The 288,358-nt window shown below is 41.7% G+C and overlaps 1 protein-coding gene across 1 annotated transcript; it reads left to right on the plus strand.

The window, feature by feature from the left end:
* Positions 1 to 33,525: 33,525 nt before the first annotated feature.
* Positions 33,526 to 219,526, plus strand: LOC126456945 (uncharacterized protein K02A2.6-like). The gene is made up of 3 exons (XM_050092917.1): positions 33,526 to 34,865; positions 48,539 to 48,605; positions 219,093 to 219,526. Exons 1-3 carry the CDS (start codon positions 33,933 to 33,935, stop codon positions 219,524 to 219,526), a joined length of 1,434 nt encoding a protein of 477 aa, XP_049948874.1. The 5' UTR covers positions 33,526 to 33,932.
* Positions 219,527 to 288,358: the final 68,832 nt, after the last annotated feature.

A 288,358-nucleotide genomic window follows, 5' to 3' on the forward strand; every position in this document is an offset into this window, starting at 1 on the left:
CGAAGTTCAGAAGAACGCGAAATCCCGAAGATTGGCTAAAATTTACAGACGCGCGAAATTTGGCACGGACTTCAATGCGAGATGCCTTTAATAGGTTCCACAACGAAACATTGTCTCGAAATTTGATAGAAAATCTGAAGAAATTCTGGCCGTATGTAAAGTATACAAGCGGCAAGACGCAGTCAATACTTTCGCTGCGCAGTGCCGATGGTACTGTTACCGACGACTGTGCCGCTAAAGCGGAGTTATTGAACGCAGTTTTCCGAAATTCCTTCACCAGCGAAGACGAATGGAATATTCCAGAATTTGAAACACGAACAGCTGCTAGCTTGTGTTTCTTAGAAGTTGATACCTTAGGGGTTGCGAAGCAACTCAAATCGCTTGATACGGGCGTCTTCAGGTCCAGATTGTGTACCGATTAGGTTCCTTTCAGATTACGCTGATGCAATAGCTCCCTACTTAGCAATCATATATAACCGCTCGCTCACCGATAGATCTGTACCTACAGAAAATTGCGCAGGTCGCACCAGTGTTTAAGAAGGGTAGTAGGAGTAATCCATCGAAATACAGACCTATATCATTGACGTCGGTTTGCAGTAGGGTTCTGGAGCATATACTGTATTCAAACATTATGAATCACCTCGAAGGGAACGATCTATTGATACGTAATCAGTATGGTTTCAGAAAACATCGTTCTTGTGCAACGCAGTTAGCTCTTTATTCGCACGAAGTATTGGCCGCTATCGACAGGGCATCTCAAGTTGATTCCGTATTTCTAGATTTCCGGAAAGCTTTTGACACCGTTACTCACAAGCGACTTCTAATCAAGCTGCGGGCCTATGGGGTATCGTCTCAGTTGTGCGACTGGATTCGTGATTTCCTGTCAGGAAGGTCGCAGTTCGTAGTAATAGACGAGCGTCCTGGCACCTCTGCTGTTCCTGATCTATATAAATGACCTGGGTGACAATCTGAGCAGTTCCCTTAGGTTGTTCGCAGATGATGCTGTAATTTACCGTCCAGTAAGGTCATCCGAAGACCAGTATCAGTTGCAAAGCGATTTAGAAAAGGTTGCTGTATGGTGTGGCAGGTGGCAGTTGACGCTAAATAACGAAAAGTGTGAGGTGATCCACATGAGTTCCAAAAGAAATCCGTTGGAATTCGATTACTCGATAAATAGTACAATTCTCAAGGCTGTCAATTCAACTAAGTACCTGGGTGTTAAAATTACGAACAACTTCAGTTGGAAAGACCACATAGATAATATTGTGGGGAAGGCGAGCCAAAGGTGGCGTTTCATTGGCAGGACACTTAGAAGTCCACTAAAGTCCACTAAACAAGTCCACTAAAGAGACAGCTTACACTACACTCGTTCGTCCTCTGTTAGAATACTACTGCGCGGTGTGGGATCCTTACCAGGTGGGATTGACGGAGGACATCGAAAGGGTGCAAAAAAGGTCAGCTCGTTTTGTATTATCACGTAATAGGGGAGAGAGTGTGGCAGATATAACACGCGAGTTGGGATGGAAGTCATTAAAGCAAAGACGTTTTTCGTCGCGGCGAGATCTATTTACGAAATTTCAGTCATCAACTTTCTCTTCCGAATGCGAAAACATTTTGTTGAGCCCAACCTACATAGGTAGGAATGATCATCAAAATAAAATAAGAGAAATCAGAGCTCGAACAGAAAGGTTTAGTTGTTCGTTTTACCCGCGCGCTGTTCAGGAGTGGAATGGTAGAGAGATAGTATGATTGTGGTTCGATGAACCCTCTGCCAAGCACTTAAATGCGAATTGCAGAGTAATCATGTAGATGTAGATGTAGATGATGGTTGCCCTTGATTCGTGTCCAAATTTGTTTCATTCTTTCAGAATGAAGTCTCTTTCTTTCATCAGGCCGCGGTGTTCCAGTCCGTTTTCTAATTTCTCTCTGACTAACTTCCCAATGAAATATTCTTTGTCTGAATGTTTTTCTATCAGTAACGTCTGCCTGAGTTATATTGGCTGCATTAATATCATACTTAATTCCAGCTATCCATTCAATTGGCTCAGTTTTGGTCATACTTCTACTTTCATAGAATTCTACTATTTGTTTTGTTAGCCTAGTGGCTACCATTCTTTTATTGTGCCCATAAAATTTAAGTCTTCGTTTTCTCATGTCACTATGTATGTCTATGTATTCTTCTATTTCCTTATTATTTCTCAGCCTATAAGTTTCTGCATCAGTAATTCTGAGGCCTAATATTTTCCTAATTATCTTTGTTTCTTTCTTTTGAATTTCTTTAATATCCCTCTACTTAAAATTAAAGTTTCTGCTCGAGAAAAACATTCAAGTTTGATTACAGTGCTGTAATGCCTAACTTTACTGAATTTAGAAAGTGATTTTTTTACTATAAATATTTTGTAGTAATCTGAATGCAGGTGCCACTTTTTGACAGCAGACTTCATTTCCAGCTCCTTGCAGACCGTTTTCTTGTATTATTTCCCCCAAGTATTTAAACTGAGAAATCATTTTTGTTTTTTCATAGTTCGTGTTCAAAAACTTTGGTGCTCGTTTGTTGCATGTCGTATATTCCGTTTTTTCGTATGATATTTGTAGTAGTACTTTTTCCGCAACTTCCATAAGAATTTCAACTTGTTCATGAGCTGTGGTAATATCCCTAGTTAAAATTGCCAGATCATCTGCAAAGGCAAGGCAATCTATTCTAATATTACTTATACCTAACGTGAGTGATTGACCTATCTTTTTACTCGACTTTTGCTCTCACCATTCTGCAATTATCTTTTCCAAAACACTGTTAAACAGTAATGGGCAGACTCCATCTCCACCATTCTTTATATAAAATGGTTCAGAAATTTTTCTGGCTGAATATTATATTTCTAGTAGCGTACATCACTGTTTGCTCTCCTGAAATGCTCTCAATATTTCATGAGGGTGAAAATGCTGTTCACACACCTACAACCAATAATCCACATCACAATAACGCAGGAGCCTTTACTGTCGTCTTAATGACGAGGAACTAATCTTACTGAGGGACCAGTCTTAACACAGCTTCTTTTAGAAACTTTCATATTTGTAAATGGAGGCAAGTGTTGTATGCATAACCCAATAATAAATTAGCGTTTAGTATCCTGTAACTCCTGTGAATTCAGTAAGTATTGGAACATTTATGCCAACTCAAAATTTACGTCCTTACATAGAATTTATCTAGAGCATTGGAAGCACTTCATGCATAGTGTTCAGTTTTAATCTCCAGTTACGAAATTTAAGATGTATTAATAATGTTATTATTATTGTCGTTATTATTATTTATTATTTATAATTATATTTATAATTTTATATTACTTATAATTATTAAAATTTATTATTTATAATTATTATTGAGACGATAGTAAGGGCCCCTGTGTTATTGTGATGTGGATTATTGGATGCAGGTCTGTACAGCATTTTCACCTTCATGATGGCAGGCAGTGATATACACTACTAGAAATATAATATTCAGCCAGAAAAAAGCGCCCCCAGAGAGCCTACAAGCGGAAACTGCGCTAGGGGGCATCAGACTTGTATAACTACTTTTGGTAAATGGGTTGCTCAGGACAAAGGCCTCCTTAATCTAGGCGGAGTTGGTACTGGGATGATGACATCGGCCTCATACTTAACCAAACTTCAGCTGTTATGCTAGAGCAAGCACAGTCAACCTGTTATGTCTCTGTTAGTACTAAAATTTCTAATCACACACCAGTCACTCTGCAATGGCGTTAAATAAAGTAAACAAGTAATTTTGCTTTATAAAATTTATAAATCAAGGTACAGCAAGTTAAAGGATGTAACAGTAATTACTTACTAAATATTATTCAAAATTTTACTAAAACCTAATGAAAATGTTTTTCATCTCATACTAACTACAGCCCTCTATGAAATTAGAAACGCCATGCAGTGGGCGCTAGGAACCAGGTAGACTACAACTGTTCTACGGGTTTCATTGCTAACATGTCCTGTATAACATAAACCTCCAAGCTTTCTTGGCCGTTGTTGGTGAAGGTAAAATGTTAAGCGTGATTAACTCGCTTCGTATTATTCTTTAAACTTCTCCAAAATTCAACGTCCCAAACCATCTACCAGGATTTTTCTCAGGACTCATGAAGTGAGCCGGGCGGCTGAATAATGTCGAAAACCAGTGTTGCGTTATCTTACCCCTGGATGGTTTCATTATATGTATTTATACTCTGCAGACAGTTGTGAAGTGCATGGCAGAGGATACTTACTACTGCACCAGATATTAAGACTTTCCATTCCTTTCCTGTGTGGACAAGGGAACACTGACTGCATAAGCGCCTCTATGCTCACTGTAATTAGTTTAATTTCGTCGTTGAGATATAACTTAGCGTGTAAATCCTTTAACAAGAGGGACGATTCAAAATTCCAGCGTGGTACAACTTGAGTTGTACAACCTTTTAAATTGCTTAAAGCTATGTACACACGAGGACAGATCTTGTGCCACTAATGGTGCAATAAGATGGTTCAACTTGCTGTTCCAAGACCTAGTATGACCCATGAGAGCTGCGTTTGTACACACAATGACTGCAGATGGCTCAACACTATTTTAGAAAATGGCTGACGACGAACTGAGAGTGGCAGCTGCTGCTTATGCAGTCATTACTGCAGTAATATGTCGGCGACGTCAACGAAGAAATTTACGTTGGCATAATAGGGGTGAAACACGTATGTAACGTAGCAGCGATGGTGAAGCATGATAAAATCTTTGACCAGAGAGCCTTTTATCGTGGTTAGTCTGCGCTTGACCGCGCGAGTGTTGCGAGCAGTACTTTAGTAGTCGTCGTGCAGTGCACTCTGTCGGTAGCAGTAGCTCAGTTCAGTTGCGTCCAGTAGTGCAGTAGTCGTCATGCAGTACAGTTGCGAGCAGTATGTCGGTAGTAGCAGTCGAGTGCAGTTGTGTGTGAGGAGTCGGCGGTCGTCGACACGGCATTCTGGTCAAGATTCAGGACGAGGTATATTATTTTTTAAACAAGGTAATGAATCAGCAATGCTCAGCTAATAATGTAAATCATCTGTAACTAATTTGTGCAATAATCGCCCCAATAATAATTTTGATTTCAAAGCAATTTTTACAAAAGAACCTTTTAACTGAACCAACGATCTCCTTCCATTTCCTTTAAAGAAAAGTTTCAGTTAAATTTAAAAAAAAAAATAAAATATTATTTGCGATGCAGTTTCTCCAAGCCGTGGCCAACAATAAGAGCAGAAATTTGACATCCAGTTATACTGAGGAAAGAAATTAATTCTGATTTTTTGCACAGGGTCAACGACCGATATTTCGGTTTAATTGAATTTTCATTGTCACTGAGATTTTCTTATCACTGAATTGACTTTCATTATTTTCGTGAGAGCTTACACCTTGAGTCAGATTGCGATTCAAACATTTAGTTGTCATAGTCAGTACATTTCATGCAGGGAGGTTACGTTTGGTCCCATTTCTATTAAACATTGTCCTTTTTAAAATTTCTCTGGGGAGTTTACACTTAGCACAATGTCAATTAGCATTTAAAATAAAATATCTTTTAAATTTTTTGTGGAGAGGTTACACTTGGCGACACCCAGTCCAGGATCGTATTTCGTTGAGAGTCTTTTGAAAAACAGTCAGATATCTGCTCTTATTTGCTTAGATATAATTAGGATTTGGCGCAACGCTTTTACTAATATTGTGACTTTCTTTCTACAGGTCAACGGCAATTCGTTGCTCTGTTGTATTTGTTTGTTGCCTTTTTGCATTTGTGCTTATTTGTTTTGTGAATATTTGTGACTTTAGCAAAAATGCCGCGAAAGACTATGAATAGTGTATCGCGAGGTATTATGAACGAAATTACCGACTTAAACAACGTGACCGGTAGTAATTGTGACAATCCTGCGTTCACTGACAATCAGTGCGTTCCAACCATTAATAATGATGTAGACCTTAACGATGAACAAACGAACTCGATTGTGTCTTCTGTTGATTTGACGACAATCGATGATGCGGGGCGCCCTATTGTAATGAGCGCTGGCCAGCATAACACACCCAATTTGGAAAAATTCAAGTAACGTACAGACAAATTTGTCTAATGAAAATGAACAGGATACACAAAGTACGACGGATTTATTTAATTCCGAAATAGTGAGTGACAGTGTAGGTCCGACTGATAATCCTTTTTGTAAATTGCAGAAAGCGCGACAATTCCAGGTACACAATCAAACAGCACAGATAATGGAGTAGGTAATGTTACTTTGGAACAATTTATGGCAATAATGCTACAGTTTAGGAACGAACAGAACGAAAAACAAGACAAACTTAGTGAACAGGTCAAACAACAGAATGAAAAACAAAGTGAAGATTTTAGACAACTTAGGGAAGATAACAAACACTTAAATGAAAAACTTGACAATAATGACGAAAATCTCAAACAACTTAATGAACAGGTCAAACAACAGAGTGTAGATAACAAACAAGATAACGAAAAACTCAAACAACACTTAAATGAAAAATTAGACGACAATTCCAGACAGTTAAATGAAAAATTAGATAACAATTCCAGACAGCTTAGTGAGCAAATTAGAGGCGTTGCCGCGCAGTGCCATGACACTAAGGAACAGTTGCGCGTGGAAGTTGAGGCTTGTTCAAAAAAAGCAGCGAAGAAATTAGGTCTGTTGCTCAGGAATTAAGGGAAATGCAAACAGATACAACAGAAACACTTAGAGCGGAAATTAGTACAGTCGCTAAACAATGCTCTGAAAAGGCTACACAATTACGCGACGAGTTTAAAGCAATGACAGTAGAACTTTCGCGTACAATGGATGAAAAGATAGACGCGAAATTCGAGCAACAGAACTTTCAAATTAACGAACGTCTTGATCACCATATACAAAACAGTGGTACGCGTTTCCATAAATTTATTCAGGATCAAAACAAAGTGAAACGACAAGTAATGGAAACAATCACAGCACAAAGACAAGAAGACAAACGTAAAATGTTCGCGAAAGCGAAGACGTATGTAGACAATAATATTACTACAGTGTCGGACAAAATTAATACCATCGAACAGTTGAACGCGGAATTACGTGATGAAATTTCTGATCTTAAATCAAAAACAGATACACACACAGTAAATATTCAAACAGTGACAGACAGATTCGAACAATTAGAAATAACACAGGATTGCGATGTCATTAAAGCTGATGTTAAAAAACTGAGCGAAACTACACGTAAGTTGCAAAAACAGATTAATGCGTCTGATTCTAAAACCGATGATCAGGCAAAAATACTGACTGAAAAATATGATGAATTAGCCAGTCGTATTGATGCTATTGAAAGTAATAATGATAATAAATCAGACGATACTGCACCGGTTTCATTCAGTCTAACACCGGAATTTCAAAATCTAGAACAAACAGTCAATGAGATCGATTCAGTTACTCACTCATTACGGAGAAATTTGTCAAATTTACAGCAAGAGGTAACAGATATGAAAAATATTTCAGTTAATAAAACATCACAGCAGACGCCACTTTGCAAACATCTGTCAGACTCGCGCAACGCGTATAATTTGGGTAATCTACAGAGAGTACGGGACTTAGATTCCGAACAACCACAGTTCAATAGATTCTCTTACAATCCTGAACCTGTTCCATCACACAGAGACGATAATTTTGATTACAAACATTTTCTGTCAGTGAGAAAGTTTAAAGTGTTTAAAAACGACAGAACACAGATTCACCCACTGGATTGGATACAACAGTTTAGCTTTGCTTTTCCACCGACTTGGCCTGTTACGCATAAACTTGAATTTATTTGCAGCTTTTTGGAAGGCGAACCGGCAACTCGTATGAGACCGATCGCGAGACAGTGCTATTCGGTAGAAGAGTTTCGGAATGCTTTTCTATCAGCGTACTGATCGAAGATGACACAGCGTGGAATTAAAGATCAACTAATTAGCTTACCGAATTATGAGAACTCCAATTTCCCCAGTGTGACGCAATTCTTTGAGCACATGGTGCAACAGAACCAATACCTGAGCGAACCGTACAGTGAATCCGCACTTATACAATTATGCATTTCCAAATTACCACGGTCATTACGAGTGTCACTTCTAACGGGCCAGCAAAAAGAAAACATTTCAGCATTCAGAGATCTTTTACAGCTTTTAGAAGTTCAGCAATCTGATTATTCATTTGTAAACAAAAACTTTTCGTATAATAACCAAGGTCAACAAACTTACAGTAATTATGATCAGGGACGTAATCTCAATAGGAAAAGTAACAGACGCTTTAGGAACGACAACTACCAGAACTTAAATCACAGACAAAATTCAGATTATCAATATTGTCAAAATTTTCAGCAACAGGAAGCACATTCTGGTAACAATAGACGTTTTCCACCGCAACAGCATGAAAGTCAGCCGGTTAGCATACCTAACCAACAATGTAGTGCACAAGGTCAACCTAACTTTAATGTTTCGCCGCGTGCACGTATAGTCCCTGGTCCAACAAATAGTAACGCACGGCAGCAAGGAAACAACTACGTACAAAGAAGACAGTATTTCAATTCCTATCGCAATGCACCGTATAGGAATGACTTTCACGACAGACATAAAAACGATGAGCACAATTATCAGCGTACATATAATAACAGTCGGTCTCACCAACAGCAAAATCATACGCAAGAACATATTCTCATGAATGAACCCGACAGTATGTACCATCCATAACGTAACACGTCTGGAAAAAGTAATAGAACAGTTCAAATAGTAGAAATGCCACAACATCCAGCTGAAAATAGTAACACATCAGATAGAATCTGACTAGATACTGTACAGGTCGCATCTTCCTATAATACGAGGGTCAGTCAAAAAGTAATGCCTCCTATTTTTTTTTCTACGTTTAATTGTCAGGAAATTTAAATGCAATTACATAGGTTGAAAACCACAACATTGATGATCATTTTGTCATTTTTCAATGTAATCTCCGCCCATCTCTACAGTTTTGGTCCATCTTTGAACAAGGGCATGTATCCCAGCACGGTAAAAATCACAGCTCTGCTTCCTAAGCCATTGACGCACGGATGTTTTGACGGCCTCCTCATCTTCAAAATGAATCCCACGATGAGCTTCTTTTAGTGGCCCGAACAGATGGAAGTCTGATGGTGCCAGGTCAGGGCTGTATGGGGGATGAGGCAAAACTTCCCATCCAATTTTGACAATCTCGTCAGAGGTGTGACGGCTGGTGTGTGGTCTTGCATTGTCATGCAAAAGAAGAACATCTGCCATTGATTTTGTTGGGCGAACTCGCTGAAGACGTGCTTTAAGTTTGTTGAGGGTTGTGACGTATTGAACAGAATTTATTGTGCATCCCTGCTCCAAAAAATCAACCAGAATCACACCCTCTGTATCCCAGAAAACTGTTGCCATAACTTTCCCTGCCGATCGCACAGTTTTGAATTTTTTCTTCCTCGGCGAGCTTGTGTGACGCCACTCCATTGACTGCCTCTTTGATTCGGGTTCAAAAAAATGCACCCATGTTTCGTCCCCGGTCACAATTTTTTTCAGAAACTCATCTCCCTCCAAACGGAAGCGCTGCAAGTGTTGGGAGGCTATTGTTTTCCTTGCCTCTTTATTCTGATCGGTTAACATTCTTGGAACCCAATTGTTTAATAATCGTGATCACACTGCCTTTACTAAGAGAAATAATGCGACACACTTCATCTGCAGTCACCCGACGGTCACCACGAATGATGTCATCAACTTGCTGAATGTTGTGTGGAGTCACTGCACTCACCGGCCTGCCGCTCCGCTTTTCGTCAGTCAACGGTGTTTGCCCTTCAGCTTCCTTACAACGACGAACCCATCGTCTAACAGTGCTGACATCCACTGTCACAACACCATACACCTTCTTCAGTCTTTCATGAATGCGTATGGGCGTTTCACCTTCTGCATTCAAGAATTCAATCACACAACGCTGTCTCAAACGAACATCGATGTCGGCCATCTTACAAACTTCTGCTGTGCTGCCACCTGTTGACACAGAAAGTTACTACTGCAGTGGATTGCAGAAGAAGGTTTGAGGAATGGCGCCAAATTCAAATTTTTCACTTAACTTAATTTCTTTAAGTAGAAAAAAAATGGGAGGCATTACTTTTTGACCGACCCTCGTACAAGTACTACTTTAGACACACAGAATGTTATTCACGAAAATGTAATTACTTTTGACGATATCAGAGATACTCTCTTGCAGGAAAGACCATATGTTCAGAAAACTATTTCACATCCTGTTGTCGAAATTAAAATTGGTTCATCGAAATTCTCAGCAGTAATCGATTCCGGATCACCTATAGTAATAAATGAAGAAACTTTCAACGAGTGCAACAAAGAGAATACTTATCCGACATTACCTTTAGGCAAAACAAAAGTGAAGGGAGCAGTATCGAGTAAAGGAGTAGACGTTAAATTACAGACGCATTTATCATTTTGTATTGGAGGTCATACTTTTCACTCTAATTTTTGGATTGTTCCTTTATTGACAACAGACATAATTTTAGGTACGAATTTTCTGGTACAACACGACGCAGTTATTGATTTTCAGAATTCTTATTTAATGTTAAAGGATGAAAATGTACAATTGGCTTTAGAATTTCAGCACTCAATATCTGCGGAAGAACAAACAATTAACCGCACAGAGGTCATTTCCGCAACACGTAACATAGACTGTAATCCCACATTGTTCACAGATACGTACGTACACAACTATAATACTCCAGACGAAACTGACTACGACTTAATGCAGATGATTTCCGATAAAGTTAGACAAAGCAGTGCAACTACAGACGACGAACGAACGCACTTACACAAAATTCTTTTACAGCAAGCTCCAGTTTTTGACAATATTCCTGGTACTATGTCCGGTTTTATGTATGAATTTCAAGTCAAACAGCACGACACATTTAAAGCAAAGCATTATCCCATTCCATATATCCACAGAGAACAGGTTAAAAAAGAATTGCAGGATATGCTTGACCAAGGAATTATAGAACCGGCAGTTAGTCCGTACATAAACCCGCTACATATTGTTAAGAAAAAAGATGGCTCACTTCGCCTTGTACTTGATTCACGTCACATTAATGACATTATTATTAATGAAACAGATCGACCACAGACTTTAGAGGAACTTCTACAGAAATTTCACGGTACAGCTATTTATTCCACATTAGATTTGAAATCGGGATTTTGGCAAATTCAGCTTCATCCGAACTGTAGAAAATATACAGCTTTTCTCTGTTTTGGCGACTGTTATCGATTTTGCAAATTACCATTCGGCTTAACTATTTCTTCAGCAGCCTTTATTCGCGGTTTGAACACAATACTTCCGACAGAACTTAAGGACAGAATTACGACGTATGTAGACGACATTCTTATCGCAGAAGCTAACTGGTCTGAACACAATCTGATTCTTGAACAACTGTTACAAACTTTTCGTGCACAAGGACTTACAGTTAATCTTAGTAAATCGCACTTTGGCAAAACTTCTATAAAATTTCTTGGACACGTAATTTCAGCAGAAGGCATTGCACCTGATCCGGAAAAACTTCAAGCTCTACGTGACATTACTATTCCTACGACAAAAAAGCAATTACGCAGTTTTTTGGGCTTAATTAATTTTTTTCGTAAATTTATTCATCACTCTGCTTTAGACACACCCAGATATGCCAATTAACAGGTAAAAACAGTATTTGGTCTTGGGATAAGCAAGCACATTCTGAATTTGTGAACCTGAAACGTGCTTTGTTGAATGCTCCACTTTTGTCGCACCCAGATCTTACTAGAAATTTTTCCATTGCCACCGACAGTTCTAACACGGCTTTAGGCGTACATATTTTCCAGGAAATAGAAGAAGATGGCTCTACAGTAATTAAAAACATCGCATTTGCAAGCCGCATTCTGTCACCTGCTGAACGAAATTATTCCGTCACAGAACTTGAAACATTATGCGTTGTATGGGCTTTCACGAGATTTAGGCATTTTCTTTATGGCAGACATACCACAGTTTACACAGATCACAGAGCGATACAATTTTTACTTTCGGCTAAATTCACTCACGACAGATTAAGCAGATGGAAACTTTATTTACAAGAATTTAATTTTACAATAGTTCACATTCCCGGCACACAAAATGTTATAGCAGACGCACTATCGCGTTCCCTGAGCAACAATCAGCAAGACGTAGCAACCAACTTCTGCAAAGCAAATTTCAGTGTCATGTACATTCAGCAAGTTGCATTTGAAAACTTTATTTCATCGTCATTACAGGACATAGCAAAGGAGCAAAATAAAGACAACGTATGGAAAGAAATTAAACACCTTTGGCAAGATAAGAATAATGTTACGATTAGAAACCATTACACTGTACGCTATGACATTCTGTTTCGCCGCTCTCATCCTGACAGCAACAATTGGTTATTATGCATTCCTGACGAACTGGTTAACAAATTAATCTGGTACACTCATTTAAGCTACGCACATTATGGAGCACGAAAATGTTTTCTTATACTGAGACAGAACTGTTATTTTACCAACATGGAGAAACGTATACGACGAGTTTTAGCGTCTTGTAAAATTTGCCAGAAAGCTAAATCAGACACCACTTCACATATTCCTCCTTTATATCCCATTGTACCTGTTAAATTAAGACATATGGCCGCTGTAGACATTTTTGGTCCGATTCTGAGAACTAACAGAGGTTTTTGCTACATCTTTGTCGCCGTTGAACTCACTTCAAAATTTGTTACTTTCACTCCGTTACGCAAAGCTACTGCTATAACTGTTTCGAAAGCATTTGTAAAACATGTTCTATTTCATGTAGGGCATGTGATGAAAGTAATTTCTGACAATGGATATCAATTTCGTTCTGGCATATGGACACGCATGTTACGAGCTAGAAACATTTCTCCAATTTATATATCCAAGTACCATGCTTCTTCGAACCCTTGTGAACGGTTAATGAAAGAAATTGGTAAGCTGTGCCGAATATACTGCCACAAAAGACATATTGATTGGGATACACACATACTCTCATTCCAAGATGTAATTAATTCCATTCCAAATGAATCCACTATGCTATCTCCGTCTGTTATACTGAAAAACGTTGAACCACCAAACAAAATTAAAGAATTAGTAAACTTCCCTACCTGTCGTCGACTAAGACACCACGAAATAATTGACATTGCGCTGAACAACATCAAACGTGCCGCAGAGCGCCGGAGAAGACAGCAAAAAGAGGTTTGTACACGCCGCGACTTTCACGTTGGACAGAAAATATTAGTACGTACACACTATTTATCCAGCAAATTAAAAGGTAAGTGCAGTAAATTTGAACTTCTATACGCAGGTCCATATCGTATTCGCAGCATCCCTCACCCCAATGTTGTACACGTCGAAACTTTGAGAACCAGAAAATCGAAAGGCAATCACCATTGGTCAAATATTAAACCGTTTATTGAATGAAACCACTTTATGATGTAACATGCTATGATGCCATTTACTAATTTTTATGACCACTTATGCAATTATATTCACATGACTAATTACTGATGATTATCGTATTTTTTCTTGGCAAGTGCCCGGCAAGGTAAGGTTAGCAGGTCGCTTTTCTTGTCGTTACACATCAGACCGTGCACATTTTCCATTTTTTTTATGATTGTATTCCAGTTTTGTTTGTATGCACTGTGAAATAGTTAAGGTATAACACACCAGTTGACTTTGACATTTTTTTTTTTTTGCCCTATGATATCTCAACATCGTGACTGTTTTACATTTTTCTTTTTGCTGCTGCATTGTGATATTCTCTGTACATTTTGCCTCTGAACACTGTCAATGTCTTTGACATATTACGTTTTCTGTCATGTTATGCTGTATGGTTAATTATGTCACCATAAACCAGTCATTATTTAGTGGGTATATGATTTAAATGCAAGACATTAATCTTTGTTCATCAATTTCAGAAAGGAATGATGCGTGTAAGAAATAAATTCAACAGAAATGGGAATTTCACCTACAGAATAAACGAAAGAAGATGCAATAACTTTATGAGGAAGAGTAAATGGATCAGGATTAACAAGCATTAACAAGAATATACTATACTCATCATAGAATAGCAGTCTTAACTAATTTTTTCTTTCAGAATACAAGGCGATTGATGCAGGCTGTCAGACAGAACTGCACATCTTAGTTTTAGTGATGAAATATGCTAGGGATAAGGAATAGTTGTGTAATGAGTAATGAAGTGATTTTTTTTTGCAAATGATAATGAATGCTGATGAATAATGATGAAGAATATGCTGTTATGAATAATGAAGTTTTTCTTTACAGGTGGTGATAATAATGAAGTTATGATAATATGGATAATGAAGTGATGGATAATGAAGTTTTTTTTTCTTTACAGATGAGGATAATGTTGAAGTGATGTATTTATGCTATGTAGTTATTTAAGTATTTGTTGCAGTTTGCTTTGACAGCAGGTGTTATATTGCATGGTATGATGACTGAAGCTTTTGGAAAGGACAGCTATGGAACACATTTTTATACAAATTTCACTACCTGTTAATTCGAAATTCACTACTTTTCAGCATAGTATGTGTTTCTTCTTTCAGGTCAATAATCCATTTTGTATATTTTTTCCAGGAGAAGCTTTTCATGATACTTACTAAACCTGTTACTTATTATACCTGTTCTAGTACTTGCATTTTTATTTTTTTACCCATTTGTGTCTATCATTTATAAATGTGATCACATATACTGCCTTGTTACATAACCTTGCTACAGCTGACTCATGACGAATGACGTTACCTATCCTCATTTGCAGCAATAGGTCAAAAGCAAATATTGTTATGCCTCAGCAATTAATTATCGATCCCAACGCAATGCATTGCTAACAAAAAAAATGTATTACCAGTCCCAAATAGTGATAGCAGTTTGAGAGAGTTCTGAGTAATGCTGATCAGCTCTGAATAGTATGCCACTTGAGTAATGACTTCTTAATGAGACAATATATATATATATATATATATATATATATATATATATATATATAAAATAATGCTTTGTAACTGGCTAATAACTGCCACTGTGTATTGTAATGAGACTACTTATAATGCCCATGATTATTAATGCTATGATTGTGATTAGCTGATTTTTAATAATGACTTCTTAATGATCTGAATAATACTGAATGAGGAACAATGTTTTATTGTAATGAGACTACTTATAATGCCCGTGATTATTAATGCTATGATTGTAATTAGCTGATCTTTAATAATGACTTCTTAATGATCTGAATAATACTGAATGAGGAACAATGTTTTATACTATTCGATACTTGATAGCCACTGAGTGCCAATAATTAGTGTCACTTAATGAATTACGTTATTAATTATGCCATTAATTAGCTCCTGTTTTCAATGATGATTTTTCATGTTCTATTACTGGCCACTGAGTGCCAATAATTAGTGTCACTTAATGAATTACGTTATTAATTATGCCATCAATTAGCTCCTGTTTTCAATTATGACTTTTCATGTTATAATAACTGGCCACTGAGTGCCAATAATTAATGTCACTAAATGAATTATGTTATTAGTTATGCCATTAATTAGCTCTTGTTTTCAATGTTGACTTTTCATGTTTTGGTAAATGGCCACTGAGTGCCAATAATTTGTATCACTCAATGTATTATGTTAATGTTAGGCCAATAATTGACTCTCCTTTTCAATTAAGACTTCTGATGAACATTATTCTGTCATACTAAATATGCTTTGTAACTGGCCAAGGACTGCCACTGTTTATTGTAATACAATTACCCATGATGCCAATAATTTAATTTTTATGAACATTATTCTGTAATACTAAATACATGGTACAGAAATGTTCAATAACTAGGCTATGAATGCCGCAAACTACTACTGTAATTCTCAATATTATGTGACTTAATGTCCTTCACCTTATGAGCTAACTACCCTGAATTACTGCAATGTCCATTTGTCCTGTCCATCCTCATGATCATGGAGCACTATATTTGGTTTTTGCACTAATTCTACGTTGGTGTGCCTTGTAAGAGCGTGGTGTTGACACGACATGCTGTCCACCACCGTGAGCGATGAAGACGTTATTATGGTCGCACTGTTTGGTGTACCTAGTGTACTGCCAAAATGAAAACATGGAACATTACTACGACAGTTCAGTGTCTTGGGTACGCTGATAAATTCTGATGGGAAAAGAACTTCAAATTGTGTCACTTGGTGTTGTACTTCTGTGGAAAGATATGGACTTTCAGAACAGCTGTGTGCAATCTAAAGTGCTACAACCATGATGCAATCCTTCCCTTTCCTATCCTAATAGTGAAAATCATTTTTTTTTTTGCTAACATCATTTATGTTCATGGGTTATACATTTTTTTTTTTCGATTCGCTGAACTCCAATGCGAGTACACTAATGGCACTTGTTGACATGATTTTTTTGCCATTATGTTTATTTGTTGTGAAAATGCTAAGGACATTTTTTCGATTTGTTCTGAAGTACAGTATATGTGCACTCTTGTCTTTTATATTGTATATACATTTTTTTATTTTGATGATATGTTCTAAACTACAGTGCATGTGCACTTATGTTGTGTGTTAATATGCTTTCTACTGAACTTCAGTGCCTGTGCACTTTTCTCATTTTTCAATATGATTTGTACTCATTCTGTATGTTCAATTCTTCAGTGCATATGCACTTATGTCATTTGTTACTCATTGTATATACATTTCGTAATTTGCTGATATGTTCTCAACTCCAGTGCATGTGCACTCATGTCACTTGTCAACATGATTTTCTGCCATTCTGTTTATTTGTTCTGAAAATGCTAACGAATTTTTTCAGTGTGTGTGCACTTTGTTATCTGTCAAATAATTTGTATATACAGTTTTCTGATTTGCTAATATGTTTTGTACTCATATCTTGTCTTTGTCTGAAATGTTTTGTATTCGGTGCATGTGCCCAACATATAATTCATGTACCTAAATATTCTGTAAATTGTAAAAGTTCATTAATTAAAAAAAAAATTATGCCGCGCTTGGCAAGTCCAAATGACTCACCATCGCTGCTAAATTTTTGCCCCCCCCCCCCCCCCCCCGAGTGGAGGGTTATGAAACACGTATGTAACGTAGCAGCGATGGTGAAGCATGATAAAATCTTTGACCAGAGAGCCTTTTATCGTGGTTAGTCTGCGCTTGACCGCGCGAGTGTTGCGAGCAGTACTCTAGTAGTCGTCGTGCAGTGCACTCTGTCGGTAGCAATAGCTCAGTTCAGTTGCGTCCAGCAGTAGTGCAGTAGTCGTCATGCAGTGCAGTTCCGAGCAGTATGTCGGTAGTAGCAGTCGAGTGCAGTAGTGTGTGAGGCGTCGGCGGTCGTCGACACGGCATTCTGTTCAAGATTCAGGACGAGGTATATTATTTTTTAAACAAGGTAATGAATCAGCAATGCTCAGCTAATAACGTAAATCAACTGTAACTAATTTGTGCAATAATCGCCCCAATAATAATTTTGATTTCAAAGCAATTTTTACAAAAGAACCTTTTAATTGAACCAACGATCCCCTTCCATTTCCTTTAAAGAAAAGTTTCAATTAAATTAAAAAAAAAAAAAAATATTATTTGCGATGCAGTTTCTCCAAGCCGTGGCCAACAATAAGAGCAGAAATTTGACATCCAGTTATACTGACGCAAGAAATTAATTCTGATTTCTTGCACAGGGTCAAAGACCGATATTTCGGTTTAATTGAATTTTCATTGTCGCTGAGATTTTCTTATCACTGAATTGACTTTCATTATTTTCGTGAGAGCTTACACCTTGAGTCAGATTGCGATTCAAACATTTAATTGTCATAGTCAGTACATTTCATGCAGGGAGGTTACGTTTGGTCCCATTTCTATTAAACATTGTCCTTTTTAAAATTTCTCTGGGGAGCTTACACTTAGCACAATGTCCATTAGCATTTAAAATAAAATATCCTTTAAATCTTTTGTGGAGAGGTTACAGGGGACGGTGCAGTAGACCTTGAATTTTAAGACGTGACGACGGCGGTCGGGAATTGCACAGTTTATTACACGATGAAGTGAGGTTGGAGGACAGGGGTTCACACAAAAATTCTCTGAGAAAGGGCGAGACGGACTTCTTAACATTGCTTCGTGTAGTAGGTCCAAGAACAACGAAGCAAAATGCAGGTATGCGGGAATGTATCTCAGCTTCAAAGAGGTGAGTAGGTACCTTTATATGAGCCTAGTACACTCCTGGAAATGGAAAAAAGAACACATTGACACCGGTGTGTCAGACCCACCATACTTGCACCGGACACTGCGAGAGGGCTGTACAAGCAATGATCACACGCACGGCACAGTGGACACACCAGGAACCGCGGTGTTGGCCGTCGAATGGGGCTAGCTGCGCAGCATTTGTGCACCGCCGCCGTCAGTGTCAGCCAGTTTGCCGTGGCATACGGAGCTCCATCGCAGTCTTTAACACTGGTAGCATGCCGCGACAGCGTGAACGTGAACCGAATGTGCAGTTGACAGACTTTGAGCGAGGGCGTATAGTGGGCATGCGGGAGGCCGGGTGGACGTACCGCCGAATTGCTCAACACGTGGGGCGTGAGGTCTCCACAGTACATCGATGTTGTCGCCAGTGGTCGGCGGAAGGTGCACGTGCCCGTCGACCTGGGACCGGACCGCAGCGACGCACGGATGCACGCCAAGACCGTAGGATCCTACGCAGTGCTGTAGGGGACCGCACCGCCACTTCCCAGCAAATTAGGGACACTGTTGCTCCTGGGGTATCGGCGAGGACCATTCGCAACCGTCTCCATGAAGCTGGGCTACGGTCCCGCACACCGTTAGGCCGTCTTCCGCTCACGCCCCAACATCGTGCAGCCCGCCTCCAGTGGTGTCGCGACAGGCGTGAATGGAGGGACGAATGGAGACGTGTCGTCTTCAGCGATGAGAGTCGCTTCTGCCTTGGTGCCAATGATGGTCGTATGCGTGTTTGGCGCCGTGCAGGTGTGCGCCACAATCAGGACTGCATACGACCGAGGCACACAGGGCCAACACCCGGCATCATGGTGTGGGGAGGGATCTCCTACACTGGCCGTACACCACTGGTGATCGTCGAGGGGACACTGAATAGTGCACGGTACATCCAAACCGTCATCGAACCCATCGTTCTACCATTCCTAGACCGGCAAGGGAACTTGCTGTTCCAACAGGACAATGCACGTCCGCATGTATCCCGTGCCACCCAACGTGCTCTAGAAGGTGTAAGTCAGCTACCCTGGCCAGCAAGATCTCCGGATCTGTCCCCCATTGAGCATGTTTGGGACTGGATGAAGCGTCGTCTCACGCGGTCTGCACGTCCAGCACGAACGCTGGTCCAACTGAGGCGCCAGGTGGAAATGGCATGGCAAGCCGTTCCACAGGACTACATCCAGCATCTCTACGATCGTCTCCATGGGAGAATAGCAGTCTGCATTGCTGCGAAAGGTGGATATACACTGTACTAGTGCCGACATTGTGCATGCTCTGTTGCCTGTGTCTATGTGCCTGTGGTTCTGTCAGTGTGATCATGTGATGTATCTGACCCCAGGAATGTGTCAATAAAGTTTCCCCTTCCTGGGACAATGAATTCACGGTGTTCTTATTTCAATTTCCAGGAGTGTATTATTAGGTTGCTGTACATACAGTGCATCAGGTAAATGCAACTAATTCCGTAGTTTTCTTTATGTTATTTCTGACGCTGAGGTTTCTAGCTACTGGAGAAAGCGACAGAAGCCTAATGTTTCTATTCAGAATTCCTGTAAGTACGATCATCATCATCATTTCCTTGGGCATTTGTCCAACTTCAACGCGGAATCGGCCTTGTTACTATGAATTTGGCGATATTAGTGTCGGAGGGTCGCCGGATGCCCTTCCTGTCGCCAAATACCTGTAAGTACGATATCCTCAATTATTCTTGAAACTTGCGACGCAGTTTACAAGTGCTTGAAGGATTCATTTTGTTAAATGTCAGAAGAACATGACCAAAATAAGTTAATGTAATAATACATTTAAATGCGCTGAAAAGTACAATAAAGGAATCATTTTTGTTCAGATGTGTTACTCTGAGCAAGAAACATAATTTGGTGGGCGGTGTAATCTGGGTTCCTCTACCACAACTTTTTGACGCGATTTTGTTATGTTTAGTTAGTTGCAAACCCCTAGCTTTCCTTTTATTCTGCGAAATTCATTAGAAATAGCAACAAATTCTTTAAAGTGTTATTCTTAACAATTTCCAAAAAAATATTTGTTTGGGGGAACGATGTATCTCTGATCCAACCTTCAGCTATACTTGTATCCAGGTATTACCACACACTTTTATAGTTTGGAATTTATATTCAAAATGTGTCCCTACATTGTAAAAGTTTATGTTAAGAGTTAAACCTTACAATTTATAGGCCAAAATTGTTTCTCCCCTACCTGTGGACCTTTTACACAAAATCAGTGCACTTAATAATTCATCATTTTCAGTTGTTAGGGAAAAATGTGTCTGATCATAGTGATTCCAGAATGTAAGATCATACTTGTTTCTCAGTTCATGTGTATGAAAGTTACATTGACATATACACATCACATCCTGTGTTTCAAATGCCATCAACAGAAAGTGAATGGAAACATATAACAAAACAGTTTCAAGACATGTGGAACTTTACAAATTGTCTCGGTGCTTTAGATGGGAAGCATGTGGAATTCCGACCACTAAGATGTATGAGATCATACTACTACAGTGATAAAGGAGGTAATAGCATTTTGTTACTGGCACTTGTTTTGTTTTTTTTTTGCTGATGCGCACATAAATTTACATGTATGGATGTAGGTTGCAATGGAAGGATTATAGATGGAGGAGCGTTTCAGAACAAGCTACTCAGCGAAAGTCTTACAGGTGCTGAAAATTTAGTGAACATTCCTACGACAGAGACAGTAGCAGGAACCCAAACTGCCGGCCGCAGTGGCCGAACGGTTCTAGGCGCTTCAGTCTGGATCCGCGCGACTGCTACGTTCGCAGGTTCGAATCCTGCCTCGGGCATGGACGTGTGTGATGTCCTTAGGTTAGTTGGGTTTAAGTAGTTCTAAGTTCTAGGGGACTGATGACCTCAGATGTTAAGTCCCATTGTGCTTAGAGCCATTTGAGCCATCTGAACTCAAACTGCAGTGTCTTTTAAGGTTGTAACTGTTAATGCTTTCCCTTATCAGTGCGTATAATGAAGCCATATCAGGGAACCTCACACAAGAACAGATAATATTTAATTACCGTTTGAGCAGGGTAAGAATAACTTCTGAAAATGGTTTTGGAATACTGAGCAATAGGTTCAGAATTGTCCTTAAGAAAATGGAGCTACCTGTTGAAACTGTGTACTTGCGTGCTACATAATTTTTTACTGGACATGTGTGGAAAGACTTGTTGGGCAACTGGAAAACAAAGAGGGCACAAATCACTGTGTTATCATTCCAGTATAATGGCAGCAAAATAATCTTGGGGGCATAGGAAGATTAGGTCAACACAAGTCAATTAAAGAAGCTAGGAAACTGAGGGACATTTTACAGGGACATTTCAACAATAATGGTTATGTACAGTGGCAGTGGGAATTTGGAAAAAACTCCAGCACTGATACAGTGTCAAAACTTGAAAATAATTGATGTAAATTATGACTGAAAGGTTAATATGGTATGCAGGAGAGTGTATGATATTCATAAATTAGGTTAATTGGTATTAGCACTAAATTTTGTGATTTGAATTTGCTATAATTCAATCCACATTCAAGATAAAGTACTGCATTCAATTTGTATTTTGTAGATATTACACAATTACGTTTTAATGAGAATAATCTAATAAACAGTCTTGTTACTCAAAATAAACAAATGAACAGTGTTGTTACTCGTTATTGCCCAGGCCTTCCTCTTGTACAGTGCAAAATATGGTGAATATCTCTCTCTTAGCTTTTATCATCAGAGCTTTACTTTTTATTTGCTATAGAGAAGCAGTTACATGTGAGCCAAATACTTCATCAATTGGAGCAGTTTTTGGTCAGTATATTGTCAGCTCTGTTCAAAACAGCATTTTCTTCTTTATTGTAAAAACTCTTCCTTTTTGTCTCCTTGATCATACTCCCTCCACGTGGACTGCTGTATGATGATGACGATGATGCTGTTTGAAGTGGCTAGTCATCTTGTGCAACTGCACATTCTTCTATAATTAAGAAATCCTCACTAACATCAATGTGAGACTCTGAGATCTCACTGGCAAGACAGTCATCCTGAAAAATAATGATAACAATTGTACGCAGCTTGCAGTGTGTGCCTTATACCTTTTGTGACTGGATATTTATGGTCAGTACGAGACACTGTGCAAGATTATGGGCCACGAACTCAAGCTTCACAACCTATTTAATTTTAAGTTACAAAGGAAAAAAAATATGGACACTAGTGGGGTTCAAACCCAAAATATTCAAATTGTAAACTAAACGCATCAGACAGCTGAGCTATTCGTATACACTGCATATTTCTTGGTATAATTTTTCTTGTGAAGTTCGCCAGGACAAACCAGTTATCAGCTTAGTTTTTTTCACTTACTGCTAACTACAGAGGAAACTGAAGGAGCTAAGAAATTATTTATTGTGACGTTACTGTTTTTAGTGTAGTACACACGTTCTTGTGAGAATTCTGCGCTGCAAGTTCCTTTCCTTATCAGAACGTAGTCTCGCAAAAACATAAGATTCTTAAAATACCACACCGTGGGTTCATACACGTTAGAAGATCCTATACCACTCTTTGTCGAAGCTTTTATTTTATTAAGTTCTGACACAAATGTCGTGCGCAAGCTTTTCATCTTCGCTGTAAATTCAGCATGAGACGAAAACCTAACCTCCTTGAATGAATCAATTATTTTGTCGAGTGAGTATTTCCTATCGTGTTTGTTACGGTATGTGGGTGATTTTGTGTCTGTATGCCTCAATAAGAATTTCTATAGCTTCCTTAGATCACTGCATTATCATACGGTGCACTACCGGTTGCAAAAACATGCAGACGTATGCACTCAAATGGCAGCCATGTGATACGGAATTTGGCCGGCTGGTGTGACCGTACGGTTCTGGGCGCTTCAGTCTGGAACCGCGTGACCGCTACGGTCGCAGGCTCGAATCCTGCCTCGAGCATGGATGTGTGTGGTGTTCTTAGGTTAGTTGGGTTTAAGTAGTTCTAGGGGACTGATGACCACAGATGTAAGGTCCCATAGTGCTCAGAGCTATTTTGATACGAAATTTAGCTTTGTTTGATTGCTTGCCATTTACAAGCAATACGGTGGCACGGCGCTGGATGACACGCAGGGTAACAATTCATACGAAACAGTTTACTCGCTACGCCAGTTACGGCGTAAGAGATGTCTACGTCTGTACGGGTCTTAAAGGGCTTTTTGAAATATGTCGTGAAAAGTTTCTACTGGCTGCGAGGGCGCGCTAGACGCTGTGTGACTATATCCCTTCTCCTTGGCGAGAGAATCTAGTAACGAGAGTACGCAGCCATTGTAACTTTCATGAGGAGAATTTGTTGTGCGACATAGCGTATTCCCGCTTCAACACCTATAGTTGCATGAAATTCCGACTCTTGGCAGCGATATACGCAGCCTTCAAAATGACGTCTGTAACGGAGGTGCGTTCCAAGAAGAGAACTGTCACTGAGTGTTTTTTTTTCCGGAAAACCAGAACATCGCAGATAAACATACGCGTTTGCTTGCCGGCCGGCCGCACACAGCTGCGACTCCTGCTACGTTGGAGTTTTTTGTCTAACATCGTCACCGGTGATGAAACTTGGATCATCTCCTCGAAGGAAACGAAAGGGCAATCCATGGAGTGGGGTGCCACACCACGTGTCCTCCTAAGAACAAGTTCAAAGCCACACCTTCATCCGGTGAAGTCTTGGTGATGGTCATCTGACACACTTATGGGGTTATTCTGATGTTCTCCCTCGACGATCAACTCTGGAGTGTATTGTGCTACCCTCAGGAAACTGAAGAAACTACTTCAGCACGTTCTTTGCCACAAAAATGCAAATGGGGTACTCCTTCTCCGTGCCGTGGCACCGCAAGGCCTCACACAAGTTTGTGTATTCGACAGGAATTCACAAAAGTTCATTGGACTGTTCTTCCTGTTCCTACAGCCCGGATCTCGCATCTCTCGACTTCCATCTGTTTGGCTCCATGACGTAAGCACTCCGTGGGGAAGCAGTACTTGGATGACGGGGAGATTATTTATGCAGCAAGCCGTTGGCTTCGACGTCGACCATTAGGGTGGTACGATGTTGATCTGTAGGCCCTTCCAGTAACGTGGCGGAAGGCCGTTGCGTTGAAAGGAGATTATGTTGACCAGAAGAGTGGGGAATAATATGGTGTATTGGAATCCTGTCTAAAAGCAACCTGCTTTCAGAATAAAAATGTGTTGCTTTACTAACTGGACGCCCCTTGTATTTCGGTTTGGACACTCAACTAGTACGGACGGATATAGTGATTAAGAGCAATTTTGTTAACATACTTATTCTAGTGCTGGTTGCCATTGCGGCTTTTATTAATTTAAAATAATTTACACGACAGAATTGGTGCCTGATATTAACTATTTCGATTTCTTCCGACTGTACTACTTTCACGAGAACAGAATATACGAATTTTAAGGTATACAACTTGTTCATTTATCCAGAGGTGAGTGACTTGAGTTTGTGTGTGTTGAGTACTGGCATAGCATTTTCGGACATTGCTTTCTGGACATTTCCTGGCGAATTTGCTGTCACGATAATTTCATAGGGAGAATTATTAACCTGTTACATTTGTGAAATCTGTGTATGCGGCAAGACATCCATGCGTCTTTTGACTACATGCAGGCTCCGAGTGTTGTGCGTCCGAAAACAAAGCCAAAATCAAGTTTTCAGGTGACAGAATTTCATTTAGAGGAGTTGCAGCTGATCGACGAGATTTTCGGAGACGTGTGCTGCCACTTCTATCGAGTCTCTGGAATTTTGTGAGCTGTTCAAAATACACTGAACTCACTAAATCATGAAATAATTAATTTATGGTATACTAAATAAAGATGTCAGCTAATTAATTTATAATACAAACATATAAATAGAGCCTTTTAATAATACGTCAATTATTTTAAATAAAATCGCCTGCAATTTTACCTACTGTAGCGATCCATACTTGAGCGCTACGTGGACGGTTGTGAGTACATTCCTAAATTCATCACTCGAAGTTAGTTCTTGAAATTTCGTCATTAGATTTACACAGGATATTTAGCGTCTGTATTGAACCGCCTACCAGTTGGATTAGCCGGCCGCAGTGGCAGAGCGGTTCTAGGCGCTTCAGTCTGGAACCGCGCAACCGCTACGGTCGCAGGTTCGAATCCTGCCTCGGGCATGGATGTGTGTGATGTCCTTAGATTAGTTAGGTTTAATTAGTTCTAAGTTCTAGGGGACTGATGATCTCAGAAGTTAAGTCCCATAGTGCTCAGAGCCATTTGAACCAATTTGAACCAGTTGGATTAGTGGCGTTTTTGGGTATAATTCTGCAAGTTGTCATTGGTGCGCCACCGTCTTCTCGTCCGTACTGATAGCTGATAGTGAAAGATAGAGGGAATGTTACTAAAATACACTGACGGAAAAAGTCACAATACTAAGAAGAATATGGTGCAATATTTGTGGTTTACTTATTGTAGAACTGAAGGTAACAGCGTAAGTTCGAATGACATGTTTAATGTCGCAATATTAGCATAAAAATACACACTTTTACATAGTTTTCAAAGTGACAACAGAAAACAGATGTCAGGATAACGCGTCTCGTCAAATCAAAAAGTGAAATAATCCTAAACACAAGAATATTGAATACTAATTCTCAGAAGGTTAAATTATCCTAAACACGACAATATTAAAGTTTAACTTGAAGTTTCTTTACAAAATTGCTTCTACACTTATGTTATGATATTGGTCAGTACTACGAAAATCGTCTGATTCCGGTTCAAAGATCGGTACTATTTTTAGGATGACAATCAAGTCTACAGTGGATAGTTGGTTATGTGACAAATTGAGCAAAAGGTTGCCCAAGGTCGCTCGAGTGTACAGTGGATGCAAGAAGGTGAACCAACAAGTTTACACCTCTGCACGCAGTATTTACCTTAAGCTGCGATGAGCTGTCATCTGCTAGGCCACTCTCTTCCGTTCAACTTTCTATAAAACTAATTACACCTTTGCTGAATTTTCCAGCAGAAACTTTCCCTATGTTATGTGAGAGGACGTGTACTCATCCCTAGTCTTAGAATGTAGCAATATACACCCACATGGTTGGAGCAGCATGCATATTATAATGCCCTTTCAGTTCCCACAAGAACAATTAAGTAATTGGCTGGTTCGTTTCGCCACAGTTTGAGCTAAACGACACTACAGCTAATTTCTAGCTGGATATCAGCCGCTATGAGCGCAGTGTTCACACAAATTACTCCTCTGCGTTGTACAGAGCGTTATGCGCTCCGTTCTGCACTTGACGCCAGTTCAGAGAAGAGTCTCCGACAATTTCCGTCTTGTCTTACTCATAGCCGAACTGTCTCCCCACCTGGATTCTTTCATTCTTCACGTCATGGCTTTTATCGACCAATAGGAGCGTTCCTCTTATTTTGTGGAAACTCTCTCTACCTATTGCAAGGTCCCTACTATTATATTGCATTGAAACCTTGGCTCTTTTCTCCTTCCTAGCGCGTTTCTACCAATCGGACGTTTTGTGCCCGTTCCAGACGCCTAAATGTGTACATTGACTCTGTTACTTTTGTACCACTCACTGGATATGTGATCGAAAATGTGTCACTGTTTTTGTTTCGTATCCATTTTGAATTCCGAAAAGCAGTTTTCTCAAAGTTTTCTTTCCTGTCCTCCGTCAGATGGGCCATTATACTCGCTCTCCCCCTCTGAGTCATCTGGTCGGTCGTTGGCTTTCCGTCTGGGACACCCCTTTAAGTGGTTTCCGTGGTACCCCTTGTAACATGGCCTTGCCTCTGCTCTCATTCCTCTGAATTCCAAACTAAAACGCTTCTTGCTGCTTGTTTCACCTTCTGCTCAAACATGCATTATAGGAACGGTGTGTTAATTAATGTTGATTGAGTATCATCCCTTTTTGCATTACATAATGATAGGAAAGTTTTCTCATTACCGCTAAATTAAGTTAGGTGTCGTATTCACCTTCCCATTCTGATGTTCAAAGCTCACGTTGCAACATAGATAGGCGTGTTTTTCCATATCTGAAAAATGTCTCAACAGTCGTATAAGATAGGCGATGGTAGGGCAACTATGAGTATGCAAATCAAGTTTGCTTGAAATACGATCTGTAATGGCTGTGAGCGTTAGTTACCTTCGAGATTGGACATGGTGAGTTGATGTTAGTCAAGAATGCCTCACTGAGTCTGAACGAGGTCATGTAAAAGGGCTACGACAAGTAGATGTTCCTCATGGGATGTGTCAGAAAGACTTGGCAGGAAAGTAGCCACTGTTAGATGAATGCTGGCAGCAGTGGTCACGAGAATGTACAGTCACAAGAAGACTGGGCTCCGGATGGCCATGTGGAATGACCAAGAGGGAAGGCCATCGTGTTCAGCGTACGGCTCATTCACGTTGTACTGCATCTGCAGCAGCAATTGGAGCTACAGTTTCCACTACAGCGTCACAACGAACTGTTACAAATAGGTTACTTCAAGGACAGCGCCGAGACAGACGCACTGGAGAGTGCATTCCACTGATCCCAGACCACTACCATCTGCTACTTCAGTAGTGCCAAGCGAGAGCTCAGTGGAGTGCAGGGTGCAGGCCTGCCTCGTTCGCTGATGAAGACTGGTTCTTTCTCGGTGCCTGTGATGAACGTGTATTTGTTAGAAGCATGTCAGTTGACGGTCTGCAACCATTCTGTCTCTGTGCTACACACACTGGACGCGCATCCGGAATTTGGGTTGTGATTTCGTATGATAGTAGGAGGACTCTCGTGATTATCCTGCGCACCCTGACTGCAAATTTATTGTGGTGATTCTACCTGTTGAGCTGCCATTCATGAACAGCATCCAGAATGCGTTTTCCAACAGGATAACGCTCGTCCACATGCCGCTGTTCTAACCCAACATGCCCTACTGAGTATCGACGTGTTGCCTTGGCCTGCTCGATCGCCTGATCAGTCTCCAATCGAGCACATGTCGGACGACAACTCCAGCGACATCCACAAACAGCATTAACTGTACCTGCATTGACAGACCAAGTGCAACAGGCATGGAACTCCATCCCACAAACAGGCATACCGTATCTGAAATGTAACAGCATTTCACATTTGTGATGACATATCTTGTGATCTTGTAATCTGAATCAGTTACATATGTTATCTGGAGAAACATATTCCCGAAGTTTCAGTACCGTAAACCAGTAATTTTTTGCAGCTGCGATTATTTTTCGTCAGTGTATAATTGCTGTCGGACCACCTAGACGGCTTTCTTATAGTTGTATTCCTTGTGAGTCGTGGATGGGTAGTTAATTCCCTGATACAGAACAGCCACGAACCCGGAAGCCTTTACTGTCATATCTATGTAAATTACACTCATTGTTACAGGTACTACTTGCTAGCTGGATTTTCTTTACATCCTTTGGGTAGCTGTCGGAGATTTTAAAATCCGTATGCCCTTCACTGCCCACCTAGTGTTTTCTACTGCAGTCACCAAGTGTTTTACCCTGTGTGATTTACTTATAGTAAATGCATTCTTTCATTGTGCTCCATATATACCTATAAACACCTTACCACAACCACATATCACAAATCGAACTGCCACAATGAAGGATGTCCACTGAGATCTATAATGATCGGATATATCTCTCCAACATAAATTTTAGCAAGTTATTTACGGAAAAACTGAAGCATTTAATAGGAAAAGCGGAAGCATTTGCGAAAGATTCTAAACAATTTTTAGAAATAGTTACGCTGTGAAGGTAATGAAGATCGACCTGCTGGTGATCTTCGACGTGAAATTGAGCCCACTGAGCCCAGAAGCAACCGATGCGAAATACTCTGTCTTTCCGTGCCTTCCGCATCAGTGGCAGCAACAGTTTGGCATCTGAAGTGGATTCTTGAGGGAAACGCTGATGGTGAATTGTGATGCTAATGTTTCCATGCATAGGTCCTGAAACGAAGCTGTGTTCACAATGCAAACAAGAAGAGTGTGGGACCTAATTTCCACTCTGTAAAATGGTTTAACAAGTTCTTGTGATCAGATGAATCTACTTTCGTCCATCCATAATTGTGGTTGTTTGATTGGTCTCGGAGAAGATTCATCAAACGCGAACACGTGAAGTATGATTTCAGTTTATTATATAAATGAAAAAAAGATTTACTGAACTTTGACACACTTCTTTATCACAGGTTTGCGTGATAATTTTAGAACTGTCACTGGATATGAAAGCATCCCCTAATGCACAGATTATCAAACTGTTCTCATGCAGTGCAGTGGTTGACATTTACAACAGTTCAAATTCATCGAAACTTCATCTACATCTACATCTACATTTATACTCCGCAAGCCACCCAACGGTGTGTGGCGGAGGGCACTTTACGTGCCACTGTCATTACCTCCCTTTCCTGTTCCAGTCGCGTATGGTTCGCGGAAAGAACGACTGTCTGAAAGCCTCCGTGCGCGCTCTAATCTCTCTAATTTTACATTCGTGATCTCCTCGGGAGGTATAAGTAGGGGGAAGCAATATATTCGATACCTCATCCAGAAACGCACCCTCTCGAAACCTGGCGAGCAAGCTACACCGCGATGCAGAGCGCCTCTCTTGCAGAGTCTGCCACTTGAGTTTATTAAACATCTCCGTAACGCTATCACGGTTACCAAATAACCCTGTGACGAAACGCGCCGCTCTTCTTTGGATCTTCTCTATCTCCTCCGTCAGACCGATCTGGTACTGATCCCACACTGATGAGCAATACTATACTTGTTGATCACACACTATGATGTTCATTGCCCTAGCTGTTACATGCACGACACTATATTGACCTCAGAGCGAGGGGGCATCAGTTAACATATGTAACTGATTCAGATTACAAGATCACAAGTTAATGTTAGCTCGAGATATGACATCACAAATGTGAAATGCTGTTACATTTGTAACAGCTGTAACCGTCAGAGTGTTGAACGAAAGCATGCGGACGTGCATGCATTGTGTTTTGCAGATACGGTATGCCTGTTTGTGGGATGGAGTTCCATGCCTGTTGCACTTGGTCTGTCAATGCAGGGACAGTTAATGCTATACTGGGAGCGAGGGCAGGTCTTATGGAGAGCCTCCCATACTCAGTTGCGGATAGCAGCGAGACATCCTTATGTCTGCAGTACTGGTCCACGTTGTCATCTGTGATGTGGCACAGCTATCTCTGTACGATGCCACACAAGTTACTGCAGCTAACCGTTTGCATAAGTAAAAGTAAAACTATCAATACAAAAGAAACACGAAACCCGTTTAAAAGTAAGTTTATATCTATCTGAGCTAGTGGAATGCCAGAATGACGGTGGCCGGGATGTAATACTATAATCAATATTACCTTTGTTTGTCTTATCTAACTACTTTGTCTGTTTTTACTTAATGTGACTCCTTTATCACCAAATTCTTTGCTGTAACACCTATGTAAATATTTTATATTATTTATGGCAGTTTATCTCAATGTAATTAATTAATGGATGTATCTTTTAAAAAAATATCTGTAAAAAAAATGGAAGTGTTATAACTTCATTGTAACAGTGGTTCATGCACAAGGAAAGTGTGGTGTCACCGCCAGACACCACACTTGCTAGGTGGTAGCTTAAATCGGCCGCGGTCCATTTAGTACATGTCGGACCCGCGTGTCGCCACTGTGATCGCAGACCTAGCGCCACCACCAAGGCAGGTCTCGTGATACGAGAGAGCACTCGACCCCAGTTGTACGAGAACCTAGCTACCGCCCAGTTGTACGAGAACCTAGCTACCGCCCAGTTGTACGAGAACCTAGCTACCGACCAGATGTACGAAGCCTTTCTCTCTCATTAGCCGAGAGACAGAATAGCCATCAGCTAAGTTAATGGCTACGAACTAGCAAGGCGCCATTTGTATCAGTGCCTATAGCTTACGAGTATTCAAGAGAGATGTATTCCAAGGACTAATAAAAAGATAAGTAATAAGCATCTACATACTTTTCTTCTTATTCATTTATAAGTTCTCATGTTCCAGACTTCACGCCCGTCTGCTTTAGCCGTGCGTGCCCTATCGGCTACAGCGTTAGTGTAGCTTGCATTTTCAGCCATCTAAACTTCACGGTGTCGGCCCAGCTACCGACACAACATTTATTGGCGACGAGCAAAAGAGTTTGTATTAATTCGTTTACAACATTGGCGACGATTTAAAGTGTTCTGATTGCTTACATTTAATTGTGTCATGGCTTCGCCACATTCTCCAGATGTACTGTCCGAATTTTATCGCTTGCAGAATCAGCAGACGCAGGCGTTACTGGATGCCCTTGGACAGCTCGTCCAGGGTCAACGTACCATTCAAACCGATGCGGCCGCCGCCGCTTCTTCGCTACCGCTGCCACTAAACGCTGTTGCACCTCCCTTTCGACCATACGTGGCAGCCGATGAGACGTGGCAAGAGTGGTCTCGCCAGTTCAACTTCCACCTTGCTGCCTACAGAATTCAAGGTAAAGAGCGGCAGCCGTTTTTGCTTTCTTGTGTCGGTGTGTCCCCATACCGTGTGATAGTGAAATTGTTTCCCCGACGCGACGTAGCAACTCTGTCCTACGAGGAAATTTTGTCTGCATTAGATGCCTATTTCAAAGAAACAGTTAATGTGGTTGCAAAACGGTACACGTTCTTTCGTACAAAACGTACGGCCGGTCAAACTAATAGGGAGTGGGTAGCAACATTGCAAGGACTTACTAGGGACTGTGCCTTTGAATGTGACTGTGGTCTTTCTTATTCAGATACAATGGTGCGTGATGCAATAGCACAGAACGTTTCTGATGTTCGCATACGGGAGCAAATTTTGAAACTAGTTAATCCCTCCCTTCAACAAGTGATAGACATATTGGATAGACAGGACACACTTGACTGTGCTCAGGAATCTTTTGAAACTTCGCCAGCCGTGTGTAACATTAACCGGCCCGCTGGACGCGCTGCGCGGCCCGGTAACCGGGCCTTGCGCACGTCGACACGGCGGCCGCCGCGTGCTAAGCCAGGTGTGCCGCGCCAGCACACAAATGCAGTGAAATCATGCCCGCGGTGTGCTACTAGACATTCGCGTGAACATTGCCCGTCACGCCAAGCTATTTGCTTTTTCTGCAATAAGAAAGGACATGTTCAAAGTGTTTGCCAGAAAAAGCTCAGATCAGACAATCACAATCATTCCAGGCCCTTTGCTTCGCGCCGGAATCGAACCAAGGACACTCAGGCTCGAGGACCTTCGCCTATGGACATTCATGTCGTTAATTCCACTTCGTCCAGTGACACTTTCTCTAACAGTGACTGTGATCGTCCCACAAAAACTGTGCGTCGACGTCGCCGGCAATCACGTCAATTAGCAAGTGATTCTGTACCAGTGTCTATTCAAATTGCACAAAACAGTCGCTCTTGTCGTCAGCAGGACAATAAACTTTTTGTGGACTTAGACTTTGAAGGCAAAGTGATACCATTCCAGCTCGATACCGGAGCTGCAGTTTCATTGCTCAAACATGACACGTACAAACAACTGGGCAAGCCTCCGTTGCGTTCCGCAAATGTTAAGCTAACTACATATTCCGGACAGAAAATTCCTGTGTTAGGACAGTGCAGCCTTCTTGCAACATACAAGGGACAAACAAAACTTGTGTCCTTTTACGTTCTTCGTTCTTCTTCTGCAGTGAATTTGTTTGGTCTAGATTTGTTTACGTTGTTTAACATGTCTATTGTAAATCAGGTCCTATCAGTGAATCAGACTGTGCCTACAGACAGTGTTTCTCGGCTGTGTGGCGAATTTGCAGACATTTTTGCACCGGGCTTAGGTTGCGCTAAACACTATGAAGCACATTTAGAACTGAAGGGAAACGCGCAACCGCAATTTTTCAGAGCGCGCAATGTTCCCCACGCATTGCGTCAGGAGGTCGCAAGAACATTGAACAATGTAGAATCACAAGGTGTGAGTGAAAGTGCGCAATGCCTCTTCTCTTTCAGCTCCGCTTCATCGCTTACGCCGTACAGGTGTTCCGTTTCTCTGGACGACGGAATGCGAACGCGCCTTTCGCCAGTTGCAATCGGCGTTGCTTTCTAATACTTGCCTTCCGCCATTCGATCCCCAGAAACCCCTTTTGTTGATGGTAGATGCATCGGATTTCGGGATCGGTGCTGTGCTTGCGCACAAAGTTGGCTCCCATGATCGTCCTATTGCCTTTGCGTCCAAATTGCTCTCGTCTGCGCAAAGAAATTATTCACAGATAGAGAAAGAAGCTTTGGCTCTCGTGTTTGGTGTTACTAAGTTCCATGATTTCTTGTATGGTCGTCAATTTACCATCATCACAGACCACAAACCTTTGACATCGCTTTTTCATCCGACCAAGCCTGTACCTCCACGTACAGCGCAGAAATTCATTCGCTGGTCTATTTTCCTCTCGCAGTACCGCTACGATATCTTGTATCGGTCCACTGCTAAGCACGGAAACGCCGATGCGTTGTCCCGTTTGCCTATTGCTGAGGATAAAGCATTCGATTCTTCCGAACTTGCTTGCATGTTCATTGATTCGGAAACCGATGAAGTGGTCGAATCGTTTCCGATTGATTTTCGTCGTGTCGCTACAGCCACAGCTGCTGACCCTGTCCTTGCTACTGTTTTACGTTTTGTTGCTACGCAATGGCCTTTGTCAAAGTCTCGGATCGAGGATCCGTTGGTTCGTCGATTTTTTGCTCACAAGGAGAGACTTTTTGTTCGACGTGGTGTTTTGTTGTTGCGTTCTGATAATGATCAGTCCAGAGTCGTGGTCCCACGTTCGTTACAGTCCTCTGTTTTACGGCTTCTTCACCAAGGACATTGGGGTATAGTGCGAACGAAACAACTTGCTCGTCAGCACTGTACTTGGTTCGGAATCGATGCTGCGATTACGAATATGTGTTCTTCGTGCCCGGCGTGTGCCGAACAACAGTCCGCACCGCCGCGGAAAGTCTTTGCATGGCCAAAAGCCACTTCCCCTTGGCAACGCTTGCACATTGATTTTGCTGGTCCATTCTGGAATGCTCGATGGTTGGTTCTGGTCGACGCCTTCAGTAACTTTCCTTTTGTTGTCCGGATGTCTTCCACGACGTCCTCCGCCACCATCCAAGCGTTGTCTGCTATCTTTTGCATTGAAGGTCTTCCGCAGACTATTGTTTCCGACAATGGCCCACAATTCATGTCCGCAGAATTTCAGTCATTCTGCCAGGCCAATGGTATTCAACATCTGACATCCGCGCCGTTTTCGCCTCAGTCCAACGGTGCCGCTGAACGATTGGTCCGGACTTTCAAGTCACAGATGTTGAAATTGAAAGAGTCGCATTCTCGGGAGGACGCATTGTTGCTCTTTTTGTCTTCGTATCGCTCTCAGCCCCGAGATGGTCGCTCGCCGGCTGAGTTGCTCCACGGTCGTCCTCATCGCACATTGATGTCTTTGCTGCATCCGCCGCATCAGGTTCCTGTGCACCGGCAGACTCCAGCTTTTGCTCCAGGCGACGTTGTATTTTATCGCAACTATCGAGGTTCACGGCGTTGGCTCGCAGGGCGCATTCTTCGATGCCTCGGCCGCGCGATGTATTTGGTTTTGGGGGCCTCTGGTGAGGTGCGTCGGCATCTCAATCAGCTGCGCCTCTGTCGTCGCTCGGGTTCTGCCGCTCCCCGTCTGCTTTCAGCGACGGTGCCGTCCGGTCAGCGCCCTGGGGACCCATCTACTGGCTCGCCTCATCCCCAGGTGTTACCGACGATGCCTTCCATTTTGCCCCATGGCGACGCGCCGCCGCCGCCGCAGCAGCAGCAGCCGCCGCCGCCGCCGCTTGTTCTCCCGCCGGCGCCGCCCGCATTCGACGCTTCGTTGCAGCCGCCAAGCGCCTCCCAGGGTCACGCGCCGCCGATCGCTTCCCGTGACCAGCTGTCCTCCGCCATGGAACTCCCGCCCGCTCCGGACCACATGACGTCATCGCGCGTCGGCTACCCCGACGCTATGGAGTTTGACCCTTCGGTCCCTCCTGTCTGGGCGCATACACCGCATGTTGACGTGCACCCTGGACTAGTTTTGCAGGCGTTTCCTAGCTCCCCTCGGACCGAATGGCCGGGTGCGGGTGGCACAGCCTCGCCTGTTGTTAGGCTCCCCACCTCATCGCATACGTCAACCTGTGGTCCTCCCCACGGCGGGCGGAAGCCTTATCACACGACCGTTCGCCGATTTGCGGGGGAGGAATGTGGTGTCACCGCCAGACACCACACTTGCTAGGTGGTAGCTTAAATCGGCCGCGGTCCATTTAGTATATGTCGGACCCGCGTGTCGCCACTGTGATCGCAGACCTAGCGCCACCACCAAGGCAGGTCTCGTGATACGAGAGAGCACTCGACCCCAGTTGTACGAGAACCTAGCTACCGCCCAGTTGTACGAGAACCTAGCTACCGCCCAGTTGTACGAGAACCTAGCTACCGCCCAGTTGTACGAGAACCTAGCTACCGACCAGATGTACGAAGCCTTTCTCTCTCATTAGCCGAGAGACAGAATAGCCATCAGCTAAGTTAATGGCTACGAACTAGCAAGGCGCCATTTGTATCAGTGCCTATAGCTTACGAGTATTCAAGAGAGATGTATTCCAAGGACTAATAAAAAGATAAGTAATAAGCATCTACATACTTTTCTTCTTATTCATTTATAAGTTCTCATGTTCCAGACTTCACGCCCGTCTGCTTTAGCCGTGCGTGCCCTATCGGCTACAGCGTTAGTGTAGCTTGCATTTTCAGCCATCTAAACTTCACGGTGTCGGCCCAGCTACCGACACAACAGAAAGTAGGTTTGCAATCATGTAAAACTTGAAGAGAATTCCCTCCGCAACGAAAGTGGCTTGGCGGGAATGGAAAAGGTGGATCTGGCTGTCGAACTGCAAAGACTGTTTTATGGAAAGAGTTAGTAGGTGGCCAGCAGCGAAGCATCTTGTGAACTGACGAGGCAAGAAGAACAGCAAGATTATGTAATATGGCCTCAGATGTGGAAGTAATTATGCTTATTGTTCATGGCGTACTTTCGTTAGCTCTGTACTAGGAAACTCCATAAGTTTCCTTTAGTTTACGTCTATGGTCACAATTTTTTTTGTTAGCATATTACCAGTTGCTGTCTATAATGACCATCATCAGATCTGTTTTATAAAAACAAAGTCCTAACGTACTGCAGCCATAGTGGCAACGTCAAATGTACAGCACATTAGGACTTTGTTTTTATACAAATGGTTCAAATGGCTCTGAGCACTATGGGACTTAACATCTGAGATCATCAGTCCCCTAGAACTTAGAACTACTTAAACCTAACTAACCTAACGACATCACACACATCCATGCCCGAGGCAGGCTTCGAACCTGCGACCGTAGCGGCCGCGCGGTTCCACACTGAAGCGCCTAGAACCGCTCGGCCACCCCGGCCCGCTTTGATTTTATAAAACAGATCTGATGATGGTCATTATAGACCGAAACCGGTAATAAGTTAACAAAAAAATTTGTGACCATAGACGTAAATTAAAGAAAACTTATTGTATATACGGGTCACTATTCTATTCGCGACAATGTCGCAGCTTGTGATACTAGGAAACTCCGACAAGAAGAATAGAATCTTCAGAGATTGTTACACAGCAAAAGCCATGGATAATTTTACTATCCTTTTTGAATGGTCACAGCAGATCGTCACTGCCACCAATTTCATCTGAAACATTCAGTTGAACACTCTATAACTGCATGGACCATTTATGCGGTTTCTCATTCAATAATAAGTTTGTGTTCGCTACACTTTGTGTTGAGCACACGTATTTTATTCTTAATCACTTACACAGACGCGGTTCTATTTCCAGTGTTCCGATATTTCTATCTCATTTTTGAACAGGGACTTAGTTACCTTCCTTAACAAAATTCTAATAACTTTTATGGAGTAGTAAACTTCCTAATTATTCAGTCAGCCGACGGTTGAAGTACTCCATGAATTTTTCATAAAAGGATGGTTAAAGTTTCAAAAATGGTTCAAATGGCTCTAAGCACTATGGGACTAACATCTGAGGTCATCAGTCCCCTAGACTTAGAACTACTTAAACCTAACTAACCTAAGGACATCACACACATCCATGCCCGAGGCAGGATTCGAAGCTGCGACGGTAGCAGCAGCGTGGTTCCGCACTAAAGCGCCTAGAACCGCTCGGCCACAGCGCCCGGCGTTAAAGTTTCACCATAGTGCAAATACTATGAGTAGATTTAAGGTATTTAGCTTAAAGTTTCTTCTTAGTGAAGTCTCAGTACACTATTACAGCTACCCGCACAAATAGTGACGATTCGTTATAGTTGCTGGCTAGTAGACTTGAACGGCCAGCGTAAGGAGCAATTATTATGCAGATTTGGAAGTAACAGGGCTTCATGTGTATGTAGTTAACAGTTTTTTCATATTGTGTTGTGACAAAAATGTTCAGCCTCGATCTGAATCTACTGACTTTTAGTTTCTGTGTCCCCATGCTAATTCTTGAGCCAGATCTCAATTTCAGATTACAACTACAGCATTAACAAAGTGCATTTGCCAGTTCTCTTACCCTTGTGAACTTTGATACTCAAACGGCTGCAGCAATTTAAACTCTACTAGATCCTAGTATCACATGTTCCATTTGAACTAAATAGTATAAGGAAGGGAGTGTTCCTTGATAATAAGGCTATATTACATAGTCTTGCTGTTCTTCTTGCCTCGTCAGTTCATAAGATGCTTGGCTGCTGGCCACCTATCAACTCTTGCCATAAAAGAGTCTTTGCAGTTAGACAGCCAGATCCACCTTTTCCATTCCCTCCAAGCCACTTTTGTTGCGGATGGAATTCCCGTCAAGTTTTACATCATCATTAGAAATAATACAATTATCTGAATACCGCTGCAATGAAAGTAGTGTCCAATAATCAAACCAATAAAGGAACATTACGTCCTAGTTAGTAGTGCTCCACCATAAGTAAATCATTCACTTGCAATGATCATTACTTGGCTGCTTTATTATACAGATTATACTGTGAGCTAACTGTTGACAACTTTATAATACCCCTCCCGAGTGCCAAACTACTGATATATTACCTGCTAAAATGTGCTTCTGTCTCGTGTCCCATAAACAAAATAGTATTTCAGTAAAGTAAAAATTATAGTAAAGTAAATAACAATAGTTAACTTTTCTTACAAATAGTACATCGTATAAATTTACTTAATTAGGCGGGCGACAGTTGTCTTTACATAATTACAGTTTACTTAACCTTGGTTCGAATCTTGTTTATTCTGCTATTCCTTTCTTTCAACAGCAATCTTTTCGAGAAACAAACTTCCGTCCGATACCTTATCCATTAAGCACAGTCACGGTCATTTCGAAATCCTTTCAGAGGAGTTAAATTATCGGTACATTGCTAATGTAGTATGATAGTGTTATACTTTGATTTCACCGTGAGAGGATTGATAGTGCTATTGGGGGAAAGCGTTTTACGTTATTGACATGACTAATGGTTCTATTAGCGGGAGGAGAAATACGAGAACATAACCTTAACAACATAAGAATGTAAGACAAGTGAAGGGAGGAAGTGATAAATCTTGTTACTGCCATTTTTCCACAAAACGTGTTTTCAATGCTGTTGTGTTCACGGTATTCTATAGCATGTTCCTAGATTTGGTCTAGGTGCCAAATCATGGAGAATGTCTTTCAAAAATGCGTCAGTAGATGCTGAATGTCCTTTGTCCCAATCTGAGCTTCCTTCTGCAGTTATTAAAATTTAAAAGTTTGGAGAAGTTGTTCTTGTTGACTGCAGTTGTACGAGTTGAAAAGCTAATACTGAACTTCTGCACTTACGTTATCACAGATGAAACGTAGCTTTTCAGTATTAATGCCACTTGGAACTAAAACTTCCTTCCTCCTGTTTTGACTAAAACTGGCATTCCTCAGACCGGTCTGTACAGTTTTTCCTTGAAAAGAAGAAAGCAGCAAACAACTGTTGTCAATAACGCTGTTTATTTACGCAAGCTGCCCCGTTCCCAGGTTCCAAAAGACAGGTTCAGCTTCACGTTTATATTACATTTGTTATTGTTTACATTATTTGTTGAATAAAAAAACAATCAACAACTAATGTAAACAACAAGAAACGTAATGTAAATTTGAGCAGTCGTCCCGAGATGAACGTGTGGGTTCGAAAACAGTAACTCAGCTATTCGTGCAAGTAAATAGCAAGATTAACAGAGGCTGGTTTCTGTTTTCTTATTAACAAAAATTAACTTGTAAAATCGTTCTTATAGACCAGTCAGTTTCCTGGTAAGGCACCTAGAACTTTCTGGATAATTTATTTTCTCATATGTCCTATTACGTTTTGCGGCGATGCTGTTAACAGCTTCATTCTGTGGTATCAGAATACCTTCTCAAATTTGTTTATGCTAATCAGTTATGTAAAAACGGAGATACATAGTTTTTTCACTCTCTCGAAAAATCTGAAGTTTGGCAATTAGAAAGTTTTACATTTCGTCTTCAAATAATGTTTTGTTTGTTGTTTAAGTCCGAGTAGCAGGTAAGATCCCCACGAATGACTGTAATATCAATAGATGAGACAACTATAGCATTCTGGCTTCCCACCGTCAAGGAAGTAGACTTACTGCCGCAATCAAGACGCCAACTAGATGGAATATAATAGTAATATTTTAGTAACTTGCCCCATCTCTTTCACTACCAACTCAATGCTGATAGCTCACGAATTTTCTAGCGATTACTCTGCTGTATGGAGTCCGATTATTTTATTATTTATAAAACTTTATTTTAGGTTTATGGGCGGATACCCTTCCTGTCACCACAGTCGTCAATTAATCCAAGGGGAGGGGAGAGAGGGAACGCAATATGCGCCATCTGTCCCTCAATTATGTAATCTTGGTTCTGACTGTTATCGAGCTTTAACTGTTTGTGTGTAGTATTTTCTGAGACGGAGACAGGATGACAGCCAAGCACCTGCCTTGACAAGTGTTTTGTGACAGTATTCAGCGAACCAAAGGCGCCACAAGATTGCTGAGGAAGATCCCAGTAGACCGCAGCGTTGAGTTGACGTGGCCTAATTGACCAGAAGATCATAGCTTTAATACGTTGCGTTGGTAGGTTCCTCCTTGATAGGCTATCGGACGCCAACGAAAAAGAAATTCGTCCCATCAAATGCAAAGAAATCGTAAAAAAGCAATCGAGGGAGAGACGCACTGAGCATATAGAGAAGTCAAAACAACCTGCGGTGAAATTAAAAGCAAAGGCGGTAACATTAACAGTGCAATGGGAATTCCACTGTTAAATGCGTAGCAGAGAGCGGATAGGTGGAAAGAGGACACTGAAGGCTTCTTCGAGACGGCAGACTTGTCTAATGACATGATACAAGAAGAAACAAGAGTCAACATGGAAGAAATTGGGGATGCAGTATTACAATCAGAATTTAAGAGAGCTTTGCAAGACTTAAGATCAAATAAGGTAGAAGCGATGGATAACTTCCATCGGAATTTCTAAAATACGAGGGTGAGTCAAATGAAAACCTTGAATTTGTAATAACAAATCGAAATTTCGCGCCGTTATCCTGTAAGTTGGTAAGCTCCAAACAGCATGCAGAATGGCCTGTAGGTGGCAGCATAGTGCAGATGCACACATACCGTCGCAATATCGGTATAAAGATGGCCGCCCCACTTGCGACTTGCACCAGGGAAGAACACCGTTTTGTTATTCGGTTTTTGCCTAGTGAAGGTGTGAAACCTATTGAAATTCATCGACGAATGAAGATTCAGTACGGTGATGCATGTTTGTCAGAGCAACAAGTCTACGAATGGAGTAGGAAGTTCGAAAATGGCTTGACTTCAGTGGAAGATGCTCCTCGTCCAGGTCAGGCACAACGAGTTGTGACTCCACAGAACATTGCAGCAGTTGAAGCCATAGTGAAGGAAAACCGCCGAGTGACACTGAATGACATTGCAACATGTTTACAGATTAGTCATGGGCCAGCACACCACATTGTGCATGATGTGCTCCAGTTTCACAAAGTATCTGGAAGATGGGTGCCACGGCAGCTAACTCCTGAAATGAGAGAACGACGTGTTGATGCTTGTGAAGAACTTCTTCGGGGCTTTTAACGATAAGGTGATGGCTTCCTTGCAAGAATCGTTACTGGGGACGAAACCTGGGTTCACTTCCACTAACCAGAAACGAAGAGAGCGCTCAAGGAATGGCGCCATTCCTCATCACCAAAACCAACGAAGTTTCGAACAGAACCATAAGCAGGGAAGGTCACGCTGACTCTCTTTTGGGACGAAAAAGGCGTCATTTTGGAGCATTAGATGCCTAGAGGGAACACTGTCACCAGTGCATCATACACAGGTCTCCTAAGAAATCATCTGCGGCCTGCATTCAAATCAAAGCGACGTGGATTGCTGTCAGCAGGTGTCCTTTTGCAACATGACAATGTAAGGCCCCACACTGCCCGTACAACAGTTGCAACAATCACAGACCTGCATTTTGAGTGTCTTCCGTATTCATCATACTCACCAGACCTTGTTCCAAGTGATTTCCATATGTTTGGACCACTCAAAGACGCAATGGGAGGAAAGAAGTTCCCTTCTAATGAAAAGGTACCCCACGCAGTGCATGAGTGGTTGCGCGGAACACCAAAAGAATTTTTTTCTAAAGGAATTTATGCACTTTGTAAGCGCTGGAAGACTTGCATTGAGCTTGGGGGAGATTATGTTGAAAAGTGATACAGCTTTGTACCACTTCTGCACAATAAATAATATTTAAAAAATAATTAAGGCTTTCATTTGACTTACCGTCGTGATTGGGGGAAGTGATAACAAAATGACTGGTCAAGATGGTATATAGAAGGTATGAGACTGGGGGAAAACGTCATCCACACAGTCGGGACGATAGCAAGAGCCGACGAGTGGGAAAATTATCGCGCAGTCAGTTTAACAGTTCGTGCATTCAAGTTGATGACAAGAATATTATACATAAAAATGGATAAGAAAATCTAGGATCTGTGAGATGACGACTGGTTTGACTTTAAGAAAGATAAAGACACCAGTGAGGCAATTCTTACTTTGCGGTTGATAATGGAAGACTGAAGAAAAATTAAGACATGTTCATTGGCTCTGTCGACCTGGGAAAAGCGTTTGGTAGTGTAAAATGGAGGAATATGTTCGAAATTCTTAGAAAAATAGGAGCAAGCTATAGGGAAACAACCAAGAGGGAACAATAAGAATGAAAGAGTAGGAACGAAGTGCTCGAATTAAAAGAATGTAAAACGGGGATATCATTTTCGCCCCTACAGTTCGCTACGTACATCGAAGAAACAACGGGAGAAATAAAATAAAGGTTCAAGAGTTGGATTAAAATTCGGAGTGAAAGGATAACAATTATCACATTCGCAGATGACATTGCTATCCTCAACGAAAAAGAAGAAGAACTACAGGACGTGTTGACTGGAACGAACAGTGTTATGAGTACACAATATGGACTGAAAAAAAGTCGAAGAAAGACGTAAGTATGAGAAGCAGCAGAAATGAGAACAGCAAGAAACTTGACATCAGAATTAGGGATCACGAAGTAGATAAGGTAAGGAGTTCTTCTACCTAGGCAGCAAAATAACCCATGATGGACGGAGCTCAAATGGTTCAAATGGCTCTAAGCACTATGGGACTCAACATCTGAGGTCATCAGTCCATTAGACTTAGAGCTACTTAAACCTAACTAACCCAAGGACATCACACACATCCATGCCCGAGGCAAGATTCGATCCTGCGACCGTAGCAGTAGCACGGTTCCGGACTGAAGCGCCTAGAACCGCACGGCCACAGCGGCCGGCCACGGGCGGAGTGAGGTGTTCCTGGTGAAGAGAAGTCTGTTGGTATCGAACAAAGGTCTTAATTTGAGGAAAAAATTTCTGAGAATATACGTTAGGAGCATAGCACTGTATGGAGGTGAGACGTGGACTGTAGGAAAATCGGAACAAAGAGAATCGACACTTTCGAGATGTGGCGCAACTGAAGAATGTTGAAAATTAAATGGATTGAAAAGATAAGGAATGAGAAGGTTTCCGCATATTCGGCCACGAAAGGAACAGATGGAGAACACTGACAAGAAGTAGGGACAGGGTGATAGGACATTATTCAGACATTAGGGAATAACTTCCGGATACTAGGGGAGCCGTAGAGGATATAAACTCTAGAGTAAGACAGACTGGAATACGTCCAGCAAATAATTGAGGGTGTAGATTGCAATTGCTTCTCTGTGTGGAAAAGTTGGCACATGAGAGGAATTGTTGGGGGGCTGCATCAAACCAGACAAAATGCGGACAATCATTTGAAGAAAATCTTCTTTTAATATTTTATGAAATATTAGCGATGAAGTGACTATAATCCGTTATCTATATTCATTTAATTTAGATGTACATGTTACGACAGAAATCAGGACCTTTTACAAACATTTTATATGACCATGAAGATATATAGCTATACGTGTTAGAGTGCATTACTCGAAGGAACACTTCGTACAATTTTATTAGGTATCTCGTTTTTTTATATAAATTGTGTCCTTTACGTGCACACCATGTTGGCGACGCAATTTTCAGCACGGTCACGTTCACTGAACATAACCTTGCAAAGAGATTGTCAAGTCCTCAACAGTTGTTCGCCCCTTAGCATAGACTTTAGATTCCGGAAATACCCTTGAAAGAAGCCTATAAATCTGGCGACGCTATGGAAACATTTTGCGTAAGGCTGTCATGGACGTTCTGGATGTCTGAGCCGTGGCACCGTCCTGTTGTAACCACAACGATTGCTCATGGTCATTCTGACGACGCATTTCCTGCATTACGAACTGCTGCAACGAAACAACAACTGATTTGATGTTACTGTGGCAGTACACTTGCAATATTCTCCATAAAAGTACGGATCAATAATACCCTGCCTAGTCATATCACAACACACTGTAAATTTTGCGCTGCTATAGCGAAAATGAGCTTCTTCATGCGTCATAAGTTGTTGGGAAAATAGGGTCGAGTGTTGACCATCTCCAGAAGCTGTGTGACGAGATTTTTGATTTTTGGGCAATAAGTGGGAGCCTTTAGGTACATAAATGAATATGTAAATGCAACACCCGTCACATACTTCTGTCCGAGATGTTAAAATCTTACGAATGCCGACGAGCTGACTTCGCTAAGAAGGAGCTGCTACTGTTTCAATATGGTCCAGGTGTCAACTTTTCGTGACCTACTGGGTGACGACTTACTGGTTGCAGATGTCGTTGCTCCGAACTGCTGTACATGTGGTGTCACCGCCAGACACCACACTTGCTAGGTGGTAGCTTAAATCGGCCGCGGTCCATTTAGTACATGTCGGACCCGCGTGTCGCCACTGTGTGACCGCAGACCTAGCGCCACCACAAGGCAGGTCTCGATATACGATAGAGCACACGCCCCAGTTGTACGGCGACATTGCTAGCGACCATACGGACGAAGCCTTCCTCTCATTTGCCGAGAGACAGTTAGAATAGCCTTCTGCTAAGTCCATGGCTACGACCTAGCAAGGCGCCATTAGCCTTACCTAGTTTGAGAGTTATCGTATAAATGTCTCAAGAAGAACACTGTATTCATCAAAGAATAAAAGTTAAGTATAAAGCAGCTACGTACTTTTCTTGCTACCATTCAATAGTTATCCTGTTCCAGACTTGACGCCAGTCGGCGTGTGTGTACGCGTGCCTTTCTTTCGGCTCCCTTCCCAGTGTGGCGTAGCAGGCTTGTTATGCCACAACAGATTGGCGACGAGGCAACGGAAAGGGTCTTGTTCTTTCTGATTGCTTACATTTATTTGTGTCATGGCTTCGCCACAGTCTCCAGATGTACTGTCCGCATTTTATCGCTTGCAGAATCAGCAGACGCAGGCGTTATTGGATGCCCTTGGACAGCTCGTCCAGGGTCAACGTGCACTGCAACACGATGCCGCAGCCGCCGCTTCACCGCTACAGCAGCCACAACATGCAGTTGCACCGCCGTTTCGCAGTTTTAATGCGGCGCACGAATCGTGGCCAGAATGGTCCCGACAGTTCGGCTTTCATCTAGCCGCCTACGGAATTCAAGGTAATGAGCGGCAGCCGTTTTTGCTTTCTTGTGTCGATGTGTCCACCTACTGTGTGATAGTGAAATTATTTCCCCGACGCGACGTCGCAACTCTGTCCTACGAAGAAATTTTGTCTGCTTTAGATGCCTATTTCAAAGAAACAGTTAATGTGGTTGCAAAACGGTATACGTTTTTTCGTACAAAACGTACGGCCGGTCAAACTAATAGGGAGTGGGTAGCAACATTGCAAGGACTTACTAGGGACTGTGCCTTTGACTGTGACTGTGGCCTTTCTTATTCAGATACAATGGTGCGTGATGCAATTGCACAGAACGTTTCTGATGTTCGCATACGGGAGCAAATTTTGAAACTAGTAAATCCCTCCCTTCAACAAGTGATAGATATATTGGATAGACAAGACACACTTGACTGTGCTCAGGAATCTTTTGCAACTTCGCCAGCAGTGTGTAACATTACCCGGCCCGCCGGGCGAGCTGCGCGGCCCGGTACACTGCCCTCGCACACGCCCGCGAAGATGCCGCCGCGCTCTAAACCAGGTGTGCCGCGCCAGCACACAAATGCAGTGAAATCATGCCCGCGGTGTGCTACTAGACATTCGCGTGAACATTGACCGTCACGCCAAGCTATTTGCTTTTTCTGCAATAGGAAGGGACATGTTCAAAGTGTTTGCCAGAAAAAGCTCAGATCAGACAATCACAGCCATTCCCGGCCCTTTGCTTCGCGCCGGAATCGAACCAAGGACACTCAGGCTTGTGGACCTTCGCCCATGGACATTCATGTAGTTAATTCCACCCCGTCCAGTGCCACTTTCTCTAACAGTGACTGTGTTCGTCCCACAAAAACTGTGCGTCGACGTCGCCGGAAATCACGTCAATTAGCAAGTGATTCTGTACCAGTGACTGTTCAAATTGCTCAAAACAGTCGCTCTTGTAGTCAGCAGGACAATGAACTTTTTGTAGATTTGGACTTTAATGGCAAGGTCATATCATTCCAGCTCGATACCGGAGTTGCAGTTTCATTGCTCAATCACGACACGTACAATCAACTGGGCGCACCTCCGTTGTGTGCCGCAAATGTTAAGTTACATAGTTATTCAAGACAGAATATACCTGTGTTAGGACAGTGCACTCTTCTTGCAACATATAAAGGACAAACAAAACTTGTGTCATTTTACGTTCTTCGTTCTTCTTCTGCAGTGAACTTGTTTGGTTTGGATTTATTTCAGTTGTTTAACATGTCTACAGTAAATCAGGACCTATCAGTGAATCAGACTGTGCCTTCAGACAGTGTTGCTCAGTTATGTGAAGAATTTGCAGACATTTTTGCACTGGGCCTGGGTTGCGCTAAAAACTATGCAGCACATTTGGAACTGAACGTAAACGCGCAACCGAAATTTTTCAGAGCGCGCAATGTTCCTCACGCATTGCGTGTTGCGGTCGCAAGAACATTACCCGTTTTAGCATCACAAGGTGTGAGTGAATGTGCGCAATGCCTCTTCCCTTTCAGCTCCGCTTCATCGCTTACGCAGTACAGAGGTTCCGTTTCTCTGGACGACGGAATGCGAACGCGCCTTTCGCCAGTTGAAATCTGCGTGGCTTTCTAATACTTGCCTCACGCCTTTCGATCCCCATAAACCCCTTTTGTTGATGGTAGATGCATCGGATTTCGGGATCGGTGCTGTGCTTGCGCACAAAGTTGGCTCGCATGATCGCCCTATTGCCTTTGCGTCAAAATTGCTCTCGTCTGCGCAAAGAAATTACTCACAGATAGAGAAAGAAGCTTTGGCTCTCGTGTTTGGTGTTACTAAGTTCCATGATTTCTTGTATGGTTGTCACTTTACCATCATCACAGACCACAAACCTTTGACGTCGCTTTTTCATCCGAACAAGCCTGTACCTCCGCGTACAGCACAGAAATTCATTCGCTGGTCTATTTTCCTCTCGCAGTACCGCTACGATATCTTGTATCGGTCCACTGCTAAGCACGGGAACGCCGATTCGTTGTCCTGTTTGCCTGTTGCTGAGGATAAAACATTCGATTCTTCCGAACTAGCTTGCATGTTCATTGATTCGGAAACCGATGAAGTGGTCGAATCGATTCCGATTGATTTTCGTCGTGTAGCTACAGCCACAGCTGTTGACCCGGTCCTTGCTACCGTTTTGCGTTTTGTTGATGCGCAGTGGCCTTTGTCAAAGTCACGGATCGAGGATCCGTTGGTTCGCCGATTTTTTGCTCACAAGGAGAGACTTTTTGTTCGACGTGGTGTTTTGTTGTTGCGTTCTGATAATGATCAGTCCAGAGTCGTGGTCCCACGTTCGTTACAGTCCTCTGTTTTACGGCTTCTTCACCAAGGACATTGGGGTATAGTGCGAACGAAACAACTTGCTCGTCAGCACTGTACTTGGTTCGGAATCGATGCTGCGATTACGAATATGTGTTCTTCTTGCAGGGCGTGTGCCGAACAACAATCCGCACCGCCGCGGAAAGTCTTTGCATGGCCAAAAGCCACTTTCCCTTGGCAACGCTTGCACATCGATTTTGCTGGTCCATTCTGGAATGCTCGATGGTTGGTTGTGGTCGATGCCTTCAGTAATTTTCCTTTTGTTGTCCGGATGTCTTCCACGACGTCCTCCGCCACCATCCAAGCGTTGTCTGCTATCTTTTGCATTGAAGGTCTTCCGCAGACTATTGTTTCCGACAATGGCCCACAATTCATGTCCGCAGAATTTCAGTCATTCTGCCAGGCCAATGGTATTCAATATCTGACATACGCGCCATTTTCGCCTCAGTCAAACGGTGCCGCTGAACGATTGGTCCGGACTTTCAAGTCACAGATGTTGAAATTGAAAGAGTCGCATTCTCGGGAGGACGCATTGTTGCTCTTTTTGTCTTCGTATTGCTCTCAGCCCCGAAATGGTCGCTCGCCGGCTGAGTTGCTCCACGGTTGTCCTCATCGAACCCTGATGTCTTTGCTGCATCCGCCGCATCAGGTTCCTGTGCAGCGGCAGACTCCTGCTTTTGCTCCAGGCGACGTTGTATTTTATCGCAACTATCGAGGTTCACAGCGTTGGCTCGCAGGGCGCATTCTTCGCTGCCTCGGCCGCGCGATGTATTTGATTTTGGGAGCCTCTGGTGAGGTGCGTCGGCATCTCAATCAGCTGCGCCTCTGTCGTCGCACGGGTTCTGCCGCTCCCCGTCTGCTTTCAGCGACGGTGCCGTCCGGTCAGCGCCCTGGGGACCCATCTACTGGCTCGCCTCATCCCCAGGTGTTACCGACGATGCCTTCCATTTTGCCCCATGGCGACGCGCCGCCGCAGCAGCTGCCGCCGCCGCCGCCGCCTGTTCTCCCGCCGGCGCCGCCCGCATTCGACGCTTCGCTGCAGCCGCCAAGCGCCTCCGTGGGTCACGCGCCGCCGATCGCTTCCCGTGACCAGCCGTCCTCCGCCATGGACCTCTTGCCCGCTCCGGACCACATGACGTCATCGCGCGTCGGGTACCCCGACGCAAATTAGGTCGACCCTTTGGCCCCTCCTGTCTCATTACGGGCGCATACACCGCATGTTGACGTGCACCCTGGACTAGGTTTTCAGGCGTTTCCTAGCTCCCCTCGGACCGAATGGCCGGGTGCGGGTGGCACAGCCTCGCCTGTTGTTAGGCTCCCCACCTCATCGCATACGTCAACATGGGGTCCTCCCCACGGCGGGCGGAAGCCTTATCACACGACCGTTCGCCGATTTGCGGGGGAACAATGTGGTGTCACCGCCAGACACCACACTTGCTAGGTGGTAGCTTAAATCGGCCGCGGTCCATTTAGTACATGTCGGACCCGCGTGTCGCCACTGTGTGACCGCAGACCTAGCGCCACCACAAGGCAGGTCTCGATATACGATAGAGCACTCGCCCCAGTTGTATGACGACATTGCTAGCGACCATACGGACGAAGCCTTCCTCTCATTTGCCGAGAGACAGTTAGAATAGCCTTCTGCTAAGTCCATGGCTACGACCTAGCAAGGCGCCATTAGCCTTACCTAGTTTGAGAGTTATCGTATAAATGTCTCAAGAAGAACGCTGTATTCATCAAAGAATAAAAGTTAAGTATAAAGCAGCTACGTACTTTTCTTGCTACCATTCAATAGTTATCCTGTTCCAGACTTGACGCCAGTCGGCGTGTGTGTACGCGTGCCTTTCTTTCGGCTCCCTTCCCAGTGTGGCGTAGCAGGCTTGTTACGCCACAACAGTACACATCTTGTAATCGACTTCTGGGATGGAACTAAATAATTACGTCTAATGTCAAAATGTTGCGGCTTCAAACGCTGCGTTTGCACATTACTATCACTCTTGGAAAATGTTGTGAACACACTACTGATATTGAATGGTAGTGCTTTGAACCGCAAGATCAGTTCTCTAGGAAGCCGCATTCAACAATGGCGCGCAATTTAAAGCACTGTATTGTTTCTGCCGCGCCCTTCATTCTCTTACATTCCTCGCTCTTATTGCAAGTAATTTAGTACGTGTAGACACTAAATCCCTATGGGTAGCAGTAGTTGATGAGGGAGTGAGCAGTTTTATAGCTTTCACACCATGTTCTTTAACCAGTCTATTGAACAAGCAGTAACCGAAACCAAAAAGAAATTTGGAAAGCGGCCCATAGTTCAAGAAGAATAAATTAAAACTTCGGGGTTTACCAGTGACATCGTAATTCTGTCAGAGGCTAAAAGGGAAGGAAGTTTTGGTTGTGTCGAAGAATATAATCGATTTTGCAAGAGCAGTGAACGGCATGGATAATAGGTTATAAAACGAACATCAACCAAATTCAGACAGGGGACTAGATTATAGTAGAATGAAATCAGTTGTTGCTTACGAAATTAGATCAGGAAACCAGATGTTAAAAGCAATAAATGAGTTTTGCTATTTGAGTTGCAATGTAAGTTCAGATGGTTCAAATGGCTCTGAGCACTATGCGACTTAACTTCTGAGGTCGTCAGTCGCTTAGAACTTAGAACTAATTAAACCTAACTAACCTAAGGACATCACACACATTCATGCCCGAGGCAGGATTCGAACCTGCGACCGTAGCGGTCGCCCGGATCCAGACTGTAGTGCCCAGAACCGCACGGCCACTCCGGCCGGCGCTACGTAAGTGATACTGATCAAACAGAAAAGATATAAAATGCAGACTGTCAGTACCAACAAAAACGACCCTTATAGAAAAAGTAATTTCTTAACATGGAATAGGAACTTACGTTATGTAAATTGACGCTCGGAGGGGGAGAAAGGAAAGGAAGGGAACTGATTATATCAGCTGCATCTGGATATATGTGGAATCGACGGCGACGTGAAAAATGTGTGCCGCACCAGGACTCCAACCCAGGACCTCCTGCTTTCCAGGTTGCTTCATTAACCATTGTCCATCGAGGCGAATTAATTACATGAATGTGGAGTGTCTGCTCCTTTGAACATGTCCGAAAGAACAGACACCACGCACTCATATAACAAATTTCAATGTTAGGAAATCTTTTGAAATGTGATATAATAGCTAACTGGCCATCGGACTCTGTTTCGCACTGTTAGCATGAAGCATCTACGGCCAGACGACTTGTGTACCATAGCACATTATGTGTGTGGGCCGCTGCGTACAGTTATGCACAAGTTTCAGAGAACAACTTTAAGTAACATGAATATCCTAATATTCATACAAATTACGCGATGGAAGCAGCGGACGGCAGGAATTTGTTCACGTCTAGGTTGATTCAAGAAAAGCAGAAAGGTGAAAGCTGAATCAGCTGCTGTGCTGCTGGAAGGACGTACTGAATTTAAACGAAGCAAATTCGCTGAAGTAATTTCTTTGAAAAACGTTATACCTGTAGCATAAAAAATAAAACACCACATATTTTGGATTCAGATGTTTTTCGCTATGAAAGGGATCTCTGTAGGTTGCAGGGACACTGTTGGTTAAATAATGTTTGGTTATTTCAATTTATGCGTTCCACATTAAAGCATGATGATGAGATTATCTTTTCGTTATTGGTCATAAACCTAGGTGATAAAGTAATCGGATACCTCTTAATACCGTGTTGGATCACTTTTGCCCGGCGTAGTACAGCAATACGACGAGGAGTGGACTCAACAACTGCGGGGATTTTGTGAACGAACTAACCTCTCGTTTATGTCCCATAAACGTTGTACGGGATTCATGTCGGGCGACATGGGTGGCTAAATCATTCCTCGAACTGACTAGAAAGTTCTTCAATCGCGAAAAATTCAATTATTTTTCGGGAACATGAGATCCATGAATGGATGCAGATGGTTTCCAAGAAACGGACATAACCATTTCCAGACAATGATCGGTTCACTTGGACCAGAGGAGCCAGCCAATTGCATGTAAACACGGACCACACCATTATCGAGCCACCATTAGCTTGCATAGTGCCTTGTTGACAACTTGGGTCCATGGCTTCGTGCCGTCTGCACAACACTCGAACGCTACCATCAGCTCTTACCAGCTGAAATCTTTCCTCATCTGACCAGGCCACGGTTTTCCAGTCGTCTAAGCACTCCGTCTTCAGGTCATAAGTGGCCCATCGGGACCATCCGACCGCCGTGTCATCCTCAGATGAGGATGCGGATAGGAGGGGCGTGTGGTCAGCACACCATTCTCCTGGTCGTTATGATGGTTTTCTGTTACAGGAGTCGCTACTATTCGGTCGAATGGCTCCTCAATTGGCATTACGAGGCACCCAAAAAATGGTAAAAGTGTATGGCCGCCCGGACGGTCACCCATCCAAGTGCCGGCCACGCGCAACAGCGCTTAACTTCAGTGATCTGACGGGAACCAGTGTATCCACTGCGGCAAGGCCGTTGCAACCCAGTTGTCTAAGGTCCAACCGGAATGGTCACGAGCTCATGAGAGGCGCTGCTCTTCGCAAAGGCACTCGCGTTGCTCGTCTGGTGCCATAGCCCACCAACGCCAAACTTCGCCGCACTGTCCTAACGGATACGTTCGTCGTGTGATGTCACCGCCAGACACCACACTTGCTAGGTGGTAGCTTTTAAATCGGCCGCGGTCCGCTAGTATACGTCGGACCCGCGTGTCGCCACTATCAGTGATTGCAGACCGAGCGCCGCCACACGGCAGGTCTAGAGAGACGTACTGGCACTCGCCCCAGTTGTACAGCCGACTTTGCTAGGAAAGGTTCACTGAGAATTACGCTCTCATTTGCCGAGACGATAGTTAGCATAGCCTTCAGCTAAGTCAATTGCTACGACCTAGCAAGGCGCCATTTATCCTTTGCTATGTATCTAATGAAGCATGTACAGTAACAAGACCAATGTTCACCAATTGTGGATTAAAGTTAAGTATTCCAGCAGCTACGTACTTTTCTTTATAGCATTCATTACGTATCCTGTTTCAGACCTCACGCCAGCCTGCGTGAGTTTAAGCGCGTGCCTTTCGGTTACCCGTCACTGTAGATTGGCTGTCTTGCCAGTCCACAACACGTCGTACGTTCGACATTCATTTCTGCCGTTGTTTCACACAGTGTGGCTTGTGTGATAGCGATGACAAGTCTGTTAATTCCCGTCGTGCGGCCATAATCACGCTGGAAACCTTTTCACATGAATCACCTGAGCATAAATGACAGCTCCGTCAATTCACCGCCCTTTCATACCTTGGTACACGATACTTTCCCTATATACTGTATGTCCATATCGGTAACCCATGACTTCTGACACCTCAGTATATTACGATATTGCAGAGTTGAATAATTCACTTCCCGTTGATAGAAGAATTTGCAATGAATTAAGAGTGCGAATTGCGACTGATAATTCGAAGGAAGCAGAAGTAGGCAGTCTGAAACTGTCGTCATACTTCTACATATGATTCCACATCATTCAGAGATGAATGCTAGGTTAAAAGGTAGAGAGCAGGGAATTGATCCCATTACCTTTCGCTCTCTGGCAACATGCTCTACGGCTACACCACCAGACCAAATGCAAATTAAATCTCCCTTGCTGTGTTCTCAAGGCACTGCTGCTTGTTAGTCATGGCGGCTGACGCTAGTCGGCAATGGCGTTGTTTTCACAGCTTCAGTTTAACGTATCGTGATTCGGACAATTTGTACGAAATGTTTATAAATTATATATTAAGACCTTCATCATGAATTAGTGCATCTATTAGTCAAAACAGAACCAAAATCCCTAGAGCTATTTCTGAGATTAGCCTTCTTATACAGACGGACGCGAGCAAACGACTTGAACTTACATATACTGGATGTCTTTTCGGATCAAACTGAAATAAGTGATTGTGGGTTCACAACCGATTACATTGAGGTAGCAAACCAATGATCGGAAGTACATCTTTATTGTGTTATGGACATACACAGTATACACCGCATAATAACAACATAGCTCATTGTAACTGTTAAAAGCGACAATCGCTAGTCTCAAGGCATGTTCTGAAACGGCGTATGTATTTCTGTTCCCACTCGCAAAGATCCCGAACATCTGTTGTTCACTGCAACAGACAGCGCGTGATAAATAGCGTACTACCCCTGACCACGAGTAGAAACATAGAGTACACAACTTACATGTGTCACGTGACGGCCGCATGCATTGCACCGGCGCATGATCGTGCACCATCGTATTTGGTGTCAGTTGTCCACTGCATCAGAACAGCTCGTGATATGTTCATGGTGAGGTGTGTTATTGTGTACAGTGCATGACGCGCAGTCGAAGGTGGAATGCTACTCGTCACTAGAGTTGGCAAGCGTGGATTTACTGTACGGTACGCCAGGATGAAGTGCTCGTAAAGCTGTGCGTGGTTTCAACAGGACGGTGCACCATCCCACTTCCATGTTAATGTCCGCGAAGACCTGAACAACATGTATCCTCATCGTTGAGTTGGAAGAGCAAGTCTTGTCCCATGGCCAGGATCACAGGATTTCACAGCGCTGGTCATTTTCCTCTGGAGTTATATCAAGACGCTGGTGCATCAAACTCCAATAGAAGCAGATGAAGACCTGCTTGCTAGAGTCCAAGCTGCCTGTTTCCTGGTATAACAGACACCAGAGATCTTGAGAGAGTGCGGCAGAACTTCACGCGTCGTTGCCATTCATGAAATGAGGCTGACGAGCATTTTTAACAATTACTATGAGGTACGTTGTTGTTGTGCAGTGTACATTGTGTATGTCCATAGCAAAATAAATATGCTTTTCTGACCGTTCTCTTCCCCATGTCAATATAGTCGGTTGTGAACCCACTATCACCTATTTCTATTTGACAGAGAACAGGTGAGGGAAGAAATTTATGCCACAATTTGACAAAGAGAATGGAATCGTTGACAGGACAAACCTGAAGCATCAAGCAATCGCCAGTCCGACAATGGAGAGACCTGTGGGTGACAGTTGCGGAGAGAACCAAGGCATAAGTGCATTCAGTAGTTTCAAGTCGGTGTAGGTTGACGTAGTTGTGCAGAAATGAAAACGCTGTCACTGGATAGTGTGGCCTAGAGGGCACATCAAACCACTCTTCGGACTGTAAATCACAACAACAATGTTCTTACTTACTGCTGTCGGATCCATATTTAATTTATACGTAATATTGCGCGGAAGGCCTAAACTTACTGCTTAGGCCTTTAGAGTTACAGTGAACCGCCAAATAAACTGGTATAGGCATGCGTATTAAAATGCAGATATATGTACACAGGCAGAATAAGGCGCTGCAGCCAATAACACCTATACAAGACAGCAAGTGTCTGGCGCAGTTGTTAGATAGGTTACTGCTGCTACAGTGGCAGATTATCAAGATTTAAGTGAGTTTGAACGTGGTATTATAATTGGCGCACGAGCGATGGGACACAGCATCTCAGAGGTAGCAATGAAGTGGGAATTTTCCCGTACTACTATTTCTCGAGTGTACCGTGAATATTAGAAATCCGGTAAATATCAAATCTCCGACATCACTGCGACTGGAAAAAGACCCTTCAAGAGGGAGACCAGTGACGACTGAAGGGAATCGTTCAACGTGACAGAAGTGCAACCTTTCTGCAAACTGCTGCAGATTTCAGTGATGGGCCGCCAAAAAGAGTCAGCGTGCGAATCATTCAACGAACATCTACATCAACGTGATTACAATAAAATGCCTGGCAGAGGGTTCAATGAACCATGTTCAAGCTGTCTCTCTACCGTTCCACTCTCGAACGGCACGCGGGAAAAACGAGCACTTAAATTTTTCTCTGCGAGTCCTGATTTCTCTTATTTTATCATGATGATCATTTCTCCCTATGTAGGTGGGTGGCAACGAATGTTTTCGCAATCGGAGGAGAAAACTGGTGATTGAAATTTCATGAGAAGATACCGTCGCAGCGAAGAACGCCTTTGTTTTAATGATTGCCACTCCAATTCACGTATGTCTGTGACACTATCTCCCCTATTTCGCGATAATACAAAACGAGCTGTCCTTCCTTGTACTTTTTCGATGTCATCCGTCAGTCAGACCTGATGCGGATCCCAAATCGCACAGTAATACTCCAGCAGGGCGGACAAGAGTGGTGTAAGCAGTCCCTTTAGTAAACCTGTTGCACTTTCTACGTGTTCTGCCAATGAATCGCAGTCTTTGGTTTCCTATACCCACAATATAAATTATCTGATCTTTCCAATTTAGGTTATTTGTAATTGTAATCCCTAAGTATTTAGTTGAATTTACAGCCTTCAGATTTGTGTGACTTGTAGCGTAATCGGAATTTAGCTGATTTCTTTTAGTACTCGTGTGAATAACTTCACACTTTTCTGTAGTCAGGGTCAATTGCCACTTTTCGCACCATACAGATGCCTTACCTAAATCATTTTGTAAGTCGTTTTGATCGATATGGGCTTTCGGAGCCAAAGGCCCACTCGTGTACACTTGATGACTGCATGAGACAAAGCTTTACGCCTCGCCTGGGCCCGTCAACACCGACATTGGACTGTTGGTGACTGGAAACATGTTGCCTGGTCGGACGAGTCTCGTTTCAAATTGTATCGAGCGGATGGGCGCGAACGGGTATGGAGACAACTTCATGGATCCATGGACCCTGCATGTCAGTAGGGGACTATTCAAGATAATCTTGGCAAAAAATAAAAACACCCACAGCCGTCCTTATGATTTTATTTTATTTTGTTGCTACCAATTTCGACGCTTCATTGCGTCATCTTCAGCGTCGAAATTGGTAGCGACAAAATAAAATAAAATCATAAGGACGGCTGTAGTGTTTTTATTTTTTGTCAAGATAGTAAACGGCCGTCGTCCCAGAGCTGTCCTGCTAAAAGGATGGACATACAAAAATTCAAGATAGTGGAGGCCTTGTAGTGATGAGGGGAATGTGCATTTGGAATGATATGGGGTACCTGATACATCCAGATACGACTCTGACGGGTGACACGTACGTAAGAAACCTGTCTGATAACTCGCATCCATTCATGTCTATTGTACATTCCTACGGACTTGGGCAATTCCAGCAGGACAATGTGACACCCCAAACGTCCAGAATTGCTACAGAGTGGCTCCAGGAATACTCTCCCGAGTTTAAACACATCCTCTGGCCAACAGACTTCCCAGACATGAACATTATAGAGCATATCTAGGATGCCTTGCAATGTGCAGTTCAAAAGAGACCTCCACTCCCTCGTGCTCTACGGATTTATGGACAGCCCTGCAGGATTCATAGTGTCAGTTCCCTCCAGCACTACTTCAGACTTTAGTCGAGTCCATTCCACGTCTTGTTGCGGCAGTTCTGCGTGCTCGCGGGGGCCCTACACGATATTAGGCAGGTGTACCAGTTTCTTTGGCTCTTCAGTGTATTTTGCAGTTGAGTATCACGCGATGTTTCTTGCTAGGTAGATCCACAGCCCCTCATGCTTTCCTTTAACTTGCCTACAGTTGACATATCGACTACCCGAATTTATAGTCTATATACATAAAAATGTAAATGTTCGTTTGTTTAAAAGTTGGAGTCTTCGAAACTTCTTGACAGATTGCTTTGAAATTTTGACATAACGTTGCGTTCTGAAGAAGCCTGTTTTTATATACCTATTTCTTTACTATATGATTTAATACATGTATATGTAACTTTAAAGTATTGAAGACAGGTATGTAAAATCACATGTGTATTCCAATGCAACATTGTGTCAAAATATCAGAGCATCGGCCAAAAACTTTCGGGGATTTGCAACTAGGAATATTTGTAGTTTCTATATATGTACAAATGTAGATATTCGTTTTTTTCAAAATCCTGAGTTCTTCACGGATTGGTTTTAAATTTTGATAGAACACTACATTTTAATACTTACGTGTTTTAAACACCTACTGGAACGCCATCTGATATACGTGGATTGGAACTTAAATAGTGGCAACCATTTATTCACAACCGATACAAAAGAGTTACATGTTTGCACCTGCGTTGTGTAGAACCCGTTGCCAGCGATGTGGAAGGCGTAGTATACCGTTAGCAGAGCCTGTTCTGTTGATGATGCGAATGGAGCGGTCTGCTGCCTGTCGAATCTCTGGAACAGTTCTGATGCGAATGCCACGAAGAGGTACCTTCATCTTCGGAATCAATCACAGTCACAAGGACTAAAGTCCGGGGAGTATGGCGGAATGTATAGTACTTCCCTGTCCCATCGACCGAACAGAGCAGCCACAGCTTGCGCTGTACGCGCCCGCGCATTGCCATGCAAAGTGCAAAATGGTGGGTGGGTTGCGCAGAAAGTGTCCCTTCTTCTTTCGCAAAGCTGGTCGCAGGTGATGCTCCAAAAACTAACAGCAATACTGTGCACTGACGGTCTGGCGTGGACGAATCTAATGCGTCATGATAACACTATCACAGTCGCACACGAGAATCACCATAACTTTCACCATTCCGGGGCTCTGACACATTTTCGACTTTCGCCGCGACCCATAATGACGTCATTCGTTGGACTGGCGTTTTGGCGTTTTGGCTTCGTGGCATTCGCTTCAGAACTATTCCAAAGATTCAACTGGTAGTAGTAGACCGCTCCATTCGCACCATCAACAGAACAGGTTCTGCTACCGGTATACTCCGCCTTCCACATCACTGGCAACGGGTTCTAAACAACGTTGGTGACTACTTTGAAGGACAGTAATAGGTGCAAATATGTAACTCATTTGTATCGGATGTTAATAAATAGTTGCCACTATTTAAGTTCCAACCCTCGTATATGGAATATACAGGGTGGTCCATTCATAGTGATAGGGTCAAATATCTCACGAAATAAGAGTCAAACGAAAAAACTACAAAGAACGAAACTTGCCTAGCTTGAAGGGGGAAACCAGATATCGCTATCGTTGGCCCGCTAGCTGGAGCTGCCATAGGTCAAACAGATATCAACTGCGTTTTTTTTTAATAGGAACCCCCATTTTTTAGTACATATTCGTGTAATGCGTAAAGAAATATGAATGTTTTAGTTGGACCACTTTTTTCGCTTTGTGATAGATGGCGCTGTAACAGTCGCAAACGTGTAAGTACATGGTATCAGGTAACATTCCGTCAGTGCGGACGGTATTTGCTTCGTGATAATTACCTGTGTTGAGATGGACCGTCTACCAATTGCGGAAAATGTCGATATCGTGTTGATGTATGGCTATTGTGATCAAAATGCCCAACGGACGTGTGCTATGTATGCAGCTCGATATTCTGGACGACATCATCCAAGTGCCCGGACCGTTCGCCGGATAGTTACGTTATTTAAGGAAACAGGAAGTGTTCAGTCACATGTGAAACGTCAATCTCGACCTGCAACAAATGATGATGCCCAAGTAGGTGTTTTAGCTGCTCTCGTGGCTAATCCGCACATCAGTAGCGGACAAATTGCGCGAGAGTCGGGAATCTCAAAAACGTCGGTGTTGAGAATGCTACATTGTAAGTAGGCTGTTTAGGTTTTCTTATTGGTAACGCCACTTAGCGCTCTGTATGAAAATCACTGGCTGTGCTGTGTGCAGTCTGTGGCTAGTTTGCATTGTTGACTGCCATTGTAGTGTTGGGCAGCTGGATGTTAACAGCGCGTAGCGTTGCGCAGTTGGAGGTGAGCCGCCAGCAGTGGTGGATTTGGGGAAGTGAGATGGCGGATTTTTGAGAATGGATAATCTGGAGGTGTGTCCATCAGAAACAGTAGATTTGTAAGAATGGATGTCATGAACTGCTATATATATTATGACTATTAAGGTAAATACATTTTTTGTTCTCTATTAAAATCTTTCATTTGCTAACTATGCCTATCAGTAGTTGGTGCCTTCCGTAGTTTGAATCTTTTATTTAGCTGGCAGTAGTGGCGCTCGCTGTTTTGCAGTAGTTCGAGTAACGAAGATTTTTGTGAGGTAAGTGATTTGTGAAACGTATAGGTTAATGTTAGTCAGGACCATTCTTTTGTAGGGATTACTGAAAGTCAGATTGCGTTGCGCCGAAAAATATTGTGTGTCAGTTTAAGCACAGTCTTATACAATTTTTTTAAGGGGACGTTTCATATAAAGTTTTCACAGGTCGAGAATTTGCGTTACAAATGTGTAGAAACAAAATCCTATCAATATAACAGAGTCCAAAAAATTTTCGGCGGCATTGTGATACATTCACACATGTACACACATTCCATAACTCTTTAAAGTACGATTCTCAGCTTATTGATCATAAACGTTCCTCAACAGCATAATACACATCGTCATCGCAATAATAACATCATAACAGATCAAACACATCTCAGAATCGTCGCAGCTTCTTTCAATAATTTCAAGACCTTCAATAAAGTCATCTACCTCAAACGTACTTCAAAAATCATGATCCCTTACCAAATACATCATTCTAAGCTCTCATATTACCACAATGGTTCCGAAAAAATATGAACAGTTCACAAAGTACAGACAGAATACAATTTCATAAGTGTGAAATTATCCAACTGTGTAATTGCGTCAACATGTGTCACTGACATAAAAAAAATTTTGTTTCTCTGTTAAATAATCAGATAGCTGTGTAATTCTGTGTTGGAGAAATATGGTACCGATGTGTAAAGTTGTATAAGCAAATACCATATTAGCTAGGGCTCCTTGTGCTTGCCACACACATGGTACACAAAGTAGGCATGTACCCCCCTGAGGATAAATGTAATTATACCCTCAGGTGTCACAGATTACAGCAATGGAATGAAATGTATCACGGAAAACTTTCTTTGTAATTCAAGAATCTTGAAAAATAAATGGTTAAGTACAAAAGTAATCACTCAAATGCGTGTCCTGTAGCGCTAAATGTGCGTCTTGCTGTAAGATAATTCTGTGGAACTGTCGTAGTTATCGTCCTATGTAAGCAAAGTTCTGCTGAAGTCAATGTACTTACCTCATCATAATCGAAAGTGAAATGCTTTGCGTATAGATATCGTAGTTATTACGTACCTTACTGTGATCGAAAAAGTACAATAATGTAAAGTATCGTTGTGCTACGAAAAAGGTTGTCTCATTGTAGCTATACCACAAAAGTTACTACTAAAACATGTTTTACTTTCCAGAATAATACAGAAAAACGGTGCAAATATAAAACAGATACAGCGCAAAAGCAGTAATATAAATTGTGTCACACATTAGTAGCGTCCTGATATAATCGTGTGGCTGTCAAATAAACTAACCACTGTGTCATGTGATATCTCTCAGAAAGTACGTTAAATCCAGAATGTATTTTCAAATAAACCAAAATGTTGCATTAAAATCTCATTAGCAGTACCAGTACATGTTCTAAGTATGTGAGCCTTATGGTCGTTACGTAATCGTGCCACTAACAAGCAAGAATGTACACACACAATAACACTGTGTCGTCTGTTCACTATAACAACGCATTCGTAATTACTGTCGAAATATGTTCCCTAGGTTATAGACTGGATAGTTTATTTTAAAACATAGTTACATGTCAACAGTTTCTAAGTGTGACAAAGAGTACTAGTAATGTGAAGTGAAAAATTTTATAGTAAAGACTAAATTAAAATAAAAAAACAGATTATCTCTCAATAAACGGTTTTACATGTGAAATGTGGTGCAATCTTTTACTCTTCCTAGTACGCAGAGTTTCAACTTCAACGCAATTATCATGTGGTATACGTCGGATTCTGTAAGGTCCATTGTAAATCAGAAAGAATTTGTGACTCAAGTGTTTCTTCTTATGTGACAATGAATGAGCTTTAATGAGAACTTTCTGACCAATATATAATTTCTTTGCATTTGCTTTACCGTGTAGTTTTTTTCTTTTGTCTGCTGCAGATTTTATATTTTTAATAGCCAAATCAATTATGTCTTTGTGTCGAAGTTTACGTGTATTCGGGAAAGGTACAAGCTCTCTGATTCTGTTCGGTGGTTCTTCATTCTTCAGTACAAGAGTAGGTGGTAAAGCAGTGGAGTCATAAGGCATTTCATTCAGTACATTTTGAAATAAGTGTAAATATCTGTCCCAATGCTGATGCTTCCTGTGACAATAAAGTATGCAAAGCTTACTGATTTCTTTCATAATCCGTTCAGACGGGTTACAATGTGGTGAGTACAATGAAATAAAAACAGGTTTAATTTTATGGTTCTGAAGCATGCGTGACCAAACAGCAGATCTGAATTGCGGTCCGTTATCTGAAATGACTTTAGCAACGTGGCCAACTTCACGTAAGAAATTTTTAACAAAGGCGTTGGATACAGACCGTCCAGTGGCTTTACGTAACGGAGTGAAAGAAACAAATTTTGAAGTAAGTTCAACAGCGAATAGAACGTACGAAAATCCATTCGATGTTCTGACAAGGGGTCCCAAGAGATCAACTGCAGCAAATTCCTTTAATTTAGAAGGAATGATAGGAAACAACGGAGCTCGATGTGAGATAGTAGATGGTTTCGCCTTTTGACAAAGTTTACAAATAGACAAGACTCTTCGAATTCTCTTTTCCATATTGTTAAAATTACAAGTCGTTCGAAGAATATGATAACATTTTCGTGGACCAAAATGTGCATAGCTGAAATGAATGTACCAAATGAGCTTATTAACAAAATCGTCTGGAATGCAAAATACCCATAGCTTGTCATCAACAGTGCAGCGTTTGAAGAGTATGTTGTTTCTAACCAGATAATAGTGCCGAAGCTGAGTGTGCGTCTTTTCATGACATTTACTTTTGATGTCTTTCCAAATCGGATCTTTATCTTGCTCATGAGCAATGTCCTTTAAAGATGTGGTGATGAAGTTTTCAAAGGCGACTTTCTGAATGTAAAGAATACTGAAATTTTTCTCGAGGTTGCCTTCTGTGTTACTTTTCTCAAGCCCAGCTGGTGCGCGTGACAGTGCGTCCGCAACAATGTTCTCCTTGCTGGGAATGTAGACTATTGTGAAGTGGAATTCTTGCAGAAACAATGCCCAACGTTTTAACCTGTCATGATTTAATTTTGAAGACATAAGAAATTGTAATGCACGATGATCACTGTATACTTTTACGTGCTTGCCAGAAAGAAAGAAACGGAATTTGTTAAATGCCCAAACGATAGCTAAAGCTTCTAATTCAGTAACGGAATAATTTTTTTCAGATTTTGTTAGTACTCGGATAGCAAAAGTAATGGTTTTCTGAACAGTAGTGTCATTTTCGATGGCTTCTTGAAATAAATGGGCACCAAGACCGACTTTAGTAGAATCCGTGCTAAGGCAGAAATCTTGTGACAGATCTGGATGAGCTAGTATTGGCGTGTTAAGTAGCGATTCTTTCAAAGAATTGAATTCCAGCTGTGCTTGTTCGTCCCACTTCCAAATAGTATTTTTTCCAGTGAGAAAACAAAGTTTTGGTGTAACCGGAATTTGCATATTCAGAAAACGACGGTAAACATTTACGAGACCTAGAAAACTGTGGACTTGTTTTTTTGTGGATGGAACTGGAATGGCTCTGATTGCTTCTAACTTTTCAGGATCCGGCTGAATGCCTTCAGAAAAAATAATATGTCCCAAAAACCTCACCTTTGATCTACCGAATTCAGACTTTTCCAAGTTAACTGTAATTCCAGATTCTTCAAAAATACGTAACAAACTGTTGAGGATGCGATTGTGTTGTTCCCATAAGGCTTCTGCTATCAGAATATCGTCCACATATAAGATGATGTGACGTTTTAAGAACTCAGGTAATATGGAATTTAGCCCGCGAATGAATGCTGCCGAAGAAATGTTCAAACCAAAAGGAAGTTCCCGAAATTGATAACAAACGCCGAAACAAAGAAAAGCTGTGTATTTTCTACATTCTGGATGAAGTTCGATCTGATTAAAACTGGATCTGAGATCAATAGAAGACAACACTTTTACACCATTAAAATTTTGAAGAAGTTCTTCCATCGTTTGCGGCCTGTCTGTTTCAGGAATAATGATAGTATTGATTTGTCTCGAATCTAAGACAAGTCTGATTGATCCATTTTTCTTCTCAACAACATGTAATGGATTGTTGTATGTGCTTACTGCAGGCTCAATAACGCCCTCGTCAAGCATAGATTGTATTTCTGATCTAACACGGTCCCTATAATGTGCTGGAAATGCGTATGGTCTAACACAAAATTTAGTATGCTCACGAACACGAAATTGGTATTGAAATCCCTTGATTGTTCCTGTTTTGTGAGTAAAAACTGTGGAATGTGCTTCTAAAATCTCAAAAAGGTCCTGCCCATCAGTGTCATTACAATTCTCAACTGTTTGGATTTTATTCTGAATTAACTCATTAGTTTCAAATATGGCGTTGATATCATCCCTGTCAGTACTTGCAGAGTGGTTGTTAGTGTCTAGTTCCGTGGAAAATTCCGAACTGTTGACTAACAGAAGGTAAAGCCGATTAATTTCCTCGTCATGGTTTGAGAGTCAATCTTCGAATTTCAAAGCTATTGACCTACCTTCTTTCTCTAAACGTATTTCAGCATTGTGAAAGTTTAAGATTGCTTTGTATTCATTAAAAAAGTCTACTCCCAATATAATTTCCGTCGACAATAATGGAACAATAAGAAAGTTCATAGAGAAGCTGTGGCTTTGACAAAAGAATTCTAAGTTGGTTTGTTCGCGTACATCTACGCTTTTTCCAAAAATTGCACCTTGTAATTTAATCTTACGCAAAGGAAGTGTGGGGCATTCGTTCGATTTGTTGCATTTGCTAAAAGCTGTTTCATTAATTACTGAAATGGGACTGCCAGAGTCAAGTACTGCCGTAAATTTTACGTCATTTACTGTAATGTGAATCACAGGATATGCAATGTTGTTACGTTTTACGTCGTATTCCTGGAGTAAGATGTCCCTAATGTCTTCCATTTTTCGTAATTACTAGCTACGGTAGCTGCGTCGTCAGTTTCAGAAGTACGTTTTGTGGCTGCCAGCGATATGAGTCATTGCCTATTGTCTCTTTGTTGTCGCGCGTCGTTATTGGGATTTGGAGACCTAACTTCTACAAATTCACCTTGTCGAGAAGGCCCCGCCCTGTTTGAATCCCGCCAGTTCTGATGCAATTGAGGTCTGCCGTTACGATCATATCGTCTGTCGTCATGTTGGTAGATTCCACAGTTTCTTTCTTGTCGGTCACGTGGTGGAGAATTTCTCCCTGAATCGTAACTGCGCGCTGGACCATTGCGTCTAAAGTTATTCTGTCTCCCTTGATAATAATTATTTTGGTCCCCATATTGTCTGTTTCTCTGATTGTCTCTGTGATAGTCACTACTGCGTAGAGGTGATCTTTGCCTGTAATTATTACTACTCTGCCACCGGTTGTCATACGGGTGGTGTCTGTTTTGGTCACGATTTGTGTTGTGAGAATAGCCTTGTCGTGCCTAGTTATTATTTCTTTCATCGCGAAATTGCGACGGATGTGACCTGTAATTGTTGTGTTCCTGTTTTCGCGTTCCGCGATTATCAGTGTCAATTTCCAATTCTTGTAAGAGTCCCTGAAAAGCTTCAATGTCGTCTTTGCAACGTCCTGCCAAAATAATATGTCGTAAATATTCAGGTAATTTGGTTAAGGAAATGCGGATGAGTTCTGAGGGGCTGTATGGATTTGACAGGTACTGATTCTTGTGCAACATGTCTTCAAAATATTTCACAAGACTGAAAAATTCAGATTGTTCGAAATGTTTCATCATTATGATGCTATGTTTTACTCGGTCTTGTGTAGCTTGAGACCAATATGCTAAGAGGAAGACATGATAAAATTCTCCTTCACTGTGACGATCGTGAATGACCGATCGCATTCTTACAGCTGGTTCTTTCTCTAAATAGCCACACATAAATTCTAATCTGTTCTCTAATGACCAGTTGGGAGGGGGGGGGGGGGAATAATGAGAGAATTGATGAAGCCACGCTTGTGGATGAATGTCGTTGCCAGAATTCTTAAATGTTTTGAGTTTGCGTTTAGTAATTAACAGCTTATAGTCAAAATCATCGTGTCGGCGAGTCGCATATCGGTCATTGTTGCGTCGTTTCGGCGGTTCCGTTTCAAAATTCGGTGCACCTTGCCAATTTCTTTCATAATTTCTGAAATGCACTGTGTTATTTTTTTGCGGCTTTTCCGTATTTCTAAGTCCTTCTTCCCGTGTTGGAGCGCGAGTCTCCACTGAAATACGTAACTCTTGTATTACCTGTGTCAGCTGATCTTGTACTTCCCGGATTTCTCTTTGGTGTTGTTTATTAATTTGATTCTGATTTTGTTTGAATTTCCTAATTTGTTCGTACTCTTCTGTGTCATTAAAGACTACCGGTCTTGCGTCATTCAGATTATCATCTAACTTCGTAGATAAATTATTTAGCTGATCTGAAAGTTCGACTACTTTCTCTGATAGTGAACTAATCTCCTTCATGTGTCTTTCTGAACCAATTTTCAGAGTATCTACTGTGTCCTTTAAGTTTTCCTGAGTTTTTGCAAGTTGCGTAACTGAATCGGTAGATGCAACTGGGTCAATTTTAGCTTGCAAGGCCTCATGATTTTCATGAACATAGTTTGCAGTTCTTTTATGGCTGGTTCGTGATTCTGTAATGCATTTTCATGCCGCAAAAAAATAGGTTGAAAATGCTCACAAATTGGTGTTTTTACAGACTTTTTGGCATTTCGATTCAATGTTATGTAACTCAGTAGTTAAATCTTCACGTGTTTGTTCAAGTGTGGTGTCTAACTTTTGAAGCTTTTGCTGTGTTTGTCTCTGCTTTTGTTCCATTGTGTCTAACTGTTGATGTGTTTGTCTCTGATTTTGTTTCATTTGCTGCATTAATTGCAATAATAATGTATTAGTGTCTGGAATCTGTTCCTCTATGCTTTTCGGTAGTGCATTTGCACCGGCAACATTTACATTTTGACGAGCAGAAAATGTGTCTTGACTTATTTGAGAAAACGGCAAGGACCCAAAACCTGAGTCTACAATATTTGCAATATTGTGTTCTGTCATTTCGGATTTCTCAGGCGAGCTGTTGCCGACCGATCGATCGATAATGCTTCCCTGTTCACTACTTGTTTCACTGTCTACACCATTATTTGCCGCCCGCTCCATTTCCCTATGCACAGTTACCAAATTACTAGTTTGAACATTAGTTAATTCATTACACGGTGGCGCTAGCACACTGCTTTCGTCTTCATTGTCATTTCTCAGTTTACTTTGGAGCCTAGTATTACGTTTTTCACACGCCATTATTGTCACAATATTTCACACGACAACACAGAAAAGCACAATTTGAAGAGCAAAATAAGAAAACACATTAACATAGCATTGAAAATAATATCTCGTTAATTGCAAGCGCAGCTGCGAAATACTTGGTGCAAATCTAAATGCGTGCCACAACTGTTTTACCGTACAGCAATGAAAGACTGCAATTACAAAGGAGATGCTCTCTACAATTACGCGCCAGCAATAAACAAGAGCTACACTAATTGCACAAACTACAAGAAAAAATCAGCAGAGTCCAGTGAGGCATCCTCGGCTAAGGGTCGCCATATGAAACGTCCCCTTAGAAAAATTGTACAAGACTGTGCTTAAACTGACACACAATATTTTTTTTCGCAACGCAATTTGACTTTCAGTAATCCCTACAAAAGAATGGCCCTGACTAACATTAACCTATACGTTTCACAAATCACTTACCTCACAAAAATCTTCATTACTCGAACTACTGCAAAACAGCGAGCGCCACTACTGCCAGCTAAATAAAAGATTCAAACTATGGAAGGCACCAACTACTGATAGGCATAGTTAGCAAATGAAAGATTTTAATAGAGAACAAAAAATGTATTTACCTTAATAGTCATAATATATATAGCAGTTCATGACATCCATTCTTACAAATCTACTGTTTCTGATGGACACACCTCCAGGTTATCCATTCTCAAAAATCCACCATCTCACTTCCCCACATCCACCACTGCTGGCGGCTCACCTCCAACTGCGCAACGCTACGCGCTGTTAACATTCAGCTGCCCAACACTACAATGGCAGACAACAATGCCAACTAGCCACAGACTGCACACAGCACAGCCAGTGATTTTCATACAGAGCGCTACGTGGCGTTACCAATAAGATAACCTAAACAGCCTACTTACAACATCAACATCGATTGCACCTGTACCATACTTCTATGCGCCAGGAATTGCATGGTGACGATTTGGTACGTCGTGCACAGTTCTGCCACAGGGCACAAGAGAAATTACGGGACGATGACAGATTTTTTGCATGCGTTCTATTTAGCGACGAAGCGTCATTCACCAACAGCGGTAACGTAAACCGGCATAATATGCACTATTGGGCAACGGAAGATCCACGATGGCTGCCACAAGTGGAACATCAGTGACCTAGGCGGGTTAATGTACGCTGCGGCATTATGGAAGGAAGGATAATTGTCCCCCATTTTATGGATGGCAATCTAAATGGTGCTATGTATGCTGATTTCCTACATAATGTTCTACCTATGTTACTAAAAGATGTTTCACTGCATGACATAATGGCGATGTACTTCCAACATGATGGATGTCCGACACATAGCTGGCTTGCGGTTGAAGCGGTATTGAATAGCATATTCCATGACAGGTGGATTGGTCGTCGAAGCACCATACCATGGCCCGCGCGTTCAGCGGATCTGACGTCCCCAGATTTCTTTCTGTGGGGAAAGTTGAAGGATATTTGCTGTCGTGATCCACCGACAACGCCTGACAACATGCGTCAGCGCATTGTCAATGCTTGTGCGAACATTACAGAAGGCGAACTACTCGCTGTTGAGAGGAATGTCGTTACACGTAGCCAAATGCATTGTGGTTGACGGACATCATTTTGAGCGTTTATTGTATTAATGTGGTATTTACAGGTAATCGCGCTGTAACAGCATGCGTTCTCAGAAATGATATGTTCACAAAGGTACATGTATCACATTGCAACAACCGAAATAAAATGTTCAAACGTACCTACGTTGTGTATTTTAGTTTAAAAAATTTACCTGTTACCAACTGTTCGTCTAAAATTGTGAGCCATATGTTTGTGACTATTACAGCGCCATCTATCACAAAGCGAAAAAGTGGTCCAACTAAAACATTCATATTTCTTTACGTACTACACGAATATGTAATAAAAAACAGGGGTTTCTGTTTTTAAAAAATCCAGTTGAATTCCGTCTGACATATGGCAGTGCCATCTAGGAGGCCAACCATAGCGCCAACTGGTTTCCCCCTTCAAGCTAGACAAGTTTCGTTCTTTGTCGTTTTTTCATTTGATGCTTATTTCGTGAGATATTTCGCCCAGTCACTATCAATAGACCACCCTGTATACAGGGTGAGTCACTAACTACTGCCACCAAGAATAACTCCGAAAGTGTGATAAGAACTGAAAAATTTATGGGACATAATATGGGGGACATGATATGATGCTGGTTTTTTGGTGTTAGGTGGGGTCGCTACAGAGATATGAAGGTCAACTTTTTTTCTTTCAGTGGGATGCTATGGTTTGATACATATTTTCTGACAGTGGGTAACGAGAGAAATCCAATTATGTCTAACACTAAGGTCTTTGAAGGTCAAGGAAGGTCACAAAGGTGGCACGAACGTCCATTTACAGAAGGATGACCATTGCTATCAATGCAGTGCTGTAGTCTTCTTATCATGGATTGAGTGGTTTTCCTTATCACATCGGCACTTATCGAAGAACATGCTCTGACAGTTCTCTCTCGTATATCGTGCAAATAGAAGGAGATGGACATAGAAAGGGGGAGAGTGACAAAGATAGGGAGAAAAGGATATTAGGAGATACAGTATATGCAGTCTCCATACATATTAGGAACCTGTGTTTTCTCTTGTCTCTCTTTTCTAGCAAAGCGTGGCTTGGTAAAGCTAGTTAGTAATGAAACATGTTGTCGATCGAGTTGCTCACGCTTGTTGATAGATGCATGATGTTTCTATGAAATGATAAGAAAACTGCCCTGTTTCAGAGCAGAAATTATTATCACCTCGCTGCTGTGCGGTATGGACTAACCAATTGCTGCTGTGTGCACATAATGCTGCATGGAATTCTGTTTGAGACGTGTACGCTTCTAACAAAGCATTCCAGTTTCTCTGGTCTGTAATGTGAACCTAAATTACTGATAGGAAAAAAAGACACAGGACAAATTACGCCTGCGTGTAATTAAGTCCGCTCGTGCTAATTGCGGCATTTCTGATGAAGACTGCTCTTGCAGCCGGCGCCTTGTAAGAAGAAATTAGACGCAGTAATACGGTTCCTTTATTACCCTGACCGTGATAATTGCTGTAGTGGCATGGATGGCTGATGAACCGCCTATTCTTAATGACGTTGTTTTAAGCCGTGTTGCAAAAACAGTATTTTGCCTGACGGTAGTGTTTTTTGTAAAATGCAGGCGATTATGAAAGCAGAAACTCGCACTGCTCCGAAAGAGTCCGACAGATTTTAGGTCACTGTTCCGACAAATTATTAGTGAAGTTTATGAAGATACAAGAATATGTTGGACTTCAATTTGCAAGATACCTGAGTTTTTTGTTTCCTAATTAAATAGTAACTAATTTGGGAAGCAACTAGGAATTCAACAAATAAAAATAAAAATTCCGTAGTTAGGAAGCATTGTAATGAAGACTCCGGTAACTGTATTCGAAAACATCAGTTGTAGCAGCCACTGCTCAGTTTGTTGAGTAAAAGTTATTCGATGCAGGTACTTTGGCATATGTCTTAGTACCTACCACCACCACAATAAAAATGGCTCTGAGCACTATGCGACTTAACTTCTGAGGTCATCAGTTGCCTAGAACGTAGAACTAATTAAACCTAACTAACCTAAGGACAGCACACACATCCATGCCCGAGGCAGGATTCGAACCAGCGACCGTAGCGGTCGCTCGGTTCCAGACTGTAACGCCTAGAACCGCACGGCCACTCCGGCCGGCACCACCACAATAAATAACGTTCCTATGCGCATGATTGTTTGCGCAAATTATTGAGAATTGTTGACTATTTGCGTATTCATTCAGCCAGGAGGCTTGTGGGTCAAAATGATATACGTCTGTACAGCCCTTTTCCTGTTCTCATTGTGGTGCGCCAGCTGTATGTGTGTAAGTGTATTTGAGTGTACTATGCACTGGGAGAAGACTGTAGTGAGCATTTATGTGGAGTAGTGTGGTCTTCAAGTTGTCTTGCATAATTATGGAAACGAAGGAAAGGAGGGAGAAAAATCTTGGTGTAGGCACTTAACTGTATAAAGACGCTAGTGTCTCCACTGGTGTACGTATCATCACAAACAACCTCACTGATTCCTTTTCAGATCTTCTAGGGCTCCACACAGCACACAGCGTGTTTATACACTGAAGAGCCAAAGAAACTGGTACACCTGCCTAATATCGTGTAGGGCCTCCGCGTTCACGAAGAAGTGCCCAACACAACGTGGAATGGACTGGAATAATGTCGGAAGTAGTGCTGGAGGGAACTGACACCATGAATCCTGCAAGGCTGTCCATAATTTCGTAGAGTACGAGGGGATGGAAATCTCTTCTGAACAGCACGTCGCAAGGCATCCAAGATATGCTCAATAATGTTCATGTCTGGGGAGTTTGGTGGTCAGCGGAAGTGTTTAAACTCAGAAGACTGTTCCTGGAGCCACTCTGTAGCAATTCTGGATGTATGGAGTGTCGCATTGTCCTGCTGGAATTGCCGAAGTCCGTCGAAATGCACAATGGACAAGAATGGATGCAGGTGATCAGAGAGGATGCTTATGTACGAGTCATTTCTAGAAGTATCAGGGATCCCATATCACTCCAGTTGCGCACGCCCATTACAGGGCCTCCACCAGCTTGAATACCCCCTGCTGACATGCGGGGTCTATGGATTCATGAGGTTGTCATCATACCCGTACACGTCCATCCGCTCGATGCAATTTGAATCGAGACTCGTCCCACCAGGCAACATCTTTGCAGTCGTCAACAGTCCAATGGCGGTGTTGACGGGTCCAGGCGAGGCGTAAGGCTTTGTGTCGTGCAGTCAGTCATCAAGGCTATACGAGTGGACCTTCGGCTCCGAAAGCCCATATCGATGATGTTTCGTTGAATGGTTCGCACTCTGACATTTGTTGCTGGCCCATCTGCAGCAATTTGCGGAAGGGTCGCACTTCTGTCACGCTGAACGATTCTCTTCATTCGTCGTGGGTCTCGTTCTTGCAGGATCTTTTTCCGGCCGCTGCGATGTGGGAGATTTAATGTTTTACCGGATTCATGATATATTCACAGCACACTCGTAAAATGGTCGTATGGGAAAATACCCACTTCATCGCTACCTCGGAGATGCCGTGTCCCATCGTTCGTGCACCGACTTTTAACACCACTTTCAAACTCGCTTAAAACCTGATAACCTGCCATTGTAACCGATGTAACAACTGCGATAGACACTTATCTTGTATAGGCCGCCGACCGCAGCGTCGTATTCTGCCTGATTACATATCTCTGTATTTGAATACCCACGCGTATACCAGTTTCTTTAGCGCTTCAGTGTGAATTAGTTATACAAATGTGACCTGTAAGTGTAAAAAAGGTAAATAAGTTGCAGCGCTGAATGTAGTATACCTTCAAGTTTTTTTTTGTTTTTATTTTATTTCTTTACAAACATTCGATTACGTAACGTGATTTCTGCTCGCTCCTTAGCCGAGCACTATGCCGATTCATTGTGCTGCTGGTGTGGGAGGTGCCTTCGTCACTGAACGGAATGTTATAAAGAAAATTATCTTCAATGTGCATTTTGTTGAAAATTGCTACCCACAACTCAGCTCGTTTTTCTTTGCCACTTTCTCTTAAAGCTTCAAACAGTTCCAGTTTTTACGTTTTGAAAAACGGGCGTTCCTGTAATGTCTTTCACACTGTGAAACTAGGTATATCCAATTCCATTATAAGCTGGCACGTCTCGTTGGTATACCAAGGCTACGAATGTAAGACCGCTGGACTTGCTCAATTGCTGCATCAGAGAGACTGCTGGCCGACTCGGACCCAGCGTCCTATGTGATGTACAGCCAGTGTCGGTGCAACGGTTGTATTAATTAATGACAATCCATCTATGAGGTGGTGGCTGGCGATATTAGTCCTGAAGTGTCTCTGAATTGTAGTAGCGAAAAATGGTTCAAATGGCTCTGAGCACTATGGGACTTAACTTCTGAGGTCATCAGTCCCCTAGAACTTAGAACTACTTAAACCTAACTAACCTAAGGACATCACACACATCGATGCCCGAGGCAGGATTCGAACCTGCGACCGTAGCAGGAGCGTGGTTCCAGACTGTAGCGCCTAGAACCGCTCGGTCACTCCGGCCGGCAGTTGTAGTAGCGGATTAGGATTCATGAAACCATGAACAGCACTGTGCACACACTGCGCCGTAATGCGACTCCATGACGGCAGTTGGAGTAACTCATTCGCTCATGCCACCTAGCGGGAACGTCGTTAAATAACAGGGTTAAGGGGGAATAAAACTTGAAGGTATACTGCATTCAGTGCTATACCAAACACTTCTGAAGTAACGGATTCTTTTGTGTAAATAATTTGTAAACACCCTGTATATGTCTTAATGCACATACTGGCAAAACATCTGTGGCCATTGGTAGCATTTCGTGATTTGCGATAGAATTTTGACTATGTGGATCGCAAGAAGACAAGGTGTCAGGTGAGAGAACAAGATGCAATTCATTGTTCTGTATTTGGACATAAAAACAAGATCTAGTGCCTACTACAAAATGATGTAAAGCCTATCATCCCACAAGCTCTCACATCTAATGGATGATAAGCATGTGAGCAGACATACAGAAATAAGGAGGAAAGCGAAACAAAAATGACCCTAAGAGATCAAAACGATTGTTGTCCCTGTAGTCGTTTCCAAGTAGTGGAAACTATAAGGTGCTTTTCACCCTCAAATAATCGGAAGTAAGCTATTACGCGAACAAGACACCTTGTGATTGAGAGATGGCAGTGACAGAGGCAGTGCAGCCAGCCACGCATAATAGAGCTCTGTAAATGGGTAAAGAGCTGACAACACTGCAAAAAAGAAGGAAGTACAACTGCTTGGCAACTGACCGCTACCAGTCTTCCTGAAGCGCCATTAAGTTGCATTAGCCGAAGTGCAGTATGCGACTGGAGTACTGAACATGGGTTCCTCATTCTTCAATGTTAGAATTGCACCTTTCCTATTACACTGACGTAAAAGAAACGACACAAACGAATGTTGGTATGTGTGGCATTACATCTGTAAGATGATATCTATCCAAATCTCTCACCAGTCGCATAAGCGTGGCGCTAGTGGCGCCACTATTAGGATGCAAATCAGGTTTCCTTTAAACACACGCTGTAACGGTCTTGAGCTTTAGTTACCTTTGAGATTGGACGTGGTGAGATGATGTTACTCAAGAATGCCTTTAAGGCGACAAAGAATCCATTATCAACACCTCTCTGACTTTGAAACAGCTCCTGTAACAGGGCTACGAGAAGGATGTTTCTTCTGCGATACGGCAGATTGGCCGGAATGCAGCCTCTCTACGTGATTGGCAGCAGCCGTGTTCACGAGAATGTACGGTCACAAGAAGACTGGGCTCCGGACGGCACGTGGCACTGCTGGGAGGGAACACAATCGTGTTCGGCGTACTGCTCTGGCACAGAGTTCTGGATCTGCAGCAGCAAATTGTGCAGCAGTTGGCAACACAGTGGCACAGTGGTTGCTAATCGATTACTTCAAGGACAGCCCCGACCCAGACGCCCTGTAGCGTGCATTCCACGGTCCCCAAACCAACGCCATTTGCGACTTCAGAGGTGACAAGCTAAGGCTCATTGAGGGGCAGAGTGGACGTCTGTTGTGTTTTCTGATGAAAGCTGGTTCTGCCACGGTGCCAGTGATGGCCGCGTGTTTGTTTTAAGGAGTCCAATTAGGGCGTACATCCAACCTGTCTGCGAACTAGTCGCACTGGACATACAGCTTGAGTTACTGTAAGGGGTGCAATTTTGTATGAGAGCGGGAGCTCTCTCTTGGTTATACCACGCGCCCAGACTCAAAATTTGTACGTCAGTGTTGTGAGATCCTGCCCAATCGTCTTTTCTAGGGTGCCTAAAGGATGCTGCTTTCTCGGATATCTATCCAACAATTCAAGCGAATCACATTAATGGTTTTTATTACAATGAAGATTATTGACAATAATTAACCTTGGTTTACAATGGTCTCGCAAGTGATGGGCGACATACAAGTAGTCAATGTATTTTGCTAAATACAGTGTCCATACAAGCAATTAAAATTAGGCACTTGTCTCAGTACAACAGTAAGGATGAGGGCTGTTCTACTCTAGCGTTCTTCATCTTCGTGCCGGCGCTTGTCGTTAGGCCGGAACATTCCTCCCCCCACCCCACCTCCCCCCAAAGCGACGGAGAGTCGTCGTGTAGTGAGTGCGACCACGGCGTGGTAGGCAGGAGTGTGGCCGCTTTGCTGGACCGGAAGCTGTGGCTGCAGGGGACGTCAAGCTTCCAGCCGTACCCCGTCATCCGGCCTTCGCTCTGGCGGAGACGTTCTCCGGAAAACGGCAAGAAGCGTACACGTCCACCTCCTGCTGCCATGAACTAGATGAAGAAGGCGGCGACTGCTGCGGTGTCTGCGGGTCCAGCTCCATCGCTAGGACGAGAGAAGGCGGAGGAGGCTCCGTCTCCATGGGGTCGTCCCGAGGCGTCGTGATGACACCCTCTGGCGGCTGCTGTGGCTGCCCTGTCCTCTAGTTCCTTGAATCTTGTGAAGAGACACTCAAAGACCATCGTACACGTGACAGAGGAGAAATTGATTTTGATGTCAGCGCTGCAAGCCGTCTGGGCCTGAAATAAGTTACATCAAAACGCCAAGACGACGGACGATCTCGCCTGGTGCCCATCTTCTGCTGCCCCTTAAAAACTCTGTAAAAGACAATATCAGGCGGCGTGAAGCGATAGTTGCGGCCTTCCTTCGGCCCCGGATGCTGAGGAGGGTGGAGAAGATGGAGCAGTGTCCGATGGTTGCCGCCGTGAAGCAGTTCCGCCGGCGGTAGTCCATCTCTTGGGTGCGAACGATAGGATGCGAGAAACAGCTGCACTGCTTGATCTATGGTGTGTGCTGAGCGAAGTTTGGTCATCTGCTTCTGGGAGGTTCTGACAAAACGTTCCGCTTCGCCGATTGACTGTGGATGGAACGGTGCACTAGTTGGGTGCTGTATGTCATTGCGTTCACAGAATCTTTCAGATTCATTAGACGTGAAGTGAGGGCCGTTGTCTGACGCTATGACTTCAGGTAAGCCTTCGAGGCAAAAAAAAAAAAAAAAAAAAAAATAGAGGACAATACCTGAATTGTGCTACGTGACGTTGTCGAGTTCATTGGCACAGCAAAAAGGAACTTGCTATACGAGTCAACCACAATCAACCAACGAGTGTTCGAAAAAGGTCCAGCAAAGTCTGTGTGCACATTTTGCTATAGTGATTGCGACTTAGGCCAAGCGGACAGTTTTTGTGGTGGAGCGGACTCATTTTCCGGACATGCGTGACACTGTGAAGTCATCTGTTCTATTTGGGTGTCCATACCCTGCCAAGAACAGTGCCGACGAAACAACTGTTTCGTACGAACAATGCCCTAGTGTGCTTGGTGAAGTAGCTGCAACACTCCTCTTTGCAAAGCTTTAGGGATCAGCTCACGTGACTGTCCACCGTCATTTTGAACAAGAATCAGATCTTGCTGTACAGCGAGGCCATGCCGACGTGCAATCTACCGGCGAACTACGGAGTTCTTTATGCTATGCAAGGAACGAGGCCAAGACGTGCGAATGTATTTTAGCAAAATGTTCAAATCTTAACTAGCTTCCGTGGCCTGTGCAATTTTCCTGTAGTTCAGGGCAAGAGACTGAAGCAATTCAGAATCCTGAGCATCGATGTGACAACAAGAATCAGCAGAAGCATCAAAGTCTCTATCAGAGCCAATCGGACGACTTGAAAGTGCGTCGGCATTACCATGTTGAGCCGTCGCACGATACACAATCCCATACTGGTACTGACACAACAACAAAGCCCATCTCAGCAGTTTTTGGGCAGTTAGTACAGGAACTGGTTTCGTCGGATGAAACAGGGACTGCAAAGGCTTGTGATCCGTTACTAAGTAGAATTTTCTGCCATACAATTCCTGGTGGAATTTGGTGACACCATACACAATAGCCGGCCGAAGTGGCCGTGCGGTTCTAGGCGCTGCAGTCTGGAACCGCGAGACCGCTCCGGTCGCAGGTTCGAATCCTGCCTCGGGCATGGATGTGTGTGACGTCCTTAGGTTAGTTAGGTTTAACTAGTTCTAAGTTCTAGGGGATTAATGACCTCAGAAGTTGAGTCCCATAGTGCTCAGAGTCATTTGAACCATACACAATAGCCAATGTCTCTTCCTCAATTTGTGAATAGTTACACTGAGCTTTGGACGACACTTTTCACGCGAAAGCGATGGGTCTATCTATATCAGCAAATCTGAGTGAAAGGACTGCACTGATTCCGTTAGAGGAAGCGTCAACTTGCAATACAACTGGTTGGTCAGGATCAAAGTGAACTAAGCCTTGATCACTGAGCAATGCATCTTTAAGTTTTTGAAAAGCTACTTGGTACTCATCTGTCCAAACAAAGGTGACATTCTTGTGACTCAAGCGATGCAATGGCGCCGCTAATTGCGCAGCAATCTGTATGAACCGAATATAATAGTTCATTTTCCCTAAGACCGACTGCAGTTCTGTGACACTGCGAGGAACTGTGCAATCTCGTATGGCTAAGAAATGTGACTGAAGAGGATGTACACCTTGGCAGTTTATGACATGACCAAGATGCTGCAACTCAGGTTTAAGAAATCACACTTGTCCAGTCTACACTTTAGTCCTGCCTTGGATAACACACGAAACAAAGCACGAAAATCTGCAATGTGTTCTTCAAGTGTACGACCTGCTACGATAATATAGTCCAAATAGTTTGAACAGTTTGGCACTTGAGCAGTCAGCTGTTCCAAATACCGTTGGGTAATGGCGGGTGCGGAAGCACTGTCAAAAGGCAAACGCAAATATTTTAACAAACCCTAATGAGTATTTACTACACTCACTTTTTGAAATTCTTCATCGAGTGGTATTTGGAGATAAGCATTGTGCAAATCAATTTTTGAGAAGTAGTTTCCAGCGCCTAATCTGCCCATAAGATCCTCTGGGTATCAATCTCAGTTTGTGGGTTGACTGTAGACTTAAAAGTCAACAGAGGTGAATGCGACCTGAAGATTTGGGAAGCAAAACCGGTTGACTTGCCCATTGACTAGCTGATGTAGGCGCAGTAACTCTGCTATCTTGCAATTCCTTAAGTTCAGCAGAGACTTTGTCCCGTAATGCAATGGGAACAATTCTGACCCGGCAAAATTTCGGCTGAACGTTGTCTTTCATTTTAATATGTGCAACAAAATTGTGAGCTTTGCCCAAACCTTCAGAAAAGAGTTCCGGGAATTCTTTTAAGCAAGCTAGCTACACTATCTTCTGCATAGAATGCTGACAATGCCAACACATTCTCCTCAATGTTAAAGCAAATCAAATCAAAACAATCAAGACCAAATATGTTCTCACCATCGCGTGCTTGTAGCACTGTAAAAGTCACTGTTTGCGTATGCAAGCGATACATGACAGGCAAAGTACATGTTCTCAGAACGGGAATGTTTCGTCCATTATAAGCCGTCAGTTGCTTGCTTGTTTTAGACAGGTGTGGGGAGCCCAGCAGTTCATATGTGTGACGATTGAGCAATGTAAGAGAGACACCTGTGTCCGACTGCAATTTCACACATCTTTCACAAAGAAGTAAAAGAACACAAAGTTTGTTTGACTTGCGTATCACTAAAGAAACTGCACGCTTGCGAGTTTTGCTAATACATGTTGCAGAATGTGAATATACTGCATTAAAGACATGTGCCTTGTGCCGAAATTTTTGTAAGTTGGCAGAATTCTTATGTTTGTTCTGTTACAAACATACGGATTGTACGTGTCCTTTCCTACCACAAGCGAAACAATGAGTTTGTCGGGAAGGGCAGTCTTGGGGTATGTTCCGTGAATAACACTGAGGGCAAGACTTAATTCTGTTCGCCTGTGTAGCCGCTTGTTTAGCGAACTGCTTACGCGGCGTGGAGCGTTGTTTACTCGGAGTGTCTAACGCAAGCTGCCACTGAACGGGCACATCGCGAACAATGGACGCAACCCGGCAAACAGCTGCTGCTCAAATTTATCGCCTGACAGGGCATCTGAATCGTACTGATCTAATATTTGTACTACCTGCTGAAATGATGGATCAGACTGTTTCAAAATCTGTTCCCTGAGTTTGACATCAGGGACATTGTACTCGATCGCATCACGCAACATACCATCTGAATGTAAAGCACCGCAAGCACATCTGAATTTGCATTTCCTTGTCACTCTCTGCAACTCTGTTATCGACTTGCAATAAGTTTGTTCTGACCGTTTTTTTTTTTTTTGCAATTAAAGAATCGATACTTAGCTGCTACCACATTCACTTGTTGGTCATAATAATTAGTTAGAGACTCGATCACTTGGTCGTACGCAAGTTCACTTTGATTGGCGTTTGGAAACAACTTCTGAATTAATGAGAACACTGCACATCCTACTGTGGAAAATAGATAGGGAAGTTTCACACTACCTGCTACGTTGTGGGCGACGAGGTGCACTTCAAACTGGGACAACCACTCGAGCCATTCCTCGTACTGTTCGCGAAACTGTCGAAAAGGCGGTATGGCAGTAGGTGTTGCTGTAGGTGGTGTTTGTTTCGTCGGGCGCGCAGCGTTGGCCAGTAGCTGCTGCACCGTGTTGGGCAGGGTGGAGATTTGCTGTGTCTGGAACTGAAACACCTGTATTAGCTGTGTGGCATCTAACGCTTGTGGCTGTGGCGCCTAAGCAGGGGGCGGGATAGGCGGAGTGGGCATTTTGGAAGAGAGAAATGCAAGAGAGACACAATACAAACAAGCAAAATGAGTACAAAAGCAAAGAAAATTTCTGCAGTGCCCTTCTGAAAACAAAGGGTTAGCAAAAGAAACTGTTAAAGGAAGTAACTGCTCCTGCAAAGGAAAGACAAGAGAAAATTAAGGCGCAAGCAAAATACAAAGAATTCTGTGGCCGCCAGGTACCGGGTTTGTCGTAGAACTCGTCGCCAATGTGGGGTCCTGCCCACTCCCGTCTTATAGCGAGCCTAAAGGATGCTGCTTTCTTGGATAGCTGTACAACAATTGAAGCAAATCACATTAATGGTTTTTACTACAATAAAGTAGACTGACAATACTTAACTCTGGTTTACAATGGTGTCGCAAGCGATGGGCGACATGCAAATAAACAATGTCTTTCGCTATAAACAATTGAGGGATTGTAGGGCACTCTCACTTCAGATTCGGTGTTATGCCACTTTATGTTCTTAGGGAAGATGATCTTTATTACAATTTGACTTCATACATCATGATGAAACGGTGGGCAGTAGTTAACACTCTTGCTTGCGTGCTCTAGGGAAGGAATAACGGTAAGCTTTACCTGTGTTCAAAGGAATAGGGTACCAATTTAAACGACTACAGTAAAAGCATGGCGACGGTGGGCCGAGGGAAGCGCGTTTATTCTGCGGAACCTGGGTGGAAACCTTTCCAGACGGCCGAGTTCCACGGTCTCATTGTGCAGACACGTTGGTTTGCGCCTGTCGGTCAGCATCCGCATCCAGGTAGACTGACTAGCGCCGAGAAGTCGCCGCTGCAACGGCCGGTGCATTGTAGACTGACAATAAGGCAGAGCAAAATGGTTTAAAAATGGCTCTGAGCACTATGGGACTTAACATCTCAGATCATCAGTCCCCTAGAACTTAGAACTACTTAAACCTAACTAACCTAAGGAAATCACACACATCCATGCCCGAGGCGGGATTCGGACCTGCGACCGTAGCGGTCGCGCAGTTCCAGACTGAAGCGCCTACAACCGCTCGGTCACCAGCGGCTGGCAAAGCAGAGCACGGTCTCTTGTTACGCAGGAAGCCGACAAGACAATTGTGAGTGTTCTGTGAATTTCCGTGGGACAGGTCACTGACTTCCAGATGTCCAGGCTCTGTTACAAAACATATTTGTGAAAGCACGAGGCTTTTAGCGAGTTTATGGCCGTTCTTTGGAAGGGTGTGGTTCCATTCTGGTCATGTTGTTAGCAAAAGACCCAGCGTAAACTCGTGGGAAAGAGGCCGCGAAGCTAAATCTTTTTTCCTTTTCTCCCAATTAACTTTAAAGTCTCTGATTGGTCAAATCGGTGTATGCAGAGCAAGGGCTACTCTCCGAGCTTCAAATGTCGTGCTCCAGCTTGTGATTGGCTTGTGCTAAAGTGGGTGAAGTCTAAGATGTAAATGGGCTTTTGCTACTGAGCTGAAGAGGAAAGCGGACAGAAACTCCTCTACTGGCACTTCGCTAGTAAAGAACTGCAGTGAGACTTGTGTCCTTTGTAAGTGTGCCACTTAGAGCCTGTGCCAGTCACCTTCTGAACCGTCAGGGGTACTGCTTCTAGTATCACGCACACGAGTGATGCGTGGGTGTGCTTATTTGTCTTGAGTCACCCGTCTAAACAATTGACATATTGTATCACGCATAGCCGTGGCACAGAGTCGAATTGGTTTGGCAGACCAGCAAGCGAGTCCACCTGCACACTGGAATGCACTGGGGTTCCAGAGGCTCATAGGGAAGTATCTGTCTTCCGAATGAACAGAATGCGAGACTGCGTACTTACATTTTTTGGGCGCGTCCCATTAATAACTGATTGTGGCAATCCATGACTTCAATAGCTGAATGCATCGTGGTGTGCCGCCTTGACCAGCAGAAGGGTAAAGTTCTGCTGCTACAATGTAGGGCTCCAACATATGTTTCTGAGCACCCTGTTCTACCGAACCATATTTTTCTTTCTCTGAGTAGTAGAGTATAGATGCTTTATGGTGGCATAGCTTTTGTGCCATAACCTGGATTCACGTGTATGAAGTCAGGTAAAGCGATTAGTGTTCTGGTTAGTGTCGTGTGTCGATCACCTGCTGATCAGTTTGTCCACCATAGACCCCATGTTAGTGAAAGCGTTTGTCAAATGAAAATGTTTGTGTGACAGTTCTTTAGTCAAATAAATCTTTTGTCATTTAGATCACAACTTATCCTTGTGTTCTGATTAACAATACCTTGCCATTTTTATTGCTCAAGTTATAAAAGGAAGTAGTAAGTGTTGTGGGTTGGCAGGAGAGCCAACACCGGATACTAGAGGAAGCCGAAAGGCATGCGTTTTAGCTCACGCAGACTGGCGTGAGGTCTGGAACAGGACAAGGAATTTAGACTTTTGAAAAACGGACGTAGCTGGTGGAATACTTAACTTTAATCCATTAATGATGAGCGTCGCTCTTGACTGTACATAATTCAGTATCAATAATAGCAACTGGTAATGGCGCCTTGCTAGGTCGTAGCAAATGACGTAGCCGAAGGCTATGCTAACTATCGTCTCGGCAAATGAGAGCGTATTTTGTCAGTGAACCATCGCTAGCAAAGTCGGCTGTACAACTGGGGCGAGTGCTAGGAAGTCTCTCTAGACCTGACGTGTGGCGGCGCTCGGTCTGCAACCACTGATAGTGGCGACACGCGGGTCCGACGTATACTAACGGACTGCGGCCGATTTAAAGGCTACCACCTAGCAAGTGTGGTGTCTGGCGGTGACACCACAGTAAGCTTGCACAATGTCCATACAAGCAATTAATATAAGGCATTTGCTTCAGTATAACAGTTAGGATGAGGGCTGTTCTACTGTCCTGGTCTGCTAGTGCCGGTCTAATAATGTCCTGCCGAGGCTGGCAGAAGCGGTGCTTATATTCTCTTCTTGTAGGAGGCCGCTCCTGTCGTGGTGCGGTCCTAGTCAACGTGCTATTGACTGACGTCGTCTCACAGCCCTGTCTGCTCTTGCATTCCTCATCTTCGTGCTGGCGCTTGTCATTAGGCTGGAATAAATGTGGTGATTCGACCAGTTGTGCTGCCATTTATTAACAGCATTCCAGGGCCTGTTTCACAACAGGATAACGCTCGTCCACATTCCAGTGCTGTAACCCAATACGCTCTACAGTGTGTCGACATGTTGACTTGCCCAGTTCGATCACCAGTTCAGTCTCCAATCGAACACATATGGGACTTCATCGGACAACTCCAGCATCATCCACATACAGTACTAACTGTCCCTGTATTGGCCAACGTAGTGCAATAGGCATGGAACGCCATCCACGAAACTAACATCCGGCACCTACAGAACACAATGCATGCGCGTTTGCATGCTTGCATTCGACTTTCTGGTGGTTACAACGGTTATTAATGTACTGGCATTTCACATCTGCAATGGCAAATCTCTCACTTTCACTAACCTATAATGTTGCAATGCTTATCACTTAAATATGTTACCTAGACAAATGTATTCCAGAAATTTCATCACTCTTCATTAATTACTTTATGGTGTTGTAATATTTTTTCCATAAGTGTACATCTTAATGACCTCCCTTAGATAATTGCACATAACATTAACGCTTTTCCCCTTTGCAGATTGTACAAGCATAGTTGCTTTAGATTCAGCTAAAAAACTGAGTAATATAGGAAGTTACGCTTTGAAGAGAAGCAGCCGTTACTTCACATCCTGACAGAGGGTTCATTCACTTTCAGACTATTCCTCTACCTTCCACTCTGTAAGAGCACTTAGGAAAAAAGTACACTTAAATCTTTCGATGCGGACTTCTATTTCTCTTATTTTAACGCGATCATCATTTATCCTTTTGTAGGTGGGAGGCAACAAAATACACTCCTGGAAATGGAAAGAAGAACACATTGACACCGGTGTGTCAGACCCACCATACTTGCTCCGGACACTGCGAGAGGGCTGTACAAGCAATGATCACACGCACGGCACAGCGGACACACCAGGAACCGCGGTGTTGGCCGTCGAATGGCGCTAGCTGCGCAGCATTTGTGCACCGCCGCCGTCAGTGTCAGCCAGTTTGCCGTGGCATACGGAGCTCCATCGCAGTCTTTAACACTGGTAGCATGCCGCGACAGCGTGGACGTGAACCGTATGTGCAGTTGACGGACTTTGAGCGAGGGCGTATAGTGGGCATGCGGGAGGCCGGGTGGACGTACCGCCGAATTGCTCAACACGTGGGGCGTGAGGTCTCCACAGTACATCGATGTTGTCGCCAGTGGTCGGCGGAAGGTGCACGTGCCCGTCGACCAGGGACCGGACCGCAGCGACGCACGGATGCACGCCAAGACCGTAGGATCCTACGCAGTGCCGTAGGGGACCGCACCGCCACTTCCCAGCAAATTAGGGACACTGTTGCTCCTGGGGTATCGGCGAGGACCATTCGCAACCGTCTCCATGAAGCTGGGCTACGGTCCCGGACAACGTTAGACCGTCTTCCGCTCACGCCCCAACATCGTGCAGCCCGCCTCCAGTGGTGTCGCGACAGGCGTGAATGGAGGGACGAATGGAGACGTGTCGTCTTCAGCGATGAGAGTCGCTTCTGCCTTGGTGCCAATGATGGTCGTATGCGTGTTTGGCGCCGTGCAGGTGAGCGCCACAATCAGGACTGCATAAGACCGAGGCACACAGCGCCAACACCCGGCATCATGGTGTGGGGAGCGATCTCCTACACTGGCCGTACACCACTGGTGATCGTCGAGGGGACACTGAATAGTGCACGGTACATCCAAACCGTCATCGAACCCATCGTTCTACCATTCCTAGACCGGCAAGGGAACTTGCTGTTCCAGCAGGACAATGCACGTCCGCATGTATCCCGTGCCACCCAACGTGCTCTAGAAGGTGTAAGTCAACTACCCTGGCCAGCAAGATCTCCGGATCTGTCCCCCATTGAGCATGTTTGGGCCTGGATGAAGCGTCGTCTCACGCGGTCTGCACGTCCAGCACGGACGCTGGTCCAACTGAGGCGCCAGGTGGAAATGGCATGGCAAGCCGTTCCACAGGGCTACATCCAGCATCTCTACGATCGTCTCCATGGGAGAATAGCAGCCTGCATTGCTGCGAAAGGTGGATATACACTGTACTAGTGCCGACATTGTGCATGCTCTGTTGCCTGTGTCTATGTGCCTGTGGTTCTGTCAGTGTGATCATGTGATGTATCTGACCCCAGGAATGTGTCAATAAAGTTTCCCCTTCCTGGGACAATGAATTCACGGTGTTCTTATTTCAATTTCCAGGAGTGTATTTTCACATTTGAAGAAGAAGTTCGGCGAATGAAATTTCGTGAAAGGATCTCGCGGCAACAAAACCGCCTTTAACGATTGCCACGCCAACTGGTTAACCAAGTCCCTGACACTATCTCTTACATTTCGCGTTAATACAATTCGAGCTACACTTCTTTGAACTTTTTCAGTGTTCTCCGTCAGTCTCATCCGCTAACGATCCCGTATTGCGCAGTAATACTCCAAAAGAGGTCGGAAAAGTTTAGCATAAGCAATCTCTTTAATAGATTTGATGCATTTCATAAGCGTTCTGCTACGGTCTCAGGTTCGAATCCTGCCTTGGGCATGGATGTGTGTGATATTCTTAGGTTAGTTAGGTTTAAGCAGTTGTAAGTCTAGGGGACTGATGACCTCAGATGTTAAGTCCCGTAGTGCTTAGAGCCATTTGAACCATTATAAGCGATCTACCAATAAAACGCACCCTTTGATTCGCCTTCCCCATAACATATTCTGTGTGCTAGTTTCAAACTGCGGTATTCGTAATTGTAATCCATAGGTACTTAGCTGAATCGAGAACCTTTAAATTTGTGCCACTCATCGTGTAACCGAAATTTAACGGATTCCTTTTACTCGCAGTATTCCTGTGGAGAATCTCACTTTTCCCCCTTTAGAGTTAATTATCACTTTTCATAGAGTTGTCTAACTCTTCTTCCAAAAGAGTTTGATTGTATGATGACTTTACTTGACGCTAAACGACACCACCATACGCAAAGAATGTTAGAGAACTGCCTAAATTGTTTCCTAAAACGTTGATACATATTACGAGCAGCAGTGGGTCTATGATATTTCTTTGGGGAACTCCAGATATCAATTGTGTTTCACTCGATTACTTCCCATTAGTTGCTACGAACTGTGACGGTTCTCACAGGAAATCACGAATCCAGTCGCGCAACTGAGACGATACTCCATAGGCGTGCAATATTACAACAGGCTGGTGAGGAGCAGTGTCAAAAGCTTTCTGGAAATCTAGAAATATGGAATCAGTGTGAGGTCCTCTGCTGACAGCACTCATTATTTCGTGTGAATAAAGAGACAGTTGTGTTTCACAAGAACGATATTTTCTGAATCACTGCCGACTATGTGCCAGTATACCGTTTCCTTCCAGGTATTTCGTAATGTTAGAACACAGCATATGCTCCAAAATCCTACTTCAAATTGCTGTCAGTGATAAGGGTTGTAATTCAGCATACTATGGAATAATTTCTTTCTTGTGTGTAGATGTAACCTGTGCAACTTTCCAGTCCTTAGGTATGGATCTATAGTCGAACTAGCGGTTGTATACTATTGCTAAATATCAAGCTGTCATCATACTCCGAAAGGAACGTAACTGGCATACAATCTGGAATAGAATTCTTGCCTTTACTAAGTGACACGTTGCTTCGTTGCACCGACAATATCTACTTCTACGTAGTACCCATGTTGACAGATGATTCCTGATTAGAAATCTGGAATATTTACTGCATCTTTTGGGGTGACGGACTGTCAGAAATACCGTGTTTAGTAACTCCGCTTTGGTGGCGCTGTCGTCGATCAACATTTCTATCGCGCAATGAAGGTATTCACTGTGTACTTTACATACAACCAGAATCTCTTCGAATTTTCTACTAGATTTCGTGACTGAGTTTCATGGTAGAATTTACACTGTGAATGTTTTTTTCTGGATAAGAAGAAAAATAGCATTCGAATCCTAATTGAGGTATATGAGTTTCTCAAAATGTACTTGCTAAATGTCAGCATAATGGAGGCACAACGTTGATTTCTAGAGCACAAGTTTTAGACAAAATTCGGTATAAACAGGCGTTGTCCAGAAATACATGCAAAATAGACAACAGAAACATGACGTCCCAGTAATGAAAACAGGTAACTGTCTGGTTGCACAAGTGAAGGCACAATGCGGAAGTAAAAGAACAATAAATGTCTTACAGCCAATCAGAATAAACACAGGACAAATGCTGAATGGAAATTAGAACGACGATTCAAAGACAATGAAGATAGAGAAGGAGACTGTAGAAATGCAGGAGAATTGTAAATGCGTAGAGCACTATCAGAAAGTGTAAATACTGGGAACTGTGGAACAAGTACATGTTGTTATTTTTGTTTTTAGGCCGCTTTCCTGCAGTCTGTCAAAAGCAGTTAGATTCTGCATGGAGACACCATCAACACGTGGTACAGAAGTAAAATAGGGTTAGGTACCGTCTTTTGCGACTGCAACCTTAGTAAGATTAATTCTTGAAAATAATCCGGAAACACCTGTTGTACGAACCTTTAATAGTACTGTCGGTTTCACAATACTTGAGTTGCATCTTCAGGTACATTTATTTTCGAATCATTTACTACATCAAAAACTGACAACATTGGTGTCCCATCATTCCCAGTCAGGTTACAATAAAGTGGTCGAAGTAGTGACGAATTGATTATAACATGACTGAGAATAATGGAACGTCCAATGTTCTCAACTTTTTCACGTGAATGATCTGAAAGTAAACGCACCTGAAGATGCAACTCTAATGTTGTGAAACCGGTAGACCTTGTTAAAGGTCTTACAACAACTATTTGTGGTTTATTTTTCAAGAATTTTTGTCTTCCGCTGCGGATGTCCACATTATAAAGTCTGCTGCTAAAAAGACTATTGTACATAAAACTTTTATAACACTCTCAAAAGACGGTACATATCCCACAATTACTTACGATTTACTTGAGAAGGATGTGTAGAGGCTATCCGGCTGCACACTACAACCCGCGTGGGGTTGAGAAGAGCCTGCAAGATGCCTCCTCAAGCTATGTACCTTTCGGTCGCATTTGTCACCCGCACCGGCTGAACCGACTGAGTTTCGAACCATTCCGAATGAATCCAATTATCGCGCAACGGAACGCACGAGAAGACAAGAATGGCCAACGCATTGAGTTAAGGGTGGCGACTCTTACATAAATCAATAATAATTCCTCATGGCAATAGGTACGTCTACTAAATAAAGTTACAGCCATGGTCCAGATTAACCTCTAGTCTTTGCTGGAAAACACGAAAAAAGACAATCACCAATGCCAACAAGTTAAAAAGAACGCAAGAAATTACTGACCACTTGCGTTGATATCACCTGGCGGAAACTGAAGTAGCTAGAAAAGGGTAAGGTCGGTGTGGCGCCCTGTAACCAGGTCACTCTGCCGGCCGCGGTGGTCTAGCTGTTCTAGGCGCTCAGTCCGGAACGGCGCGACTGGTACGGTCGCAGGTTCGAATCCTGCCTCGGGCATGGGTGTGTGTGATGTCCTTAGGTTAGTTAGGTTTAAGTAGTTCTAAGTTCTAGGGGACATGACCACCGATGTTAAGTCCCATAGTGCTCAGAGCCAACCAGGTCACTCTCTTGAGGCGGATAAACCGCTAGTCGCGTAACGATTGCCCCGATCGTACGTGTAAAGTAAGGAAAGTTTCCACATGCAAACTAGGACCCGGAAATGAGTGATCCTATGTTCATAAAGCCTAACATCAGTGCATTTTAAGTATTCAGATTTATTTACTGGATCGTAAGTTTTAATCGGCATGCTATTATGATACACCAAACGGAAAGCAATACTCACCAACATAAAGAGTACAGCTTGGCAAAACCTGCACATGCAACAGCCAGCCGACATCCGTCTCCAATCAGAAGATAGGGTGCCTGTTCTCGGGACGCATCCCCATCACTGCTTCCACGTCTTTGCTGTGCCATTCAACTTTCTCTCGATCTAACTCACCCGATGACTCCTGCCTCAGTCTCCTCCAAAATATCTCCTGACGTCTTTGCTCCAGCACTTCATGAAGTAAGTTTTCCGTCCAATGGGAGGCTCGCTTGAAGCTCACCCAATCAACTGTTTGGAAGCAGATCATCAACATCCCACCTAGTAAAGCACCAAGTGAGGTGCTCTCCCACGGAACTTGAGAAGAATTTTGTTGTTTTCGTATCTCGCTGACATCATTCTGCCCCCCCCCCCTTTCCCCCACCAGGTGAAGGAGACAAGCTTCGACTGAGGCTGCCACATAGCGTCCGCACGTGAACAGCTGAGAATGTTATCTTTCTGACGGACGCCCCTCCTACAATTTTTCTCAGAAAGACTGTGGGCAAACTTTGGGAAAATTCTTGGCTGAAGCTAACAGGTAGCGTTTTATGCTAACACCTGAAGATAGTATCTTTTCACGGACCACACCCTACAAGAAGAAGGGCTGTTGGCAAACATACCAACAAAAGTTTCTTTTTAGCATGAACTGCGGCTTGTAAAAGAATTTACTCTCCACTGAAAGGATGCAACGCATTTTTTTCCGCCTGAGCTTATTTGGTGGAAAGTCATTGCTTGTGCGCACCGACCATCCAACCTGCCTATGCTGAGGCTCACTCAGACCTCTCACAGAAATGAGGAGTAAACTTAATTAGAGGAAACATGCAGCCAGATAGACATGAAACTATGTAAGATATACATCAGCGGTTCGATACCCCGAATCATTGAATTCTCATCTCGATTAACAAAGCGGCCTACACCCCAACAGACCTCTCCATTAGGACAGCCCCTAACGTTAGCCGGAAACGTGAATCATTCCTGCCACAGGTCACCGGCGCTGCACGCCAAGCATGCATAGACAGAACTGTCCTAGGAAAAACATTGGCTTCATATATATTTTATCCCTTTACTTGAGATTAAATATTACGATCACAATCTCAATTAGACGACATTCGACAATGAGCGAAGTAACAGAGCTACACCCTGCTGACGGCTGTGGTTCTGGAAATAGAAATATTTGTATCATTCTTATGACTTGATATACTGTTCGCTTTGCTATCACAGTATTCCACATCAAATCCATACCTTCCTTACGACTGGACGTGGTCATTTCCTTTGCACATGTCGGAACACACACACATACTTTATAAACCTGATGCTCCTGGCGAACCTACCACGCACCCCCTACTACTAAGTATAATACTTCGCCAGTAACTGATTTCTGGCGATATAAAATAATACCGAGCGAAAATCAGCGATGGGTGGACATATCTCATAAGTTTTCTTGCGAGTGGTACCACTGTGTCTTAGAAAGAGAGAGGCCAGATGTTAAAAAACGCAACCATATTATCATTGCTTCTATAGGTGCATACAAGTATCCATGTTAATAGGTATACTGGCTTTCTAAATCTATGTATTACCTCTTAATGATCTGGACAAATACCATGACACTGAACGTAGACGGTGATCGTATATAGTATCAGACCATCAGTGCAGTTACACATTGCCGACTGTGCAACCCCATACGAGGTGCATTCAAGTTCTAAGGCCTCCTATTTTTTTTCTAATAAACTACTCACCCAAAATCGATGAAACTGGCGTTATTTCTCGACGTAATCGCCCTGCAGACGTACACATTTTTCACAACGCTGACGCCATGATTCCATGGCAGCGGCGAAGGTTTCTTTAAGAGTCTGTTTTCACCACTGGAAAATCGCTGGGGCAACAGCAGCACGGCTGGTGAATGTGCGGCCACGGAGAGTGTCTTTCATTGTTGGAAAAAGCCAAACGTCACTAGGAGCCAGGTCAGGTGAGTAGGGAGCATGAGGAATCACTTCAAAGTTGTTATCACGAAGAAACTGTTGCGTAACGTTAGCTCGATGTGCGGGTGCGTTGTCTTGGTGAAACAGCACACGCGCAGCCCTTCCCGGACGTTTTTGCTGCAGTGCAGGAAGGAATTTGTTCTTCAAAACATTTTTGTAGGATGCACCTGTTACCATAGTGCCCTCTGGAACGCAATGTGTAAGGATTACGCCCTCGCTGTCCCAGAACATGGACACCATCATTTTTTCATCACTGGCGGTTACCCGAAATTTTTTTGGTGGCGGTGAATCTGTGTGCTTCCATTGAGCTGACTGGCGCTTTGTTTCTGGATTGAAGAATGGCATCCACCTCTCATCCATTGTCACAACCAATGAAAAGAAAGTCCCATTCATGCTGTCGTTGCGCGTCAACATTGCTTGGCAACATGCCACACGGGCAGCCATGTGGTCGTCCGTCAGCATTCGTGGCACCCACCTGGATGACACTTTTCGCATTTTTAGGTCGTCATGCAGGATTGTGTGCACAGAACCCACAGAAATGCCAACTCAGGAGGCGATCTGTTCAACAATCATTCGGCGATCCCCCAAAACAATTCTCTCCACTTTCTAGATCATGTCGTCAGACCGGCTTGTGCGAGCCCGAGATTGTTTCGGTTTGTTGTCACACGATGTTCTGCCTTCATTAAACTGTCGCACCCACGAACGCACTTTCGACACATCCATAACTCCATCACCACATGTCTCCTTCAACTGTCGATGAATTTCAATTGGTTTCACACCACGCAAATTCAGAAAACGAATGATTGCACGCTGTTCAAGTAAGGAAAACGTCGCCATTTTAAGTACTTAAAACAGTTCTCATTCTCGTCGCTGGAGGTAAAATTCCATCTGCTGTACGGTGCTGCCATCTCTGGGACGTATTGACAATGAACGCGGCCTCATTTTTAAAACAATGCGCATGTTTCTATCTCTTTCCAGTCCGGAGAAAAAAAATCGGAGGCCTTAGAACTTGAATGCACCTCGTAATAAAATTACCTAATTTTGAAAGTAATTCGGCTAAGGAGCGTGGTATGGAACCGGTATTTGCAAGTCCCTTACATAGTTGCCGCTAGATATTTCTCCAATATTTGAAATGCATTCTGTCTCGATGCCATGTGAGAGGTTCGGTGATGCATCGATTGGGTTATACATGATGGTTGATTGAGAAGGATCACAAACAGTAGTAGATGGTGTTCTGATTGAGGTCGAAAGAAATGTACACTAGCTTTTCAGATCTCTAGTGATACGCTTTCGGAAGAAATGCTGTCTGGGATTTGGAACAAAGTATTTCCATTCAACCAAATACCTGCATAGGATCCTATGGAGAAGTCCTTTAATGATTACAGCCACTAGTGAATAATGTTTCTGGCACTCTGTTGTCTCGAAACGAGTCACCTTTCTCGAACCTATCTGGTACAGTAAAATTCCAACGTGGGTTTAGGTAGTCCCTATGCATCTTGCAATGCCATTCAGACTCCGCGATACCATCCCTGCAGCTTTGCACATGTGACTGTTCCAATGAAAGTCGGAACTGAGTAGAAGTCGGAGAAAGCTATATCTACCAGCTTCTAAAACCCGTGTAGAAACAGGCGAAACTGAGTTACTAGACAGAACTGTGTTTTAACCATTTGACGGAAACGGGATGCCGGCGGTTCTAGGCACATCAGTCCAGAACCGCGCTGCTGCTACAGTGACAGATTTGAATCCTGCCTCAGGCACGGATGTGTGTGATGTCTTTAGGTTAGTTAGGTATACGTAGCCAGAATGCGATTTTTACTCTGCAGCGGAGTGTGCGCTGATATGAATCTTCCTAGAAGATTAAAACTGTGTGCCGGACCGAGACTCGAACTCGGGACCTCTGCCTTTCGTGGGCAAGTGCTTGGAAGTTAGGAGATGAGGTACTGGCAGAAGTAGAGCTGTGAGGACGGAGCGTGAGTCGTGCTTGGGTAGCTAAGTTGGTAGAGCACTTGCCCACGAAAGGCAAAGGTCCGGAGTTTGAGTCTCGGTCCGGCACACAGTTTTAATCTCCCAGGAAGTTTCAGGTTTATGTAGTTCTAAGTCTAGGGGACTGATGATCTCAGATGTTTAGTCCCATAGTGCTCAGAGCCATTTGAATTGTTTTGAAACGGGAAATGGGAGAAGGGCGAGGATTTTGCTACACCACTGTGGTGCATCCCCAAACTACATACAAGTACTACAGATCCACGTCCCTCAGGGTCCATTCACGTCTGTCACCCCAACATGCTATCTTCATTATTCTGTACCATCCATCAGAGAAAAATTATGTTCTATAAAAGCTCCAGAAGCTTCATCTGATAGAGAGCTCTATAAGATTTTTACCGCATCTCTTTCCTCCAATGTATCGAAAACAAATACCGCCTGCATGCTGGCATCGAGCACATGTGACGATTCTATTAAATATACAGCTATTCATCAGTTGAACGCACCAGTGTAAAGGTGCGTCGTCTGTACTCTAGGAGGATGTTCGTATCTCACAAACACTACTATAAGTCGAGGAGACCCTCCCTGCGACCCTATGTCGTTGCCCGAAACATTGATTTCTTTTTTCTGCTGTAACATGCTTTGTACACTGCCATACATTTTGTTTCTTCCGCCACGACTTCGAAATCTGCGCCAGATGTCCATGACACATGCACATGCACAGAGATACAGAAAACAGAGCAACGTCACTGTGGAATATGTGGGTGGAGGCTGCTGGATGCAATCGAGTACAATGCTATACTACGCTTCCCAATCAGAAAAAATAGTGAATTTGCGCTAGGTTTTGGCAGCTGAACCACATTTACAAGCAGTTTTAGAACACGGAACGAGAGGTTATGTCACACGCCCTACATCATTACAGAGCATTCACCAGCTTGAACAGTAGACTGCTGACATGCAGGGTCCATGGATCTATGAGGTTGTCTCTATACGCGTTCATGTCCATGCGCTCCATACAATTTGAAACTAGACTAGTCCGATCAGGCAACATGTTTCCAGTCATCAACAGTCCAATGGCAGTGTTGACGTGCAGTCATCAAGGGTACACGAGTGGGCCTTCGGCTCCGAAAGTCCATATCGATGATGTTTCGATTAATGATTCGCACTCTGACTTCTGTTGATGGCGCTGCATTGAAATCTGCAGTAATTTGCGGAAGGGTTGTACTTCTGTCACGTTGAACGATTCCCTACACTCATCGTTGATCCCGTTCTTGAAAGATCTTTTTCCGGCCGCAGTGACGTCAGAGATTTGATGTTTTACCGGATTTCTGATATTCACGGTACACTCTTGAAATGGTCGTACGGGAAAAACCCACTTCATCGCTACCTCGGAGATATTGTGTGTCCCATTGATCGTGTGCCGATTATAGCACCAAACTCACTTAAACCTTGATAACCTGCCGTTGTAGGAGCAGTATCTGATATAACAACTGCGGCAGATACTTCTGATCTAACAACTGTGCCAGCCACTTGTCATCTTATATAGGCGTTGCCTACCGCAGCGCCGTATTCTGCCTGTTTACATATCTGTGTATTTTGATACGCTTGTCTACACCAGTTTCTTTGGCACCTCAGTGTAATTTCGTTGCAATCAAAAATGTTTTCTACCGATGTTTCAATTGACCCAGAAGTAAAAATTCTCTGCTACAGGCGAAACTACTGTTCATTTGTTTCCCACGTCCGTATAGCGGAATGACCCTTTTTTTTCTGATCAATATTGGCGGTTTTTTGGGTGGCGTTCTGAGATGATGAATTAATATACAGGGTGTTACAAAAAGGTAAGGCCAAACTTTCAGGAAACATTCCACAAATAAAGAAAAGATGTTATGTGGACATGTGTCCGGAAACGCTTAATTTCCATGTTAGAGCTCATTTTACTTTCTTCCAGCTACGCTCAATGGAGGACGTTATCATGATTTCATACGGGATACTCTACATTTGCTGCTAGAACATGTGCCTTTACAAGTACAACACAACATGTGGTTCATGCACGATGGAGCTCCTGCACATTTCAGTCGAAGTGTTCGTACGCTTCTCAACAACAGATTCGGTGACTGATGGATTGGTAGAGGCGGACCAATTCCATGGCCTCCACGCTCTCCTGACCTCAACCCTCTTGACTTTCATTTTTGGGGGCATTTGAAAGCTCTTATCTACGCAACCCCGGTACCAAATGTAGAGACTCTTCGTGCTCGTATTGTGGACGGCTGTGATACAATACGCCATTCTCCAGGGCTGCATTAGCGCATCAGGGATTCCATGCAACGGAGGGTGGATGCATGTATCCTCGCTAACGGAGGACATTTTGAACATTTCCTGTAACAAAGTGTTTAAAGTCACGCTGGTACGTTCTGTTGCTGTGTGTTTCCATTCCAAGATTAATGTGATTTGAAGAGAAGTAATAAAATGAGCTCTAACATGGAAAGTAAGCGTTTCCGGACACATGTCCACATAACATATTTTCTTTCTTTGTGTGTGAGGAACGTTTCCTGAAAGTTTGGCCGTACCTTTTTGTAACACCCTGTATATCAGTTAATTAATATATATATCAGACAATCGCGTATTTCTTGTGTCAAAGAGCTATGTTTAGCCCTACTATCGATTGTGTAGTCAACAATGTTCTAGACGACCTGGAATGTTTTACACTCTTGTGGAAAATTTTACAACGCTCTAAAGAAAAAACGTTTCACTGTATGAGAAGTAGAAGTGTAATTACATTAGCTGTAAATATTATGAGCTGTCGGCAAGTGCCCGTTCGTTTGCTTCATCATTTCGAAATGTTTGCGGAAAAGTTCATAGAAGCGCATTGTTATTCAGTTGTCTCCGACACTCAGATATCGTTCCATCCTTTCGCTGCAGGCTGTTGTCCACTGTTACTTACAGTAAACGAACATAGGACCATTGTTTTCTACTTCAACGGTCGGGAGAAGGGAATTAATATAGTTAAAGTAACAGTGGGCGACAGTCACTTTCCTTCATATTGAATGCGAAATATGCAATATTTGATCAAGAAATATGAAATATTTGCTATAGTGGGTGGAAAAATGGAAGAGAGTGATTTTTCGAAATTTAATGTTGACGGTAAATTTCCTTCTTTTATTATGCTCAAACGTGCGAAATCTCATCATATCGGAATACAGTTACAGCTCCCGGATTGTTTTCCACTTTCTCTTAGTAAATGCAACATTGTCTCACAAAATTGAGGCTTACGATCAAAATCGTTTTCCAATAAATAGTCCATGTATGAGACGGGGTATGTAATGTTTGAACTTGGCCTTATGTAAAATTCTCCGCACAGGAGTTGTAGAAATACCTTGTTCGAGACGTAGCCCAAGAGTAGACAATTTATGGGCCTGTATAAGCGCTTGCGAAACTTCAAGCATACTTTCATCACTTATTGATGGCCTACGCGACCTGTGGCAATCGGCTGCGGATGCACTCTTGTCAATACGTTTCCGTAAATGGTAGACAGCCTTTCTTCTAGACAGGATAGTGCTCAAATTATTATTCCACTCATTCATTGTTGAATTATAAATACCTTAGTACCACGTCTTTAGAACAAAAACTCTTTTCTCATCACAACACATCTTCACAGCAGGTTAGAATCAACAACGGACAATGTTATCGATGCTCGATTTAATAGCAGTGAAAACTGGTGTTTGTTTAAACAATTATCTGAAATAAATTGTCAGTAGGCTGTTTAGATTTTTATGTTGGTAACGCCAAGTAGCGCTCTATATGAAACTCACTGACTGTGCTGTGTACAGTCTGTGGCTGGTTTGCGTTGTTGGAATTTGCTATTGTAGTGTTGGGCAGTTGGATGTGAACAGCGCGTAGCGTTGCGCAGTTGGAGGTGAGCCGCCAGCAGTGGTGGATGTGGGGAGAGAAATCGCAGAATTTTGAGAGCGGATGATCTGGACGTGTGTCCATCAAAAAGAGTAAATTTGTAAGATTAGGTATAATGAACTGATATATATATGACGACATTGGAACATTATTAATGTAAATACATTGTTTGTTCTCTATCAAAATCTTTCATTTGCTGACTGTGCCTATCAGTAGTTAGTTCCTTCAATAGTTAGAATCTTTTATTTATCTGGCAGTAGTGGCGTTCGCTGTATTGCAGTAGTTCGAGTAACGAAGATTTTTGTGAGGTAACTGGTTCATGAAAGGTATAGGTTATTGTTAGTCAGGGACATTCTTTTGTAGGAATTCTTGAAAGTCACATTGTGTTGCGCCAAAAAATATTGTGTTTCAGTTTAGTGTTGATCAGAATAGGTAAAGAGCGAAATGTCTGAGTACGTTCAATTCTGCTCAGCTGTTTGAAAATCGAGTAATGTAAGAGGTTTATCAGCACAGTCACTCATAAATTTTTCTAAGGGGACGTTTCAAAATATAGCATTGAACACAGGTGTTTGTACTTAAACCTTAAGAGCTGTGATCGCTTATTCTGTAGAATAGATATGTTTCGCAATAGCGAAAAATACTGTCTCCGTAATTTTTATGTGAAAAGTCTTAAATATTTGTAAATAAAATAAAAGTTATTATCATCCTACATTTTTAATCTTCATGTCTACGTATTTATTTCTCAACATCGTCACCTTGGCGATGAAAATATTCTCCCAACGAGAGACGAGTTTGTTGCTACCGTCACTGTAGAAAGTTTGAAGTTGTTGACGGAGCCACAACCTCACCTCATCTCGCACCGCTTCATCACTATCAAAATGAAATCCTCGAAGGCGTTCTTTAAGTTTTGGAAACAGAAGAACATAACCAGGACTGAATGGAGAGTGATAGATGAAAGTGAACTCAAGGCGACGGAAGTCGCAGCGCTCGCATGTGGTCTGGTACTGGCATGCTGGAGAAGATGGTGCTCCACTGGTGGACGAACCCTTCGATTTCGAAACTCGATTACAGCTCGCTGTTTCTCGCGCACCGACATGGTTACGTCAGAAACTGCCATGCTACACGCTAAAATTTCGGAGCCCTCTAGCAGCAGATAGGAATGTAGATACGAAGAATATAGAATGTTAATAAGATTTTTATGTAGTTTTTCTTTTACGACACATTGCAATATAGACTTAAAATCATCAGCCCCAGTCTAAATTCTATCTGGAACGTTACTCGAAAAATACATCGTAAGCTGTTATTCCACTACTACAGAACGAACCTACTTTGGCTTCTTCACCAACCGAAAGGGCGCAGGCTTTGGCAGACGGAAATGGATCATCGTCTACTCCAAATTCTGCACCCTTCGATCCCTACAACATTGTTACTCTTAATAGTACTCTCACCTATTATATCGACGGTGAAAATAGGCGCATCGATTTCACTAATCTGTGGGAAATGAACAAAGTTCTGTCGCACCTACAATTATGTGAATCTCCTGGTATTCATCTACATCTACATCGATACTCTGCAGATCACATTTAAGTGCCTGGCAGGGGACTCATCAAATCACCTACACAATAATTCTCTATCATTCCAGTCTCGAATAGCGCGCGGAAAAAAACGAGCACCTGTATCTTTCCATGAGAGCACTGGTTTCCCTTATTTTATTATGACGATCGTTTCTCCCTATGTAGGTCGGCGTCAACAAAATCACATCAAAACTAAGGCATTTTCCCAGTGAGTGGACACATGTCACTGTCACTGGTATATCCAAACGAATCAAAGACCACAAGTATCCCACAAATTACAAGCCAGTTAGTCTGTTATCATCCACTTCGGAAGTAACGGAACGAGTCGTACTTCTTCGACTCCGCAAAGCTAGCAACGACAAATCAGTTCTCCCAAACACGCAGTTTGGATTTCGTCGAAAGCATTCAGCTCCAGCTTCAGCTCTACTGCGTCTATTGGAAGCAATTCCAGATGGTTATAATGATGCCCAATCCACTACTGTTATGTACCTGGCCATCGTTCAAGGCTTCGAAAGGTATGGCGCAATGGTTTACAATATAAGTCAATTAAAATTACAATTCCCACGGTACGTTGTCAGACTAATTTGTTCGTGTCTTACAGACTGTACTTTTAGTGTGTTCATTGGTGACAGTGCCTCTGGTGTCTATCCTATAAGTGCCTACGTGCCACAAGGTTCCTTTTTGGGACCAACACTGTTTAATATACATTTATCAGACTTATTAGACTTAAGACCAGTCAACACAGCTTCCTTCGCTGACGATACACAGGCAACGTACAGAAAACTCACACCAAACTCCAGTGAACTCTACAACTGCTTGAAAAGTGGTTTACAGCATACCGATAGTGACAAAAGTCAAATCACGTTTTACACAAGAAAATGGCAGGGCTTCAATACCCTGCTCCTGCTGTTCAGTGAAAGTATTCCTTGGACTGCTTCGGCAAAATACCTTATAGTTCATATCGATTAACATCATAACTTACATAACCGACGTCGCAAATAAATAACATAGGGTATCTGCTGTCTTGTATCGCTTAATAAAAAGAAGGTCTTCTCCAAATTGGAAAAACAGTCTCCCACTTTACAAATCGGTAATGCAGCCAGTCATGTTGTAAGCGTGCCCTATATTGGGACATACCGCGTCTACGCGGGTCGCTATCTTCAGGTTGTTCAAAACAAGGCATTGCACATCATATTAAATGTTGCACGGTTCGTTAAGAATACCACGATTCACAATGACTTACAAATAAAGACTGTTCCAGAGGAAATCTGAGCCATATCTGAAAGCTTTAATGCCAAACTTCCTTTCTCCAACAACACACTAATTCTTCAGTTATTCACGTATGATCTCAATGGACAGCACAAACATAAATGTCTTAAACTGGCGCTGTTACCATGTCGGTAATCCAAGCTGTGTCTGAATCCGACATGTAATGTCCTAACCATTGTTCTCACATATTATGTATGTACTGGCCACACATCATTGTAAATAATGTTCGCAATATTATAAGGTGGTAATGTTGTAATTGTAATATTGTGCATTCTAAATTATGTATTGCTGTTTTATTCCTCAATGTCTGTTTTCCAGTAGTGATGTATACGACTGTTTGTAAATCTTCATTATTATAGGTACTAATGACGTAGTGCTTGTAATGCAAATCTTGAATCCATGTTTTACACTTTTTTGTATTTTGTAATGCTGTGCGGTTTTTATTGGCTGCATGGCAAATGTTTTTCCGTATAACTGGCATGTTCTCCTAGATATACGAAATTTAATATAGTTGGGTGAAAGCAAGCTCTGATCGGAACGCTATAAAATAAAAAGAACTAAAAAACCTTTTTCTTCGCCTAAAAGTCTTGAACAGTTTTCAAGTAAAAAATTGGGAGGCATTACTTTTCAGGACGCCTTCGTATATATAAAAACATTGTTTTTTACATAAATATATATACTGGAGCTAAAAGCAGTAACAAAGAAATAAGTATTCACTACTTAATCGAGGTAAAAGTTAAAGAACATGATCATTAAGCTACAACCATGCTACAGTCGTAGACGATTTTATGAAGTTAGAACTTCCTCACGTGTAGACGAGGCTCCCATCGCACCTGCTCTCTAGCAAAACATGCGGCCACTGCACCGCGGTGGTCCGGTCGCGTGCTGTCGCGGCTGTATATTCGCAGCAGGCTTTTCAAGAGCCGCTCCCAGTCCGGCCGTAATTAAATTACTCGCCGGAGCCACTTGGGATGGCTCTGTGGCCTGACGTGCGTAATAACGCCTGCAGCGAGGTAATTAACAGGTAGCTGGCGGCGACCGCTCAGCCGTTGACCGCCGCCCGGCTCGTGGCTGCGTGCAGATTATTACAGTTCGCCGAACTGCTGAAACACGCACTGCAGGTCCGCCTCTCCCGCCGACGTAGTTGTCACGTCTAGTGGAAAGACAGGCGGCGATAAGACAAAAAATTTGTATCTCAATTACGCTACTCAGTTTGTGAGGCGTTCGAAAGCTGGAGTATGTATCTGGGGCTGCTCCAACCACCTGCACAAAGACGCACGTTGCAGTAACCAAGTTGCTGGAATTACATTTACACCAGTGCATTTCTTGGCTGTAAAAATCCCTTAAAATAAAATTAAATCTTGTCAGCTGTGATCCTGTCCGCCCCCGGTAGCTGAGAGGTCAGCGCGAAAGAATATCAATCCTAAGGGCCTGGGTTCGATTCTCGCTTTTCTCCGCCCAGGGACTGGGTGTTGTGTTGCCCTAATCACCATCATTTCATCCCCATCGACGCGCAAGTCGCCGAAGTGGCGTCAAATCGAAAGACTTGCATCCAGCGAGTGGTCTACCCTGCGGGAGACCCTAGCCACATGACTATTACATTTATTTAGCTGTAATCCCGAGCATTCTCTAGAGGTTTTCGTATGATAACACAACATTTACTCTATAATGACTTCACTAATAGTAACGTGTTACATACCTGGCATTCACGACAAACGTTGTGATATGGATACAGTCATTCCAACAATAGTTCTTTACATTTCTTTCAAGAAATAGCTTCGTATGGTAATACGTTGTTTATTTCCTACTATTAAACGCGCTGACTGTTTGTATTAAAGAATTAATAAACGAAAGTTAGGGACCTGGAAAGGAGAAACAGCTTCAGTTGAGTTGAAAGCTCCGGGCAGATTAAAACTGTGTGCCGGACCGAGTCTCCAACTCGGGATCCTTGCCTTTATTATTATTGTTATTATTATTTCATAATAATTGTTGATATGCTGGATCGCCCTTGTATTCCACTTTCAAGTAAACTATACAATCAGTAAAAGGAAATAGGACTGATGTAGCGTAGTAGTGTAGGAATTTTGCCTTTGCATAAAATGAAAAACATGGAGGAATATGAAAGTTTATGATTCTGGCAATAAAAGTGAAAACTCTTTTATCATCAAACGTACTGTTTGCTTGTACATAATTTGGAACAGTAGGTTACTCATTAGTCACACAAATTATTAAGAGTTACTTTCATTTTGAGATTTTGAACAAATGGAAGTAACTTTTAGTCATTTTTGTGAGTAATGAGTAACCTATTATTCCAAATAACGAACAACTAAATATTATGTTTGGAGATAAAAGAGTTTTGACTTTTATCAGAATCATAAACTCTCATATTCCTCCGTGTTTATGATTTTATACAAAGGCAAAAGTACGGTAAGTCCAATTTTAATGAAGTAATTTTTTGAGTTATCCGTTTAACAGCCGATGAATCCGAGTTGCTGACAGGAATACACAGAAGGATGCAAGAGAAAATAGAAGATCTGTTAGATGTCAATCAGTTTGGCTTTATGAAAGGTAAAGGCACCAGGGAGGCAATTCTGACGTTGCTGTTGATGATAGAAGCAAGACTAAAGAAAAATCAAGACACTTTCATAGCATTTGTCGATCTGGAAAAAGATCTCGACAGTGTAAAATGGTGCAAGATGTTCGGAATTCTTAGAAAAATAGAGGTAAGCTATAGGGAGAAACGGATAAGATACAATATGTACAATATGCAGGAAGTTTAAAATCAGCGTATAGTATTATTCCCTCATTTTATTTCTGTGCATAGGTTGTACGTCATATTTTGTAGGATTATACATGCAGGTTGTAGGTTGAAACACGTATGTAACATAGCAGCGATGGCGAGGCATTGTAGCATCTGTGACCAGAGAGTATGCGCTTGACCGCGCGAGTGTTGCGAGCAGTTCGCTAGTTGTCGCTATGCAGAGCAGTACTCTGTCAGTAGTCGTTGCGAGTCTGTGAGTCGTTGCGAGTCTGTCAGTAGTCGTTGCGAGTCTGTCAGTAGTCGTTGCGAGTCTGTCAGTAGTCGTTGCGAGTCTGTAGCTCTGTCTAGTTGTCGCTATGCAGAGCAGTACTCAGTCTGTCAGTAGTCGTTGCGAGTCTGTAGCTCTGTTTAGTTGCAGAGCAGTACTCAGTCAGTAGTCGTCATGCAGAGCGGTCGGTCAGTAGTAGCAGCCCAGTGCGGTTGTGTGATGTAGGCGGTCGGCAACACTGGTCAAGATGCTGAATGAGGTATACTGTTAATTAATATAATCATTAGACAATGTAAAACTTATTTATTGTAATCAATCTCCAACAAGTCCCCCAATAATAATTTTGATTTCAAAAGCATTTTTCAAAAAAATTTTATTTTTTATTGAACTAAAGATTTCGTTGCACTTCCCATTTCATTCCACTTCTTTTAAAGAAAATTTTCAGTAAAATTACAGAAAAAAGGAATATTATTATTTGAAATGCAGTTCCTCCAAGCCGTGCGCAAAGATAAGAGCAGAAATTTGACATCCAGTTATTCTGAGGTAAGACTTTAATTCTGATTGATTTACACAGGGCCAAAGACCGATGTTTCGGTTTAATTGAATTTTCTTATCACTGAATAGATTAATTTTTTGTGAGGAATTTATATTTGAGTCAGATTGCGAATTTCACATTTTTGTTGCCATTGTCAGTACATTTCATTGTGGGCAGGTTACGCATAGAGCAATGTCCATTAGCATTTCTAATTAGTATCGTCATTTCTTTTAAAATTTTTGTGGGGAGGTTACACTTGGCGACACCCAGTCCAGGATCGTATTTCGTTGAGAGTCTTTTGAGCGACAGTCAGATATCTGCTCTTATTTGCTTAGATATAATTAGGATTTAGCGCCACGCTTATAATAATATTGTGACTTTCTTTCTACAGGTCAACGGCAATTTGTTGCTTTGTTGTATTTGTGTGTTGCTTTTGCATTGTGCTTATTTATTTTGTGAATAATTTTGACTATTGTTAAAATGCCGCGAAAGACTGTGAATAGTGTATCGCGAGGTATTATGAATGAAATTACCGACACAAACAACTTTACCGATAGGACATGTGACACGCAGTGTAATGGTGACAATCCTGCGTTCACTAACAATCAGTGCATTCCAACCACTAATGATGACTTTTACCTTAATGATGAACAAACGAACTCAATTGTCTCGTGTGTTAACTTAACGACAATTGATGACGCGGAGCGGTCTATAGTAATGAGCGCTGCCGAGCTTAACACAGCCGATTTGGAAAATTCACGTGACGAGCAGACAAATTTGTCTAATGAAAATGAACAGATCACACAAAGTAAGACAGATTTATTTAATTCCGAAACAATGACTGATAGTATACATTTGACTGACAAACCTTTTTGTAAATCTCAAAATGACCAAATGGTTACAGAAAGTGAAACAATTCCAGATCCACCATTAAACAGCGCTGAGAATTGAAATGCTGACTTTGAGTCGAATCCAATTATGGCATTGTTGATACAAATGACTAAGCAGTTTAATGAAAGATTTGATAACAATTCCAAACAACTTAGTGAACAGAACAAAAAATTAGACAAACTTATTGAAAAGATCAGACAACAGAGTGAAAGTTTTGACAACCATTTCAAACAACTTAGCGAAACAATTGATAAAAGTGTCGAACTCACAAACGAAAAACAAGACGACCTTAAAGAACAGAACAAACAAGTTAGTGAGCAGATTACAGCTGTTACCGTGCAATGTCAGGACAGTAAAGAACAATTACGTGAGGATACTAAGACTTGTGCTAATAACAGTAATGAAAAAATTGGCACTGTTGCGCAAGAATTAAGTAGCACACGTGTAGACACAACAGAATCACATAAAGACGAGATTATTGCAGTCACCGAACAATGTTCAGCAAACGCAACACCGATACACGAAATTAATGCAGTCACTGAAGAATGCCCTAAAAACGAAGTACAGATTCGCGACGAAATTAATTTAGAGTCAGTGGAAGTTTCACACACTCCGAATACGGAAGATGACGAGAAATTTGCACGACAGATCAACCAAATTGACGAAAGTGTTACAGTAACAGAGTTGAAAACTATTTCAGTCACCAATACGTCACAGAATCCGCCACTTTGCGAGCATTTGTCAGAGTCACGCAGCGTGTATAATGTGAACAATTTACAGAGACTACGCGACTTAAAATCCGAAAAGCCACGCGACTTAAAATCTGAAAAGCTACGCAACTTGAAATCCGAAATGACACAGACGAACAGATTCACACACAAACCTGAACGTGTTATCAAACTGAGTGACGAGAGCGTAGATTTCGAGCAATTTGCATTTGTAAGAAAATGTAAGGAATTTAATTATGACAGCGTACAGGTACACGATTTGCACTGTATACGACAATTTATCTTTGTACATTCACCGCTATTACCTGTAATGCAGAAACTAGCTTTGAACCAGAGGCTACAATTTGCTATTGTATTTTCATCAGCATTACGTATTATGCAGAAACTGGAATTAGCAAGAATACAGCGATTTACTTTTGGAATTTTACCGCTATTGCTTGCAACGCAAAAGCTAAAATTTATTTGCAGTGCGTAAATGACCTCAGGGGATTCATTACGCTTTAATGAATATGTGCCGTAGCGAGCATAGGGCCCCGAGCTGTAGTAGTGCTATTTCATCTTTAGTTTTCTGCACTGCTGCCTTCTCTTCTACTATCCTTTATATCTATCAAAACAGCTCTTTAACTATTGCTCTATCTAGAATTAAGAAACATTGTACTGAAAACCCGATATGACAAATTTTTAGCGAATGTGACAATTTTCATTAGGCACTCCAGAATCACGAGAACTTAAATAACAGATAAAAATCGTAATCATCAGTATATGTAAAATTAACAGCAAACGCATTTTTTGGTAACAATAGACGTTTTTCACCACAATAGCATGAAAGTCAACCGCTCAGCATACCTAACCAACAATGCAGTCTACAAGGTCAACCAGGCTTTAATGTTTCGCCGCGTGCACGTATAGTCACAGCTCCAACAAATGGTAACGCATGGCAGCAAAAAAATAACTACGTACAGACAACACACTATTTCAACTCGTATCGCAATGCGCCGTATAGAAATTACTATCATGACAGACGTAAAAAAAAATGATGAGCACAATTTTCAGTGTACATTTAATAACAGTCGATCTTATGAGCAGCAACAACATCAGCAACAACAAATAATCATGAATGGAACAGACAATAGGTGTCATCCATAGCGTAACACGTCATTAAGAAATAACAGAACAGTTCATATAGTGGATATGCCACAACATTCTCCCGTAAATAATAACACGTACGATAGATTTTAACCAGATACAGCACAGATTGCATATTACAGTAACGCAAACATTACTTTTGACACGCAGAATTTTGTTCACGAGAATGTTATTTGAAACATGCTTTGTTGAATGCTCCACTTTTATCGCACCCAGATCTTACCAGAAATTTTTCCATTGCCACCGACAGTTATAACACCGCTTTAGGCGTACACATTTTCCAGGAAATTGAAGAAGATGGTTTTACAGTAATTAAAAACATCGCATTTGCAAGTCGCATTCTGTCACCTGCTGAGCGAAATTATTCTGTTACAGAACTTGAAACATTATGTGTTGTATGGGCTTTCACGAGATTTAGGCACTTTCTTTATGGCAGACATACCACTGTTTACACTGACCACAGAGCGATACAATTTTTACTTTCGGCCAAATTCACTCACGATAGATTAAGTAGATGGAAACTGTATTTACAGGAATTTAATTTTACGATTGTTCACATTCCCAGCACGCAAAATGTTATAGCAGACGCACTATCGCGTTCTCTGAGCAACAATCAGCAAGACGTAGCAACCAACTTCTGCAAAACAAATTTCAGTGTCATGTACATTCAGCAAGTTGCATTTGAAAACTTTATTTCATCGTCATTACAGGACATAGCAAAGGAGCAAAATAAGGACAATGTGTGGAAAGAAATTAAACACCTTTGGCAAGATAGGAAAAATGTTACGATTAGGAACCATTACACTGTACGCAATGACATTCTGTTTCGCCGCTCTCATCCTGATAGCAACAATTGGTTATTATGCATACCTGACGAACTGGTTAACAAATTAATGTGGTACACTCATTTAAGCTACGCACATTACGGAGCACGAAAATGTTTTCTTATACTGAGACAGAACTGTTATTTTACTAACATGGAGAAACGTACACGACGAGTTTTAGCGTCTTGTAAAATTTGCCAGAAAGCTAAATCAGACACCACTTCACATATTCCTCCTTTATATCCCATTATACCTGTTAAATTAAGACACATGGCCGCTGTAGATATTTTTGGTCCGATTCCGAGAACTAACAGAGGTCTTTGCTACATTTTTGTCGCTGTTGAGCTCACTTCAAAATTTGTTACTTTCACTCCATTACGCAAAGCTACTGCTAAAACTGTTTCGAAGGCATTTGTAAAACATTTTCTATCTCATGTAGGGCATGTGATGAGAGTAATTTCTGACAATGGATCTCAATTTCGTAGTAGCGTATGGACACGCATGTTACGAGCTAGAAACATTTCTCCGATTTATATATCCAAGTACCATGCTTCTTCGAACCTCTGTGAAAGATTAATGAAAGAAATTGGTAAGCTGTGCCGAATATACTGCCACAAAGGACATATTGATTGGGATACACACATACTCTCATTCCAAGATGTAATTAATTCCATTCCAAATGAATCCACTATGCTATCTCCGTCTGTTGTACTAAAAAACGTTGAACCACCAAACAAAATTAAAGAATTAGTAAAATTCCCCAAAAGTCGTCGCCTACGACACCACGAAATAATTGACATTGCGCTGAACAACATCAAACGTGCCGCAGAGCGCCGGAGAAGACAGCAAAAACAGGTTTGTACACGCCGCGACTTTCACGTTGGACAGAAGATATTGATACGTACACACTATTTATCCAGTAAATTAAAAGGTAAGTGCAGTAAATTTGAACTTCTATACGCAGGTCCATATCGGATTCGCAGCATCCCTCACCCCAATGTTGTACACGTCGAAACTTTGAGAACCAGAAAATCGAAAGGCAATCACCATATCTCAAACATTAAACCGTTTATTGAGTGAAACCACTGTATGATTCAACACACTATGATGTCATTTACTAATGCAATTAATTCACCTGACTAATTACTGATGATTATCGTATTTTTTCTTGGCAAGTGCCCGGCAAGGTAAGGTTAGCAGGTCGCTTTTCTTGTCGTTACACATCAGACCGTGCACATTTTCCACTTTTTTGTGTATATGATTGTACTCCAGTTTTGTTTGTATGTATTGTGAAATAGTTAAGATATAACACACACCAGTCGACTTTGACATTTTTTTTTGCCTTATGACATCTCAACATCGTGACTGTTTTACTTTTTTTTGCTGCTGCATTGTAATATTATCTGTACATTTTGCCTCTGAACACTGTCAATGCCTTTGACATATTACGTTTTCTGTCATGTTATGCTGTATGCTTAAGTATGTTACCATAAACCAGTCCTTATTTAGTGGGTATATGATTTAAATGCAGGACATTAATCTCTGTCATCAATTTCAGAAAGAAATGATGCATGTAAGAAATAAATTCAACAGAAATGGGAATTTCACCTACGGGATAAACGAAAGGAGATGCAATAACTTTATGAGGAAGAGTAAATGGATCAGGATTAACAAGCATTAACAAGACTATACTATACTCATCACAGAATAGCAGTCTTAACTAATTTTTTCTTTCAGAATACAAGGTGATTGATGCAGGCTGTCAGACTGAACTACACATCTTAGTTTTAGTGATGAAATATGCTAGAGATAAGGAATAGTTGTATAATGAGTAATGAAGTGATTTTTTTTGCAGATGATAATGAATACTGATGAATAATGATGAAGGATATGGTATTATGAATAATGAAGTTTTTCTTTACAGGTGATGATAATAATGAAGTTATGATAATGTGGATAATGAAGTGATTGATAATGAAGTTTTTTTCTTTACAGATGAGGATAATGTTGGAGTTTTATATTTATGCTATGTAGTTATTTAAGTATTTGTTGCAGTTTGCTTTGACAGCAGGTGTTATATTGCATAGTAGGATGACGGAAAGTTTTGGAAAGGACAGCTATGGAACACATTTTTATACACATTTCACTACCTGTTAATTCGAAGTTCACTACTTTTCAGCATAGCATGCGTTTCTTCTTTCAGGTCAATAATTCATTTTGTATTTTTTTCGGGAGAAGCTTTTCATGATACTTACTAAACCTGTTACTTATTATACCTGTTCTAGTACTTGCATTTTTATTTTTTTTACCCATTTGTGTTTATCATTTATAAATGTGATCACATATAATGCCTTGTTCCATAATCTTGCTACAGTTGACTCATGACGAATGACGTTACCTATTCTCATTTGCAGCAATAGGTCAAAAACAAATAGTGTTATGCCTCAGCAATTAATTAACGATCCCAACGCAATGCATTGCTAACAAAAAAAAAATGTATTACCAGTCCCAAGTAGTGATACCAGTTTGAGAAAATTCTGAATAATACTGATTAGCTCTGAATAGTATGTCACTTGAGTAATGACTTCTTAATGAGACAAATAAAAAGTATATATTTAAGATAATGCTTTGTCACTAGCTAATAACTGCCACTGTTTATTGTAATGAGACTACTTATAATGCCTATGATTATTAATGCTATAACTGTAATTAACTGATTTTAATAATGACTTTGTAATGATCTGAATACTACTGAAGGAGGAACACTGTTTATGGTAATGAGACTACTTATAATGCCTGTGATTATTAATGCTATGACTGTAATTAACTGATTTTTAATAATGACTTCGTAATAATCTGAATAATACTGAATGATGATTCTATTCAATACGTGCTGGCCACTGAGTGCCAATAATTAATGTCACTTGAAGAATTGTTATTAATTATGCCATTAATTAGCCCTTTTTTTTCCATGTTGAGTTTTCATGTTTTGGTTAATGGCCAATGAGTGCCAATAATTTGTATCACTCAATGTATTATGTTAATGCTAGGCCAATAATTGACTCTCCTTTTCAACTAAGACTTCTGATGAACATTATTCTGTCATACTAAATATACTTTGTAACTGGCCAAGGACCGCCACTGTTTATTGTAATACGATTACCCATGATGCCAGCTAGTGATTCTTAATAGATTGGAATGACACATAATTAATTAACTATGGTACTGTTTAATAATGCTTTGTAATTAGGAGAAGACTAATGATTCTTACTATATTAGAATGACAAATGATTAATTAACGACAAATGATTAATTAACTGTAATTAGACAAATGATTAATTAACTGTAATTAGACAAATGATTAATTATCTGTAATTAGACAAATGATTAATTAACGACAAATGATTAATCAACTGTAATTAGGAAAAGGCTAATGATTATTATTGGAATGACAAATGATTAATTAACTGTAATTAGGAGAAGGTTAATGATTCTTAATTATACTCTGTAACTGAAAAGAATGCGATTATTTCATAATACTTTGTAACCAGGAAAAGAAGGCTACTGATTCTATGTAAAACAATTAATGAACATTTTTCTGTAATACTACATACTTGGTACAGAAATGTTCAATAACTGGGCTATGAATGCCACAAACTACTAATTAAGTCTGTAATTGTCAATATTATGTGACTTGATGTCCTTCACCTCATAAGCTGACTACCCTGAATTACTGCAATGTCCATTTGTCCTGTTTATCCCAGTGATCATGGAGCACTATATTTGGTTTTGCACTAATTCTACGTTGGTGTGCCTTGTAAGAGCGTGGTGTTGACACGACATGCTGTCCACCACCGTGAGCAATGAAGACGTTGTTATGGTCCCACTGTTTGGTGTACCTAATGTACTGCCAAAATGAAAACATGGAACATTACTACGACAGTTCAGTGTCTTGGCTACACTGATAAATTCTGATGGGAAAAGAACTTCAAGTTGTGTCACTTGGTGTTGTACTTCTGTGGAAAGATATGGACTTTCAGAACAGCTGTGTGCAATCTAAAGTGCTACAACCATGATGCAATCCTTCCCTTTCCTATCCTAATTCTTGTCACATAATGAAAATCATTTTTTTTGGTAACATCATTTCTGTTCGTAGGTTATACATTTTTTTCGATTCGCTGAACTCCAGTGCGAGTACACTTATGTCACTGGTCGACATGATGTTTGCCATTATGTTTATTTGTTGTGAAAATGCTAAAGACATTTTTCAGTGCATGTGCACTTTGGACATGATTTTCTTGCCATTATGTTTATTTATTGCGAAAATGCTAAAGACATTTTTCGATTTGTTCTGAAGTACAGTATATGTACACTCTTGTCTTTTATATTGTATATACATTTTTTTATTTTCTGAACTCCAGTGCGAGTACACTTATGTCACTTGTCAACATAATATTTTTTGCCAGTCTGTTTATTTGTTCTGAATATGCTAAAGAATTTTTTCAGTGCCTGTGCACTTTGTTATCTGTCAAATAATTTGTATATACATTTTTCTGATTTGCTACTATGTTTTGTACTCACATTTTGTCTTTTGTACTTAGTGCGTGTGCACAACATTTAAATATTCTGTAAGTTGTAGAATTTTGTTAATTAAAGAAAAATTTTGCCGCGCTTGGCAAGTCCAAATGACTCACCACCGCTGCCAAATTTTTGCCCCCCCAGTGGAGGGTTATGAAACACGTATGTAACATAGCAGCGATGGCGAGGCATTGTAGCATCTGTGACCAGAGAGTATGCGCTTGACCGCGCGAGTGTTGCGAGCAGTTCGCTAGTTGTCGCTATGCAGAGCAGTACTCTGTCAGTAGTCGTTGCGAGTCTGTGAGTCGTTGCGAGTCTGTCAGTAGTCGTTGCGAGTCTGTCAGTAGTCGTTGCGAGTCTGTCAGTAGTCGTTGCGAGTCTGTAGCTCTGTCTAGTTGTCGCTATGCAGAGCAGTACTCAGTCTGTCAGTAGTCGTTGCGAGTCTGTAGCTCTGTTTAGTTGCAGAGCAGTACTCAGTCAGTAGTCGTCATGCAGAGCGGTCGGTCAGTAGTAGCAGCCCAGTGCGGTTGTGTGATGTAGGCGGTCGGCAACACTGGTCAAGATGCTGAATGAGGTATACTGTTAATTAATATAATCATTAGACAATGTAAAACTTATTTATTGTAATCAATCTCCAACAAGTCCCCCAATAATAATTTTGATTTCAAAAGCATTTTTCAAAAAAATTTTATTTTTTATTGAACTAAAGATTTCGTTGCACTTCCCATTTCATTCCACTTCTTTTAAAGAAAATTTTCAGTAAAATTACAGAAAAAAGGAATATTATTATTTGAAATGCAGTTCCTCCAAGCCGTGCGCAAAGATAAGAGCAGAAATTTGACATCCAGTTATTCTGAGGTAAGACTTTAATTCTGATTGATTTACACAGGGCCAAAGACCGATGTTTCGGTTTAATTGAATTTTCTTATCACTGAATAGACTTTAATTTTTTGTGAGGAATTTATATTTGAGTCAGATTGCGAATTTCACATTTTTGTTGCCATTGTCAGTACATTTCATTGTGGGCAGGTTACGCATAGAGCAATGTCCATTAGCATTTCTAATTAGTATCGTCATTTCTTTTAAAATTTTTGTGGGGAGGTTACAAGGTTAGTTTTAAAATATGTGAGGATATTGCAGATCTTTTTTTCCTGTAGTACTACTCTCAAGCACGAACGGAATTTACCATCATATTTCATCTGTTAATAAAAGTACTGTAAGCAGCGTTTAATTTTCTTATTTCCTAAAACAGCTTGCTACAGCATGTACACTTGTGATTCCCACACATTATTCTTATTTTCATCTGTGAGGAGTTACCATATTATCACGTATACTGTAAACATACAGGGTGTTTAATGGGAAGTGAATGTATACCTACATCACGTTGTATTGACAAAACTGGAAGAAAAATCCTTGTATTTATGTATGGGCAAGAATTATCGGTGACAGATTAATAGGGCCGTACACTTCACCAACAGATGAAAAGCTGCTGAGTATCAGCGCTTTTCGTGTGGTGAAATACCAGCGCTATTGCAGAACGTTACTCTTCAAAAAAGAAAAAAAAACGACTATGGTTTATCACGATCACGATGGGACACGACTCCACTTTCTACGGATCATGCAACTGTATCTAATCGCAGCGCTTCCTGGACAATGGACCGGACGAGATGGTCAAGTATCATGGCCTGTCCGGTCATTCGTTGGATTTCTGGCTGTGATAAATTTAAAGGCATTTGTGTATGCCGAACCCATCGATTATTCGAAGAAATCATAGGAATCAGTAACCAATGCATATGATGCAGTCCGAATGAAGCCATGTGTATTTGAATGATTGTGTGATCCACTGCAATGAAGTGCAGTTGGGTGTGACATGGTGCGTGGTAACCACATATAGCACTGCTAGTGTCTACTTCTATATAACAGACAGATGGGAGTGAGAGGACAGATTGCCCATATGTCAACAAGTATTGGTTTCTTGACATATGCACATTTCGTCTAGCTTTGACGAATGCCATCTGCTGCAGAAATATGCGAAACTTTCTATATATCACATACTGGGCGTCACTCCTAAGGGTCGTCAGATGTTTGTAATTATGTTTTTACAGTGTGCAGCTGGAGTCGGCACAAACAAATGCTGCGCATCAGGTCATTCATGCGTCTCCCACTGTCGATGGAAAACTTCGGCATGTTTCCCGTCACTTTTCGCACCATATAGAAATTGTCTCTAGATCATTTTTTAATTCGAACTGATCGTATGATGATTTTACTTGACGTTAAATTACAGCGTCATCTGCCATCTGCAAATAATCTAACGGGGCTGCTCAGATTATCATCTAGATCACTTACATAAATCAGGAACAACAGAGGGACTATGACACTACCTTGGGGAATGCCAGATATCACTTCTGTTCTACTCGATGTTTTGCCGTCTATCACTACGAACTGTCACCTCTCTTAGATGAAATCACGAATCCAGTCATACAATTGAGACGATACTCCATATGCACTCAGTTTGATTAATTGTCGCTTGTGATGAACGGTATCAAAAGCCTTCTGGAAGTCTAGGAATATGGAATCGATCTGCGATCCCTTATCGACAGCACTCATCATTTCATGGGAATAAAGAGCTAGCTGTGTTGCACAAGAACGATATTTTCTAAATCTGTGTTGGTTATGTATCAATAAATTTTTTTCAATATGATTCATAATGTTCGAGTACAATATATGCTCCAAAATCCTACTGCAAATTGAGGTCAGTCATATGGGTCTGTAATTCAATGGGTTACTCCTATTTCCTTTCTTGAAAATTGGTGTGACCTGTGCTACTTTCCACTCTTTAGGAACAGACCTTTCGCCAAGTGAGCGGTTGTATATGACTGCTAAGAAAGGCGCTGTTGTGTCTGCATCCTCTGAGAGGAACGTGATTGGTATACCATCTGGACCGGAAGACTTCCGTTTCTTAACTGATTTGAGTTGCTTCGCAACACCTTAGATATCTACTTTTATATCACTCATGCTAACAGCTGTTCTGGTTCCGAATTCTGTTTGTGTAAAAGTATTGAAGTCCCTATGTCTACTTTAGCTATGAATTCCAACCTTAGTCGTTGACTGAATTAAGGAAGTACACTCGTACATATTATGGGGCTGCATTTGTGTATCTGTCCACACTGTTCCATGTGTCATTTTGTTGCCAGAACCGCAAACATCTGCATGAAAAGACGATAGAGAGAAACGAGATGAACGGCCGTTTCCTTAACGAAATGGAACATATTTGCCAGAGTCTCAGATGAAGGCTTCTTGTATAATATTTTCTGGATTATTTTCCTTCTGGCTTTAGGCCTATATGCGTTGCGTTGAGCATTTGTGGCGATTTATAAATGTGCATGGAAACCGGATCCGCGTTTTTCGCTACCAGAGCCTTTCCAACTAAGCCGTACGAGTACGTATGAGAGGAGATCGCTGAGTTATGACTTTCCGCTGCTTCCGTTTATAATTCCACAGACTCTCCTCCCAGGAGTCTTTAAATCTGTGCGGCGAACGTATTCGAAATCGACGAAATTAATGCGTTATGATGTTTAATAAAGTGGCTTATGGTCTCGCTGTGTATGTGCATGTCCTGTTATATTCGCTGCTGATGGTAATACAACATTATAGATGTGTTCCGTGGTGATATCGTAGATTAAGTGTAACTTATTTTCATGCGGTAGATGGCGCAGTTCAGAATAACTCTTCAGATATAATCTTACATTATGATCCAAACACAGAATGGTAGATTCAAGTGGCAGAAAAACTAAAGCGTTGTTTATTATGTTTCAATAAAATTGCTGAGACCAGAAAATTCTTACCAAACAACCATACTGCTCTACGCTGCCTTCTGATCCCGGAAGAATGCCTTTCTGTTTTTATGAAATATCGTGTGTTGTGCGAATAAAGTCACCATATTACACCAGAGAAATGACAAGTCTTTCCCGTCAATTTTAATTATTTACTTTATGATCTGGAAGTGAAAACTGGATATAATATGTTAGTATAGAGAAGGGAATATTTCGCAGAATTTACTTAGTATCTTGTAAGATGCCAACACAAATCCTCCGTTCGCGTAAGCAGTGAATCACGCAGAGCTATGCTCGGTTTCAAGTTTCCGCGCGTGTACAAACACTGACATCTGTCGGTGACCGTTGACCACAGGCCAGGACATGGGGGCCAGCTATTTCGTAAGGGAACGTGCGAAATATAGTGGCCGTAGGCGTCAGAAGAGATCAGATAGCACAAGTCGTATCCAAGTGGAATTAGTAAACAAGGTAAAGTCTCAACATAACTCTACTGTGACATGTAACTGTATAGTTCATAGAGTTATGCAATTGTTGCGGGTCAATTGTTTTTTGTTTAAATCTGATTTACTCCCCTCTCTCCCCTCTTGCCCTAAACGTACAAACCCCCACCCCACCTCCCGATAGGGCGCTACCTGAAAGCGGCCACATTGTCGCTAATCAGCCTTCCACTAAAGCAGTTAAAAATGCATTTAATTACTCTGCTTAGGACAGTGAAAAAGAAAATTGAAAAAGGCGGACAAAAGTTTAGTGAAATTATTTGTATAAAAATAAGAAAAAACGCATATTAGAGAAAAAATTGACGCACCTTTGTATGATGCTTGAAATCGTATACAGCAAATGAAGTGCCAATTGAGAATTTGCATTCTCTTTCCTGACAGTCGAACGAGTATCCCAAAGCACCAGGAAAGAATGGATAACAGAAAACATGTTGAAAAAGATGGAAGAGCGCAGAAAGTGGAAAAGTGTAGAAACTGAAGAAGGCAAAAAGACGTACAGGAAACTGAATAATGAATTAAGAAGAGAAACTGAAGAAGCAAGAGAAAAATGGATGAAACAGAAATGCGACGAAATAGAGAAAATGGAGAGAGAGGTAAAGTATGAAATGATGTATAGACTGGCTATTGAGATAGTTTTTGAACGTAAAAGAAAGAGGAATAACATGGAAATAGAAAGAGCGGATGGTACTCTAGCAGAAGAACCACAGGAGGTTTTGAACACATGGCAAGAATATATTGAATGTCTGTATAAGGGGGATGAAATGCAAAGCGAAATTAAGGTTGAAGAGGAGCAATATGTGCCGGAAGATGGAAAGGGATTTAGCATCTTGGAAGCAGAAGTAGAAAAGGCGCCGAAGGAGATGAAGAATAGGAAGGCAAGTGGAATAGATGATTTGCCAGCAGAACTGTTGAAGAGTCTGGGAAACAAGGCAAGAAAAGAAATAGTCTACGTCTGTAACTAGATATATGACAAAGGGGAATGACCTGAGGACTTCGCTGGAACAGTTGTGATACCAATGGAGAAAAATAGAAATACTAAAAAATGCGAAGAGCACCGGACCATCAGTCTAATTTCCCCTGCAGCTAAAGTCTTGCTGAGAGTGTTGAATAGAAGGTTATATGGCAAGCTGGATAGATTGCAGAGGAGCAGTTCGGATTTAGAAGAGGAAAAGGAACAAGAGATGCTATTGGCCTGCTAAGAACTAAAGGGGAAAGATATATGGAAAAGAGGAGAGAAATCTTTGCTGTTTTTATAGATTTAGAAAAGGCTTTTGACAGACTTCAGTGGAACAAGCTGATGGATATCTTGAAGAGGAAAGGAGTAGACTGGAAAGAGAGATGACTGATAAAGAATCTATATTTACACCAGAAAGTAAGGATAAGGATTGGAAATGAAATGTCAGAAGGAAGCAGCATTGGACGAGGTGTTAGACAAGGTTGTTGCCTTTCCCCACTGTTGTTTAACGTATACCTTGAAGAGATTATTGCGAAAAGCTTAGATGGTAAAAGAGGAATATGTATTGGTGGAAAGAGAATAGAATGTATAAGATTTGCTGATGAGATGGTATTAGTGGCAGAAAGTGAGCGGACAGTGAATAACATGCTCAAAGATCTGAATGAAGCTTGTGTGGAATATGGGATGCAAATAAACACAGCAAAAACAAAGAGTATGGTCATCAGTACAAGACGCAGACTGTCCAATATTGAAATAGGACAATCTACCATAAGCCAAGTAAGTGAATTTAAATATCTCGGAAGCACAATAACTGAAGACTTGAGATGTCACCAGGAGGTGAAAACTCGAACTGCCATAGCGAAGGAGGCATTCAACAGAAAGAGGAGACTCTTATGTGGCAAATTAGATAAAGGACTAAGGAAAAGGTTTGGCAAATGTTTTGTCTGGAGTGTGGCACTATATGGGGCAGAAACATGGACACTGAGTCGAGAGAATGAAAAAAGGTTAGAAGAATTTGAGATGTGGATGTGGAGGAGAACGGAGAGAATAAGCTGGATGGAAAGAGTGAGTAATGAAAGAGTATTGGAAAGGGTTGGTGAGAGAAGATGTCTGCTGAAGGTTGTAAGAGAAAGGAAAAAGAACTGGTTGGGACATTCATTGAGAAGGGAGTGCTTGCTAGCAGATGCTTTCGAAGGATTGGTTTGTGGGAAAAGACTGAGAGGAAGAAGGAGATACAAGGTGATAGACGACAAAAAGGGAAGAGGAAATTAAGCAGACCTGAAGAGGATGGCAGAAGACCGGACAGGCTGGAAAACTACCATGTGAAAACCTGCCTTTAGGCAGAACACTGATGATGATGAGCGATTTTCTGGTGAAAAATTTTAAAGACAGCAAAATTGTTGGAAATTCTTACAATTACAGGCATAGATGACAGAAATGTGTCAAGGCCGCACAACAGCAGAGCAAACCGTGTAAATCAGTGGTCGTCAAAACTTTTTTGCTGAAGAGTGAATGTTGACACAGTATGGGAGGGCATTAGGTTAAGGTGGCCAGTGCCAGAGAAATTAAATTTTCCCAAAACCAGTGTCATTGATAGAAGCTTTCCACTTACACATTTTGAATCTATATACGAAGTATGACACGACTATTTTTAAGTGAAAATGAAACCAATGCGAGGGTTGTCGAGAAAGTAATGCTCTGTCTATCTTTTGTCAGCCAAAAACAATGCTGGGAATGCGAAACGTTACGTATGTATTATTTTAAGTCTCCTGAGTGAGCGCGCCAAGTTTCCGTTACTTCCGACAGATAGCGTCGCTGCAGGACAGTTTCGAAACGGCGCCTGTAGGTGATGTACGATACAAGCAACGTGGCGTCACTGAATTTCTCACTGCAGAGAAAGCAACTGTGGGGAACATTCACAAACGCTTGTGCAAAGTCTATGGAGCATGTGATATCTACAGAAGTACAGTTAGTCTCAAGGCACGGAGGATGAGGTCATCAGAAGGCGGTTCGGCGGAGCTCCACGACTTGCAGCGGTCGGGGAGACCATCCAAGGCTGTCACACCTGACATGTTGCAGCGAGCTGATTTTGTCATTCGTGAGGACAGACATTCGTGGAAGACATTTTGAGAACGATGAGGAGGTGATTAACACAGTGAAGCACTGACTGCGCCACCAGGACAAGGATTGGTACGGACACGGCATACACTCCTTTATTTCGTGCTGGAGGGAAGCCGTAGAACGGAATGGAGATTACATGAAAAAACAAAACACCATTCTCTCGTGTGTGTGATTCTCATTATGTTCGATGAAGAAATGTTGAAGAAAAAATTGCGGTGCATTTCTTTCTGGGTAACCCTCTTACATGGATTAGAACAATGCAATAGATTGAAAATAGCAAACAAATGTTTTGCGAAATCGTTTGGCTAAAAGTAAGAAACAACACAAATTAGAGAAAAATTTGACGCGCCTTTGTATGAAGCTCGAAATCATGCACAGTAAATGAGGTGCCGATAGAGAATTCGCATTCTCTTTCCCGATATTTGAACGATTACCTCTTGAAAAATTTTAAAGACAGAAAATTTGTTGGAACTTGTTACTGTGGTGTCACCGCCAGACACCACACTTGCTAGGTGGTAGCCTTTAAATCGGCCGCGGTCCATTAGTATACGCCGGACCCGCGTGTCGCCACTGTCAGTAATTGCAGACCGAGCGCCACCACACGGCAGGTCTAGAGAGACGTACTAGCACTCTCCCCAGTTGTACAGCCGACTTTGCAAGGAACGGTTCACTGACAACTACGCTCTCGTTTGCCGAGACGATACTTAGCATAGCCTTCAGCTACATTTGCTACGACCTAGCAAGGCGCCATATTCAATTGATATTGAGATTCTACGAGGGGCGTTCAGAAAGTAAGCTCCGATCGGTCGCGAAATGGAAACGACTTTGAAAATCCGATAAAGCTTTGCACAGATGTGTTGGGTAGTGTCTCTAGTATAACCCCAGTTAGCATCACGTCGCTCTTCTCATTTCTGAGCTCGTAGTGAGTGCGTAAAGATGTCTAGAAAATAGTGTCTGCCGCCAAGTACGAGGGCCTGGTGAGAAATTTCGCCTGAAGCTATGCAGCTAACATTACATAACTGTCGTGCTGTTTCTTCTTCAAGACAATTCTCAGCCGCATTCTGCAGGGGCAATGAAGATGCTCCTGCATCGTTTTCAAATGGAAATGTGAGATTACCCACAATACAGTCCGCAATTGTCTCCCCCTGAGTTTCATCTCTGGTCACATGAACCGCTGTCTTTGAAGACAAAATTTTGACACAGACAACGAGCTGTAGGCCAGCGTGGAAAATTGGCGGAAAGCACTGGCTGCTGCCTTCTATGATGAGGCTATTGAAAAGTTGGTACAACGCTATGACAAAAGTCTAAGTCAGAACGGCGACTACGTAGAGAAGTAGCTGAAAGGTGTAGCTAATTGTTACAAGTAAAACATTTCTGATGTTCACTGTGGTTTCAATTTGGCAATCAATCGGAGCTTACTTTCTGAACAGGCCTCGTATTAATGTATCATCAAGAGCGATGTTCTACAAATGTGGATTAAAGTTAAGTATTCCAGAAGCTACGTACTTTTCTTTATAGCATTCATTACGTATCCTGTTTCAGACCTCACGCCAGCCTGCGTGAGTTTAAGCGCGTGCCTTTCGGCTTCCTCTCATTGTGTCTAGGCTGTCTTGTCTAGACACAACAGTTACAACTTCAGGCATAGATGATAGAAGTATGTCAAGGCCGCACAAAGTGTAGATTAGTGGTCGTCAAACCTTTTCGCTGAAGAGTTACTACTGACACTGAATGGCAACATGTCGGGCCGCATACGTAGCGGAGGTGGCAGCATGGAGCACGGCGGGAGCGGGTGTTACGGTGGCTACCGCAAGAGAAATTTAATTAAAATTACCAAATATGCAGCAACCAGTCCCAAAATCATGTTTTATTTATTCTCTTTTGCAAATAGATTTCAACTGATTAACAGCCATCATCGGTGCTTTCGACCAATATGTGCCCTGAGTAGTAATACTGTCTTAAGCAGAGGTCAAACATAAAGGCCCGTCGCCAAAAAACCGCATAGCCAGGTTCTCAGGGTAAGTGCCTCTACAACATATTTGAAGCGCATCAAAATCCATGATTTACAGAATGGAGGGTCCCCTTGTTAGATTGTGAGGAAGAACTTGCTCCGTTTCTTGCAGCAGTTTATTGCAGGTCGCTGGAGCGACGAATCGACTGGAAAGAACTTTAGGTCATTCCCGTTTTCACGAAGGGTCGTAGGAGAGAGGCACATGTTAAAGATCTGTATTGCTGGCGCCAGTCTATTGTAGAATTGTGGAATATGTTTGATGCTTATTTACCACTACTATGAAGAATGAGTACCTCCTCTAAAAAAATATGGATTCCGCGCCCTGAGATCTTTCGAAACTCAGCTCGCTCTCTTACATGAGATCCGCAGCGCTGTAGGCATGGGCGCTGAGAATGATACAGCGTTCCTTCAGGAAGACATTTGACACCATCCGACACTTTCGTTTAGTAAAACATACGAGCTGACCGAGTATCGGACCACATTTTCGGCTAGATCCAGGACTTCCTTGCAGGCAGAACTCAATACGTCATTCTTAACGGAACAAAATGGATAAATGTAAAGGTAACTTCGGTAGCATCACAGGGAAGTTCGACAGGACCCCTAGCGTTTACAATGTATATAAATGACCTAGCAGGAGATATGGGAAGCTGCATAAGGTTGTCTGGAGATGATGCAGTTGCCTGTAAGAAGGTAGCAACGGCAGTTGACACTCAGCATAAATAAATATGACATAGGAGAAGAAATCAACTACTGTATATTTGTACTATTGGTGACAAATCGCTGAAAACAGTAATTATCGCAAAATATCTGGGAATAACCAACCGGAGCGACAGTAAGTGAAAGGCCACAAAAAACAAACAATATGAAAATCAGAGACCAGACCGAGAGTCATAGGAAGACTCCTGATGATGATGATGTCCCATACTCCTTGACAGAGCGTAGGGGAACGATGCGGGGGACCCGCACCGCCGTACTAGGCAAGGTCCTAGCGGAGGTGGTTTGCCGTTGCTTTCCTCCGACCGTAATGGGGATGAATGATGATGATGATGAAGACGACACAAAAACACCCAGTCATCTCGAGGCAGGTGAAAGTCCTTGAACCCGCTGAGAAACGAAACCGGGACCCCGTCCTCGGGAAGCGAGAACGGTACCGCGAGACCAAGAGCTCTAACGAAATGTAATTCATCCGCTTTTTTTATAGATATGGCTAACAAAACACTGGTCTGACCAGTTCTTGAGTACTGATAATCGATATCAGATCCTTATCGGCGTGGAGTTATAAAAGAAGTAGATAAGATCCGACGGAGAGCGGCACGTTTCGTCAGGAGATGAATTGATCGGCGCGATGTCATTACGGAGATGCTATACAATCTCCAGTAGCAGGTGCTACAAGAGAGGCGTATTGCGTCACGGATAGGTTTGCTATTGAAATTTCGAGAAAGTAATTTCTGGGAAGGGTAGACATATAACGACATATAAATTCCTTCCACATATGTCTCGCGAACTGACCATAATGAGATAATTCGAGAAATCAGAGTTAATACGGAGGTATACCAATAATCATTCTTCCTACGCGCCATTCGCAAATAGAACAGGGAAGGCGGGATCAGATAGTGGTACCACAAGTACCCACCACCACACACCGTCAGGTGACATATATAAAATGTAGAATTTTTTCGTGCTACTGTTTTCGCAAATTCAGATGTATTAAATTTTCGTTTCTGAGTGAACCAAGGTATCGTCATATTTTAAGCTCCTGTTTCGACAGATATATTCCAATAACATTAAAATGTTGTTTACGAAAAGTAGTTTAAGCTAGTTTGTGACTCCTTCTGTATTTTAAGTTTGGTGGAGCTAGCTCGTAGAAGCAGTTCCTGGCAAAACCTTATATTTCAGTGTGGACTAATGGTACACTACTGGCCATTAAAATTGCTACACCACGAAGATGACCGGTACAGACACAAAATTTAACCGACGGGAAGAAGATGCTGTGATACGCAAATGATTAGCTTTTCAGAGCATTCACATAATGTTGGCGCCGGTAGCGACACCTCCAACGTGCTCACATGAGGAAAGTTTCCAACCCAGTTCTCATACACAAACAGCAGTTGACCGGCGTTGCCTGGTGAAACGTTATTGTGATGCCTCGTGTAAGGAGGAGAAATGCGTACCATCACGTTTCCGACTTTGATAAAGGTCGGATTGTGGCCTATCGCGATTGCGGTTTCTCGTATCGCGACATTGCTACTCGCATTGGTCGAGATCCAATGACTGTTAGCAGAATATGGAATCGGTGGGTTCAGGAGGATAATACGGAACGCCGTACTGGATCCCAACGGCCTCGTATCGCTAGCAGTCGAGGTGACTGCTGTCGGAATATGGAATCGGTGGGTTCAGGAGGATAGTACGGAACGCCGTACTGGATCCCAACGGCCTCGTATCACTAGCAGTCGAGATGAATGCTGTCCGCATGGCTGTAACGGATCGTGCAACCACGTCTCGATCCCTGAGTCAACAGATGGGGAAGTTTGCAAGACAACAATCGTCTGCACGAACAGTTCGACGGCCGGCCGCGGTGGTCTAGCGGTTCTAGGCGCTCAGTCCCGAGCCGCGCGACTGCTACGGTCGCAGGTTCGAATCCTGCCTCGGGCATGGATGTGTGTGATGTCCTTAGGTTTAACTAGTTCTAAGTTCTAGGGGACTGATAACCATAGATGTTAAGTCCCATAGTGCCATTTGAACCATTTGAACAGTTCGACGACGTTTGCAGCAGTATGGGCTATCAGCTCGGAGACCATGGCTGCGGTTACCCTTGACGCTGCATCACAGACAGGAGCGTCTGCGATGGTGTACTCAACCACGAACCTGGGTGCACGAATGACAAAACGTCATTTTTTCGGATGAATCCAGGTTCTGTTACAGCATCATGATGGTCGCATCCGTGTTTGTCGACATCGCGGTGAACGCACATTGGAAGCGTGTATTCGTCATCGCCATACTGGCGTACCACCCGGCGTGATGGTGCGGGGTGCCATTGGTTACACGTCTCGGTCAACTTTTGTTCGCATTGCCGGCACTTTAAACCGTGATATATTACGAAATGGCTCTAAGCACTATGGGACTTAACTGCTAAGGTCATCAGTCCCCTAGACTTAGAACTAATTAAACCTAAGGACATCACATACAGCCATGCCCGAGGCAGGATTCGAACCCGCGACCGTAGCAGCAGCGCTGTTCCGGACTTAAGTGCCTAGAACCGCTCGGCCACCACGGCCGGCAGATATATTACGACCGGTGGCTCTACCCTTCATTCGATCCTTGCGACACCGTACATTTCAGCAGGATAATGCACGACCGCATGTTGCAGATCCTGTACGGGAATTTCTGGATACAGAAAATGTTCGACTGCTGCCCTGGACAGAACATTCTCCAGATCTCTCACCAATTGAAAACGTCTGGGCAATGGTGGCCGAGCAACTGGTTCGTCACAATACGCCAGTCACTACTGTTGATGAACTGTGATATCGTGTTGAAGCTGCATGGGCGGCTGTACCTGTACACGCCATCCAAGCTTTGTTTGACTGAATGCCCAGGCGTATCAAGGCCGTTATTACGGGAAGAGGTGGGTATTCTGGGTACTGATTTCTCAGGATCTGTGCACCCATACTGCGTGAAAATGTAATCACATGTCGCTTCTACTATAATATATTTGTCCAATGAATACCCGTTTATCATCTCCATTTCTTCTTGGTGTAACAATTTGAATGGCCAGTAGTGTAGTTGTGACTGTCAGTATGTGAAGGAGAATGATCTCAAATGAGAAAACGAAAAGTGAAACATGGCTTCATATATTGATACATGTTCGAGAAAGTATAGATAAAGTGTCTTGTATTCAAAGAAACAGAAAACTACAAGCTACCGTATATTACAGTCACATATTTATATGAATTGCAACAGAGCTGATATTAATTAAGTGTAAACTGAGATTAGGAGACCAAATGGTTCCTAATCTAATTGAATCTAACAGTTATTTATCGTTTACAAGCTATTGATAATTGCCTGCAGAAAGCTGTGGGTCCGTGGGATATACATCGCGTCTGGCACCTCTGGGATGAAGGCTATGCGAATAGCCTGACTTTTGCGTTACGTTACGTTACGACGAAAAACTCGAGCTTAATGGCGAGGAAATTCTGTGCGGGTCACGAAGCTACGCTTTAGTATAGTTAACGTCACACGCAACGTCGTGTTTCTCTGGCAAATTGTTATCGTAATTGACACACCGCAGCTATATTGAGCGGAGTGGGCACCACTCCTGCAGAGAGGCTATGAATCACTGTGAAGCATTCCCATACATCGTGACGATGGCGAACAGACTGGAAGACGCGTACAACTGGCAGGATAATCGACCATGGACCGGAAGGCGTTTACGCCTTTCAAGCGTGATGCGCCTGACAAGGGGGAAAGCTTTCCACTTTGCATTCAACTCCGATTATGTGGTTTGCGGTGGAATAAATCACTGATGGTCCTTCGCCCGTGATTTATTACTGACAGCTCGTTTGTTAAGGGCAGTCTCAAATTTACGACACAGAAAATAATGTACTCACTAGAAATATCTTATTTTCTATCACCCTTGAGCCGATGTGTCTTTAAAGAAAACGTGACTATATACGAAGAGGTGTCACTCTAAATGTTGTTTTGTAACTTCATTTAAAATTCGGCGCTCTTAACTTCATAAGCGATGTACCGACGATTCTGAAAACATAAGTCACAATCAACAAGTGGACTCGCTTCCAGCCAACAAAAGCATTTGGCTTGTTACTACGTATTAAGTGTATTACTACCTCCAAATTATTTGAATTCGTTGGGGGTATCACTTCAGTTACATCAGTTTATGTGGTGGCTTTTGTAATTGCAGCCGTTCGTTCACCTGTCAGATTATTTGAGGAGTTTCGGGGCTAGTACCTGGCAAAATTTCACCAAACGTTTTTCACCACTTGGTTACATACACAATCTTTGTCATAAGCCAATGCTACATTCCCAACACTGGACAGAATAAAGAATCTTAGACTTCGTTGACAAAGATGTATCACAGAGTTATTTTTCAAAGCAATAAAAACGTGTCATGTGACAATTGTGCAGGAAAGAAATAAAAGCCAAAATCGATTGAACGTAATAACAGATTGAAACATACTGTACTTTCACAACAACAGCGGAGTAGTTAGTTACATCAAGTGTCTCTGTGTTTCGGTGGTTATCGTCATTTGTTCGTGTGATATGGCGCTGGGACACGTTGTACCTATGCCAGCATTATGGAAAGTGATCGATATGGCAGACAAGTCTTCTTCTGTGGAGCAGTATCGTATCACGAACACACGTGGTTTTTAGATATGACACCGTGCGTCAGTATTTGCTCATCTTGATGATGTTTGTGAATATGGTTGTCGCACTACAGGTGATAACTTCTAATCACACAGGATTGTGCTGGTGAACAAATATTTAAAACGTGAGATTTTAAAGTTCTTATTTTTATTTTCTCTATTATTTAATGAGCGTTTTATTAATGAGATTTCGTATTATTATTAACTGATTTTCATTTATGGTTTGGTTTAGCGATTCCTTTTTACTGTTTGCTTCTTTTCTTTAAGTTGAGACCTTTTAATTATGCTTGCGGTAGTTATGAAGTCTATATTGCTTACTGTTTTCCGCAAGTTAAAGAATACGGTAATACTATATGCGTTTCGCAGCAGCAGATCTCGTTGATTGTCCTTGCTGGAACTTCTCCACCTGAAATCGATAAGAAAATTTATCGCTCTACGGAAATCGATCGGTACAGCCACGTGCCATGCTGTGTCATGTGTATGGAATGTGACGTGCAACTTTATTTCGTGAAATTATTTAGGTTTTCGGAGAAATATTCTCGACGAATCTCAGAACCGTGTAAAACTGCAGTTTCGCACCATCAAACCACACACTTCCGAACGACTTGCGTCTTTATAATCACTGAATGTTTCTTTTGAAATGGTTAAGGGTTATGAGGTCTAACACTTGATACTCCTTTTGCGCTGTTACATGTATTTATTTTCTTCAATACCATAAAACACAGATTATTGCCTTAACGGCGTCTTCCAAAAATCTCCTCTCAATCCGACATAGAGCATCTCCCTTCCAATGTCTAACATGGAATAATTGAATACAAAATAGTTCAAATGGCTCTGAGCACTATGGGACTTAGCATCCGAGGTCATCAGTCCCCTAGAACTTAGAACTACTTAAACCTAACTAACCTAAGGACATGACACATATCCATGCCCGAGGCCAGATTCGAACTTGCGACCATAGTGGTCGCGAGGTTCCAGACTGATGTCTTCTGGTGGTGGTGGTGGGGAGGGGGGAGAGGGGGGGGGGGGTTGTTCGTGTTGTCCTCATGATTTCATCACCGTTCGGAGACATGGCAAGACTGGACTGATTGGGCATTTGTCTGGGGGCTGATAACCACGCCGTTTAGCGCCCCACAAACCAAACATCATCATCACTCATTTAGAGGGAACCATCGCACCACACAAACTTACCGCAGTGACATGCCTTGAAGGGCCCAGCGATAGAGCACGTAGGTATAGCGACATGGGAGGACAGGGTAGCCCATCGTTCCTGAAGAGACACAGGAGTCTTTTCTATAGTTGCAGAGTCTACAGTCTAGCCGGCCCTAGTGGCTTAGCGGTTCTAGGCGCTACAGTCTGTAACCGTACGACCGCTACGGCCGCAGGTTCGAATCCTGCATCGGGCATAGATGTGTGTGATGTCCCTAGGTTAGTTAGGTTTAAGCAGTTCTAAGTTCTAGGGGACTGATGACCTCAGCAGTTAAGTCCCACAGTGCTCAGAGCCATTTGGACCATTTTTTGCTACAGCGTAGACCAAGGCCGGCCACGGCGTGCCCAACTTCACGCGCGCATCGTGTGCAGGAAGGCCTCTTGTGGCCAAGGGCCGGCCTGTCATTCTGCTTTACTCGGTCCTTCTCGGATGTACCCGAAACAGCGTGGCATTTCATTTAGCACTGCGGCGCGGCATTTTACGATAGGGAGACTCGTGCTGCCAGCACTGTTTTCCCTTCGCTACTTGTTCGTAATATGAAGGACGTTCACAGACACAGTAGCAGTTTGCACAAATAGAGGCAGTCTAGCGATCTGTCGTTACAATCCATTAAAATGAATGGAAATGACAGAAGAGAGGGATGAGAATTCTCAATTCGCGTAAGGGATGGGTACTGCTTATTTGCTACAGACAGACGGCATTCATTTTTCTGTACATCAAGAAGCACTTTCTGCTAAATTTGCAGGCGTGCGACACTTGAAGAAACTATTGGTGTAAGTAGTAAAATTTCTGAAGTCGCACACTTTATTCCATTTTCAGTTGCGATACTTTTCAGTGTAAATGAAAGAAGAGTATGGAGACTTCATATATTACTGAAAATTGCGTTGGTTAAGTCAAGAGGAGTCACTGGAATGATATTTCTCGCTATTGATGAATTTATGAAAAATGAAGGAGTGCAGGAACGAAAATTAAAACACCTGGAATGGACTGCAGACATCTCATTTTAAGTGGACTTGACTACACGCTGCACACAATAAGAGAGCAAGGAAACTTCTTTCTGATTTGATGAGGATGCATTTGAAAATAAAATCACATTGTAGAAGGAACACACATGGACAAAGACAGTCCAGTTCCCTAAGCTCAAGGCCGTCAAAGAAAGCGCAAGGTTTGAAGAATCTGTTGTGGCCTTGCAAGAATTACAAGGCGTCCTTATTACACCTGAAAGCGTTTGTGACATCTCTCTTGCTGTAACCATTCTCTCTGACCGTAGCGGTAGCGCGGTTCCAGACTGAATCGCCTAGAACCGCTCGGTCAAATCGGCTGCCTCAACGAAAACATCCAAGAACGATTGCTTGCCGTCCTTCTCCATCCCGGCGGTAAATTTAATGTTGAGATGGACACTGTTCATTTGATCAACGTAATGCAGCAGTTTATTTCCTCCGTGAGGCCATATCAGGAAGGTGCCATCGACGCACCTTAGGAAATCAAGACGGAGGCAACGCCGCTAGTTCACAGCCTGCTCCTCATAGTGCTTTCAGGTGCCACCGAAGAAGGACGCCGCGGGAATCTGCGATACTGTGGAACAACCAGCAGCAAGTTAGGAAGTGTGTTGCAGAGATATGGACTGAGACCAGTGTTCCAGCCCGCCGCAAAGATACGAGATATGCTGCTCCCTGTTAAAGATGACATAGCTCTTCGTGTACCCGTTGTGCATGGTCTCCCTTGCGAATGCGGAAGCATCTAGATAGATGAGATGACTAGCTCACTTGCAAAGCGACATATGAAACAAAAGTAATATGACAAGTCAGCCATAGCTGAACATTGCCTGGAAAACGGACAGAAAATACCCTGTGAAAACAAGAGAGACTTGGCTCATTCGTCAACATTTTGGAATTCCTTTAAAAAAGAGGCAGCTGAGTTTGAATGAACAGCAAGAGTATTAAAAGATCCACGGTGTACACAATTAGTAGGGCGTGGAGTGGGATTTTGATGTCGAAAGGAAGCAATGATGAATACCTGACTGTTGTAGGAAGGCGGGAGCGGCAGTTTCAAACGTGGCGCCGTACCCTCGCCCGACCTGGCGTCATTCGATCCCGCGGCGGGTCGGAGCTGCTGCAAGTTGCCCAACTCACTTTCCGCGCACGCGTCGTTTCGGCTCTCTCTGATTGGTCCCAGAGGCCACAATAATGGCTGTGTAAGACGACGTTGTCGGAGACGGACATCGCAAGTTCGAGAATGTTACTTGAACTGACGCAGCTTAAAAACCGAGAGCGATTTTGTTGAGACATGCCGCCGCGGAAGACTCAGACGACACGGCTTATCTTGGACTTGAAGAATACATTTGCAATACCTTCCTTAATCTGAATGATAACTTCACCTATCCTGAACTCACTAGCATTGGTGTAAAGTTCTGTCTCTGCAGTCTCGTCATACAACGCTATGACGGGAGATGTTAGGGCCTTCTTAAGAATAGGGAAAGGTCCTTCTTGCACCTCATTCCAGTGAAATTCGGCGCCTCTCCGCAGTAGCTCTTGCGAAGAAAATGCCTTTTACCAGAAGAACTGAATCGCTGGTACCGCCGAGCTCATTTGTAGAAAACTGAGTGTACCGAGAAATCCTGAATCTGCAACTGCTCGTATTGTCTCTAGGTCGGTGTAGACTCCATCGCCATTCATTGGAAGCCCCAATATTTTTAATTCTGGGGCAGCGAAGAGGCACATTTTCGGGTTCAAGCAGAGGCCTACAGTCTGACACACTACAACATGAGTGTCAGGCATCTTAGATGCTCTTCAAATATCTTCAAAGAAAACGACAATGACACCGAGATAGCAAAGACATGTCATAAAAACTGTCAAGCAGGTTGTCCGTCTTACGTTCGAAGGTGGGAGGCAGTTTTGCCCCGTCAGTCTCAATTTGTCAGTAGCGTATCTATAGGTCTGTAGTTGTGAAACGTCCCCTTTGAACAATTATACAAGACTGTGCTTAAACTGACACACAATATTTTGTTAGCGCAACGCAATCTGACTTTCAAAATTCCCTACAAAAGAATGGCCCTGACTAACATTAAACTATACCTTTCACAAATCACTTACCTCACAAAAATCTTCGCTGCTCAAGCTACTGCAATACAGCGAGCGCCACTACTGCCAGCTAAATAAAAGATTCAAACTATGGAAGGCACTAACTACTGATAGGGATAGTTAGCAAATGAAAGATATTAATAGAGAACAAACAATGTATTTACCTTGATATCATCATATATAAATATAGCAGTTCATGACAAATTTCAAAACTCCGCCATCTCTCTCCCCACATCCACCACTGCTGCCGGCTCACCTCCAACTGCGTAACGCTACGCGCTGTTCACAGCCAGCTGCCTAACACTACAATGGCGAGTATTACAACAATGCAAAGCAGCCACAGACTGCACACAGCACAGCCAGTGATTTTCATACACAGGTGGCGTTACCAATAAAAAACCTAAACAGCCTACTTACATAGCCCCCATGCTCCCCACAAAAAATTTTACAAATTGGATTGGGCAGTGGCCAATACAGATTTGAAAAAAAATTTTCATAATTACAATAATAAAGAAATCAAATGCACACACTTATTGATACAATGTTGGTCAAAAGATCAAATTTTCTCACAGTCCATAAAGACAGTCTTCATCGTTCATTACGGTAAAATAGTAGTGTTTTTCTCAAAGTCTGAGCAGTAGAAGAAAATGCACACGGAAGTAGTGGATTTCCATGCAGTCTTGAAGAAGTAGTGTTGTCCTTCCAACGGAAAGACAGTGCTGACTCTTGACATGCATACAGGTAATGGGCCACAACAGAGCAAACCCACAGCAGAGTCAGTCGAAATTTTGAAGAGTATTGGTAGGTCGGTCATCACAGAGCAGACCCACTGTAGTCCTAGTAGAGATTACGGTATTGGTGGGCCACCAGAGGTGCAGACCCACTGCAGTCCTTGTAGAAATAATGGTATTGATGGATCATCAAAGATGTAGACCCACTGTAGTCCTTGTAGAGATAGCCAGCAGCCATCTGTTGTGACTGTGCAGGTGCACAATCACCATTGAAGAGTCTTGCGGATAATACAGCAAGTCCATAAACCACCACTTGTGCACTCACAAAGTTTTTGAAATTGTCCTTAGAACCAGCAATGCTGTTATCCAGTCCCTTGCTGAATTATTAACACACGTGCAAACACTAACAGTCCCTACTTCTCACATATTGTCCATATACTATGACCAACAGAAATGTGTGCAGTGAAATGTAACTTACAAGTTAATAATAAGATGAACTGGTGTCAATTACAATTTTATAACATGAGAATACAATTACAAAGGTACAAAATACATCATTAAAGAACATAACAATACAGATAACATTTGTAGTAAAACAGGCGTTACAAAAGAATAGAAATAGACATATACGTCAGTGTTACAGGAATTATGACATGAGTACATACATAAAAGATCAGAATAACTTTCGAAACATCAACTTCACACATGAGCATTAACACAAAACAGAATAAATAATGTCTAAACATCTTTACAAAGTAAATAACACATTATTAATGCCAATTGTATTTGAGGATAACAGTATTCCTCATCATAGTGAATGTAACTTAGTATTAGAAGAGAAAAAAGTTCTATGAAACAGTACACAGAGACAGGAAGAAAACAAATACACAAGGGTACACAAACACATAGGGGGATAACACAATGGAAAGGACAGGGTTCGTTTTCAGTGTAACTTTTGGTACTGCAGTATTTTGCGAACAAAACCTTTTTTGTTCTTGGAGATCTCCCTTCGTTCATCATTATTCCCAAAAAGTCCTATCTGTACCTCTTTTCTGTATTCTAACCATATTTCTTTCAAAAGAAATATGGCTCATTGTACAATACTCATTTAGGCCCAAATCGTTTTCATATAACTTTCAAAGCATTCTTTCCCTATTCTCCATAGTTAGGTTCTTATATAGTCTACCCCCTCTTAAGCTAACTTAAATCTACTGATCTCAGATATTAAACTAAGGGACGAGGCAATGCAGCAGCACAAAACAATTAACACAAACAGCAACGACAAAAAAATGGAAATTTGCAAAGCAAGCTACAGTAAATCTAAATTACCAAGCAATTCACATTACAACTAATATGAGGCAATGCGCAGCAAACAAGAAAAATAAATCTGGCTTAGCAGAGTAACACAAATTCAAATTCAGCAACACTATGCCTGGAAAACAGCAGCAGAAAATGAAATACCTAAACATGACATAGCTCAAGCAGAAAAAATAGTACACTAAAGATAACAATGCAGATAAGGGAAATGTATAATCACATCTTAATGTCTAAGTAATTAAAGTGGTGCACCACAACAACTTATTGTAAAAAAAATATTACAATGTACTTGAAAAGAATATTATGTAGGCAGTTACTGTTACTAGTCCCTTCTTATTGTTCTTTCCTTTCCAAGTGCTCCTTTTTTGAAGAATGTGGATCACAAAATTATTATTTAATAGATCTGTTGACAGAAAGTGTTCACATTAGCAAATGCATTTAATTTTATTTTATGAAACCAATGCTGCAACACAGCTGGAAAACAGATGTCAAATGAAATAAGCAATTACGCAAACCAAAGCATAAAAACATCATTCAATAGCTATGTGGCATTTCGTAAGTCAGTAGCTCTCAACTCTCATAGAAAGACACTTGTCATTATCAGGTTTGCAGATGTAACAATATTTCCCATCAATTCATAAGCATTTCAGTAAATATCATAAATTAAGAGCTCCACAGTGTAATCATATGTTTTCAAGTTCGACCGTGTCGTTTTTGCGATGCATTCTACAAAGGAACGTCAATAGCGAGGATAATGGCCTCCCTTTTTTTTTCTACCTGTGCCGCTGAAAGGCTAATGGCTTTTTTTTCGGGCGGCTGTCACTCAGGTGGGTGCCCGCGACGCATTACGTGCAGGTGGTCACTTAACTTTCTTACGGAAATATTTACGACAGCAGTTTCCGCTACAGTGACAGTCTCACATAAAAAGATTTCACAGGTCAAGAATTAGCGTTGCAAATCTGTAGAAACAAAATCCTATAAATATAAGTGTCCAAAAAAAAAATATTCGTCAGCATTGTGATACAGTCACGCATTTATGCACATTTCATAACTCTTAAAGTACGATTCTTGGTTTCCAACATACTTCTTATTCCTCATATACGGTAGCATCATCTTATTGATCATAAACACATCTCAACAGCATAGTACACATCGTCGTCATAATAATATCATAACATCTCAGTCAATTCTCAAAATCGTCATAGCTTCCTCCAATAATTTCAAAACCTAAAAAAATTTCTTTGCTCATTTCAATAGTGTCATCTACCTCAAACGTACTTTAAAATCATGCTCCCTTACCAAATATATCATTCAAAGCTCTCATAGTATCACAATGGTTCCGAAAAAATATGAGCATTTCACAAAGTACAGACAAAATACAATTTCATAAGTGTGAAGTTATCCAACTGTGTAATTGCGTAAACATCTGTCACTGATGTAATAAAAAAAAGTTTATCTCTCAGTTACATGATCAGATAGCTGTGTAATTTGTGTGTTAGAGAAATATGGTACCGATGTGTAAAGTTGTATAAGCAAATACCATTTTAGCTAGGTTTCCTTGTGGTTGCCACACACTTGGTACACGAAGTAAGTGTGTACCCCCCTGAGGATTAATGTAATTATACCCTCAGGTGTTACAGATTACAGCAATGGAATGAAATGTATCACGGAAAACTTTCTTTGTAATTCAAAAATCTTTAAAAATAAATGTTTTAAGTACAAAATTAATCACTCAAATACATGTACTGTAGCGCTAAATGTGCATCTTGTTGCAACATAATCTGTGTGGAAGTGTCGTAGTTATCGTCCTCCGAAAGCTAAGTTCTGCAGAAGTCAATGTACTTACCTCATAATACACAAAAGTGAAATGCTTTGCGTATAAATGTCTTAGTTATTATGCTTATTGCCGTGATGAGGAAAGTACTGTGCTGTAACGTATTGTTGTGCTACGGAAAAGGCAGTCTCATTGTAGCTATACCACAAAAGTTACTACTAAAACCTGTTTTACTTTCCAGAATAATTCAGAAAAACTGTGCAGATATAAAACAGATATAGCGCAAAAGCAACATTGTAAATTGTCACTCATTAGTAGCGTCGTGATAAAATCGTGTATCTGTCACATAAACTAATCACTCTGTCGTCTGGTATCTCACAGAAAGTACTTTAAACCCAGAATGTATTTTCAAGTAAGCAAAAATGTTGCATTAAAATCTCATTAGCACTACTGGTAAATGTTCTAAGTATGTGAGCCTTATAGTCGTTATGTAATTGTGCAACTAACAAGCAAGAATGTACACACACAATAACACTGTGTCATCTGTTCACAATAACAATGCATTCGTTCTCTTGGTTCTTGACTGGATATTTAACTTCAAACATCGTTGCATGTTAACAGATTCTAAGTCTGACAAGCATACTAGTAATGTAAAGTGAAAAGTTATATGGCAATGACAAAGTTAAAAAGCAGATTATCTTTCAATAAACGGTTTTACATGTGAAATGTGGTGTAAACCTTTACTCTTCCTAGTACGCAGAGTTTCAACTTCAACACAATTATCATGTGGTATACGTCGGATTCTGTAAGGTCCATTGTAAACTAGAAAGAATTTGTGACTCAAGTGTTTCTTCTTATGTGACAATTAATGAGCTTTAATGAGAACTTTCTGACCAATATATAATTTCTTTGCATTTGCTTTACCGTCTAGTTCTCTCCTTTTGTTTGTTGCAGATTTTATATTTTTAAGAGCCAAATCAATTATGTCTTTGTGTCGAAGTTTACGTGTATTCGGGAAAGGTACAAGCTCTCTGATTCTGTTCGGTGGTTCTTCATTCTTTAGTACAAGAGTAGGTGGTAAAGCAGTGGAATCATGAGGCATTTCATTCAGCACGTTTTGAAATAAGTGTAAATATCTGTCCCAATGCCGATGCTTCCTGTGACAATAAAGTCTGCAAAGCTTATTGATTTCTTTCATAATCCGTTCAGATGGGTTACAATGTGGTGAGTACAATGAAATAAAAACAGGTTTGATTTTATGATTCCAAAGCATGTGTGACCAAACAGCAGATCTGAATTGCGGTCCGTTATCTTGAATGACTTTACTAACGTGTCCAACTTCACGTAAGAAATTTTTAACAAAGGCGTTGGATACAGACCGTCCAGTGGCTTTACGTAACGGTGTGAAAGAAACAAATTTTGAAATAAGTTCAACAGCGACTAGAACGTACGAAAATCCATTAGATGTTCTGACAAGCGGTCCCAAGAGATCAACAGCAGCAAATTCTTTTAATTTAGAAGGAATGATAGGAAACAGCAAAGCACGATGGGAGATAGTAGATGGTTTCGCCTTTTGACAAAGTTTACAAATAGACAAGACTCTTCGAATTCTCTTTTCCATATTGTTAAAATAACAAGTCGTTCGAAGAATATGATAACATTTTCGTGGACCAAAATGTGCGTAGCTGAAATGAATGTACCAAATGAGCTTATTAACAAAATCGTCTGGAATGCAAAGTACCCATAGCTTGTCATCAACAGTGCAGCGTTTGAAAAGTATGTTGTTTCTAACCAGATAATAATGCCGAATCTGAGTGTGTGTCTTTTCATGGCATTTGCTCTTGATGTCTTTCCAAATCGGATCTTTATCTTGTTCATGAGCAATGTCTTTTAAAGATGTGGTGATGAAGTTTTCAAAGGCGACTTTCTGAATGTAAAGAATACTGAAATTTTTCTCGAGGTTGCCTTCTGTGGTACTTTTCTCAAGCCCAGCCGGTGCGCGTGACAGTGCGTCCGCAACAATGTTCTCCTTGCCGGGAATGTAGACTATTGTGAAGCGGAATTCTTGCAGAAACAATGCCCAACGTTTTAACCTGTCATGATTTAATTTTGAAGACATAAGAAATTGTAATGCACGATGATCACTGTATACTTTTACGTGCTTACCAGAAAGAAAGAAACGGAATTTGTTAAATGCCCAAACGATAGCTAAAGCTTCTAATTCAGTAACGGAATAATTTTTTTCAGATTTTGTTAGCACTCTAATAGCAAAAGCAATGGTTTTCTGAACAGTAGTGTCATCTTCTATGGCTTCTTGAAATAAATGGGCACCAAGACCGACTTTAGTAGAATCCGTGCTAAGGCAGAAATCTTGTGACAGATCTGGATGAGCTAGTATTGGCGTGTTAAGTAGCGATTCTTTCAAAGAATTGAATTCCAACTGTGCTTGTTCGTCCCAGTTCCAAATAGTATTTTTTCCAGTGAGAGAACAAAGTTTTGGTGTAACAAGAATTTGCATATTCAGAAAACGACGGTAAAAATTTACGAGACCTAGAAAACTGTGGACTTGTTTTTTTGTGGATGGAACTGGAATGGCTCCGATTGCTTCTAACTTTTCAGGATCCGGCTGAATGCCTTCAGAAGATATAATATGTCCCAAAAACCTCACCTTTAACCTACCGAATTCAGACTTTTCCAAGTTAACTGTAATTCCAGATTCTGCAGAAATACGTAACAAACTGTTGAGGATGCGATTATGTTGTTCCCATGAAGCTTCTGCTATTAGAATGTCGTCCACATATAAGGTAATGTGACGTTTTAAGAACTCAGGTAATATGGAATTTAGCCCACGAATGAATGCTGCTGAAGAAATGTTCAAACCAAAAGGAAGTTTCCGAAACTGATAACAAACGCCGAAACAAAGGAAAGCTGTGTATTTTCTACATTCTGGATGAAGTTCGATCTGATAAAAGCTGGATCTGAGATCAATGGAAGACAACACTTTTACACCATTAAAATTTTGAAGAAGTTCTTCCAACGTTTGCGGCCTGTCTGTTTCAGGAATAACGATAGTATTGATTTGTCTCGAATCTAAGACAAGCCTGATCGATCCATTTTTTTTTCTCAACAACATGTAATGGATTGTTGTATGAGCTTACTGCAGGCTCAATAATGCCCTCGTCAAGCATAGATTGTATTTCTGTTCTAACACGGTCCCTATAATGTGCTGGAATTACATATGGTCTAACACAAAATTTAGTATGCTCACGAACACGAAATTGGTATTGAAATCCCTTGATTGTTCCTGTTTTATGAGTGAAAACTGTGGAATGTGCTTGTAAAATCTCAAAAAGGTCCTGCCTATCAGTGTCATTACAATTCTCAATTGTTTGAATTTTATTCTGAATTAACTCATTAATTTCAAATATGCCATCGATATCATCCCTGTCAGTTCTTGCAGAGTGATTGTTAGTGTCTAGTTCCGTAGAAAATTGCGAACTGTTGTCCAACAGAAGGTAAAGCCGATTGATTTCTTCGTCATGGTTTGAGAGCCAATCTTCAAATTTCAAAGCTATTGACTTACCTTCCTTCTCTAAACTTATTTCAGCATCGTGAAAGTTTAAGATTGCTTTGAATTCATTCAAAAAGTCTACTCCCAATATAATTTCCGTCGACAATAATGGAACAATAAGAAAGTTCGTAGAGAAGCTGTGGCTTTGACAAAAGAATTCTAAGTTGGTTTGTTGGCATACATCTACACTTTTTTCAAAGATTGCACCTTGTAATTTAATCTTACGTAACGGAAGTGTGGGGCAATCGTTCGATTTGTTGCATTTGCTAAAGGCTGTTTCACTAATTACTGAAATGGGACTGCCAGAGTCAAGTACTGCCGTAAATTTTACGTCATTTACTGTAATGTGAATCACAGGATATGCAATGTTGTTATGTTTTATGTCGTGTTCCTGGAGTAAGATGTCCCTAATGTCTTCCATTTTTACGTAATTACTAGCCACGGCAGCTGCGTCGTCAGTTTCATAAGTACGTTTTGTGGCTGCCAGCGGTATGAGTCATTGCCTATTGTGTCTTTGTTGGCGCGCGTCGCTATTGGGGTTTGGAGACCTAACTTCTACAAATTCACTTTGTCGAGAGGGCTCTGCTCTGTTTGAATCCCGCCAGTTCTGATGCAATTCAGGTCTGTCGTTACGATCATATCGTCTGTCGTCATGTCGGTAGATTCCATAGTTTCTTTCTTGTCGGTCACATAGTGGAGAATTTCTCCCTGAATCGTAACTGCGCGCTGGTCCGTTGCGTCTAAAGTTATTTTGTCTCCCTTGATAATATTTATTTTGGTTCCCATATTGTCTGTTTCTCTTATTGTCTCTGTGATAGTCATTACCACGGAGAGGTGATCTTTCCCGGTAGTTATTACTACTCTGCCACCGGTTGTCATACGGGTGGTGTCTGTTTTGGTCACGATTTGTATTGTGAGAATAGCCTTGTCGTGTCAAGTTATTACTTCTTTCATCGCGGAATTGCGACGGATGTGACCTGTAATTGTTGTGTTCCTGGTTTCGCGTTCCGCGATTGTCAGTGTCAATTTCTAATTCTTGTAAGAGTCCCTGAAATGCTTCAATGTCGTCTTTGCAACGTCCTTCCAAAATAATATGTCGTAAATGTTCAGGCAGTTTGATTAAGCAAATGCGGATGAGTTCTGAGGGCTGTATGGGTTTGAAAGATACTGATTCTTATGCAACATGTCTTCAAAATATTTCATAAGACTGGAAAATTCAGATTGTTCGAAACGTTTCATCATTATGATGCTATGTTTTACTCGGTCTTGTGTGGCTTGAGACCAATATGCTGAGAGGAAGGCATGGTAAAACTCTCCTTCACTGTGGCAATCGTGAATTACCGATCGCATTCTTACAGCTGGTTCATTCTCTAAGTAGCCACACATAAATTCTAATCTGTGCTCTAATGACCAGTTGGGAGGAAAAAAATGAGAGAATTGATGAAGCCATGCTTGTGGATGAATGTCGTTGCCAGAATTCTTAAATGTTTTGAATTTACATGTAGTAATGAACAGCTTATAGTCAAAGTCATCATGTCGGCGAGTAGCATATCGGTCATTGTTACGTCGTGTCGGCGGTTCCATCTCAAAATCCAATGTGCCTTGCCAATTTCTTTCATAATTTCCGAAATGCGCTGTGTCATTATTTTGTGGCTGTTCCGTATTTCTATGTCCCTCTTCCCGTATTGGGGCGCGAGTGTCCTCTGAAATACGTAATTCTTGTACTACTTGTGCCAACTGATCTTGCACTTCCCGGATTTCTCTTTTGTACTGTGTATTGATTTGATTTTGATTTTTTTTGAATTTTCTAATTTGTTCATACTCTTCAGTGTCCGTGAAGGCTACAGGTGTTGTGTAATTCAGATCATCATCTACCTTTGTAGATAAGTTAGTGAACTGATCTGAAAGTTTGGCTACTTTATCCGATAGTGAAATCATTTCCTCTGTATGTTTTTCTGAACCAAGTTTCAGAGTGTCCATTTGTGTTGAAATCGTATCTACTGTGTCCTTTAAGTTTTCCTGAGTTTTTGCAAGTTGCATAACCATATCAGTAGATGCAACTGAGTCAATTTTAGCTTGCAAGGTGTCGTGATTTTCATGAACAATGGTTTGCAGTTCTTTTATGGCTGCTTCGTGATTCTGTAATGCATTTTCATGCCGCGAAAAAATAGGTTGAAAATGCTCACAAATTTGTGTTTTTACGTCATTGCAGACTTTTTGATATTTCGATTCAATGTTATGTAACTCAGTAGTTAAATCTTCACGTGTTTTTACAAGTGTGGTGTCTAACTTTTCAAGCTTTTGCTGTGTTTGTCTCTGATTTTGTTCCAGTGTGTCTAACTTTTCAAGCTTTTGTCCCATTTGTTGCATTAATTGTAATAACAATGCACTGGTGTCCGAAACATGTTCCTCAGTGCTTTTCAGCAGTGAATTTGCACCGGCAACATTCACATTTTGACAAGCGGAAAATGTGTCTTGACTCATTTGAGAAAACGGTGAGAACCCAAAACCTGAGTATACAGTATTTGCAAAATTGTGTCCTGTTATTCCCGATTCCTGAGGCAAGCTGTTGCCGACCGATCGATCGATAATGCGTCCCTCTTCACTAATTGTTTCACTGTCCACGCCATTGTTTGCCGCCCTCTCCATTTCCCTATGCACAGTTACCAAATTACTACTTTGAATGTCTGTTAATTCATTACTCTGCGGCGCTAACACACTGCTTTCGTCTTCACTGTCATTTCTCAGTTTACTTTGGAGCCTAGTATCACGTTTTTCACACGCCATTATTGTCACAATATTTCACACGACAACACAGAAAAGCACAATTTGAAGAGCAAAAATAAGAGAACACATTAACATAACACTGAAAATAATATCTAGTTAATTGCAGCTGCGAAATACTTGGTGCAAATCTACATGCATGCCACAACTGTTTCACTGTACAACAATGAAAGACTGCAACTACAAAGGAGATTTTCTCTACAATTGCGCGCTAGCAATAAACAAAGGCTACACTAATTACACAAACTACAAGAAAAAAAAAATCAGAAGATTCCAGTGAGGTATCCTAGGCCAAGGGTCGACATATGAAACGTCCCCTTTGAACAATTATACAAGACTGTGCTTAAACTGACACACAATATTTTGTTAGCGCAACGCAATCTGACTTTCAAAATTCCCTACAAAAGAATGGCCCTGACTAACATTAAACTATACCTTTCACAAATCACTTACCTCACAAAAATCTTCGCTGCTCAAGCTACTGCAATACAGCGAGCGCCACTACTGCCAGCTAAATAAAAGATTCAAACTATGGAAGGCACTAACTACTGATAGGGATAGTTAGCAAATGAAAGATATTAATAGAGAACAAACAATGTATTTACCTTGATATCATCAAATATAAATATAGCAGTTCATGACAAATTTCAAAACTCCGCCATCTCTCTCCCCACATCCACCACTGCTGCCGGCTCACCTCCAACTGCGTAACGCTACGCGCTGTTCACAGCCAGCTGCCTAACACTACAATGGCGAGTATTACAACAATGCAAAGCAGCCACAGACTGCACACAGCACAGCCAGTGATTTTCATACAGAGGTGGCGTTACCAATAAAAAAACCTAAACAGCCTACTTACAGTTGGAACTACCTTGTTCCTTTCAAACAGTCTAGAATCTCTTCAATACAATAGAATCTATCGAGGTTTTGTTCAGTCATTGGTAGTAGGCGTGAAACACCATGTGTCGTACTTCTTCACAAGGACCACAGAAGAGGACCGAGGGCTCTCTGAAGGTTCAATGACAACAAATGGTTCAAATGGCTCTGAGCACTATGGGACTCAACTACTGTGGTCATCAGTCCCCTAGAACTTCAACTACTTAAACCTAACTAACCTAAGGACATCACACACATCCATGCCCGAGGCAGGATTCGAACCTGCGACCGTAGCAGTCGCACGGTTCCGGACTGCGCGCCTAGAACCGCGAGACCACCGCAGCCGGCCCAATGACAACATCTTGCAGCGTCTTCTCCACTTCCTCTATGGTTATATATCGTTCATGTAGAGACACTCTATAAGAGTGGTGGCGATTTGGTGGCCAATGCCGTGTTGATGCTATGTTTTACTATGGGTCGCCTAGTCTGAGTTTTCTCTACTCCGAATTTGAAAGCATCAGAAGATGGACGCAGAATGGCTGCCATTCACTGACGTTGTTTCTCTGTCAATCCAGATCGCTGGCCGTTGTGGCCGAGCGGTTCTAGGCGCTTCAGTCTGGAACCGCGCAACTGCTACGGTCGCAGGTTCGAATCCTGCCTCGGGCATGGATGTGTGTGATGTACTTAGGTTGGTTAGCTTTAAGTGGTTCTAAGTTATAGGGGACTGATGACCTCTGATGTTAAATCCCATAGTGCTCAAAGCCATTTGAACCATATGAACCATTTCAATCCAGATCATGTTGGCAGTTCGGTACTAACTTCTTCCCCTGTAATGGTAACGGTGCACGAGTCTTCGTCTACTACTCTTAACAACAGCTGCTTTTCCTCTACTGGTTTGCCTTCCTCTACGCACATGTATTTAGTGCTGAGCTATGGCTGTTCGTGAGATGTAGCAATCCAACGTTCTTCTTGACTAATGTTTATAATCGTTGCTGACACTCAGTTTTGCCTTTTCAACCCAAATAGCTTTCTGCAATTAACAAAAGCTTCGCAGTGAAATAGAGCATCTCGACTGACGACTTGAATTGACCTCGTTGATGATGGAGAGATAAGAACGTCTCCAGCTGCAAACAACTGGTAAGAGCGGACCTTGTTACGTGTGCTTGTCGGAACAGCTTCGTCAGTCTGCAGATCTGGTCTTTCACAGTCAACGACTGCTTGTAATACCCACAATCAGCCCCATCCGAGAATAACATCATTTTCCGTGATTTCCCTAAATCGCTTCAGGCAAATGGTTCCTCTGACAAAGGTCACAGCAGATTTCCTTCTCCATCCTTCCGTAATTTGAGCTTATTCTCCGTCCCTAATGGCCTCGTTGTCGGCGGGACACTAAACTCCCATCTCCTCCTCCTCCAATAACGAGTACATGCTGTTGATACGATAAATTATGACTGCCGTGTTCTGTCACTGACAGTTATTCCTGCAATGGAATATTTCCCATTTTCGACCTTCAACAGAATGGCTATCGCATCACGCGCACAGTGTTCTTTGGCTGGTAAAAGAAGGACCTGAATCAGCTAGTGCGAGGACAGATTGGCCGTTGATGACGGTGTCGATGAGAGTTCTTGTCATCTTGGTAAATGCCATCCTGGAGGATTTTCCCCTGTGGCGGCCTCACCTCCATAGATGGTCATCTCGTTTAGTTTCTCTGACGTCGGCGGCAAGGCATACGGCTGGTACCTCTGTACGGTCTAGGCTTACTGGGGAACGACCTCGTCCAGCTTATGGCGATAAGATTCGATCCACAGGTCGATTAATTCGTTTGCAGTTGACTGGCGCGAATAGGACTGTTGTGATGGTCGCCGTCTTGTGGCATAGTAGAAGTCAAACACTCATCTTCTTCCCCTGCAGTAACACACTGGGGTGTCACAGTGACAACAGACCGGCGTGTTCCCCTCTGTCATCCTGTCTTTTCTTCTGTGTGATGTTTTACTTGGCGAAGAACTTGGCTGTAGCTGCTTAGATCGACTGCTGCGTTGTCGTTTGACAATGATGGCGTTGGTTTATTCTTCATGCCACGTTCGACAAGTGGTGAAGACTGGTGCTACCTCTTCTTCAACATTCTCTATAGCCTCCTCACGTATATCGTCGATGATCATGGCAGGTATTCCTTGAACAATTATTGTTGCCACAAGATGTTTTCTCTCCTTTCCTACGATCTGACGTAAGAGAAAGGTGTGGTCATGGTCGTCTTCCATAACTGCCATTGGGACCACATTCGGGAATCGATCATACATCTATCGTCCGATTGCTGTCTATTGCATTTCCTCAGTACTCTGGCAACACTTTGTGAATAATTTAGTTGTTGTGACATTCTTCATTTCTTCTGCGATTCCTTTCATGAAATGTGAGATGTTTTCACCTTCTCTCATATTCGGATTCTCAATGTTGCAAAGGGTCAAAACACACTGCATGTAAGACTTTGTCGTTTCGCCATGACACTGAGCCCTATTCTTCAATTGTTCCGTTAAGCAGACTTGTTGTAGTCACCAAATATTTTCTCCAGGTCGGCCTGGAATTTGCCCTGGGTACTGAGCTCCTCCTCGTTTTTCTCACGCAATTGCTGGACCGTGCCAGTCTCATCATGTCGTCCTCCTGTAGTGTTTAGCGATCCAGTCGAATGCTTTCAGCTGGTTCGTCGGATTCTGACCAGAGTCTTCCAGAAAACAGCGATGGTTGCTTCATGCGCAGCCGCCTTAATGTTGGCTTGGAATCCATTAGTCTCCTGAGTATACAAACCTTTGGAACGATGTACTGCTTGTACTTTGTATCTGGTTCCTGTCCATGGAGGCCATGGATATGTAGATATTTTTAAGCACCTTGGGTCTCGACCAAGCAGTGTCACGTCGTAACCAGAATCAAGTCCAAACCAGAAAGCAGGGTCGTCAATGAAATACAAAAAGGAACACTGGAAGTACGGCTACTACGAAAACCAGTGTTCAGCCAGAACAGAACTGATCTCCTTGACGGACAGTGCGTCTGGTTCTCCAAACTTCGAATATTCCAATTACACATATATCGAATATTCCATAACAGAGAAACATTACCAAAGTAGTACATTTCAGGAGACGTTCAGAGATTGTAAGTACTAAATAACAAATAACTGATATTAGTAATGACAGTGGTGGCGGAGGTGGTGGTGGTGATACTATTCTTGTAATGCTGATGGTCGGCTTTGAGCTGGTGACTCGCACCAAGCCAGCCAGCGTTGCTAATCACTATGCCACACTCTGTACACCACAGATCGCGGTCAGTATTTCCTAAGAATGTGCAGCTCTGCCGTATGGTTTAAACATACTGGGATTTGCTTGGGAAAATGTACTGAGTGAAAAACCATCCCCCGTCGTTCTTTTTTCCAGCTAGCGACAAGTTACGAGAACACTGTCAACAGAAAAACAAATCTTGCGGTTTGTGGTAGAACCGTAGAATGTTAGATTTCTGAATCAGGTAAATAAGACAGGTAACTTGAAAAGAGGATGAGTAAGATGAAGTCAGATAAAATTAGAGTTATTGAAGTGCGGGGACAAGAAGAACTGTATTTTTGGTCAAGTGAGTAATGTAGACAGTTCTCAGAACAAAATCAAACAGAGGTAAAGTAGGAGCAGGTCTAATAATGATCAAGGAAACAGGAGTGCTGCAGGGAATAGCATACTGAATGGATGCAATGCAACAGCAAGAAATGGAAAAATAGTAGAAGAACAGGAATGGTAAGCATGGTATTAAAGTCGAGGTCGACTAGTAGTATTTTCACAGAGCGGTTTGCGAATGGACCGAGGTTGTATACGTAGAGGGGACGTGTAGACAGAGTAATGTTTCAACAGATTGTTTAACAGTAAGACAGAGATTTCGAAACCGGTTTTAAACTGCAAAATTGTCCCATGAGCAGTTGTGAACCTTGTTAAAAAAATCTACTTGTACCAAATATCGGCCATAAATTGAGAAATAAATTACGGGGAATGTGCGTTTGGAGTAGGGTGTTGTCTGGCAGTAAATCACGGAATGTGGGAAACAGGAGAAGAAATGGCTCTGAGCTCTATGGGACGTAACATCTGATGTCATCAGTCCCCCAGAACTTAGAACCACTTAAACGTAACTAACCTAAGGACATTACACACGTCCATGCCCGAGGCATGATTCGAACCTGTGACCGTAGCGGTCGCGCGGTTCCATACTGAAGCGCCTAGAGCCGCTCGGCCACTCCAGCCAGCAACAGGAGATGAAGAGAATCGAAACGGTGGAGATGTCGTGCTACAAAAGGATACTGAAAATTAGTTGGGCAGATAAGGAATAAAGAGGTCCTCCGCAATAAAGGTGAAGAAAGGAACTTAAAGAAAAGCGAAAGAGGGGAGGGAATGATTTGATATATGTTAAGAGACTTCGGAATGACTTCCACGGTACTAGACTAGGCTACAGAGCATAAAAAGTAAAAGAGAGAGATTTTAATATTTCCAACAAACAACTGAGGTCGTTTCTGTTCTGAGTTGAAGAGATTGGCGCAGGAGAGGAAGTCTGGTGGGCCACAATAAAGCAGTCAAAACAGGAATGGGGAAAAAGAAACATGAAAAGAAAAAAGGGCCTTAAATGGAAGAAGAAGACAGATGCTTCTCAAATGTGGCGTTGCAGAAAAAAACTCAATATTAGCAAAGAAACTGTTATAGCTACCGCCATCTGCTTTGAAGCTCGATGGTCACACAAGTTTACAACAGGTTCTCATGAGTGTGCCTCCTAGGACAACATTTTATTACGGGGACTAAAGCACTGAGCTACCATATACTATTATAGTATTTGCATTTGAAATAGATTCTGTAACCAAATTACTTTATGGGCGAATAGTGCATTCTACGCCGTAGATAAAATAAGAAGTAAAAGCACGGCAGGAACAATAAAGGTAAAAGGCATGACATCCCTTTGTGCAATACTCGGACAGCAAGACTAACAGCTGGTGCAATATAACGCTCACAGGCCAAGAAGCATTGCTGCGTCAACAGAAGGGTACCTCCGTGATGTAAACGGCACAGCCGTTCGTAGCAATTACACAATGGTGCATGGCAAATGCATATCTGAGAATAAGAGGGAGACCGGTACAGCATCAAAGATTAGTCGTAGATGTGTTCTATACGAATAATCTTCCTAATTTCTTAAATAACGCAGAGAATGGAAGATTTCCTATCAACTACCCGTCCACAGCTACCAAACACAATGGTAGGAGTAAGTAAGCATCAGAAATTAAATTCTTGTCCGTGTCATCTGGGTATAATCGTTGATAAAGGGCAAATTTTTGACAACAGTAACGATTATGCTATATCTCGCATACAATATACTGCATGTCGAAGTATAGTGCAATCTTACGAAGCCAGAACCGAATGACGCTGTGAAGTCTTTCTAACGCCGATATGACACCGCATTTCATAGCGCATGTTTTGATTGGCACAGCCTCCCGTCTTTCTTCCTCGGAGAACCTCTAGCAGCTTGTTCTTGGGGGCGAGAGCCAGCGCAATAGCAGTTAGAGTTAACAGAAGTCAGTTGTGTGAGTAGATGCGTCGTGTATCGACTGCAGACGTAAAGGCGGACGAGACAGCTAAGTTCTTTGAGCGGCAGAATCTTACTAGCGAGGTGCCAACGTTTTAAATTCAGTTGTGTGAGTGTCACATTGGCCTGAACAGAAAGAGTAGTCTCACAGAGGAAAGTCAGGTGAAACATTGTTGGAGATGGCTGTGACACGTATACTTCGGCAGTCTATGTAGTAACGAGGCCTTGTTGCTACAATCCGGATTACGGCAATGATTTACCGCACAAAAAACTTGGCAGATGTTCAAAGCGGCTTCTGAATACAAAACGTCGTATGGAAAAATGGTTCAAATGGCTCTAAGCACTGTGGGACTTAACATCTGAGGTCATCAGTCCCCTAGACTTAGAAGTATTTAAACCTGACTAACCTAAGGACATCAGAAACATCCATGCCCGAGGCAGGATTCGAACCTGCTATCGTAGCAGCTGCGTGGTTCCGGACTGAAGCGCCTAGAACCGCTCGGCCACAACGGCTTGTGTCGTATAGAAGAAACAACAAAATGACAGTGACGATGTATTCAGTATTAAAGCGATAGACTAATAATCAGACGGAATATTGTCCCCGCTTTTGAGTGGTAAAACCCAGTAATCGCATGAGTAGAAACCTCTCAAACGATCATCAAGTAATGACCTTTTGAAGCTCTACGATGACATACGGAAACGGATCAATATATTTGTTGAACTCGGAAAGCATTTCGGTTTTTTTCCACCCGTTCGCTACCAAGACAACCGACTCCCCAGTTGTACACCTGTTGGTAACTCCTTTTATTCCCGCCAAGCATACTGAAGACGGAAAGGGAAAAGGTAGGGAAACTGCGTAATGGAAGAACCTGCAGAAGGCATCGAGACGGCAGAGCAGATCAATCAATGATGACAGAAAATGAGAACTGTTATAGTTTCGTAAGAAGAACTAAGACAAGTTGCCAGTGAGTTACTAACATGTGTGTTATACGCCCATAAAGAAGCACGATTTGAAAAAAGATACATAATTTGCTACTGCTGTGTCGTCCGAACAAGACACAGCCAGCGAAAAAGCACCACAGGCGCAAAGACGCGATCTGGTGCCAGTGTCATAGAGACTCATCACTTGGGCGAGTTCCACCGTCGCCACTGGCGGCGCTGACGATGAAGATATCGACTTCACCTAGGCCAATTCCCAGCCGAGTACAATCCGTCAATGACCGTGAGCCGTGGTAAAAATTGCTGATTTGAAGAGCGCGCCTCAGTTCGTGGTCTGAAGCAGTCGCCCTACGTTTCTGACGGTGGCGCCGCTGTGGCAATCGCAGCTTTCGTGTCTCCCTCTGGTGGGAAAGGGGAAAGGTTGCCTGTTCACGTGCATTTAAGGGGCGCTTTGAGCTCGCCAGTCGGTCAGTCTGGGTCAGTCTCTCGTCCCCAGATTGCTAGTCTGTCTCTCGTCCGCATTTGTTAGGCAGCTAGTGTCTGTCTATCGTTCGGAGTGCTAGTATGTCTGTCGTTCGGATCAACCTTTAAAGCCGGCAAAATGATAGTCTTTCCACTCCGCCAGTAAGAGAACTCAGCTAGTGGTCGCCGGGTCGGGGCTGAGTTCCTGCATCTGACTTTGCGCGTTAGGCCGCCAGTCTGCTCGAGTTTACTCAGTCAATGGTCATTGGCGGTTGGATCGATCGGTTGGTCGGTCGCGCACTGAGACACGAGCTGACTGGTCCGTCTTGAGCGTCGTCGCACGTGAGGTCGCCACGTGAGTCCAGTGAACCGCGGCGTATAGCGAGGGGTAGTGACTTCGCGGTCGACATGAGAGCAACAGGAGTCAACCCACGACATCAGTCTGGCCGGTGCGAGCTGCGACGCCGTGAGACGGGAGATCGGCGCGCCTTCCTGCATCCGTTGAAGTGGCTGGCAGCGGACGGTTAGGGAGAGCGGTATGGAGGTGCTGCTGTTAAGTGATTGGTGATACGTTGTTTGATTTACTCTTGTTAAATTCTACTTCTTTTCTAGGTGAGGTCATCAGCCGTTTTGCTTTGGGATCGTCCCACCATCCTTCCCCGTTTGCCCAACCGCGGGAAGGTGGTTGTTTATAAATTGGGTGGTCCGTTTTTCCCTTGTGGAGTAGGGATGGGCTAGAGCAACCCGCGATTCGGGTTGTTCGGTACATTAGTAGCTGCCTCTGTCATGTATGTCGGATTTGGTGTGTTAATGAATGTATTACTTGGAGTGTAGCGGCCTAATACCTGAAATATGTTTTGGTCTTTGGAAACTTTGACATTGTTGCCTACGATCTTGAGATGCGGTATCTGTGTACTATAGAGCATCTTAACTATTGTTTGGCCAACCATGTAGAATTTTATATAAGATTGCATTTCATGGGCTTTTATTTAAATGATCATTTTAGTGTCTAAAGTTGCCACCCTTTCAACGTAAGATTTTTCTTAGAAGTTAAAATTAAGCTGCACCTTCGGTGGCAAGGTTAATATTTTAATTGTTAGTGTTTTGTACCATTTCCATCCCGCCTACGGGGGGTGCATAGTTTGTGTGCTTTTGTAAATTGTTAAAACTCATAGTTTAAAGTTATCTTGTGTGTTGCAGATTTGCACCAGTGTAGTCTTTCAGAGGCTGTTGTGACCGGTCGTAACTACGGCCGTGTTAACAGGGAGCGGCAAGGTTCTCTGCCCGAAAGCTCATACAATCAAAACTTGTTTCTTTCTGCCTCTGAATAAATTGCAACTTTGATATTTAGAGGGAGCTTTCTGATTACAATTTGTAGCCTCCACACAGAAATATTTAAATTAAAATATGAACCAAGTGTAACCACCCCTCGGAAATAAGAATTAAATGAATTTTAAATATTGTAACCTCTGAACAAAATTGGCTCCCATTTATAATTTCTGTGCAGAAATGCATTCACATTTAATGTTCCCACAAAATTCTTTTCTCATTTAGTGTTAAGTTCGAAACAGAAAAATTCCTAAACACCAAAATAATAAAAAAATTCAGTAACCTGGTAAATTTTATGACGACAGCAACGCTGCGCCTCGGCCCTGTATTCTGAATAAAAAAAGCAAAAATTCTTACCTCAATAAAAACTGCGAATATATCTGCTCTCACATAAAAAATTTTCGGCACAGCTCCGTGCAATGCTGTCATATGCTTTGTGATTCATGAAAGGAAAGATAATCCATTGAATAAAATCTTTAAATTGAAATGAATGCTTTTTTTAAAAAAAAATTACTTTATATTATAAAAATTATTACTGGGGCATTTTTTTTAAAGAAATTGGATGACAATTAACATACATTACTAGAGATGCGCAAGGCTGCTTCTTTACCTTTTACAATAATACTCATCCTCCAGAGTCCCGACCAGACCAGACTGCCGACACGCGCCGACTACCGCCGACTACTGCCGACTCACGCAGACTACTACACACTAGCGCAGACTCCTGCAGACTACTGAAGACTCACGCAGACTAGCGACAAGCAACAACTAACTACATACTGCTCTCTGGCCAGAGACTCTACTAAGTCTTGCCTGTTGCAGGCAGCGCATATAGCGCATACCTCTTACATAACCCTCCACTGGGGGTGGGGGGGGGGGGGGGGAGGAAATTTGGCAGCGATGGTGAGTCAATTGGACTTGCCATGAGCAACAATTTTTTCTTAATTAACTAAGATTACAATCACAGAATATATACATATATATCAGTGCAGAACGTGAAATAAAATATAATGCACATGCACTGAGTACAGAACATATCAAGCAATGACAAAATGTATACGCAATGAGTACAAAAGATATTAACAAATGACAAAAGTGCACATGCACTGTAGTACAGAACATATCAGGAAATCACAAAATGTATACGCAATGAGTACAAATCACATTAACGAATGACATAAAGTGCACACGCACTGTAGTACGGAACATATCAGGAAATCACAAAATGTATACACAATGAGTACAAATCATATTAACGAATGACATAAAGTGCACACGTACTGTAGTACGGAACATATCAGGAAATCACAAAATGTATACGCAATGAGTACAAATCATATTAACAAATGACATAAAGTGCACACGCACTGTAGTACAGAACATATCAGCAAATCACAAAAAGTATACGCAATGAATACAAATCATATTAACAAATGACATAAAGTGCACACGCACTGTAGTTTTTTTTTTTTACTACTTTACAAGAACTAGTATAGGAAAGGGAAGGATTGCATCATGGTTGTAGCACATTAGGTTGCACACAGCTGCACTGAAAGTCCATATCTTACAGAAGCACAACATCAAATGAGACAATCTGAAGTTCTTTTCCCTGAAGTATTAATCAGTGTAGCCAAGACACTGAAATGTCGTAGTAATATTCCATGTTATCATTTTGGTAGTACATTAGGTACACCAAACAGTGGGACCATAATAACATCTCCATCGCTCAAGGTGGTGGACAGCATGCCGTGTCAACACCACGTTCTTGTAAGGTACACCAACGTAGAATTAGTGCAAAAACCAAATATAGTGCTCCATGAGCATGAGGATAGACGGGACAAACGGATATTGCAGTAATTTCTGGCAATTAGGTCAGAAGGTGAAGGACATTAAGTCTTATGCCAGTCTTCATTGATAATTACACTAGTCTATCACTGATTTAAGTAATTGGTGGCACTCATCGCCCAGTTACTGAACATTTCTGTACCATGTATTAAGTATTACAGAATAATGTTCATAAGTCATCTGTTTACAGAGAACATTGGCACTCATTGACCAGTTACAAATCATCAGAAGTCATCATTCAAAACAGTAGTTAATGAGTTTATATATAGCATGAAAGTGACATAATATAAATTTAAAATATAAGAAGGCCAATAAGTATTAAATATTACAAAACATTTTTCATCATTCAAGTGACATACAACATATTCAAAAATAATTATTGGCACTTATTGGTCAGTTACAAATCATCAGAAGTCATCAGTCAAAACAGGGGCTAATGAGTGTAGCATCAAGCTACTGGTATAGCATATAAGTGACATAATATAAATTTATAATATAAGAAACAGTGGCATTCATTGGCCAGCAAGTATTGAATATTACAAAACATTTATCATCATTCAAGTGACATATGACATATTTAAAAATAATTATTGGCCCTCATTGGCCAGTTACAAATCATCAGAAGTCATCAGTCAAAACAGCAATTAAAGAGTGTAGAGCATGCATGCATTATTACAAAATATCATTCACTATTACTCAGAACTCATCATTTAAGTGACATAAGACATAATTAAAAATGTAACACTCTGTAACTATTACTCAAAGTCTGTGATTAGAAAACATCATTCAGTATTACTCATAACTCTTTTAAATTGGTAGCATTATTTGGGACTGGTAATATATTTTTTTTGTGCTAGCAATGCATTGCGTTGGGATCGATAATTAATTGCTGGGGCATAATAATATTTGCATTTGACTTATTGCTGCAAATGAAGATGTGTAACGTCATTCGTCATGAGTCAGCTGTAGCAAGGTTATGAAACAAATAGAGTATATGTGATCACATTCATGAATCACACAGGTTTAATGACCAACTGCTTATAGCACATTGATTTCATGAATAATTTCTACCGCAAAAAATACAAAATGGATTATTAAGCTGAAAGAAGAAACGCATATTATGCTGAAAAGTAGTGAACTTCGAATTAACAGGTAATGAAATGTGTATTAAATATATATGTTCTCTAGCTGTCCTTTCCAAAACCTTCAGTCATCATACCATGCGACATAAGACATACTGTCAAAATGAACTGCAACAAATACCTAAATAACTACATAGCATTTCTTAACTAACAGTAAATATATAAAATTCATCATTATTTTCATCTGCAAAGAAAAACTTCATTATCATTACTATCATCACCTGCAAAGAAAAACTTCATTATCCATATTAGCATATTCTGCACCATTATTCATCACCATTCATTATAATCTGCAAAAAAGTCACTTCATTATTCATTATACAACTATTCATAGTATAGAGTTCCTTATTTCTAGCATATTTCATCACTAAAACTAAGATGTGTAGTTCTGTTTGACAGTCTGCATCAATCGCCTCGTATTCTGAAAGAAAAAATTAGTTAAGACTGCTATCATACGATGTGAATAGTATATTCTTGTTAATGCTTGTTAATTCTGATCCATTTACTCTTCGTGACGAATTATTGCATCTTCTTTCGTACATTGCGAAGGTGAAATTCCCATTTCTGTTTAATTTATTTCTTTTACACGTTATTTCTTTCTGAAAATGATGAACAATGATTAATGTCTTGCATTGAAATCATATACCCATTAAATAAAAGCTGGTTTCTAGTGACATAATTGAGCATACAGCTTAGCATGACAGAAAACGTAATATGTCAAAAACATAGGCAGTGTGCAGGTGCAAAAATGTACACAGAGTATCACAACGTAGCAGCAAAAAAAAAAAGAAAATAAAATAGTCACGATGTTGATATATCATAAGGCAAAATGTCAAAGTCAACTAGTGTTTGTTATATCTTAAATATTTCATAGTGCATATAAACAAAACAGGAAAACAATCATACATGCATGAAAAATGGAAAATGTGCACGGTCTGATGTGTAACGACAAGAAATGCGACCTGCTAACCTTACCTTGACGGGCACTTGCCAAGAAAAAATACGATAATCATCAGTAAGTGTTCATGTGAATATAATTGCATAAGTGGTTATATAAAAAAATCAGGAAATGGCATTACAGTTTGATAAATCATAAAGTGTGTTCATTCAATAAAGGGTTTGATGTAGGAGATATGGTGATTCCCTTTGGTTTTTCTGGTTCCCAGAGTTTCGACGTGTACTACATTAGGGTGAGGAATGCTGCGAATTCGATATGGACCTGCATATAGAAGCTCAAATTTACTACATCTACTTTTTCCTCTATTAGATAAATAATGTGTGCGTACTAATATCTTCTGTCCAATGTGAAAGTCACGGCGTGTACAAACCTGTTTTTGCTGTCTTCTCCGGCGCTCTGCGGCACGTTTGATGTTGTTCAGCGCAATATCAATTATTTCATGATGTCGTAGTCGACGAGATGTAGGAAAGGATAGTAATTCTTTAATTTTGTTAGGTGGTTCAACATTTTTCAGTATAACAGACGGAGATAGAATAGTAGATTCATTTGGTATGGAATTAATTACATCCTGGAATGAGAGTATGTGTGTGTCCCAATCAATATGTTTTTATGGCAGTATATTCTACACAGTTTACCAATTTCTTTCATTAATCGTTCACAAGGGTTCGAAGAAGCATGGTACCTGGATATATAGATCGGAGAAATGTTTCTAGCTCGTAACATACGTGTCCATATAGCAGATCGAAACTGAGGTCCATTGTCGGAAATTACTTTCAATACATGCCCTACATGAAATAAAAAATGTTTTACAAATGCTTTCGAAACAGTTTTAGCAGTAGCTTTGCGTAACGGAGTGAATGTAACAAATTTCGAAGTGAGTTCAACAGCGACAAAGATGTAGCAAAAACCTCTATTACTTCTGGGAATCGGACCAAAAATGTCTACAGCGGCCATATGTCTCAATTTAAGAGGTACAATGGGATGTAATGGAGGAATATGTGAAGTCGTATCTGACTTAGCGTTCTGGCAGATTTTACATGACGCTAAAACTCGTCGAATACGTTTCTCCATGTTGGTAAAATAACAGTTCTGTCTCGGTATAAGAAAACATTTTCTGTCTCCGTAATGTGCATAACTTAAATGAGTATAACAGGTCAATTTGTTAACAACTTCGTCAGGAATGCATAATAACCAATTGTTGCTGTCAGGGTGAGAGCGGCGAAATAGAATGTTATTGCGTACAGTGTAATGGTTTCTAATGGTAACATTCTTCCTATTTTGCCAAAGGTGCTTAATTTCTTTCCACACGTTGTTTTTACTCTGCTCTTGTGCTATGTCTTGTAATGACGACGAAATGAAATTTTCAAATGCAACTTGTTGAATGTACATGACGCTGAAATTTGCTTTGCAGAAGTTGGTTGTGGTGTCTTGCTGATTGTTGCTGAGAGAACGGGATAGTGCGTCTGCTACAATATTTTGTGTGCCGGGAATGTGAACAATTGTAAAATTAAATTCCTGCAAATAAAGTTTCCATCTACTTAATCTGACGTGTGTAAATTTAGCGGAGAGTAAAAACTGTATAGCTCTATCGTCTGTGTAAACGGTGGTATGTCTTCCATAAAGAAAATGCCGAAATCTCGTAAATGCCCATACAACACATAATGTTTCAAGTTCTGTAACAGAATAATTGCGTTCAGCAGGTGACAGAATGCGACTCGTAAAGGCTATATTTTTAATTACTGTAGTGCCATCTTCCTCAATTTCCTCAAAAATGTGTACGCCTAAAGTGGTGTTAGAACTGTCGGTGGCAATGGAAAATTTCTAGTAAGGTCTGGATGTGATAAAAGTGGTGCATTCAACAAAGCATGTTTCAAATAACATTCTCGTGAACAAGATTCTGCGTGTCAAAAGTATTGCTTGGGTTACTGGAAGATGCGACCTGTACTGCATCTAGTCAAATTCTATCTGACGTGCTATTATTTTCGGGAGGATGCTGCGGCATTTCAACTATTTGTACAGTTCTGTTATTTCTTCCTGACGTATTACGTTCGGGATGATATCTACTATCTGGTCCATTCATAATAATATGTTGTTGCGAATGATTTTGCTGCTGATAAGACCGACTGTTATTAAGCATACGCTGAATATTGTGCTAATTACTTTTACGTCTGTCATGATAGTCATTTCTGTACGGTGCATTGCGGTAGCAATTGAAATGATGTGTTTTCTGTATGTAGTTATTTCCTTGTTGCTGTGCGTTACTATTTGTTGGAGCTGATGCTATATGTGCAGGTGGCGAAACATTAATGCTTGGTTGACCTTGTACATTACATTGTTGGTTAGGTATGCTAACCGGTTGGTTTTGTTGCTGTTGTGGAGAAAAGCCTCTATTATTACCAAAACGTGGTTCCAGTGCTGATAATTTTACACATACCGATGATTAAATTTTTGTCAGGTATTAAAGTTCTCGTGGTTGTCATTTCTGGGGCGTCTAATGAAAACTGTCACTTTCGGTATAACTTGTCGTATCAGGTTTTCTTTACACGTTTCTAATACTAGATAGATCGATAGTTGAAGAGCTGTTTTGATAGATATAAAGGATAGTAGAAGAGAAGGCAGCAGTGCAGAAAACTAAAGATGAAACAGCACTACTACGGCTCGGGGCCCTGTGCATGCTACGGCACATATTCATTAAAGGGTAATAAATCCCCTGAGGTCCATTAGGCGCTGCAAATAAATTTTAATTTCTGCATTACAGGCAGTGCCGGTGAAAATTCAAAAGCAAATTGTTGTATCCAGTCCAATTCTAGTTTCTGCATTACAGGCCAAGCTGGAGAAAATACACAAGCAAATTGTCGTATCCAGTCAAAAGCGTGAATTTGTGTTCTGTCATTTTTAAATACTTTACATTTTCTCACTGGTAGAAAATGTTTGTAATCAAAATTATCGTCTCTGTGCGTCTGAACAGGTTCAGGATTGTATGAGAATCTATTTGTCTGTGATTGTTCGGAATCTAACTCACGTACTCTCTATAAATTACCTAAATTATACTGGCTGTGTGAGTGTGACAAATGTTCGGAATGTGCCGTATGCAATGACGTGTTATTGACTGAATTATTTTTTATCTCTGTCACCTCTTGCTGTAAAGTCGACAATTTTCTACATAATGTATTATTGGACGAATCTATCTCACTGATCGTCTGCCGTAAATTTTGGAATTCAGGTACTTGATTAAACGAAATTGGTGAAGTATCGTCTGATTTGTTGTCATTATTACTTTCAATAACGTCAATACGACTGGCCAATTCATCATATTTTTCAGTCAGTATTTTTACCTGATCATCGTTTTTAGTGTCACAAGCATTACTTTGTTTTTGTATTTTACGTGTGGTTTCGTTCAATTTTTTAACGTCTGCTTCGATGACATCGGAATCCTGTATTAGTTCTAATTGTTCAAGTCTGTCGGTCACTGTCTGAAAGCCTACTGTGTGTGTATCTGTTTTTGATTTAAGATCGGAAATTTCATCACGCAATTCGGTGTTCAACTGTTTGATAGTATTAATTTCGTCTGATACTGTAGCAATATTGTTGTCTACGTATGTTTTTGCTTTCGTAAACAATTTACGTTTATCTTCCTGTCTCTGTGCGGTAATTGTTTCCATCACTTGTCGCTTTACTTTATTCTGTTGCTGTATAAATTTTCGGTAACGCGTTTCACTGTTTTGTAGGTGGTGATTAAAACGTTCGTCAATTTGACTGTTGTGTTGGTCGAATTTCTTATCGACTTCCGTATCCAGAGTGCGTGAAAGTTCTGGTGACTTGAAATTAAACTCGTCACGTATCTGTATTGCGTTTTCTGAACATTTTTCAGTGACTGCATTAATTTCATCTCTAAGTGATTCTGTTGTGGCTGCATGTGTATTATTTAATTCTTGTGCAACAGATCTAATTTCTTCACTACTGTTCGTAGTACAAGTCTTAGTATCCTCACGTAATTGTTCTTTAGTATCATGACGTTGCACGGTAACGGCTGTAATCTGCTCACTAAGTTGTTTGTTCTGTTCATTAAGGTTCTCGTGTTTTTCGTTCGGCTGTTTAAAACTTTCATTAAATTGTTTGCACGATTCATTAAGTTGTTTGAAATGGTTGTCGAAATTTTCATTAAGTTGTTTGAAACTGTTGTTTAGTTCTTCACTGAATTGTTTGAAATTTTCATTACGTTGTTTGTACGATTCATTAATTTGTAGCAATAATGTCATAGCTTGATCCCAGCTAAAATTAGCAACTCTATTCTCTGTGCTGTGTATTGGTGTATCTGCTTTTGTCGCGTTTTGTGTAACCAGTTGGTCATTCTCTGATTCTTGAAAAGGTTTGCCAATCGAATTTGCACTGTTGGTCACTAAATCGGAATCAAATAAATCTGTCGTACTTTGAGTACACTGTTCATTTTCGTTAGAAAAATTTATCTGTTCACAATTCAAATTTTGCAAAGTGGGTGTATTAAACTAGGCAGCGTTCATTGTAACAGAACGTCCCGCGTCACCAATTGTCGTTAAATTAAAAGAGGACATAATTGAATTTATTTGTTCATCATTAGGATCAAAATCATTACTAGTGGTCGGTAGGCACGGACTGTCAGTAAATGGAGGATTGTCATCATTACACTGAGTGTCGCAAATATTATCGGTCAAATTATTCGACTCGGCTATTTCACTCATTTCACATCGCGATGTACTGTTAACAGTTTTTCGCGGCATTTTCACAAATCAAAATTAAGCACAAATGAAACAAGACAATTCAAAAAATGCAACAAACACAATTACAACAAAGAGCAACAAATTGCCGATGATCTGTGAAAGAAAGAGTGACAAATTAGTAAATGCGTTGCGCCAGATGCAAACTACGTTTAAATAAATAAGAGCAGATACATGACTACTTCTCAGAAGATTCACAAAGAAATACGATCCTGGCCGGATGTCGCCAACTGTAACCTCCCCACATGAAAATAATAATTAATTAAAATGAACCAAGTGTAACCTCCCCTCGGATATAAGATTGAAATGAATTTTAAATATTGTAACCTCTGAATAAAATTGGCTCCCATTTATAATCTCTGTGCAGAAATGCATTCACATTTAATGTTCCCACAAAATTCTTTTCTCATTTAATGTTAAGTTCGAAACAGAAAAATTCCTAAACACCAAAATAATAAAAAAAAATTCAGTAACCTGGTAAATTTTATGACGACAGCAACGCTGCGCCTCGGCCCTGTATTCTGAATAAAAAAAGCAAAAATTCTTACCTCAATAAAAACTGCGAATATATCTGCTCTTACACAAAAAATTTTCTGGACAGCTCCGTGCAATGCTGGCGTACGCTTTGTGATTCATGAAAGGAAAGATAATCCATTGAATAAAATCTTTAAATTGAAATGAATGCTTTTTTTTAAAAAAAATTACTTTATATTATAAAAATTATTATTGTGGCATTTTTTTAAAAAGAGATTGGATGACAATTAACACACATTACTAGATATGCGCAAGGCTACTTCTTTACCTTTTACAATAATACTCATCCTCCAGAGTCCCGACCAGACCAGACTGCCGACACGCGCCGACTACCGCCGACTACTGCCGACTCACGCAGACTACTACACACTAGCGCAGACTCCTGCAGACTACTGAAGACTCACGCAGACTAGCGACAAGCAACAACTAACTACATACTGCTCTCTGGCCAGAGACTCTACTAAGTCTTGCCTGTTGCAGGCAGCGCATATAGCGCATATCTTTTACAAATTTTAAATCTGTTACTTTTAAAAAATGTTTTGAGGCACTATTAAAGTGAATAAAATTCGCATTTGTTAAAAGGCATTTGGTTATGATTTCATCAGTTACTCCCTGGCAACTACTTCCATGCTTACATAGGTGATTAAATGTGTTAATGTTCATGATGAATCGATAGTAAATAAAATAAATTTTTAAGAACATTCTTTGCAAATAAATCACGGTTCAGACCGGACGACAATGGACAGAAGCCTACTCAGAAGAAAGAAGGGCAGCTATTTCCCACTTGGATACAGATCATCGTCCAGGGCTGACTTAGACAGGGAACGTCGTTTAGTGAGCTCTTAGAACTGAACAGACAGTCGTAAATTGCATTTGCTCTACCCCGTGAAGTTTACCTACGATTATTTGCAGTTAGCCATTGAGGGCCTGCAGTATTGCAGTCTTAATCACTCAACAAGTCACAAGATACATAAAAATTTTTAACTCGTTTGTGTGACTTTGTTACTAATTTGTTGAAGTGTTGTAGAACTTTCGTTCTCATATCCCGTTACCTGACCCTGGGGCGTAGCTGTCTAACAGTGGCACGGTGAAATTGTCTTGGTGGTGTACTGCACCAGCAGCCGGTTCACGAACTCACAAACTTAGCCTACTATAACAACAGTGGCAGTTCAGCCTCCATAGCGGTAGCGACGAGGCCTTTACAAAACGGCGACGAATGTTTACAAAAGCTACCTTAACATGAGTTTTTTGAGGCGTGGGTATGCTATTTTAATTCGGTAATCATTTGCGTTATTTTTACCAAGAGTGGCATGATTATGTTTTGGCAACATGTTTGGCACAACTCTGGTTCAGTGAGTCACTGGGCAGAGAGAGTGTTTGCTCCCTCTGCCGGAATCGATGACTTTTGGCGGCTGCCAGCTGTGAGTGGACCTGGCTGTGTGCCGAAATGGTTCAAATGGCTCTGAGCACTATGGGGCTTAACTTCTGAGGTCATCAGTCCCCTAGAAGTTAGAACTACTTAAACTTAACTAACCGAAGGACATCACACACATCCATGCCCGAGGCAGGATTTGAACCTGCGACCGTAGCGGTCGCGCGGTTCCAGACTGTAGCGCCTAGAACCGCTCGGCCACCCCGGCCGGCCGCTTGTGTGCCGAGGAGAGTGATCACTGCATAGTGCGAGAGGCAACATGCGTCTACATCTGTATCTGCATCTACATGGATACACTTCAGTGCCTGGCATAGCGTCTATCGAACCACCTTCACACTAATTCTCTAATATTCCACTCCCAAATAGCGCGCGGATAAAACGAACAGCTATATCTTTCCGTGCGAGCTTTGATTTTCGTTATTTTATTACATGATCGTTTCTCCCGGCGTCAACAAATATTTTCGCATTCGGAGGAGAAAGTCGGTGACTGAAATTTCGTGAGATCCCGCCGCAACGGGTGACGCCTTTGTTCTAACGATGTCCATTCTTTGCGTCGTCGTTGCTACTGTAAAGTCTTGTACCAGGGGAAGCCAGGGCGAGGACGTTGTCTGGTGGGTGGTATCCTTTTTACACAACACAACTACACACATGTATTAACAGGGTTCCTTATTTATCACAACAAGAAGCTCCTTTCTTAAGGCTAGTCCATGTGGTACAAGCTCTTCCGTAATAGTCCACGTTAGCCTCACTGCTGGCTACAAACTCTACACTCTGGTAGCTGGTAATGTGAACTGTCAGATGCCAACTAGAACAGTAACTGAGCTAGTAACTAAGACTGGCGGACTGCAACTGACTGTCTGTAACTGCTAGAGACTGCGACTCTCTGGGGCTGCGACTGTAACAGGTTGGGCTGACTGAATGACTGACTGGGCCCTCCAGACCTCTGCGGCAGTCTAAATACTGGCGGTTGAGAGGGCGTTGGCGGAACGATGCTTGCAAGTCTGTCATTGGTCTCTCTCCTGATAGCCGCGCTTGATTCAGCGCCTATTATTGATCATCTTGCAACTTCTTTGCCGACTGGTGTGCTAGCTATAGCTTACCCCAGCGCGTTCCTCCCCCTCGAAACGCCACACCACTGTCGTGTAGGGAGGCTGTGAACGACAACGGGGAGGGAGGCAGGGCGATGGATGTAGAGCTAAGCCAGGAGTCGTGACTGTGGAGGATGGCGTACTCCCAACCGTCCCGTGAGGTAATGAATTTGGGGCAAGAAAAGCAGCAAAATCACCGGAAAAATCACATGCGAGAAGCTGTTTCTGGTGGCAGCGCTGCAAACTGTCGGGACTTTGTAACACTCCAATTATAGAACCCATAATGAATACCCTTTTGTTGCAAAAAGAAATAGAAAGTTCAGTCATCCTGACAGTGATCACAGCTACTGACAACAAAATTTACACTCTTTGCAGTTTGATTAACAAGAACGTTATGTAACTACTAATGCTTATCATAAAGAAAGGACTGAATGAAAGAATACCATATGATACGAAACAGAAGCTGTAAAGAAATAGTTCAAAAAATGATTTATTTACAAAGGTTAAAGCCCAGACCAAAAATTGACCAAAGATAACATTTATCCTCAAAGAGACTTGCCGCATCGAGCTGTAAGTTTGCTGTGACTGCAATGTAACTCGGGAACAGAGATGTTAACTTAACTTCTCTCTTGTACGAGGTGCATTCAAGTTCTAAGACCTCCGATTTTTTTCTCCGGACTGGAAAGAGATAGAAACATGCGCATTGTTTTAAAATGAGGCTGCGTTCATTGTCAATACGTCCCAGAGATGGCAGCACCATACGGCAGATGGAATTTTACCGCCAGCGGCGAGAATGAGAACTGTTTTAAATACTTAAAATGGCGACGTTTTCCTTACTTGAACAGCGTGCAATCATTCGTTTTCTGAATTTGCGTGGTGTGAAACCAATTGAAATTCATCAACAGTTGAAGGAGACATGTGGTGATGGAGTTATGGATATGTCGAAAGTGCGTTCGTGGGTGCGACAGTTTAATGAAGGCAGAACATCGTGTGACAACAAACCGAAACAACCTCGGGCTCGCATAAGCCGGTCTGACGACATGATCGAGAAAGTGAAGAGAATTGTTTTGGGGGATCGCCGAATGACTGTTGAACAGATCGCCTCGAGAGTTGGCATTTCTGTGGGTTCTGTGCACACAATCCTGCATGACGACCTAAAAATGCGAAAAGTGTCATCCAGGTGGATGCCACGAATGCTGACGGACGATCACATGGCTGTCCGTGTGACATGTTGCCAAGCAATGTTGACGCGCAACAACAGCATGAATGGGAATTTCTTTTCGTCGGTTGTGACAATGGATGAGACGTGGATGCCATTTTTCAATCCAGAAACAAAGAGCCAGTCAGCTCAATGGAAGCACACAGATTCACCACCACCAAAATATTTCGGGTAACCGCCAGTGCTGAAGAAATGATGGTGTCCATGTTCTGGGACAGCGAGGGCGTAATCCTTACCCATTGCGTTCCAAAGGGCACTACGGTAACAGGTGCATCCTACGAAAATGTTTTGAAGAACAAATTCCTTCCTGCACTGCAACAAAAACGTCCGGGAAGGGCTGCGCGTGTGCTGTTTCACCAAGACAACGCATCCGCACATCGAGCTAACGTTACGCAACAGTTTCTTCGTGATAACAACTTTGAAGTGATTCCTCATGCTGCCTACTCACCTGACCTGCCTCCTAGTGACTTTTGGCTTTTTCCAACAATGAAAGACATTCTCCGTGGCCGCACATTCACCAGCCGTGCTGCTATTGCCTCAGCGATTTTCCAGTGGTCAAACCAGACTCCTAAAGAAGCCTTCGCCGCTGCCATGGAATCATGGCGTTAGCGTTGTGAAAAATGTGTACGTCTGCAGGGCGATTACGTCGAGAAGTAACGCCAGTTTCATCGATTTCGAGTGAGTAGTTAATTAGAAAAAAAAGCGGAGGCCTTAGAACTTGAATGCACCTCGTACTCTTGCAATAGTAGTACGCATGTTAAGCGCTACTAGAGTGTTTTAAAACCGATCTGAAGTTTAAAAGTTTTATCGTTGGTAGTACTAGTCATAAGTCGGACTGAAGTAAAATCATCTTTAGACAGATAACCGGATAGTTGATGTATGTGACAGAAAAATAACTCGTGTCATTGCTGATTTGTGATGGGACTTAGCTTTCGTGATACTTAACAGTTACGAACATCAATGGACACAGAAAGAGACTGATCGCCGACATAAACTCAATTATTAGACTTGAGTAGGCAGCAGATAAACGCAATCACGAAGAACTTACAATTGTGCCGTATTGTCTGCAGCTATCGTCAAAGTCAGAATTGCTGATGCTAACAGACTCAGTTCCCTGAGTGAAAAATCGGTGTGTGTGGTCACTGTAGGGACAAATAATCGCGAAGAACAATAAACTTTAATTCAACTTTAATTCTTCTTGTTCTCCGAGCATGCGCGACACTGTGACGTCATCTGTACAATGTGGGCAGCCATGCCCTGCCAAGTACTGTGCCGTCGTGCTAACTGTTCAGTGAGAACCATTCCCCAATGTCCGTGGTGGATCAATGGCAACAAATCCTTCTGCAACATTTTGGGAATTAGCACACGTGATTGTCCAATGTGATTTTGAACTAGAATCACACCTTGTTGTACTGAAAGGTTATGCCGACGAGCAAAGCATCAGCGCAAAACAGAGTTCTGCATATTGTTCAATGAGCGAGACGAAGACGTGCGAATGTAATGCGACAAAATCTTGAGGTCTGGGTCTACGTCCGTGGCATGTGCCATTTTTCTGTAGTGCAACAGAAAAGATTCCAGCAATTCAGAGTCCTGCGCATTGATTTGGCAAGAACATGAGACAGATCCATTAAAATCAGAGTCTGGGCCATTCGGAAGTCGAAATAGGGCGTCTGCTTTGCCGTAGTCTGTACACAATTTCATACTGATACTGCGAAAGCAACAGTTCCCACCGCTGAAATTTTTGGGCACTGCGTTTAGGATCCAGCTTTGAAGGATGAAACAAGGACTGCGAAGGGTTGTGATTTGTCAAATGGTTCAAATGGCTCTGAGCACTATGGAACTTAACATCTGAGGTCATCAGTTCCCTAGAACTTAGAACTATTTAAACCTAACCAACCTAAGGACAACACACACATCCATGCCCGAGGCAGGATTCGAACCTGCGACCGTAGCAGTCACGCGGCCGGCTATGATTTGTCTCTAAATAGAAATTGCGACAATACAAATAGTGATGGAATGATGTCACACCATACACAATAGGGAGAGCTTCTTTTTCAATTTGTGAATATCTGCACTGAGTTTGCGCTAACAACTTTGAGGCAAAAGCAATAGGTCAGTCTTGTGCACCAATTCTATGGGAAAGCACAGCACCGATTCCTTAGGAACAAGCGTCGACTACTAGCTTGGCAGGATCAAAATGTACTGAACACCTGTCACTCAGCAAGGCACTTTTGAGTTTCTGAAATGCCTCTTGACAGTCTTTAGCCCACGCAAAAGGTACATTTTTACGACGCAAGCGAAGCAATGGAGCCGCGATTTGAGCGGCATTCGGTATGAACCGAACGCCATCTTGCCTGGTACTGACTGCTGTTCAGACATATTGCAAGGAATAGGCAGGTCACGGATTGCAAGCAAATGAAATTTTAGGGGGTGCACACCCTGACTGTTTATCATATGAACTAAGTACGTATTTCAGTTTGAAAAAATCACACTTTTCGAGATGACACTTGAGTCATGCTTCCTGAAAAAGAGTACGCAAATTGGCAACGAGTTTTTCTGATCTAGGACGTGAGACAACAATATCGTCAAGGTAGCTTGAAGAAACTGGCATTTTTGCGGTCAGCTGTTCCAAGCAACGTTGTAAAATGGCGAGTGCGGAAGCATTGCCGAAGGGCAAACGCAAATACTTGAATAGTCCTAAATGTGTATATACAACGACCACTTTCTGTGATTCTTCATCCAACGAAATTTACAAGTAAGCATCAAGCTAATCGATCTTAGAAAAGTAACGTCCTGCACCAAGGCTGTTCATGAGTTCCTCAGGATGAGGTAACGAATAAATGTCAGCTGCTGTCTGTGTGTCGACTATAGACTTGAAGTCAACATAAATGTGAATGGGACCAGAAGGCTTAGGCAACAAAGGGAGAGGACTTGCCCATTGACTAGCTTGAATGGGATCAGTTACAACATTATCCTGGAATTTTTTCAACTCACTGGCTACTTCACCTCTTAATGCAATTAGAACGGTGTGGTCCCGGAAAAACTTAGGCTGTGCCTTGTCTTCCAATGTAATATGCGCTACATAGTTATTAGCTTTTCCCATTCCTTCTGAAAATAGTTCAGGAAATTCTTAAGCAAGCTAGCGACATTGTCTGTTGGTGCAAAAGCTAATATGGAAAGTACGTTCTTGTGGATGCTAAGTCCAAACAAATCAAAGGCATCTAAACGGAAAATGTTCTCACTGTCTCTTCATTTCAACACAGTAAAATTCACCATCCTAGTGTGAGATCTGTAAGTGGCAGGCAAACTACACTGTCGAGGCAATGAAATTTCCTGCCCGTTGTAAGCAGTGAGATGCTGGATAGATTTAGAAAGGCGTGGCACGATTAAGCAAAGTTACAGAGGCACCTGTGTCTAACTGAAAACTCACACGACGGCAAGCAGTTCTTAAAGAGACAGATAGTTTGTTAGAACGTCGTTGCACAGCACTAGAGCGAGAAGGAGGCAAAAACCTTAATCTTACTTTTATCAGAACCTGTTGTAGGTTTGGAAAACACAGCTTTCACTGCATGTGCACGAGCCTGTTTTTTCTGAGAGCGGGCAAAATTGGCGTTTTTGTTCCGTTGCAAACAAACTGCTCATACATGGCCTTTTTTCCACATGTTTAACACGTTGCGTTACGTGATGGGAAATCCTGTCTTTTATGGCGAGCAAAACATCGAGGGCAAGGCTTCACTAAATTCACAGGTCTGTTTACATGTCTACGTGGCTGTCCGAGCGGCTGTGTATGCTCTTGTTGTAGTGGCTGCTTGGAGCCATTCCACCCAATAAATCGGGACTTGGTCAGACTTATCGGCCACTATGGCACCCGTATCATATTGCTCTAACAAGGGGAGGCCGCCAATTGTGAAATTCAGATTGGATTCATACTGCGCATAATAAAAGCTCATGGCCAGAGGTGTAATGTGGCAAAGCACCAAGATGCACTTCGCAGCCGTTGTCGAAAAAATCGACAGTTAAAAGAAACCGCTCAATTTTCCCCATCTTCGTGGCGCAGTGGTAAGCGCTTGGGTTTGTAATCCGGATATCACCGGATCGAATCTCGCACCATGCAATTTTTTTTTAGTATTTGTTTTTTGTAATTCAAATGTATATATATATATATATATATATATATATATATATATATATATAATTCGCGGCAATCAGTTGCAACAATTATGCATATAATAAGTTGTTGAAAGTCGTTTGTCGCGGAAAAACTGGCGACTTCGAACATCATTATGTTTTCCGCAAACAAAGTTGTATTTCACAAATGTTATTAATTGTCTTCATAATGTTAACCACGTATAGTTAACGGAAGACGTAGAAACGATATTCCGAAACGAATACGTATAGCGTAAGTCAAACGTTCGAATTAAAATAGAGACCCCACGAACACAAATTCGCTGTGGCAGGTATGAAATATAAACTCCGTTACTCGCTCGTTAGACTTGAAGGACAGATGTTGAATGGGCCGAAACGAGCCGCCGCATAACAGCGTAGTTGCGTGCTAACTTCGAAAGAAGGTAGATGCGGTCCCTAGCGCAACTTATAACATCGTCGAAAATCAGTGCGTACGTGAGAGATTTGGTACACCCTGTTAAACAAACGGAAAAATGGAGACGGTACAATTGGAGAGCGATCCGCCTTCACCAGCATGCATAAGCAATTCATTAATAGATTATATATATATATATATATAAATATATATATATATATATATATATTTGAATTTCAAAAAACTAACAATAAAAAAATTGCTTGGCGCGAGATTCGATCCGGTGATGTTCAGATTACGAACCCGAGCGCTTACCGCTGCGCCACGACGCTGTAGAAAACTATTAATTGTAGAGAGTATTTCACCGAAACGGTTTCTTTTAACTGTCGATTTTCTCGACAACGGCTGAGAATTGCATCTTGGTGCTTTGCCACATTACACCTCTGGCAATGAGCTTTTATTATGCGCAGTATGAATCCAATCTGAATTTCACAATTGGCGGCCTCCCCTTGTAAGATCTGCAATACTTGAGGAAGTGATGGATCAGAGTACTTTAAAATCTGTTCCCATATTCTGCTGTCTGAGATTGCATCACCAATCATTAAATCACTGTAAAGGGTCCACAACTACACCTAAATTTATATTTCCTAGTTATCCCCATTAATTCTGTGTACCACCAACGATGAGTCTGTTCTGGGTTTTTCTACAAGTGAAAGAACTGATATCTGGCTGCAGCTACTTGGACTTGGTGGTCCTAATGTTGAGTTAATGCAGCGATTACTTCGTCATAGCTGAGTTCGTCGGGAGACGCAGTTGGGAATATTTTTTATATTAGTCTGAACACAGGGGACCCCGCAATCGAAAGAAAGTAAATCCTAGCCACGTAACATGCTTGTCAGTTTTGATGTGGTATCCACGTTCACCATGGTTCCGATTAACGAAGCTCATTCTTACACAGCTAATATGTTTCCCACTGGCATAGTAGCTTTGTTTTGACACTGCTTATCAACGACTTATTTTCAGTACAATAATGAGTTCTAAGAACAAATGGAAATGGAGAGCCCTCTAAGTCCAGGTGTTGACAATCTTTTTATGGAATTTTTAGAACAGTTGGCGCTGCAGTAAGCCAATAATAGTCCTCTGAGGTGGTATCGATGTGGAGACGACACTTTTGTGACATGGAATCACAGTGAAGAGGAACTGAATGGTTTCTCGGTGCAATTAAATAGTATTAATCCAAAGAGTCAATTTATATGGAGACAGAGAGTAATAGACTGCTTAATTTTTTTGATGTTTCAGTAATTAAACGGGCAGATGGCACTTTAGCTCACTAGGTATATAGGAAAGATACACATACCGATCGTTACCTCCATAAGGATTCGAATCACCTTCCCAGGCAGAAGAGATGTGTTACTGAAACATTGGTGGACAGGTCTTATAAAATCTGTGTGCCAGTTCATTTGAAAGAGGAACTAAATCATTAACGAACAGCTTATAATAAAAATGGATACGCTGATAATGAGATAGATAGAGCACTCTAACCTAGAAGAAAAGTGTCCGAAAACATGCAACAACAATTGGAGAGCGATCCGCCTTCACCAGCATGCATAAGCAATTCATTAATAGATTATATACATATATATATATATATATATATATATATATTTGAATTTCAAAAATATATATATATATATATATATTTGAATTTCAAAAAACTAACAATAAAAAAATTGCTTGGCGCGAGATTCGATCCGGTGATGTTCAGATTACGAACCCGAGCGCTTACCGCTGCGCCACGACGCTGTAGAAAACTATTAATTGTAGAGAGTATTTCACCGAAACGGTTTCTTTTAACTGTCGATTTTCTCGACAACGGCTGAGACAGGTCTACTACTGTCGGCTGGGAAAATTTTTCTTCCATTTATCCACAATGTGACGGACGGTATCGGAAAAGTTCTGGCCACGTTTAGACCCACCAAGACGAACAGTGAATGTTTAAGTTCGGCGAAAGACGCACTACACCCTTCTGCAACCACGGGAGTGTATAAAATTCCATGTAGTTGCGGTAAGCTTTATATTGGAACAACGGAAAGAAGTGTTAATACCCGCGTAAGTGAACACAAAGGGAACTATCGCCTGAGACACACCGACAAATCGGCAATTACGGAGACAAGCGTGCTAGGTAAGACATCGCATTATTATGCACGTTTGTACAGAGAAGCTATAGAGATTTATAAACACCACAATAATTTTAACAGAAAAGAAGGAGGCTTAAACTTAGATATGATATGGCGTTCGACTTTGCACCAACAATGTGACAATCGATTTCCTAAGATCAAGAGTAATGACGTTAGTCAGAGATAGTTTTACTGTCGACAGCAGGTGACGAACGGCGGCGCCCTCTGCGTACTCTATATAAACGCGACCTCCATGACCCAGCAACCACTCGGTGACTCATCTCAGAAGATGTTGCACGCAGTTGGCAATGAAACGTCAAGAGGAAGAATTTCTACTGTTCGACCACGCCCTCTTAGCCCGGAAGTTTTAATTAATGAAGATCGGCTGGGATCTAAACTTGGAACCGTTGAAGTCCATTAAAGGAAGCTACCTGATTTGTCAGGATCTGTAATTTTTTCATGTTCTGTTTATATATTGATTTTGTAACCATTAAGCTAAATTTTTAAACTCTGTTTTTTACACAGTGTTCTGTAGTCGTTAAGCTTCTTTTGTACTCTCGAGAGGTTTGCGCAAATTATTTGTGAGCTCCGTTTTTATTGTAGTCTTTCAAGGTGTTGTTACTGGACCTGAAGTTATGTGTTCACAAGCTATCTTGTTATTTGAAGGTATGTGCAAAATTTGTAATTGGTAAGTCAATCCAGTCAATTCGTGCTAGCCTTCTGTGGTTCTGTCCATTTCCGCAACTTGTTTTACAATCAATATCGTAATATTTGTCCGCGTTGGCCAGGTTAACTGCTACAGTATATACGTTCTAACTGAGCTACTTTATAAACTTCAGTTCAATCCTATAGTGTTTGGTAGAATTGTACAAACTGTTAGTCGATAAACGTGCAAGATGTCAGACTTTCTGAAGTCTCGTGATCGCTTTCCAGTGTTGTGGTCTGTCTTCCCTGTCTAGGTAAAGTGGATGTACTGTACGACTTATAAATAATTGTTTAAAGAGGGCTGAACTGAAAGCGAATACAGTTTGGTAATTATCAAGACCGGTGAGGTCACTGGCATAGAAATCTAAATCTTGAGGAAGGACGGAGGGAGGGAACGTCCTCTGCGAACCCTCCACAGCAAGGCACTTTTGTACAAGGGTACGCTACCGCTGACGCGAGTGGAGCATCTAAGTCACTCATTGTAACCTCCCCACAGTAAAATAATATAAATAATATTCTCATTTAGTGTAACCTCCCAAAAAATAAATTGCGTAACCTATCAATAATAAAATGTGACTAATTTTTCAATAAAAAATTGTGGCTCACTTATAACCTTTCACGAATTGACTGTGAATTTAAACTGGTAAATTTTGGACGTCAGCAGCACTGCGTCATGGCCCTGAAAGATCATTCTGAATAAAAAAAAGAAAATTCTTACCTCAATTAAGTCGCCGGATAACGCATATATATATATCTGCTCCTATAAGAAATTTTTCTGACACAGCCGAGTGCAATGCTGGCCGATAGATTTGACATGTATAAAAAGAAAGAACTGACTTTTCTTTACAATAATCGGGATGACCATCTATTCGCGAAATTAGTAAATTCTTTAAATTGAGTTGAATGATTGTCGAAAGTTAATTTATTATAAGAAAGATTATTATTAAGAGATTTTTTTTTAACATTTACATGGGACTTGATATAACAATACTACATATGCGCGAGGCTGCTTTTACCTTATACTACAACGCTCAGGCTCTGCCATCACACCACCACGACCAGCCCAGCCAACACGATACACCAGACTGCTCGCTAGCAACTACTTGCTGCAACTGCTACACACTTCCTACTGGAGTCAACACTGCTCTTTGGTCTCAGATTCTCTTATAGCTTACATATCGCAGGCAGCGCGTGAGCAATCCATCGAAATTACATCTGCTCGAGTGCGCTAGCAACAAATTCCTTAATCATGGACCTCTTACATAACCCTCCACTGTGGAGGGGGGGGGGGGCAAAAATTTCGCAGCGATGGTGAGTCAATTGGACTTGCCATGAGCAACAAATTTTTCTATAATCTGTTTAGTTACTAAGTCTACAGTCACAGAGTATATACATTATTGATAAGTGCAGAACAAATTAAGAAATGAAATAGAGTGCACACACACTGAGTACAGAACATATCAAGAAATGACAAAATGTATACGCAATGAGTACAGAACATGTTAAGAAATGAAAAAGTGTATACGCAATGAGTACAAAATATATTAACAAATGGCATAAGGTGCACGTGCACTGTAAAAGTCTTTAGCATTTTTCGAGAACTAGGAAAGGAATGGGAAGGATAGCATCATGGTTGTAGCACAGTGGGTTGCACGTAGCTGCACTGAAAGTCCATGTCTTTCTACAGTAGTACAACACCAAGTGAGACAATCTGAAGCTCTCTTCTCTGAAGTATTTATCAGTGTAGCCAAGACACTGAAATCTTGTATTAATATTGTATGTTATCATTTTGGTAGCACATTACGTACACCAAACAGTAAGTCCATAATAGCATCTCCATCATTCAAGGTGGTGGACAGCTTGATATGTCAACATGACATTCTTGCAGAATCCATTCTCTTATATCAACGTAGAATTAGATCAAAAACCAAATATAGTGTTCCACGATCATGAGGCTGGACAGGACATATGGATATTGCAGTAATTGCTGGTAATTAGGTCAGAAGGCGAAGGACATTAAATCTTACGCTAGTCATCATAGAATTACACTAGTGTATCAACCGATCTGAATAATTATTGGCATTCATTGGCTATTTACACAGCATTTAAGTACTATGTATGGAGTATTACAGAACATTATTCATAAGTCATGTCAATACAGTAATTATTGGCACTCATTGGCCAGTTAAAAAGCATTTTTTATGCATTATTCAGAAGTCATTATGCAAAGCAAGAGTTAATTATTGGCATAGCATTTATGCAACTCATCATATCTCAGTAATCATTGGAATCATAGGCTAGTTACAAGGCATTTATTATGCATTATTCAGAAGTCACCATTCAAAACAGGAGTTATTGTGTGTAGCATCAAATTGTAGTGTTTATATATGATATCATGCAAGTGACATAAGACATATTTAAAATATAACACATTGTAACTATTATCAAGGTCTGTAGTCCAATAATACGTAGATATAATGGATTCAATACAACAGAGAAATTTGCATTATATTTAGGACTAGAAATATATCTTACGCTGGTAGCATTATTTAGTTATATACTGGTAATAGTTGGGACTGGTAATAAAAAAAAATTTTGTGCTAGCAATGCATTGCGTTTGGATCGATAATTAATTGCTGGCGTCATGAGTCAGCTGTAGCAAGGTTATGAAACAAGTAGTGTATATGTGATCATATTCATAAATGATACACACAACTGGGTAAAAAAAATGCAAGTATTAGAACAGGTTTCATAACTAAGTGCTTATAGCATATTAATATCATGAAAAGCTTCTCCTGGAAAAAGTACAAAATGGATTATTGACCTGAAAGAAAAATGTATATTATGCTGAAAAGCAGTAAACTTCAAATTGACAGGCAATGAAACGTGTACTTAATATGTATGTATTCTAGCTGTCTTTCCCAAGACGTTCAGTCATTATACTATGCAACATAAGACATACTGTCAAAAGGAACTGCAACAAATACTTAAATAACTACATAGCATATCTTAACTAATTGAAAATATATAAACTTCATCATTATTCTCATCTGCAAAGAAAAACTTCATTATTCATATTACCATAACTTCATCATTATCATAATCTGCAAAGAAAAACTTCATTACTCATATTACCATATTCTTCATACAACCATTCATCATCATTTATTATCATCTGCAAAAAAATAGACACTTCATTATTCATTATTCAAATTACCATTTACTTCATACAACTATTCATTGTATAGAGTTTCTTACTTCTAGCATATTTCAGCACTAAAACTAACATGTGTAGTTCTGTCTGACAGCTTGCTCAATCGCCTCGTATTCTGAAAGAAAAATAATTAGTTAAGACTTATATTATACAGTGTGTATAGTATATTCTTGTTAATGCTTGTTAATTCTGATCCATTTACTCTTCATGACAAGGTATTGCATTTTCTTTCGTTCATTCTGGAGCTGAAATTTCCATTTCATAGTAAACCACTGTGGTTGTATAATTTATTTGTCTTACATGGTATTGCTTTCTGAAAATGATGAAAAAGGATTAATATCTTGCATTTAAATCATATACCCATTAAATAAAAACTTGTTTCTAGTGATAAGACTAAACATACAGCATAGCATGATAGAAAACGTATTAAGTCAAAGACAAAGTCAGTTTCCAAGTGCAAAAATGTACACACAGTATCATAATGCAGTAGCAAAAAATGTAGAATAGGCAAGATATTGAGATATCATAAGGAAAAATGTCAAAGTCAATTGGTGTTTGTTACATCTTAAAGATTTTATAGTGCATACAGAGAAAAGTCTACTTTCAATAGGAAAATAATCATACATACACAAAAAATGGAAAATGTGCACGGTCTGATATATAACCACAAGAAAAGCGACCTGCTAACCTTACCCTGCCAGGCACTTGCCAAGAAAAAATATAATAATCATCAGTGAGTGGTCATATAAATATCTGGAAATTGCATTACAGTGTGATAAATCATAAAGTATGTTCATCCAATAAAGAGTTTAATATTGGAGACATGGTGATTGCCTTTGCTTTTTCTGGTTCTCAAAGTTTCGACATGTACTACATTGGCGTGAGGAATGCTGCGAATTCTATATGGACCTGCGTATAGAAGCTCAAATTTACTGCATCTACTCTTTCCTCTGTTGGATAAATAGAGTGTGCGTACTAATATCTTCTGTCCTATGTGAAAGTCACGGCGTGTACAAACCTGTTTTTGCTGTCTTCTCTGGCGCTCTGCGGCACGCTTGATGTTGTTGAGTTCAATGTCAATTATTTCATGGTGGCGTAGTCGACGAGATGTAGGAAAAGATACTAATTCTTTAATTTTGTTAGGTGGTTCAACATTTTTCAATATAACAGTCAGAGAGAGCATAGTAGATCCATTTGGTATGGAGTTAATTACATCCTGGAATGAGAGTATGTGTGCGTCCCAATCAATATGTTTTTTATGGCAGTATATTCCACATAGTTTACCAATTTCTTTCGTTAGCCGTTCAGAGGGGTTCGAAGAAGCGTGATACCTGGATATATAAATCGGAGAAATGTTTCTAGCTCGTAACATACGAGTCCATATCGCAGATCGAAATTGTGGTCCATTGTCGGAAATTACTTTCAATACATGCCCTACATGAAATAAAACATGTTTTACAAATGCATTCGAAATAGATTTAGCAGTAGCTTTGCGCAACGGAGTGAAGGTAACAAATTTCGAAGTGAGTTCAACAGCGACAGAGATGTAGCAAAAACCTCTATTAGTTCTGGGAATTGGTCCAAAAATGTCTACAGCTGCCATGTGTCTCAATATAACAGGTACAATGGGATGTAATGGAGGAATATGTGAAGTCGTGTCTGATTTAGCTTTCTGGCAGATTTTACATGACGCTAAAACTATTCGAATACGTTTCTCCATGTTGGCAAAATAACAGTTCTGTCTCAGTATAAGAAAACATTTTCTTGCTCCATAATGTGCGTATGTTAACAAGCTCGTCAGGGATACATAATAGCCAGTTGTTGCTGTCAGGATGAGAGCGGCGAAACAGAATATTATTGCGTACAGTGTAATGGTTTCTAATGGTAACATTATTCCTATCTTGCAAAAGGTGTTTAATTTCTTTCCAAACGTTGTCTTTGCTCTGCTCTTGTGCTATGTCTCGTAATGACGCCGAAATGAAATTTTCAAATGCAACTTGTTGAATATACATGACGCTAGAATTTGCTTGGTAGAAGTTGGTTGCGATGTCTTGCTGATTGTTGCTGAGAGAGCGGGAATGTGAACAATTGTAAAATTAAATTCCTGTAAATAAAGTTTCCATCTGCTTAATCTGTCATGTGTTAATTTAGCGGAAAGTAAAAACTGTATAGGTCTCTGATCTGTGTAAACGGTGGTATGTCTTCCATAAAGAAAATGCCTAAATCTGGTAAATGCCCATACAACACACAATGTTTCAAGTTCTGTGACAGAATAATTGCGTTCAGCAGGTGACAGAATGCGACTTGCAAAGGCGATGTTTTTAATTACTGTAGTGCCGTCTTCTTCAATTTCCTGAAAAATGTGTACGCCTAAAGCTGTGTTAGAGCTGTCGGTGGCAATGGTAAAATTTCTGGTAGGATCTGGGTGTGATAAAAGTGGTGCGTTCAACAAGGCATGTTTCAGATTAACAAACTCAGACTGTGCTTGGCTACCCCAGGACCAAGTAGCGTTTTTATCCGTCAGTTGGCATAATCTAGGGGTGTCTTAAGCAGAGTAATGAATAAATTTACGGAAAAAGTTAATTAATCCCAGAAAGCTGCGCAGTTGTTTCTTTGTCGTTGGAACAGTAATGTCACGTAAAGCTTGAAGTTTATCCGGGTCAGACGCAATGTCTTCTGCTGAAATTATATGTCCAAGAAATTTTATGGAAGTTTTTAAAAAGTGCGATTTGCTAAGAGTAACTGTGAGTCCTTGTGCACGAAAAGTTTGCAACAGTTGTTCCAGAATCAAATTGTGTTCAGACCAGTTAGCTTCTGCGATAAGGATGTCGTCTACATATGTTGTGATTCTCTCTTTAAGTTCTGTCGGAAGTATAGTATTTAAACCGCGAATAAATGCTGCTGAAGAAATTGTTAAACCGAACGGTAATTTGCAAAATTGATAACAATCACCAAAACAGAGAAATGCTGTGTACTTTCTGCAGTTCGGATGGAGCTGAATTTGCCAAAATCCCGATTTCAAATCTAATGTGGAATAAACAGCAGTACCTTGAAATTTCTGTAGAAGTTCTTCTAGTGTCTGTGGGCGATCTGTTTCATTAATAATAATGTTGTTGACATGACGCGAATCGAGTACAAGTCGAAGTGAACCATCCATTTTCTTAACAATGTGGAGCGGGTTTATGTACGGACTAACTGCCGGTTCAATAATTCCTTGGTCTAGCATAGCTTGTAATTCTTTCTTAACTTGTTCTCTGTAGATATACCGAATAGGATAATGTTTGGCTTTAAATGTGTCATGCTGTTTAACTTGAAATTCATACATAAAACCGGACATAGTACCAGGGATGTTGTCAAAAACCGGAGCTTGCTGTAAAAGAATTTTGCGTAGCTCTGTACGTTCGTCGTCTGTATTTGCACTGCTTTGCTTTACTTTCTCAGAACTCATTTGCATTACGTCATAGTCAGATTCGTCTGGTGTATTGTAGTTGTGTACGTACGTACCTGTGAACAATGTGGAATGACAGTCCGTGTTACGCGATGTAGAAATGACCTCTGTTCGATTAATTGCCGGTTCATCTGTATTTAAAGCGTGCTGAAATTCTAATGCCAGTTGTACATTCTCATCCTTTAACATTAAACAGGAATTTGGAAAGTCAATAACTGCGTCGTGTTGTACCAGAAAATTCGTGCCTAAAATAACGTCTGTTGTCAATAAGGGAACAATCCAAAAATTTGAGTGGAACGTATGACCTGCAATACAAAATGATAAGTGTGTCTGTAATTTTACATCTACTCCTTTACTAGATACTGCTCCTTTTACTTTAGTTTTGCCTAATGGTAACGTAGGATAAATATTCTCTTTGTTACATTCGTTGAAGGTTTCTTCATTTATAACTGACATAGGTGATCCAGAATCGATTACTGCTGAAAATGTGGATGATCCAATCTTTACTTCAATGACAGGGTGGGAAATGGTTTTTTGAATAACTGGTTTTTCATGCAAAAGAGTGTCACGGATGTCGTCAAAAGTAATAACATTTTCGTGAACGAGAGTCTGTGTGTCAAAAGTATTGATTACGTTGCTGAAAGATTCAGTCTGTACTGTATCTAGTCAAATTCTTTCTGACGTGCTGTTATTTGCGGGAGGATGCTGTGGCATCTCGACTATTTGTACTGTTCTGTTATTTCTTCCTGACGTATTAGGTTCGGGATGATACCGAATGTCTGGTTCATTCATAATAATCTGTTGTTGTGGATGATTCTGCTGCTGATAAGACCGACTGTTACGCTGAAAACTGTGCTCATTACTTTTACGTCTGTTATAATAATCATTGCTATACGGCGCGTTGCGATAGGAATTGAAATGATGGGTTTTCTGTACGTACTGATTTCCTTGTTGCTGTGCGTTACTATTTGGTGGAGCCGACGCTATACGTGTAGGCGGCGTAACATTAAAGCTTGGTTGACCTTGCAAACCACATTGTTGGTTAGGAATGCTAACCGGCTGGTTTAGTTGCTGTTGTGGGGAAAAGCCTCTATTGTTACCAAAATGTGTTTCCTGTTGCTGATAATTTTGACGATACTGATAATTAAAATTTTGTCTGTTATTTAAGTTCTGGTGGTTATCGTTCCTGGAGCGTCTATTACCTTTGCTATTGAAATAGCGTGGCTGATCGTAATTACTGTATGTTGGTTGGCCTTGGTTATGATGTGAAAAATTTTTGTTTATGAAAGAATAATCTGATTGCTGAACTTCCAAAAGCTGTAACAGATCTCTAAATGCCGAAATATTTTCCTTCTGCTGACCTGTTAAAAGTGATACTCTTAACGATCGTGGCAATTTAGAAATACATAATTGGATAAGTGCTGATTCACTGTATGGCTCACTTAAGTATTGGTTTTATTGTACCATGTGTTCAAAAAATTGCGTGACAGTGGGAAAATTTGAGTTCTCGTAATTCGGTAAGCTAATTAATTGATCCTTGATTCCGCGCTGTGTCGTCTTCGACCAATACGCTGACAGAAAAGCATTCTGAAATTCTTCTACCGAATAACATTGTCTCGCGATCGGTCTCATGCGAGTTGCCGGTTCGCCTTCCAAAAAACTGCAAATAAATTCAAGTTTGTGTGTTACGGGCCAAGTTGGTGGAAAAGCAAAGCTAAATTGTTGTATCCAATCCAAGGGGTGAATCTGCGTTCTGTCATTCTTAAATACCTTAAATCTTCTCACGGACAGAAAGTGCTTATAATCAAAATTATCGTCTCTGTATGTCTGAGCATGTTCAGGATTGTATGATAATCTGTTTGTCTGTGACTGTTCGGAATCTAAGTCACGTACACTCTGTAAATTACCTAAATTACACTGGCTGTGTGAATGTGACAAATGTTCACAATGTGGCGTATGCTGTGAGGTGTTAGAGGCTGAAACATTTTTCATTTCTGTCACTTCTTGCTGTAAAGACGACACTTTTCTACTCAATGTATTATTCGACGAACTTATCTCACTGATTGCTGTAAATTTTGGAATTCGGGTGTTTGATTGAAAGAAATTGGTGACGTATCGTCTGATTTGGTGTCATTGTTATTTTCGATAACGTCAATACGATTGGCCAATTCATCAAATTTTTCAGTCAGTGCTTTTACGTGGTCGTCGTTTTTAGCGTCACAAGCATTAATTTGTTTTTGTATTTTACGTGTGGTTTTGTTCAATATCTTAACGTCTTCTTTGATGGCATCAGGATCCTGTATTAATTCTAATTGTTCAAGTGTTGGTCACTGCCTGAAAGGCTACTGTGTGTGTTTCTGTTTTTGTTTTAAGATCGGAGATTTCATCATGCAATTCGGTGTTCAGATGTTTGATTTCATCTGATACTGTAGCAATATTTTTGTCTACGTATGTTTTTGCCTTCGTAAACATTTTACGCTTATCTTCCTGTCTCTGTGCAGTAATTGTTTCCATGACTTGTTTCTTTACTTTGTTCTGTTCCTGTATGAATTTACGGTAACGTGTTTCACTGTTTTGTAGGTGGTGATTAAAACGTTCGTCAATTAGGCTGTTTTGTTGTTCAAATTTCTTGTCGACTTTCGCGTCCAGCGTGTGTGAAAGTTCTGCTGACATTAATTTAAACTCGTCGCGTAGCTGTGTTGCGTTTTCAGAACATTGTTTAGCGACTGCACTAATTTCATCTGTAAGTAATTTCGTTGTAGCTGCATGTGTATTGCGTATATCTTCACTGTTATTCCTGGTAGAGGCCTTAATTTCCTCACGTAACTGTTTTTTAGTTTCACTACATTGCTCCGCAACGGCTGTAATCTGTTCAGTAAGCTGTTCAATAGAGGTGTCAAGTTTTTCATTAATTTGTTTGAACGACCTGTCGTGTTTTTCATTCGACTGTTTGAAACTTTCATTAAGTTGTTGTTTGAGATTTTCATTAATTTGTTGTTTGAGATTTTCATTAAGTTGTAGCAATAATGCCATAACTCGATCCATGCCAAAATTAGCTGCTGTATTCTCTGTGCTGTGTGATGGTGTATCTGCATGTGTCACGTTTTGTGTACCGGTAACCATTTGTTCATTGTCTGATTCACAAAAAGGTTTGACAATCGGATGTGCACTGTTGGTCACTACATCGGAATCAAATAAATTTGACGTGTTTTCTGTATATTGTTTACCTTCGTTAGAAATATTTATCTGTTCACTGTGTAAATTTTGCAAATCAGGTGTGTTAAACTGGGCAGCGTTCATTGTAACGGAAAGTGCCGCGTCATCAATTGTCGTTAAATTTACAGTGAACACAATTGAATTTGTGTGGTCATCATTTAGATTAGAATCATTACTAGTGATCGGCACGCACTAATTATCTGTAATTAGAGGATTATCACTATTATACCGAGTGTCGCTAGTATTATCGGTCAAATTATTCGAATCGGCTTTTTCACTCATTGCACATCGCGATGAACTGTTAGCAGTTTTTCGCGGCATTTTCACAAATCAAAGCTAAGCACAAAATCAAACAAAGACAAAGCAAAATGGAACAAATACAATTACAACAAAGAGCAATAAATTGCCGATGATCTGTGAAAGAAAGAATGACAAGTTAGTAAATGCATTGCGCCAGATGCAAACTACCTTTAACAATAGTGTAAATAAGAGCAGATATATAATTGACTACTTCTCATAAATTCACAAAAATACGATCCTGGTCGGCTGTCGCCAAGTGTAACCTTATAAATAATATTCTCATTTAGTGTAACCTCCCAAAAAATAAATTGCGTAACCTATCAATAATAAAATGTGACTAATTTTTCAATAAAAAATTGTGGCTCACTTATAACCTTTCACGAATTGACTGTGAATTTAAACTGGTAAATTTTGGACGTCAGCAGCACTGCGTCATGGCCCTGAAAGATCATTCTGAATAAAAAAAAAGAAAATTCTTACGTCAATTAAGTCGCCGGATAACGCATATATATATCTGCTCCTATAAGAAATTTTTCTGACACAGCCGAGTGCAATGTTGGCCGATAGATTTGTCATGTTTAAAAAGAAAGAACTGACTTTTCTTTACAATAATCGGGATGACCAAGGATTGGAGAAATTAGGAAAATCTTTAAATTGAGTTGAATGATTGTCGAAAGTTAATTTTTTATAAGAAAGATTATTATTAAGTGATTTTTTTAAAACATTTACGTGGGATTTGATATAACAATACTACATATGCGCGAGTCTGCTTCTACCTTATACTACAACGCTCAGGCTCTGCCATCGCACCACCACGACCAGCCCAGCCAACACGATACACCAGACTGCTCGCTAGCAACTACTTGCTGCAACTGCTACACACTTCCTACTGGAGTCAACACTGCTCTTTGGTCTCAGATTCTCTTATAGCTTACATATCGCAGGCAGCGCGTGAGCAATCCATCGAAATTATATCTGCTCGAGTGCGCTAGCAACAAATTCCTTAATCATGGACCTCTTACACCATTGCCGTTTTCCCGCCTGAGGAAATAATATTCAAATTAAGGAGCTGTAGCGCTTACTGTAACTGAAAGACTTTCTGGTGATACGCAACCAAGGCCTTAACGCTTTTAGCAATATAATGACGGTTTAATCAACCATAAGCTGTGTATAATCGAAGTGGGATAAAGAATTCGGAGGAGGGGAGGAATCAGCCGGCCGCTGTGGTCGAGCGGTTCTAGGCGCTTCACTCCGGAACTGCGCTGCTGCTACGGTCTCAGGTTCGAATCCTGCCTCAGGCATCTATGTGTGTAATGTCCTTAGGTTAGTTAGGTTTAAGTATTTCTAAGTCTAGGGGACTGATGACGCAGATGTTAAGTCCCATAGAGCTCAGAGCCATTTGAACCATTTGGAGGGGGTGGATCATCACAACTTCTTATAAATTCGTTCCGTTTTGCGATAAGGATGGACAATTATTATAAGTGCTATATATGGTCGCTGATTCGTACACAGAACGTATGTAATCAATTGACAGTATCTTTCAGGACAAACGACCATACCCGAATACCCAACAAGACTTTCAGTTACATATTCCCCAGGAACTTCTCTGATAAGCACCAGATATTAGCGAAGTATAAATAAACAAAATGTCGTTCGAACAGGCCTTGAAGACCAACAGGTACCGATCGGCCACCAAGTCATCCCTAGCCCTTAAGCATCCCCAGAGGAGGATACGGAGGGGCATGTGGCGAGCACACCACTCTCCTGGCCGTGGTCAGTTTTCGTGGCCAGTCTTCCTGCTCCGCAGTCACGTAGCTGCGCAATTGGTCTCACAGCGACTGAGTGCACCCCACTTGCCAACAGCACTAGGCAGACCCAGACATTGCTATCCAAGCTCAACAGTGCCTTAACTTCAGTGATCTGATGGAAACCAGTGAATGAGAGTATCAGATTACGGTGGTTCTCATTCGCTACACGGGGTGGTTCAGCTGCCCCTACCTATGGGCTTTATGCAACCTTCAAAGCCTTCAAAACCCACTCGCCATATTTTCATACTCTCTCGCTTGCTACACTTGAACTATTAGTACCACAGAAAAAACGAACAAGACCTTGTTGTAGGAAATTTCATGTAGTTAAATTTTATACAAGGATACTTTTTGGTAAAGGCTACAGTTTTTAAGGTATTCAGGAAAAGTGTAGTTGAAGGTTACTTTTGTATGTTTTTCATGAATAATTCGAAGATTCTGACCTCTGTGAAAACATTAAATTTCCTGTAAAAATATCATGCATATTTTTTCCACAGGACTAACTTTACATGTAGTGAGTGAGAGAATACGAAACTCTTCCGAATGGTTTTTGAAGGCATTGTGGGTTGCATAAAACCCAGCAGTAGGGAGTATTTGGATAAAATAAAAATTATTGTTGCAAGGAGCAAGAAGCACTTACATCTCAACCCACTCATGCCGCTCCGTCTAGTGGCCCAGTGGCAGTTGGTGTCGTAGTATAACAGTGAAAAATATAAGTGATAATGCAAGGCGAATGAGAGTAATTATTTCAATAGATCACTGGCCTACAAATTTACCTTATGCAAGGATCGACGCATTCCATCAAAGCTTCACTCATTTTAAGAAGGCCAGCATAATTCTTCAGACGAGCTAGACACCTTAAGAAGACAACCAGGGAATGCCAGTGTTATTTCCATGTCGCAGAATCTCTAAATAACTTTCCTAGCAACTAGACCTCAATCATAAATGCAGTCAGATTCAGTAACAGGGGAAACATAAAGTCCGTTGCGCACAAAAATTAATTTTAATAGAAAGGTAACAGCATGAATATTATATCAGACACACATAATGATAACGAAAGAGGAACTATAACTCTTTTCCTGTTGCTCCATGCATTTGTTGGGCAACAGGAGGATTCGGCCTGCTCACCAGGTGGCATAAAATTTGCATTCAGTTATGTCGCTGAGTGCGAGAGAACGTCCGCGGGCTAGATACGAACAGGGGAGTCTGATGGCCCCCGAGTCTGGACGAAGATATCACAGCGCAGGGCTGACCCGTCACAAGAATACTGCGAGGAGTCTAGTGATCGGTTTCGTTTGCTGGTGCGTGCAAATATCACTTTGTGTCACAATGCCCGGGTAGAGCTTATGCCGTAGAACTTCCTCCAGGACGTTTGCTTTAAATAATTCGGTACAGTTAAAAGCAAAAGTGATGTACATAATTACAATACCAGAAGGAAAAATGATATTCATTGTTCGACATTGAGGTTGTCATTCGCGCAAAAGGAGGTGAACAATGCAGGGACAAATGTTTCTGACCACTTACCCAGTGATATAAAGTGTCTGACAGACAGCAAAGCAAAACTTGAAAAGCTGCATGAAGTGTCCGTGCGGTTTGAGGCGCCATGTCACGGATAGCGCGGCCTCTACCGCCGGAGATTCGAGTCCTCTCCCCGGGCATGGGTGTGTGTGTTGTTCTTAGCATAAGTTAGTTTCAGTCAGTTTAAGTAGCATGTAAGTCTAGGGACTGATGACGTCAGCAGTTTGGTCCCTTAGGAATTCACAAACACACACACACACACACACACACACACACACACACTCAAATACAAAACTCGAAAACAAACTGGAAAAGATTCTTCTTGACAGCTCCTCTACTCCGTAGAAGAATTTCTGTTTTTGTAATGTGTAAAAAGTGGTAGGCAGGGATTACAAAATCATATCTGCAGATTAAAAATTTAAAAAAAATGCAAATGGTGAGCATACACACATATTTACAAATTAATTTGCGATGTGAATGTCAAATGACTCGTTCCACATCACTACGATTTATTGTGCAAAATCAGTCGCGGTACATGCAATTAACTAAGTGTGGTGGGCTGTAATTAAGGGTCCCTCGAGAAAATCTTGTCCTCATGCGGATTCTCCTGATTGAATTGACAATTGTGTGGACTAGAGATTTTGTGTATTTGTATTTTTATTGTGCAGAGTTGTGGTGATCATATTCACTGCTAACATCTGTGCCATGGCACACTCTCTTTCACTTTTAGAGCCTCCAGGGAAATTAAATGCCATCCTGAAACATACTAAGTTTTATGAATGAAATTTTCACTCTGCAGTGGAGTGTGCACTAACATGAAACTTCCTGGCAGATTAAAACTGTGCACCATTCCAAGTTTTATGTGTAAAATTTTCATTCTGCACCAGAATGTGCGCTAATCTGAAACAATCTGGCGGATTGAAATTGTGTAACGGAGTGATACTCGAACTCCGGACCATACCTTTCGTTGACCGGTACTCCACCAGCTGAGAAGCACAACTCACGGCCCCTCTTCACAGCTGTACTTCCTCCACAACCTCGACTTCTACCTTCCAAACTTCACAGAAGCTCTCCTACGAAACTTGCAATACTAGCACTCCTGAAACAAACCATAGTGCGGAGACATGGCTTAGCCACAGCCTGGGGGATGTTTCCAGAATGAAATATTCACTCCGCAGCGTGGGCAAAAGGCAAATGCCCCGAGTACCAGTCTCGGTATGCCACACAGTGCTAATCTACCAGGAAGTTTCATTCCAATTTTTAACTTATTTGTCCACGTAACAGTATTGGTTATTTAAATTTTGTCCATTTGTAATTGTTATTCTGATCATTCTTTTTCGTAATCAGTATATTTATCCAGTTCACTTACAACTAGTGCGTAAGGCTCTTTAAAGGTCCATTTGTATTTGTTATTTTCAAAAAAAAAAAAAGATGTCACCATTAATATACTAATAAAAATACGTCCCCACAACTTTCATCCTTTTCATTCTCCATGCAGCGGCAAACCTTTCACTGTTTTCCCACTCTTAATTATTCACATCCTCATAGTGCCGAACCCTAGGCAGTCATGGCATAGCGATATGCACATATACAGATGGTGGTGGTGTCGCGTACACAAGTTATAAAAGGACAGTGCATTGGCGGAGCAGTCGTTTGTACTCAAGCGATTCATGTGATGTTTCCGACGTGATTATGGCCACATGACGCGAATTAACAGACTTTGAACACGGAATGGTAGTTGGAGTTAGACGCACGGGACATTCCATTTCGGAAATCGTTAAGGAATTAAATTTTCCGAGATCCACAGTGTCAAGAGTATGCCGGGAATAGCAAATTTCAGGTATTACCTCTCACCGTGGACAATACAGTGGGTGACGGCCTTCACTTAATGACGGAAACCAGCGGCGATTGCGTAGGGTTGTCAGTGCTAACAGACAAGCAACACTGCGTGGAATAACAGTAGTAATCGATGTGGAGCATACGGCGAACGTTATATGTTAGGACAGTGCGGCGAAATTTCGTGTTAGTGGACTACGGCAGTAGACAACCGACGCGAGTGCGTTTACTAACAGCACGACGTCTCCAGCAGCGCTTCTCCTGGGCCCGTGATCATCTAGGTTGGACCCTAGATGAATGGAAAAACCTTGTTCTGGTCAGATGAGTCCCCATTTCAGTTGGTAATAGCTGACGGCAGGGTTCGAATGTGTTGCAGACCCCACGAAGACATGGAACAACGTTGAGGACAAGGCAGTGAGCGAACTGGTAGTGGCTCCACGATGGTGTGTACTTGGAATGGACTGGGTCGTCTCGTCCAAGTGAACTGAAGACTGACTGAAAATGGCTATGTTCGGCTACTTGCAGACCATTTGCAGCCATTCAGTGATGGAATTTTTGTGGATGACAATGCATCATGTTACCAGGCCATAGATGTTCAAAATTGATTTGAAGAACTTTCTGGATATTTCGGACGAATGGTTTTGCCAAGCAGATCGCCCGACATGATTACCATTGAATATTTATGCGACATAATCAAGAAGTCAGTTCGTGCTCAAAACCGCGCACCGGCAAAACTTTCGCAATTATTGATGGGTATAGCGGCAGCATGGCTCAGTTTTTCTGCAGAGGACTCCCGACGACTCGTTCAGTCCATGCTAAGTCGATCTGTTGCTGCAAGCCGGGCAAAAGGAGTTCCGACATGATATTGGGGCGGCCGCGGTGGCCGAGCGGTTCTAGGCGTTTCATTCCGGAACCGCGCGACTGCTACGGTCACAGGTTCGAATCCTGCCTGGGGCATGGATGTGTGTGATGTCCTTAGGTTTAAGTAGTTCTAAGTTCTAAGGGACTGATGACCTCACATGTTAAGTCCCATAGTGCTCAGAGCCATTTGAACCATGATATTGGGAGGTATCCCACGACTTTCGTCACCTCACTGTACGTTCTTATAGATTTCTTCCACAAATTGGGGCAGTGTTTGATATCAGAAGACTACTTTCAGTGAGAAGCGTCCGCATTGCTTGTACGAGGATGCTTCTTATATGCTCATTCCTTCGTCTGTCATGCGTTATTTTGCTCCCAAGACAGCACAAATCCTTCACATCATCTACTCAGTTATCACTAATTTTGATGTTATGCTTATCGATAATCTCATTTCTGGTACGGAGGGATCGCCCAAGGGAGGGGGAGGGGGAATCTGATACATACCTCACGCCTGCCGTCCCTTGGCAGTGCATCAGCACACCTGATGATGGCAGCAAGGTCGATTGCCGAAATGTTGTGTCCTTTGTACACTCACCCCTGGCTGTTCACCCGAGATATATTTCGTCATGAAATACGAATTGAGAAACAGAAGAATCACAACTACAAAATAGATAAAAATTTATGTCGAACTAATCACTTCTTATCTGACCTCTTCTGTGAGGTCGCCACGTCGTAGATTAACCCACAGAACTGCATCATTGCTACCAGAACCTTAGTTTAAGTGAGGGCTTTTGTTAAGCGTTACTGGGTAATTTTGACTGTGAAGTGCACACATTCGTATGGATACTTCATTCTCGTAAATATGTGAGAAAAACAGCATGCTATGCACAAGCGTACATGGCACGGTCGTCAATGGACACGACCTCGGAATAAGACTCTATAAATCAAACATTTAAACGAGTAGCGTGATGGAACAGCTGCTCTTTGAGATCTTTGACGTTTTCATTAGTTCCTACTTGAAACAATAGCACCAAAATAAAGAAAGGAAGGAACGTAGATCAAGAGCTCGTTAGAGACGGACCACAAGCTCGGCTTCAGAAGGGAAATCGGCAGTGTCCTTGAACTGGCGCTCATCTTCAGAGATTTAAGAAAATCACCGAACCTAAATCCATAGGGGCGGAACGGTCAAACGAAGCTGTGTCGCCCTAATACGAGTCCAGAGTCTCAACTACTACGCCACTTCTCTTAATGTGTCATTTGCAAACGGAACACTATCCCAATTATCCCGGATTTCCTCACAGTGGAAAGTGTACTAAAACCGTTCTAGGGAAGTAACACCCAATTTTCGTACTTTCAACATCAAATGGGATTAAATCTTCAATGGAGTCAACTTGATGTACAGAAGCGTTCGCGTTGCAGGATCAGATTCATTCTTCCCCAAACGTATTTTAAATTTCCAGTAAAATCCATTATACAACGTGCACTACCCACTGCTCCGAAGATTGAGTACGGATTAGAACTATGTGCCGTAGCACGTGTTTGGCTAGGTCTAAGAGCGAATGGAGCAATGGCTCTCCTGATGAGCTATACAAACGCCCCGTTGTCGACTCACAGTTTCAGCTTCGCACTCCGTTCGCACTTCTATTCCCAACACCTGATAGCCTCTATATTTCCTTTCGTCGCAGTCTCAGATTTGTGACTGTAATCACCGCTTAAACTCCCCGCTGCCTATTCGTAATGTTTGACGCTGACTGCAGATAAAAACTGAAGGCCGGGTTCATTTCGTTACGTAATTGCAGTCCCAGAGTTACGCCCAGCGGAAAAGTTGCTTACGCCGTTGTGGTACACTCTCTCAGTTTTTACACTAATTTGGTAGCTAAATATGACGAGAAGGTATTCCATTAATTTACAGCCTTGTGAAGTGACCCTGATTCGTAGAAGAGCCATTTCAAATCATTGGGGTGTCGAAAGAGCAGGTAACTCGTGGTTGTATTCAAAGTAAAACAAGCGTTTGCTGAGAACAATTTTTTTCTCCGCTCGGATTACTGCGAAGCGTTTCAGAAATGTGCCAGAATGGAGAGGACGAGAGGAGGAGCAGGAGGAGGAGGAGGAGGAGGAGGAGGAGGAGGAGAAGTAAGATAGGGTATGTATACGGAATGATAAAAATGGGCCAAATTGGAGACTATTAGGTAATGTAATTGTCAATCTATGTAGATATACCCTCCGCAATCATAAAGGCAGAGTTGGGCCAGGGTTTGTCTCGTGCGATTATTAAACATCCCTTCACTATTGTGTGGCATGGTACTAGTACTAAGATCGTAAAGGAATATATTTTATTCCAGGATACACAAAACCGATGATAAGCAAGGTACCACTCTAATAATTTAGCATTCTGTACAGTTCCGGGTACGTCTTATAAAAGGAAAACAATTTTACTACCTGTAAATTACTGGGGTTATGAATAACATTGAAATATATTCTCTTGAATGAGTGAAGCAATGCCGAAGTCCTGAATTGCTGTTATTGGTAATGATCTTCTGGAGAGAGTTCGCCATTGTCTTCCAGTTCTGCGAGTGAAAACGTGATGAACCGGCCGGAGTGGCAAAGCAGTTCTAGGCGCTACACTCTGGAACCGCGCGACCGCTACGGTCGCAGATTCGAATCCTGCCTCGGGCATGGATTTGGGTGAGGTCCTTAGGTTAGTTAGGTTTAAGTAGTTCTAAGTTCTTGGGGGCTGATGACCACAGATGTTAAGTCCCATAGTGCTCAGAGCCATTTGAACCATTTTTTGTTGCTAATGAAGATAAAATGATACGGAAGGTAAGGTTAAAACTCTGTACTGACACGTAGCTTACTCCTCTCCAACGGCACCATCCGCTTCAAATAACATCGTGCATGACGTTTCCACTCTAATTTTCCATCCTTCTACAATAGCAGTGAGATTGTCGTCGAGCTTAATCTCCTCAACCGACGAATTAAGACCGATTGTCTCGTGGTCTCAGTGTCACTGTGAGGTCGACTGTGATTTAACCAATTATTTCATTGCAAAGTTTGCTGATCAGAAATGTCTTAATCTTAGTGGCGGCACTGGAACGAAAGAAATATACTCCACGAAAGAGATCACGATGGCAAGTGGTTGATATTGGAATTAACTTCGTGGTAATTAAACTGGCACCCCAACAAGTATATTCTAAAAAACAAAAATAAAAACGCACAACGAAGGACTTAACCAAATGGGATGGATATCGGTAGATGAGATGTACATGTACAGACAAACAAACGACTACAGTTTGAGAAAAATTGGATGAATTATTCAAAAGTAAGAGGGTCAGAAATTGAGCGATTCAATAACGCGCTGGTCGACCTCTGGCAGTTATTCGGCTTGGCATTGACTGGTAGAATCTTTGGCTCTCGTGACACATCATGTCCAAATGGAGCATTAGATCGTCGAAATCTCGAGCTGGTTGGAGGACCCTGCTTTAAATGTTCTCAACTGTGGAGAGATCTAGCGGTCCTGTTGGCCTAGATGGGATTTGCAAGCACGAGGACAAGCGGTAGAAACTCGCCGTTTGTGGGCGGGCCTTATCTTGCTGAAATGCCATGAAGAGCAACAGAACGGGGCGTAGAATATCGTCGACGTACAGCTGTGCTGTAAGGATGCCGCAAGTGTGAACCAAAGGGGTCCTGCTGTGAAAACAAATGGCTCCTTAGGCCATCACTTATTGGAAAAATATCCTACAAGAACGGGACCAACAACGACTGAAGAGAATCGCTCAACGTGATAGAAGTGCTGGGCCATCAACAAGTGTCAACGTGAGAAATTATTCAACGAAACATCAGCGATATGGGATTTCAGAGGCGAAGGCCCACTCGAGTACCCTTGATGACTACACTATACGAAGCTTTACGCCTCGGTCGTGCCCGTCAACACCGAAATTGGACTGTTGATGACTGGAAACAAGTTGCCTGGTCGGACGAGTCTCGTTTCAAATTGCTTCGAGCGGATGGACGTGTAATGGTATGGAGACAACCTCCTGAATCCAGGGACCCGGCATGTCAGCAGCGGTATGTTCAAGCTAGTGGAGGCTCTTTAATGGTGTGGGGCGTGTGCAGTTGGAGTGACATAGGGCCCCAGATAAGTCTACATACGACTCTGACAGGTGACACGTATGTAAGCGTCCTGTCCGATCACCTCCATCCATTCATGTCCACTGTGCATTCCGACGGATTTGAGCAACTCCAGCAGGACAAATGAGACACCCCACACGTTGAGAATTGATACAGAGTGTCTCCAGGAAAACTCTTATGAGTTTAATCACTTCCGCTGGACACCAAAGTCCCCAGGTATGAACATTATTGAGCATATCTGGGGTGCCTTGCAACGTTCTGTTCAGAAGAGATCTCCACCCCCTCGTAGTCTCACGGATTTATGGAGAGCTCTAGAGGATCCATGGTGTCATTTCCCTCCAGCACTACTTTAGACATTAGTCGAATCAATGCCACGTCGTGTTGCGACACTTTTGCGTGCTTGCGGGGGTCCTAAACGATATGACGCAAGTGTATCTGTGTCTTTGGCTCTTCAGTGAGCATCTACTACGTATTAAAAAGGAAGCACCCAAGCAAATTGAGAGAGGTTAGTGTTATGGGGTATATCAGCAGACTTTTAGCGCTATAATGAAAAATAGATTGGAGAGTGAAATTGAGGGAAAGACGTGAGAGGGCCAAGCATGCTTTATTTTTGGACGATATTGCGTGGTACAATTTTTAGCTTTATACAAATAAGTGAGAAGGCGTATTCTAAAGGTCAGGAAATACACCTAATATACGCGGAGCTAGAAAACGCATATGATTCTGTACGCAGAAACGTACTAAGGGAAGCGGTGGGTATAAGATGGAAGCACAGTAAATGTCCCTGATTTGGAGAATGACAGAAATCGGATGCAGTAGCTAAAGTTGAGTGAGCCATCCCAAACATCAAAAGGAGTTATACAGGGCTGCAGTATGTCGTCGAACTTGTTTAAAATTATACATTATGGAGGGCATCAAGTTTATGATAAGGAAGTTAACGGAATCATTTGAGCGTCACAGGCTTGGAATAAATATGAGCAAAACAGAATATCTAGTAGTGGAAAGACATGGAAGGAATTAGGACTGTCGCAAGGATCTATTAAAGCAGTAAAGCAGTTCAGATACTTAGAATCGATTATCCATACATTGCGAAACTGTGAAGCAGATGTAGAAGGCAGGATCCAGCAGGCAAGAGGAGTAATTAAGACTCTAAGTGGAGTTCTGTGGAGCAGGGCTTTATCACAAGAAATAAAGAAGACGATTCTGCACACAGTAGTTTAAAGTATACTAACGTATGATGTGGAAGGAGGGCCGTGAGGGAGCGGCAGAAAAGTAGAGTACAAGCAATATAGATAGATGAAATAAAGTCTGCCAGGATATGCCGAACAGAGAGGGGAGGAAATTGGGAAATTATGGAGATAATTAATATGGAAAAACAAATCGTGTAAAGAATTGAGAATAGAGCTCTTTAATGGTATGGACATATACAGCGACTGTAGAAAGGACTATGGTACGAAAATCCTGGCATGGTCGCCGCCAGGAAGGAGGAAGCATAGACCGCTGTGAAAAAAGAAAAGACAGTATGGGAATAATTGGAATTGTGGGGAAGAGAGATCTGAACGTAGGAGATTGCAGTGACCGTGAATACTGGCGAATGGGAACACAGGGCAACTGCTGAAAACCAGGGGAAGCCCTTAGATGTAAAGGTAAACGTATATTTTCTTCTTTTGAGTGCATACGTGAACCGTTTATGTAAATATGTAACGTTTTATACTGTTGAACAACACACAGACAGTATATTCACTACAGTGTTTATTATCATACGTGGAATACTAATGAACATGGCTGCACGTATAATACGCATAGAAGGTATAGAAGGTAGTTGCGTGGAACATATTTCCATACTTCTCTGATTTGACGCGTATTTGCTTTGAATTTCTAAGCTGCAGACTCATGTGCTGAAAATCTGGCGTAGCGGACGGAGTTGTGCCCAGCAGCAGTCAGCCAACATCGCTGCTCTCTAGTGACCCTGTTAGCGTGACATCACAGAAATGTCTCTATGAGAAACATGGGTGACTGAACCTAAGTTCTCAGGTAAGTAGTCAATTCATAAACTTGTTGCAACCCAGGTGTTTGAACCTCTAATACGAGTGCACTTACGTTAATTGAATCTTCCTGATAGTTCTTGGTAGAACAACATTATACTATATGAAAAGCGCTAGTTTTCTTTTGTCCTAGAGTATTAATTTATTGTGTTACCCGATTTTCGGCTTACAAGGCCATTTTCAGACGTTTGCTGACTATTGTCGCCAAAGAAGTTTTCAAATGACAATGGAAAAGGAGGTTACACACCTAGAGTGAAGCTCAAACGCTCAGTAAATGACTTCTTTTACAGACTACAACTACAGACATTGTAATACCTTCTCGCTCACAACGCCCCATCGGTGCCGGCCCGTGTGGCCGAGCGGTTCTAGGCGCTTCAGACCGGACCCGCGTTGCTGCTACGGTCGCAGGTTCGAATCCTGCCTCGGGCATGGATGTGTGTGATGTCCTTAGGTTAGTTAGGTTTAAGTAGTTCTAAGTCTAGGGGCCTGATGACCTCAGATGTTAAGTCCCATAGTGCTTAGAGCCATTTTTTGATCCCCATAGGCGACAGACATGCAGCTTTCCACTCAGTGGTACAGCGTCTCGTTCCCGTCCCCATGTCCACAGGTGATTATAAAGCAGAGTCAAATGCAATAAAATTTATTGCCTCAACCAGTGGCTACAATCAAGTCCTGATTGACGACGTCTTGCATAGGAAAGAAAATCTCTAGTGTCTATGTCCCATCTGTTGCTCCTTACACTGTCTGCAAGAAGTGGTGTACAGTAACATGTCTAGGAGTGGTTTCACAGACTGTAGCAAAAATAGTGATATCCTGCAAGTATAGGATTCCCTACTACGTTAAGAACACCCGGGCTTCAATAGCACAGGTAAGACCCACGTTTCAGCCAACAGGGGGTACACAAAATTACCCGTTTCTGATTGTAACAAGTTTTACATTGGTCAGTCAGGCAGAGACATAGCAACTAGGCTGGCGCATCATGAACGCGGCTAGAAGTTGCGGAATTCTGACTCCGCATTTGCTGAGTGTGTACTGAGGGAGGGCCACGACCACCAGCCAGAGTGCCATGTTCTTCTCTTAGCATACAAAGGCCAAAAACTCAATCTGCTGGAAACCCTGGAAATTAACAAACAGCTAGCTCACAGTCCAGATCTAATCTTAAATGACCAGACACAGCTTAATATTGCCCTTCTCCTAGACTCCACATAATCCTCTCAGTTTTTCATTACTTCCCATACTGTCTCTTCCTTCATATTCCTATATTTTCTTGTATTCATTGAGTTCTTTTGTTTCATTAAAATTGTCTATGTAATCCCTACTGGCTGTAGGCACAATTCTTAAGTCTTTTCCTTAATTGGTACTTGTATTAATTTCCAAGTTTAATACTTCTTGAAGTTGTCTTGTCAAGTATTGTTTTTTATTTTACTTGTTTCATTTATTTAATGCAAACTGTTACATACCAGGGGCATTTGAAAAGTCCGTGCAAAGTCCGAGAGATGGCACCACTGGCGCGCATCGAGGTCATGTTTAGTTAGTAGCATCTTTGGAAAGAACGCACACTAAGATTCAGCCATTTTGGTCTATTTCTTTGTGTTTGGCATTCGTGTGAATCAAGGAAGTCGAGTGATTGTCAAGAAATGGACGAAAAAGAATTTCGTGTGGTGATTAAACATTACTTTGTGAAAGGCAAAACGCCTCAGGAGACTAAAGAAATGCTTGATAAACATTACGGTGACTCTGTACCTTCGATTAGAACAGTTTATAAGTGGTTTCAAAATTTTCGGTGTTGCCATATGGGCACAAATGCTGAACGTTCTGGACGCCCTGTGGGGGTTACGACTCCAGAAATCATTGACAAAATCCATGATATGGTGATGGATGACAGAAGAGTTAAGGTGCGTGAGATTGTTACTGCTGTGGGAATCTCGAAAGAACGGGTAGATAATATTTTCCATAAACATTCGGACATGAGAAATCTATCAGCAAGATAGGTTCTGCGATTGCTCACACTTGACCAAAAAAGGAATCGTTTGAAGTGTTGCAAGGATGGTTTTCAGCTGGTCAGGAAGAATCCGCAGGACTTTAAGCGTCGTTTCGTCACTGTGGATGAAACATGGATACATTACTATACTCCTAAGGCCAAACAAGAATCTAAACAATGGGTTATCAAGGGAGAATCTGCACCAAAAAAGCGAAGACCATTCCTTCGGCCGGAGAGGTTATGGCGACTGTCTTTTCGGATTCGCAAGAGATAATCCTCATCGACTATCTGGAAACGGGGAGAACTATTACAGGTGTATATTATTGATCGTTATTGTACCGTTTGAAAACCGAGCAGCAAGAAAAACGTCGGCGATTGGACCGCAAAAAAGTTCTTTTCCATCTCGACAATGCACCAGTACATACCTCAGCAGTTGTGGTCGCAAAATTAATGGAAATAGGATTCCAACTCGTTTCACATCCCCCCTGTTCTCCAGACTTGGCTCCCTCGGTTTACTGTTTGTCCCCCAATTTGAAGAAATAATTGGCAGGACAAAGATTTTATTCAAATGAGGAGGTAATTGCAGCAACTAATAGCTATATTGCAGACTTGGACAATTCCTATTATTCGGAAGGGATCAACAAATTATAACAGCATTGGACGGAGTGTATAAAGGAGACTATGTCAAAAAACAAAAAAGGTTTACCCCAAACACGAAAGTAGTTATATTTTTGCACGGACTTTTGAAACGCCCCTCGTAGACACATTTTTTGAGCACAGTGTAAAACTTTTTCTTGTTTGCTCCCTTCGTATTTGTGTATTGTTCAGCTCTAAACTTTTGAAAAAGCAGTATCAACAACTCTAAAAGATGGAATTTACTGTATGTTCCTTCGCACTTCTCCATTTTCCTGCTTTTGATCATTTCTGTTTACGTTACCGGTACTGATTTTCTACATACATTCCATAGTAACATTGATAGTTCTTTCTTGTAAGTGGTTTGTGTATCGCTCTCCATGTTTTATACCTCCTAAAGTAGCCTGTATATATGTAGTATATATAAGTATATAGTATATATAAGTAAAGCCCCCCCCCCCCCCCCCCCCATGAACCATGGACCTTGCCGCTGGTGGGGAGGCTTGCGTGCCTCAGCGATACAGATAGCCGTACCGTAGGTGCAACCACAACGGAGGGGTATGTGTTGAGAGGCCAGACAAACGTGTGGTTCCTGAAGAGGGGCAGCAGCCTTTTCAGTAGTTGCAGGGGCAACAGTCTAGTGGGATTGACTGATCTCGCGTTGTAACAATAACCAAAACGGCCTTGCTGTGCTGGTACTGTGAACGGCTGAAAGCAAGGGGAATACAGCCATAATTTTTCCCGAGGGCATGCAGCTTTACTGTATGGTTAAATGATGATGGCGTCCTCTTGGGTAAAATATTCCGGAGGTAAAATAGTACCCCATTCGGATCTCCGGGCGGGGACTACTCAAGAGGATGTCGTTATCAGGAAAAAGAAAACTGGCATTCTACGGATCGGAGCGTGGAATGTCAGATCCCTTTCCTGCCACCCAGTTCGCTGGCAGGAGGAACAAGACTTTTGGTCAGGTGAATACAGGGTTATAAATACAAAATCAAATAGGCGTAATGCAGGAGTCGATTTAATAATGAACAAAAAATAGGAGTGCGGGTAAGCTACAACAAACAGCATACTGAAAACATTGTTGTGGCCAAGATAGATACGAAGCCCACACCTACTACAGTAGTACAAGTTTATATGCCTACTAGCTCAGCAGATGACAAAGAAATTGAAGAAATGTATGATGCAATAAAAGAAATTATTCAGGTAGTGAAGGGAGACGAAAATTTAATAGTCATGGGGGACTGGAATTCGAGAGTAGGAAAACGGAGAGAACGAAACATAGTAGGTGAATATGGATTGCGGGAAAGAAATGAAAGAGGAAGCCCTCTGTAGAATTTTGCACAGAGCATAACTTAATAATAGCTAACACTTGGTTCAAGAATCATAAAAGAAGGTTGTACACATGGAAGAATCAAGGAAATACTAGAAGGTATCAGACAGATTATACACTCCTGGAAATGGAAAAAAGAACACATTGACACCGGTGTGTCAGACCCACCATACTTGCTCCGGACACTGCGAGAGGGCTGTACAAGCAATGATCACACGCACGGCACAGCGGACACACCAGGAACCGCGGTGTTGGCCGTCGAATGGCGCTAGCTGCGCAGCATTTGTGCACCACCGCCGTCAGTGTCAGCCAGTTTGCCGTAGCATACGGAGCTCCATCGCAGTCTTTAACACTGGTAGCATGCCGCGACAGCGTGGACGTGAACCGTATGTGCAGTTGACGGACTTTGAGCGAGGGCGTATAGTGGGCATGCGGGAGGCCGGGTGGACGTACCGCCGAATTGCTCAACACGTGGGGCGTGAGGTCTCCACAGTACATCGATGTTGTCGCCAGTGGTCGGCGGAAGGTGCACGTGCCCGTCGACCTGGGACCGGACCGCAGCGACGCACGGATGCACGCCAAGACCGTAGGATCCTACGCAGTGCCGTAGGGGTCCGCACCGCCACTTCCCAGCAAATTAGGGACACTGTTGCTCCTGGGGTATCGGCGAGGACCATTCGCAACCGTCTCCATGAAGCTGGGCTACGGTCCCGCACACCGTTAGGCCGTCTTCCGCTCACGCCCCAACATCGTGCAGCCCGCCTCCAGTGGTGTCGCGACAGGCGTGAATGGAGGGACGAATGGAGACGTGTCGTCTTCAGCGATGAGAGTCGCTTCTGCCTTGGTGCCAATGATGGTCGTATGTGTGTTTGGCGCCGTGCAGGTGAGCGCCACAATCAGGACTGCATACGACCGAGGCACACAGGGCCAACACCCGGCATCATGGTGTGGGGAGCGATCTCCTACACTGGCCGTACATCACTGGTGATCGTCGAGGGGACACTGAATAGTGCACGGTACATCCAAACCGTCATCGAACCCATCGTTCTACCATTCCTAGACCGGCAAGGGAACTTGCTGTTCCAACAGGACAATGCACGTCCGCATGTATCCCGTGCCACCCAACGTGCTCTAGAAGGTGTAAGTCAACTACCCTGGCCAGCAAGATCTCCGCATCTGTCCCCCATTGAGCAGGTTTGGGACTGGATGAAGCGTCGTCTCACGCGGTCTGCACGTCCAGCACGAACGCTGGTCCAACTGAGGCGCCAGGTGGAAATGGCATGGCAAGCCGTTCCACAGGACTACATCCAGCATCTCTACGATCGTCTCCATGGGAGAATAGCAGCCTGCATTGCTGCGAAAGGTGGATATACACTGTACTACTGCCGACATTGTGCATGCTCTGTTGCCTGTGTCTATGTGCCTGTGGTTCTGTCAGTGTGATCATGTGATGTATCTGACCCCAGGAATGTGTCAATAAAGTTTCCCCTTCCTGGGACAATGAATTCACGGTGTTCTTATTTCAATTTCCAGGAGTGTATAATGGTAAGACAGAGATTTAGGAACCAGGTATTAAATTGTAAGACACTTTCAGGGGCAGATGTGGACTCTGACCACAATCTATTGGTTATGAACTGTAGATTAAAACTGAAGAAACTGCAAAAAGGTGGGAATTTAAGGAGATGGGATCTGGACAAACTGATTAAACCAGAGGATGTACAGAGTTTCAGGGAGAGCATAAGGGAACAATTGTCACAAATTGGGGAAAGAAATACAGTAGAAGAAGAATGGGTAGCTCTGAGGGATGAAGTAGTGAAGGCAGCAGAGGATCAAGTAGGTAAAAAGACGAGGACTAGTAGAAATCCTTGGGTAACAGTAGAAATATTGAATTTAATTGATGAAAGGAGAAAATATAAAAATGCAGTAAATGAAGCAGGCAAAAAGGAATACAAACGTCTCAAAAATGAGATCGACAGGAAGTGCAAAATGGCTAAGCAGTGATGGCTAGAGGACAAATGTAAGGATGTAGAGGCTTATCTCATGAGGGGTAAGATAGATACTGCCTACAGGAAAATTAAAGAGACCTTTGGAGAAAAGAGAACCGCTTACATGAATATCAAGAGCTCAGATGGAAACCCACTACTAAGCAAAGAAGGAAAGCAGAAAGGTGGAAGGAATATATAGAGTTTCTATACAAGGGCGATGTAGTTGAGGACGATATTATGGAAATGGAAGAGGATGTAGATGAAGACGAAAAAGGGGATATGATACTGCGTGAAGAGTTTGACAGAGTACTGAAAGACCTGAGTCGAAACAAAGCCCCGGGAGTAGACAACATTCCAGTAGAAATACTGACAGCCTTGGGAGAGCCAGTCCTGATGAAACTCTACCATCTGGTGAGCAATATGTATGAGACAGGCGAAATACCCTCAGACTTCAAGAAGAATATAATAATTCCAATCCCAAAGAAAGCAGGTATTGACAGATGTGAAAATTACCGAACTATCAGTTTAATAAGTCACGGCTGCAAAATACTAATGCGAACACTTTACAGACGAATGGAAAAACTAGTAGAAGCCGACCTCGGGGAAGATCAGTTTGGATTCCGTAGAAATATTGGAACACTTGAGGCAATACCGACCTTACATCTCAAGGAAAGGCAAACCTACGTTTCTAGCAATTGTAGACTTAGAGAAAGCTTTTGACAATGTTGACTGGAATACTCTCTTTCAAATTCTAAAGGTGGCAGGGGTAAAATACAGGGAGCGAAAGGCTATTTACAATTTGTACAGAAACCAGATGGCAGTTATAAGGGTCGAGGGGCATGAAAGGGAAGCAGTGGTTGGGAAGGGAGTGAGACAGGGTTGTAGCCTCTCCCCAATGTTATTCAATCTGTATATTGAGCATGCAGTGAAGGAAACAAAAGAAAAATTCGGATTAGGTATTAAAATCCATGGAGAAGAAATAAAAACTTTGAGGTTCGACGATGACGTAATTCTGTTAGAGACAGCAAAGGACTTGGAAGAGCAGTCGATCGGAATGGATAGTGTCTTGAAAGGAGGATATAAGATGAACACCAACAAAAGCAAAACGAGGATAAATGAATGTAGTCGAATTAAGTCAGGTGATGCTGAGGGAATCAGATTAGGAAATGAGACACTTGAAGTAGTAAAGGAGTTTTGCTATTTGGGGAGCAAAATAACTGATGATGTTCGAAGTAGAGAGGATATAAAATGTAGAATGGCAATGGCAAGGAAAGCGTTTCTGAAGAAGAGAAATTTGTTAACATCGCGTATAGATTTAAGTGTCAGGAAGTCGTTTCTGAAAGTATTTGTATAGAGTGTAGCCATGTATGGAAGTGAAACATAGACGATAAATAGTTTGGACAAGAAGAGAATAGAGGCTTTCGAAATGTGGTGCTACAGAAGAATGCTGAAGATTAGGTGGGTAGATCACATAGCTAATGAGGAGGTATTGAATAGGATTGGGGAGAAGAGCAGTTTGTGGCACAACTTGACTAGAAGAAGGGATCGTTTGTTAGGACATGTTCTGTGGCAGCAAGGGATCACCAATTTAGAATTGGAGGGCAGCGTGGGGGTAAAAATCGTAGAGGGAGACCAAGAGATGAATACACTAAGCAGATTGAGAAGGATGTAGGTTGCAGTAGGTACTGCGAGATGAAGAAGCTTGCACAGGATAGAGTAGCATGGAGAGCTGCAGCAAACCAGTCTCAGGACTGAAGACCACAACAACAACAACAAAGTAGCCTTGTCTAGTACTAATTTTATTTTATTTCATTGGTTTTGTTTATTAATATAAACTGTTATTTTCCAGTTTCGTGTTAAGGTTTTTTCCTGTTTACTTCATTTATATTAATTTATTTTTCATATTTTTACTTTTTACATTTCAGTACCACCACTCTGTCAAAGATGTCATTTACTGTGCGTTTGTGCTTCAATCTAGATGTGTCATTTCTTTTTCATTGTCGTTACAAACATTGTATCTTCTTTGGCGACATTGGTAAGCAAATGTCTGAACATGGCCTTGTAAGCTGAAAATCGGTTAACACAATAAATTAACATTGTAGAACAAAAGCAAACTAGCGCTTTTCGTTTATTAGACGAGTACACTTCTGCGCAACGTCCATATAATCATCAGGTTTATAGTTTCCATGGAACTGTTTTGTGGACTTCGAATCTGCTTACATTTACTCAAGCGTAACGCAACTCCGGAAACTCGTTGCACAGGTAGTGGAAAACGTCCGAGTCCTTCTCTACAGGAAATACGAAATTCATGAGATCCAGTTTCATATGAAGCGGTAGTATGGTATATTTGACATGCTCAGTCCGATGTACACACAGAACGCGTTATCTCAGTCTCCGATGAAACAGTATTAGTTATTGTATCCTGTCTGAATTCCTATAAGAATAGAGATTTCTTTCAAAGTATCATAGACGCGACAACTATTATCGCAACGCCGCGCTTTTACAGTAACTAGCAACTTTGTCTTAATTCTCAATCTCATCCATGTGAGCATGATGTCTAATAGGTAATGATGCATATCTGTTTCTGTTGTGTAATAACATTGCCTTCAAAGTTGCCTTAAATGAATCGATGAACTGACACTATGTTTCAACATCGTTCCCCCACCTCTCTCCGACGCACGACATAAAACCTTGAAGGTCCACGTAGTAGCAAAAACTGGCTAAGTAGGTCTGCTTTCAGTGCCAAATCCCTTGCGACGTCGCAAAGTTCAGCGTCATTTAGCAGAGGAATATCTTCAGGGGTGGCAGAGGCTAGGTCGATAGAAAGAAGTGACAGAGCGCTGTGTTACTGCGTTGCTTCAACAACTGTGTACTCTGAGGGATATTTCACGAGTTTTGCAAAAGAACTACGTGACGTCAGGAATGCAGAAATAAAAGTGTGTGGCTTAGTTTTTTGGGCATATGTTATATCGTAGGAACTCTAAATTCCAGATGGTTATTCTTCTTCGCGTTCCAAAAAAATGGTTCAAATGGCTGTGAGCACTATGGGACTTAACATCTGGGGCCATCAGCCCCCTAGACTTAGAACTACTTAAACCTAACTAACCTAAGGACGTCACACACATCCATGCCCAAGGCGAGATTCGAACCTGCGACCGTACCAGCAGCGGGGTTCCGGGCTGAAGCGCCTAGAACCGCTCTGCCACAGCGGCTGGCTTAGCGTTCCAAACCCAATCCAGCAGCAAATGGGAATAATTGCAGCAGTGTACGTGTGACCCAGTCGACAACAAGTAAATCTGAAATTATTTCGATCTACGGAATAGACGGTTTCATTGCACTTACGGCCAGATTACCAGAGTTTTGTAAGGCATTGCGTGAAAAATGAATAAACACTTAATAAATTTACGATCAACGGTATTCCATGAAAGACGAATCTTTTCCGATATCTTCAAAACCTAACGTGACAGAGTAAATGTTTATCAGGTTTGAAATCAGTATAAAACATCATTACAAAAAGTAAATATCCTGCCAGATCTCTGCAGTTTTTTATCACGTAATTACGAGGGTAATCCCAAAAGAACGGCCTCCTATTTTTTTTATAAGTACAGAACTCTGTTTGTGTGGCAGTTGGTCACACTGTTATGAAGAGTGCTTCACGTGCTGTGTGTAAACATACGCACGCCGCGCTGAAGCGCTCAGTCTTGGCTTGGCAGCCGTTGAGAATGGAGCTCCCGTTGGATGTTACCGCCAAGTGCGAGTTGCGCACAGTTACTCGGTTTTTGAACGCAAGGGGCACTCCGCCGATTGAAATCCATCGCCAATTGACGGAACTATATGGTGAGTCGTGCATGGATGTCAAGAATGTTCGTAACTGGTGTAGAGAGTTTGTAGCTGGTCCGACTGAAATTCACGACGAACAAAGGAGCGGTAGACCGTCTGTTTCTGAAGGTTGAGCAAAGCATGCATGAAGGTCGGCTGATAACCCTGGATGATCTCTGCACGTTGGTTCCTGAGGTTTCCCGAAGCACCGCTCACAAAATTTTAACGGAAACATTGAACTACCGGAAGGTGTGCGCAAGGTGGGTTTCACGCATGCTGACTGAGGACCATATGCGGTGAAACACGTATGTAACATAGCAGCGATGGCGAGGCATTGTAGCATCTGTGACCAGAGAGTATGCGCTTGACCGCGCGAGAGTTGAGAGCAGTACTCTGTCAGTAGTCGTTGCGAGTCTGTCAGTAGTCGTTGCGAGTCTGTAGCTCTGTTTAGTTGCGTGCAGTACTCTGTCAGTAGTCGTCGCGTGCAGTACGCTAGTAGTCGTCATGCAGAGCAGTCGGTCAGTGGTAGCAGCCCAGTGGGGTTGCGTGATGTGGTCTGGCGACAACACTGGTCAAGATGCTGAATGAGGTATACTGTTAATTAAGATAATCATCGGATAATGTAAAGTTTAATTATTGTAACTAATTTTCAACAAGTGCCCCCAATAATAACTTTGATTTCAAAAGCAATTTTACATAAAATTTTCATTTAATTGAAGTAACTATTTCGTTCCACTTCCCCTAAACAAAAGTTTCAGTTTTCAATTAGATTACAAAAAAAAAAAAAAAAGGGAATATTATTATTTGCAATGCAGTTCCTCCAAGCGGTGCGCAACAACAAGAGCAGAAATTTGACTAGGTGTTGCAATGAGGTAAGAATTTAATTTTGATTTTTTGCACAGGGCCAAAGACCGATATTTCGGTTTAATTGAATCATTATTATCATTTTTCTGAGATTTTCTTATCACTGAATTGACTTTCATTATTTTTGTGGGAGCTTACACCAGAGTCAGATTGCGATTTTCACATTTTTGTTGCCTTTGTCAGTACATTTGATTGCAGGGAGGTTACGTTTGGCTCCCATTTCTATTAAGTATTGTCATTACATTCCTTTTAAATTTTTGTGGGGAGGTTACACTTGGCGACCCTGCCAGGATCGTATTTCGTTGAGAGTCTTTTGAACAACAGTCAGATATCTGCTCTTATTTGCTTAGATATAATTAGGATTTGGCGGAACGCTTTTATTAACTTGTGACTTTCTTTCTACAGGTCAACGGCAATTCGTTGCTCTATTGTATTTGTGTGTTGCTTTTGCATTTGTGCTTATTTGTTTTTGAATAATTGTGACTATTGTAAAAATGCCGCGAAAGACTGTGAATAGTGTATCGCGAGGTATTATGAACGAAATTACCGACTTAAACAGCGTGACCGATAGTAATTGTGACACGCAGTGTAATGATGACAATCCTGCGTTCACTGACAATCAGTGCGTTCTAACAATTAGTAATGATGTAGACCTTAATGATGAGCAAACGAACTCGATTGTGTCTTGTGTTGATTTGACGACAATTGATGACGCGGGGCACACTATTGTAATGAGCGCTGCCCTGCTTAACACAACCGATTTACTAAATTCACGTGACGAGCAGACAAATTTGTCTAATGAAAATGAACAGATCACACAAAGTAGGACAGATTTATTTAATTCCGAAACAATGACTGATAGTATACATTTGACTGACAAACCTTTTTGTAAATTTCAAAATGACCAAATGGTTACAGAAAGTGAAACAATTCCAGATCCACCATTAAACAGCACTGAGAATAGAAATGCTGACTTTGAGTCGAATCCAATTATGGCATTGTTGATACAAATGACTAAGCAGTTTAATGAAAGATTTGATAACAATTCCAAACAACTTAGTGAACAGAACAAAAAATTAGACAAACTTATTGAAAAGATCAGACAACAGAGTGAAAGTTTTGACAACCATTTCAAACAACTTAGCGAAACAATTGATAAAAGTGTCGATCTCACAAACGAAAAACAAGACGACCTTAAAGAACAGAACAAACAAGTTAGTGAGCAGATTACAGCTGTTACCGTGCAATGTCAGGACAGTAAAGAACAATTACGTGAGGATACTAAGACTTGTGCTAATAACAGTAATGAAAAAATTAGCACTGTTGCACAAGAATTTAGTAGCACACGTGTAGACACAACAGAATCACATAAAGACGAGATTATTGCAGTCACCGAACAATGTTCAGCAAACGCAACACCGATACACGAAATTAATGCAGTCACTGAAGAATGCCCTAAAAACGAAGTACAGATTCGCGACGAAATTAATTTAGAGTCAGTGGAAGTTTCACACACTCCGAATACGGAAGTTGACGAGAAATTTGCTCGACAGATCAACCAAATTGACGGAAGTATTAAAGTAACAGAATTAACAATTATTTCAGTCACCAATACGTCACAGAACTCGCCACGTTGCGAACATTTGTCAGAGTCACGCAGCGTGTATAATGTGAACAATTTACAGAGACTACGTGACTTAAAATCCGAAAAGCCACGCGACTTAAAATCTGAAAAGCTACGCAACTTGAAATCCGAAATGACACAGACAAACAGATTCACACACAAACCCGAACGTGTTTTCAAATTCAATGACGAGAACGTAGATTACGAGCAAATTTTATCCGCCAGAAAATGTAAAGAAAGTAATAATGACAGCGTACAGGTACACGATTTGCACTGTATACGACAATTTATCTTTGTACATTCACCGCTATTGCCTGTAATGCAGAAGCTAGCTTTGAACCAGATGCGACAATTTATTTTTGTATTTACAACAGCATTGCCTATAATGCAGAAATTTGAATTAGCACGGATACAACAATTTGCCTTTGGAATTTTTCCGCTATTGCTTGCAACGCAAAAGCTAAAATTTATTTGCAGTGCGTAAATGACCTCAGGGGATTCATTACGCTTTAATGAATATGTGCCGTAGCGAGCATAGGGCCCCGAGCTGTAGTAGTGCTATTTCATCTTTAGTTTTCTGCACTGCTGCCTTCTCTTCTACTATCCTTTATATCTATCAAAACTGCTCTTTAACTATTGCTCTATCTAGAATTAAGAAATATTGTACTGAAAACCCGATATGACAAATCTTTTACCGAATGTGACAATTTTCACCAGGCACTCCCGTAATGACAACTACCGCCGTAATTTTAATTACAGATAAAATCGTAATCATCAGAATGTACAAAATTTTCGGCAGTCGCAACCACATTTTAGTAAGAATAGATGTTTTTCACTACAATAGCATGAAAGTCAACCGCTTAGCATACCTAACCAACAATGCAGTCTACAAGGTCAACCAAACTTTAATGTTTCGCCGCGTGCACGTATAGTCCCAGCTCCAACAAATAGTAACGCATGGCAGCAAAGAAATAACTACGTACAGATAACACACTATTTCAACTCGTATCGCAATACACCGTATAGGAATGACTATCACGACAGACGTAAAAATAATGAGCACAATTCTCGGCGTACATTTAATAACAGTCGATCTTATGAGCAGCAACAACATCAGCAACAACAAATAATCATGAATGAAACAGACAATAGGTGTCATCCATAGCGTAACACGTCAGTAAGAAATAACAAAGCAGTTCATATAGTGGATATGCCACAATATTCTCCCGTAAATAACAGCACGTACGATAGAATTTGACCAGACACAGTACAGATTGCATATTCCAATAACGTAAGCAATAATTTAGGCACGCAGAATCTTGTTCACGAAAATGTTATTAATTTTGACGCCATCCGACACACGTTTGCATTAAAGACAGAATCACGACGTACGTAGACGACATTCTTATTGCAAAAACTAACTGGTCTGAACACAATCTGATTCTTGAACAACTGTTACAAACTTTCCATGCACAAGGACTTACAGTTAACCTCAGTAAATCGCACTTTGGTAAAACTTCTATAAAATTTCTTGGACACGTGATTTCAGCAGAAGGCATTGCACCTGATCCGGAAAAACTTCAGGCTCTACGTGACATTACTGTTCCTACGACAAAGAAACAACTACGCAGTTTTTTTGGGCTTAATTAACTTTTTTCGTAAATTTATTCATCACCCTGCTTTAGACACACCCAGATTATGCCAATTAACAGGTAAAAACAGTATTTGGTCTTGGGATAAGCAAGCACATTCTGAGTTCATGAACCTGAAGCATGCTTTGTTGAATGCTCCACTTTTATCGCACCCCGATCTTACTAGAAATTTTTCCATTGCCACCGACAGTTCTAACACCGCTTTAGGCGTACACATTTTCCAGGAAATTGAAGAAGATGGTTCAACAGTTATTAAAAACATCGCATTTGCAAGCCGCATTCTGTCACCTGCTGAACGAAATTATTCCGTTACAGAATTGGAAACATTATGTGTTGTATGGGCTTTCACGAGATTTAGGCACTTTCTTTATGGCAGACATACCACCGTTTACACAGACCACAGAGCGATACAATTTTTGCTTTCAGCTAAATTTACTCACGACAGGTTAAGTAGATGGAAACTGTATTTACAGGAATTTAATTTTTCAATAGTTCACATTCCCGGCACACAAAATGTTATAGCAGACGCACTATCGCGTTCTCTCGGCAACAATCAGCAAGACGTAGCAACCAACTTCTGCAAAACAAATTTCAGTGTCATGTACATTCAGCAAGTTGCATTTGAAAATTTTATTTCATCGTCATTACAGGACATAGCACAAGAGCAAAATAAGGGCAATGTGTGGAAAGAAATTAAACACCTTTGGGAAGATAGGAAAAATGTTACTATTAGGAACCACTACAGTGTACGCAATGACATTCTATTTCGCCGCTCTCATCCTGACAGCAACAATTGGTTATTATGCATTCCTGACGAACTGGTTAACAAATTAATTTGGTACACTCATTTAAGTTACGCACATTACGGAGCACGAAAATGTTTTCTTATACTGAGACAGAACTCTTATTTTACTAACATGGAGAAACGTATACGACGAGTTTTAGCGTCTTGTAAAATTTGCCAGAAAGCTAAATCAGACACCACTTCACATATTCCTCCATTATATCCCATTATACCTGTTAAATTAAGACACATAGCCGCTGTAGATATTTTTGGTCCGATTCCGAGAACTAACAGAGGTTTTGCTACATCTTTGTCGCTGTTGAGCTCACTTCAAAATTTGTTACTTTCACTCCGTTACGTAAAGCTACTGCTAAAACTGTTTCGAAAGCATTTGTAAAACATTTTCTATTTCATGTAGGGCATGTGATGAAAGTAATTTCTGACAATGGATCTCAATTTCGTAGTAGCGTATGGACACGCATGTTACGAGCTAGAAACATTTCTCCGATTTATATATCCAAGTACCACGCTTCTTCGAACCCTTGTGAAAGATTAATGAAAGAAATTGGTAAACTGTGTAGAGTATACTGCCACAGAAGACATATTGATTGGAATACACACATACTCTCATTCCAAGACGTAATTAATTCCATTCCAAATGAATCCACTATGTTATCTCCGTCTGTTATACTGAAAAACGTTGAACCCCCAAACAAAATTAAAGAATTAGTAAACTTCCCTAAATGTCGTCGACTAAGACACCACGAAATAATTGACATTGCGCTGAACAACATCAAACGTGCCGCAGAGCGCCGGAGAAGACAGCAAAAACAGGTTTGTAGACGCCGAGACTTTCACGTTGGACAGAAGATATTAGTACGTACACACTATTTATCCAGCAAATTAAAAGGTAAGTGCAGTAAATTCGAACTTCTATACGCCACCCCAATGCTGTACACGTCGAAACTTTGAGAACTAGAAAATCGAAAGGCAACCACCATATCTCAAACATTAAACCGTTTATTGAATGAAGACACTTTATGATTCAACACATTATGATGTCATTTATTAATGCAATTATTTCACTTGACTAATTACTGATGATTATCGCATTTTTTCTTGGCAAGTGCCCGGCAAGGTAAGGTTAGCAGGTCGCTTTTCTTGTCGTTACACATCAGACCGTGCACATTTTCCATTTTTTTTGTGTATATGATTGTACTCCAGTTTTGTTTGTATGCACTGTGAAATAGTTAAGATATAACACACCTGTTGACTTTGACATTTTTTGCCTTATGACATCTCAACATCGTGACTGTTTTACATTTTTGCTGCTGCATTGTGATATTATCTGTACATTTTGCCTCTGAACACTGTCAATGCCTTTGACATATTACGTTTTCTGTCATGTTATGCTGTATGGTTAATTATGTTACCATAAACCAGTCATTATTTAGTGGGTATATGATTTAAATGCAAGACATTAATCTCTGTTCATCAATTTCAGTAAGAAATGGTGCGTGTAAGAAATAAATTCAACAGAAATGGGAATTTCACCTACGGAATAAACGAAAGAAGATGCAATAACTTTATGAGGAAGAGTAAATGGATCAGGATTAACAAGCATTAACAAGAATATACTATACTCATCATAGAATAGCAGCCTTAGCTAATTTTTTCTTTCAGAATACAAGGTGATTGATGCAGGCTGTCAGACTGAACTACACATCTTAGTTTTAGTGATGAAATATGCTAGAGATAAGGAATAGTTGTATAATGAGTAATGAAGTGATTTTTTGCAGATGATAATGAATACTGATGAATAATGATGAAGGATATGGTATTATGAATAATGAAGTTTTTATTTACAGGTGATGATAATAATGAAGTTATGATAATATGGATAATGAAGTGATTGATAATGAAGTTTTTTCTTTACAGATGAGGATAATGTTGGAGTTTTATATTTATGCTATGTAGTTATTTAAGTATTTGTTGCAGTTTGTTTTGACAGCAGGTGTTATATTGCATAGTAGGATGACGGAAAGTTTTGGAAAGGACAGCTATGGAACACATTTTATACACATTTCACTACTTGTTAATTCGAAGTTCACTACTTTTCAGCATAGTGTGCGTTTCTTTTTCAGGTCAATAATCCATTTTGTATTTTTTCCAGGAGAAGCTTGTCATGATACTTACTAAAACTGTTACTTCTTATACCTGTTCTAGTACTTGCATTTTTTTTTTTACCCATTTGTGTTTACCATTTATAAATGTAATCACATATACTGCCTTATTACATAACCTTGCTACAGCTGACTCATGACGAATGACGTTACCTATCCTCATTTGCAGCAATGGGTCAAAAGCAAAAAGTGTTATGCCTCAGCAATTAATTATCGATCCCAACGCAATGCATTGCTAACAAAAAAATGTATTAACAGTCCCAAATAGTGATACCAGTTTGAGAAAATTCCGAATAATACTGATTAGCTCTGAATAGTATGTCACTTGAGTAATGACTTCTTAATGAGACAACAAAAATACACATATATATAAAATAATGCTTAGTAACTGGCTAGTAATTGCCACTGTTATTGTAATGAGACTACTTATAATCCCTATGATTATTAATGCTATGACTATAATTAACTGATTTTTAATAATGACTTCGTAATGATCTGAATAATACTGAATGAGGAACAATGCTTTATACTATTCGATACCTGATGGCCACTGAGTGCCAATAATTAGTGTCACTTAATGAATTGTTATTAATTATGCCATTAATTAGCTCTTGTTTTCAATGTTCATACTTTGTAATTGGAAATGAATGTGACTGTTTAATAATGCTTTGTAATTAGAAGAAGGCTAATGATTCTTACTAGATTGGAATGACACATAATTAATTAACTATGCTATTGTTTCATAATGCTTTGTGATTAGGAAAAAGCTAATGATTATTACTATTGGAAGACAAATGATTAATTAATTATGCTATACTTTATAACTGGAAATGAATGTGACTGTTTAATAATGCTTTGTAATTAGGAAAAAGCTAATGATTATTACTATTGAAATGACAAATGATTAATTAACTATGCCATACTTTGTAACTGGAAAAGAATGCGATTGTTTCATGATGCTTTGTAATTAGGAGAAGGTTAATGATTAATACTATATTGGAATGACAAATGATTAATTAACTATGCTATACTTTGTAACTGGAAAAGAATGCGATTATTTAATAATGCTTTGTAACTAGGAAAAGAAGATTACTGATTCTATGTAAAACAATTAATGAACATTTTTCTGTAATACTACATACATGGTACAGAAATGTTCAATAACTGGGCTATGAATGCCGCAAACTACTACTGTAATTGACAATATTATGTGACTTAATGTCCTTCACCTTATGAGCTAACTACCCTGAATTACTGCAATGTCCATTTGTCCTGTTTATCCTAGTGATCATGGAGCACTATATTTGGTTTTGCACTAATTCTACGTTGATGTGCCGTGTAAGAGCGTGGTGTTGACACGACATGCTGTTCACCACCGTGAGCGATGAAGACGTTATTATGGTCCCACTGTTTGGTGTACCTAATATACTGCCAAAATAAAAATAAAAATGGAATATTACTATGACAGTTCAGTGTCTTGGCTACGCTGATAAATTCTGAGGGGAAAAGAACTTCAAGTTGTGTCACTTGGTGTTGTACTTCTCTGGAAAGATATGGACTTTCAAAACAGCTGTGTGCAATCTAAAGTGCTACAACCATGATGCAATCCTTCCCTTTCCTATCCTCATTCTTGTCACATAGTGAAAATCATTTTTGCTAACATTATTTATGTTCATGGCTATACATTTTTTCAATTCGCTAAACTCCAGTGCGAGTACACTTATGTCACTGGTCGACACGATTTTTTTTGCTATTATGTTTATTTATTGCCAAAATGCTAAAGACATTTTTTTGATTTGTTCTGAAGTACAGTATATGTGCACTTTTGTCTTTTATATTGTATATACATTTTTTTATTTTCTGAACTACAGTGCATGTGCACTTCTGTTAGGTGTTAATATGTTTTCTACTGAACTTCGGTGCCTGTACACTTTTCTCATTTTTCAATATGATTTCTACTATTCTGTATATTCAATACTTTAATGCGTATGCACTTATGTCATTTGTTACTAATTGTACATACATTTCATCAATTACTGATATGTTCTCAACTGCAGTGCATGTGCACTCATGTCACTTGTCAACATAATATTTTTTGCCAGTCTGTTTGTTTGTTCTGAATATGCTAAAGAATTTTTTTTCAGTGCCTGTGCACTTTGTTATCTGTCAAATAATTTGTATATACATTTTTCTGATTTGCTACTATGTTTTGTACTCACTTTTTGTCTTTGTCTGATATGTTTTGTACTTAGTGCGTGTGCACAACATTTAAATATTCTGTAAGTTGTAAAATTTTGTTAATTAAAGAAAAATTTTGCCGCGGTTGGCAAGTCCAAATGACTCACCATCGCTGCCAAATTTTTGCCCCCCCAGTGGAGGGTTATGAAACACGTATGTAACATAGCAGCGATGGCGAGGCATTGTAGCATCTGTGACCAGAGAGTATGCGCTTGACCGCGCGAGAGTTGAGAGCAGTACTCTGTCAGTAGTCGTTGCGAGTCTGTCAGTAGTCGTTGCGAGTCTGTAGCTCTGTCTAGTTGCGTGCAGTACTCTGTCAGTAGTCGTCGCGTGCAGTACGCTAGTAGTCGTCATGCAGAGCAGTCGGTCAGTGGTAGCAGCCCAGTGGGGTTGCGTGATGTGGTCTGACGACAACACTGGTCAAGATGCTGAATGAGGTATACTGTTAATTAAGATAATCATCGGATAATGTAAAGTTTAATTATTGTAACTAATTTTCAACAAGTGCCCCCAATAATAACTTTGATTTCAAAAGCAATTTTACATAAAATTTTCATTTAATTGAAGTAACTATTTCGTTCCACTTCCCCTAAACAAAAGTTTCAGTTTTCAATTAGATTACAAAAAAAAAAAAAAAGGGAATATTATTATTTGCAATGCAGTTCCTCCAAGCGGTGCGCAGCAACAAGAGCAGAAATTTGACTAGGTGTTGCAATGAGGTAAGAATTTAATTTTGATTTTTTGCACAGGGCCAAAGACCGATATTTCAGTTTAATTGAATCATTATTATCATTTTTCTGAGATTTTCTTATCACTGAATTGACTTTCATTATTTTTGTGGGAGCTTACACCAGAGTCAGATTGCGATTTTCACATTTTTGTTGCCTTTGTCAGTACATTTGATTGCAGGGAGGTTACGTTTGGCTCCCATTTCTATTAAGTATTGTCATTACATTCCTTTTAAATTATTGTGGGGATGTTACAGCGGCAACGAGTTGATGGTTCCCGCGCGTTTCTTCACCGCATTGCAGCCGAACAGGACAACTTTCTGGACTCAATCGTCATGGGTGACGAAACCTGGGCATACCACTTTGCATCTGAGACCAAGCAACAACGACGCCAGTTGATAACTTTCTGAACAGCATGGCGGTGAGTTAGTATGACATGGGCATATAAAAACTGCCACAGCGTCTATAAAAATATGCATCGAAAGAAATGCTGATTATGTCAAAAAATAGCTAAATGTTCAAGCTGTAAACTGATGTAAACCATTTTAGAAATAAACAGGTCTACGTACTTATAAAAAAAATAGGAGACTTTACTTTTGGGATTACCCTCGTATTACCTACACTCTTTATGTTATTTGGTACGTAAACACCACGAGGCTAGTTTGAAAAAGGAACGTCTGCTACGGGCGCTGTCTTTGTCATAAGCTATCGCATGCAATCAATTATCACGTGAAACTTTTTGTTTCTTGAGTTGACATATAAAAACACAGGAGACGCAATTATTTATATGCGGTGGTCTAGAAGAACAGATGCGAACAGGAAACACCAGGTTAGAAGAGGTCAGTCAGCTGACAAAGAAGTCCTACAAAGAGAAAATGTTAAGTATTATAGTATAGATAAGACACCAAACTCATTACTGCAGCCAACACGACACGCGCGTCATGTTTAATAAATGAGAGGGAATATAAGTGTTTGGGACTCCGATTATGGTGGCAAAAATCAAATCAACAGGTTGATAAGATGAAAAGTGGAATACTGAGACACACTTTCGGCAACAAGTGGACTAAACGGCAGACACAATAAATGGCCTGGGTTCGATTCCCGGCTGGGTCGCGTAATTTTCTCCGCCCAGGGACTGGATGTTGTGCTGTCCTCATCATCATCTTATCATCCTCATCGACTGCAGGTCGCCGAAGTGGCGTCCAATTGAAAGACCGGCACCCGGCGAACCGTCTGCCCGACAGGGGGCCCTAGCCATACGATTAAATAAATAAATAGTGGGTCGACTGAAGGACTGAACCAATAACATTCTCAACTAGAAAGTGAAGGCTGTTATCGTACAGGGACATATTCAGAATGGCGAGTGACTGGATGACAACGATATGGCATTCTATAATTCAAAAGAAAACAAAATCTAGATAGTTAAGGTGAATAACATCTCAGGTACCTTGGAGTCCATCTATGTATTGCTGTTATAGATATAGGGCCGCTACCTAGAGACTATGACAGACTGAAACTTTCCTTTGTTTACTACGAAAGTACTTCAAAAAGTACGTTGCACATTACTATGGCAGCCCAAACACACTGACGGAAAGAAACCACAACATCAAGGACCTATGCGACATAAATGAAAGTTTCTACTTTTGAAAGATAATGTCTATTTAGATTTCAGGCCAGTCGCATAAAAGTGGCGGCGCTATTAGTGGTACTATGAGGACGCAGGTCAGGTTTGCCTTAAATATACTCTGTAACGGCCGCGAGTATTAGTTACCTTTGAGACTTATAGTGATGAGCTGATGTTAGCCAAGAATACCTTTAAGGCGACAAAGACGCCATTGCCCCTCACGCTTTCGTCCATCACCAAATTGGTGGTTCCTTGATGTGTCAGAATGTGTCCTACTAATCGATCCTTCTTCTAGTCAGGTTGTACCACAAATTTCTCTTCTCCTCTATTCTATTCAGTACCTCCTCATTAGTTACGTAATCTACCCATCTAATCTTAAGCATTCTTCTGTAGCACCAGATTTCGAAAGCTTATATTCTCTTCTTGTCTAAACTATTTATCGTCCATGATTCACTTCCATACACGGCTACACTCCATACAAACACTTTCAGAAAAGACTTACTGCAGCTTAAATCTATACTCTATGTTAAGAAATTTCTCTTCTTCAGAAACGCTTTTCTCGCCATTGCCAGTCTGCATTTTATATCCTCCCTACTTCGACCATCATCAGTTGTTTTGCTTCCCAAATAGCAAAACTCATCTACTACTATAAGCGTCTCGTTTCCTAATCTAATTCCCTCAGCATCGTCTGATTTAACTCGACTACACTCCATTAACCTCGTTTGCTTTTGTTGATATTCCTCTTATATCCTCCTTTCAAGATACTCTCTATTCCGTTCAAGTGCTCTTCCAAGTCCTTTGCTGTCTCTGACAGAATTACAATGTCATCGGCAAACCTCAAAGTTTTTATTTCTTATCCATGGACTTCAATTCGTATTCAAAAAACGTTAATATGTATTAGTAAACCGCAAGAGCATCCATTGTAAAGCCCCAGAATTAATGCCCCTTATGAAAGACAATAACAGTTTAGGGACAGGAAAATGGTTGAAACTAGAAGTGAATAGAAACGAAATCACAAATTCGGATCGAAATATATACTGCAAGGATACGTTAGACACCGAAGGTGGCGTCGTATTTATTGTAGTAAAGGCTGGCTCTGAGCACTATGGGACTTAACATCTGTGGTCATCAGTCCCCTAGAACTTAGAAGTACTGAAACCTAACTAACCTAAGGACATCACACAAATCCATGCCCGAGGCAGGATTCGAACCTGCGACCGTAGCGGTCACGCGGTTCCAGACTCAAGCGCCTAGAACCGCAGTAAAGAATTAAGTAATATAATACGTAATGAGAATATTACGCAGTCTGACTGTGAAATAATCTAGGTGAAATTAAGCTTAAAATGTGGGTCAAACATGGTAATCGATTACTTTTACAGACCGCTTATATCAGTAGTTGTAGTGACAGAGCGCTTCAGAGTGTACTTGGAGAATATCATGCGTAAGTTTCCCGACCGAGAGATTGGAATATCAGCTACGAAATAAGAGACTGACGCGATCAAAGCTGGTGCCAGAGACTGGGATGACATAATTCTGAATGTCTTATCCGAAAATTACTTCGATCAGATGGTTAAATTCGTGAGGAGGACATCTTACGTCTCCTAGCAACGAGCAGACCTGGACTTTTCGAATGAGTTATCTTAAAAGGAGGGCATTTATGATCGTAAGGCTGTGATAAAACCAATGACTACAGATGTTACAAGTCATTTTAAGATAGGTAGGAAAGAATTTTTGCTTAGCAAGTACGACAGGTTACAAAATGCAGAGTATCTGCTTAGTCAACATCAAATATCCAGTTCTGAGGAGGACGATGTGGCGCACAATTGCATAAAATTCATAACCCTTGTTCAACAGGGATTAAACAAGTTTATTCCGAACAATGTTTTAAGAATAGGAACGACTCATCGTGGTTTAACGGCGTTGTTAAGAAGCTGTTACAGAAGTACGGAGAGCTTCATCACAAATTTAATGTGGTGTCGAAACCCAGCTGACAAACAAAAGCTGTGCGAAGCGAAGATGAGCGTAAGGAGGGAAATGAGAGAAGTACTCGTGAATTAGAGAGTAGATGTAGATTACCAACACCTCACTGAATTCGAACGAGGTCGTGTAACATGGCTACGAGAAGCCAGATGTTGCTTCTGCGATACTGCAGAAAGACTTGTCACTAATTCATCCACTGTACATGACTGCTAGCAGCTGTGGTCATGAGACTGTACAGTCGCAAAAAGGGCGGACTCTGGACGGCCACTTAGCACTACCGAGAGGAAAGACCGTGTTCGGCTTTTATGCATCGTAAAGAGTCTGCAGCAGCAATTTAGAACAAGAGTTTGCCCAATGAACTGTTACAAATCGGTTACTTCAAGGACATCTCCCAGTCAGACGACCTATAGCGTCCATTCCACTGACCCCAAACCACCGCCGTATGCGACTTCAGTGGTGTCAAGCGAGAGCTGATTGGAGGGCAGGCTGGAGATTTGTTGTGCTAGACACACTGGACCTACAACTTGAATTATGGTCTGGTGTGCGAATGTGAATCTGTTGGTGTGCTGCCATTCGTGAACAGTATTCCAGCGGGTATTTACCAGCAGTATAACGCTCGGTCACATACCTCTGTTGTAACCCAATATGCTCTACGGAGTGTCCACTAGTTGCTTTGGCTTGCTCGATCACCAAATCAGTCTCCAATAGAGCATGTATTGGACACCGTCGGACAACTCTGTGTGATCCAGAACCCTTTTAACCACCCCTTCCTGACCGACTAAGTGCAACAGGCTTAGAATTCCATCCCACAATTTGACATTCGGCACCTCTACGGCAGAATGCATGCACGTTTGCAAGCTTGCATTCATCATTCTGCAGGTTACACCTGTTAATATACCAGCGTTTCACATTTCCAATGGCTTATCTCGCGCTTACAACAACCCGTTTTAATCACTTAAATATGTTACCTAGACCAATATATTCCTGTGATTTCATTACTCTGCTCTTATTGTTTGATGTTGCGACTTTTTCCGTCAGTTTATTTTTTACTGAATGCAGCACTACAAAGTGACACAGATACATGACGCCAGTTTTTACCATAGTCACCAAATCTCTCTAAACACCGGCCGAAAAATTCTGCCAGTCGTTCAGTTCATCGTCGATAAAAATCTACTCGTTCGTCACGGAGCCACTCGTGAACCACTGTGCTCATCGTTGAGAAATCTGAAAATGCTGCGAATCAGTTGCCTGGACATAGTCGCCTGCAGTCAATGTCGATGGCGACGGTGACCAAAATGTTGGCAGAATTTGGCAGGACACCACACTGAGTGTGGTCCACATACCGCCAGAATTTCACAGTAAATTTGTGAGCAGACGGCCGAGGTGACTGAGAGGTTCTAGGCGCTACAGTCTGGAACCGCGCGACCGCTACGGTCGCAGGTTCGAATCGTGCCTCGGGCAGGGATGTGTGTGATGTCTTTAGGCTAGTTAGGTATAAGTAGTTCTAGGTTCTAAGGTACTGATGACCTCAGCAGTTAAGTCCCATAGTGCTCAGAGCCATTTGAATTTTTTTAATTTTTTTTTTTTTAGCAATTTATACATTTCGCCCACAAGAACCGTACTTTCCCATGTACTTCAACTCTGGAGTACTGTGATGCGCCTGTTACCGGTATGACAGCAGAACTGTGTCTGCATGAATCCCACCTCATTCACTCTCTTCTGACAATGGACCACTCTTCTTTCGCAATGATCTTAGCATGGGACGACATGTGTAACTTGCTTTCTTAAGACCCCTCGTATACGTATTTTTTACAATTTTATTTGAATAAACATTTTTAGGTCAGGGTAATTCTATAATGAATAAATACGAAGTCAGATTAGTGACTCTAAAACTGATTCAGTGATAAGAATAAATTCAGAGTGACTAATGTTTCAAAATGGAACTGGGACAAGCAACAGGCGCCTTGTCGGAGGACAGAGAGAAGACAATCAAGAATGCGTTCAATAGATGGTTAATGGAGAATAACACAGAATTTTTTAAAGGACGCTAGTCGTTAGCACGCAGTTCGTAGGGTCTCTAATCTACTTTATTTTATTTTTTAAAACAAGTAACGTTCTCAGATTGGAAGTTGGAAAAGATAGAAGTATTGGATGCTTATTCCGATGTGTCTGCACGTAGCCTGTCAAGGAAACTACTGGTTCATGAGGAGCCATCAGCCTTGCCGCAGTGGAACAACCGGTTCCCTTCAGATCACCGAAATTAAGCGCTGTCGAGCTGGGCTAGCACTTGGATGGGTGATCATTCAGTCTGCCGACTGCTGTTGGCAAGCAGGATGCACTCAGCCCTTGCGGAGCACCCTGAGGAGCTACTTGATTGAGAAGTAGCGGCTCCAGTCTCGGAAAATGATGTACGGCAGGCAGAGAGGTGTGCTGACCACATCTCCCTCCATATCCGCATCCAGTGACGCCTGGGCTGCGATGGTGACAGACGCCTCGCCGAACGACTCACCGTGCTTTTGTTCGCTGCCAAGTCTCTGTAGACGTTCTGCAAACACCTATGAATATATGCGATGCTATAGTTTCTCGCGAAAAGAAATTAAATGGCAGCATTCTGCTTGCAATGCACCGCCATTACAGACGCCATTTTGAAGGCTAGGTACCGCCCCGCCACCTATTGGAACTTCATGAAACTTTAGGGACCGAAGCGGGAATATTCCACGATAACCCTCAAGAAATTCCGCACTTCTTCAACCGAGTGGCCAAGAAATAAATGTGTCGCATCATTTACTGAAGGCCCCTCGTAAATTTCATAGAGTTAGAAGCAGAAGTCGGTATGAAATGTGGCGACAGTAGGCGAGAGTATTCTACGAGTTGCAACACAATGGGTAGCGCAGGTGCAGCGGGCAGACCGCGTCCGCCAGTAGGTGGCCGGCCGGTTACGACAGCCGGTGGAAGGCTCCTCATTAATCTGAGTGGACTAAATTACCGGCTGTTCTGAATGGGGCAATTTCGCGGACTTACAAGCGCCAGCGCCGCAGACGCCGCGAACAGTCGCCAGTGCACTGCACTACCCGGCGCGGCGCTGCCCCGCCGGTGACCCAGTTGCGCGACGGCCGCCGACTAATGACTGGCGTACACACACACCTCGCCTCGCCTCTGCCGGACCGGCCGGCCGGCCGCAAGGACGCCCCACGCCGCGCCGCACTGGCGCCAGCGCCGTCGCCCTGCCGGGACGCACTTTCTCTCCAAGGAAACGCGGCACGGTGCGGCGGCCTACATTCACCTGCAGCTATTCACTCGGAGCTGTATCGGCTTTCAAAATACCATCACGGTCAGGCGCCACGCTACGTGACACAATGGTGAGACACTGGAGTCGTAATCCTCCTCCGTGGATGAGGCCTCAAACACTGACTGGTGAGGTGGGTGCCATGCGGGTTACAGCACGTTCATTCAGGTGCTGGTAGTGTCATCACTAAAGCGAGGTCTGTTCAAAAAATTCCTGGACATTCGTAATTTCACACCAGTGGTGTTATAACAATACCTCCACTAACAGTTAATTAGTTCAAAAATTATCACGTCGCGCACTCAAAGTATGATCTTTTTATTGCGCAACTAAAAGGTCTTTAATGTGGCAGGTATTGCTACATAAATTGATTACAATCACTGAAGAAAATTAACAATAGTATCACTTATCTTGTATTTGCAATCCAACGACGATCTCGCTCTGTCTTTGGCTCGTAATTAAAAATGTTGTCTAGGTAGCATGACTATCGCTGTTGGTGCGAAAGTCACTCGGCTGTTAATTACGCCGACTTGAAGAACTTACTAAGACAATCTTTCAGAATTAATTTGATGATTTATGTTTTTCATTGCAATGTGCTTCATACTTTTTTAAACAATGGCCACTTGAAAATAATTTTTGACACTCACTTTTCACAAAAATTCACATTAATTTTATTAAGCCTTTTATACTTTCGAATGTTCAAAACATTACTTCATGATACAATTTCGCAGCCGTTACTACTATTAATAAAACTCACAACATTTTTCATCGTCCACAACTCAGATTCAACTTTTCATTTCCAACACAAAGTCAACACTGTTCATATTCAACACAAAAACTTGACTTCTCTATACGCTTCCGCGCCAAAAGTCACAAACCAGCATCAAGGATAACAATAAGTACAAAGATATTCACACTAGATATTATATCGATATCAACATCTCAAAATATCGACGTACATGCATATAAAGATGGAACCAAATTTGAATAGAGTGAAAAATATGAGACATTACGTAGAAAAATATTCATTAATCTACGGCATCTAAAAATAGTGTTGGCGGGTGGTAATGGTTTCGCAAATAAAGAACCATTACACTGTGTTGTGGCGAAATGCGGTTTGCATCCCTGCACACGCCTGCCTTTAACGGGAAGATGTCGGAAGTTCCGTTGTTGTATATCTGTTAGTTATAGTTGAGTAGTGTGTTGGGTAGAACGTTGTGTTGCACAGTCTGCGAATTTCGAGGTGGCAGAGTTAGAGGAGCTAGGCGTCTCCATTAAACTTTGCGTGAAACTCAAGAAAACCTTCACAGAGACGCATCAATGATACAGGAAGCCTGCGGTGATAAGTGGTTAAGCCGTACTCGGTCTTACGAATGGTTCACACGGTTGAAAAATGACCGAATGGATGTTAAAGATGACCCTCGTTCAGGACGCCCTTCGCCGTCTACGGACGTCGCTCATGCCAGGAACGTCAACGAAATTGTCCGTGCCAATCGAAGAATGACTGTCCGAGAGGTTGCAGAAGAATGTCACATTTCAGTTGGATCATGTCATGAAATTCTGACACAACATCTTGGAATGAATCGTGTTGCCGCCAAGTTGGTCCCACGGCTGATGAGTCAAGACAAGAAAGACCTTCGCCTCCCAGTCATTGAGAAGATTTTGGATCGTGCAAATGAGAACAAGATGTTCCTTAAGACAATTATTGCTGGTGATGAGACGTAGGTCTACGGTTATGATGTTGAGACCGAGGTTCAGTCTTCGCAATTGGTTGGGAAATGTTCACCAATAAGAAAAGAAGCTCGCCAGGTCAGGTCGATTGTCAACGTCGTTCCGACTGTTTCCTTTGACTTTGAAGGAATTAGTGCCATAGGGACAAACTGTTAATCGATGATAGTATTGGGACATAATGAGATTTCAACTCTGGAGTGGAGTGTGCACAGACAAGAAACTTCCTGGCAGATAAAAACTGTGTGTCGGACCGAGACTCGAACTCGGGAACTTCGTCTTTCGCAGGCAAGTGCTCTACCACCTGAGCTACTCAAGCACGACTCACGCCCCATCCTCACAGCTTTACTTCTACCAGTACCCCGTCTCCTACTTTCCAAACTTTACTGAAGCTCTCCTGCGAACCTTGAAGAACTAGCACGCTTGAAAGGAAGGATATTGCGGAGACATGGCTAAGCCACAGCCTAGGGGATATTTCCAGAATGATATTGTCACTCTGCAGTGGAGTGTGCGCTGATGTGATACTTCCTGGCAAATTAAAACTGTGTGCCAGACCGAGACTCTAACTAGGGACCTTTGCCTTTCGCGGGCAAATGCTCTACCATCTGAACTACTTGGAGAGTAGGAGACGGGGTACTGGCAGAAGTAAAGCTGTGAGGACGCGGCGTGAGTTATTGGGACATGTTTCGGTGCCTGCGAGAAAATTTGAGAGCGGCCTGAAATGTGATGAGACAATTCATGGTTATTGTGTCACGATAACGCACCCGCGCATTCATCTCTGTTGGTGAGTTACTAACCCTCCAGACCTGGCCACTGCAGACTTTTTTTTCCAAAGTTGAAAACCCCGTTGAAAAGATGAAGATTTGCAACGAAAGACGAGACAAAAGAAAATTCGCAAACGGCGCTTCGCGCGATCCAGCAAGAAATCTACCTAGACTGCTTCCGGAAGTGGAAACGGAGTTGGGAGCGGTGACCATACACAATAAATAAAAGGTAAGGGTAGAAAGATTTTGTGAACAAACTACCGGAATTTTTTGAACAGTCCTCGTACACTGGTGTGCGAAACATTAAGACGAAAGGAACTTTCCAATTATATGCCACTTCCCAGTAATATAGCTCGATGAAACTAGGACCACACATAGTGTATTACAAAAGGTAACTGAAAGAAATACACTTAGATACACTTTTATTCACAGGTAGTAGCTACACAGCGATTCATGATGGTCCCCTGGACGGTACAGGAGACCTAATATGGTTCTTCCACAGAATTCTCTAAAGCTGTTTCAACTTAATAAGCAATGCACTTATTGATACACACAATGTATCGCAACCACAAGCAGTGTTTCCACATATGTTAAAATAAGCGATTATTCAACCTCTTCATAATATGGTGACAAAACAGTATGAAACAATTATCGTCCAGTTCCTAACTGACATATTTTTCCATACATTCCAAGAAGTAATATACTCTTTGTGGTGTCACCGCCAGACACCACACTTGCTAGGTGGTAGCCTTTAAATCGGCCGCGGTCTGGTAGTATACGTCGGCCCCGCGTGTCGCCACTATCAGTGATTGCAGACCGAGCGCCGCCACACGGCAGGTCTAGAGAGACTTCCTAGCACTCGCCCCAGTTGTACAACCGACTTTGCTAGCGATGGTTCACTGCCAAAATACGCTCTCATTTGCCGAGACGATAGTTAGCATAGCCTTCAGCTACGTCATTTGCTACGACCTAGGAAGGCGCCATTATCAGTTACTATTGATATTTATACATGGGTGGTTTGAACCATACTTAATAAACAGAATGCAAAAGCTACTACTGTCTGAAGGGTAGAAAATTTCTGTGGCTTTGGAGAAATCACAAAGGTAGTCCCACAGGATTCAATTTTGGGTCCACTCCTATTCCTTATACATGGGAATGACCTTCCACGTAACCTTCAACAAGGGGAATTGGTAGTTTTTGCTTCGATACTAGTGTTACAATAAATCACATTAGAGTGAAAGCAAAAGAAAAATTAGTAAATCATACTTTCCAAAGAACTGAGTGGTTCTCATAAAATGGAGTCTCCCTAAATTTTGAAGAAAAATAAACCACACTAAGCTCTGTACAACAAATGGTCATGACAACAATTGATGCAGTATATAAGGAGGAGTCAGTAAGTAGGATAGAACGCTCAAAAATTTTAGGTGTTAGCCTTGGATTGGAAGAGTCTTATTACTGAGCTGCTCTTCGTATTATTGCTAATCATGGAAACAAGGATTCATCCTCCTGACATATTGCGCGTATTTCCACTCGAAAATATCTTAAAGAGAAATTTTCTGTGGTAATCATCACTTGGAAAGAATGTATTCATTGCAAAAAAAAAAAAGCAAGCAATAAGAATAATATGAGGTTTTCACCTGCGGACATCATGTAGGTACCTCTTCAAGGAGCTAAGCATCATAACTGCTCCATCACAATACATACAATCGCTAATGAAATTTGTCATAAGTAATCCATCATAATTTGAGAAGAATAGTGATGTCCATACCTACAACACTAGATCGAAAGATTATCTTTATTACCCACTGTTAAAATTGTCAGTGGCTCAGAAAGGAGGTCAACATAGAGCGAAAAAAATTTTTAATAATTTGGCCAGTAATATAAAATATCTGACATGTAGCAAAGCGAGTTTTAAATCTAACTTAGAGTAACTTCTCCTTGACAACTACTTCTAGTCGATTCACAAATTTCTACTTAGGGATATAGGGTACTTATAAATGGTGAAAAAAATCGAAATTTTTTTATGGCGTTATTAGATTCTATAACCTTTTCTGATCACATTGATATATACATTATAGGGTTTCAAATGAAAAATAACCTTAAAACATCAAATTTTAAAGTAACGGTCATGTATGCCATCACACCACCTTTATTTCTCTTACAGAAACCAGAATTATTTCGAAATGAACTATGAACTTCCTGTTTCCAATGATTATATGTGTGATACATTGTACATGTTGGAAACCGTGCAGGTTTGTAGTGTCTGTAAATGATTATCTTTGCTAGTATTTACTTTTGTTTCACTGAAGCAATATGTTCACCGGTTACTGAATGTTTATTGCCCAAGTCCTACAGATATCTGTGGAACTACATATCCTTTAGTGTGCAATAAATAGGAACTATGCCACGCATCAAGAAATTCAATAAAGGGAAATTCCGTGGTACCCTGTTCGCAAACACAGCAAGCGACACTGTAGAAAGAAACCAATGTATCAGTTCTTCAGGGAAGAAACTGCCACATGGCACGCCTCCTGGTGATTCAAATTTTTGTGTTAACAATGACGCTGTTTGTAGTGGATTTGTTGTTGTTCATGTGGGCATCTTATCTTCTTTGATAAAGGAAGTGGCGAAATGTAAACAAAGTGATGGTGTAGGCTGTCTGGAAATAACTGAACAACAAAGTAGCAGGAAGGGTTTAGCGTCAAAATTAGTTGTTCTGTGTAGATCCTGCAATAAATCTACCTCCAAAATGACTTCTGACATTGTGCATAATTCATATGATGTAAATTTGAAGTTTTTTATGCAGTGCGTGCAATATTAAAAGTATAAAAGGTTGCTCAGACGTTTTGTGGTTTGATGGACTGTCCTCCTCCTACCAGTAGGTTCAGCAAGTACTAAAAAATACTTTTCGGTGCCTTGACGGTTGCGTCTAAAGCAGCTATGAAACGTGCAGTAGAAGAAACTGTAAATATTAGTAGAACCAGTGACGTTGCTGTTGCATTTGATGGGACATGACATCGTCGAAGACATCATTCCTAGAATAGTGTTGTAAGTGCTACTTCTCTGGAGAATGGAAAAGTTGTTGATGTTGAGTGCTTATCCAAGTACTGCCACACTTGCCATGGTAACACTGAGGGACATATTGGACATCATGATGGTTACTGTGGGGGTATACTCGTAGAGTGTGATGGAGCTCTACAAATATTTCAGAGGTCGGTGCCCATTTATAACGTTAGAATACGAAGTACCTAGGCGATGGAGACTCAAAAGCTTTCAATAAAGTTAATGAGTTCAATGTTCATGGAGGAACCTTGGTAATGAAACTGATGTGTTGTGGACATGTGCAAAAGAGGATGGGTGCTAGATTGAGATAGCTACAAACAGAAATGAAGGGAAAGCTACTATCTGATGGGAAATCTCTGTCTGGCCGAGGTAGATTGACAGAAACTGAAATAGACCTTCTCCAGAGACTGGACTGGCCATTAGCCGAACTGCACCTCTGGATGATGTTACAGCAATGAGAAAAACTGTATGTGCCACCTACTATCATAAGTTGTCCACAGATAACTACCCTGTTCATGGACTTTGCCCTAAAGGAGTAGATTCTTGGTGTGGTTACCAAAAAGCAGAAGAAAGTGGTCAAATATACCATCATAAACATTCTCTTCCTGACCCTGTTATGAATGAAGTACAAACAATTTTTAGAGACCTGAGTGACCCGATTTTGCTTAGGAAATGTCTTCAACGGGGCACTCAGAATACAAATGAAAATTTCAACCACTACATATGGGAGAGATTACCCAAGAATGTTTTTGTAGGATTAAATATGTTATATGTTGGTGCAAAAGATGCAGTGATATGTGTCAGTGATGGAGTGATAGGAAGATTGGAAGCCCTGAGAAATTTAGGGATAAAATGTGGCTCTAATATGGAAGACCAATTGCTTGCATGCGACAGACAACGAGTGCATGAAGCTAAAAGATTCGCTCTTCAAGTTACCAAAGAAGCAAGAAGTGCTAAAAGGAATGCCAAGAGGAAGCCTGAAGATGAATAAATGCTGCAGGATGAAGACTATGCTTGAGGAATGTTCTGAGGCACATTATAATTGGAGTCATATCCTCATTCGCAATTTTCCACAAGTTGTATTTTTCAGAATTCAGGTACAAATATTCCCTAAAGTTTATCAAGCATTGCTCTAATATTTTGTAGAACTTTTAATAGTCAATAATTATGTAGTAGACCTAAGCTTTATTGCAGAATCAACGAAATTATAGAAAAATAACATTTTTATTAGAAGAAAATTATAAAGATTCCTATCTAAGATGTGATATTTTTTTATCCTTGTAATATAGATGATAGGTGGAATTAAATAGATCTAATACCTCAACCATCATGTCATGTATATCAGGTAAAAATTTGATCTCCTTCAAATGTATAACATTGGGTTAAATTGTACCTAAATTTGAGGAAGCAATTTGGAAAAAAATTGTATCAGTTTCTTTATAATTTTCTTAACAACCCTAAGCAGGTCAAAAAATATTCACAATACTTCTGAGTTTATTAGAAAGTGTGCTGGATTACCTGATACCAACAAAAAATCTGTAAAACATATACATTATAAATAGTCCCTGAAAGAAATAGTTGTTGATTTTTACATAACATTGAGCCAGAGAAGTACCCTGTATCCTTAAAAACTGGTCGCCAGTAAAAACAATAAAAAAATAAACCTGTTTCCGATTATAGGCGGATGAATAGGACTAACATATAATGTGGTCACCATACGCAATGACACGAATAGAAATGACCCTCATACTCAAAGACAGCAATCACACTGAAATCACCGCGATTCTTGATGGTCCCCTGTATACAATAAAAGGCCGTTCATGTGTGTGTGACCACCACGGCCGTCAATGGATGGTGCGCTACGTGCTCCCATGCTGGGCGCATGGTTGGTAAGGAGTTGCTGTGGTAAGGCGTTCCATTTCCCCACCAGTGCAAGTTGACACTGCCGCGGGTGGTCGTTGGTGCATGCAGATGTTCTGGAATACGTCTTCCCAACGCCTCCGGCACACGTTCGGTGGGACTTAAGTCGGGGGAACGGCAAGACAATCCATTCGCTGAATATTCTCTCTTTCCAGGAGCTCCTTGAGGTGTGTCGCGCCCAGTCATCCACAAAAATGAAGTCAAGGCCGAATGCACCAGCGAAAAGACACACCTGGGAAAGGAGAACAGCGTAACAATAACGTTGACTGGCTAATTTACCGTGTTGAAGGTCTTGTGGGTCAATAAGCCTGTGGAACATTAAGGCTCCCAGCACCATAACACCTATACCACAAAAACGATGTTCGACAATGTTGGACTTTGTAAGGTAATTTCACTTTATTTGCAGTTTCGATATTTCACACACGTGAAGTGAATGTATCAGCGATGAAGTACGTATGGAATAAGGAGCGAGAAGTAGTTTCCCTCGCTGGCTAGCAGAAGTGGTTGGCCATCGGGCACTTTCGGAGCAAACAGTAAGACGTGCCGATGCAGAAATCGCTCGTGGCGCCAGCAGAGAGATACACAGGGAAATTTCATTTATTCTGGCACAAATCAAGTTGTTGTTATTAATAAATATTTGCTAACAAGTGTCGCCTTTTGCCACTCAGACCCTAGGAGAAGTCTACGGATCATACATATTGTTAGTAGGCTGTTTATGTTTTCTTATTGGCAACGTTACGTAGCGCTCTGTATGAAAATCACTGTCTGTGCTGTGTGCAGTCTGTGGCTAGTTTGCATTGTTGTCTGCCATTGTAGTGTTGGGCAGCTGGATGTGAACAGCGCGTAGCGTTGCGCAGTTGGAGGTGAGCCGCCAGCAGTGATGGATGTGGGGAGAGAAATGGCGGAGTTTTGAAATTTGTAAGACTGCTTGTCAGGAACTGCTATGTATATTATGATTTTTCAACACTATTAAGGTAAATTCATTGTTTGTTCTCTATTAAAATCTTTCATTTCCTAACTATGCCTAACAGTAGTTAGTGTCTTCCGTAGTTTGAATCTTTTTATTTAGCTCGCAGTAGTGGCGCTCGCTGTATTGCAGTACTTCGAGTAACGAAGATTTTTGTGAGGTAAGTGATTTGTGAAAGGTATAGGTTAATGTTAGTGAGGGCCATTCTTTTGTAGGGTGATTTGTGAAAGGTATAGGTTAATGTTAGTGAGGGCCACTCTTTTGTAGGGGTTATTGAAAGTCAGATTCCGTTGCGCTAAAAAATATTGTGTGTCAGTTTAAACACAGTCATGTATAATTTTTCTGAGGGGACGTTTCATATGTCGACCCTTAGCTGAGGATACCTCACTGGAATCTTCTGATTTTGTTCTTGTAGTTTGTGTAATTAGTGTAACTATTGTTTATTGCTAGCGCATAATCATAGAGAGAATTTCCTTTGTAGTTGTAGTTTTCATTCTTGTACAGTAAAACAGTTGTGACATGCATGTAGATTTGCACCAAGTATTTCGCAGCTGCGCTTGCAATTAACGAGATATTATTTTCAGTGCTATGTTAATGTGTTCTCTTATTTTTGCTTTTCAAATTGTACTTTTCTGTGTTATCGTGTGAAATATTGTGACAATAATGGCGTGTGAAAAACGTAATACTAGGCTCCAAAGTAAACTGAGAAATGACAGTGAAGACGAAAGCAGTTTGTTAGCACCACCGAGTAATGAATTAACTAATGTTCAAAGTAGTAATTTTGTGCATGGGGAAATGGAGCAGGCTGCAAATAATGGTGTAGACAGTAAAACAATTAGTGAACAGGGAAGCATTATCGATCGATCGGTCGGCAACAGCTCGCCTCAGGATTCCGAAATGACAGGACACAATCTTGCAAATACTGTAGATTCAGGTTTTGGGTCCTCACCGTTTTCTCAAATAAGTCAAGACACATTTTCTGCTTGTCAAAATATGAGTGTTGCTGGTGCAAATTCACTGCCGAAAAGCACTGAGGAACATGTTTCAGACACCAGTGCATTGTTATTACAGTTAATGCAACAAATGGGACAAAGGCTACAAAAGTTAGACACAACGCTTGAACAAAATCAGAAAGAAATGGGACAAAATTTTCAAAAGTTAGACACAATGGAACAAAATCTTCAAAAGTTAGACACAATGGAACAAAATCTTCGAAAGTTAGACACCACGCTTGAACAAACACGTGAAGATTTAACTACTGATTTACATAACATTGAATCGAAATGTCAAAAAGTCTGTAATGACGTAAAAACACAAATTTGTGAGCAGTTTCAACCTATTTTTTCGCGGCATGAAAATGCATTACAGAATCACGAAGCAGCCATAAAAGAACTGCAAACTATTGTTCATGAAAATCATGAGACCTTGCAAGCTAAAATTGACTCAGTTGCATCTACCGATTCGGTTACGCAACTTGCAAAAACTCAGGAAAACTTAAAGGACACAGCAGATACTCTGAAAATTGGTTCAAACAGACACATGAAGGAAATTAGTTCATTATCAGAGAAAGTAGTTGAACTTTCGGATCAGTTCACTAACTTATCTACGAAGGTAGATGATAATCTGAATGACACAAAACCGGTAGTCTTTAATGACACAGAAGAGTGCGAACAAATTAGGAAATTCAAACAAAATCGGAATCAAATTAATACGCAACACCAAAGAGAAATCCGGGAAGTACAAGATCAGCTGACACAGGTAATACAAGAATTATGTATTTCAGAGGACACTCGCGCTCCAATACGGGAACAGGGACATAGAAATACGGAACAGCCACAAAATAATAACACAGCGCATTTCGGAAATTATGAAAGAAATTGGCAAGGTGCAACGAATTTTGAAATGGAACCGCCGAAACGACGTAACAATAACCGATATGCGACTCGCCGATTTTGACTATAAGCTGTTCATTACTACATGTAAATTTAAAACATTTAAGAATTCTGGCAACAACATTCATCCACAAGCGTGGCTCCATCAATTCTCTCATTGTTTTCCTCCCAACTGGTCATTAGAGCACAGATTAGAATTTATGTGTGGCTATTTAGAGAATGAACCAGCTGTAAGAATGCGATCGGTCATTCACGATTGCCACAGTGAAGGAGAATTTTATCATGCCTTCCTCTCAGCATATTGGTCTGAAGCTACACAAGACTGAGTAAAACATAGCATCATAATGATGAAACATTTCGAACAATCTGAATTCTCCAGTCTTGTGAAATATTTTAAAGACATGTTGCACAAGAATCAGTACCTGTCAAACCCATACAGCCCCTCAGAACTCATCCGCATTTGCTTAATCAAACTACCTGAACATTTACGACATATTATTTTGGCAGGACGTTGCAAAGATGACATTGAAGCTTTTCAGGGACTGTTACAAGAACTGGAAATTGACACTGACAATCGCAGAACGCGAAAAAAGGAGCACAAACATTACAGGTCACATCTGTCACAATTCCGCGATGACAGAAATAATACACGACAAGGCTATTCTTACATCGTAAATCGTGACCGAAACAGACACCACCCGTATGACAACCGTTGGCAGAGTAGTAATAATTACAGGGAAAGATCACCTCTCCGCGGCAATGACTATCCCAGAGACAATCAGAGAAACAGACAATATGGGAACCAAAATAATTATCATCAAGGGAGACAGAATAACTTTAGATGCAACGGTCCAGCGCGCATTTACGATTCAGGGAGAAATTCTCCACCACGTGACCGACAAGAAAGAAACTATGGAATCTACCGACATGACGACAGACGATATGATCGTAACGACAGACCTGAATTGCATCAGAACTGGCGGGATTTAAACAGGGCGGGGCCCTCTCGACAAGGTGAATTTGTAGAAGTTAGGTCTCCAAATCCCAATAACGACGAGCGCCAACAAAGAGACAATAGGCAATGACTCATACCGCTGGCAGCCACAAAACGTACTTCTGAAACTGACGACGCAGCTGCCGTGGCTAGTAATTACGTAAAAATGGAAGACATTAGGGACATATTACTCCAGGAACACGACGTAAAACATAACAACATTGCATATCCTGTGATTCACATTACAGTAAATGACGTAAAATTTACGGCAGTACTTGACTCTGGCAGTCCCATTTCAGTAATTAGTGAAACAGCCTTTAGCAAATGCGACAAATCGAACGATTGCCCCACACTTCCGTTATGTAAGATTAAATTACAACGTGCAATCTTTGGAAAAAGTGTAGATGTACGCCAACAAACCAACTTAGAATTCTTTTGTCAAAGCCACAGCTTCTCTATGAACTTTCTTATTGTTCCATTATTGTCGACGGAAATTATATTGGGAGTAGACTTTTTGAATGAATACAAAGCAATCTTAAACTTTCACGATGCTGAAATAAGTTTAGAGAAGGAAGGTAAGTCAATAGCTTTGAAATTTGAAGATTGGCTCTCAAACCATGACGAAGAAATTAATCGGCTTTACCTTCTGTTAGACAACAGTTCGGAATTTTCGACGGAACTTGACACTAACAATCACTCTGCAAGTACTGACAGGGATGATATCGACGGGGATTTAATTCAGAATAAAATTCAAACAATTGGGAATTGTAATGACAGTGATAGGCAAGACCTTTTTGAGATTTTACAAGCACATTCCACAGTTTTTACTCACAAAACAGGAACAATCAAGGGATTTCAATACCAATTTCGTGTTCGTGGGCATACTAAATTTTGTGTTAGACCATACGTAATTCCAGCACATTATAGGGACCGTGTTAGAACAGAAATACAATCTATGCTTGACGAGGGCATTATTGAGCCTGCAGCAAGCTCATACAAGAATCCATTACATGTTGTTGAGAAGAAAAATGAATCGATCAGGCTTGTCTTATATTCGAGACAAATCAATACTATCATCATTCCTGGAACAGACAGGCCGCAAACGTTAGAAGAACTTCTTCAGAATTTTAATGGTATAAAAGTGTTGTCTTCTATTGAACTCAGATCCAGCTTTTATCAGATCGAACTTCATCCAGAATGTAGAAAATACACAGCTTTCCTTTGTTTCGGCGTTTGTTATCAGTTTCGGAAACTTCCTTTTGGTTTGAATATTTATTCGGCAGCATTCATTTCCGGGCTAAATTCCATATTACCTGAGTTCTTAAAACGTCACATCACCTTATATGTGGACGATATTCTGATAGCAGAAGACTCATGGGAACAACTCAATCGCATCCTCAACAGCGTGTTACATATTTTTGCAGAATCTAGAATTACAGTTAATCTGGAAAAGTCTGAATTCGGTAGGACAAAGGTGAAGTTTTTGGGACATATTATTTCTTCGGAAGGCATTCAGCCGGATCCTGAAAAGTTAGAAGCAATCAGATCCATTCCAGTTCCATCCACAAAAAAACAAGTCCGCAGTTTTCTAGGTCTCGTAAATTTTTACCGTCGTTTTCTGAATATGCAAATTCTAGTTACACCAAAACTTTGTTCTCTCACTGGAAAAAATACTATTTGGAACTGGGACGAACAAGCACAGTTGGAATTCAATTCTTTGAAAGAATCGCTACTTAACGCGCCAATACTAGCTCATCCAGATCTGTCACAAGATTTCTGCCTTATCACGGATTCTTCTAAAGTCGGTCTTGGTGCCCATTTATTTCAAGAAGACACAGAAAATGACACTACTGTTCAGAAAACCATTGCTTTTGCTAGCTGAGTGCTAACAAAACCTGAATAAAATTATTCCGTTACTGAATTAGAAGCTTTAGCTATCGTTCGGGCATTTAACAAATTCCGTTTCTTTCTTTCTGGTAAGCACGTAGAAGTATACAGTGATCATCGTGCATTACAATTTCTTATGTCTTCAAAATTAAATCATGACAGGTTAAAACGTTGGGCATTGTTTCTGCAAGAATTCCAATTCACAATAGTCTACATTCCCGGCAACTAGAACATTGTTGCGGACGCACTGTCATGTGCACCAGCTGGGCTTGAGAAAAGTAACACAGAAGGCAACCTCGAGAAAAATTTCAGTATTCTTTACATTCAGAATGTCGCCTTTGAAAACTTCATCACCACATCTTTAAAGTGCATTGCTCATGAACAAGATAAAGATCCGATTTGGAAAGACATCAAAAGTAAATGGCATGAAAAGACACACACTCTGATTCGGCATTATTACCTGGTTAGAAACAACACACTCTTCAAACGCTGCACTGTTGATGACAAGCTATGGGTACTTTGCATTCCAGACGATTTTGTTAATAAGCTCATTTGGTACATTCATTTCATTGGTCCACGAAAATGTTATCATATTCTTCGAACGACTTGTTATTTTAACAGTATGGAAAAGAGAATTCGAAGAGTCTTGTCTATTTGTAAACTTTGTCAAAAGGCGAAACCATCTACTATCTCACATCGTGCTCCGTTGTTTCCTATTATTCCTTCTAAATTAAAAGAATTTGCTGCTGTTGATCTCTTGGGACCCCTTGTCAGAACATCGAATGGATTTTCGTACGTTCTAGTCGCTGTTGAACTTACTTCAAAATTTGTTTCTTTTACTCCGTTACGTAAAGCCACTGGACGGTCTGTATCCAACGCCTTTGTTAAAAATTTCTTACTTGAAGTTGGCCACGTTGCTAAAGTCATTTCAGATAACGGACCGCAATTCAGATCTGCTGTTTGGTCACGCATGCTTCGGAATCATAAAATCAAACCTGTTTTTATTTCATTGTACTCACCACATTGTAACCCGTCTGAACGGATTATGAAAGAAATCAATAAGCTTTGCAGACTTTATTGTCACAGAAAGCATCAGCATTGGGACAGATATTTACACTTATTTCAAAATGTGCTGAATGAAATGCCTCATGATTCCACTGCTTTACCACCTACTCTTGTACTGAAGAACGAAGTACCACCGAACAGAATCAGAGAGCCTGTACCTTTCCCGAATACACGTAAACTTCGACACAAAGACATAATTGATTTGGCTCTTAAAAATATAAAATCTGCAGCAGACAAAAGGAGAAAACTACATGGTAAAGCAAATGCAAAGAAATTATATACTGGTCAGAAAGTTCTCATTAAAGCTCATTCATTGTCACATAAGAAGAAACACTTGAGTCACAAATTCTTTCTAGTTTACAATGGACCTTACAGAATCCGACGTATACCACATGATAATTGCGTTGAAGTTGAAACTCTGCGTACTAGGAAGAGTAAAGGTTTACACCACATTTCACATGTAAAACCGTTTATTGAAAGATAATCTGCTTTTTAACTTTGTCTTTGCCATATAACTTTTCACTTTACATTACTAGTATGCTTTGTCAGACTTAGAATCTGGTAACATGCAACAATGCTTTAAAGTTAACTATCCAGTCAAGAACCTAGGGAACTTAGACAAATAATTACGAATGCATTGTTATAGTGAACAGACGACACAGTGTTGTTATTTGTACATCCGTCCTTGTTAGTTGCACGATTACGTAACGAATATACGGCTTACATACTTAGAACATATACTGTTAATGAGATTCGACCTGTGAAATTTTTATATCAGACTGTCACTGTAGTGCAAACTGGTGTTGTAAATATTTCGGTAAGAAAGTTAAGTGACCATCTTCACGTAATGCGTCGTGGGCACCCAGCTGTGCGACAGTCGCCTGGAAAAAGCCATTAGTGTGTGCCTTTCAGAGGCACAGGTGGAGAAAAAAAAGGGGCCATTAACCTCGCTATTGACATTCCATTGTAGAAAGCATCGCAAATACGACATGCTCATTACTTGGAAACATATCGTACTTTGTGCTACTTACTGAAATGCTTATGAATTGATGGAAAATATTCTTACATCTGCAAACCTGATTATGACAAGTGTCTTTCTACGAGAGTTGAGAGCTACTGACTTACGAAATGCCACATACCTATTGAATGATGTTTTTATGCTTTGGCTTGTGTAATTGCTTATTTCATTTGATATCTGGTTTTCCAGCTGCGTTGCAGCATTGGTTTTATAAAATAAACTTAAATGCATCTGCTAATGTGAACACTTTCTGTTAACAGATCTATTAAATAATTATTTTCTGATCCACATTCTTCGAAAAAGGAGCTCTTGGAATGGAAAGAACAATAAGAAGGGACTAATAACAGTAACTGCATATATAATTTTCTTTTCAAGTACTTGGTAATTTTTTGTAGAATTAGTTTTTGTGGCATACCACTTTAATTACATAGACATTAAGATGTGAACAGACATTTCCCTTATCTGCATTGTTGTCTTTATTGTACTATTTTTACTGCTTGAACTTTGTCATATTTAGGTATAAGTTATTGCATTTGCTGCTGCTGTGTGCCAGGCATAGTGCTACTAAATTTAACTTTGTATTACTCTGTTAAGCCAGTTTTACTACTGATTTATTTTTCTTGTTGCTGCACATTGGCTCATATTAATTGTAATTTTGCATTTTATCTGTTAATTTAGATTTACTGCTGCTTTCTTTGCAAATTGGCATTGTTTGTAATTGCTGTTCGTGTTAATTTGTTATGTGCTGCTTGGTATATATATCTGAGCTCAGTAGATTTAAGTTAGCTTAAGAGGAGGTAGACTATATAAGAAACTAACTATGATGAATTGGAAGAAATGCATTGAGAATCTGTAAGAAAATGGTTTGGCCAAAAAGTAGTGTACAGTGGAGAAAAACTATTTTTGAAAGAGGATGTGAACAGAATACAGAAAGCAGGCTTAGATAGGACTTCTTGAGTATAATGATGAACGAAGGGAGATCTCCATGCAAAATACTGCAGTAAAACAAACCCTGTCCTTTCCTTTTGTCTTATCCCTCTATGTGTTTGTGTACCCTTGTCTATTTGTGTTTTTCCTGTCTTTAAGTGTTTAGCTGATGTTGTTATGTTGTAGAATTTTTTTAATACTATGTCATTTACTTTGTAAAGATGTTTAGACATTATTTGTTCTGTTCTGTTTTAATGCTCATGTGTGAAGTTGATGTTTCGAAAGTTATTCTGATATTTTATGTATGTCCTCATGTCATAATTCCTGTAGCACTGAGGTATATGTTATTTTGATTCTTTTGTAAAGCCTGTACTACAAACGTTATCTGTATCGTTATGTTCTTTAATGATGTATTTTGTACCTTTGTAATTGTATTCTTTTGTTATAAAATTGTAATTGACACCAGTTCATCATATTATTAACTTGTAAGTTCCATTTCACTGCACACGTTTCTGTTGGTCATAGTATATGGACAATATGTGAGAAGTAGGGACTGTTAGCGTTTGCATGTGTATAATTCAGCAAGGGACTGGATAACAGCATTCCTGGTTCTAAGGACAATTCCAAAAACTTTGTGAGTGCACAGGTGGTGGTTATGGACTTGCTATATTATCCGCAAGACTCTTCAATGGTGATTGTGCACCTGCACATTCACAACAGATGGCTGCTGGCCATCTCTACAAGGACTACAGTGGGTCTGCATCTTTGATGACCCACCAATACCATTATTTCTACAAGGACTACAGTGGGCCTGCACCTTTGCTGACTCACCAGTACCATTATTTCTACAAGGACTGCAGTGGGTCTGCACATCTGGTGGCCCACCAATACCACAATCTCTACCAGGACAACAGTGGGTCTGCTCTGTGATGACCTACCTACCAATATTCTTCAAAAGTTCGACTGACTCTGCTGTGGGTTTGCTCTGTTGTGGCCCATTACCTGTCTGCATGTCAAGAGTCAGCACTGTCTTTCCGTTGGAAGGACAACACTACTTCTTCAAGACTGCATGGAAATCCACTACTTCCGTGTGCATTTTCTTTTACTGCTCAGACATTGAGAAAAACACTGTTATTTTACTGTGATGAACGATCAGGACTGTCTTTATGGACTGTGAAAAAAATTTAGCTCTTGACCAACATTGTATCAATAAGTGTGTGCATTTGATATCTTTGTTATTGTAATTATGAAAAATTTTATGAAATCATTATTGGCCACTGCCCAAAACAATTTGTAAAATATTTTGTGTGGAGCATGGGGGCTATGTAAGTAGGCTGTTTATGTTTTCTTATGGCAAGGTTACTTAGCGCTCTGTACGAAAATCACTGGCTGTGCTGTGTGCAGTCTGTGGCTTGTTTGCATTGTTGTCTGCCATTGTAGTGTTGGGCAGCTGGATGTGAACAGCGCGTAGCGTTGCGCAGTTGGAGGTGAGCCGCCAGCAGTGGTGGATGTGGGGAGAGAAATGGCGGAGTTTTGAAATTTGTAAGACTGCTTGTCAGGAACTGCTATGTATATTATGATTTTTCAACACTATTAAGGTAAATTCATTGTTTGTTCTCTATTAAAATCTTTCATTTCCTAACTATGCCTAACAGTAGTTAGTGTCTTCCGTAGTTTGAATCTTTTTATTTAGCTCGCAGTAGTGGCGCTCGCTGTATTGCAGTACTTCGAGTAACGAAGATTTTTGTGAGGTAAGTGATTTGTGAAAGGTATAGGTTAATGTTAGTGAGGGCCATTCTTTTGTAGGGTGATTTGTGAAAGGTATAGGTTAATGTTAGTGAGGGCCACTCTTTTGTAGGGGTTATTGAAAGTCAGATTCCGTTGCGCTAAAAAATATTGTGTGTCAGTTTAAACACAGTCATGTATAATTTTTCTGAGGGGACGTTTCATATGTCGAACCTTAGCTGAGGATACCTCACTGGAATCTTCTGATTTTGTTCTTGTAGTTTGTGTAATTAGTGTAACTATTGTTTATTGCTAGCGCATAATCATAGAGAGAATTTCCTTTGTAGTTGTAGTTTTCATTCTTGTACAGTAAAACAGTTGTGACATGCATGTAGATTTGCACCAAGTATTTCGCAGCTGCGCTTGCAATTAACGAGATATTATTTTCAGTGCTATGTTAATGTGTTCTCTTATTTTTGCTTTTCAAATTGTACTTTTCTGTGTTATCGTGTGAAATATTGTGACAATAATGGCGTGTGAAAAACGTAATACTAGACTCCAAAGTAAACTGAGAAATGACAGTGAAGACGAAAGCAGTTTGTTAGCGCCACCGAGTAATGAATTAACTAATGTTCAAAGTAGTAATTTTGTGCATGGGGAAATGGAGCAGGCTGCAAATAATGGTGTAGACAGTAAAACAATTAGTGAACAGGGAAGCATTATCGATCGATCGGTCGGCAACAGCTCGCCTCAGGATTCCGAAATGACAGGACACAATCTTGCAAATACTGTAGATTCAGGTTTTGGGTCCTCACCGTTTTCTCAAATAAGTCAAGACACATTTTCTGCTTGTCAAAATATGAGTGTTGCTGGTGCAAATTCACTGCCGAAAAGCACTGAGGAACATGTTTCAGACACCAGTGCATTGTTATTACAGTTAATGCAACAAATGGGACAAAGGCTACAAAAGTTAGACACAACGCTTGAACAAAATCAGAAAGAAATGGGACAAAATTTTCAAAAGTTAGACACAATGGAACAAAATCTTCAAAAGTTAGACACAATGGAACAAAATCTTCGAAAGTTAGACACCACGCTTGAACAAACACGTGAAGATTTAACTACTGATTTACATAACATTGAATCGAAATGTCAAAAAGTCTGTAATGACGTAAAAACACAAATTTGTGAGCAGTTTCAACCTATTTTTTCGCGGCATGAAAATGCATTATAGAATCACGAAGCAGCCATAAAAGAACTGCAAACTATTGTTCATGAAAATCATGAGACCTTGCAAGCTAAAATTGACTCAGTTGCATCTACCGATTCGGTTACGCAACTTGCAAAAACTCAGGAAAACTTAAAGGACACAGCAGATACTCTGAAAATTGGTTCAGACAGACACATGAAGGAAATTAGTTCATTATCAGAGAAAGTAGTTGAACTTTCGGATCAGTTCACTAACTTATCTACGAAGGTAGATGATAATCTGAATGACACAAAACCGGTAGTCTTTAATGACACAGAAGAGTGTGAACAAATTAGGAAATTCAAACAAAATCAGAATCAAATTAATACGCAACACCAAAGAGAAATCCGGGAAGTACAAGATCAGCTGACACAGGTAATACAAGAATTACGTATTTCAGAGGACACTCGCGCTCCAATACGGGAACAGGGACATAGAAATACGGAACAGCCACAAAATAATAACTCAGCGCATTTCGGAAATTATGAAAGAAATTGGCAAGGTGCAACGAATTTTGAAATGGAACCGCCGAAACGACGTAACAATAACCGATATGCGACTCGCCGATTTTGACTATAAGCTGTTCATTACTACATGTAAATTTAAAACATTTAAGAATTCTGGCAACAACATTCATCCACAAGCGTGGCTCCATCAATTCTCTCATTGTTTTCCTCCCAACTGGTCATTAGAGCACAGATTAGAATTTATGTGTGGCTATTTAGAGAATGAACCAGCTGTAAGAATGCGATCGGTCATTCACGATTGCCACAGTGAAGGAGAATTTTATCATGCCTTCCTCTCAGCATATTGGTCTGAAGCTACACAAGACTGAGTAAAACATAGCATCATAATGATGAAACATTTCGAACAATCTGAATTCTCCAGTCTTGTGAAATATTTTAAAGACATGTTGCACAAGAATCAGTACCTGTCAAACCCATACAGCCCCTCAGAACTCATCCGCATTTGCTTAATCAAACTACCTGAACATTTACGACATATTATTTTGGCAGGACGTTGCAAAGATGACATTGAAGCTTTTCAGGGACTGTTACAAGAACTGGAAATTGACACTGACAATCGCAGAACGCGAAAAAAGGAGCACAAACATTACAGGTCACATCTGTCACAATTCCGCGATGACAGAAATAATACACGACAAGGCTATTCTTACATCGTAAATCGTGACCGAAACAGACACCACCCGTATGACAACCGTTGGCAGAGTAGTAATAATTACAGGGAAAGATCACCTCTCCGCGGCAATGACTATCCCAGAGACAATCAGAGAAACAGACAATATGGGAACCAAAATAATTATCATCAAGGGAGACAGAATAACTTTAGATGCAACGGTCCAGCGCGCATTTACGATTCAGGGAGAAATTCTCCACCACGTGACCGACAAGAAAGAAACTATGGAATCTACCGACATGACGACAGACGATATGATCGTAACGACAGACCTGAATTGCATCAGAACTGGCGGGATTTAAACAGGGCGGGGCCCTCTCGACAAGGTGAATTTGTAGAAGTTAGGTCTCCAAATCCCAATAACGACGAGCGCCAACAAAGAGACAATAGGCAATGACTCATACCGCTGGCAGCCACAAAACGTACTTCTGAAACTGACGACGCAGCTGCCGTGGCTAGTAATTACGTAAAAATGGAAGACATTAGGGACATATTACTCCAGGAACACGACGTAAAACATAACAACATTGCATATCCTGTGATTCACATTACAGTAAATGACGTAAAATTTACGGCAGTACTTGACTCTGGCAGTCCCATTTCAGTAATTAGTGAAACAGCCTTTAGCAAATGCGACAAATCGAACGATTGCCCCACACTTCCGTTATGTAAGATTAAATTACAACGTGCAATCTTTGGAAAAAGTGTAGATGTACGCCAACAAACCAACTTAGAATTCTTTTGTCAAAGCCACAGCTTCTCTATGAACTTTCTTATTGTTCCATTATTGTCGACGGAAATTATATTGGGAGTAGACTTTTTGAATGAATACAAAGCAATCTTAAACTTTCACGATGCTGAAATAAGTTTAGAGAAGGAAGGTAAGTCAATAGCTTTGAAATTTGAAGATTGGCTCTCAAACCATGACGAAGAAATTAATCGGCTTTACCTTCTGTTAGACAACAGTTCGGAATTTTCGACGGAACTTGACACTAACAATCACTCTGCAAGTACTGACAGGGATGATATCGACGGGGATTTAATTCAGAATAAAATTCAAACAATTGGGAATTGTAATGACAGTGATAGGCAAGACCTTTTTGAGATTTTACAAGCACATTCCACAGTTTTTACTCACAAAACAGGAACAATCAAGGGATTTCAATACCAATTTCGTGTTCGTGGGCATACTAAATTTTGTGTTAGACCATACGTAATTCCAGCACATTATAGGGACCGTGTTAGAACAGAAATACAATCTATGCTTGACGAGGGCATTATTGAGCCTGCAGCAAGCTCATACAAGAATCCATTACATGTTGTTGAGAAGAAAAATGAATCGATCAGGCTTGTCTTATATTCGAGACAAATCAATACTATCATCATTCCTGGAACAGACAGGCCGCAAACGTTAGAAGAACTTCTTCAGAATTTTAATGGTATAAAAGTGTTGTCTTCTATTGAACTCAGATCCAGCTTTTATCAGATCGAACTTCATCCAGAATGTAGAAAATACACAGCTTTCCTTTGTTTCGGCGTTTGTTATCAGTTTCGGAAACTTCCTTTTGGTTTGAACATTTATTCGGCAGCATTCATTTCCGGGCTAAATTCCATATTACCTGAGTTCTTAAAACGTCACATCACCTTATATGTGGACGATATTCTGATAGCAGAAGACTCATGGGAACAACTCAATCGCATCCTCAACAGCGTGTTACATATTTTTGCAGAATCTAGAATTACAGTTAATCTGGAAAAGTCTGAATTCGGTAGGACAAAGGTGAAGTTTTTGGGACATATTATTTCTTCGGAAGGCATTCAGCCGGATCCTGAAAAGTTAGAAGCAATCAGATCCATTCCAGTTCCATCCACAAAAAAACAAGTCCGCAGTTTTCTAGGTCTCGTAAATTTTTACCGTCGTTTTCTGAATATGCAAATTCTAGTTACACCAAAACTTTGTTCTCTCACTGGAAAAAATACTATTTGGAACTGGGACGAACAAGCACAGTTGGAATTCAATTCTTTGAAAGAATCGCTACTTAACGCGCCAATACTAGCTCATCCAGATCTGTCACAAGATTTCTGCCTTATCACGGATTCTTCTAAAGTCGGTCTTGGTGCCCATTTATTTCAAGAAGACACAGAAAATGACACTACTGTTCAGAAAACCATTGCTTTTGCTAGCTGAGTGCTAACAAAACCTGAATAAAATTATTCCGTTACTGAATTAGAAGCTTTAGCTATCGTTCGGGCATTTAACAAATTCCGTTTCTTTCTTTCTGGTAAGCACGTAGAAGTATACAGTGATCATCGTGCATTACAATTTCTTATGTCTTCAAAATTAAATCATGACAGGTTAAAACGTTGGGCATTGTTTCTGCAAGAATTCCAATTCACAATAGTCTACATTCCCGGCAACTAGAACATTGTTGCGGACGCACTGTCATGTGCACCAGCTGGGCTTGAGAAAAGTAACACAGAAGGCAACCTCGAGAAAAATTTCAGTATTCTTTACATTCAGAAAGTCGCCTTTGAAAACTTCATCACCACATCTTTAAAGTGCATTGCTCATGAACAAGATAAAGATCCGATTTGGAAAGACATCAAAAGTAAATGGCATGAAAAGACACACACTCTGATTCGGCATTATTACCTGGTTAGAAACAACACACTCTTCAAACGCTGCACTGTTGATGACAAGCTATGGGTACTTTGCATTCCAGACGATTTTGTTAATAAGCTCATTTGGTACATTCATTTCATTGGTCCACGAAAATGTTATCATATTCTTCGAACGACTTGTTATTTTAACAGTATGGAAAAGAGAATTCGAAGAGTCTTGTCTATTTGTAAACTTTGTCAAAAGGCGAAACCATCTACTATCTCACATCGTGCTCCGTTGTTTCCTATTATTCCTTCTAAATTAAAAGAATTTGCTGCTGTTGATCTCTTGGGACCCCTTGTCAGAACATCGAATGGATTTTCGTACGTTCTAGTCGCTGTTGAACTTACTTCAAAATTTGTTTCTTTTACTCCGTTACGTAAAGCCACTGGACGGTCTGTATCCAACGCCTTTGTTAAAAATTTCTTACTTGAAGTTGGCCACGTTGCTAAAGTCATTTCAGATAACAGACCGCAATTCAGATCTGCTGTTTGGTCACGCATGCTTCAGAATCATAAAATCAAACCTGTTTTTATTTCATTGTACTCACCACATTGTAACCCGTCTGAACGGATTATGAAAGAAATCAATAAGCTTTGCAGACTTTATTGTCACAGAAAGCATCAGCATTGGGACAAATATTTACACTTATTTCAAAATGTGCTGAATGAAATGCCTCATGATTCCACTGCTTTACCACCTACTCTTGTACTGAAGAACGAAGTACCACCGAACAGAATCAGAGAGCCTGTACCTTTCCCGAATACACGTAAACTTCGACACAAAGACATAATTGATTTGGCTCTTAAAAATATAAAATCTGCAGCAGACAAAAGGAGAAAACTACATGGTAAAGCAAATGCAAAGAAATTATATACTGGTCAGAAAGTTCTCATTAAAGCTCATTCATTGTCACATAAGAAGAAACACTTGAGTCACAAATTCTTTCTAGTTTACAATGGACCTTACAGAATCCGACGTATACCACATGATAATTGCGTTGAAGTTGAAACTCTGCGTACTAGGAAGAGTAAAGGTTTACACCACATTTCACATGTAAAACCGTTTATTGAAAGATAATCTGCTTTTTAACTTTGTCTTTGCCATATAACTTTTCACTTTACATTACTAGTATGCTTTGTCAGACTTAGAATCTGGTAACATGCAACAATGCTTTAAAGTTAACTATCCAGTCAAGAACCTAGGGAACTTAGACAAATAATTACGAATGCATTGTTATAGTGAACAGACGACACAGTGTTGTTATTTGTACATCCGTCCTTGTTAGTTGCACAATTACGTAACGAATATACGGCTTACATACTTAGAACATATACTGTTAATGAGATTCGACCTGTGAAATTTTTATATCAGACTGTCACTGTAGTGCAAACTGGTGTTGTAAATATTTCGGTAAGAAAGTTAAGTGACCATCTTCACGTAATGCGTCGTGGGCACCCAGCTGTGCGACAGTCGCCTGGAAAAAGCCATTAGTGTGTGCCTTTCAGAGGCACAGGTGGAGAAAAAAAAGGGGCCATTAACCTCGCTATTGACATTCCATTGTAGAAAGCATCGCAAATACGACATGCTCATTACTTGGAAACATATCGTACTTTGTGCTACTTACTGAAATGCTTATGAATTGATGGAAAATATTCTTACATCTGCAAACCTGATTATGACAAGTGTCTTTCTACGAGAGTTGAGAGCTACTGACTTACGAAATGCCACATACCTATTGAATGATGTTTTTATGCTTTGGCTTGTGTAATTGCTTATTTCATTTGATACCTGGTTTTCCAGCTGCGTTGCAGCATTGGTTTTATAAAATAAACTTAAATGCATCTGCTAATGTGAACACTTTCTGTTAACAGATCTATTAAATAATTATTTTCTGATCCACATTCTTCGAAAAAGGAGCTCTTGGAATGGAAAGAACAATAAGAAGGGACTAATAACAGTAACTGCATATATAATTTTCTTTTCAAGTACTTGGTAATTTTTTGTAGAATTAGTTTTTGTGGCATACCACTTTAATTACATAGACATTAAGATGTGAACAGACATTTCCCTTATCTGCATTGTTGTCTTTATTGTACTATTTTTACTGCTTGAACTTTGTCATATTTAGGTATAAGTTATTGCATTTGCTGCTGCTGTGTGCCAGGCATAGTGCTACTAAATTTAACTTTGTATTACTCTGTTAAGCCAGTTTTACTACTGATTTATTTTTCTTGTTGCTGCACATTGGCTCATATTAGTTGTAATTTTGCATTTTATCTGTTAATTTAGATTTACTGCTGCTTTCTTTGCAAATTGGCATTGTTTGTAATTGCTGTTCGTGTTAATTTGTTATGTGCTGCTTGGTATATATATCTGAGCTCAGTAGATTTAAGTTAGCTTAAGAGGGGGTAGACTATATAAGAAACTAACTATGATGAATTGGAAGAAATGCATTGAGAATCTGTAAGAAAATGGTTTGGCCAAAAAGTAGTGTACAGTGGAGAAAAACTATTTTTGAAAGAGGATGTGAACAGAATACAGAAAGCAGGCTTAGATAGGACTTCTTGAGTATAATGATGAACGAAGGGAGATCTCCATGCAAAATACTGCAGTAAAACAAACCCTGTCCTTTCCTTTTGTCTTATCCCTCTATGTGTTTGTGTACCCTTGTCTATTTGTGTTTTTCCTGTCTTTAAGTGTTTAGCTGATGTTGTTATGTTGTAGAATTTTTTTAATACTATGTCATTTACTTTGTAAAGATGTTTAGACATTATTTGTTCTGTTCTGTTTTAATGCTCATGTGTGAAGTTGATGTTTCGAAAGTTATTCTGATATTTTATGTATGTCCTCATGTCATAATTCCTGTAGCACTGAGGTATATGTTATTTTGATTCTTTTGTAAAGCCTGTACTACAAACGTTATCTGTATCGTTATGTTCTTTAATGATGTATTTTGTACCTTTGTAATTGTATTCTTTTGTTATAAAATTGTAATTGACACCAGTTCATCATATTATTAACTTGTAAGTTCCATTTCACTGCACACGTTTCTGTTGGTCATAGTATATGGACAATATGTGAGAAGTAGGGACTGTTAGCGTTTGCATGTGTATAATTCAGCAAGGGACTGGATAACAGCATTCCTGGTTCTAAGGACAATTCCAAAAACTTTGTGAGTGCACAGGTGGTGGTTATGGACTTGCTATATTATCCGCAAGACTCTTCAATGGTGATTGTGCACCTGCACATTCACAACAGATGGCTGCTGGCCATCTCTACAAGGACTACAGTGGGTCTGCATCTTTGATGACCCACCAATACCATTATTTCTACAAGGACTACAGTGGGCCTGCACCTTTGCTGACTCACCAGTACCATTATTTCTACAAGGACTGCAGTGGGTCTGCACATCTGGTGGCCCACCAATACCACAATCTCTACCAGGACAACAGTGGGTCTGCTCTGTGATGACCTACCTACCAATATTCTTCAAAAGTTCGACTGACTCTGCTGTGGGTTTGCTCTGTTGTGGCCCATTACCTGTCTGCATGTCAAGAGTCAGCACTGTCTTTCCGTTGGAAGGACAACACTACTTCTTCAAGACTGCATGGAAATCCACTACTTCCGTGTGCATTTTCTTTTACTGCTCAGACATTGAGAAAAACACTGTTATTTTACTGTGATGAACGATCAGGACTGTCTTTATGGACTGTGAAAAAAATTTAGCTCTTGACCAACATTGTATCAATAAGTGTGTGCATTTGATATCTTTGTTATTGTAATTATGAAAAATTTTATGAAATCATTATTGGCCACTGCCCAAAACAATTTGTAAAATATTTTGTGTGGAGCATGGGGGCTATGTAAGTAGGCTGTTTATGTTTTCTTATGGCAAGGTTACTTAGCGCTCTGTACGAAAATCACTGGCTGTGCTGTGTGCAGTCTGTGGCTTGTTTGCATTGTTGTCTGCCATTGTAGTGTTGGGCAGCTGGATGTGAACAGCGCGTAGCGTTGCGCAGTTGGAGGTGAGCCGCCAGCAGTGGTGGATGTGGGGAGAGAAATGGCGGAGTTTTGAAATTTGTAAGACTGGATGTCATGAACTGCTATGTATATTATGATTTTTGAACACTATTAAGGTAAATACATTGTTTGTTCTCTATTAAAATCTTTCATTTGCTAACTATGCCGATCAGTAGTTAGTGCCTTCCGTAGTCTGAAACTTTTATTTAGCTCGCAGTAGTGGCGCTCGCTGTATTGCAGTACTTCGAGTAACGAAGATTTTTGTGAAGTAAGTGATTTGTGAAAGGTATAGGTTAATGTTAGTCAGGGACATTCTTTTGTAGGGATCATTGAAAGTCAGATTGCGTTGCGCTAAAAAATATTGTGTGTCAGTTTAAACACGGTCATGTATAATTTTTCTAAGGGGACGTTTCAATATTATCTTTCAGTAACTTTACAACGCCTGGAAACGTCGATATTAATAAATAACAATAGCTGGCATAGCTGAATATGTACCATCTTATACGAATTTTACCGATTTTGCGCTCAAGTTAGACACAGTGTGCCTCAGTCGTCAGTCGTCGACAGGACGCCTTTAGATCTAGTCACGAGGTAGACCATGCCCTCGTACCGTTAATAGTTAGCCTATAATCAATGTGAACAAGATTATTTTACTGTATATCTTACATAAACGCACCTTAAAGGCACCCCTTGTAAAAATAATTTGCACGAAAAACTTCTTCCAGCTTCATTACGTAAAACACAAACAGTAGTATTACATTTTCAGTATCCGACGGCTCTGCAGGGTGACATAAAACTACAAGAGCGTATCCACATAACAGGTAGGATGAATTCCTACGTGGTGTCTCACTAAGTCAGTTCAACAACGGACTGGCTTAATTACCGCAAAAGTCGGATGGGTAGGCGTGGCCAGATATACTGTACGCACCTTATACCACCGTCTATGGACTCACCGGCTGAAATGGGACATTTCTGGAGGTTTAGTACGATTGGGGGGTTCTTCCAACGTACGAACCATGGACCTTGCCGTTGGTGGGGAGGCTTGCGTGCCTCAGCGATACACATGGCCGTACCGCAGGTGCAACCACAACGGAGGGGTATCTGTTGAGAGGTCAGACAAACATGTGGTTCCTGAAGAGGGGAAGCAGTCTGCATGATTGACTGATCTGGCCATGTAACACTAACCAAAGCGGCCTTGCTGTGCTGGTGCTGTGAATGGCTGAAAGCAAGGGGAAACTACATCTGTAATTTTTCCTGAGGGCATGCAGCTTTATTGTGTGGTTAAATGATGATGGCGTCCTCTTGGGTAAAATATTCCGGAGGTAAAATAGTCCCCCATTCGGATCTCCGGGCGGGGACTACTCAAGAGGACGTCGTGATCAGGAGAAAGAAAACTGGCGTTCTGCGGATCGGAGCGTGGGATATCAGATAACTTAATCGGGCAGGTAGGTTAGAAAATTTAAAAAAGGAAATGGATAGGTTAAAGTTAGGTGTAGTGGGAATTAGTGAAGTTCTGTGGCAGGAGGAACAAGACTTTTGGTCAGGTGAATACAGGGTTATAAATACAAAATCAAATAGGGGTAATGCAGGAGTAGGTTTAATAATGAATAAAAAAATAGGAGTGCGGGTAAGCTACTACAAACAGCATAATGAACGCATTATCGTGGCCAAGATAGACACGAAGCCCACACCTACTACAATAGTACAAGTTTATATGCCAACTAGCTCTGCAGACGATGAAGAAATTGATGAAATGTATGATGAGATAAAAGAACTTATTCAGGTAGTGAAGGGAGACGAAAATTTAATAGTCATGGGGGACTGAAATTCGAGAGTAGGAAAAGAGAGAGAAGGAAACATAGTAGGTCAATATGGATTGGGGGAAAGAAATGAAAGAGGAAGCTGTCTGTTAGAATTTTGCATAGAGTATAACTTAATCATAGCTAACACTTGGTTCAAGAATCATAAAAGAAGTTGTACACATGGAAGAATCCTGGAAATACTAGAAGGTATCAGGTAGATTATATAATGGTAAGACAGAGATTTAGGAACCAGGTTTTAAATTGTAAGACATTTCCAGGGGCTGATGTGGACTCTGACCACAATCTATAGGTTATGAGCTTTAGATTAAAACTGAAGAAACTGCAAAAAGGTGGGAATTTAAGGAGATGGGATCTGGACAAACTGATTAAACCAGAGGATGTACAGAGTTTCAGGGAGAGCATAAGGGAACAATTGTCACAAATGGGGGAAAGAAATACAGTAGAAGAAGAATGGGTAGCTCTGAGGGATGAAGTAGTGAAGGCAGCAGAGGTTCAAGTAGGTAAAAAGACAAGGCCCTTTAGAAATCCTTGGGTAACAGTAGAAATATTGAATTTAATTGATGAAAGGAGAAAATATAAAAATGCAGTAAATGAAGCAGGCAAAAAGGAATACAAACGTCTCAAAAATGAGATCGACAGGAAGCGCAAAATGGCTAAGCAGGGATGGCTAGAGGACAAATGTAAGGATGTAGAGGCTTATCTCACAAGGGGTAAGATAGATACTGCCTACAGGAAGATTAAAGAGACCTATGGAGAAAAGAGAACCACTTTCATGAATATCAAGAGCTCAGATGGAAACCCAGTTCTAAGTAAAGAAGGGAAAGCAGAAAGGTGGAAGGAGTATATAGAGGATCTATACAATGGTGACGTACTTTAGGACAATATTCTGGAAATGGAAGAGAATATAGATGAAGACAAAATGGGAGATACAATACTGCGTGAAGAGTTGATAGAGCACTGAAAGACCTGACTCGAAACAAGGCCCCAGGAGTAGACAACATTCCATTAGAACTACTGACGGCCTTGGGAGAGCCAGTCCTGACAAAACTCTACCATCTGGTGAGCAAGATGTATGAGACGGGCGAAATACCCTCAGACTTCAAGAAGAATATAATAATTCCAATCCCTAAGAAAGCAGGTGTTAACAGATGTGAAAATTACCGAACTATCAGTTTAATAAGCCACAGCTGCAAAATACTGACGCGAATTCTTTACAGACGAATGGAAAAACTAGTAGAAGCCAACCATGGAGAAGATCTGTTTGGATTCCGTAGAAATACTGGAACACGTAAGGCAATACTGACCTTTCGACTTATCTTAGAAGAAAGATTAAGGAAAGGCAAACCTACGTTTCTAGCATTTGTAGACTTAGAGAAAGCTTTTGACAATGTTGACTGGAATACTCTCTTTCAAATTCTAAAGGTGGCAGGGGTAAAATACAGGGAGCGAAAGGCAATTTACAATTTGTACAGAAACCAGATGGCAGTTATAAGAGTGGAGGGGCATGAAAGGGAAGCAGTGGTTGGGAAGGTAGTGAGACAGGGTTGTAGCCTATCCCCGATGTTATTTAATCTGTATATTGAGCAAGCAGTAAAGAAAACAAAAGAAAAGTTCGGAGTAGGGATTAGAATCCATGGAGAAGAAATAAAAACTTTGAGGTTCGCCGATGACATTGTAATTCTGTCAGAGGCAGCAAAAGACTTGGAGGAGCAGGTGAATAGAATGGACAGTGTCTTGAAAAGAGGATATAAGATGAACATCAACAAAAGCAAATCGACTATAATGGAATGTAGTCGAATCACGTCGGGCGATGCTGAGGGAATTAGATTAGGAAATGAGACAAAGTAGTAAAGGAGTTTTGCTATTTGGGGAGCAAAATATCTGGTGATGGTCGAAGTAGAGAGGATATAAAATGTAGACTGCCAATGGCAAGAAAAGCTTTTCTGAAGAAGAGAAATGTGTTAACATCGAGTATAGATTTAAGTGTCAGGAAGTCGTTTCTGAATGTATTTGTATGGAGTGTAGCCATGTATGGAAGTGAAACATGGACGATAAATAGTTTGGACAAGAAGAGAATAGAAGCTTTCGAAATGTGGTGCTACAGAAGAATGCTGAAGATTAGATGGGTAGATCACACAACTAATGAGGAGGTATTGAATAGAATTGGAGAGAAGAGAAGTTTGTGGCACAACTTGACAAGAAGAAGGAACCGGTTGGTAGGACAGTTCGGCATCAAGGGATCACAAATTTAGCATTGGAGGGCAGTGTGGAAGGTAAAAATCATAGAGGAAGACCAAGGGTAAAAATCATAGAGGGAGACCAAGAGATGAATACACTAAGCAGATTCAGAAGGACGTAGGTTGCAGTAAGTACTGGGAGATGAAGAAGCTTGCACAGGATAGAGTAGCATGGAGAGCTGCATCAAACCAGTCTCAGGACTGAAGACCAGAACAACAACAACAGGTTTCATCGATTTTCGTTACTTGGCAGAAGTTACATTCGTCTTTGTTTCGTAAACCAGTGTATTTAGCCTTAGAAGGAGAATGGAAGTTGCGATATAAGGTTTCAAATAAAGTGACCTCGTGCCAACCTTCCACGCTGTTTTTTTGAAATACGAGGGTAATACCAAAACTAAGGTGTCCTATTTTTTATAAGTGCAGAACTCTGTTTGTGTGGCGGTTGGCCACACTGTTATGAAGAGTGCTTCACGCGCTGTGTGTAAACATGGGCACGCCGCGCTGAGGCGTTCAGTCTTGGCTTGGCAGCCGTTGAGAATGGGGCTCCCGTTGGATGTTACGGCCAAGTGCGAATTGCGCGCAGTTATTCCGTTTTCAAAAGCAAAGGGCACTGCGCCGATTGAAATCCATCGCCAATTGACGGAAGTGTATGGTGAGTCGTCCATGGATGTCAAAAATGTTGTGTAGAGAGTTTGCAGCTGGTCGGACAGAAATTCACGACGAACAAAGGAGCGGGAGACCGTCAGTTTCTGAGGAGACAGTCTTGAAAGTTCCGTCAGTTTCTGAGGAGACAGTGTTGAAGGTTCCGTCAGTTTCTGAGGAGACAGTGTTGAAGGTTGAGCAAAGTATGCGTGAAGATCGGCGGATCGCCCTGGATGATCTCTGCACGTTGGTTCCTGAGGTTTCCCGAAGCACCGCTCACAGAATTTTAACGGAAACATTGAACAACCGGAAGGTGTCCGCAAATTGGGTGCCACGCATGCTGACTGAAGACAACATGCGGCTACGAGTTGATGCTTCCCGAGCATTTCTTCGCCGCCTTGCAGCCGAACAGGACAACTTTCTGGACTCAGTTGCCACTGGTGACGAAACCTGGGCATACCACTTTACACCTGAGACGAAGCAACAATCACGCTAGTGGCGGCATCCTGCTTCGCCAAATCCGCGGAAATTCAAACAAACACAATCTGCAGGTAAAGTTATGACATCCGTTTTTTGGGATGGGAAAGGGATATTGTTGGTCGACTTTATGCCCACTGGGACCACAATGAACGCTAACAGGTACTGTGAGACTCTGAAAGAACTCAAACGGGCAATTCAGAACCGGAGAAGAAGAATGTTGAGCAAGGGCACACACATTCCCCATAACAACGCTCGCCTACTCATCGCTCGGCAAACCGTTGCTTTCCTGCAACAGTTTTAGTGGAACATAAACACCCACCCACCCTATAGCCCTGACCTGGCGCCCAGTGAACATCACTTGTTCCCTAGGTTAAAAGAATATTTGGCCGGAAAGCGATTCAGCTCCGACGACGAGGCGAAAGGAAAGGTTCATAGCTTTCTGAACAGCATGGCGGCGAACATGGGCATACAAAAACTGTCACAGCGTCTACAAAAATATATCTACAAAAAAGGTTATTATGTAGAAAAATAGCTAAATGTTCAAGCTGTAAATTGATAAAAACCATTGTTGAAATAAACAGGTCTATGTACTTATAAAAAATAGGAGACCTTACTTTTGGGATTACCCTAGTACGAACTTGCCCAAGGAACCCCTGTATTACGAATTCCATACCATATAGAACGGGAGAGACGGGACGAGATCTTCAACTGTAAAGATAACTTCGATTTTACCGTAGGAACTGTTATGGGGCCATCACTGTTCACGATATGCTGTGTCAAACGGAGAAAGGAGACACAGCCACGAACAGAGGGGGCGTAAAATGGGAAGGCCAGCCTCTGTAGAGGCGCAACGCAGTTATGGTGAGACTGGTCAGAGCTGGGCCGGCCAATTCGAGCCTAACTTCATGCGTGCAGAACATGCGGGCCGTATGTGTGCAAAGGCCCGACCTGTCTCGGCTTTGCTCCACACTTTTGAAGTACCTGAAACAGGGCCCCATTTCACAGAAAATTTCCGTGTACCATTTTTCGGTCGCCACAGACATCTGAGTTCTGCAGAATTGTGGTGTCAGCGCGGTTTATCCTTCGCCATTTGTTCGCAGTATGAAGAACGTTCACATGCCCAGTGTCTGTTTTCACGAACAGAGGTAGTCTAGCGATTTACCGCCTACAAAAATGAATGCAAATCAAGAGAGGGATGAAAATTCTCAATGTATATCACAGAGCCAAAGAAACTGGTACACCTGCCTAATATCGTTTAGGGCCCTCTCGAACACGCAGAAGTATCGCAGTACAACGTTGCATGAACTCTACTATTTTCTGAAATAGTGCTGGAGGGAACTGACACCATAAATCATTCAGGGCTATCCATAAATCCGTAAGAGCATGAGGGGTGGAGATCTCTTCTGAACAGAACGTTGCAAGGCATCCAATATATGCTTAATAAGGTTCTTATCTGGGGTGTTTAGTTGCCGCCGGAAGTGTTTAAAATCAGAAGAGTGTTTCTGGAGCCATTCTGTAGCAAATTTGGACGTTTGGGGTGTCGCATTGTCCTGTTGGAATTACCCAAGTCCGTCGGAATACACAGTGGACATTAATGGATGCTGGTTATCAGACAGGATGTTTACGTACGTGTCACCCGTCAGAGTCGTATCTAGACGTATCAAGGGTCCCATTTGCGGGATTTCAAATAAAAATGTGGCCCTCAACTCTGTACCCTTAGACTCAGAGTTGAAATATTACAATTTCTGGGTGGTTTCGTTGCCTAGGGGGTGGGATACACAATTGCCGCATTACAAGCCAAATACTGCTGTGTCTACAGTATACAATATGAATATACACATGAATCGAATAGTCGAAGGTTCCTATCACTCGGCATTTGCGAATGTTGAATGTAACGTAGAAATTTATAAATGAAAGATTGCAATTAAATAAAATCTGCAGGTACTATTTTAACGACTTTAAATGATGGGTACGATAGCAGAAGTACTTTTAACAATACCATTTATTACTGTAAAATTCGGTTGGTGACGAACCCCGGCTTGTAGAGCGGCCAGTGCGGCCACGCCAACTCCGAACTTAGAATATTTTCAGGGCGCCACAGCTCGCCCGTTACGTCACACATTCCATTCCAATTGCACACGCCCACACTATTACGAAGTCTCCACCAGCTTTTACACTCTCTTGCTGACATGTCTGGTCCATGGATTCGTGAGGTTGTCTCTATACCCGTACGTGTCTATCCGTTCAATACAATTTGAAACGAGACTCGTCCGATCAGGCAACATATTTCCAGTCATCAACAGTCCAATGGCGGTGTTGGCGGGCCCAGGCGAGGCATAAAGCTTTGTGTCGTGCAGTTATCAAGGGTACACGAGTGGGCCTTCGGTTCCGAAAGCCCGTTCGATGATGTTTAGTTGACAGTTTCGCATGCTGACACTTTCTGCTGGCCCAGCACTGAAATCTGTAGCAATTTGCGGAAGGGTTGCACTTCCGTCACATTAAAAGTTTGTCTTCAGTCGTCGTTGGTCCCGTTCTTGCCGGATCTTTTTCCGTCCGCAGCGACGTCGGAGATTTGATGTTTTACCGGATTCCTGACATTCACGATACACTCGTGAAATGGTCGTATGGGAAAATCCCCATTTCATCGCTACCACTGAGATAGTGTGTCCCATGGCTCGTGCGCCGACTATAACACCACGTTCAAACTCATTTAAATCTTGAAAACCTGCCGTTCTAACAGCAGTAACTCATATAACAACTGTGCCGCAGACGCAGACGCACAAGACTGAGGGATTGTACCCTCTGCAGTTGGCGAAGTTCTAGCGTAACTAAGACGCTTCTCCTTCTTACTTGAAGATTGGTGTGGGATGTCATGGCGGTTGGAATTTTTGCTTGACTTCTGTGCTGGTTTGTTTGTTTTTTTTTTTTTTTTTTTTAATAATATGAGAAAGATGAAAGGACAGTCAGAGGGACAGTAAGAGACGCTGAAAACGAACAGCCTAAATGGCTGGCCAGTAGGTTTAGCATTACTCACGCCGACTTTGTGATGATGCTCTCTCACTGCTTTGCTACCTAGGTTCTAGAATTATACAGGTAGGAAGGTATATGGCCCGTCAGGTGTAGTTCTGCTAGTACTGCCAAAAATTGCCAGTCGTCTGGTGTAAAGATGGGTTATTTGTTAATTAAGGTTAACTCCTCCTTTGTCATGAAATTTAGCCACTTGAGCTGAGACTTGCTAAAGCGGTGGGGGCGATGGGGGAGGGGAGGAGATCTAGCACGTGGTATTGCGAGGGGGTACGGTTGTTCATAGAATGGGTAGGACCCGGCCTGTAGCGACGCCGCAATGTTCTTAAGGAACGGCTGCAACTCGTGCGCAGTCGGTGTTTTCAGTTGCTGCGATTTCTCTAAGATAGACTTCTTTACATGGGAGGAGTCGGTCGTTGCCACAGCACCCTTGCTTGCAGCTGGCTTGGCGGAGTGTGACGACTGTGGCGTCACATCGTCGGTTTCCATAGGCGCCACCTCCTGCATTGCTGCAGGGGGCGGAGCGGCGGTTGTTTGCGTGGCCGCATCGACCACTACCGGACGACTCAGGGGGGGGGGGGGGGGCGGCGAGCACTGGCGGCTTCTTCTTGATAGCCCGCAGCTCATCGCGCAGCTGCTGGAGCTGGCGATGCACAGCTGCGAGCTCCTCCTTCAGTGCGGCCCTTTCGGCCGCGAAGGCGGCTTGGAAGCTGGCCATAGCTTCATCGGTGGCAGCGTCAAGGCGGCGCGGCTCGCACCCCTAGCCGGAGCGGGGGGCGGGGCAGCCGTCGAGGCGCTTGACGTCGCCGCAGGGCGTGGTGCGGCGGGTAGGCGGCGTGACTCGCGGAGGTAGCCGCAGCTACGCGAGTTGGCGGCGTGTGGCCCGCCGCAGTTCGCGCAGCTGCAGGCCACCCCACGAGGTTTCGTGCAGCTGCGAGTGTCGTGAGCCGCCGCGCACTTCAAGCACGCGACGGCGTTCTTACACCCGCGCGCAGTATGCCCCAGTTGCTGGCGGTTGTAGCACTGCAGGCTCTTCCTGTTATGCTGCGTCCGCTTGCGCCTTGGCTGCCGTTGGCGGCCGCCGGTGAACCACATCGCATGGATGAGGGCTTCCAGTGCGGCGGCAATCCCAGCCATGGCGTTGCGTGCGCGGTGACAGTAGCGAAGTGCGTCGCAGCGAGTCGAGCAGCGGAATGGGCGGGGGCCACTAACAACTGTGCCAGACACTAGTTGTCTTATATAGGCGCTGCCGACCGCAGCGCCTTATTCTGCTTGTACGCTTATCTCTGTATTTGAATACGCATGCCTGCACCAGTTTCTTTGGCGCTTCAATGTATGTTTATTTTAATTCTATTTACACGTCTAGTCCCATAGGACCAAATTCAGGAGCAAATATCCAAGGTCATCGAAAGTGTCAGTACATGAAATTACAATATAAAAGTAATAGCAGATGAAATAAAATGTTTATGAACCCAAAAATGTCAATCCATTATATAAAGTAAGCGCAATCAACAATATAGAATAAGAATCGGCTTAATTTTCCAAGAAACTCTTCAACAGAATAGAAGTAGTGATCCATGAAAAAACTGTTGTTTCGATTTTAAAGCACGTGGATTAGTGCTAAGATTTTTGAATTCCTGAGGCACCTTATTGAAAATTGATGCATCAGTGTACTGCACCCCTACTGCACAAGAGTTAAGGAAGTGCGATCCGAATTCAGATTGGATTTCTGCTGAGTATTAACTGAGTGCAAGCTGCTAATTCTTGGGACTAAGCTGATGTTAACAAGAAACGGCAGTAAAAAATATATGTATTGGGATTGCAATGTCAAAATACCCAGACTAGTGAACAGGAGTCGAGAAGAGGTTCGCGAACTTATTGCCCGAACTGCCCGTTTCTGAACCAAAAATATCCGTTCAGAATGGAAAGAGTTACCCCAAAATACACTCCTGGAAATGGAAAAAAGAACACATTGACACCGGTGTGTCAGACCCACCATACTTGCTCCGGACACTGCGAGAGGGCTGTACAAGCAATGATCACACGCACGGCACAGCGGACACACCAGGAACCGCGGTGTTGGCCGTCGAATGGCGCTAGCTGCGCAGCATTTGTGCACCGCCGCCGTCAGTGTCAGCCAGTTTGCCGTGGCATACGGAGCTCCATCGCAGTCTTTAACACTGGTAGCATGCCGCGACAGCGTGGACGTGAACCGTATGTGCAGTTGACGGACTTTGAGCGAGGGCGTGTAGTGGGCATGCGGGAGGCCGGGTGGACGTACCGCCGAATTGCTCAACACGTGGGGCGTGAGGTCTCCACAGTACATCGATGTTGTCGCCAGTGGTCGGCGGAAGGTGCACGTGCCCGTCGACCTGGGACCGGACCGCAGCGACGCACGGATGCACGCCAAGACCGTAGGATGCTACGCAGTGCCGTAGGGGACCGCGCCGCCACTTCCCAGCAAATTAGGGACACTGTTGCTCCTGGGGTATCGGCGAGGACCATTCGCAACCGTCTCCATGAAGCTGGGCTACGGTCCCGCACACCGTTAGGCCGTCTTCCGCTCACGTCCCAACATCGTGCAGCCCGCCTCCAGTGGTGTCGCGACAGGCGTGAATGGAGGGACGAATGGAGACGTGTCGTCTTCAGCGATGAGAGTCGCTTCTGCCTTGGTGCCAATTATGGTCGTATGCGTGTTTGGCACCGTGCAGGTGAGCGCCACAATCAGGACTGCACACGACCGAGGCACACAGGGCCAACACCCGGCATCATGGTGTGGGGAGCGATCTCCTACACTGGCCGTACACCACTGGTGATCGTCGAGGGGACACTGAATAGTGCACGGTACATCCAAACCGTCATCGAACCCATCGTTCTACCATTCCTAGACCGGCAAGGGAACTTGCTGTTCCAACAGGACAATGCACGTCCGCATGTATCCCGTGCCACCCAACGTGCTCTAGAAGGTGTAAGTCAACTACCCTGGCCAGCAAGATCTCCGGATCTGTCCCCCATTGAGCACGTTTGGGACTGGATGAAGCGTCGTCTCACGCCGTCTGCACGTCCAGCACGAACGCTGGTCCAACTGAGGCGCCAGGTGGAAATGGCATGGCAAGCCGTTCCACAGGACTACATCCAGCATCTCTACGATCGTCTCCATGGGAGAATAGCAGCCTGCATTGCTGCGAAAGGTGTATATACACTGTACTAGTGCCGACATTGTGCATGCTCTGTTTCCTGTGTCTATGTGCCTGTGGTTCTGTCAGTGTGATCATGTGATGTATCTGACCCCAGGAATGTGTCAATAAAGTTTCCCCTTCCTGGGACAATGAATTTACGGTGTTCTTATTTCAATTTCCAGGAGTGTATAATACCATACGACATAAGCGAATGAAAACAAGCAAAGTAGACTACTTTTCGTTTCGAATGATCACTTACTTCAGATACCGTTCGAATGGTAAAAATGGCATCATTAATTCGTTAAACAAGATCCTGTACGTGGGCTTCCCACGACAGTTTATTGTCTATCTGAATACCTAGAAATTTGAACTGTTCAGTTTCACTCATCATATGCCCACTCTTCGAGATTAAAACGTCGGGTTTTGTTTCAGCTTGAAACTGTAAAAACTGAGTCTTGCTGTGATTTATTTTATTTACTTATTGTTCCGTGGGACCAAATTAAGGAGAAGTCTCCATGGTCATGGAACGAGCCAATACATGAAATTATAACACGATATTAGAAACGGATAAAATGAAATATAAAAAAACATATTCAGGTGGCAAGTCGGAAAATTAAATAAAGAAAATCAACAATGTAACACTGGAATTTGCTTAATTTTTTAGCTCTTCCAGGAGCTCCTCGACAGAATAGGGATTGCATTTAGTGATTTAGCGTTAGTTTATTTTCTACAAGCCATAAACTTATGTCATGAACTGCACTATTTGAAACAGAGCCATTGTTGTGCACAACTTCCTTTTCTACCAAGCTAGTGCCACCAGCAAACAGAAATATTTTAGAATCACCCGTAATACTAGAGGGCATATCATTCATATAAATAAGTACCAGGAGTGACCTCAACAGTGATCCTTGGGGCACCGCCCATTTGACCGCACTTCACTCAGATCCCCACATAACAGCCATTCTCAACACTGTGAATAATGACCTTTTGCTGTCTGTTGTTAAAGTGAGAGGTGAACTAATTCTGAGCTAGTCCCCGTTTTCTGTAATGGTCCAACTTGTGGAGCAATATTTTGTGATCAACACAATCAAACGCCTTAGTTAAATCAAAAAAATATGCCTAGCGTTCGAAACCTTTTGTTTGACCGATCCGGTACCTCACAGAAAGTAGAGAATATAGCATTTTCGATTGTTAAACGACTTCTAAAGCCAACTGTACATTTGAGAGCCAATCGTGTGATATAACACCCCTTGGCCACCGCGGCCGGGAGACCTGTAGGTATCAATAAGAAAATGACAGTCAAGACCTCAAAATCCAAGCCGGCCGCTGAGTGCGAGCGGTTCTAGGCACTTCAGTTCGGAAGCGCGCCACTGCTACGGTCGCAGGTTCGAATCCTGCCTCGGGCATGGATGTGTGTGATGTCCTCAGGCTGGTTAGGTTTAAGTAGTTCAAAGTTCTAGGGGACTGATGACCTTAGATGTTAAGTCCCATAGTGCTCAGAGCCACTTTTGAACCTCAAAATCCAAAATATAACTGAAGTTCACGAATAGAAGCTGAAGCTTTCCAGTTCGAAAGGGGGCCCAGATTGAGCTCAGGGAAACTGGCTTCAATCCTCTCATCGACGTGTCACGTCCCAGAGCTGGCTGATCAGGTTACGCAAGAAGCCGGCACTCGAAATCAGCCATGGATTCAAATCGGCCCACAAATATGTCCAGCAACCACTCACCGGAAGCTGTGCTGAAGACCCTTGCACAAGTGCTCGCCTTACTCTCCGGGCGGAGCTCTCACACCAATTCCCCAAATCGCCAAGCCTCAACACGCCTCGCCCCCTCTACAAACTCGAGAAAAGGTCTTAGTGACCTCGAACCAGAGGGACATCACACAACAGACAAGTTAGTGCCATCAGGAACTTGAAAGGCGACACCAGTAACCCCGCCATAGCTCAGCTTCCTCCCTTAAACGAATGGACCCCGGTCAAGCCTACAGAAGAAGAAGGGGAAGGTTAATTAAAATTCTTAAGTCGCTTATAGGACATCCTGAGGACCATACCAGTGGCCAGATGCCTGACAAGCAAGTTAACTGGAACCACAATACTGATGATAGAGCTTGGGGCTGTGAAACAAGGAATCAACTTCCAAAGCTTGGCACCACCCCTCACCCGTCCAGCACAGTTCTTCACGAAAACCTCATCTCCTTCCGTGCCCTAAAAGTGGTGTCTATTCCTATTATATTAGCGTGCCTGGTGGCGGTGGGTTAACTTAATGCTATTCCTGGCCCGTTCCCAATTTTCACTAAGATCTTCAAGAGTAACGGACACAGGCAGGAGGTCGTTGGTATTCCACAAGTTAACGGGATACGCAAACAAGAGAGCTTCAGGAACAGCCTTGGATGCTGCGTGCTGCACCATGTTAAATGTAAAATTCAGCCAAGGCAAGGAGGTATCCCACTTACTTGGACACTTACGATGGTAAATGATCAAAGCTGACTTAACCCTTTCGGTCATGGTTTCCTCATATAAGGACATACTAAATAAATGCTTAGTATATTAAAATTCCTTAAATTTTATCATTTGTGATTGTTGGCTTCATATTGTCACAATCAGAGAGTTTATTTCAGAACGGTGTCGACATCTCCTGACACTCTGTGCTACCACAAAACAAAACTGAATGCGCACAGTGAGATGGACGCTTCCCAGTAAACTTTGTACCTTCCATCAGCCAGTTAATATCTTCTGAGTTTAGGTAAAAGAAATTATTTATGCGTAGAAAGATGCATTCTTGAAGGTGAAAACTAATGGTGTCTTTCAGAACGAAAGGTAAGTGACATATTTATAACTTTACGTGTGTCTCCGAATGAAGATATTGTGATTGAAAGGTTGTAATAGCATAGAAATTTAGGAGATTATTTCGCTGTCTTTTTAGTCATCTTACGATGATTTCACAATGCCCCGAGTCTAAGATAGACGAAGGCCACTTACAGAAGAAGAAGTTATAGAGCTATATGTAAAGGTTTTCTCATTTTTTTGTTTTTATTACCGCTACCAGTCACAAACTTTGTCAACTATTGTATTACTTATTTATTTAGCGATATGTTTCGAGGGTTAAACCACATCTTCAGGCCAAATGGCATTACAGAAACAAATTTACAATAAGATCATACTGATATTACGTAGTCTTTTTGTAAATGCTGTGGTCATCTTTGTACGACCTTCTTGTAAAGTTGTTTTTGTAATACCATTTAGCTTGAAGATGAGGTTGTAACCCTCTAAACATGTCGCTAAATAAATAATACAATAGTTGACAAAGTTTGTGACTGGTAGCGGTAATTAAAAAAGAAACCTTTACATATTTCTTGAGACAGTCACGGTCGAAAAACAGTCAAAATGGCTTCAAATTCAGTTGTAGAACTCCTTAATTCATCTGAAACTGACGATCTATCCGATGATCCTTGAGATAATTTTGAACAAGAGGACAATGATGGTGATAATGTTAGACGTTTTGTACCATACGGTATACTGTAAGCTGAGTAGCCTAGACGCAAAGCCCGATAACTGCAAGATATGTGACACAGATATTCACATAACACTCTCCCCATCTAAACCACAACGCACTGGCAGCGAGAATGTTATTGTTGCGTACGAATTTGTTACAGCGTAGCCAGTGTAAAGCTGAATAAGTAAAATACCCATTCTAATCGTAACGGACTGAAAGGTAGCTTTGAATGTCCAGATTGGTAAGTCTGATGTCTGTTCACGTGCTTTGCGTCCGGACATGGCAGGGCGACAGCCACGCCTATTGGGCACTTAGCGGGCTTTTGCACCCGAAGACAACCTGCAGTTAGCTGCTTCTGAAACCGAACACAATTTTCGACAGCCATGTTTGTTCATGCACTTGATATTACGTGTGAAAATGCATGGACGGAGTACAAGAAAAATGATTTGCTTCACTTTAGGACAAGTGTGGTCAAATACTGACAAAAATAGATAACGCAGCTGCCAGGAAAAGGGGGGGCGGGTCCCTCTAGTGAGAGTCCAATGCCATCTCCAAGTACTTTAAAAGGAGTCAATGCGGAAGTTCGTCCAGAAGCTGATGTTCGTTTGGACAACGTTGGGCGTCTTCCAATGGTCAGTGACAAGAAATCATTTGACAGGTGCAAGAAACCATTTGTGTAAAATGTAGTATTCACATATATCTGGATAGAAAAAAATTGTTTCTTTGATTATCATTCTTCACAAGGGTAGAACCGTAGTTGATGTATATAATCAGTAAGTAAGCTTTGTGTAATTTATGTTTTTTGATGAAATAAAATCAAATAAAATACTTTGAATTTTCGACTTATGCTGCACCCACTTGAACACAATGCCCTCATTTGGGGATACATTGAATCCTGGGAGCATCTCGGAATATTTTACACATCTGAAAAATCATAACTGAATTCGACGAACTGATGGCAAAGCCACGATTTTTTTTTTTTTTTTCAGGAAAAGGTTAAGGTTGCGATTCACTCCCTCGGCAAAAGACGCCTGGGGACAATATGGCTTTTTGGTTAGGTGCTTAACAGCGTTACGAAAGCGAAACTGCTTAATTGTTGAGAAACAAAAGCCGGAGCATAACGCTAACAAGAGCCTTAGGGTGTCCAAACCAGCTGAGAATGTTGGTCAGATGTGCAATGGTAATGGGTGCCATGACCCCACGACTAGGGATTAACCATACAGATCTGGAAAACACGTTAACAACCACCAGAATATATCAGTTTTCCATTTTGGTACATTAAAGGGTTTGTCCATAGGGTTCTCCTCACACTCGGATTGTAACAACCCCTTCGGAAGACTATTACCGGGCTTAGCCTTCTTACAGGCTTCACACTCACCCACTAATCACTTGATATCTTTTTACAACGTGGGTCAAATGAGGTGAGCCTTAACCTTTTCCTAAGATTTTATAGAGCCTAGATATCCTCCAATTAGAGAAATATGAAAATAATGAAAGACGTCAGGCACCAGCTCCTGAGGAAAACAAATTTTAAAATCTCCGTCTCTGCTAACGCGTTTACATAGTATGCTATTCCTGATGGAGTGACCTCACTACCGGATAAGAGTTACTTTCTTAATGGACCCCACAACGGATCTTGATCCTGTTTGGTTTTAAGGTGCACAAACAACTGGGGAACTTCAGCTAAAACGGCACCCAGAACCGGGTGAGACTCACTTAACGCCTTTATTCTCGACAACCCACTCCTCCTGAAACATTCGTCTGAGGCCGTCGGCGACTTTTTGTCAGATCCTTTTATGCGTCACTCCTTGAAATTAAATGTGGAGATCCGCATCGCCCACCTGGCAAACCTACTAATTTTCCTCGGTCAAACCAACACCCAACTTAGGGTCTGATTGTCCGTCTCCAGATCAAACTCCCTATACTCAAGATAGAACTGAAACTTCTCTCAGGCGAAAAGTACAGGTAGCGCCTCGCACTCATAAATGGAGTAATTCATCTCGCGACCAGTCAACCTTCTAGACGCGAAAGCTAATGGGCGTCTTATACTTTGATCCTCGTGCAACAATGCTGCAGCAATACCAACCCTGGAGGCATCAGTTTGAACGATAAACTTTTAACCGAAATCCGGGACGGCTGAGACCGGGCGGTTGGTGAAAGAGATTTTGATAGCTTCAAAAGCCGCCCGTTGGCTGTCACCCCAGACAAATATTTCCCCCTTTCTAAGTAGTTTATTAAGGCAGCGGTCATCTGCGCAAAATCAGGGATAAAATGGCAAAAATAATTCTCCATCCTAATAAATCTGGCCACTTGATTCCTATTTAGAGGTTGAGGAAATTTCTTCAACACCTTAGTTCGTTCCTGGTCAATCCTAAAGCCGTCCCCGGAAATTAAATGGTCCAGAAAGACACCTGTTACTAGCAAGTGTAATCTTGTGCGGCTTGACGGTCAACACCACATTTCGAAACTTGGATCGGACCTCCCAAAGATAGGAAATATGGCTCTCAAACGACTTACTATAAATGACAACATCATCAAGGTAATTAAAGACACAAGAAAACTTCAAGTCGCCCACGATATGATCCAACAAAAGAGACAAAACCGCCACCCCAGTGGAGAACCCGAATGGCACCTGGTTGAACTCGAAGTTTCCAATCATTGCAGAACGTGATAACATGTTTAGGCTCCTCAATAAGAGAAATCTGCTAATAAGATTGGCTGAGATCAAGCACCGTGAACCACTTAGCCCCCGAAATCCAGGTAAAGCAGTTGTGAAGATACGGCAAGGGGACGTATTCTAAGATAATCTTTTTATTATGGAGTCTATAACCAACCACTTGCCTGGAGTCCTAGCCCTGAGCTTTAGGAACGGGAAAACTCGGCGACGGGTAGGGAGATGTAGACGGCCTAATGACCCCCACCTTCACCATACTCGCCAATTTCTGTCTCAGGATTTTCATTTTGGGTGGCCAGAGGCGATAAGGAGACTGTCGCACCGGAATATCATCAGCCAAGAGTATGTGGTACTGTGTGACGTTAGTGAGCCCCAACTTACTGCAGAAAACTTTTAGAAACTCCCCTAATAAATTCAACAACGGCCCTGCCTGACGCGGCTGAAGATGGACCATATCAAATTCACCGGACGTACAGTTTACCGAATCCTCCACACTTGTGCAACGGCAAGAGCTGTCTTGTCACTAGGCGAAAACCTAAAAGATAAAGTGCGACTCGTAAAGTCGAGAACTAATCCAGTTTCCTGAATAAACCCATACCCGAGGAAAAAACTGAGCACTAGCTCTTTAACAAGCAAGAGCGAAACGGGCCATGAGAAATTACAAATGGAGAAACTACCGCGCATCTCGTCGACCAGAGGCAACTCTTGTCCATTGAGCATACGACATCTTTGAGGGCAGGAGCGCACGGAAGATAATTTACACAAATGCCCAAACTCCAAGAAGCAATTATAATTCAACAAGGACACAGAGCTGCCAGAATCCAACAGCGCGCACGAAGTTTGTTGTCCTAGACGGGCACAGTAAAAAGGGAGGGCAGATCAGGAGGGAGCTTGAATTCACGCGCACTATGGCGTACGCCTCCGACGGAAACAATCCGTTCCCTTCTTCGTCTGGCGTCATTTTCTGGGTCTAGGACTCCGTGCTATGGGACACTCGCGCACCAAGAGATCGCGGGCGCCGCACCGGAAACAACGTTTCCCAGGAAACGTGCTGGATGCTTGAGCAGCCCTATTCATACTCAACGTAAGCGGAGGAGTTTCGAAGTGATCCTCACGCCTCAGCTGGTCATCGGCAAATGGCAAGTATTCAATAGAATTAACTAATGTTTGCAATTTGCAGAAACTAGTCGGGTAGGAAGAAAAGGCCAAGCGCGACCTATCCTAGAGACGCATACCCTCCAAAATGTTTGATACAGTATTGAGTTCCGAAACCGACATACCGAGAGCCAAGGTGGCTAGGTGCACTCGCTCGACGTACTGGCTCAGCAGTTCAAATGATGCATCCAACCGCCAGTAATATTTGCGTTTAAGGTCGTTCCGCGTCCGTGGCGAGAGTTTGCTATCGATATTCAGTCCTCTTAGTTGTCCTATTGAACCCTCCCGCTTCCGGACTTCAGTTATAAAATTAGTCACAGTACCTATCGCCTGGACTGTGCGGCTGGTCCCGGCGGAGATTCGAGTCCTCCCTCGGGCATGGGTGTGTGTGTTTGTCCTTAGGATAATTTAGGTTAAGTAGTGTGTAAGCTTAGGGACCGATGACCTTAGCAGTTAAGTCCCATAAGATTTCACACACATTTGAACATTTGAACCTTCCGCCAAGGGGTAAAGTAACGCTAATGTTACATGGTGGGGTGTCCCCAAGGCATCCGCATGCAACTCAGAGCGCACCACCAGCCACAAAAAGTGCTGGAAACGGCACAAGGTATCGAGTGAAATCTCTGAAATACCGTTGATTAGGCGCATAATTGAGTTGAGGAATCTAGCGAAATGTTTAGCCAGAGGGTTACGTAAACCTTGATCAAACAACTGATTCGGTAGGGGGGGGGGGGGGGGGGGAGGAGGTAGTTACTGGACTTGTTCCACTTCCTGACTGTCCAAGCTTAAGGAAGCTGCAGATCCCTCTCTCGATCAATCAAGTGCCCCACCCGGGTAACTTCAGGCTGGCCAAATTGCAAGGAGGTAAATTCCCTCAAACGATTCCCCAAATGTACTAGGTGGGCCTGAATTCTACCAATTTGCCTAATAGTTGGCTGACTGTCCTGCAGAAGGGACAGGTTCCACTGCATCTCATCCAACACCACAGAAATATTATCGAGAGAAACACCTGACTCCCCAAAGGCGCTCGCCGAAACGCAAAACGTGGTGCCCAACGCCAGATGCAACCTGGCCGCCAGTTCTGGAATACTACCCTCGGTGCTGAGCTCCCAAATTCTAAGTTCATACTGGAAGTGCTCCTCCTTTAGAAGAGCCGATTGCGGGGCAACCCCTTGCATCCATAGCAAGCCAGCTCCCAGCGAGCAACAGACAAAATTAATACAACGCTCGACAGACGGTAAGGGACGCTTTCGCAGTGAGGATATGATCACAGGAAATGACAAATGACCAGAGAAAGGGTAGACAATTGTAATCCCCCCTCTGCCAACAGAGCGCGACCATGCTCTGTTACCAGTTGAAACCTACAATTACGAATAAAGCGATCTCAGGCGAAAGATTAAGGTCCATGTACCAACCCTGTCATTTCCTGTTACTGCCTATTGACATAAATATCTCTGAAACAATTTCAGTTAATTAAAACACAAATTGAGTAACATATCAGACTCCATAATAGGGCAATAAAAACAGGTCGGCCTTGATCAATAAAAGTTTCAGCTAACTAAAATAGTGAAACAGCTCTTAATTTAATTAAAAGTGAACAGACAGGGCTGCAATAGTAACAGCTTCAGTTAAGTGAAATTACCAGATAGAAAACAAGCAGACCTTCTTTAATAACAGCTTCAGTTAAGTAAGACTACAAACTAGGAAGCAGATCGGCCTTCGTGAATAACTCCTTCAATGAAGTAACCAAGAGTTTGAATTGGCTCCTCACAAGGGTTGCCCTAGAAGGCTTATACGCAGATAGCACAAGACTACACCGAGCCGGCCGGGATGGCCGAGCGGTTCTAGGCGCTACAGTCTGGAACCGCGCGACCGCTACGGTCGCAGGTTCGAATCCTGCCTCGGGCATGGATGTGTGTGATGTCCTTAGGTTAGTTAGGTTTAAGTAGTTCTAAGTTCTAGGGGACTGATGACCTCAGAAGTCCCATAGTGCTCAGAGCCATTTGAACCATTTTGAACTACACCAAATAGAAGGCCAAGAAACGTTACAAATGGTTCAAATGGCTTTAAGCGCTATGGGACTCAACATCTGAAGTCATCAGTCCCCTACACTTAGAACTACTTAAACCTCACTTAACCTAAGAGCATCACACACATCCATGCCCGAGGCAGGATTCGAAACTGCGACTGATGCGCCTAGTGAGACTCGCCGGGCGGACCTCTCACACCGACCTCCTCGTTCCGTTACCACTCCCCAACTCGCCACGCCACACCACGCCCTGTCCCCCATTAAAAACCTCGAGCAAAGATCTTTGACCCGAGACCAGAGAGACACCGCACGACAGATCGAGCTTCAGACGCCAGGTATTCGAAAGGCGACGCAAGCATCCCCACCACGATGCAGTTTACTTGTACAGCATGTTAGTTAATACGATATGATTTGAAATGTATCCAGTAACATAGTACACATTTTGTCATGTATGTTACTGCTGTGAAGTCTTTGGCAGTGACAGTTCTAGATAGCGTTTCACAGAACTTTCATACAGAACCGACGGTCAAGGAGTCTATACTACCTGTCATTTGTAATTTCTAAGATCATGTTTATATACATCTGTGTGACATGCACTCATATATTCTATACGGTATTTATGTCAAATGTTATCAAGAATTATAACTGTAAGATTTGATGGCAGTAACACACGTGATAAACTGTGTACTATGTTATAGGACATATTTCGGATCCTATCGTATTAAGTGACATGCTATACAAGTACATAATGCAAGTAGACTTATATTACTGCAATTACATGTACAGCTATCATTTTGTAGACGTCCATATACATACAACTGTTTGTTCCTCTGTATCAGATGTCGCTAATGAAGAATTACAAACCCGAAAAATGGTTTTGGTAAATAAAACATTTCTAGTGCAGCTCGTCGTGTATAAGAGGTGTCCTTTGATGGATTACAAAATATTCGAACAACAGGTCCGAAAGTGACCAGATAATGATTAGAAAATAATTCAAACAGCAGTCTAAAAACTGACTATATTTGATAATAGTTGTAAAAACACTAATTTATCTTATGTTTTATAGTGAAAAGAGTTGGCAAAGGTAACTGAATTGCAAACAGGTCAGCGTATGGTTACATAGGCTCAACTGCCGACAGTTGTGACAGCCAGAGCCAGACAGTTGTGACAGCTAGTGCCCCCCCGTGAGAAACTGGAACCGCATGCCTGACATTCACTGTCGCTGAAGTACCCAGCAGAAAACTAGTTCCCGGGTCTATCGGCACCAGAGTGCGGCCTACGCGAGGTACTCAACTCCACCGAGTTTTCAGTTACAAGGTGCTTTTTAGAGATGTTCTTTGCAGGGCGTTGGTCTGTAAGCTTTGAGGAGAAGTTAAATGGTCTCCACAGGATGACTTTGCAGCTATTCTCCGGAAACCCGTAACTTAACAACCTTTCGGTCTCGCAAATGACAGAGGTATTTTCTGAAAAACACTGCTTCCCACAGTATTAAGTATGTTGCTACAATTACTTGATTTTTATGCATATTAGATGTAGTTATTTCTATGTGCTCCAGCTACTTTTACACCGCTATACAATGTTGATACTTTTGTTTTAGCACCCGTCTGTCGTCATTGAACATTGTCACTTGCAAATTTTTTTCATGGGTGGCGTAATACTGTTCTCTTAATCTCCTCTCCTTTACCTATATTACAAGCTGAATATCTGGAATTTCTGTTCTCATTCTTGCCATCGTTTTACCAAACTGGAAAGTAAATCAACTGCCAACTACCCCTTCGCAAGTCTCTCACAAATTCACGACTAGCGTGCTTTAGTACTAATCCGTCACACACAAACAAAAGGCTGCTAGTAATTCTCTGTACATCGTGATAACAACCTATGCTTATAACTAAACTGCAACTGAACTGGTTTACGTTATCCATTGCTTACAACCAGTACCCGTGCCCTTAGACTTGGCCACTGTTTCTATGTTTCGATACAGTGTATCGATACGTGGAACTGTTTCAGTGTTTCGGAACGGCTGTGGTTCACTGTTTCGAAACAGCGGTGTTTCATTCCGCCCTTGTCTCGATCTCGAGCCAGACACAGAAACTGTATCGTTGTTTCAAAATAAGGCTGTTTCAGTCCACCTGTGCTTGGAACGGACTGATTGTATCGGAACAGTCATGTTTCATTCCGCTCTGTGTCGGACGGGATTCGGGCTCGGCATAGGTACTGAAACACAACATACCACTTCGTGAAACACTTTCAAGAGTGTCGAAATCTTTTTGACAAGCAATAGCATGAAGCTTAAGATGTCCGAAAATAAAGCTTCGTTTCTAGCTGACTGTCCTATTCCGAAATGGCGTTACATCTGCTTTATAAACACTAACCAAACAATAAAACAACGCATACTATTCACATTCAAAATACTAAAATATGTGAAAAATCATTCAGTTAAATTACACTTTTTTATAACAAATTCTTCTCTGTTCATGCACTGTAATCATATTAAGAAACGCAAGTAAGCCTACAACATTTTGAATAAAAAAGGCGTAGAGTGACAGTTACTAGACATATACATAAATTTGATGTAGGTATAATTGCAAGCATCTGTTTGACATATCACTGATAGTGTAATGGTGAACGGGAAGGTCTAGGAAGCATGGTGAATGTATAGTAACGGTTCGAAACACCTTGAAAGACAAAATTTTTTTGTTATATTTTGTTATTTATTCGAATTATTTGGCGTTATTTGTGAGTCTATAGTGACTGTGCCTATTATCCTCAATGATTCCCTTTTTGTGCATGGAAATAAGCAGGATGGGTATATTACCCATACTAATGGAATGTGGGAATCCTAGTAGCATATCCGTTGTTTCTGCAGTTTGCTCCCACCTCCAGTTCCGTTCGTGGTGGTTCTTCTGTCTTCAGCTATGGCTGTCCTCAGCCAATTGAAAGTCACACGACACGAAGGCAGCGCATTTGCTGCAGGAAATACGAAACTGCCAAGACGCCTAAGTGATAGTTTCATATCCGTTGTTTCTGCAGTTTGCTCCCACCTCCAGTTCCGTTCGTGGTGGTTCTTCTGTCTTCAGCTATGGCTGTCCTCAGCCAATTGAAAGTCACACGACACGAGAGCAGCACATTTGCTGCAGGAAATACGAAACTGCCAAGACGCCTAAGTGATAGTTTCATACTTTCTGCGACATGATTGGTGCTCTCGCACCTCATTTGTGTTTATATGGACATACTTACACAGTAGACATTCAAGGTGATAAAATGTGTAGGTTTATTAGATTACAAAGCACAAATTGTTACACTGTTTCGAAGCCGCGTATCGAAACATTACATTGTACTGTTTCATTTGTTTCGAAACAGTTACGTGTTTCAATTTGCTCATCTCTACGTACCCTGATTTACAATACATTCGTAACCAACGCACAATTTGAAAGGTATTACTTTTATTTGAACTGAATCTGTCTGACAAATAACTGCGAGAAAAGTCACTACTACTGCGTACAGAATACATGTATGCTGACTACTGATATTTAAAGTTTGCTTTAACAGTTTTTTAAACATTATAAAATCATGAACAAAACTGACAAATTGAAGGTAGCGTCTTATTATTTCATCGTACACGCATCTTCCTGGTGATGTTTTCAGTGCGAAGTCAAAGACGTAATTCTGCGTTGTTCATACCTGATATCGTCATAATTGATGATGATGCTGTGATCTCTGATTGCCACGACACTGCTCTACAAAGATGACGACAACACGGCGCTTGCTCCCGATTCAAACACTGAAAAAAACACAACTCCAGAAAACAGCTCGGTAAGATGAAACACTGATATCTTTACAAGGGAAATTGCTTGATTGCTGGACGGGATTTAGATGTGGTATGTGGGTGAAACATACACTGTATATAGAAACAATGCACTGGCACCGCAGATTTATTTGGTCGAGTGACGTGCACTTCTATTTAAATTTCCATAAAACTGGACTATGCCGTGACACATTAGTATTAAACTGATCAAAATTGTTTGTTGATAACGAAAGTCCGTATTCTGATACTCAGTTCTTACGTAACAATCCATATACGTGACACAGACCAAGTTTACTTCCCACTTCTCTGAACAACACGGTTCACTAATCCGCATTCAGTTGAATACAGTTCGTTCACCTGCTACCAGACAGAATTCAGAGGTCAGTTAGTTGCTTAACTATTCACTGCCTCGCTGCATCTACCGTCTGTCATTACACTCCCTGTCTTGACATAAAACCTTAAACAGAAAATTAGTTTCACTTCTTCCTCCGTCGTTATAGCTGCCTCTACTCCACTTGAGTCGTCTTTACTGCCTCTGAGTATTTCATAAGGATGACGTTCGATCACGATTTCGCCAACACCTTCCGCAAAGACGCCATTGCTCAGTTTCTGACAAAATTCTTCGTTGTGTCTGCTGATTTCCAAAGCTGCTTCAGTTCAGCTTGTATCCTCCGTGTGTAGGAAACATGACTCAGAAGGTTTCGCCTCCTCCTCCTCCTACTCCTCACAACACTTAAACCGATCCTCTCTTAACGCAGATTAACGTACTTCCATTACTTGCACCGTCTCGCAACTTGAAGTGCCTTCATGTTCATATAATAAGATAGGTGATAACTTTGTCTTAACAGGCACTGTACTCATTTACAGAAATTAACTAAATATATATTAAAATTACGTAAATGGTACAACAAGCGTATACATCGTTTACAGATAAGATTTCGTACATTCAAATATATGTTTCATTTTGCCTTGTGCGTACTGAAAAATTGGTAAAAGCATACATTGCACCAATATTAAAACCATGGACAATAAATAAGGCAAAGAATCCCTGTAGAATCGATGTACATTAACTACAGAGGAGAAAATCTCCGTGACAAATACACACTGTGATAACCCAACAGTGATAGTAACGCTGTTTTAGAGATACGTAGAGTTCTAACTGAACATAAATACCACGACAACCATAAGCAAACAGCCACGCCGTGATTGTCTTTTTTTCCAGAATATTTCCAAATTACAATCAGCGGCTACCATTATATTATAAATTTTAATTCTTTGTGTGAAAACTTTTTTCAGCTGTTGTGATTTTGAACATAACAATATACTACGAATGTTCACCATTGCAAGAAGTGTTCCACAGTAATCAAATATATGTCTATGTGTCAGTAATACTGAAAAGAATGACCCAACACCAACAAATTGCATTCTAAATTACTCAGAAAAGACAGAAGTTTATAAAAATCCATCATACATGTCCAATATGTCCTCCATTGGCTACACGGACGACATCTAGCCGATAGTCGAATTCATCCCAAACTGAGCGTAAGGTGTCTTCTGTCACCGAAGCTACAGCAGCTGATAGCCTGTTTTTTAGTTCATCAGTGTCACGAGGTAAGGGAGGAACTCATATACATTGTTTAACATATCCTCACAGGAAGAAATCAAATGGTGTTAAGTCAGGAGACCTAGGATGCCCAAGAGTGTAAACCCTGGTCTCGCGGTCCTGTACGCCCTATCTAACGTTGAGTCACGTTGGCACTGAGGAAACTGCGCACGTTGTTGTGCCAGTCGGTGGTGCACCATCTTGCTGATAGATGAAATTGTCAGAGACAAGTTGTGGGAATAACCGCCGGCCGGGATGGCCGAGCGGTTCTAGGCGCTACAGTCTGGAAACGCGCGACCGCTACGGCCACAGGTTCGAATCCTGCCTCGGGCATGGATGTGTGTGATGTCCTTAGGTTAGTTAGGTTTAAGTAGTTCTAAGTTCTAGGGGACTGTTGACCCCAGAAGTTCAATCCCATAGTGCTCAGAGCAATTTTTTTGGGAATAACCAGTTCCGTAGCATTGCAACATAGACTGTCGTGTTAAGGTTTCTTCCTCAAAAAAGTAGGGTCCATAAACCTTGCTTTGCGAAACAGCACAAAAAACATTCACTTTTGGTGAATCACGTTCGTGTTCAATTGTTTCATGAGGATTTTTGAGCCTCCATGTACGCAGATTATGACGGTGAACCTTACCGCTAAGATGGAAAGTTGCCTCATCGCTGAATATCAATAAAAGAGTCATCTTCCCTGTCCTCTAGCAATAGCATTGCTGAAGTCCACTCGCTTCACTTTGTTAGTATCTCCAAGGGCTTGCACCAGTTGTAATCGGTATGGTTTGTGGGCTAAAGGACGCCGTAATACACGCCACACTGTCATGCGCGGTAACACAAGTTCTTGGCTAGCACGACGCGTGGACTTGCGGGGTGCGGGGGCTCCGCTCAAATGTTCGTCGGATTTGTTCCAGCTTTTCTTCAGGAACGCTTGGCCGGCCAAGACTTTTGCCTTTACAAAGGCACCCTGTTTCTTCAAACTGTTTATACCACCGTCGAATGTTCTTTGGTGATGGTGGTTTAGCATGAAATCGAATATGAAACCTCCACTGAAATGCGATCACTAATTGAGTGCGACTAAATTCAATAACACAAAATGCCTTCTGTTGCGCGGACGCCATATTGCTCGAGACTGGCTGCACGCTCCAGGTCAACGCTCGTAGCGACAGCCAGCGGATTTTTTTCTGAAACTCACCACCATGTCTATTATATCTAGCGCAGTTTCAGCTACGTAGTGAGATTTGCCTCAATATTATTACATGTTAAAATCGGCTCATTCTTTTTGGGACACCCTGTATTGGTGTTTACGTGTAAAAACGAAGCAGGGAAATCGGGAGGCAGAACAGTGGTAACAGTGTGGTTACATAACAGTGTGCAGCACTATTCCACTGTTTGATACAGTCAGGAAGCTGGGATGGGATAACAGCTTTCATTGGTGCAAATATGTGAGACGTTCGGTGAGCGTGTGAACAAGTTTCTGGAGAAACACACAGTGCGAACGTTCGACGATTACTGCCCCCGTGCTATTACAGATAGGCCACGTTAATTCATCAATTTTGACGTCATTGTTAGCTTCGAGCAATGAGTCAGCGCTCAACTACTTTGTAAGGGTGTGGCTCACTTCTTTACGTACATAAATTCGTTTATAAAACATGCATAACGGTGAATACGCATTTCAATGAAGGTATGCGCTATTTGTAGTTACTTTCTCACTTGGCGCAGTCCCGCTTGTATTTAACGCTAGGTTGCTAAACCCTCACAAAATTTACGATTGAAGTATGGTGTAAAACAGGATTTTTGTACCTAATTTGGTATGTTAAATACCACTGGAGATCTAATAAGGGTAATTAACTAATACATAACCTATAACTTATGACAACCTTTGAACAAATTGTGTAGTATTAAGCTTTAGCATCGCTTAGTAGCAATGTAACATTTTCCTTGTCCCTTTAGTGTTCTACGATTAATGTCAAGAAAATATGGAATATTTTAGTTTAACTGTCCTTTCATCATAAGACTGGCGCATCAAGTTCTGGAATTTTAAACACTTGAAGTTGAAACTCCAAATTGCGAGACAAAGTCGTTGGCCAGAGGCTCAGAATCGACTGTGACAACTGCCGACACAATGAAGAGGTAGGTTCTCAACTAGCAACACTGCAAACATGTATTTTGTGGAACAGCAAAATAAAGTACACTATTTGCATTTTAAATGTTCGAGGTATTACATATTGGAATACTGGTCTTCGACAAGGCGATAGATTATGTCCATTATTGTTCAATTGTGTGCTAGAGAAAATCATGCGTGACTGGAACAAGATATGCCCACCATCTCTCAAGATTGGAAGAAAGATTGAATTTAACTGCCTTGCATTTGCAGATGATTTGGCGCTGTTAGCAAACAATATTGATGAAGCAAAGGTTCAGATAGAACAACTAGAACGATTAGCGGCAAAGGTCGGATTGCAAATTTCGTTTTAGAAAACAGAAATAATGCCCAGCTTCCCAGTTAACGTAGCAAAATAGTTTAAATATCTTGGTGAGACCATTACTTGGAATGTGACTGAAAGAGCATCAATATATAGTAGAAGATTGAAACTACAGCGAGCGCGGCTGGTCCCGGCGGAGGTTCGAGTCCTCCCTCGGGCACAAGTGTGTGTTTCTGTACTAAGGATACTTTAGGTTAAGTAGTGTGTAAACTTAGGGACTGATGACCTTACCAGTTAAGTCCCATAAGATTTCACACACATTTGAACATTTTTTAACAGCGAGCGCAGAGAATCAAGTGGCCAACCTACAAAAAACGTTCTCTCTCAATAAATGCTAAATTTCGACTTTACTCCTCCGTCGTTAAACCGGAAGCAAAATATGCAAGTGATACACTTTTCAGACTAAATACTCAAGCAACAACTGACAAAGTGCAGAAAGTTGATAGAAGAATACTCCGAACAAATATCAGTAAGAAACACCAAGTTAATGGGCAGTTGAGACTTTTGCCCAATTTAGTAGTGTATAAAGAAAGTGACACAATGTGGAAAAGGATTGCATTTTTTGGCCACATATCTCGCCTAATAAGTACTAGAGACCTGAAGCAACTTTTTGCCTACTTTTTAGGTTAGATACTTCCCTCCCTAGGCCCGACAAGACGCCTCCTGAGACGCGGCAAGGTAGGAGTAGGCAAAATGCAACAGGGAATAACAATATTAATGTGGTAATAGTAAACTGCAGGAGCGTCTACAGAAAGGTCCCAGAACTGCTCTCATTAATAAACGGTCACAACGCCCATAGGGACAGAAAGTTGGCTGAAACCAGACGTAAACAGTAATGAAATCCTAAACTCAGATTGGAATGTATACCGCAGAGACAGGCTGGACAGTGAAGGGGGAGGCGTGTTTATAGCGATAAGAAGTGCAATAGTATCGAAGGAAATTGACGGAGATCAGAAATGTGAAATGATTTGGGTGAAGGTCACGGTTAAAGCAGGCTCAGACATGGTAATTGGATGTCTCTATAGGCCCCCTGGCTCAGCAGCTGTTGTGGCTGAGCACCTGAAGGATAATTTGGAAAATATTTCGAGTAGATTTCCCCACCATGTTATAGTTCTGGGTGGAGATTTTAATTTGCCGGATATAGACGGGCAGACTCAGACGTTAATAACGGGTGGCAGGGACAAAGAATCCAGTGAAATTTTTTTAAGTGCTTTATCTGAAAACTACCTTGAGCAGTTAAACAGAGAACCGACTCGTGGCGATAACATATTAGACCTTCTGGTGACAAACAGACCCGAACTATTTGAAAAAGTTAACGCAGAACAGGGAATCAGCGATCATAAAGCGGTTACGGCATCGATGATTTCAGCCGTAAATAGGAATATTAAAAAGGGTAGGAAGATTTTTCTGTTTAGAAAAAGTGACAAAAAGCAGATTTCAGAGTACCTGCTGGCTCAACACAAAAGTTTTGTCTCAAGTACAGATAGTGTTGAGGATCAGTGGACAAAGTTCAAAACCGTCGTACATAATGCGTTAGATGAGTATGTGCCAAGCAAGATCGTAAGAGATGGAAAAGAGCCACCGTGGTACAACAACCGAGTTAGAAAACTGCTGCAGAAGCAAAGGGAACTTCACAGCAAACATAAACATAGCCAAAGCCTTGCAGACAAACAAAAATTACGCGAAGCGAAATGTAGTGTGAGGAGGGCTATGCGAGAGGCGTTCAATGAATTCGAAAGTAAAGTTCTATGTACTGACTTGGCAGAAAATTCTAAGAAATTTTGGTCTTATGTCAAAGCGGTATGTGGGTCAAAACAAAATGTCCAGACACTCTGTGACCAAAATGGTACTGAAACAGAGGATGACAGACTAAAGGCCGAAATACTAAATGTCTTTTTCCAAAGTTGTTTCACAGAGGAAGATTGCACTGTAGTTCCTTCTCTAGATTGTCGCACAGATGACAAAATGGTAGATATCGAAATAGACGACAGAGCGATAGAGAAACAATTAAAATCGCTCAAAAGAGGAAAGGCCTCTGGACCTGATGGGATACCAGTTCAGTTTTACACAGAGTACGCGAAGGAACTTGCCCCCCTTCTTGCAGCGGTGTACTGTAGGTCTCTAGAAGAGCGTAGCGTTCCAAAGGATTGGAAAATGGCACAGGTCATCCCCGTTTTCAAGAAGGGACGTCGAGCAGATGTGCAGAACTATAGACCTATATCTCTAACGTCGATAAGTTGTAGAATTTTGGAACACGTATTGTGTTCGAGTATAATGACTTTTCTGGAGACAAGAAATCTACTCTGTAGGAATCAGCATGGGTTTCGAAAAAGACGTCATGTGAAACCCAGCTCGCGCTATTCATCCACGAGAATCAGATGGCCATAGACACGGGTTCACAGGTAGATGCCGTGTTTCTTGACTTCCGCAAGGCGTTGGATACAGTTCCCCACAGTCGTTTAATGAACAAAGTAAGAGCATATGGACTATCAGACCAATTGTGTGATTGGATTGAGGAGTTCCTAGATAACAGGACGCAGCATGTCATTCTCAATGGAGAGAAGTCTTCCGAAGTAAGAGTGATTTCAGGTGTGCCGCAGGGGAGTGTCATAGGACCGTTGCTATTCACAATATACATAAATGACCTTGTGGATGACATCGGAAGTTCACTGAGGCTTTTTGCGGATGATGCTGTGGTGTATCGAGAGGTTGTAACAATGGAAAATTGTACTGAAATGCAGGAGGATCTGCGGCAAATTGACGCATGGTGCAGGGAATGGCAATTGAATCTCAATGTAGACAAGTGTAATGTGCTGCGAATACACAGAAAGATAGATCCTTTATCATTTAGCTACAAAATAGCAGGTCAGCAACTGGAAGCAGTTAATACCATAAATTATGTGGGAGTACGCATTAGGAGTGATTTAAAATGGAATGATCATATAATGTTGATCGTCGGTAAAGCAGATACCAGACTGAGATTCATTGGAAGAATCCTAAGGAAATGCAATCCGAAAACAAAGGAAGTAGGTTACAGTACGCTTGTTCGCCCACTGCTTGAATACTGCTCAGCAGTGTGGGATCCGTACCAGGTAGGGTTGATAGAAGATATAGAGAAGATCCAACGGAGAGCAGCGCGCTTCGTTACAGGATCATTTAGTAATCGCGAAAGCATTACGGAGATGATAGATAAACTCCAGTGGAAGACTCTGCAGGAGAGACGCTCAGTAGCTCGGTACGGGCTTTTGTCAAAGTTTCGAGAACATACCTTCACCGAAGAGTCAAGCAGTATATTGCTCCCTCCTACGTATATCTCGCGAAGAGACCATGAGGATAAAATCAGAGAGATTAGAGCCCACACAGAGGCATACCGACAATCCTTCTTTCCACGAACAATACGAAACTGGAATAGAAGGGAGAACCGATAGAGGTACTCAAGGTACCCTCCGCCACACACCGTCAGGTGGCTTGCGGAGTATGGATGTAGATGTAGATGTAGATGAACAGTAAAACCAAAAACATTTGGTTTAAAGAAGTACAAAGTGATCTGGATGAACTGAACATCACCAAACACCAAATTCAACACAGAGAAGAGAAACGGCTTCTAAAGAACAAATACACATGGCTGACATTCAAACCATCAGAACGGAAGAAGTGTGTGATATCTGCAGAAGAACGAGCAGCCAGATCACAGCGAATGAAGAAGTTTTGGGAAACGAAGAAATTGCTGACGGCTAAGACCTAAACTAAATCATTGTTGACTCTGTTGTATTATATTTGATTTTAGTGCTCCAATGTGGGCGTAAACTATGTACTCGTAAATAAATTTGAAAATTAAATGTTAGAAGAGAAATGAATTTCACAAATTAGTTGATAATTCGGTCGTAATTTTGAAGAGTCATTCTCGTAATAAATTAGTATCGAAATTACATACTGCAATCATGTGTCACTAGATTGCTGTAGTTGTCAAATCCAGTAATTTCTAGAAAAAAGCACTAGGATTTGACGTTCCGTCAACGACATAATGGATCACAATCACGTATTGGGGAAGTAAATCCGCCACGTCCATCCAGACGCATTTGCTTGAAGAAAAGTAGGGAACCCATGGGCAACCTTAATTTGAATGGCCAGTCGATCTGTGAACTGTTGCCCTTGGCCTAGTCAATGTGAATTTATCGCCTTAGAACCGCACCGCCTCGCGCAGCAATAAACTGAAGGAGTGGAATACACTGTAACAGACGTTTCGCAGACAGCCGTGATAGTCATTTGTAATAGCTGTACAGTCCTAAAACATCGAGTGCTTACCGATCAGCGCAGGGCCCGTAACGGCATCAAGAAGGCGCTGACCCGCGCGCCAGTGGAAAGAGCGGGCAGCACCGCACCTCCAGGAACACAGGGTTCACCGCCCTCTGTCAACGCTGACTTAACCAGCCGCAAATCGCTGGTCGACCCAGTTCGGCCGCAGACTTCGAGAGCATCAATACTGAGCAACAGGAAGCCGATACTTCGCCTGCGTTCTGTTAGTAATAGTGAAAAGTACTTGCATGTAGTAGTCACAGGAAGCATGTTGAGTTATGTTTGTTTTCGTTTTACAAATAAAGTGATCAATTAATCTTAAAGTGTTATGTACAGATAATTTTGGGTTCCTACCGCCGGTCATCGCAACTTCTCTCTTTCATTGTGTCTGCACTGACTCCCACAGTAGCCGATACGACAATAACAATTCTTTTTCTCTGTTATATAACCAGACGGCAAACAGCGCATTTGCATGAGAAACCTGGGACTGTCGTCTGGTGAAAAAAAAAAGAAAAACACGTCTACAATGAAATCTGCATAATAGGCGTGCCAAAATCCCAAAGTTTCGTGTAATAGGTCTCCCTGGTCGTGATTATGGGTTGAAATTTGGTGTTGTATTGAAAACCGTTGCATAGGAACGGACTGTTTAGATGATAAATGAGTTACAAATTACGAATTGTACCCAGGGTTTCAAGCAGCCATACCCAGGACGACGGGTTCCTTGTGATGTGTAGGTGGGTCTGCCTGGTAGATGCTCTTGGGCTTCACAGTATTCTAGAAAAAGACCACACTTGAAAATTACTATTTTGAAGTCTGAGTGGAAACTGAAACTGCAGTGGTCCGCAGCAAGAAGATACTTCGAGTCTTCACGGCGACTAGGCAAGTATCCCATCGCATTACAGACACTATTCACTGCTTCGTCTTTCATAGGCCGTTGGTTGTAGGTACGTGTAGTACTTCTGTACAAAAAAAAAAAAAAAAAAAAAAAAAAAAAAAAAAAAAAAAAAAAAAAAAAAAACCACAAGCATACAAAAGGCTGTTATAGGAGATGTGAAATAGACGTTTATTGTGCCCCTTAAAGTCTGAGTTTATTACTTTAGACTTTAGATAGATGAAATAAATTATAAGGCAAACCTAAGTTGGCGTTTCAATACCCATTTCAGCAATAAAATTCTCTTTATTGTTTACAAAAATACGTAGTGTCTCATCTCTGACACTGTATATTCTGATTCATTGATCGTAGTCAATAGCGTCATTAAACATATCTGTTTACCATAGCTCACACTCTCACAGTTGTTCGGTGTAGCTGCCAGAAGGACTGAATAACGGTCTGACCTCACAATGGAAACACATTTCCATATACAAGCTACAGAAACACTAACTGTCGATTCAGACACACCGGAGACGTGGCACAAGCATGACGGGACCGTTAATTCTCCCGGCGAAGTTGAAAATACGCTTCTTAGAACTTGCCTTGGTGTGTTCACACTCAACACGGCGCGAGGCCGTGCCATTGTCAACAGTGCTGGTCCAGTCACCGTCGCATTATTGTCGGATTTCTTGCGGAAGATATATTTTTTTTCATAGTTCTGTTTGACTTTCTGATTTATCAATTTTTAGGTTCTTGTTTCATTTATCACCAGACACTTGAATGATGAAAAGCATAGTTAGTCACTGCATAATTATCCCATGTTATATGATGTGATCTATTCTAAGGACATTGACACAGACTATCTTGAGGAAATCTGAAATGGAGATTAATACTAATGGTACGAAATTCATGTTTTTAGGGTTCCATACCTGCAGCGGTAAAAAACGGAACCCTTAGAGTATAACATTGTTGCCCACCTGTCTGTCTGTCTGTGTCGATTTGTCGGATTGTTAAGACTCCGTTTTCTCAGGAACAGGTAGGGGTGCCAAGCTGAAATTTATGTCACATTCTGCGATCTATAGTTCGTTAGCGGTGTGAATAATTTAAGCTTCTAAGTCAATGCAATCAAAAGATTCAGCTATATATCAGCGGCTGAGAGCGAGTGGTGTAGAAGCGACATTCCACAAGAAAATGATCTAAATGTACCTTTGGAAAGATGTAGTGTGGATCTCTTCTGAGTGAAAGAACTACAAGCGACTTCCTCCATAGCGATGCACTCTGTGATGATAAAGTATAAGCTCTAGCGCAATACCTGGACTGCATTATAATACAACTGGTGTAAGCAAAATTGCAGGGGAAACGAGAACTGCTGCCTTCTTAAATGAAGGTTCAGTTATGCATAAAGGGCTATCAAAAAGTTCCGTTCGAAGGCCCTACAGTCCAGAATCGGTATGTCAATCCGAGTCGCTGTGGTCACTGATGCAATCATCCCACGTTGAAGATACCCATTTTCTGAAACACTGTGTCCTGCTGCCTGAAGACGTCTGGAACTGCTTGCTGCATATTCTTGTCCGACAGGAGGTGTCGGTCCTTCATGTCTTTTTTTAGAGACCGAAGGCATGAGAATCGCTTGGGCAGAGACTAGGAATGTAGGGCGGCTGCTCGAGTGAGGTAAAATCAGCATTTTGACACAATAGATCACAAGGTCCTTGGACCTGACCATATATATATATATATATATATATATATATATATATATATATATATATATATATATATGGAATGTGATAAAGATTTTACTCTGAAAAGGCAAAGCAACACGTCAAATAAGTGTTTGTTCCCCCCAAGACAGGACTGAAGCAGTGAATCAGTTCAGTTTTAAGTTCTCTGTAGCGGAAATGAAAACACAAAACTTCGTTTCAGTTAAAACTGTGGAAGCTGTAGAAAAGGATAAAGTTGCTGAAGACGCAGAAGGAATACTAGATGGATCTGCATCAGGAAAGAAAATCCTCTAATTATACTGAGGTTTTGTTTATGTAAAGGCGGATTTTAGGAGGTCAATTTTTGTTTCCCTGTCATCACCTCTTCTGCGTCCTTTGCATCAGGATGAGTTTGAGATAAAATTTGAGCGATGGAAATATCATCAGGAGATACACTCCTGGAAATTGAAATAAGAACACCGTGAATTCATTGTCCCAGGAAGGGGAAACTTTATTGACACATTCCTGGGGTCAGATACATCACATGATCACACTGACAGAACCACAGGCACATAGACACAGGCAACAGAGCATACACAATGTCGACACTAGTACAGTGTATATCCACCTTTCGCAGCAATGCAGACTGCTATTCTCCCATGGAGACGATCGTAGAGATGCTGGATGTAGTCCTGTGGAACGGGTTGCCATGCCATTTCCACCTGGCGCCTCAGTTGGACCAGCGTTCGTGCTGGACGTGCAGACCGCGTGAGACGACGCTTCATCCAGTCCCAAACATGATCAATGCGGGACAGATCCGGAGATCTTGCTGGCCATGATAGTTGACTTACACCTTCTAGAGCACGTTGGGTGGCACGGGATACATGCGGACGTGCATTGTCCTGTTGGAACAGCAAGTTCCCTTGCCGGTCTAGGAATGGTAGAACGATGGGTTCGATGACGGTTTGGAAGTACCGTGCACTATTCAGTGTCCCCTCGACGATCACCAGTGGTGTACGGCCAGTGTAGGAGATCGCTCCCCACACCATGATGCCGGGTGTTGGCCCTGTGTGCCTCGGTCGTATGCATGCCTGATTGTGGCGCTCACCTGCACGGCGCCAAACACGCATACGACCATCATTGGCACCAAGGCAGAAGCGACTCTCATCGCTGAAGACGACACGTCTCCATTCGTCCCTCCATGCACGCCTGTCGCGACACCACTGGAGGCGGGCTGCACGATGCTGGGGCGCGAGCGGAAGACGGCCTAACGGTGTGCGGGACCGTAGCCCAGCTTCATGGAGACGGTTGCGAATGGTCCTCGCCGATACCCCAGGAGCAACAGTGTCCCTAATTTGCTGGGAAGTGGCGGTGCGGTCCCCTACGGCACTGCGTAGGATCCTACGGTCTTGGCGTGCATCCGTGCGTCGCTGCGGTCCGGTCCCAGGTCGACGGGCACGTGCACCTTCCGCCGACCACTGGCGACAACATCGATGTACTGTGGAGACCTCACGCCCCACGTGTTGAGCAATTCGGCGGTACGTCCACCCGGCCTCCCGCATGCCCACTATACGCCCTCGCTCAAAGTCCGTCAACTGCACATACGGTTCACGTCCACGCTGTCGCGGCATGCTACCAGTGTTAAAGACTGCGATGGAGCTCCGTATGCCACGGCAAACTGGCTGACACTGACGGCGGCGGTGCACAAATGCTGCGCAGCTAGCGCCATTCGACGGCCAACACCGCGGTTCCTGGTGTGTCCGCTGTGCCGTGCGTGTGATCATTGCTTGTACAGCCCTCTCGCAGTGTCCGGAGCAAGTATGGTGGGTCTGACACACCGGTGTCAATGTGTTCTTTTTCCATTTCCAGGAGTGTATTTTTATCGTGAATTCTAAAACAATATATCCTGTTCGCAGGCAGCAGTTAGCATGGGTGTATGAAGAGAGAGCGTAGAAAGAAGAGTATGTGGTCAAAGAAAGGAACAAGGAAGACGGAAAAATGGAGAATACAATGCTAAACCATAACCAGTGTTGCCCTAGGAAGGATATTCTTCAAGAGATGTCACAGAATGAAATGATTATGACTATGTAGGCACTGACTGGGAGGGGATTACAGAAAATAACTATATATATGTGACTGTATATGTGGGAACCACGAAAAACGTATATTAGTTTTGACATTTTAATTTTGTTTTCTTTTTAGATATTGTTTTTCAGCTTGTTGTATTAATTTCCTTTAATTATTCACTCATCCTTATTCTATAATGACAATGTACTGTACTAAGTACACCATGTGTGTTGTACCAAAAACTCTTCAAAATATAGAACAGTAAACAAAACATTTTTGTACCTGTTTTAATTTAAAAAGTTTTAAATGCAACGGGTGTAAGTACTTTTAGTAATTATAAAAAATAATGCAGGGGTAGTACAATCTCTGACTATACCTACAACTATACAAGTCTAACTGACACTTAGGAAGAAATATCTGACGTTTCGACAGTAGCTCACATAATTTATAAGTAGCCATTTAACTCTAGCGGTCATTTACTCTGTTTGCTTCAGGAAGCACTTGTACAACTTATACTCTCAGCCCCTCATATGTCACATATTTTGATACTCGCAAACTCACTCTTCCAAAACCTATATGGTACTTCCTGTTGACCTATTTAATCATGTAATTTGACAAGAAGCAAGGTTTTACAGTAGCTATAAGCAAAGGAAGAAATCGCCATAAAATTATCCCCATTTGTTGTCCATCTGTCTGTCTACCTGTCCGTTAAGGCTCCTTTTTCCCAAGGACGGGTAGAGCTATCAAGCTGAAATGTATGTCATATTTTAGGTCTACGGTCCCTTGGCGGTGTAAAAATTTGTAGCTCCTCAGTAAATGCAGTCAAAAGATATGGCCATATTTTGATACTCGGAAACTCACTTTTCCTAAACCTATAGGGTACTTCCCATTCACCTATGATAATGAAATTTGACGAGAAGCAAGGGTTCATAGTACAGGAAAGGAAAAAAAATCCTAAATTTGTCAATTTGTAATTAAGTCCCATTAACAATATTTTCTTTTCGTTTGTTATCCGTCTGTCTGTCTCTCGGTCAGTTAAGACCGCTTTTTCTTTAGAATGTGTAGAGGTATCAGGCTGAAACGTGTTTCATACATTAAGGTCTACGACTCCTTGGCGGCGTAAAAATTTTAGCTTCTAAGCCAATGCAGTCAAAAGATACAGTTGTATATGTCACATATTTTGATATTCGCAAACTGTCATCAAAACCTGCAGATGAAATGTCTACATACATGTCAGCCCGTTGATCAGTCGGGTGTCAGTTGTGACAGGGAGTGGACGTGCGGAAGCGGTCTCCCGTCCACCGTCTCGGCCCGTCTCGCGTAAGGTTTGTGATTTCGTGTGTGTCATAACAACGTTCTGTGCTAATGTGTGGAACCTAAATAGAACAGATGGTATCCAGTGCATCTTCGATCGAAACTCACCACATCGTAATGCTACAGATATTCACAAATGGGTACCTGACGAAGTTAAGATTGCTCGTGAAGATATTATCAGTTTTCAACTGGATTTCCTTTCGAACTTTCTTTTTATGAGACTGGAATCTTCCGAATTATGTGAAAATATTGTAATTCACGCTGGTGGCAAACGAAAATTTAATCCTTCTGTTGGCTCAGTTAGCGACGTAGAAATGGTACACGCTGGCCGGCTGCGGGATCCGTATTCATTTTGCCGTTCGAATTTCCGAAAGATGATATCACAAGATGGCAACGTTCCTATGGAACCGTACTTAGTGTCCCTAATGAAAAGCGGTCGCCTGCTTACACCTGCCAAATTGACAGCGGTGCTTGGAATGTTCGTACTGCCTTGAAGAAACATATACGAGGGCGATCCAAATGAAAACCTCAGAAGTACCATAAAATTTCGGAAAGTTGTGTGATTGGGGTGGTAGGTGGCAGTAGTGTTCCTTGAAGTTCAGAAAGTGACCGACAGGTGGGTGAGTGATAGTAAAACGCAGGAGAAGGCAGCAATGTCCTCAACAAAACGACTGTTCCGCTGTCAACATGCACCGCGACTGAGTAGAGATCTTCGATGCGTTTTTGGGTAGTGAAGGAATCAAACACATCGAAATTCATCGCAGAATGGTAGCACAGTTCGGTGATTCGTGTTTGTTCAAATGGCTCTAAGCACTATGGGACTTAACATCTGAAGTCATCAGTCCCCTAGAACTTAGAAGTACTTAAACCTAACTAACCTAAGGACATCACACACATCCATGCCCGAGGCGGGATTCGAACCTGCAACCGTAGCAATCGCGCTTTTCCGGACTGAAGCGCCGAGGACCGCTCGGCCATCGGTGCCGGCGATTCGTGTTTGTGGTTGCAGCAAGTGTACGAGTGGTGTAGGAGGGGGCAGGCTGACCGCGTAGTTATGGACGAGAACATCGCGTTATTGGAGGAGCTTGTAAAGGGAACTGAATAGCCACAAGTTTGAAGGCCATAAGTTTCGAGATTAGTATTGTTTCAGCGCACAATAGCGTTCACAATGTACTGCACTTCAATAAAGTGCTCGCAAGGTGGGTGCCGTGTGAGGCTGATTGCTGAATTCAAAGACCAAAGACTGTTGCGTTCATGCCTGTGAAGAACTTTTGCATCATTTCCACGCCGAAGGTGATGTATTTCCGGGAGAAATTGTTACGGGCGATGAGACTGGATCCACTATCACCAAGCAGAAACGAAAAATAAATTGCACCACAGCCCATCGCCGAAAAAAAAATCCGCACTCATGTTCGTTCTCTTCTGAGGCGAAAATGGGGTGATTGGGACGAGGACTGCTTACTTCACGAGTACGGTACAGCACGGCAACGCCCGACCTCATGCAGCGCGTAAGACAGTTGAGCCTATTAAGGAAGTTAAGTTAGGATGTCTGGTACATCCTCCTTATTTACCACACCTCACTCCTAGTAACTTCTATCTGTTCGCTTCAGTCAAACAGGCAATGAGAGGCAGGCATTTCATAAGTGACGAACAAGTGAAAACTGCAGTTGATGACTGACTACACACACGACCAAGACAACTCCTTCATCGTGGTATCTATGCACTTCCGAAGCGGTGGAATGCGTGCATTCAACACCAGAGACACTACGTCGAAAAATGACATAGAAGCTTCTTGTTCATTGTTACAATTTTCTGGAAATTGGAAATTTGTGGTAAGTTCCTATAGGACCAAACTGCTGAGATCATCGGTCCCTTCGCTTACACACTACTTAATCTAACTTATGGTACGGACAACACAAACACCCATGTCCGAGGGAGGATTCGAACCTCCGACAGGGAGGGCGCGCGAACCGTGGCAATGCGCCCCAGACCACGCGGCCGTTACAATTAAAAAATATTGTAGCATTTTTAAGGTTTTCATTTGGATCACAATCGTACTTTTGTATCATCCGCTAGTGGCATACGACATATTCATATCGTACGGTGTGCAGCCTCACTCACCCTCCCCCCTCCCCACACAAGCGCATTTCGCGTGTATTTTTTTTTTCCTTTATTGTAATTTGCATCACCTCATACAAGGCGGGCTGGCAGCAGCTTAATATGCTGCTCTTCAGCCTTATGGGGTACAATAATAGGAGATAGGTGACACAGACAATACAAAAAATGGCGGGCAAAGAAAGTAGTCACAAAAAACAAAAAACAAGAAGCCGTTCACGTTGGACGATAAAAACACTAACACTTGTTGACACGGCGCACAAAACACGGAGAACTGCGACGGCACATGTGAACAGTTGAGTTGTAACTGCACGAAACACAAAACGAAGCACACACACTAGGCACTGATGGCGATGATCTCCGGTGCGCGAATGTTCACTATGTGTGTGCGAGTCCGGGGACCTGCCAAGAGAGGAGGAGGAGGAAGGGGAGTGGGAGAGGGAGAGGGGAAAGCAGAGATGCCATGGGCAGTGGAGAAAGGGGGGAGGGAGGAAGGGGGAGGGGAAGTCCGGGGGGAAGAGGGGTGGAGGGAGGGGACGGGGGAAAAGGAAAGAGAAGGGGAGGGAAGGGAAGAGAAGGGAGGGAGGGAGGGTGCCTAAAGGAAAGGACACCGGAAGTGGGGGGTGGGGCAGGGTCAAAGTTGATAGGAGGGGTAGATGGAGGGGAGGAGGACATCATCAGGGAGGGGGAGCTGGCGGAAGCCACCTTGGGAGAGAGTAAGGAGGGTGGAGAGATGGAGACCGGGTGGGATGTGGGAATACAGGCGCGGCAGCGGGCGGGGGTGGGAGAGGATCGGGGATACGAGCGGGTGAGGAGGATCGAGTTTACGGGAGGTGTACAGGATCCGTATCCTTTCAAGGAAAAGGAGGAGGTGGGGGAAGGGGATGAGATCATATTTCGCGTGTCGGTCGACCGAGTATTAGGCTCCTTATACACGTGGAATTTCCGGC

This window comes from Schistocerca serialis, chromosome 1, assembly GCF_023864345.2.
Source record: "Schistocerca serialis cubense isolate TAMUIC-IGC-003099 chromosome 1, iqSchSeri2.2, whole genome shotgun sequence".
Taxonomy (NCBI): domain Eukaryota; kingdom Metazoa; phylum Arthropoda; class Insecta; order Orthoptera; family Acrididae; genus Schistocerca; species Schistocerca serialis.

Coding starts and splice junctions, on each gene's coding strand:
- LOC126456945 (XM_050092917.1), top strand. CDS start 33,933: ATGTTCATTGATTCGGAAACCGATGAAGTGGTCGAATCGTTTCCGATT. Junction 34,866..48,538: donor TGCTGCATCCGCCGCATCAG/GTTCCTGTGCAC, acceptor CCGCCGCATCAG/GTTCCTGTGCAGCGGCAGAC. Junction 48,606..219,092: donor ATTTTATCGCAACTATCGAG/GTTCACAGCGTT, acceptor TACAAGCGCCAG/CGCCGCAGACGCCGCGAACA.